Source organism: Larus michahellis, chromosome 6 (assembly GCF_964199755.1).
Source record: "Larus michahellis chromosome 6, bLarMic1.1, whole genome shotgun sequence".
In the NCBI taxonomy this organism is placed as follows: Eukaryota; Metazoa; Chordata; class Aves; order Charadriiformes; family Laridae; genus Larus; species Larus michahellis.
This window is the reverse complement of record NC_133901.1, coordinates 5,819,513-6,082,631: the sequence shown is the minus strand read 5'-3', so window position 1 is coordinate 6,082,631 and position 263,119 is coordinate 5,819,513. Positions and strand designations below refer to the sequence as shown.

At 42.4% G+C, this 263,119-nt stretch overlaps 1 protein-coding gene across 2 annotated transcripts; it reads left to right on the top strand.

Moving 5' to 3' along the window:
• The first annotated feature begins 29,662 nt into the window (after window positions 1-29,662).
• Window positions 29,663-237,197, top strand: LOC141744332 (uncharacterized). 2 transcript variants are annotated; one of them, XM_074590004.1, is made up of 38 exons: window positions 29,726-29,884; window positions 44,128-44,262; window positions 44,918-45,027; window positions 46,458-46,562; window positions 146,670-146,792; window positions 167,331-167,453; window positions 174,251-174,376; window positions 179,043-179,165; window positions 181,801-181,923; window positions 184,534-184,671; window positions 186,751-186,873; window positions 187,689-187,811; window positions 188,748-188,906; window positions 192,252-192,383; window positions 194,597-194,725; window positions 195,827-195,955; window positions 196,778-196,912; window positions 197,919-198,053; window positions 198,497-198,622; window positions 199,418-199,549; window positions 200,490-200,618; window positions 202,218-202,349; window positions 205,408-205,536; window positions 211,456-211,584; window positions 217,511-217,639; window positions 219,309-219,437; window positions 219,944-220,069; window positions 221,062-221,190; window positions 221,393-221,521; window positions 222,987-223,118; window positions 227,650-227,778; window positions 228,650-228,775; window positions 229,462-229,590; window positions 231,850-231,978; window positions 232,256-232,384; window positions 233,058-233,183; window positions 235,649-235,777; window positions 236,869-237,197. In XM_074590004.1, exons 1-38 carry the CDS (start codon window positions 29,799-29,801, stop codon window positions 236,946-236,948), a joined length of 4,785 nt encoding a protein of 1,594 aa, XP_074446105.1. In that variant the 5' UTR covers window positions 29,726-29,798; the 3' UTR covers window positions 236,949-237,197. The 2 variants fall into 2 exon arrangements, with proteins under 2 accessions (XP_074446106.1, XP_074446105.1); XM_074590005.1 differs by lacking the exon at window positions 179,043-179,165 and having other exon boundaries at window positions 29,663-29,884.
• The last annotated feature ends 25,922 nt before the right edge of the window (window positions 237,198-263,119 follow it).

Here is a 263,119-nt window from a genome sequence, read left to right as displayed (position 1 = left end):
AGATTGTTTTAACACTCGCTGTCATTTATTAGTGGTCAGGAACCAAAGGAATAAAAAGGTTGGACTTGAAGAGGTGAATGCTCCTGGGAAAACTGAATTTATCCTTGCCTGAGGTCATAGTTTGTGACATTAGGGGAAGTCAGGCTTTTTATAGCTGACCTATCAGCTGCCTACATCTGAGTGTCCAGCTTAAGTAATCAGTTGAACTCTGTTTGCCGATGTCCTAATTTGAGGTGAGGACAAGGAGGGCTGTGTTTAATATAGAAAGTGCAATGCTACTTAATATTCTGAAAATAAAAATCATACATAAGGTATCCCATACTGGATACTCAAAGTTAACACAGCTTTGACATTTGTTTTCTGGTGCCTCAGTTCTGGCTGTAGAACAGTAGATGATGGCTGACTTCTACCTCATGGATGTATTTAAAGATACATTTTTCTAAATTAGCATTCATGAGAGGAATGGGGATAAAACACTGGTAAGAAAATTCTGCAGAGTTACATAGAATAATTTGAATGGCATTCCATACTGAGGTGAGAAAGGAGACTACACTCTGACCTTGAATGTCTTGCTTCTGGTGCTTCTTGACTTAAACAGTCTTATCATTTTACTGGCTGCAAAACGTTATCCTTTGTAAATAATTAATGCAGGTAAGCAGATGCATTAAAATGTACGATCGTTTTAATAGGACTAGGAAGTAGTGGAGCCATGTATGCCACAGATCTACAAATTCACTATACGTGTGACACGCATAGGACACAGTGTTGGGCATACATTATGTCATTGCCATACAGTCACCACAGATGAATTTCAAGGGGAAATACTCCAGTGTATCCTGCATTGGAGTTCTAAGTTCCCTGTCAAGGCAGAACAGCTTCTAAGAAACACTGGAATTTGATCAGCCTTTTGCTGCGGTCCCCAGAAAAAAACCACTCATACCATTACATGTTCCATTATTCTTAACGTGACAGCTACCATAAAAACTGATAGTAAACATTTTAGACAAATATTAGGATCCCAAATCATTTAAATACCATGTTAAATCATGAATTGACTTCAAACAATGGTCAGATGATCCGCTTTATAAGAAACTTGCAATTGGAACCCCCCGTGCTCCTGAGTGCTGGCATTATACAAAAAAGAAAAATAATAATGTTTGAGTGCTAATGATAATATGAATACTCCTACGATTAAGGGGTTGGATATTTGAGCCTTTTAACTGCGTGTTATTTGCATAGAATGGAAGTGCTCCGAGACAGGGATCTGTGTGTATTTTGGTTCTGTGTTTTGTTTATACTACAGATCAAGCCGAACCACTAAGTGAAATACAAACAATATAATGCTCAGTCTGCCCCATGCAGGTGGATGTGTTTTGTAGTATGAGCAGCTATGTATAAAAGACATGGGGCTGTGCCTGCAGTGAGGTGGGAATGGGAAAAAAAACCTAACTCCTCAGGGAGCACCATGCAAATATAAGGAGAACAGTTTGGACACAAGAGCCTGATGGTTTTTTTCCACGTGATAGAGTGTTGAGGAATCCTGTGTCCTAACTGAAATATTCTGTGAGGGAAGTGGGCTTCCCCATTTTACTGTTTCGAAAGATAGCAGTTGCATTCCATATTTTATGAGTTAGAGGAAAATGTTGAACTTGGGAATGCTGACTACAGACATTGTTTTTTTCTGATACGTAGAATAATCCCCAGTGATTGCATTTTCCTGGTGCATTTCCCATTGGGCTGTCCAGACTGGAGGCCATGGCAGATGGAGGAGTAAATAGGTCAGTGAATTTTGAATTGTTCCATCCCTTGCTTTTTCCAGTCTTGTCAGACTTGTCTATTTTTTCACAGTCTTTTGGTTTTACAGCACCTAAATAAAAGCCAGGCTCTGATATCCTACAGCTGTAACACTGTCTCACCTTCCAGAAAGAGAAATCTCATCTTCATAATTGTTTCCATTATCATGGCACTGTAAGATAAGGTAGTGACTGATGAACTGGTGTAAATTTCATTGGTGTTTATATCTGTGATATCTGCGATTTTTTAAGGATCTGAAATGGAGACTTATAAGCAGAATTTGGAAAGAACTATTTACTTTGTAAAGTTAATTCGAGGAGAGAAAGCAAGCACTCAGGAATTTATGTATAAAATCTGAAGAAATGTAGAGAAAGAAGTTTAAATGAGATTAAAATGAACTCAGGACTTTAACAGCCATATTCACATTCAGTTTCATCTTCACGGGACTGCCATCTCCGTTAGTGATATTATCATGGCCTGCCAGACTCAGAAATAGAAGCTGTTTTTCCAGTCAGTTACAGGGTTATCCCTGGATTATAATTTTATTTTAATTTTAATTATTTACTTCTAGTTTTTGTGCTGCTCTTATACACCAGGAAAGTGTGCAGGCTTCTCTCACAAAGCATGACTATCTGTCCTAATTGTTAGTCTTGGAAGTGCTTTACCATTACAGAACAAAATAAAATTAGTTCCAGTGCAAAGGAATTTTACAGATTTGTTTGGAAACACAAAAGAGCATAAAGGAATGGAGAAAATATCTGAATTTGAGAAAGGCTTGTCAGAAAAATCTTAAGCTCTTCTTCTGAAAGATTCGTAACACTTTGTGTTTCAAGTGTCACTGTTGAACTCGGTAGGAGTGGTTGCACATAAAGACACACGTACTTGTTTGCAGTGTGTAGGCCTCAATTTGTGCAAGGTTATCTAGGAACTCACTGAGCTCTTGCTAAAGAAAAGAAAAGAAGTCCTTAATTTAAGTGAAAACCTGATTCATTTGTTGTGTTTCAGAAAAATCTGCAATTACCCCAATTTTTCCCCCTAGTCTTTAGGACTTCAGTGTGTGGGGGGTTTTTTGGTTGGTTTGTTTTGGGTTTTTTTTTGTTGGTGTTTACTTTTTGTGCAAGTTTTACTGGTAGCTTAAATGCCTGGAAGAATTTGAGTGGAATGTGAGCTGCTGGAGGATTAACATGGTTCTGGTGTTCAGATGTCTCAATGCACATGACTGGACACCTTAACAGATGTGATGAGCCTGGTCCCCAGGTTTGCAAACCTTTTATCCATTTCACTGATATGATTACAACTCTTCAGTGTGTATTAAATCGTTCATCCCTGTGCACTGTGAATATTTTATGTCTGAGATATACAAAATTACTTCAGTCCTATTGGTGAGGAATTACTCGTGACTGCTTCCTGTTGAGAGAACTATTATTTTTTGGTTTGCTACAAAAACCTCATTGAGCCACATTTTGCCTGATTCAGTTTCTGTTTAAGTTCCCTTCAGAGGGTTTTGTGTAGGACTCTCTCCCCCTCCTCCCATTTACCAGGAGATAAATGCCGGCTGGCGCTCTCAGTCATTGCCACATCAATTCTCCTCACAGCTTTCCGTGTTTGTCCAGCTCGTTAGTCTGTCTGGGATAGTGGGTATTCTTGCAGAGGTTAGTTTTATTATGCATGCACATATAAATGAGGATGATAAAGTGACGAACCACCGAGAACTTGTGTGAAGATGGTCCTGAAAGAAGTAATTAATGGTTATACCAGTAAGATTCTTGAACTAGCTGTAGAAATGACATTGGAAATTCATCTTTTTGTCTGTGAAAAAGCATAGCTTGTCTTGTCTTTTGGCTTGGATCTGTGCAGCACTCACTACAAGGATGGGAAAAAAGATCCCAGGAGCTGTTTGTTTTTGCAGTTATTAAAACCAATGAGCTCAGTGTTTGGAAATGCTGCAAAAAGGGAGACAAGACCTGGAGCAAGGCAAGGGAAATTCATATGAAGGGTGGAGAGAGGAATCTCAGATAGTCGGTGCCACCTAGTGGGAGCTCTCCAGAAGATTGAGTAGAAGCCAGGCTGCTGCTTTACACTCTATAGAAGTCTCATAGAGGTCAGGCCATGAAATAAAGTAATCATTGATGAGGGTGTGGGTGCTCGGCAGCATCAATAAGCAAGGCAGGGAGTGTGTGACGTGAAGGCAACAGCTGCTGGACCGTGTGTGGGTGAAAAAAGTAAAGTTAATTAAATCTCTGATACAGCTCCATTACAAGGGGACTCCTGTCTTTTAAAGTTAGCTAATAAAAAACCTCCTAACAACACTGCTCAGTCAGTGTAGAGGAGCTCTTTGCCTGTGATGTGACACAAACTAACTGGAGTATTGCTCTGAAAGGTTAGGGAGAGACATGAGACAGTGTGTACACGCGTGATTTATTAATCATACCTGAATTGTAAGTGCTTTGAGGCAATGGAGCTCATAAAGTTTTACAAGCATTTACACAGCACATTTACACTGTGAATAAAGAAGTGCTATGGCTGCTATTAAGAGCCTTTGTATGGAATACTGCATAATAAATAATTAGCCTTGAGAGTAAAACCTACTCATCTGTGTTACCAGACATTCTTGTGTTCTGGCCATGATGGTGAACAGCCTCTAAGAGGCATGAAGTCCGGCTCAGTGCACAACTCTTGTGTTTGATTTCTTTTTATTTTATTTGGTTTGCTTAGGAAATGATGCCGTAGTCAGCCAAGGGTGTTGTGTTTGCGTGTTGTTCTCTTTAAAGCCTTGCAAATCATTGCCTGATTCAAGCAGACTTATCAGAGGGCAGCAATCTCAGATATTACATTCCTGAAAGTTTCATGCAAATTGGTGGCTGGGTAGAGGAGAGCAAGCCATGAAGGAAAGGCTGAAATGCAGTATCAATGAGCGTCTAATAACATGGAAAAATACTTCATAAATATTGGAAGCACAGGAAAAGCTACCGTTACTTTTCATAGTAAACTATAAAACATAGGACTTTCAAAGATAAGCTTCTGGTGGAACTATTTGTTCAGGCAAAAGTAACAGAAAATAGTAGTAAAACAGGAATGTAAACAGGATTAGGGTATTAAGCAGCATCTGTGGTTTTATTCCTGATTACACTCTCTGAAGTGGAATCACATTGCTAGAGTACAGTCATCATCATACCCCAGCACGCTGCCTGGTACCATGCCGCCGTTTAATGCTACAGAAGTTCTTAGCTGGAATACATTTATATCCTGGCAGAAACCCAAAGACGGTGTTTGTCTTACCCCGATTTCTCTTGCTGTTTCATAGCATAATATCCTAGTATACCGTGAACATATTCTTGCTACTTTCCAATCATTCTATTTTAAATGCAAGATAACCTTGTCCTGAGGTGGGGGTTCAGAGCTACAGTAGGTGACTGCCAGCAGACTGAGGAACTGATTGATGGTCCTTCAAGAAGGTGCCCTGTGAGTTAAAGGCTGCGGCAATTCACATAGTCCTAGGAAGAACAAACAGGAATGGACTGAACTCCCTATCTCTGTGCTGCCCTGGGGACTCCTTTGCCTCTCTTGTCCAGGCTCAAAGGGACTCTCCCTCCCCACCTATTCAACCCTTGATCTGGAAAGAGAAGGTTTTTATTCATGGGGCAGTTAGCCTTGCATCTGTAGGAATCAAAGTCATATTTACTATAAGTTAGGCCAATCCTTGAGAAGGAGAGGGGCAGAGAGAATACTGGCAACCCAGTGGCCCAGGTCATTGCTGACAGCCCACGCGTTTCAGCAAATATCCCAAATCCCCAAAGTATCAGGTACACTTGGGAACCTGATTCTCTGTTGTTTCTCTTTGCATATTTTGTGCTTTCTGGAGTCTCACTTGTGCTGACCTGCTGCAGGGCTAGGACATGGGATTTTGTAGGACTAGTTGTACATGCATGTTATTTCTAGCGTGTTGTTGTTTATTATCTACTCTTCAAAAGGAATCTCCTTTGCAAACAGCCCCACAGAAGTCCCTGTATTTAAAAATAGCAACCGTAATGAGCTTCCATTCTCCATTTGGCTTTTCTTGTTACATATTGCATGATTCAAGAAAAAGCCTGAACATATAGGGAGGAAGTGACACAGACATATTGCTCACGGGGAGAGCACTAAGCAAATGGAAAACAGAAAACAGAAATTTGGCAGAAGCAGGAAGGAAGATTAAAGTACATCTGGAGTAGAGCTGTGCTATTCCAAGGGGTAAAATAACCAAAACATTTGGAAATCAAAATACATTATTGGATATTTTAGCATTCAAATACTAGCAATGAGGAGAGTGAATTTGCCAAATTTTGGTAAAATAATATTTTATTATGGTGAGCTTTCTACAGTGGCTCAGGCAAACTTCCTCGTTGCTTAAAATTAACTTGTTTTGTGTGTAAAGTGCCTCAAAGAGTGGAGAAGGCTGCTGCAACAAAGCAACAGGGCTTATGAGTTCATATAGTATGTGTAGAATGAACACGCTGCTTGGAAGCTGCTGTTTTCTCCAGTTTCAGATCGCAGAAATATCCACATGTGAAGGTTACAGTTAGGTAAAACAATTCCTGACCTCCTACCCTTAAGAATGGTTGATTAAAAGTGCAATTCTTAATCAAATCAAATATACATATATATTTACCTAAGGTCTTCACTTCCCAGAAGAGGAGCATACTGTGTAATGCGTATTATGTGTATAAAACAAAGACTTGAATTCCTCCAGGCAGTTTTCTGGGTGACATGCTGGTTCTATTAAAGTCAGCATCAGATTATTGACTATAGTATACTCAAGATTTCACTTTTACTTTCTTTTGACTTCACAATTTAATACGCGATTACTTTGTTTTGACTTGACTTCTAACCTAACGCATGACTAATGCTGATATGCAGTGATAAAACTTCCTGTTAGAGTAAATCCCAAGAAACTCTAGTAATTTTATTGTCAATTTGGACTCACACCAATGTTACAGAGGAGAATTTTTTTCATCTTTCTTTCCACAGTAAAAGTAAGAGGCCCCAGCTGAAATATGACAGCCAGACTGCATTTTGGAGCAGTTTAGGTCCAGAGCCAGGCCTCTGTATTCTGCAGTCTGAATCTTTTTCTAATTAAAATACACTTGATATACTGTTACAGTGTCGAAGAGCTTTTGAAGTCAGACTCTCACTTTTTCACTTTTGCAGGGTATTTTGAGGAAAAAGGTTTGTCTCTGTTTTGGGACACGTAAATGCAGTTCAGTTAATAGATTATAGTAACCGTAGACTAGATCACATTGTAAGTTTCATACTCCACTTCTGTTCATCCTAAAAACCTGAATTTTTTACTGCATTTATCACAATGGTATTTGGAGACATATTAGGTTTCAAAGTGGGCTTACTGAACTTTCTGAATCTTTATTTTTCTCTGGTCAGCTTACGCTGTCTTTTAGGGCTCTGTTCAAGTGTTTCAGTGCACATGTTGAAACTAGTTCAAGAAATAGGTTTTATAGGAAGATGTGGAGCCTCAGGATCAGTCAGGATTACCCGTCCTCTTTGGACACATTGCTTATATCCAAATATGCCAGCATTTCTCTATAAATATCAAAGGCACATGGCCTGGTCTGAAACAAAGTAAATTTTTTAAAATGGAAAATAATTTTCCATTTTTTTGAGTGGGAATTATGTTATCTAGGATATTTTGCTTCAAAACACGTTCCTTATTTGAAGGGAACAGCTAAACCCCTGACGTTAACTATCTTCACACTGCTAGCGGTGTACTTTTTACAGCTCACTTCAAACCCCATGCAAATAGATCATGTTAGCTCATTTGTGTGTGATGCACCACACAACTGAAAACTTCAGGGTTCACAGAGGCTGGATGACGCTCCATAATGTCACTTTTGGGGAAAAAACTGTTTTCCAGAAGAACAGGATTTGGTTTAAACTTGATGTTTGGCATATTAGCTACCTTCTCAGGCAAGCTAGGATGCCTACAAAATTTCTTCTTGGTGAATATTGGCCTGTAAATTTTGTGGGATAGTGGAGTGCTCTGGGTGAGCTGCATGTGCGTATATGGAAGCTACAGCACATGGGTGCCGAAGCACAACTGGGCACACAGACACCTGTTGCAGAGGGAGAGTAGGCTGCCCTAAACATGCCTCCGTCTCTGGCTTCGGTTTTAAGATCCTCGGAGAAAACCCGTATGTTGGTTCAAAAGCTGACCTGGAACATCAACATTTCCTGGTGCTAATAGCCAAGTTGCTTTTACGGCTGTTACAAATTTTCTCACTCCATACCATCTATTAAGTTCTCACTGTCCCACGGGTAACTCTTTTTCTCCTTCTACTACCACAGGGTCAGAGGAACTCATCTCTTCCATTGCTAACATCCCTTCTTTTCCCAAAGTGCCAGCACTTTCCTTCTCACAGTAACTGACTGAGTGAACTCCTCAACTCAACTCCTTGAGCTGAGTAAACTCCTTCCTTGGTGTTGGCAGCTCAAAGGTAGGTGCTTCTGGTTTAGCACATGAAGAAAATGTAAGACATGCAAGAAATGGCACTCAGTTAAATGAGAAGAAGTAAAGAAGCGAACACATAGATACAATTTGCCTTCTAAAAGGCATATGTAGAGTACCCTCTGATGATAAACCTGGAAGTGGCATACGCCCAACATTTTTAGTTAAGTACAGTATTTCTTCTGGCAATAATAAACACTATTCAAGGTGCCAAAGCTGTTACCACTAGTCACAACTTCTCTATGCAAACATGTAAAAAAATGCAGAGCGTGTTCCAGTTGGTTGCTGCTTACCCAGGTATTACGCCAAGACTGCAAAGCCACAGGCTAATGATAACAGTTGGGGTTTTTTTCACTTACGAAGGAAATTGTGCAATTAAGCATATGTATAGCAGTTCTCTATAATAGGAAATTTCACCCAAGAGATCTGGTCATAGGTCTTGAAATCACTGAAAATCTTTTTAGTACTGCACAGGCCCCAAACCCTCTATTTATAAAACAGATCCAAAACACGCATCCAAGCTTTCTGTCCTGTTTCTGTGCCATAGTGCTTTGTTGGGACACAATTTACATTCCTTTGAACTCAAATTCTCCTTGACTACAAGAAACATTGACTGGGATCCTGCCTTTAAAAACAGCAAAGTAAATGAGCCTCTACGCTCAATCACAAATAGTCAGGCCTTTGTTATCTGAGCTGCTTTTAACAAGAAGATCTCCTACACAAAAAAAGAACACCCTATTTGTCAACGCTCTTTTCCGAGATGGAGGCATAAGTCTTGTCAGAGTCCTCAGCAAGGCAGCGTACAGATAAAACTTACTTGAGAGATGACAGATGGAGGTTACAGTCGTCTTTGAGTCAGGGAAAGGAAGAATTCAACCATGGCTTCTGCACACTACATTAATATCTGGGCTTCTGATTCTTTTGGATACCATGTTGAAAAGTCTCTATGTCATCCCAAGCCAGACGGGGATCATGTTGTAAAGCTCCAGTTTTTGTAGGCTGGGGGAGAGCTTCTCACTTCAAATAATGATCTGCTTTTACTGAAACAACCAATTAGGAATGTGCTCCTGCCAATTTAAGTTATTTTCCTTTGCACCTAAAGGCTGAGTCTGGAAAAAATGTTTTTTCATGTATTTTGGTTATACTGCTGCTCTGCCCAATATCTTATAAATACCTTCTGCCTGGAAGTTTATGTGGACTTTACTTTGAGGCCATAGTGTCTCCTGACATCAAGACCCTGTCGTCGAACTGAACTTGGAAAAGGGATTACAAAATACAGGGTATGACCACTTCATTTTGGATGTGATAAATGTGCAGTAAAGAGCTTTTAACTAGGTGATCTCTATCAATAGAGCCCGTTTAGTAAAGGCCAATAATGCTGATACAACTGAAAAGAAGAGGATGATGGGAGGAGACAAAAAAAGAGGTAAACGGATTAATTGATGATGATACCCAGCTTATTAGTAAACATTCTAAAAGGAGGAAAACACACTAAAAGAATCCTTACTCCAAGTTCCCTGGTGTGTCTTATTTTCTATGTTCCTTCTAGAATGCAGCAGCCTTCTGGACAAAGAGCACCTGTATTATGCCATGTTATATGTTTCTGATGCATATTCATCAGCAAGAAGCTTATCCAGGCTTTTTTAGGAATCTCCATTTGGGTTGAGAAGCGTGTGACCTGTAACTTCATCTTTTCATGACAACGAGCATCACCAAACTAAATGACTCAAGTATCTTTGTGGCAGTATTTGCAGAAACAAATCCAACAAATCCTTGGATTCTGAGTAACTTCTCAGATGCTGAATTATAACTGCTTTGAAGTGAGTAATAATCCCTTTTTGGGGTTTTCAATGAAATATGACTTCATGTTTCAAAATGTGGCAGTGATATGGAAGCCTCTGTATGCAAATCACCTGCACCAATTATTTTGTGCTGATGAGAAACTGTTTTACTTTTTAATGAGACAAGAAACACTGACTACAGTACAGTCATGTTATACATTAAAAAGGAGCAGTATATTTGTTAGCCAATTTTAACACCTTGTAATGAGAATGTATAGTGACAGAAATATTTCTTACAAGTTCAGCCTGGTGGTAAAACGCCAAGATGTTCTGGCTCCCAATTAGCACAGTACAGTTCTACTGTCTATAGGTATGTGCGTGCTCATGATGGGTTAGTTGCTCTTAAGACTACTCAGGCATGGTACCAATGTTCATTTTTACGTTGCGTTTATCTATTACGGTATATGGATGGCACTGATGGGAACTTCTCAACAAAAGCAGAGCATCCCTGGTCGCTACGAAAGAAACTGCTCTGATCCATCTGGCACTTCTCCCTGGCACAAGGTTTTTGCTAGGGATTCTGTTTGCTGACATTCAGGCATCCGAGCTGGGAACCAGTTTGAGATTCGTCCTTCCTCTCCTCCTCTCCTTGGTCAATGATCTTTAACTATGACTTCTTTAAATTTCTGTTCAATTTACCCTCTATGATTCCTCCGCAGCAACAGCATGTGTTCTGCTTTAGATTACTGCTGTAAGGAATGTAATCCTAAGGGTCAAGCAGGCGTAATTCTGAAAACACTGTTTTATGTGACTGTTCAGTCAATGACACTTTGAAGCTTCACTCAGGCCCAGGGACCTTGTGTATTGTTGCTGTGGGCTACAGAAGACAGAGGAGTAGCACAGATGTCCTTCTGTCACGAAATCCAGTTCAGAGAGAGAGCGGAAAGGTTGGACCGGATGATCTTTGGAGTCCTTTCCACCCTGGGCTGTTCCGTGCCCCCGCTGCCGGGGATGCTGCGGCCTTCTAGGGTCTGTCCGCGAGGTGGCACCAAGTCACTGATGCTTATGAAAACGTCTTCTGGTCTCCCTGTGTCTGCACTGCCAGAGAGACTAGCGATAGCTGCGGCTGATTCGGAGGCGGGGTGGCTGAACCGAAGACGGTGCGCTTTGCCTTCGGCTTTGTCTCCCTTTTGTCTGACAAAACTAAGTCCTGTGAAAGCAAAAACACTTTGGTTCACATTTCAGCCTTAATAAAGTGAAAAGTTCTCCAGACACTGACTATGGAGATTGAACTAAACCCCAGATATTCAAACTTCCTGAAAAAAAATAATAATCCTGGTTACAGAATTCCCTAAAGCAGCATATTTCTTTCATGGGGATACATGAAAGTGCTGGGTCCTGGAAAAGTCTCCTGGTCTGAAGGGTCTTTGTGAGAGGATCTTTCAACCCACCCTCCCTTCATGTTCCAGGACACCTTTGTGGAAAGCCAGTTGTTCTCATCAACCCATCCCTGGCTTCCTCATTCTCTCAAGTGCCCCAGGTTTCCTACAGAGCTAAAGCTGAATGGATTTCGCTCCCTAGGTGGGTGGCATCTGCCCTGCAGATCAACTACTTGCTCTTCTTAGTTTTCTGTTCTGCTCCTCTCTCCGTACATCTCCTGAGCTGTGCAGTTCCAGGTGCATGAGGAACATTTATGAGCTCTCAGGAAAGGATCTGCAAGATGCTGTAATGTGTTAGTGCTTCTGTTCTGCACTGCTCCGATCCGTTTCTAACAGCCTCAGAAAAAATCCTGGTTTAAAAAGTACATCTGGTTTCTACTGGCTTATACTGGCTTGTGGGTTTGGAGAAGAATTAATCAGTGTACTGTCACCAAGGTGTACTGTCTTCAGAGTGTGACCATTTGGTACACACATCAATAGAAGAGGATTTTTATTAATTATGATCTTTTCATTATCTGCATTGGGTAGGTTCTGACATTTTACAGGGTCAGTTTGACTGAGGAGGTTAGCTACTTGGAGCAACAGCATTTCACCCTCCACAAAGTAATAAGTACTCTATTGACACTTTTCTTCCACTTCACTTGAGAGTAGACTCTGTCCAAGGAACATAAAAGCTAGTTGGGGCCACCTGGCTACAAGTGTCCCAGTTTTATTTCGGAGTCAAAAGAGAAATGGTGACTAGGAAGTAGGAAAAAAAATCCTTCCCCTGTTGGTGGAGATTTCATCACAGAGTTCAAAGATGTTCACTATGTCACTAAATAAGAAACTGTAACTGAATGTTAATGTTCATCTAATGTTCATCTAAACTTCCCATCAGCTGATCCACTTTCATGTATTAGTTACATGCCCTTTACTTAAAAAAAAAGAGAGAGCATTATACTGTGCTATACTTGTGCCTAGGGTCTCCCCTAAGCCTTCTTTTCTCAAAGCTGAACAAACCCAGTTCTCTCAGCCTTTCCTCCTACGGCAGGCTTCCCAGTCCTTTGATCATCTTGGTGACCCTTCTCTGGGCCCTCTCCAGCCTGTCCGCATCTTTTTTGTATAGCGGGGACCAAAACTGATCACAGTATCACAGGTGTGGCCTGGCAAGCGCTGAGTAGAGTGGGATAATGACTTTTTAATCTCTGCCGGTGATGCCCTTGTTGATGCAACCCGGCATTCTGTTGGCTTCTTTGCCGCTGCAGCACACTGTTCACTCATGTTGAGCTTGTCCACCAGGACCCCCAGGTCCATTTCCACAGAGCTGGTCCCTAGCCAGGTAGATCCCAGCCTGGGCTGCACTCCTGGGTTATGTTTTCCCAGGTGTAATGTCCTATCTCTGCTTCTGCTTGACTTTGGACATGTTACATATTCCCTTTTTCTTCTCTGTGAATTAGGGATGGTCATTTGCTTTTTCCCTTGTGTTGTTTATTTATACTATAAAAATTTAATCTCTCACTGTATGTTTTTTCACAACCGATTTTGCCTCGGTGGGTATCCCCAGATGTTAATATAATGGAAAAAATATTTCACTGCTATGATTTTTTATTGATTATTTTTTCCCTTTCCGTCTATAAATTGCTGATAACATTCAGGGAAACTTTTCCAGAACTTTAAGGCAGCCTTTGCCAGAGGGTTTTGAGATCTGCAGGATGAACATGCTAAAGAAGTGCCAAGCGAGATGATAACAGCCCATGTTTATTACCCTGATACAATCTGTAGAGTTTCAGTGGAAACAAGTCATGAAGTGCTTGTACCCAGCTGATGGAAACTGGGGCCTTACAAAACTTTCTAATTCCCTTCTTCCCCCCACCCCGGCTCTTTGTCCCGCTTTTCATTGACCTACTGTTCTCAGCGCGCTGGTGAATTGCTTATTTTTAGTGCAAACTTGATTTCACAGAGCCCAAAGTATGCATTGTAAGTGAAGCCCTTTGGTTTGTGTTGCCTCATTATTTTTCTTCACGGTACAGCATGACGCAAGGGTGTTTTTGCAAAGCTTAATTGAAACCAACAGGTAACTGTCTGACCTGCAGTAGTTAGAAATGACCGACTAGGTATCAATTTAGAATACTTGGACTGCTTTTTTGGCTTGTACACAAATATCTATGGCAAATTGGTTTAAAACCTATTGTAACAGAGTTGCTGTGGAACCGTGGGATTATTTATGTCTCAGAATTTCACCCCTTAAAATCCAGGTTTTATTTCACAAATAAAAATGCATCTGTTCGTTTCTGCTGAATGGACGTTTTACTACTGCTCAGTCCCACATTTACTGGGAACTGCTCAAACTAGAGGCCTTATTCAGGGCCCTAAAAGGAGAGGAAAGTGGAAATCTGTGTACACGGGTCTCACCAGGGCAGCTCCAAATGGGGCTTTTGATCACTCACTTTTCTCAGGAACAGCTTTTATAGGAAATGTTTGTGTAGTAGAAATCCTAGTAATTTTAAAAGCATTGGAAACATATTTTTCTTTTCAATGGACATCTGTTGTGCTAAAGAGAAAACAGGGCTTAGAAAATAATGACGACTCTGTAGCTCCATATTATTTTCACTGTTTGTACATAACCAGAACAGACCGTATTTGTCAAAAGTTTTGCTAAGCATTAGTAAGTGTTGATGTAAGTACAATATGCTAAAGTGTGCTTGTAGAAATCACATCATAATTCATAGAAATATAAGCAAAGGGCAGAGCATCCACAGCAGTCTGGAGTTCACAGCGCTAAAAGGGAGCTCTTAGTTCTTAGAAGAAATTATAAATGCTCCTGGAATGCAACTTCTGCAACTTTTGTTTGTCGTCTCTAAACTCATTGACTGTGCTTTATTGGCAACTAAAAGCAAGTCAGTTCTGGCATGAGGAATGTGCTGAACAAGGTCAAGAACATTTTAAGGCAGCAATTTCTCTCCTTGGTAACATAAGGCATAGACGTTTCAACAGCCAAGTAGAGGTCAGGATGATTCAGGGTCAGCCTTAAAAGTGCTAGCCTTAAGAGTCATGAACACACAATGGCCCGGAATTTTCTACTGTTCAACTGTTTTTATAGCTGATTACTGCAGAGTGAGCGTAGTTAGTCAGTAATCATAAAAAGTCCTGTTGGGTTTACACCTAAAAGGAGGAGAACATTGTGAAGGGGTTTTTTTGATACCCTTTTTTTTTTTTTTTGGTATGTCGCAAACATGCCAGAAAAGCTCTTTGCGGTATGAAAATTTCTTCTGGAGTCCAAGAGTTAAAAATTGGCTGGACTAGGTAGTGACAGTCTTTCTTACAGCTTCAGCAGAAGTTGGACATGGTCCCTTTTTTCTGGCAGATAAGATTATGGGCATTTTGTTTGTTAGAAGAAGTTGTTTCATTGTGTGAGAATAACTCACGTTTCCTAAGTGTGCCACATGTCTTTAGTATGCCTTTTCTACGGTTGAAATGTGGCTGTGTTCTGTCCATCATCTGTCCTAGAAATGGGAAAATGAGTGACAGAAACTATTTGTTAAAAATTGTTAAAATTATTCCACAAATGCTACAGGAAAGATACATTGTTTATGTAGTTGCACTGTGGTATGTATACTTAAAATGAAATATACTGGGAAAAAAAATAATTGGTCAGTGGGGTGTTAAAGGTTTTATTTTCATGGATGCCTCACTTTGCCAGCTCTGATTTACAAATCTGTGGATTCTGGAACCTTAAATAAACATTGGTGGAATAACATTTGCCCCATATAACCACTAGAACCGGAGTTTGCTCAGCAAAACTCTCATCCCCCACCTCCAAAGATCAGATACTTTCTTAGCATCCCGATCTGTCTAAGGCTTAATAATAAGAAATTTGTTTTACATATCTAAGGCTAATAAAACAAAATCACTGCAGTAGGGAACGGGTGGAAACATGCATGTTCTCTGAAGTTCAGACTGGTGTATCACAAACAGATACTGATGTCTAGAGACTGATAGTTTATTATTAGTTTATTTCTCATAATTAGTCTGTCTGTGTGCTCACATGGACTTCATGAGTCACATCTCAGCTCATTATCTTGGGAAACAGACCTATTATTTTGAAAGCCATCCAGTCAATAAATTAGCTTGGAAGAAATGATAGTCCAAAACACCTTTTCAATAGATTGCTGTCATGCTTGGCTCCTATCAAAGAGAAGCCTGAATTTTTTGTCGTGACATATGGATTAACTGAGCCTTCCCTGCTGTGAGGAAACAAAAGACAATTGGTGATGCATGGAGCAAACTGATCTTAAAACAGAGACATCAACAAAGAAACATGACTGCGTGAAAAGACAGAGCACAGGCTGCTGTCCACATTTACAAAGTCATTCTGCCTGTAACTCCAACATAAATCTATTGTCTATTTTTTTTCTCAAGTAAGTTACAGTGTTCCTTAACCACAGTAGCTCAAAAACCTCTGCCCCTCAGGCAGAAGTAGGGGCAGCGTAACCAGAGTTTCTTTTGGTCTTGCTCATGCTTTCATACTTGCTGTTGAACCACAAGAAGCTCACCCAGTGTCCACAAGGAATAATTCTGCAAGCCCGGTTCCTTTCTTTGCTCTGGCTTTCCTTTGCTCTTCCACACTGCTGAGACCGTACGGATATTTCAATGTGATATAAGTTGATTTATGATATTTTCCCCTCATTAATTATGCATGATATGGCCTTTTACCTGATATAGTTTTATGTTTTGCTTCTGTTATACATGCTTCTGATGTATGTAAATTGCTCACTATGTACCATTTAATGCGACCTTGTAATTGCCAGTTACGTCTTTGTGATGCATCTTGTTTCTAGATACAATGCGGAGGCAGAATGCAGCTGGTTCTCGGCTGATGTAAGGCAGTGGCTCCGTGCCGGATCAGCTCACATCTTTCCCCAGATACTGAGGATCAGTGGCTCGTTAGGCTGTGGATGAGGGAAAGTCCCTCTTTGACAGTAGGAGTGACACAGCCATGGTGACTTCCTTCCCAGGAGTGCACCTTCAGGAATTTTGAAGTTCCTGATGTGACTTTTAAAATTTTCCTTCAAATGAATCTTGATCATTATCTACCATTCTTGTTCAGGTGGACTGAATTTGTTGGCATTATACCCCTTCAGGATGAAGCATTTTTGTTTCAGTGTCATTAGTAAGAAATGCTTAGAATTTTCTTGAATTTTAAAGAAACAGACAGTTTATTTCCTATCTCTTTAAAAGTATCTCTCTTCTCTGAAATTCAGGACATATGTGCCAATAAATTAATAGTCCATAGTGCAATTGTTGTCATACTGGCTATTGCTTTTAAGTGTGATTGATTCTTAAAGAACAGTTAATAGAGCTCTTTGCCCGCTATCCTCTTGTCATTGCTGCAGATAGAAAGAAACCTTTCAGCAAGAGAAACTATTGATTTTATTACACCTTGTACAGACTGTCATCAAAATAGAACTAGAGAGCTTGATCCTTCCCTTACTAATTCCTATTTTACATTGTAATTCCTCTGGCTTGTTTCTATGAGAAATAAGTGAGAGAGGCTCACCCGAGCTTCTGCAGGTGGAAGGCTGGGAGCCATCATCCCTTAAAATATTGTCCCTTAAAATTATTCACCAGAAAAGCATATGGACTGTGTGACTTGCACAGAAACCTTGAGAAGCTAGAAACAGAAAATGGTCATCTCTTACTTTACCCACAAATTCTTTAATTATCGATGAGATCTACCTGCTTACATAACTCCCGTAATGTAAATATACCTGCATATCACATGCATTAATGGATTTGTCCTTAGGCCACCTTGGCAAGGCAGGGAGATTTGAAAGAAAAATTTGAAATTAAAACACAACCCCCAGTGCCTTAGGACGTTGAGGTGAAATACAAGTACTTAAATCCTGGCAGTACAGTGAGAATTGCAAGCCTGAAGCTCCTAATGGCCATGTTTCTGATAGTGATGTTTCCCTAATGCTTAACATTTTGCTTCTCCTTGTGTCCAGAACTGCCTCTGTCTTAGCAGGGCTCAGCAGCTTTGCCTGTCCCATGCTGACATCCCTCTATGCGGACTGCTACCTCAGATAACCTCTCCAGAAGATACGGAGCCAGCATCTATCTTCATTAGAAATTTTGCTGGAGGATACAGGTCTCTATTCTTGCCCAGCAGTTCAAGAGAAGAGATTTTTCTTCAGTGTTTTTTTGTACTTCTGCCAGTCTTCCTCTATGGAAGCACCTGACAAAGGAGAAATAGGGATGAGAAATAGAGGATTTCTGGAGAAATGCTGGGAGAAAGCTCTGGCTTCTCAGTGCAGCGCAGTGTGATGCAGGAGCAGAAGGAGGCATTGAGCTGAAAAAGAGATGGCTTGGTCTTGATCCCTCTTCTGAAGATTGCTGATTTATCTAGCGATCACTTGATGTAAAGATCAGGATAATCCCAGGCTGCAAATTCCAAACAGACACAGTTATTTTTTCATAGTCCCATATTTAAGCCCAGAGGAAGGTGAGATTTAGGACACGTCTTTATCTTTTGTATTTTTCTACAGGATAATTTATATAGCTTCCTTCTTGGTGATGCTGAGGATCCATTTCTTCTCTGATGCAAGATTAGATGCTGCAACTCTACTTTAGCAGCTAAACATCCTAAAGTTAATTTGTTTTCAACTTTACAACTCTTCTCATTACTTCTTTCAGGTCACCTACAAGCTTTGAGAGCAAGAAAATAAACCCAATGTCCCATATAATGTTAATGCCTAAGCTATCAAATTCTGGTTCCTGTGCTGCATTTACTGTCTTTTAAGTGAGTGAAAACAAGCCTTAAGATGGACAGAATAGTTTATCAGTTAATAATGTATATCACTGCTGTATTCAACACTCAAAGAGAGCGAATATAAAAAACACCATAAATTTGAAGATTCCAGCTCAGTAATGCTGCAACGGTCAAAACACATCGTAGCAGTTCAGGAGGCAAATTCCATTTTCACTGAGAATTATAAGAAAATGTATACAAAGAGAAACTGCTTCTCAAACTAGATGTTAGTACATTGCTGGAATTCCTAATAACAGGAGCAGATGTCCTGGGGGGCTGCTACACACATAGTTAAGTGACAGGGGAGGAGCAACACAGCTGCAGAGGCATCCCCCTTTATCCCTATCATGTCCGGACCAAGCTCTGAATGTCAATTGCATATTGCCCTGGTCCAAATTATCAGCTATAATACAAGTTAATTGATGTTAAGTGAATGTTGTCTACTATATCAGTTTAATGAAATTAAGTGTTTCGGTCATATTTTCCTACCGTGAGTTCAGTACAAAAGTGGGGAAAATGCTGTTGCAAGGAATGACTTAGTAGGAGTGAGATTTTGTTCTTCTGCAATTGTTTAGATCCGCAAAATCAACTTTGCAATTGCTGATCAATCTCCAGTCTTTCTCCTGCATGTATTATTACTGGAGATAAAGGTCTCATAAAGGCAACTTGCTGATGGTGTACAAAGATATAATAGAACCTATCGTTCATAATAGAACCTATCATCATCAACGAAGATGCTGGGAGGGCTGGAGCCCCTCTGCTGTGAGGACAGGCTGAGAGAGTTGGGGGTGTTCAGCCTGCAGAAGAGAAGGCTTCAGGGAGACCTTAGAGCCCCTTCCAGTCCCTAAAGGGGGCCTACAGGAAGGATGGGGAGAGACTCTTGATCAGGGAGTGTAATGATAGGACACGGTGTAACGGCCTCAAACTGAAAGACGGGAGATTTAGATTGGATGTCAGGAAGAAATTCTTTCCTGTGAGCCCCTGGCCCAGGTTGCCCAGAGAAGCTGTGGCTGCCCCATCCCTGGAGGGGTTCAAGGCCAGGCTGGACAGGGCTTGGAGCAACCTGGGCTGGTGGGAGGTGTCCCTGCCCAGGGCAGGAGGCTTGGAACTAGATGATCTTTAAGGTCCCTTCCAGCCCGGAACCATTCTGTGATTCTGTGTTCTCTTGTTAGCCCTGTAGCACTAACTTTGGTAGAATCTGGCTTATCAGTAAATATATGGTTACAAAAGAAGGTGCTGCTATAGTGAGAGGAAAGTTGACACATATTATTTTTCTAGTTCTAACTAAACTATAAAAGCTGATCATTTCCCAATGTCTGTAACATTGCAAATAAACTCAGCCGTCAGGTTTGGACTAGCTTGACACCACTGGTGTAATTACCCACGCTATGACAGTAGATGGGTGCATGCAAATTTGCCTTTCGAAATTGTAGCTGGCCTTTGCTTTTCTTCATCCGCTTGATGTTTTTCTGTGATCTAAAATATATTTCTCTCCTCCTAAGAGAAAACATCATAGCATGCTGTAATGTCAGGGTTTGTTTGCCATTTTTTTGGTTATTATTTATATTAGCATAAGGCTAAAGATCCCCAAACAAGGTTCAGGATCCTACTGCACCCAAACACAAACCAAAACGATTATTCCCACTTCAAGGAGCAAAAGGCTTAGTTGTTGGAAATCACCGAAAGATAGTTAAATTGGCAACCTCCAAAGCTATTTCATGTAGTTACTTAAGGTAGAAGCCCATTTTTAGCAGACAAGTTACTAGAAGAAGATTAATGTGTTATTCTTGTACCTGAGGCTGCAACACATTATGGTTATAGTGATAGGATTCATAATTAAAAGGCTGAAAATCAGCTAGGAACGTAGGATTGAAAGGCACTGCCTGGTGAACCAAATCCAGTTCCCTGTTATCACATAAAAACATATTTTAGAATTCTTAAAATGGACTTACAAAGTTGCACCATGTAGCTAGTTTTTTATTTTGTTCTTATTGCTTGTATTAGGAAGCTAGTCCAGCCACTCACTTGTTAAACACTCAAAAACTTTCTCACAATTTCCTGCTTAAACAATATGTGTATGGCTAGTTCAGACTGGCGTGTTCTTATGCCAGCATTGCCTTTTAGCTTTGCCAACATTCTTGCCTGTCCCTGATATTTATCCTGTCCCACCCCCCTTTTCATAATGTGCTTCAAGAGTCACATAACAATCCCTCGTTCTGTCCCAACCTTCATTCTGCTAGTTTAAACAAGCCTTATTTTTGCTCGTCTAAACAGATCGAATTCTTTCTAGTTTCCTGGACGCAGGTTCATCCTCATAGCCCTGCTCCGTACCTGCACCATGTTGAATTCTTTTCTTCATACTCCTGAATAATCAAAATGTATGCGGTATCTCAGAAGGCCTCCTAATTAGGAGGACTAATATTTCTTTTTTCTTTTTTTTGCTGCCTTATCACATCACTGACTTATACAGAATTGTGTGAGTGATTCCATTTTGTTTCTTTGTGTGTCATGGCAAAGGCTGTTGTTATTATTAGTCCCCAAGTGTATCGTCTAGCTTCTGGTGGGTTTAGATTTCATCCATGTCTTACTTCAGCCTCAAAGTCCTTTTGTCTTTCCAGCACGATATTCTCTTTCTCTTCAACACCTCTCGCCTTTTCACCTGCAAAATTCATGAGGTTATGCCTATCGTTTGTGCTGTGTGCAGAGATAGTACTATATTTTTCCCCGAGACTCATCCTTGAGAGATTCATTAGTGAACTTCCCTTTTGAACACAACTCACCATTATATCCCCCTTCGCTTTTCTTGTACAGTAACCTGCTTGAGGTTAAACTAATAATTTTCCACATGTAATATAAACGCTTCACTGAAATCTGTGTAGATTAGAGTTTGCATCTAAAAAGTCAATAAAAAAAGAAGAATGTTGAGTTAGTTTGGCACGATTTAGCTTCATAAACTTTTTAGAATTTTATACCATTTCCATTAATCTTTAATTATAGTAACCTTCAGAAATATTTTTGATTTTTAAACAAATTTTGAGGTCAGTCTAAAAAGCCTCTAACTGCTGATGTTGGCCTTTTCCCTCCGTATATCTAGGTGCTTAATTTATTATTGTCTTGATACTTGAATTAATAAAACGTGCTTGATTTGCAGTACTTAGTCCACTCAATGCTGATTTTGTTGGAGTGAAGGTTGCTTTTTTGACTGTTACATATTCTTCTCAGACACTTTTTGTGTAAGTCTTTGCAGCAACGTGGGTTTCTCCGCAAGTTAATAATATGCACAGAATTATTAGTTGGGGATTCCATTCCAACACCATTTTGCTGTTGGAGATGATCGCAGTACAACCCGTTAAGCTGTAGATAAACAGACACGCAGGCATGTGTGAAATATTTAATTGCCACTTGCTTGCTGCAGTCCTGTGCTTGCTGTTCCATGAAGCATGGTCAGCGCAATTCCCATACTCGGGATGATTTTATTTGCATTTAACAACAAATACTGCTGATGCCAATATCTGTCTCCCTTAAGAATTTTAAAAGAAAGCTTATTAAATGGTTTTCAGTTCATCAGCTCCCTGTAGACAAGAGTGTTTAAATCCTGCCTTGTAATACGCAAATACCTATATATGTGCATGGCAGTATGAGCTTAACTCTGTTTGTTAAAAGAGCTGTTCCAGGATAGGTATGATTCTTGAGAACAAAGGAAATTAAATATCTTTTCACGTATCATAGTTATTACAAAGATGAGAATCCTCTATGCTTCTCAAATACCCACGATTATGAAAACAGGATCTATCTATTGCTAACTTTCTTAATAGTTCATTTATTCCTTTAAGAGGATCTGGTTATTAACATTTGATAGGGAAGTATGGGAGAAAACTGGCAAATATCCTCAACTGCAGCGTGCAGGCATCATCTTGCAGACTTGACATTTGAAAAGAAAGCCTACTAAAAGTTGAGGAGTTAGGGAAGGATCTGGAGCAAAGTGCTTCAGCACTTTGGGGAAAAATATGCCTATATGTTTTGTTTTGTTTTTTAAATCATGGACCCTGATGGGTACTTTTGGAATACACATTTTAGCATGAGGTGTTCCCTTTCCTCACGTCTTTGTTCTCAGACTGAACTCAAACTGAGTGGTGATGTTTAAACAATATGTTCGGACACCTGAGTTTGACCCATTTTGGTTAAAAACAAATCCGGATAAATTTGGGGGTCTGTAGATCACCTGGGTCATTCTTGTCTATGAGGAGGGGATCCAGGAGGAGGGGAGGAGGGAAAAAAACCTTGTCTTTCTATCAAAGTATGACAAACATCTGTTTTAGCTCTAAAAAATCTGAAAATATGGGTCATCTCTTGCACTTTCTACTTATTCAAAATACACACTGCAGTCTGTAAGTGTTAATAGGGGAAAAATAAATACAAAATCTTAGATTTTTTTTTGCTTACATTTCAGTTTCATCATTCCCATGAAATTCTCCAGGTTTCTGTTAATAGTTGGTAAATACATTTATAGTAGGTCCCTCGGAAGAAAAAAAGCACAGACAAATGCTCCCTTGTGCTATGGATACAGCACCTTTCAAAGGCAATAAAAACATAAAGAATAAGGAAAAAACTCTGCTCTCTCATTTCATCCTTCCCTCCCTCTTTCCCTCCAAGCCACTACATTAATTAGCTGTCTGACTGATTACTCAGTCAAGGACTTAAAAGATCAATGGTGACAGTAGCCAGGCAGGTAATTTAGAGGAAAAAACAGTAAAGTAATGCTCTAATGTCTTTCTGAGAATGAAGTGTGGTCTAGTTGTGTCAGCAGAACAGACGGAGAGGAAAGTTATACAGGGAAACACGCTATTGAGATTCGGTTCTTCGGTGACAAATTACCTGAAAGTGTATTCCTGGGATTTCATTAGCTCCTAATTGGAAGCAAACAAACAAAGCATTCATTCCTTTGAATTTTAGTATTTTAAGTACCTGTGATGTGCTTAGCACGGTATTAGACAAAGGAGGAAATACAGGCTTTCCAAGCAGCTCGCATCTGAAATACATGAGCAATTCCAAAGGGACGGGGAAACCCTGAGGAGAATTCTACTTCTGAGCACTCCTGTCTTTGATATATTTTGCAACTGCATTTTTGGGGATGTAGATGAGAGTTACAAGTTTGAACATCTGAAAAGCAAGTTTTGAGGGGGCTGCCTACCCCAGAGGATAAATTAGAAGGCTTGAACTATTAGTGCTAGTTAAGACTGTAGTTTTACATGCAGCGGTTGCTGGAGTGTTATTATTGCCTGGTTTGTGTGGTTGAGTTCATCCCGTTAGTGTAGCGCTGACACTCGCTGAACTGTGCTACGAACTAACTAACTGAAAAATTCATTAGGTGAAAGAGAGCTCTTTTATCACACGTTTTAATATTTTTTGCATTTATTTGTTTCCAGTTTTTGAAAGAATAACTCTTTGGAACTTCCTACCCTCTGGACATATCAAGAATATTTGAAAATCAGATTGTGTTGCCTACCTGCGGTTGGTTGGCTGAGTCTCAAAGGGCGCGCTGTATTTCCTGACTTGATGAGCCTTTAAACGCTCCTAGCACGAATACCCCAAATTTGATTTCTCTGAACACATAAGCATGCGGGTACTCTGCTGAGTTTTTGAACGAGTTGCTTGCTCAGCTGTTTGCAGATTTTTCAGGTGGGGAACAGCGTGGCCAAAAGAAGATCTCTGACAAAAGAATTGTTAAAAAAGAAAAGAATATTTCCTCCTAAAAAAATATTTTCTAATATTTGCACTGCTCTGCAAAATAGTGGATTGCTCTGAAGCTTCTAAACCCTTTTCTTTGTATTGAGATGAGGCTGGAATAGCTCCATTAAGTTTATTTGAGTTACATCTGGCTCTCACCTGTGTGGGTCAGAGAAGATGCAAGTCCCTCCCGAATGTGTGATTTTAATTTGAACGTACGTAAGTAGACTAGATTAGCCACTCATTGGAGCGTCATTATCCCAAATCCAGAAATAGATAAAAGTACTCCCAGTTGTTATTGCCTGCCAACATAAAACTTACTTTAGGATTATATTGTCAATAGTATGTTCTTGCTGGGGTTTTTGTTAACTAATGCTGAAGAGAAAAGCTAAGAAATGAGATCAGCGGCCTTTATATAAGTAATTGTGAATGTGGGCAACATTTTATTTTCTCAATCAGATGTAATAGCTCCCTACAGAAATACACTCCTGACTTGAATATCAATGGTTTTCCACTTATTCTGTCAAAAAGAAATACTTGATTTCAACATTTTTTCCCTTTTAGAGAGACTGCTATGGGGTCAAATTGTTCAGACCCTTTTTATTTTCCCTCCCTTCCAACCCCTCCTGCCCTCTCCTCTGAATGGACCTCAGACATGGATGAAAACCTGAGTTTCTGATATACTGGGCAAACGGGAGAGCGTGGTTGGTGACTGGGTGGTGGGTAGGGTGGAAGCGACTGGGGAACAAGTAGGATGTGGACAGTAAATTCCCCCACAATTAAATGTTGACAGTGAATTCCCTATTGAACTGCACAGGTCCTGCCTCTTATCGTCACCGGTGCCGGCACTTGCGAAGCAACGCCCGCTGCAGGCAGAGCCACCCCAAGGGACCCGGTTTCCAGTCCCAGCCAGGTTTGCTCAAACACACAGCGAATTTGTCACTACGCTTCATTCAGGGGTTTGGCCCTTTGTGGCGGCTGATGTCTGTGGATGGCTGTGTTGCTACCAAGTAATGGAAGAGGGGTCAGAGGGCAGAAATGCTCAGAAAGGCAGAAATGAAGCAGGAATTTAAATTCAGAGCTAATGGATGGGGTTCGGAGGCTTCTATTAGCAGAAATTATCACTGTATTAATGTATTTCTGGCAGCATTTTTTACAGTTGAGTATGGTGTTATTTTCCTAGTTATCCATTCCCTGACAAGTGGTTATAATCAAAGCTGTCTGTGAGCACTATTATCAGAAACTTACTATTATGTGCCGTAGGAAAAAAATATCGGGGAACAACGCCGTGCCAGAAAGCTATTATATGTTTTAAAGATCTAGTGCAACACCAAGTATTTATTTATATACTACTTTTACTTCCTGTGGAAGAAAATAATTTGAACTTAATTTTCTTGTCTTACCCAACTGCTTTAGAAAATGTACCTCCTGAAGGAAGTCCATAATTACGATTAACAACGTGGGCCAGATCCTCACTCACTGTAAATTAGCGTTCTCCCATTCATTGCAATGGAGCAACGCCAATTCATTGCAACAGAGAAAGCTTCTGATGGCCTTGGTATGCTGCTTTACACCTTTAAGGGTATAAACAAACCTTTAATACGGTATCGTACAGAATTTACTCTGTCCAGAACAAACTTTAAAAAGGGATAAATCTAGCGTCGTGGTCCTAAAAGTCTTTAAAATTGTCTTGGAAGCAAAATTAATCCTTTCAATATATTCTGTTGAGGAATTAAATCGACAAAACTGCTATTGCTCTGTCATGTCGTCTTTGTAGAACAACTTTATTTTCTTCTTAAATTTCAGGTTAGCCATATACTTAAAAATATTACTGTAATTCTAGCGTAGCTCTTATTGCTTTTTGTGGAGGAAGAAACTCCAGTGAGACAACATAGAAAGGAAGTAATTACTTAAAAATGTTTATGTCTATAAAGTTGACTATGGAACATGAAGAAAAAAAAATCACAAACCACTGGGATTTTGAGCTTAAGGATATTAGGCAATAATAAATTCTGCACTTTTCAATTAATATATCCTCAAGAAGGCTAAAGATTAATCATTAATTTGAGCAACAGCATAATCAATACATTTTAAAAAACATTCTCTCTTTCAGGCTGGCCTGCCATGCTCTCCATCCAGTTGGCGCTGATGAAAATGATGGTCCAAGACTAAGACTAGAGAAGAAAAATTCAGAATTTCTGAGGATACGCTGATAGACAGCTCAAACAGGTACAATCCCTGCAACTTGTTCTTTCCAAATCTCCCCTTCTCAGCATCCCCTCTTTTTCATCTTACACCTGGGAATTGAACAAACAAAGTCCAAATAGGTTTTTGGAACAATCCTAAATCAGGGATACTGTGAAGACAAATGGTAAATGTCTGTTACCCCAGCTGCTAAGTTAATTACTGTAATGGGAAACATCTTGAGAGAGGCATTGCATACGGTTATTAGCAATTAACCCACCACTCCAAAAATCACAATTCCTGCTAATAACAGAACACAGCACAGCCTTCCTAATTACAATCTCTGCACGCAAATTTCTTTCTATCAGAAGGGAATGTTAAATCCTGTAACTAGCTACGATTTAAAAAGACTGGAATTGGAGATATTGAGGATTAGACAGAAAAATTGAAAACAGAAAAGGATGATGTGTTACTGACTCAAAGTTGCGGGCACACTCATTCATGCTTGGGGATACAAAACAACTTTCAATGACATCTTTGTAAGAAGACAAAATCATAAATGAAAATTAAAATGTTAATGTGGAGAGGATAGGATGAGAGATACCAACTTTTCTACAGAATCATGATCTGGACAGTGTTGTAAACGATGGGCTGAATTTGGATCACACTGGGATCTGTTAGAACAGTTTTCTGATCAACAGGAGAGGAGAATAATGAAAACTTCCATCCTGTAGAAAGTCCTTCAGTACTACCTGGAGGGCATGAGCTATTTTTTCTAAGCATTTTTATTCTATGCAATTGGATTAGATTATAGCTCACCTGCACAAAGCCACCAAGGGGAATCGGCACTTTAGCTGCTCAGTTCAAAAGCTAGTTTAGCAGAGCAAGATGCAATTTAGTTTACTCTTTTTATCAATTAGGAAGGGAACTCTTTTGTCAACTTGTTCAGCGCTTGGTTTGGTGGTGGCCCTGATGTGGTTTGTGGGTGTCAAGATTGAACACACACAATTTTATAGCAAATAAGGTTCGTGACAGTAGGCATGTGACTAGTTGGTCATGGGAGGGATGTGGAATATAAAGAAGTCACTAATGCTGTATCCACTGCCCTTTTTTCCTGACATAGCCTACTGTTATCACTGTAAGAACTAGAATAAATGAGTCGTCTTTTACCTCTGTATTATCTGTGTCAGGTCTGAAGATTTAACTGACTTGGGCTCAGCCAAATCATTATCCCAGTAGGCTTTTGGAACGGCTTTCACCAACGTTGGTTCCCTGCAACTCTTACTCATGTGAATCGTCCCATTAAAGTCAACAGCTTTGCAGGATATTCTCAATTAAAACACAGCCGAGGATAAAACATTAGATAATATTTGTAAGAAGGGCACATTGCACAGGCTGGGTTTACAGTTCAGTTCAGGAGAATGGCAGTGTCAGAGCTGGCGAATCGAGGCTTGCAAGGTTTTCTGCACAGATTTCAAGGAGATTTTACACTGCTCCATCTTCAGAGTTCAGCTGCAGCTGCATTTTGCTCTGTGGCCCCCAGGCAAAGGTCTCATCTATTAAGTGGCCTTCACTGAGTAAGATAACCCCGCACTTCAGTACCTCCCAATTTGCATGTTGCTCTTCCATTATTCTTAACAACTGGGTGTAATAAATGTTGTGTATAATTTGTAATGATCACATACAGGTTTGAAAAGCAGTGTTGAACAGTTTATTGTTGAGTTCCTTAAGATGGAAAAATTAAAATGCTTTTGAAAGTCTAATTTACCTCTCCTGGAAAAAAACAGCCAAGTAATAAGATCCTTTGTTATTTTGCCATGATGTGATCCTGAAAATAATCCAGGTTGGGATGACATCTCAGGACATAATGAACACTCAGGCTCGACATAATGAAGGTCTATTATTTTATGAAGAAAGATTTTCTGGGGTTTAAGAAATAAAATGATTAGAAAACTATGTGCTCTGCAGGAGGTAATGAGATTAGCTCCACACAAGGTCCTGCAGAGTTAAAACTACTCCAGACACAAGAAAGGCTTAGCCATTCAATGGGAATTTCAGGGTACAATTAATCTGCTCTAAGGTCAGATAAGGGCTATATGTTTTCTTCACCATGAAAAAGAAATCAGTTGATAAAATCTCAAGGGGATCCTGTCAATGCAAGCTTCAAAGCAACGAACAATATAAAAACAGCTTTCCTGTTACGATTGGTAAATGTTTACCTACTTTAGCAAAGGCCTTGGAAAATAAAAAACATACAGGAAACTGTGCTTATAAAGTGTGTGTGAAGGAGAAGCCGGTGTATCTTGTTACAGGACTGAAAGGAAGACAAATTAATGCACTGTAAAACTGCAGCTGACCCCTAACCCATGAGGATGTTAGTGTGCCCATGCAGTTCTCTCTGTCACAAATCCATACAGGAGCTAATTTGGAGCGACTAGAGACCAAGCCCATTCCACTGGAGTGGAAGGAAATCGCAGTTGTCTTTAGCATCGGTTGGCTTGGGGCCCATCTGCTCATTCACAGCCCAGTGGCTGGTTAGTCACGGGTCTCTAGAGAGAGGAAAACTGTGGTGTAATGGACCCGGAGTCCTCCATTGGATCATAAAATGCTTAAGGTGTGTTTTTCTCATTTTTTATTTGCTACTACACACAGTTCCCTTTCCAGGTCAGTTGGTCTCCCTTCTCTCGCTATTAAAGGGGAAAGAGTTGCCTTCTGACAGCAGTAAAGGTCTGGAGCGATCATAAAGAGGAGAGGATGGATGGTCTAGAGGAGAGCAGGCAACACTGGGATTTAAGAAACCACTCCTCAGTTCCCAGCTTTACATTCTTGCTGTCACTAACTCTCAGCAGTAGTGGTGTTATCCCTCCTTCATGATGTTAAATGTATTTATTTTCATGGTCACCTCTTTGGAGTGCTTGGATGCGATTGCAATGGACGTCACACACAGAACAAAGAAGGACCAGAGGAAAAAAAGGGAAGCCAAGATACATCTCTCACAGTGAAGCAAAACTGGCGCGGCATCCTGGAGCAGAAGGAGGGTGGGCAGGGGGGGGTCAGCTCCACTCCCAGAGCTGGTAACCCTCATCAACGTGAGGTTGCATGTAACTTCATACATTATTCAGCGAAAACAAATCCCTCCTTATCTCTACCTCGCTGTCTTGTATACCCAACAGGAATATGGACCAGGAAGAAAGTCCCTTTAAAGGCGGGGATGCGAAGAGACATGGCAGACCAGGGGATGCGAAGAGACATGGCAGACCAGGGGAGGGGGTAAGTACAGGGACGGAGCCGGGCGGGGGGGAGGACCCAGCGGCGAACCGCTCTAAGCGCCCGGGCAGCAGGGGGTGCCGGGCGGGGAGCACCCAGGACCCCCGGAGGAGGAGGAGGAGGAAAGGGGAGGGGGGGGATCGCGGCCCCCTCCGCCCGGAGCGGCCGTGGGCGTGGCCGTGGGCGTGGCCGTGGGCGTGGCGGCCCCGCCCGGCCCGTGGCGCTCCTGCCCGCCGCTTTAAATGATTTGGAGGGTCGGTGGCTACCGGGGCTGCTGTTGCCGGTGCCGCGGTCGCCTCCGCGTCCCTTCCCCCGGCGGGGCGATGGCGGCGGGAGCGGGGCCGGCGTGCCTGTACCTCGGGCTGTGCTGGGCGCTGGCTGCGGCGGAGCGGGGGCTGCAGCGGGGCATGTGAGTGGAGCGGAGCGGGGGGCGGCGGGGCCGGGGGGGACTCACAGGGCCGGGAGCGCCGCCTTTGTCTCCGGCGGGGGCAGGGTGCTGGCGGGGTTCCCCAGCTCGGTGTTCAACTCTGTGGCAAGGAAAGTTTAGCGGGGTGCGCCTTTAACTTTCCCCAAGTGTTCCCCCCCAACCCCGTCCCCCGCGGCGTGGATTTCTGCTCCGTGGAGTTATTTTTGAAGGGTTACTCGGGAGACTTACAGCCCCGGAGGGAAGGCGGGCGGGCTTGACTTTGATTCCGGATCTTGAAGTGAGCTTCAGAGAGAAGCATCATTATCGCCCAGGCTGTTTCTTCCTCCACGTTTAAACAGCGAAGGGGTGGCGAGCTGAGCCTTGCCCAGCTGGGCGAGTCCGTGCTTTCGGAGGGGTTAGGGTGAGCTTCACCTGGTGGAGAACAGCAGCAGAAAAATCAGAGTAATAAAATGTAAATCCAGCCAGGAGGAATAGAGCCCCCGAGCAGCCCGAGGTGAGAGCAGTGGGAAGCGTCTGTCCATCCATCCATCCATCCATCCATCCATCCATCCCTCCCATCCCTCGGCAGCTGTAGGCACAGCTCCTTTGCAGACACAAAGGAGTAAGTGCCGCGTGTGTACCCACTGGTGCTCCTGCGGGAGGAAGTTTCTATGAGGTGTTTTGCGTGGCATGAGCAACAAATGTCCTTTGTTTTAAGTGCAATGTAAGGTTTTTGTCAAGAGGTAGTTTTCTGGTCAAATGCTAAAGTAGAACAGCTGACAGCATGCACAAAATCTTACAGTTTAAAGTTTTTGCTCATTGAAATAGAAAATACAATTTCTGGAGATTGCTCCCTGCTTTGCGTTGGGCACCTTTTTCTCTGCAAAGGTCCCCTTGTATTTTTAAGGAATGTCTAATTCCCCCCCACACCCCTTAACCCCCCAAGCAACCTGACAACAGCCTTTTCAGATGTGTGTTTATACCCTAATTTCTAACCTCTTTGCTCTTCCTATTTTTTTGACTTAATCAATTCCATCCCACCCTTCTATAATTAATTTCTCTGGTATTTGGTTTCAATTTAGTTATTTCTTGTGTCACCAAATTGAAATTTCTAAGGCTATTGCTCATTGGTTTTCTATGCAATATCATGTAACTATGTATATACTAGAAGTGCTTTTAAGGTGGCTTATATTACTCCATTTTGCTAGAGCACCAAGTATCCATCACAATGTTTAGAGAAGTCAAGTTCATTTTCTGGTAAAGTATTTTTTGTTTTTAAAAGTGCTCTGTGTTTCTTTCAAGCATGCTTCTTGCTCTCTTTATAAGTAATTACTCTACTGTGAGGAAGAATACTGTCAGCCTACATTAATCTATTTGCATTTGACATATCTGTAATACCTATGATTCTGCACTTTTGAAGCTGGAGGTGGTGTTAACTGCGAATTGCCTCCAAACAATTTCTGATTGCTTTTACCATTTTAAAAATAGTTTCACTGAAAGGATATAGGAAACATTCCCTTCTGGAAATGAAACTATATGAGGGATATCACTGTTTGGCTCGAGCCATTGGGAGCAGCAGTGTGCTGTTAGCCAGCAGCAATCAAAAACCCACCCAAACCCCCATACCTGTGGCAGAGCCTTGGGTGTTTTTCCCAAGAGACATATTCCTGCGGTTACTATAATTCTTATTGTTTTTCTTGAGCTAGGGCAAGTATAAGTATTATTCTAAACTTACTTTATGCTATTTAAGGACTTTACCTTTGATGTAAGCAGAAATACAAGAAGTCATTACTCCTTAGGAGTCAGCCTGCCAGCTTTCACCAAGAAACAGTGAAATGTCCAAAAAGACACTTTCAATGAATTGCTTTTTTTTAGTAATTCTTTTTTGTTCTTTTGACGTTGGTCACCTGCAGTCAACAGGATAAGAACAACAAATGTATCCCTTGGAACACACCATGCTGGGTGCTTCCTTCTTCAGCGTTTGCTGCTGTTGTTTTGATTGAGATCTTATGTGGCTGAGGATATACAGGATATTCTTCATAATTGTTTTCGTTCTGCTGCTAACTTGAGTATTTGCTGCTAGCTAAAAATGCAAGGGATCTGTGTGGATGTTGGTATTCTGCTTCCAAGCCCCCTGAGGAGATTTAATGTAGAACAGATTACAGGATGACTAGCTATTTCCATCAACTGCATTTCCAGACAATTAGCCCTTGATGATCTTGTATTAGAACTTTAGAGAACACTTGAACAACCAGAGAACAAATGCGCCGTTTTCATCGCAAAGCATGCTATTTAGGCCTTGAAATGAGGAGTTAACCGTCCCTCGTCATAAAAAGCACATTTTTAGCAGTTCACTTTGCAGTGAAGTCTGTAGTTTGAAATTGGGGTATGTAATGACATTGTAAGTGTGATATGTGGTTATCTAGCATGGAATTTATTTCAGGATCGTGCTTCACAGAAGGCTGGGGGTAGTTGTGGGACAGCGCAGAAATAGGGATTAAGAGTGGAGAGCTTGAGTTGCTGTCAGAAGTGATAAATCCCCTCCTAGAGAAATATTCCACTACAAGTTTTAGAAGTACAGATGTTTGCTCATAGTTAGCTATATAGGGCAGAGCAGAAGGCAGGAGCGGTTATGAGGTATGTGTTAGGAACCCCCTTTGTGCAATAAATATTACCTTTCGTAACTAGGACTGAGAGATGACTCAGGAATGGATTCTTCTCTTCCCAAGTGACACATGAGCGAGGACTTCTCTTGTCTGAGACAAACTTTGTCCCTTGCCAACGTTAAGCCCATTGACTTGCTCTGTGGTTTTGCAGGTCAGGGACAACATCTAAAGGGTCTGATTTGCTTTTTAGAGGATCAGTCAAAATCTCGCAATAAAACTCTTTTCTTTAGGTTTTTTGACTGCTCAAATGTTGCAGCTGCATATTTTTACTCCATCCATAAGCAAGTAAATTTGGTCGCGTTCCAAGGAACACCTGGATTTAGAGCTGGATTCCTGGCTGAGTAACTGTTTTCCAGCTTCTTCAATCCTATGGGGCGTTGCAGGCTTACTTGTACTCCTCCAGTTAAATCTTATTCCCAAAAGCAAAATCTAGCATTCAGATGGTATCTCCATTTGCAACACTCACGCAGACTTGGTCCTTTAACTGGATCGGTGATTGAGCTACAGAGATACGGGACGAGGGTTGGCACCGTGTCTCACTGCAAACAGGTGTGGTTGTGGACCATATTTCAAATGAATAACAAATATTTCAATAAATAACAATTTTTAGGGAAGTAGGTGTAATTAAAAAGGTGAAATCCACTCTTTTGAGGACTGGAATGTATTTCACAATAAACTACCGGTGTACAAAGCATTTCCATATGAAGAGATGCGTGTGAATTTTGATTGTTACAGTGGAACAAATTGCCTGTCATTTTGCATATGTTGGACCGCAGTGCAGAAAACAAAGTAGTGGGAGGGGGGAAAAAGCTTCTATAAAGTATACAGCTTAAACTTGGAGCCTGGAGTTTTGTCGTAATACTGTCCAAATGATGTGAAAAGTAGGTTGTATGATCATTTCTTGGTGAGAAATTGTCTCAGTATATTGGCTGTTTAGCCAATACACTGTATTTTCACCTCCAGTGATGCCAATTTGCAGGTGTGAGGGTAGTTTGTATTCCTAGTGTTAAATAAGGGCTTGAGGAATGTTTATTTTTTTGGAGCTGAAATGAATAATGTGGTACAATCTCCTTCCATTTCTTCAAATGGGATATCATATCTTCACAGATTTGGTAATTAAAAAAAAAGGCTGCAGGTCTTCTAGTGAAAATGAGGACCTGATTTGCCACCGTGGTGTATTTGAATTTGTATCTTACATTAAGTAAGATTAAGTTAAGTCTTTCTTATCGGCTCTTTTTAAACCTTGGTTGAAGTGATGCCGCAACCCAGAGTCACTGCCAAATTCTAATTTAGACTACTGAATTTTACCTAAATTTTTTTTTTTTTCCAGCGGAAACCTCAAGTACTTCTTCCCAGTCCTGTCTGCCTAGAATCTGTAAGGCTGCAGTAAACCCGCAGTGTTCTTGAATAGTTGCTACCTCCAGCCTTTGAGGTTTGGATAACGTGATTTTTAGTAAGCAGTCTCGTCTGGTCGTCTTGTGTCCCCTCCGTCCTTTGTTGCATTCCTCCCCCCCCCCCGCCAATCCTTTAATATACAGTAGTTGTTGCTAGGAAAGAAAAATAAATGTTGAAGACTGAGATGTTCCTCATCTTTGTGAATGTGAACATCATGCTGAACAAAAACTAGTCATTCTAGCCTGTGCACTGCAGTGTCTTGCCACTAGGTAGAGCTCATGCTGGTCAGCACTATAACATTGAATCACATTTTTCAAGAGTTTGCAGTTAAAGCCTCTGTTTCAGAGTTTCTAGAGGAAAATTAATTTTGAATTTAGTTTTTAAACAGATGGCAAAGGGCTCTCTTTTTCTCTCCCAGTATATTCATTGGCAGAAGACTTAAAGATAATGAATAAGTGTCATCATGCTGTAGTTTTTTTTTCCTGCTTTATGATGTGTTTTCCTGCTCTTCAGAAGAAAAATGAGATCAAGACTTCCTCCTAAACTCTGAAATAGCCGTAAGACTATGAAAATACATGGTCATAAGATGTGGTAGCCTGAAGTTGCTGTATTTATCAAAGATGAACTTGATCTCGTGATTGACTGTAAAATATTTTCCAGTTTTATAAATATGTTCTCATATCAGAGACATCACATAATGTACCTACAAGAGGTTTAGAAATTTGCCACCCATAATCACAATAGCATAAGCTATTAATACATACTCTATCAGTCTTAAATCTGCGAGTTTAAGGTAGGTAAGCCCCTGCTCCCATTCACATTTAGTGGGATTTGCCTTCTTAAGTTACTCCTCAAAAATGCACCCAAAGAGGGAAGAACTTGTCAGCGTTTCTTCAGGTTTCACTGTGGTGGTGCATTATGAAATGTTGGTATAGTTTAGTTATTTATGCATACGTTCATTATATGCAGGTACTCTGTGTGTGTGTGCAGTATTTCTGATTTCTAGGAAAACTGCCTGCTTTTTGGTTTGACTTTTTCTTCTGCATTGTTTATATCCGGTGCTGCTTATTTATCATAGTTCTAGGCATGCCGTGATCTAGATATGACAGAGAACAGGGAGTATTTTTAATAAATTTGAAGAAACCTGGTGAGGAAGCGTAAGATTATCTGGTAATATAAAACCTAGTCTTCAGATGACTTGTCAGCAGAACCTCCCTTGATGGAAGCGACGCTTTGGCTCTCAGAGAGTTAACAGCCCATATTGCAGACTTGTGTTGTTCACCAATTAAATACCTTCTCTCTTTGAACACAGTTAATAGACTTCCTCCTTCTGAAATTCAAGCCTGTTATTGCTTACGTTCTCTCTAAAATCTATTGCTTTTAATTTATTTCTGAGGAGAAAGAAATCTCCTTTCATTATTGCTAAATCAAAGCATTTTAAAATTGCGTACCGAACATATGTAGTCTTGGTTTTATACTTTGGATTCCATGCTGATCTTGGTTTAAAACTAGTCATTAATTGTTCTGGAGGTAAACTTGAGATTTTTGCCTTGTACGTAGGAAGACGAATGTTATGCTTTCAGATATAATGCGTACACAAGCTGAGCTGTACGTTCAGTTGTATTTTTTTCTCAATGCCTTTGACCTACGAATGAATATTCCATCTCCTGTGTGTAAAAAAAAAAAAAAAAAAAAAAAGGAATATAAATTGGAGTGCTGCCATTCTTTTTTTTTTGTATTCTTTAGTAGAAACACCATACTGCCTTCCCATTGTAAGTCAGAGCAGAACTTGGTGCTAATTGTTGCTCAGTAGAGAACACCATGCCCAGACTGTTTTTATGTACACAAATTAATTCAATATTGAAAGTATATCATAATATCTCAGGCTATGCCTGTGCAAGCAGATTTATAAGGTGCTTTGTATTGTTTTATAACAATGAAAAAAAACCCCACCTCATATTTTGAGCCCAGTCTTTTCAGGTAAGAATATTCCTTTCTAGGACATGAGTTTCCAATACTCCTCAGTGCACAAATCCTCTGATTTGTAATTCCGAGCCCGACAGATGCGTCATCAATGGTGAAAACGCAGTTGTATGAACTTATCTCTTGTAATTGTATTATTCTTCACGAGGCAAGTTCTGTCCATTTTTTTTTATCCTCAAAACAACCCCAGGAATGTGTGGGTTATTTAGAACCTCAGTGTAAGTTTCTAGTCTGAAAGATACAAATGTTTGGGGAGGTTTTTTCCCCCCCATTTACCACTGCTGAACACTAATCCACTAATGCATGCTTGTTAGTTGCCATGGGGTTTTTTTTTTGTGTCTAGAATTCATAAAATATTTAGCTCTACCAAAATTGCTTAATATTTAAAAAAAAAAATAAACGAAATAATCAAATGGGCATTTCCATCAGTGGTATCAAGCTAAGGATTTATAGGGGAGTAAAAGACTTGAAATGTTTTAACACTTAAAACATTGGCATGTAGGGACTTTTCTTGCATATATTACATGTTACTTCAAGAGTAAGCTTTCAAGAAAAGAGGTTTTGGCTCTAAACTGGTAAAATCTGACATCCACCACAAGCAGTGAACAATTCCTAGGCACTGGTTGCCAGACTGAAACCGAGGATTTCACTACCTTCTAAGTAGTTCCACTGTCAAGCAATGTGGCACTTGCTGTAACCCAAAATGAGCTTTTTCTCCATGTGACACAAGTGATATGACACTTTTCAGTGATTTCTTTTTTAATTTTAATACTTTAGCTTCAGGTCCTCTTGTGCCGTCTGGCCAAAAGAAGCTCAGGTGCGTGTACCTGTGATTTACTGGAGTGGCTTTTATTATTCACTCTTCTGCAGTGGAATGATAATTGAGATGGGTGTAGTTAATGTGAAATTTCCTCTAGAGATGACTGCTGCTACTTGATGCTTTCCTCTTATAATTTCGCTTTTTTTTTTAACGCTCCATTTTGTCTGAATTCTGGACAATTATTTGCTTTGTCTTAACAATGAGTACGTGCAAACTGTTTCTTAGCCTCCTTGTACGTGACCTCCCATCTGGTTTTCTAATTACATTTGAGTTGGGTCCTTGGGACGAAGGTCCTTAAGTTGTCTGTGGAGCCGTCTGGATGCTGAAGGGTTTTGTCGGTGCCGTGTGAGGCTCAGCAGGCCTGGTCCCTGGCAGGGATGCTGACATTCTCCTGGATGCTGTTCTTTTAAGTCACTTGTTTAAAAATAACCCCAGTGTAGAAATCTGTGGAGGTGTGCAGAGAGTATCTAACAATAAAGAACATGATGGGTCTAAGAAGATGCTAATATCAGGTAGTCTCTTCAATTGTACTATTATTTTGGTAGTGAATTGTCTTTCTTTACAGTAAGACTCATGCCAAAGCAGCCATATTTTGGGATAATCAACTATTTTGGATACAGTAGATAAAAGTAACATGCATGCTTCCCTGGACATGAGTGAAGATAGGTATTTGGAGGTCATCAGAATTGCACGCTAAAGTGGTGATACCATATTTGCCATCTTGTGGGTCTGTACTTGATGCCTTACCTGATCCTGCACAAGCCAGTTCGTGCCTGCAGAGGTCAGCCAGTAGAAGAAACTATAAAACTGGATGTTGCTGGGGACTGAGGCTATGTGACACTGTTTGGGGAAATAAATAAATAAATAAATTCACTCCTTGATTTAGGATGCAAAAAAGGTGACTTGGCAAACCATAGTTAAATGATCTGGATGTGCATGTTTGTCTCTAGCTACTCTTGCTAACCAAAATAGATTATTCTGTCTTGGGGAGGGGGAGGAGGATAGTTAAATAGAAGCTAAACGACAGACACTGCACTTTGATAGCAGTAGGAACTGAAAATCTTATTGTTGTTATAATAGCTGAGTGTGTAATTAATCATCTCATATTGATTTGCTCTTAATCTAGATGCAGTGCACAAAGGCTGAAAGAGCTCTCATGTTATTTAGCTGCTCCATCTAATCAGGGAGAGGATGTGAATAAGACACAGCAGTGCATTAGTAACCTGTGGGGTTAGGAGAGGCTTCTGCGCTGGACCTTCGTCCACAGATCCAGAGAGCGGTAGTGATAATGAGACCTAATCTAAATGAGCTTGGTGCTTACAATCCATATCCCAGAGGGCATATAAACATCACAAATATTGATACAGGATCAGTGGAGAGCAGGAATTGATTAGTGGTCAAGGGAGCAGGATGTCCTAATTGTCTCTGGTAGTGCTGATTAATTTTATCTGGAAAATGTGGGGAAATGAGCCTTAAAATAGATTAAAGGTAGAAAGGGGCGCTTGCAGTTTAAAAAGGAAGAAAAGCCTTTTCTGTCATTCCAGTCTTTTTGAATTATTGGTGCTATTAAGCAATATATATCTAGAGACAAAATTTAGCTGTATCTTTGTTTCTATATAAATAAATATATGTAACTTGTTCGTTGGATCTTTTGTTTCTGTACCTTATTTCCTAATTTGCCTTTTTTTTTTCTGTGTTCAGATAAAATTTGCTTTTCTCTTCTTTCCACTTGAGATGATACTTAAGGCAAATTTTTAATCAGCATCCTGTTTGCATACAGCGTTATGTTGCCGTCCTTTTCTCCTCTACAGCACAGCATGTTTCCGCATGGTGCCAGCCTGCCTTTCCAGAGTTCTCTTTTATAAGAAGCTGGGGATGTTTTGCTTGGGTGGTTGGAGGTGTGAGGAGATTCGGACGATTTTCTAGCCTGAGAAGTTCCTAGCCAAAGCCATTGTACTCGTGTAATTGTGTTCTGATCAACATCAGTGTATCTCTAGAGCAAACCCACTCGTTGTCATCACAGCGGCGGAGAATTTAGCCCTGACTATAACCTTGGTTTCCTTAAGGAAAGTTGTCATTTGATGTTTCCAAACTAGATCTGGAAAAGCATATAGACACTGCTTTTCTAAACTTTTAATAAGAGCGTAAAGGCAAGGAGCAGCGACCAATTAGTGTTTTGAAAATACAGAGTTCTGACAAGTCGCTTCTTATGACAGGTTTCAACTATTGACTGTTTCATGGGAAGATCAATAGTGTTCAGGCTGCAAATTCTTCAGCTGAACCAATGGCAGGCTACAACATCTCACTTTTAGGGAGATGTTAACAGCCTCCTGGCTTAGTGGTGTCATTCACTTAGTCTCTGTGGAAAAGACCTAAAATCAGACAGCCAAATCATTCTTTGCTTCGTATTCATTAGTGTTTTGATTTAAAGTTTGTGTGCTGTTGAAATAAACCTTTAGGGATATCTTGATGTGTGTTTGCTCTCTGACTACCGTTAAATCCACCTACCCTTAGCTTCTTCATTTGAGCTGAAAAAAAGTGGATTGATAGAATGAGATTTACTTTAATTGTCATTCAAAGAGCCAGGTGTTAGGATCATGCTAGGCAGAATAAGACAATATGCCTGTCACAGAGATGATGTACCTTTTGAAATGGTGGAGCTGTTCCCTCTCTAGCTCTTGTGTTCAGTTGTCTTCCCACCTCCTCACCTCTGTTTGCCCCTTTTGGACCACACGCGCCAGGAGTGTGTGCAGAAAGCTGCATCTCTGCTCCCGCGAGCAGATGGCATGTACCTATCTCTTCCTTTGTTATGTGAAAACCATGTGTGCTTCGTAAGAGCCCGTCTATTGCTATATAAAATTATTTATGCTTGGATTACTGTGTGTAAGAGAGGTAGCTGCGCTGATATCCTTCTCAGAATATCTGATACCCTTCTGCAGAATCACAGGCAAGGATGAAAGGGCAGAGAACCTCACTTGGGGGATAGCAGACATGCTGTTTCTATCATCCATTCTCTGCCATGAGTTGTGGGAAGGCTGCGATCCCTTCTCAGGGGAGGTCGGTTGAGGTGGTGCTGGTGGTGATGCAGCTTGAGGTGGAAGATGTAGAATTGCAGCTGAGCACAAATGGCCGCGATTGCCAGTGACTCATTGAGGACTTCAAGGGTGCTGTCTGTATGTCCAAATGCTGTGAGATGCTGGGTGGGTGAGACCAGAGGCCCTTGAGCTTGTGGGCCGCTTCTAGGAGTAAGCGGCAAATGGCTAGTGAGGGGAATAAGAAAAGTGCCTGAAAAACTGCTTCAGCCTCAATAACCTGAGGCTCAGGGACTTCCTGAGCCACGTTTTGCCATCTTTGTATTTAATACACCTCCATGGCTGCTTTTTTGACTGTCTTTTTGTATGAAGATACGTACTCCTTTTTAAATTCTAAACACAGGAATGAATTTTATCCCGCCCGGAGATGCTTTTAATTTTCTCTGAACTTTTCCTGTTGTGCAGTGGTTCACAGGCACCACAGCCGTGTGATTAGCCGAGGCTGCTCTTGCTTCATGTTGGTCTAATTATCTGTCCATTAGAATCTCAAGTCTTGAGCTGGCGGTGTGTAGGGTGTCTTTGTTTAAAGGGCAGTCTCCGAATGCAAATATTAAGAGAGAGCTTTCTGGCTTGCCCGAGTCAGACTGACAAGCTAATAATAGCCTTCGTGTTAGTCTTGGCTAACAGAGAGCATCAGTATAAAAAGGTTTTAAGGGACCGGTGTATCAATCAAATCGAAGGACATAATATGCGTTTATGTGTTTTTGCTTGTTTTAACACTTAAACTCCCATTAAGAAATATTTTCTGAATGCCAAGGGCATGGGAGTAAAAATGAAGCTCTCCTCCTCTCATTACATCCACTTGAGGTTTCAGGTTAGTCTGAGATGGCGTCTAGTTAATAGAATGCCATAATAAAAAAACTGTATTTTCAATAGTTGTAGTCTTGTTCAAGAAACTGTTCTTAAGTTTATAGGTAACCCATCAAAGAGCAATGAGTCAGACGGCTTAAAAACTGGTGTGTTGACTGTGTGTGGGGGGAGTTGTGAAGATGGCTAATTGTTGGAGAGGGCACGTTTTACTTCCCAGCTTTGCCAGCAGAGGATTACATGTTAGGCAATTGCTGCAATTTAATTATAGTGTGGCAAAGGTTTTGATATCTGCCTTTAAATTATCCCAAGGGCATCTAGGAGGAATGGCTTACTTTGAATAAATCTTAATAAACGTGTAACTTTATGCTGCTGGCTCGTTTTGTTCTGTGAGCGCCATTTGTTCCTATTAACTGTATCATAGAAGTCAATACAGCTATTCCTGGAAACATGGCAATATCACAGGAGCAAGAATTTATAGGATGGGCTCAGTATGTCACTACAACAATTGTCAGCTTCTCTCTTTTATTTATGGAAGAGCGATGCATATGAATGTACCTTTATCTGGAAAGTTTTCGGCAATTCTAATAAAAGGAGATATGCATGAATTATCAGTACACGATGTTCTATTCACTAGAGGGAGAGTCATTTTAAAAAGCCTGCTAAGTGAGGCATGGTTGCTAAGTAAGGCAAGGGTTTTATTAGACCAGCTGACGTAATGGAAAAAAAGCAGGCAAGATTTTGGGCGTACAAAGACCTCCTTTGGATGTGAAACAAACGGCAGACTTTGCGCTAAGAACGGCTTGGGAACAATTGCTCTGAACTTCAGCTAAATATGTTAAATGGTGAGGTAATTTGAGAGGAAGGGGTAGCTGGCACACGTGGGAAGGATTGCTAAGTAATGGAGACGGTATGGGAATGTGGAGGAAGGGTGGCTTTTGAAGGCATTTAAGGCAATCTGAAACTACGTTGCTACTGTCTTCTGTTTTGCTGCGTGGTGTTGGCAGCTGCAGCTTGGGCAAACTCAAGGAATGGGGGAAATAAGGAGCAATATAGGAAATGGACTCAGCAGGAAGGACATGGGGCCGCGTGGGAGTGATGGAGATAAGCAATACCTCCAAAGCCTGGAAGAAACAGGCATTCTAGTTCAGGAAACTAATTTCTCTCAAGATAAGGTTTTCTAGCAGAAATGGACTCTCTACTCATTTTTCCATGGTGAGATAAGACAACCAGAGCATACATTTGTGGACTTTCTTTTCATATCTTCTTTTATGACAGTTACCTGAAATTCCTGAGGGGGCGGTTGGGTTGTTTTTTAAAATCTGATCTCCTTCTCTGCTGGAGTGTCCTTGTTGGGTGAAGGTCCTCTTTACCCTGAGGTGGGTGTCCCAGGTATTCCCACAGCTGGAAAGCCATGGTGCCTTTGGGAGACCTGGCTGGATTTGCCATTCTGGCTGTGCTCTGCATGACCACTGGCCTCTGCCGAGTACTGAGAGTCTTCTGCCCAGTACCGGGAATACTATGGAGTGGATTTGATCTAGTCAGGCAGGGTTTCTTCCAAGTATTTAGCTCAGCAGTAAAAATGACCACGCTTGAAGTACCTTCCTGTTCTGCACAGGCTTAATTTAATGATGTTTGTGATCTACCTGAAGACCTGTAGTTCAAAGATGTACTTTTTTATTACAAAGGGTACCTTGCATGGTGTTCAGACATAATAGGGAGCGGTAAAGCTACTTTGGGCCTCTGAGATAAAAAGCACCATAAATCTTGAATGAGATATTAACAATATCCAGTGTAACTAAAGATAACTGCCAGGCAGCTGTTGGGCTAGAACAGTTATCTATCTTACTAATGCAAAAAACCCCCTTGTTTTCTAGCACAGGCTCACATTTATACCTCTGTTGATTGACAGAGAAAACGAGTGCGTGAGCGTGTCTCCCTCTTCGTCACTCTCTAGCCTGAAGAAGGGTCTCAAACTGAAATTTGAGGAAGGACTCGTCTGCTGGCCAGTAGGACACAACTGCCGAATGCTGTTTCCCATTTACCAGAGTTGATATATAAGGTCCCTGTTTCCCCGCTGTATTTTAATCATTGAGGCTTAAATTTGAAAAGCCTCACCAGCTACAGCGGGCTGTCTTGGGGAATTGATGTTTTAATTATTATGTTAACATGTAAACTTGAGTAGTATGTAAACTACTCAAAAAGAAAAAAAAAAATAAAAAAAATCACTGAATTAATTTCATTTTTGTTACAGTAGGCTCCTGCCTTAAAAAGACAACACCCCTCACCCCCTGTACCATGTTCTGTGGCTTTAGTTAGACTTTGCATGTTTTATGCAGTTATTTTCTGGCCTGCAGCATTTCCTAATTTATACCAGGGTAGAGAAATCAGAATAAGGCTGGCAGAATCTCTGTGAAACCCATCAACACGTGGCTTTTTTTTTTGACCCTCCATACCTCCTGAAATCCTGCTATTTTTGTACCTAGGGCTAGGTAGCAGGATGAAGATTACATATCAGCCTACAAAGCAACACTTTTATTTTGGTCTTGTTATTTTAGGAATAATCAGCAGAGAACAACGATACTTCCTCTTATGAATTTCATGTGCTTCCCTGAGGGGACCGATAGCGATATACAGAATATACGTTTTCCACAGCAATAGTTTAGATAAATCTTATCCGCCCTTGAATCGACAATACAGCTTTCATTGCCTTGTGTGGAGCCTGAATTTCATTGTGTATTTTGTTCAGTTCACGTGCTGTTTTCGAAGGCAGGCGCTGGGTTTTCATTCTTTATGTATAGAGGCTGGCGATTCAGTAGCTTGGAGCCGTGGAGGTCAGTGCCTGTTAGCTGCCAAGTCTTTAATTTCCACCCTGGCACATCAGCTGAAATAAAGGCTGTTGCATGTACAAGACCTAGTGGGGGGCTTCCAGTGGTCTTGGTGTCAAAAGAGCCTTTTGGGTCCCTCACCTCATTCATCTGCTCCTCAGCTTGTGGGGCATCATCCTTTGTCAGGCAGAATCTCGTCTGAAAGGGTTACTGTAGGCTGGTGGTGTCGAGAGACAGCAAAGAGTGTCAAATCCTGCTCCAACACTTTAACTTTCATTTTCTGGGAACAAAGTTCAATCGTGTTTTTCTAGCTGCGCCATTCATGTAAAATTTGCCATCAGGAATGTGTTCGTGCATCGTGACTTGTGCAATCTGTACATTAATGAAATCTTGGCTTCGTTGACATCTGTGGACCATTTGCCATTTTGAAATCATTTGATCATGATTTTTCAGGTGTTTATGGATACTGTGGTTTTTTGCAAGAGAGCCGTTTGGGCAGTTCAAGGTGAAAAAAGTCATAGAACTACAGTATTTTTAAATAGCAACAGAAAATCTCTTTCAAGCTGTTATACATTGCACAATTTTATGTATATTCCTCTAGGCATCTAAATTTTGTGCTAGAAATAATGAAGTATATCTTTTTCTTTCCCTCAAGGCCACATGTCTGTCCAGTGTTTGAGTTGGCGCTGGTTGGACACCAACAGCCGTGTGTTCAAGCCTTCAGTCGTACGGTCAAGATGTGGAAGCAAGGTTGCACAGGGAGGAGGTGGTGTATGGGCTATGAGAGAAGGTAATACGTTATCTATTGTTATAAATGAATTCTGTTACTCAACTTAGTGCAAATTCTTTATAACTTTTTTTTTTGAGAGAAGTTGTAAACTATTTGATCTGAAATATGTGTGACTTCGTTATGGATATATCATATCCTGCTGAGATTTCACTTTTAAGTCTGATATTACTGAGCAGAAAATGCAACTTTTTTTTCTGTCTTTTGGGTGTGTCATGAGCTTCTTGGCTCGCTTTAGATCACGATTTTATATTATCAGAAAATGCTTCTGTCTCATCCTGTTCTAGGTGAAGTCCAGCTGTCAAGTTATCTACTTTGAAAAATTGAACTTCTTTCTGTTTCTGTCACATGCTTAGAACTGATGGGAGATCTGACTCCCCCAACAGCTAAACCCAAAATTGATTGCAAAACAAAATTACTCACCTTTGAGTAGCCTGAATACAAATTCATCAGAAAATATGTGGACATAGTATATTAGAGCTATCAGATGTTATCAGGATGCATTTTGCTGTATTTGCTTCGTTTTTAACAAGAACTACGGATAGGGGCTGAAAAAATGTGTAGTAAATATGACGTACGAGTACAGTTTGTTACTGATGAGATGTGAATAAGCTGAATAGAAGCTGTGATCGTTCTCTTAAACTTACTCTCTTCACAGGTCTGGGTACTACACAGTTTACAAGCAGGCGTACAGAATGGAGCGTCAGACTGCCTACAAGTGCTGCCCTGGATGGGTCCAACATGACAACGAACCTGGCTGTTTGCACTGTAAGTTGATGGCAAAACTGTGACAAACCAAGAGAGACAATCTCCTTAGGCCTTACTTTCCTACTGATGCTTTCTTCTAGAAAGAGGGATTTTGTTTCTTGCTATTTATAACTGGGATTTCCAGTTAGGAAGAGGCAATCTATTGATGGGGAAAGAAACTTCCTTTAAAAATACAAAAGCTGTCATGTAAAAGTACCAAGAAACTCTAATTTTAAATCTAAACAGTGGAAACGGAATTTCTGATTATAGTTGTTGCAGCATTCTCGTGCCAGCCTGACTTTGACAGGCCAACCAAATTTATTGCTGTTACCCAAATTATGCAAAGAAATCTGCTGTAAGGCGCTTGTTTCTTGGACGTAGCACTCATTGCGGAGTCCGACTGGTTTGGCCTTTTTCACTGCTGCTGTTGCCATTGAAGCAATTGTGTTTCTACCCTATGGTTCTCCACCTGACGAGAACCTCTTCCTGTCAGTATTTCCTAATCGTGATTGGATGTTTTCCTAAAAGATGGAATTTCATTTAAATGATAAGGAAGAACTTTAGCCACTGTTAACAAGACATAAGTAGAAGATGACAATTTACTCACTGTTTAGTTTTGTTACTGTTTTGTTAGTAATTATATTTTCTGCATGAAAGTTAGCATCTGTTCCTATGTATTTTTTTAATCTTCATACCAACTTGAGGGCTGCATGCAGAGAGCTTGCCTTTATGATTGTCTCTTTGTATTTAAAAAACAAAAACAAGCCTGAGAGGTATTCCTGTTGGTTTTGGCTTGAATTAACATATTTAGTGTGCACCTGTTTTGTTGTAAGAAGTTAAAGATATGTTTAGAAATCTGTATTTTAATCTCTGGTGTAAAGGAATTTAATGTCTTTGAGCACCAGTGGCAATATAAAACTATTTTCTTCCTGAAATAGCAGTGCGGACTTGCTTTGAATTCTTTCAGGCACCAAAGTGGTTGAATTTTTATATTTGATACTCTCTGAGAGTTTGGCTCAAGTATGTGGAATTTAACTTACTGTAAATAAATAATGTTCTGCATTGGAGAAAGGGAAGTATTGTAATTCCCTTGGACATCTATAGTATCTTTTTAGTACACCAATGTTTCTTCGCCATTGCCGAATTATTCTCTAGCAGTTCACATCTTTTTTTCGTTCTGGATTCAGGTAGTGCTTTCAGTCTTGAGAAACTGTCTTCTGCCTCTGAAGCACCTTTAGGTTAAACTGCACGGTCATGTTTTTATTAAAATTCAATTTCTTCATATCAACATGGTAGTTATACCCATGATAACAAGTTCTGTTGCAGTCTAACCTTTCCGCTTAAATAAAAAGCTAGATTTCTTATTTGGAAAAGAAGAGGCAATTCTGGAGGATCCTTGGCACAAAACCAACAAAAACCCAACCCTGTTTCATTCTGTTTGTGTGTACCAGTGCTGTGTACCGTTGGCACTTGCTTCAACGGAGGGAAATGTTCTGAAGCAGGATCCCAGATGTGCCAGTGTCCTGCAGGATTTCAGGGGTCTCGCTGCCAGTATGGTGAGTCCAATGTAAATTGTCTCAAATGTTTCTGGTGTTTGGGTAAAATATTTCTTAAAACACGAGTATTTTCTTAATGTTGGGTTTAAATTAAAGTTGTCTCTGCGACACTCCAGCTGGTTATTTGGTTATTCTCATTTTGCAGAATTTTCCTTTTTTGGCATTGAATTTTAACCAAGCAAGATGAAAAATTAATTTCGTTGATATCAGATGAATTTCTGTAATGGATAATACTATTGAATATCAGCAATGGTGACCAGTGGAATATCTTTCTTTTGCTTCTAAACTTGCACGTTCTCGTGGCACACTTGCTAAATTTTCTCGGCATTGCTTTTACCCTTGTGAGGGTAAATTTGGAGTGAAAACAGGTTGGGCAGTAAGTAAAAAATGCAGCACATGAACCAAATGTATTTATTCATGGGACTTCTTTTGGTGCACCTGAAAACAGGAGGGCTGGTTTTACAGATCGCTACCAAATATTTTCTAGTACTCTTGAAATAACTTATGCACCAATCTTTCATTTCAATAACTCTGTTCTAGCATATTATAGACTAAATTCTATGCGACTTAGAGTATCACCTACACTCAATGGGAATCTTTTTCTCTCATCTGCTGGTTCACAATGTGATAGACCCACAATGGGCTGTCTTGTAATTTATGTGAAATAAGACCATCGCGTACTGTGTAAAGCTCTCCAAAATTACAGAACTGCATCCATTTGGCTTCTTAAGGAGGGGGGAAAAAAGTCATTCCTTCAGAGTAGGCTGTGACTGGGACAAAAGATTTCTTTTGTATTAGACAAACGATAATTTCCTTTTCAACTGAAGCACATTGTGTTTTGTTCAAAGAAAGGCAGATTTTTGAATATTTAGGGTTTTCGCTTTTCAATTCTAATACGTTCGCCTCCTCACCTGGCTCGTTCGTCACGGAGTATAAGTGAGAAGGAACGTAACAACTGTTTACAACAGTCCCTTTAAGAGCTGAAAAGCTGAGCTGTGTACTCGATACACGGCTTGCACCGTGCTCGCTTCATCCCCTCTCTCATATTCTCACCTCTGGGCTCCGCCAAGGCTCACGTGACGGACTGGGGCTTGTGTGGGCTCACTGCACCGAGGCAACTGTGTCTGTGCGGGCAGCAGCCTCCCCCCGGGAAAGGTAATAAAGCAGCTGGAGTTGCAGCAGGCATGGTAAGTGGGAAATGCAAAAAAGTCGGCAAACGCTGCAACAGGGTTGTTTTCATTGATGCTTGGTCATAGATAACATTTTTCATTTATAAGCAAGCATTTAAATAAAATACAGAGCTCTCTACTTCTGCTGACGTGGCACCAATGTGTCCCAACATCTGCCTTCAGACAATATTAGTTCAGTTAAGCAGAGTCCAAGGGAGATGCTGTAACTGTGTTTTTCTTTCCTGCCCATAGAAACAACAAGTTTATACGTGTAACTTGGTGCGAACAGGGTGACACCAATGCAGGTTGCTTTGTTATTGACTTACAGTAGAGCTGCTGCTTCAAGGTAAGGAGGATCAGGATCTCTAAGGAGCCCTTAAAATAAGCTTTTACCAAAGGCAATATAAGTCTCAGCAAATTCTAAACCGTCTTTGCTAGTCTTTTGAGTCTCCTTCCGCTGCCTGGAAAGACCTACGGCACTAAGGCATTTCTGGCAGGCGGATTATGCGGGTGCAGCATGTGGATAGCACAGGGCAGATATTCAAACCGGAATGAGATTGTGCGGTCTCTATTTCACAGGTTGGTGACTGCAGACACTGTAAAAACAATGCGAGGTATCCTGCAGTTCTTGCTCTTTGCAGTTGGGTGGAACTTTATCTTGGTGGTTTGTCTGCTTTCTATTGATTCCTCAGGTTTGAATGGAATTTCAGTAGTCATCATTTTCAGGTTTATACAGTAGCTGCTATCGCAGCCTGGCAGGAGTGAGTTTATAAATTAAATTCTGAAGGGAAAAACCTCTTTACAGAAGGAACATTATGGACAATTCACCTGCCTAACAAAAGCAAGGTAATTTAGAGTGTAAGGCCTCTTAACCATTGCAGGCATCTCCAGTCAGATGCTTGGCAGGTTTTGTATCGTGTTTGATGCAAGCAAACCTAAAGAAAATACTCTGTGGAACTAGCCGCTGCAGCCTCTGTTTTTCTGGCTGATGTTGGAATACTGCTCTTTCAAAGTAGCTTGAATTTAATGTGGCTGCATTACTTAAAGACAATATATTGCGGTTTTAAATGATCATTAAGTTTAGTCTGTCCCCTCCTTCTTACTTACCTCTTCAGCCTTGCTGTAAAATAAACTGTTTTCCTTCCAATGCTTCACCCAAAGGAAAAGGAATCCCTCCTACCGGCATCTTCTGCTTTGAGGGTTTGGTGGAACAGGCGAGTGCCAGGGAAACCACAGTGTATGTTTTTGGAACACGTGCTACAAAATATTAGTGGAAAAGATTCTACTATATGTGAAGCTGTCAAAGGGAACTGTGCTTGGTACAGAGGCACATTTCCTTGTACCTCCAGGCTGCATCCCTCCATTGGCTCTTTGGCAGGAGTGTTCAGGTAGCCCTCTCAGGGGCTTTGCAGGGGAAGGGAGGCTCTAACTGGATGAGAGACCACAAACTAGTAGCAGAAAGCTGCCTGTTGGGCATCCCTGGTTGTAATCTTGGTTTCTTTCACTTCTGGTGTTGTGGCCTCCTGTCAGTCTCCAGACAGAGGAGGAGCCACGAGGATTTCGTAGCTGTACTTGCACTCATTAGATAAAAATTGTTGAATTTTATATCTTCCCCTCTCCAACCTTTTTGCTTATCTTCTTTCTGCTCATGTCATTCAGTGTTGACAGCTAATTCTGAAGTTTCACTTGTGCAGCAGTTCTCATGATACACCTGCTGAGCACTACAATCCACAGACAGTAGACAAGAAAATATTACAGAAATATTATTAAAATCTGAGAAGTAAATTGGAACACACATCTTGAGAATCTTCTTACTTGGCTTTTCCTGTTTGTTGAGTTTATATTTGCTGTTAAGTTAGTAAGTAGGTCAGCCTCCTGGAAATCCAGTTGCTACGTGCTTTGTCCTGGCCCGTCCTGCAGAAAGTTTGTGACAGATCATGGAGAATGACTTATGGCAGCCCAGCGCATCATAGCAGTCTGTGGCAGAGATGATTAGTCACAATTGGCACGATCGCGTCTAATGACTTTTTAAAGATATCATGTGGTGTATCAGCAGCCTGTAACGTGACATTATTTCTGATTAGATGCCAAAACGTCTAATTCCTGTACATCTGATTCCTGTAACAAACTTCATGTAATTGTGACTAGAAATGCATTACTGCATCTCTTGTATACTTCACTCCGTAGTTTTATTATTTTACCCACACAAGCAGCAATAAAAACTTAGAAGAAAGATTTATGAGTGAAATGGTCGAGCTCTTCATATAGCCATTACAAGGATTCAGTAACAGATTGAGCTGTCTCTTTCATTGTCTGCTGCAATTTGTCTTGTAATAATAGACTTGTATCAATTACAACGTAAACTTGCAAGCTCTGTTTCTTTCTATATTTTTAACTTGTTTGGAAGTTGAGATTCCCATTTCTCTTGAGCCCCGGTGAAAGAGGAAGGAAGACTTTTAACAAAAAAGAGAAACTGTAAAATCCGGGGCAAAGAATAAAATCCACTGCAGTGCTGGTTTCATTGTTATTCACTAGTTGTCCTGGTAATCTTGTTGAAGGCCTGCTACCCACCTGAGCTGGACATGGAAGTAAATTAATTTCATTTAGCTTGTTTAATTCAGCCCTGGGACTTGTACTTTACATGCACCTAGTGAAAACACTCCAAATTCTACAAACAAGGGTAACTTTGTTTACTCCTCGTGTACATAAAACTGCTCAATGCAAAATGAGGGGTTAGTTTTCACTCTTAAGCATTTTGTCATCAAACCTCAAGTTACTGCTGGCTTTAATACTTAAATAAAAGCAAAAGTGAGAACTGAGCAGGCTTTCTAATTTCATGACTGAAACAAAATCTCAGCATTACAAAGGTTTTGCAAGATTCTAACATAATTCGGAAAGACTAACTACAACCGAGCATCTCTGAGACAATGGCTGTTATCAGAAGACGTTTAAAAGTAGATGAGGGATGACCAAGGCAGGCTTGTCAGGAAAGTCGTCTTATGACGACATGATGTTGGTCATCTTGGCGTAATCATTTGAAGAAAGCTCAACACAATAATCCAGTGTTTAACAGATTAAGTGTCAATATATTTAAATGTTATGCTGTAAAGTTTGCTGTAATACAGGTGGAATTTAAAATTCTTTTACACTGCCTGATGTAGATTACTGAAGATTGCGTGCTTGGGAAGCATTTACCACATCTTGAGAGGCAGTGTGGTCTGCTGAATGCAGCGCTTGCCTGATATTTGAGATAAGAGCTTTGTTTTTTACCTGCCACTGACCTTGAGTTCAATAACTTTTAGCAAATTATACCACTATGCCTCAATTTCTTTGTATATGAAATGCTGATAATGATAGCTCATTCCTTTGTAAAGTGCTTTGAGACCTAAGTAATTAAGCTTAAGATAATAGCATTGGAATGTGTATATAAAGGCAAAATGCACACTGCATGGGTAGCTAAAATGAAATGCTTATGAGACAGATATTCATCAGTTCATTGACTAGCTGTCAATCTCTTCCTTAACTCTGGTCACACACTATTAAGATATTGAACTATCTAAAGATTCTAGTAAACAAAAACGTCAGCACCTAGTCCAGGTAGATCAGAGTTTACACTACAGCACTACTTAAAACAAAGGTGTCTTTTTTTGAAGCCATTGATTAAAGTGGCATGAAGTCTGATGGATCTTCTTGCAACTAAAAATACTCTCTCCTTCTCTGTGAAAGAGAATATTCTTCCATTTTCCTGTAGGAAATATTTCTTCCTGCAAAGAGTTATTTGATAAAACTATTGTTTAATGTCCTGCCTGCCATTCTGGTCTTTTGTAGGCATGCATATTTCCTTCTTCTTTGAGACTGAAGACCTAGACAAGCCTTACGGGGCAATACATATCCATGAAACAGAGCTACCAGTTTTCATTCTTTGTAGGTCCCTTAAAATAGAAAATGGCAAGCTTAAAAACCCCATGGACCTGTTAGCCAGAGAGATGTCTTTAGTTCTCATGGATCGTTGTTTCCCAGTGGAACTAGCTGATGTTTGAGTACTTGTGAGGGTAGATTAGTTCTTAATGTGCTCGCGCAGTGCTGCTGATGGCAAGGCCCTCACCGTTGCCAGGGATTCTGGCACTTTTTTTCGTATTTTGGCTGTGAGTCCCTTGCAGTTTTACAAAAGACAGTTTTTAACATGAGCATTCTCCATTAGCCCATAGGGAGAGTGGAAGGGGATGGAGCAAAGATAATTTGTTGAGATTACTCTAGTGCATGTCATCTCTTTAAGATTATCAGTTTGTTTTTTTTCTGCCCTAGCACAGTCATTCCTCTGCCCTACACGGCTCAGTCTCACTCGTGAAATGCTAGCGAGCCAGTCGCGGCGAGGGAAGCAGAGATGACTGATTAGGCTGCGCAGGATAGAAAGGTACCTGTCCTCTGGTAGAAAGAAACCTTGTGATCATCCTCTACCCCTAGTGGGACCTGCTCTTCTGTTCTTCCTCTGTTCCTTTTTAACTCCCAGAAAAATTGATCCATCAGTCCTGTACCTTTTTCTTTGCCTACCATACTCTTCTGTTCTCTTGATTAAGGAGCGCTGGCTGACAGCAAATATGAAGGTGTAGATGCTTTTGGTCCTTTATATGGCAGTAAAGGAGCACCAGTGTCGTGTGAGCTCTTGACAGCTTGAGAGCGTCCTGTTGGCTTCGTATGTGCTGAAGCACTTCAAAGTTGTGCAGCCGCTTGTGCCTGCATTAGGGGCTGTGGTAATGAGCGTCTTTTTAGTACTTGTCAAAGTAATAACCGCGCTGTTGTACTAGAGTATCCAAAACCCTTCTGAGTAGTGAAATTTGAAAACGTGAGTGTGTTTTAAACAATAAACACGGCTTAACAAGGTGCGTTGACGAGTTTCATCTCGTCAGAAGCTGAGTAGACTGTGGCACTTCCTTGCTGTTTGTCATGCGTGAACCACACGGGAGAGACGAGCAGCGTGAGGCAGTTTCACGTGATGGCGCTTTACTGCCTGTATTTCTGATGTGGCAGGTTGTTTGTGGCCAGCAACTAATGCTTGATGTTGTGTAAAGGAAATAGTCACTGCTGACATCTCAGCCAGTTCTAAAGCGAATTGTTTTAATTCAATGAAGTAGCAGGCAGTCTAGGTTTTAAACAACCTTAATATAAATTGGTCATATTACAAATGCAGGAGCCCTTGATTTAGAGGAAGTGATCCAAGAATCCAGTGAGTATTTCTCTCTGTTGTAATCCTTTCCAACACTGAAGACTTCACAGTTCCTTTAGAACAGTTTCAAAGGTTGTTTCAGGTGATTTATTTTTTTTTTGGTATTCAATGTTAAGAGTGTTCTACTGCCTAATGTGCACTTGAAAAATCCCCCTTATTTAACTTATTATAAATGTTTTCGGATTTAAAGTCCTACTTCAGTTGGCTGGGTAACTCTGCCCTTGCTAGAACTGCAAGATGTGTCTGTATGGCATAGCAAGTTGCATGCTTAACGCATGTAGAGTGGTCCTGTAAGCAAGAAAGCCAACGCAAAAGGGAATCTAGAAACCTGCTCAGCCTAAAATAAGGATGACCTTTTCAAATTTCCCCCCTCATTAACTAAAAATCAGTATTTTTATTTCATATGAAGATACTGCTGTTCTTACTGTGTTAGTCCTCTTAGGCTGCATCTCTTCACCTTCCTTGATATTGGCTGGAGTACACAGAGTTTGTACCAAATGCAGCCTTTGTGTTTCTCAGTGTGATCCTCAGTGTATCCTCTGTCAGCCTGGAGTTGTCAGGGCTGAACTGGTGTCCTGCTGTCACCGCTGCCTTCATTCTGATGTTTCTTGTGCAGTCTGCTTCCTGGTGACCTTGGAAGCTGCTGTCACGGCGCTGCCTTTTTCTGCTCTGGGTGGGGGCTGTGGGAAATTTGATCTACAAATCCGTTTTTGGCCCTTCCAGAAGCAATATAAAAGCTTGGCAGCACTTAAAGCTTCCTTGATGGCACAGAAGTCCGGAGAGTCTATAAGCACGGAGCCAACTAAGATAATGCTCTTCAGGTCAAAAAGTAGAGGGGAAGGTATGAATGGTGCAAGTATAATGTCCTTGCACTTCAAAACGCGTTTCAGATCTCATACCCATTCAAAAGCATGGCTTGTGTAATTCAAGATGATACTTGCGTAGTTTGGAAGAATATCAGGGCAGGAATCAACTGAAATAGTGGGGTGGGGGATGCTCAACTCTGACAAAGTCACTTGAGAGTTCACAGGAACAATAGAGCAGCACAGGCACAAAGCCAGCTCTTCCCTTGGACTGTCATAAGAGCCTGACACTTAACTTGGACATTTTTAGCAACGGGGAAGCAACACTAGATATGTACAATTTATTTAAGCCAGTACTTTAGTATGCCTTCCTGTTCCTTGTACTTGGAAATGGTTGGTGATTTTTGTTTGGCTTTTTTTTTTATTTTTTACTGCATGATTTCAATTCATGCTTTGTCAGGGGCGAATTTGGATAAAAATTGAGTGTATAAAGGATGTTATATATAAACCAAATGCTTCAGGTGATTTTATGTGGTTAATCAGAAGTATTTGCAAGAGAAAGTATGCCAGCAGACCTTCGGTGTTTGAAATTAGTATATTAATCAGAGCAGTTATTTATAGTTAGTGAACTGAATTGATTGTGGTTTTTTTCGCTGCTTAGAACCGATCGATCTCATCCTGTCTTACTTGTAGGAAAAAGGGAAAAACACTGGTGCCTTGCTATTTCAATCCATAGTTAGTTTATCAACTTTAATGAAATTTTAGGCATGGTAAAGTCTTCTGATGTAACCTTTTAGCAGATTCTGGTCTCGCGGCATAGTTGGAGATCTTCAGCACTTGAGTGATCTAATTGCCTTGAAAATCTGAGAAACAAATATGTGCTGGTTGATTTTTATTATGTTATTTTTTTATTTACACCTCCTTCCCCTCCCCCCAAGCCTTCATGTAGCATATAAATTTCAAGTTAGATTTTTAAATGCTCCAAAAGTAAAAAAGTTAAGTATTTAAAAAAAAAAAAAATCTGTTTCTGATGTTCAATGTCAACCCCTACATGCAAGTCTATCAAAACAGTAATCTGCTGTCATTGAATAATGCTGTCTGGGTTTGGTCTCAGGGCAATTTACCTTTTTCTAATCTGTCTCCTGTATTCTGCACTGCGATGGCAACTGATAGGTATCTGGCACTTAAAACAGATTGTGATTTTAATAATAAATTATAGGCATATATAGTCCCAAATTAATACAGATGTAATGTTGGACCTAAATGTAAAATGTCATGGAGCTGGAGCTGATTAGACACCCGTGAGAAAGATGAGTTGAATGTTCCTCTGTGTAGAGACTTGCAAGAGACAAATGTAGCGCACAAAACACTGCGAAAGGTCCAAGCTATCTGTAATCTCTCAAGAAAAAAGTTGCGGTTAAGATAAAATGACATTATCTGTTCTAATGATGGATAACAGTTGATTCGGAGATTAATTCCAGTTGCAAGCAAGATCCTATGAAGGATTAAAAAAACCTGAAAGTGTGGCTTCCTCCAACCTTCCCATTCTTTCTTTGCCCTTCCCCCTGCATTCACTTCCCTCTTCACACACACCTAGTCCCTGCCAGTACCATCTACCATCTACAGGAACACCTTTCCGCATCGGTAAGATATGAACCTCGACAGATAAAAAGCCCTTTAAAGTAGCCACTAAAAAGCTAGGAGGAATAAAAGCTTTGGCATTTTAAAATGGGAATGGTAAATCACTGATTGAAAAATCATGACTGACTCTCACCCAGCTGTGACAGGATATAATAATCAGCCCATTGTGCTGAAATGCTCTTGAGTGCCCGGGCTTCGCAGCCTTTAGTACAAAGCGACAGGTAGACATGTGGCAGTGGTGAAAACAGCGAACAAATATGTCAAAAGTCAATGAACCTAAGAATAACCACTTGAGAGCCAATTCACCCTTATTGTCTTTGGTACAAAAGGCTGTTTACTTTGTACTTGCTGCAAAAAGTGAAAAATAATGGAAGAAAACTTGCTTTCTAGCTGCTAGCGTTTATTTGATGTTGGTTCAGGAAATGTGGTAGCAAACCGTAGTGAAGATGAGTGTCGTGCAGAGATACATTCCCCCCCCCCCCGGCTCCCATCAAAAGGTGAGTGAGCAGACCTCGAGTCTCTAGAAACATCTGGATTCTATTTCATGAATGCTGCTGGTCTGTCTGTGGCTGTGGGCAAATTTATTTGGGTATCCAGCCTGCCTGCTTCGGTGCAGAGGTATGTAAGCTAGATCATAATCAATCAAGTCAGGTAATACAGCAGAGTTTAAATAGCCCATGGTACTGTGGCTAGACTTTTGCCAACACCCCGTTCATGTGGTTTTCGTGTAGCTCTGTATGCAACCCCTATATTAAAAAAGCATCTAGATAACCTAAATTTTTAACTAGGGGTTTAACCGATTTGGCAGAATATCCAGCAGATTTTTTTTTTTTAATCTTTATTGATGTGTTTTGGGAGGTTTGCAGAGTGAATTTTGAGATGGTCGCTATGCATCTCGTTCCACCCTCAACAGATAGCTTTCCCCTTTCTTTGACCTTCTTGCTCTTGGAGTCAGAGGTCGGGTGCTTCTGTCTCCCGTTGTTCTTTCTCGCCCATCCTCAGGAGCGATCGGGCTGTCGCGTGTTTCCAAAGAGGTACAAATTAAAAGAGAACTCTTCACAAACAAAGCACACTTGACTGTTGCTTTCTGCTTCAGTGACATTGGTCTAGCATGTTGTTGCTGATTGCTTTTCCTCCCATGAAACGTTTTTGAGGCGTTGTTCATTGCGACATTTCTCATGAAAGGGAGGAAACTGAGCCTTCTGGAGCAGCCTTAAGGATTATGACTGCGGAAGTTACATTTAGGTAGCTAATTATTTTTGCTCACCTAAACACTTTGTTGATACATGGATATGAACAGTTTTTGACTGTAAAAGAAAAAAGTGTATCTCTAGAAGTGTGCATATGCAGCTAGTCAGTCAGAACTGTATCTCCAAGTCTGATTTAAGACATAGACGATGGTCTATAAGAAACGGTCTTAGCATCAAAGGGGCAGGTCTGTGGTTCCTTTCCAGCCCCTGCCTGCAATTCTCTCAAGCTGGGTCTTGGCATTTGCTTTATTCTGGAGGCTGTTTTAAGGCTTAAGAGTAGCTCTGTTAATGTGTATCCTGTCATACCTCCTTTCTACAGGAAACTCCTTCCGTCCTGTGCCTTGTGTCTCCTTGGGTGTCCTCTCAGTGCCATTAAGGAAACAGCTATTTGTTGTTAGCCATCACCAACCTAGAACTTTGTTTTCTCAGGTATAATGACTGCAGCATAATTCTGCTATATAAATACTGTTTTACAGTCATTTAACAGCATTCTTCAGTGCTGATGTTTATTTCATCTAAAAGGGGCAAAAGAGTTAATTACATTGTCTAGAAATGGAGACAGAATCTTGCCAGCAACCACGAGGCATTATTGCTCACTTCGATATAACTGAACTCACAGTAGTGGCAGCTGGATTTAATTATAAGTTTGCAACCCTGTGGTTTCAGCAGCAGCTGCTGAAGAATGGATAATGCAAGTAGCCTTCGAAGCCACTCACATTAGAGATAAAACCTTGTCATTCACGGAGACAGCTGACTGAACAAGTATTAAAATGAACAAAGATTTCCCCAGGGAAGTTGCAGTGTGAGGTTTGTTTTTTTGCGTATTTGGCTCTTGCTCAGATATGTCAGGCACGCGGTATTTTATTTTATGCGTCCACCCCAAAATATGGGACTATTCGCAAATAAAAGTCATAGAGTATCTAATCGCCGAACATATTGAACAGCAACGTGTGTGTGTGTTTCGTATGATGTGACTTGTGTAATGCTGAGCAGTCTAGGCTAAGCATCGCTTGTGTGACTAGTATGTGGCTAAACAAGTTAGAAAGGAAATAATACTTATTGGATTTTGTTGTATTTCTTGTAGCGGCCTTAGGAAGTAAACCCAAACTGTGACACCCTGCTTGAAACATGAGGAGGGGGAGAGAGATGGGAAAAAGCTAAACATTTGCTAAAGGCACCTTAAAGTTTCACTTCATTTGTTGTTTTATTCAATGATATGTCGGTAATAGACTACCATGACTGACATGTTATGGAATAATATGTGGCTATTGAAGCGATATTTTCATTTTCTTTTTTTGGTTGAGACTTTCCATTTTTTATAAAATGGAAAATTTTAAATTCTTAAGTGAATTTGAATCTTGAAAAACTAAAGCTGGAAGCTACAACCTCCACAGGCAATTTCAAATATTTTCCAAGTCAGATTGGAACACGAGCTAAGTCTAAATGATGTGGACATTCTAAGTTTGATACAGATTATATGCTTGGTTTCACACGTGGCTGAATTGGTGCCATTCAGTATGACATGCCTTTTACACCTGAAAAACTGTTTGCTGCTGTGATTCCTTCCTCCAGGAAGGCAAAGCTGCCTCTTCTGTGTCGCTAGATCACTTGCATGCCAGTGTGTCTTCAGGAGAAGACATTATAAAGCAAATCTGTGCTATTTTGTGTACATATAGACTCCACGGTGTCATCTGTAACACAAGATTTGCCCTTGCAGCTGTCTCAAAAATTTCCTTTCCAGTGCTGGTGTATCACGGGTAAGTTGCTATCTTACTCCAGCAGTTTTAGTAGCGTTTCAGTGGTAATACGGGCATGCGACCTGGAACATTCTGTAGTGCTCTCTGAAAGTTGTGGTATAAGCTGAAAGTTTGTGTTTCTTGTGGGTAACAATCAGTCTAGAAGTTAACTGTAGAAGGGGGGGGGGGGGGGAAGTCAGAACTTTCTTTTGGACGAATGCCAATACCTTAATTGGGCGAAGCAAGTTTAACTACTCTTGCTTAAACCTCTCCTGCTCGGAAAGGCTTTCTAGCGTCTCTAAACCGATTGTAACTGTACAGTACAAACCCCAACAATTACAGTCTTGAACCACGGAGCCAGTTTTCAACTCTACTCACTTCAGGCATTCCCTGCTGTCATCTTCCAGCCTCACTGGTCACAGTTGCTTCCTAAAATGATTTCCCATGCTGTCTTAAACTTTGAGGTGAGTATTGATTTGGAATACTGGAAATCCTTTTCTCTTTCTCTACCATGAGACTTGCTGTTCTCTGAAAATAGGCCTTGTTTAAGGTATGTTGTGTTGGCCACATAAAAACTTATGAAAGTTGGTCAAATTCCAGACCCAAGTGTTTCAAAGATGAGCCTTGCACGGCATTTCTTAGGCTTTTTCTTAGGTGCCCCCACTTTTTTCCCCTCTGATAATAACAAAGCATGGAATTACACTGCTTAAAGTGCAGCTTTTATTTGCCTCGGCAGATATCTGTCATTTCTGCTTTGTCACCTCTCCCGAGGAAGAGGTGGCTACAGATGAGATGGTCTCTGGAAGCGCCAGCCCTGTGATTCTTTGAAATTCTTTCACTTCTATTGCATGTTGTGATCATTCTTCCTGCTGCTCTTCCTTGTTCGTTTTTCTCTGGTCCTCGCTACTTTCCAAGCCTGAAGTTGGGACTTGAAATAACTGGATCTAAACTTTAAAATTGTTTTCTGCTTCTTCAGGTAGTTTCTAATAACCTCTTCTAAGTACAACCACAGTTGAAAAGGACAAATTTATTTTGTGGGCACCTGGAATAAAAGTGGCTACTCTTGTTTTTAAGATGTTTGAGAGATTCTGATGGTGTGCATCACTTGTAAGGTATTGAAGTGAGGGAAACGGTGTCTCTGCTATCCTCTTTTAAAGAAAACTTATTTCTAACTGTTTCTTTTTTTGTGAAATCTAATTGCTTTTGGTTCACCAAGAATTCATGGGCAATTGCTTTTCTCACTATTACCCTTACTGCAAGTACAGCTTTTGTGTTCAGGTTGCTGACCTGAATCTGTTTCCTCTCACCGTAATCTCATACTGTTTTGGAGCTCATAAAAGCTGACAGGAGTTAGGGGAGGGAGCGCTGATCTGTTAGACGGTAAATGTCTTACATTGTTTACTTCACATGTGAATAGTAGAAATCCTGTTCACATATAATATAAAGACTAACCGAGGTGGAGGGAAATAACCCATTCCAGGGGAGATTTTTTGGGCTAGTCTTTTGCCTGTCCATCCACCTCTTCTTCCCTGTACTCCTGCCCCAACCTGAAATGTACCTGCAGGTACAAGTGTGACTTTTTTCTTTTTCTTCCCACTCCCCCCAGCATCTCTTACTATGGCCGCTTAGATCCCAGTGTTGCGTTTATGCTGTAAATAATATAGAAATTGTAAATGTAGCTTATCGGATGGGGGGGAAAAAAGTCAAACTCAATATGATGTTAAGTCTCCTGAATATTTTTCTCATTTTGGAGCTTTGTACCTTATGGAACAGAGTCTTGAAAGTGTGTGTAATGCTTGCTTAACTGTATAACTTTGCTTGTTGTGGTACTGGTGTAAATAAGGACTGTTTATCTAAGTGATGTTTTCCAAGCAGGGGACTGCACTGTATCCCTTCTGCATCTTTGAACAGTCAAAGACGTTGAGAGTTCAATTAAATCCTCTCTTCCCTGATTTCTCTGCTTTGTGGTTAAAGGCTTTCATCGACGTGAAGGTGGTACTATCTGAACGTATTTGGGAACTGAATTTGGAATTCTTTTTGACCTTATCATAGTAAAGCAACAATCCCCGCTTGTAATAATCTTCCCTTAGTTTTATATGGTGCGTGAAGCAACAGGAAGGAGAATGTGCTAACAGAGTGGATAAAATAGATGTTTATCAGAGGGCAAATGTAATAACTGTGAAATAAGTAAATATATTAATAATGCTTGCTAAATTCTTTGCATGAACGGCAAACTGATCTGTGGCACGACTGTACAATTATCCATTGATTGCAGTGGAGTTGCACTTCACAGCCTAGAGAATTTAGCCACAACTTGTTTCAGGTTCCACCTCTGTTCCAGCCAAGTAAATTTGAGACAGAAGAAAACTGCACAACACTTGGGGGGAAAAATGGAAAAAGAGAAACTGTAGGTGTAGCTCCAAGTGTTGCTCTCATCATCATCTTTGTATTTCAGATAGCTTTGTGTGACGATCCATTTATCATGGCAGTTGTTCATTATCCTGCCAGCCACTTGGCATTATCATTTATTCTGACAAGCGCATAATAAAGCTGAGAGTTTTAGAGCTGATGTACTACTGTATATGTGAATAAATACTTTAGGATTTGGGGTCTGTGCAACTAATTCAGTTTCACTGAAAACACTTTCTTTTGATTTCATGTAATGCTGTAAGAAAATGAGATGGCAAATAAAACAATTCAACAACCGAAATGCCATCAATCCTATCATGGAACGTGGACAGCTTTTTGGAGGTGAAGAATAAAGCTAACCAGCAATTTAGAAAAGTGTGTAAAGGGTAACATAACTCACTAAAATTTCAGAGAAAACTTTAATTATGCATCCAGAACAGTTCAAACTGAGATTTGGTCAGTCCTTGACTCTCCTCCCATTTTCCTCAAAATTCCTGTGTATTCTTAAATAAGCGTTTTTAACATAAGCATGGTGCCTTTACTAAAAAAAAAAAAAAAACAACCAAAAAAAATGCAAAAAGTAATATCTGATTTATGGTATGCTATATGTATGCTTTTGTTGTAAAAGCCTAGCTGGGCAGTTAGTGAACTCCAGCACTTTGCAGAGTTCAGTTACAGTGTTCCAGGAATGATTCTTTCCATGTGCTTCAGTCTTAAAGTAAATAAGGAAGACTGTCTAAAGAAAAAAGCTTGAACTACTCCAAAATATCCAGTCCCTCATATTTGTGAAGGTTCAGAAGTACTTAAATGTTTAGAAAAGTGAGATGCCCAGGTCGTAGTGGGGGAGAGCTCACAGGAGAGGAACTGTGGGGTTAGATGTGCTCTGCCATGGTCTCAGTTAACCAGAAGTTCTCAAAACAGGGCCCCTCTGTCAGTGCAAGTTTTCCTTATTAATTGATGGATTGTTCTCATGTGCTCTTCATGAATGTTCATTTATTTCAAAAATGCAAATTCAGTGTCAGTCTCTTTCTTTTATTTTTAACAGACATATCAAAGTATCAAATGGAAAGCGTGTATAGGATCAGCACATTCAAATTTCTAAACAGATGAAAATACACTGTCAGGGTAGCATTGTGCTCTGGGATTCACAAATTGGACGTGCTTGAAGGATGGTTCATCATGGTGAAGGTTATAGTGCAGTTACCTTGCACAAACACTTCTGGCTGACCTGCAATGCGGTTCATTCTGTCTCTACAGTTCATTGGATATAATGCCTTGAGTTTTGTTTGCCCTTTATCCTGGCACGGGTACTTAGTAGCTATCACCTGATTTATTTTATTGGGCTTGTTCCTTTCCCGTGTCAAATTTCCTGACTTGGTAGTTTTAAACAGATCGTATTTTTTCGCTCTGTTGGGAAGCCCATATTTCTGTCACTATTTCAAAGGTTTTCTGTGTGGTTGTTATTTAACCTTATTCAGCACAATGGTGAAACCTGTTAGTTTTTTAACTAGAAATGGTGAAGAACTCTTGTCTACATAGCATACTATCATGATAAACGTGCCAGTCTTCATAATGACTGCAATCCACTGTGGGCTGAATTAGTTGATGACTTGCACAGCTTTGAGGACAAAAGATGGGTTATTACACATCAGTGTGGCTTGTGTCTTACATTGTACACCTTCCTGGGGAAAAGAAAATAAATATAGCCTCATTGTATGAGAGCAGAGTGACTGGAGGTTGCTCCAACACTGTTGTGTTGGCATCCTGGTTGAGGGACAGAGCGGTCCTCCTTTCTCAAGCGCTGTCTAGAAAGAATCTAGCACCTTTCTGAAGTCCTTTTGCTGCCAATGCAATTCAAGATTGTCTTTCATTCACTGCAATGTCTTTCTTTGCATTCTTTCTGTGTTTAATCTTGCAAGACGTTAGCACAAGCTATGAGGCTCAGTGGTATCTGGCTTTATTTGATAGTCCTTAGGATATGGGCCAGAGCGTGTCGCAATCTCCTATGGAACATATGTCTTCTGCATTGCGTTTTATTGCACTGGAGTATGATTAAAGTTGATACAGAAATTCTGGAGAGCATGTGTGAAGCACCTAGTCTTCTTCCCAAGCCAGGAAGGACTTGTTGGTGTACCAGCAACTCAAACTGCAAAGGCAAATGCTAAATGGCATAGTGTCTTCTGGCCTGTTCCTTCCCAAGTCTTTCCTTCCACTCTAAAAGATTGTCTTATTCTTGTATTCCTGTCAGTTGGCTCTTTGGGATTAATACATAAGTGCTTCCTCAGAGGAGCTGAGAACTGTCTAGGCCTTACTGTAGGTAATCAGGAATCAACAGCCCTTGGTAAGGAAGCAATGGCTTTTGAGTGTACCCACCAACAGTACTGCAGAAGAGATTTTTCTTTACGAGCCCTTGCCCCACCTTTGCTTTTGCACAGCCTGGCAGATGCTATTTGAATTGTATTTGGCCTCTCATGCCCTCTCTGTGAAGGTTTTGTGTGGCAGGTATTTAGCCATGTTTAAACTCTACATCAGGTTTATTTTCTTTTTCTGGAGAAAACGAGCACTTAACCTTTCAACGAATTATATGTAAGAAAATTGGATCAAAACCAGGATGTTTTTTTCTGATTGTTGCAATCTGCAGCCAGCTCTTTAGATTGCAAAAATAGGGCTCGGTGATCAAAAGTACCATATGCACAAATTGACACGAAGGGAAGTTCTGACTCAGTTGCACATCAGGCCTGTGGCAAATGGTGGCAGTGAAGACGCAGTCCCAATGCCGTGTGGGAAGGATAAGTTGACAGCACTTTTCTGCAAGAGAACACACTTTGTGCTGAGAATCCACAGCTAAAGGGTAAGGAGGATCACTAGGATGGTGGTGTGTTTTTGGTTTAGCTCCTATGTTTTCCACAGGATGGTGGTGGATCATCTTAATAGTATTGTGATTAATTCTTGTAGCTCCTCTGAAAATTAGGTACTAAGTGTGGAGTGAATGCTTTGGTGTTCATCTAGAGACCCCACAGGCAATTCATGGAAAGTCTGTGTCTGTGGAAAAGAGCGTCTTCATGTGTCTAGATAGATGCAGAGCCTGTAGTACCTAACAGGACAAAGACTTTCCTAAAAAATTACTACTGTTTCCAATTTCTCCTACCTCTGCAGGTGTGGGTTGTTACAGAGAGGCTCATGGTTGTGTGTAACTGAACTGGTAACAGTCTCTCTTGGATTAGCTGCTAGGGGTGAGTCTATGGTGCTTCTGCAAGTTTAAGGGCTTTTTACTATTTTTTCCTGGCTCAGTTCTTTCAGATTTAAAGGTTTTAACGGCTGGGACTAGTGTGTGGTATTTGCATTTCTTCATTAGGAGAAGTTGTTTTTTGTTTGTTTGTTTTTTTTTTTTTAAATCAAAAGCAAATTGGAAACTAGTGATGAAAATCAAATGTCCCCCCCCAATAAACCCACTGATGGAAATCAGCCAGAAATGTTCTGTACCCGTAAATGTGGAGAAGGTAGATTAGTATTTCTTCCTTTTTCTGTCTTGTTACTGTCTGATGTTGCTAGATGAGCACAATAAGCCTTTTTGTTCGTTCTAGTCAGGCATGTCTTTCTCTCTCTTCATTCAGTATTCTGAATCTGCCTAATCCTCCCTTCTTCACTTTTTATAATACTGCTTTTAAAAGTCAAAAGACAAGCTGGTCTTCCTCAAAATTTCTTATGATGGTTTCACCTGAACAGTCTAATCTTGTTTTGGATAAATATGAAGGTTTTGACATGCAAAAGATGCTGTATTTTTCAGATTACTCTCTTTTCTCAAATGATGTAGTTGCACTTCTGGCCGCCACCTGGGGAGATAACAGCAATGCCCTGGTCAGCAGATGCTCCAGAGTGGCTCAGACACCTGTCCTACCTCTTAACGACCACTAGAAATAGCACCAAATAAAATGTATGTTCATTTTACAAGTATGGACTGAAAAGATTTTTCTTGGAGGTTGAAAAGGAACAGATTGAGCAATTGCATAGAGCTCTAGCTGAGCTCTCCATGCTGTTCGAGGATAGTGGCTGCTCAAGCCAGAGACTCCCAACTGTCCTGTCTGGGCATCAGGGCACCCTCTCCACCTCCTGATGACCCTAGTTGTCCTCCTTGGCTCTCCAGTGAAGGTGGTGTAGGCTGTTCTGTAGGGCTTTTGCAACGTTTTATGAAGAGGTAGCATAAAGGTCCCGGCATCTGGGCTTACCGGCAGGAACCAATATTACTGAAAAATAGATGACTGATGCTACAAACTGCACTTCTGAGCACGGAGGGGCTGAAATGGTTCCCTAAGACATATGAGTTTTTCATTGCTCTGTCCTTGGCTTGTTTGGCTTATTAGATGTCTGTGAGCAAGCAGCCCCCAGATTTTTCCTTATCTTACCCATCCATGAGTTAAATGTTATAAACATCTGGTGTTGTTTTTTTTGTTGTTTGTTGTTTGTTTTTTTTTTAATAATTGCAAAGCTTTTCTGAATCTCATGCATTTTCCTTTTATTAAGAATTTTATCTGTATGGAGAAACACTCATTAAAAGCTTATTGTGTTCACAGTGAAGGAAGTAGGATTCTGTGGTTTAAAAAAAAACCCCACTGCTTTCAAAATTCTCTTTAAAGTATCGCAACAACTACATTAAAACTGAGGAGGTCTATTGATTTAATGCACACAACAATATGGTATTGTGCTATGGTTACATTTCTCTTTTAGTAGAAATGTATTATTGATTGTTTTCATTTTGACCAGATGGTAACGACTAGCAAACTAAGTCTACACAAGTTGCCAATAACAAAAAAAACCACAAAAAAAACCAAAAAAAAAAAATTCAAAAACTTTCTTGCCATTTTGTTTAACTGTAGCCTACTTGTAATGATCTCGTTCTTTCTCACACTTAAGTAAAACATTGTCTTCATCTTACTGAGAATAGATTTAAGCTTAAAGTGCAAGTTTATATAAATGGCAGTACGCTGTAACTTGCTGTTACAATTCATAGGTAGGAAAAAATTGAATGCTACAAATACTTGAAGAGACTTTGGCTGAAATTACCCTGACTTATACTCTTTTCAGCCCTGGTGACTTCTAGGGAGGGATGGGAGGCAGCAGAGAACTTGATGCACGGTTAACCTCAATAAAATAGAGGATCTTGAGAGAGATATATCTATATAAAAAAATAGAGATACTTGCAGCTCCTACTCAAGTCTCTGGGAACGCTTCATGAGAAACAGTGTGAGTTCAGGTTAAGATGTGTGAACCTGAAACAAACTGTCCCAGCGGAATTTGGGAGAGCAGGAGTCAGGTGGTAAAATCCTGTGTCGTATATGATGGATCTGTCTGGCAGGGTCCCTCCTGACTGCGTGCGCCCTAAGCATGTTTTGAAGCCGCGATATAATTTTGGCAAGTGATGCGCTGTCACTGTGGAGTAAATGAGAAATGATCACCTTCTCGTGGAAGTGATGCTAGACTTCCCAGACAACTCCTGTTCTCATTTGTTTTGCCTTTGGGGAGAAGGCATGAGTGAACCTTTCTGTCCGGCGACTCCAAGCTGGTGCCCAGTCAGCCTGGCAGAATAAAAGTATATGCTAGTTCAGGTGGAGAGGATGAAGAATAGTCAGATAGAAGGCAAAAGAGGAGTTTTGATGAGGTGGATAGCAGCGTTAAGTGATGTGAAATGGCAGTTCTGCAGTTACGTGGATCGGGGAATATGTAGGCAGAGGGAATAGTCCTGGGGCCAGAGAAGAAAACTAGGAATAGGAGGCAGGAGAGTGGATGATTGTTTCATTTTTATTCTTATTATTTATAACATTAATTTTTTATAGATTTTTTTTTTTCTTGACTGAAGCCAGAAAGTTAGTGGTTTCTGATACAAACTGGTTCTGGTCTTGGCAGTGAAATGCAGCTACAGTCATCTATCTAGGGTTTTGGCCGAACGGCTTGCTTAACTCTGCCCATCTGTCATCAGCATCCTTTATTCTGTGGCAGAGTGAAACCGGGAGTTTGACTTCAGAGATGCTTGTTATGCCTGGCATGTCACTGCTCATGACAGATCTGATGTACTCATGTAGCAATTAATGGTGGTGCAGATTTTCTTTTGGCACCATCATGTTTCATGAGTTTTCATCATCCTGTACTTAGTTTGAAGTGAACAAAATACTGAATATTAGAGACAGCGGGGGCTGAGATTGCAGATGCCTTTGCAAATAGCACGAGAGAAAATGTGCCATAGTGTAGGGCTGGCCAGGCAACAATATTTCTGTCCTGTGATTGTTTTCAAGATCAGAGGGTTGTTTTGTTTTGATCTCGCTCTAATTCAGAGCAGAGCACCAAAATTCAAGTGTTTATGGACCCGAAGATCTCCATTTTTCTGCTTCAGGCAGAGTACGCGTATAACTTCAGAAGACACCTGCTCTGGTAGGTGCTGAATAAACCTGAAACGATCTTTGCGACTTCCATTATACTCATCAATAAAACGAAGAGCCGTTCAGTCGCACAGCAGGATGTGTCCCTGGCTCTGCACGAGCCCTGCAGCTTGGCTGTTTCAGGGCCCTCCCTGGCCAGCATGGCTTCTAAGACGCAGGAGACATCTGTCTCCCAAGAACGTCCCAGTTCTGTGACTGAAGGAAAATCCTGTGGTTTCTGGGTCTATAACCCCTCCAGATGGGTTCTTATGGGTTATTGCAGACCTGGGATCCCCAGCAGCCATCTGCATGAGCTGCTGAGCAGCTATGCTCTTCACTAGCATATGCCGCCTCCGTGTTTCATCAGAATTTGATTTCAACTCATGTGTTTTCTGTAAGAGAATGATTTCAGTGGATGATCTAAAAACAAACTTGTTTTTCTTGGAAAATTCTCTATAACCTTTATTGTGTATATAAATCTGCTGATGTTTCTGGAAGGTCTGATTGGCGTGATCCACTGTGGTGGGCCTCTTAGCCAACAGAATGGACTTAGTACAGCATTAAAATCTCTTCTGCTGAGAATATAACTGCTTTTTTCTTTCAGTGTAAGACCAGTAAAATAAAACACCAAGTAAACCACTTCGTCTATGAATGAAATACTTAGCCTAAAATACAAAATGTTTTTAGGCAAGATAGAGTATTCAGCATCTATTCATGTAAAAGAGGGCAGTAAAACAAAGATAGCTCTTTCTCTTCACTGAATAAAAAAAAATCCACAATGCTGATCTCACTTAAGTCTATATAAATAATTACTCTGAATTAATTTTGGGGTTTTGTTTATTCTGCAATGCCATTGTCAGACAGCTGTTTATATGCAATTGTAGCTTTATAGCCTAATTCTGCTGCTGCTGATGTGACTGTCAAACTTAGCTTCCTTCAGTGGAAGGAGAACCGGACCCTCAGCTTACATCTGAAGAGTGAGAAGACATACACAAGGCTTTACTTTATAAGAATAAATTGTTACGGAAACCCTTCCTGTCTAGGTTTTCAGTGACTGGAACGTGTTTTCCGTATTCAAACTGTAATGAGTTACAAGCTGAAACTTGCATTACCTTTGCTGGTTTTACTGAGCATTACAGCATATTTCCAAACTGTTTTATAGGCATAATATTTCAGGATTTTGCTTACTGTAGTCTTTAAACTAAAAAATGGCCTTCTAGAGTTGAGCTGTCCCAAGTCCAGTTTGGCAGCTGTTCCACTGTAGACTTGTACGCTTCTCATTTTAAATCTTGTTGATAGAGTGATTCCATATTCCGTTACAGTTTTCTTATATAAATAACTTTAAATCTCAAAGGGACTGAAACAACAGTTGTGGCAGCCAATTCTGGACTGTGATTTTTCTGATCTTTTTATGCCTTTGCTGGCAGTGAATGTGTGTATCGGTCCTGACTCAGCTACTACACTCTTTTGGCTGCCTCTTTTATTTCTTTTTTTTTTTTTCTTTCCCATTATTAACAATATCAAAGGATAACTTAGTCACTTCAGCCTATGTCTGAATACCCTATTTTCTGGTCATTTTTGTTCTTTCAGCCTGGAAGGCCTGGATCATCTAGGCTTTGGAAAAGACTTAAAGTAGATCTTTAATATAGGAAAAGATTCCTTAAAGCTTGGACTTTCTTATTTTATTCTCTTTGACAGTATTATGTGTGACAACTGAAATACCCAATAATAGTTTCAAACCATCATTATTTAGAGAGCTTTTCCCAAAGACTACTTAATTCCTTCTCTGTTTCCCTGATATTGATAGGGATGGAAAGGACAGATGTTAGATGTGTTCTAGTCACTTTACCATTTGCATTGTAACCAAAAGCGTCTACTAAAAATCACTTTCTGCCATACAATAATTTAATATGCCAAAACGAGCAAATATCTTTAAATGCCTGTACCTCTTCACTAGCAATGCTACATGCCAGTATTCTTGTGGTGGACATACTCTGTGGAAGAGTTTTTTTTTTTTAATGCCTTCTTTTGGGGTGTGGGGAAGTGGGTCTCAAGATATACTTGAGCAAAAACCTTGTCTGAGAGTGTGCGTATATATCTGCGGGAAGGTGGTGATGCACGTCATTGAACCGAGTGATTGATTGGTGGCTATGTGGCTTTCAAAATGTCTTAGAGAATCTTCCTCTTTTTAAATAAGTCTTTCTGGTTTCAACAAAGGAAGACAGAATGAGCTGCTTTTAGATGCTGTGAGAAATTCCTAACAGCTTCTTGGTTTTATTTTTTTTTTCCCCCCAACCACCTGTGTTACAAGGTGGTAATTCTGTAAGTTTTATTCCAATTTTTAGGATTGCCTAAGATACTTAGTAAATTCAATATTGTTTGTTCATGAATCTGTCAGGGATAGAAATTGTCTCTGAGTGAATATGTAATTTTGGGGCTGTGTGAGTGTGTGTGTGCATGTGTGTGTACACATACATATACAAAGGGTAAGAAAGAAGGTTAACTTGTAAGTCTGTAGAGTTTTTTAGTGAAGGATCTTAAAGTGAAGTAAACAGCGTTTCTCTGCTTTGCTTGGGGAGCTGTGTTTACATACATACAAATAAACTCCACGTCTAAGTTTGCGATTACTAAATAGTCCCTGTGCATCCTGTATACATACAAATAAATTCTTTAAAGCTAACCTCTTCCCCGCTAACCTTCTGACAAATGCTTACAAAAGAGAAGAACCTTTCAAAGGCAATCTTTCTTCAGAGGGTCTGTTTCTCTGCTGAGAGTCCTCTAGGGCTAATGCTTCAGCACCAGCCTGGATATTGAGATCTAGGCACCATTAGCTGGAGTGTCCCAATTACTTTAATTGACACAGACATATCTGAAGAGAGAGGCTGTTTCCAAGGTTACCAGGATTTGAATTACAGCATCACTTTTAAAAAAGAAAAAAGCCACCCCTCTGTCTAAACTCCAGTCCTATTAGAAGTCAAAGAAATTGTAGTAAGATTGGAGTAGCCTCTTCCCGGCCCTAGTAAATACGGTCCTAAGCAAAATTATGCAATGTCTTATCTATTGCTGTGGCCACTTTGATTTGCTTTTGATTTATTTGCAAAGTACCGGTGTTATGACTAAATGCTCTTAAAGGGTTGGTTTCTGGATCCTGCCTGCAGCCGCTGGGGAATATTGTGAAACACTTTCTTCAGTGTCAGATCCATCTGCATGTCTGGCACTGAAAGAAAACATATTTTCTCTCATCACCCATTTTCTGGAGAAATGTGTGTTATAGTCAATAGAAATGAGAGTTCAGCCTTCAGCTCTGTTCTATATTAATGTTTAAATGTTCATTTAATTATAAGTTGGCATAATTCTAGAAATATTGTGTCCTCCAAACACTTTATAATAATTTTCCAAAATAGGTTTTGTGCTGTGATGCAACTCCTAGTTCCATTGCTGCATTCCAACATCTGTTTCACTTTAGTGGGAATTTCAAACACTTATCTTCAATGCGGCACATGAAGTTTTTAGAATACAACTTTATTCAGTTTTCCAGAGACTAGTACTGGTAGTGGCAGCAGAAGGGGTGCAGGTTTTGAAGCTGTCCTGGATTACAAGAGGAGGTACAAGAAAGGTTAATGCTTCAGACTGTCCTGTCTCAATTGTCCTTCTGCTCCACTGCTGCCAATTTTATTGTACGCACTGCACCACGGTACAAAGAAAGGAGTTTGTGACATCCTGGCCTGTATCAGGAGTAGTGTGGCCAGCAGGACTAGGGCAGTGATCGTCCCCCTGTACTCGGCGCTGGTGAGGCTCCACCTCGAGCACTGTGTTCAGTTTTGGGCCCCTCACTACAAGAAAGACATGGAGGTGCTGGAGCGGGTCCATGGAAGGGCAACGGAGCTGGTGAGGGGTCTGGAGCACAAGTCCTGCGAGGAGCGGCTGAGGGAGCTGGGGGTGTTCAGCCTGGAGAAGAGGAGGCTGAGGGGAGACCTTCTCCCTCTCTACAGCTCCCTGAAAGGAGGGGGTAGCCGGGGGGGGTCGGGCTCTTCTCCCAAGGAACAGGTGATGGGACAAGAGGAAATGGCCTCAAGTTGTGCCAGGGGAGGTTTAGGATGGATATTAGGAAGAATTTCTTTGCAGTAAGGGTGGTCAAGCATTGGAACAGGTTGCCCAGGGAAGTGGTTGACTCACCATCCCTGGAGGTATTTAAAAGCTGGGCAGACATGGTGCTGAGGGACATGGTTTAGTGGTGGTTTTTGCCATGTTGGGTTAATGGTTGGACTTGATGATCTTAAAGGTCTTTTCCAACCTAAATGATTCTATGATCTGGAGCTCCCGTCTGTCAGGTTGGTGGCTTTCTTTCCTCCCTAATGTAGTTACATACTTGAGTCATCCACCTCTTTGCCCTGCAGGTGGCTTTCTTCTCCTCAGGCTCACTAGCAGTCATGGAAACCTTAAGGATCTGGCAACGATGGCTGCAAAGGATCAGAAAATGTTGGAAGGATGGAGGGAGAATGCAGCAGGGTCAGGGAAGCATCTATAAGATGTATGTTGATCTCTGTCCTCTGGCAGTCAGTTTTGCAGTTAGTTTTGGAGATGATCATTGTGGGAATTGACTCAGTCAGTGCTGGAGCTGAACACTTGCTGTTGTCTCCCTTTCCATTGCCTGGTAGACTTAAGTTGTGCTCAGAAGTTCAGAGGATCGTTTTGTTCTTAATTCCATATTTTTCTGTAACAGTCTAATGGAGAAAGACTGTCTGACTGTAAGTTAACTTTCTGTGAACTGTCCTGCTACATTCTCCTCTATTTCCTTCGTTGTAAATCAGGAGCGACTTTACTGGCACCAGTCTGAAGTCACTTTATGTAGCTGAAGGCAGAACTGGAGCATTTGAAAAACGGTCTGCAAAAGGCTTTGTGGCAGAAATTGTTTCAAGAGAAGGTGCTTTTTCTCCTGCTGTGGAGATACTATGTCAAGTACCTAGCCTGTACGTTGTGGAACAATGAAAAGAAGGAACCCAGTTGATTTATTCTTCAGTATCTCCTGTAGCTGTGCTACACCTCCCACTAACTCAGTTTGCCGGTTGAACAGGTCCAGTACCGTTTTGCCTTGTGCTCTGGCAGACCTGTGTTCCCAAAGTCCCTGGTTGTCTGGAGCATAAAGCAGCAAAAGGCGCATCGAAAACCTCATTGCTGGTTCAAACCTGTTGATAAGCGCCTGGAGGTAAAATGAGAGAAATTCCATGAGATCTCCAGAGCCATTGTATAGCTGTGATGAGTTTAAATAAAGTTCAGTAGGACACACTGGACTCACAGCCTTTTATGATCATCAGTCATCTGTGTGGATGAGAGTGTAATATTTGTTATGGGCATGCTGTCAAGACTCTGTAAGGCTCTAGTGAGGAATACTTTGCGGACTGGTTCATCATAAATCTTGTCATGTAAGAGTGAAAACATTTTTTTTTTCTTCTTATTGGAGAACACTGAAATATACATGGATCTTATCCAGTGGATATCTTCTTTTAAAGCCCTTCTGGATTATATCTGCTTTATTAAACTCTAACCATTAAAGAAAATAAAAGGCTGTTCTCAGAGCCCGAGACCTTTTCATTAGGGAGTTGGAGAATGCCACAATAGGTGGGAAGAGCTTGTGATGAATTTCCTTTCTGGTCCATGGTTCAGGTGTTTACAACAGGAAATGATTTATGAGATTAATCTAGATTTCAGACTGTGTTTGGCAAGGAGAAGAGGCAAGAACACCCCCTGAATAGCATAATGAAACTAAGGCATTTAATTTTTTAATATCTTCCTTCAGTAAGTAAAGCCTGCCAGTTCTAGACATATGTGCCATTACTGATTTAATCATAGAAATGATACATACACAGAAATGATACACAACTCATGTAGTTGGAATTACTGAGTGTTCTTCGTGCCACTTCTGTGAAAAAATAGCCTTTTTTTAGAATCTTTTAGAGCTCTGAAGAGAGACTTGCATTCCTTAGTGTTGAACTGGAGCTTTTAGGCGCTGTGACACGTACCAGGAGGCTCGTGTTAAGAACTGGACAAACGCTGAGCAAAAAGATAGTCCATGTAGAGAAGGCTTACAAAGGGAAAAGACTCACTTTCTTTTTGAAACCAAATATACTGAGAACATCTTCTACTGAGCATATTTGTTTCTTCATTTTAAAAATCAGTCACCTCTTAATTCCTATACGGAACTGAGCAATTTGGATAAATAAGACCAACTCTTTTAATCGCATAGGTACACGGTGTTCTTCCAGTACTTTTATTCTTGGGACCAGTACTGATATTTGTATAATGGGCTGGTACCCAGTGCAAGCTATACCACCAAGGAAGTGTTTCTGTCCATACTTGCCTAGTATAAAGGCCAAGAAGCTGCAGAAACGCTTTGTAGTGGTCTAGTTAAAGGCTGGCAGAAATCCCATCTGTGATTAAACCATCGCAAGCGTAACACATGTAACCACAAATTAAATTAAGAGGCCAAAGTAAAAAAAAAAAAAAAAAAAAAAAAAGTAGAGTTGCAGCTAGTTTTTGCAAAGAACACTAGTAGAGAAATTCTGAATAAAGTGCTTTGTTTTGACATTGTTTATCTAAATATTGTCTCTTTCTATTAAATGTGGTTATTTGTAACACACACACACACACACACACAAACACATGTGTACGCTTCACAGGCGGACTGTAGGAGCTGCTTAACAAATCCACTGACACTGTCTAGTCATCCAGTGAGATACGTACCCGTACCAAGCCAGGATTTTTCTCTAGTTCCAGTTTCACAAAAATAATGGCGGGGACGTGGAGTGAGATTACAAACTTTTGTTTTGTTCCAACCTATTGAAAAATTGCTTTAACACACTTTTCATCAAGTATCTCCTCATTTATATTCAACTGCTGTGCTGGGATTTGCCAGATTCAAAGATTTTCTTTTTATTTTTTTTTTATTTTACTATTTCTCCGCTTGTTTTAAAAGTTAAAAAAGTGATGTAGTAGCTGGTTGCACTTCATAACTGTCTGGAGGTGAGGTCATGGCTCCCTTAAAAGCGATGGAAAAACTCTCATTGACTGTAGTGAAACCGAGTTTTCCTTCTGAAATCTGTTTTTAATTATGAAAACAAACCTTTCCCTTTTTTCCTTTGCCTTCCCCTCTCTCCTTGCTTGACTTTTCATCCCTGCTCGCTTGCATCATGTTCAAATGCTCCTGCTTGCGTGTTGTAATAACAAAAAACTTTATTTCTTTTGGATGATTAACCTTCCTCACTAATTCTTGTGCCTCTTGAAGAGGAGAAATCACCCAATAGTTCTTTGTTGCTGGCAGCAAGTAGAACAAGCTAAGAAAAAATATACTTAGGTTATCTGTTCATGTCTGGAGCTGTTACTGAAAGCCAAAGGACCTATATTCCTGACTAAAGGTATTAGAATATACATGCGTCTTTAAGATCTCACCCTAGATGTCTCACCGAGCACTCAATCATCCTACTGAAGTTAAAAATGAATTTAGCGTACGCTAGAAGTTCTTAAGTAGTTGGTGGAGTTGTTGAAGCCTGTTTTATAACTATAGCATTCTGCTTCCTGAGCTAAAGCTTTTTTGTCTCTTTTGAAGAAGGGATTCTACTTACAATGGCCAACAGGTATTTGGAGAAACCAGATAGCAATCTTTTCTAAATACACACAGTAAATAAAGCACAGTAGTTGCTTTAGTGAGCATTGTTCTGTTGTAAAGCCCTGGTTTTGTAACGCCTTTGTAAAGAGGGAATGGGATGTACAACTTCATTGTTAGGTAACCTCAGCAACCAGCTCCTATGGAAGTGTACATGAAAGAGACTCGTGTCTCTAGACGTTGCCTTGCTGCAATTGCGTTTCTATAACAACTTGAGGAATCATTAATAAATTTGAAACATAGCTTCTCCCCTTAAGCATTTCTTGCAGCAGAATGGGGGTTTGCACCAGATTTCAAAGAAAGCATCATGATTACAGTTTATTTCCCAAGTAAAATAAATTGCTTTTTCAAGCGGAATTGAACCAATACATCATATTAAAAAAACTCACCGATGGCTCTAAAAGTTGTCCAGTGGGTAGCTTGCTTAAACAAATAATTATTTCTACCATTATATAAATTATTAACTCCTTTAAAACATGAAAACATTTGTCTGTTGAACTGTTCTTGTAATGTTTTTTTCTTCCTGTGTTACTTGTCTCATCTCTTGTATCTGGAGATTTGAAAATCGCTGTTGATATTTCAGGTTTTATACCCAGTTATTTTTAGTTTTTGTATTGCTCACCTCTTAGAAAGACGTTTCAAGGGTTGCTTCTGAGAAAATTCACTAATGATGCTTTTTTGAGATATGTATTTCATGGGATTATAAAAAGCGGCTTCTGATCCCACTTCTTACTACTAGTTTGTTCTTGGGCTTGTCAGTTAATTTGCCTGTTCCTCGGTTTCTGAAATAAAACTGAGCTTATCTTGTAATGAGATGTTTGACAACTGTTCCATAACTAACTGGAATGAGAAAGGGAAGTCATGGAAGGACTTCAGAAACTTTAGTAACCTTGTGCTTAATATACTTATGTTCTTAGGGTTCTTCAAAGGTTGTACCTTGTGGCTGCCGCCTTTAAAAAAAGAAATAAAAATCTAGAAAACAATTTTCTTCATGTTAGCATTTGTTGCACTGCATCTGTAAGTTCCACAAAATTTTAGGAAAAATTAATATCACTAAGCTCAAAGAGTTTATGCATATTGCAACAAGAGTTTATACTCAAAGAGTTTACGCATATTGCAGCATCTTCCCGTTTGTGGTTTGACTTGATGATGCTACATCTCTTCGCTGGTTATCATTTACAAAAGAACAGGATTTAGAGCTGTAATAAATATTGGCCAGTACTCATACTAACCCAACTTTCAGTTGAAATTATTCTTCCAATTTAATCTTTAGAGACAGCAGATTTCATTGTGGGTACATAGTCTTCCCCAATAATGGCAAAATTCCTTGGTGAAAATGTAACGTTCTGAAGAGTCTGCAATTATGACAGAGGTTTGATCAATATGTACTTCCTTAAAGATATACTATAGCGTTCTTGTTAGAGAGCGAGTGAAATGATTTACCTTCTGTAGGACTGCTGTGTTCAAATGCACCGAGCACAGCGTCACAAAACCAGATAAGACAGTTAATCTAAAAGTCCATTGTAGAATAACAAATGTTATTGTTATGGCCTGTGTAGAATGGGCTAGTGTGTTCCTAGAGAGCAGCTTAGATGATTCACATAGTCCTTATTTCCATTACTGCTGTCTGTGATGAGTAACGGTGTGCTGTCCAGAACATAGGGTTTTTACAGCTCCTCCTCTTTGTGCAGATCTGTTGCTCTGTGCCAGCTATATCTGCTGTTATTTAAAAGACTCAAATATATACTTTCAGAGGACAAAAATATACAGGTGTTGCTGAGTCAAGTTGAGAGGAACTTTGCTAATTCTTCTGTTACATTGGCTCAAGCTCGTTACTGAAATCATCTCGTGATGCAGAGCTCAAGTCAATCCACTTGCATCTCTGTTGCTGTTGAATATAAAATACTGACTTGGAGCTGTCTTTTGTTTGCCGTATAATTTTCAACCTTTGACTCTGTTCTGTGATGCCTCAGGAGGCTATTAAGAAAGTTAACTCATTGTGGGAATCCACAATGGAGTGATAATAGTTTGCCATAAACTGCATAATGGAAGAACTTTATAGATTGTTAAAGCTCATTTTAACGTTCTTTATTTTGTCTTCGTCTTTGCTTTGGATTAATGCAAAGACCATTGCAGACAAAGGATGGATGGTTGCTGCTGGATTCATGAACTTTGGATCAGGGTGTGTAGGAGTCAATGAATAGAAGCAGATGGTTCCTATTGGACAAACAGGTTCTGGGAAATCAAATTAGTGTGTATTTTTACTCATATTTTTGCAAATAGTAAGAGCACCGGTCATGATTTCAGAGCCTCTAGTGTGCTTTTACCAGATGCTTCCAATGAGAAATTCTTACTCTTTCTGGCAGTAAGATTAATGCATGCTACCTGGCCAGCACACTCCCTACACTCCATAATTAGTAACATCAGAAGACTAGAAAATATTGGTAAGCGTAATAAAACCACATTAGCATAAGCGACTATACTGTCCCTCAGAGCATGATATGGGAGAGGATTGAGATGGTTCACTGGAAAATACAATATTTAATATATCAACATGCAGTAGTGCCAAAGCGGAAAGGTTGGGTGGAGGCCAGAAGGAAGAGGAGCATGTTCCTGGTGACTTGAGGAAAAAAGAGTGACAAAAATACAGGGGTTGTCTACCTATATTGACATTACAGATGCAACGCGGTAGATATCTATCTTATTTAACTTGTAGGGATACAAAGTATTTTACTTTTTGACAGTATTTCACTTCAACATTATTACTGTGGAGTTTAGTCCTCAGAGTGGTGAAAATAAAGGAGTTTTGCTTACCTCGCTCAAGGATTACACCTTAAATGGAAAAGACAATAGACACTAACAGACAGAGAGGTAGAAAACTAGTGAGAATTTAAACTATTTATTGGTTTAGGTCATGGTTTTGTCATATCTATGACGTATTGTTCAGCTTAGTAACAAAGTAAGTTGTTAGAGGGATTTCTGAAGGTGGGCAATGATTTCATTTTGTTCAGCGAGAGTTGTGTCCCTGCCTTGTCCTGCAAGGTGAGGGACAACATAAGACAACATGCAAGGAGAGACGTTTGCTTTTATTTTTATCATATGGGTAATGAAGTCTGACATCTTGATTGATGGGGCAGAGCTGTTGGGGACCTTGGAAGTAAGGTAAGGCAAGGAAATACACGCTTGATGTCGCAGAGAATAAGGAGCCAGTGGAAGAAACAGCGCTGAGTTTTGGCTGCAAATATTACTTATCTGAACCGGTGGTTTCACACGTCTGTATGGGGACGAGCAAAGGAAATAGCAACAGTGAGGCTCAAAAAAAAAAAAAAAAAAAAAAAAGTGGGAGAAAAATCTTTTAACAGTAGTCAACATGGAAAAATGATGAGAGCCTCAAAACGAAGCGAAGCGATCCAGATGACTGCTGTGTTGTTGAAGCTGGTAGGCAGAGCAGCTCTGGCAGGCGGGCGCTGCCGGCAGACCCAGATGATGTGCAGATTAGCAGGTTGCCTGGCAGGAAGGCGACGTGGTACCCGGTAGACGAGAGAAGATGTAGCAGCAACTTTTTTTCAGTCCAAATAACACCCAGACAGAAAATATGGCAACCCTGTTCTTCCCACTGCAATTAATTCTTAAAGGAGCTGGAAGCTACCTCACTAAAACATCAAAATAATTTGTTAATTAGCTTGTCCATTCAAAAGTACATACCTAGGAGTCTGATGAATTAATTGGACTGGAATAACTGGAATTCCAGTTTTTGTGGGAAAACAGATTTAGAATTTAAATCTGAGTGAGAGCAAGCAGTAAATTAGCTGGTGTGTTGAGTAAAGCCATTTGAGAATTAGAAAAATACAGATGAAGTTAGCGATAAACCAAATCTCAAGCAATTCATTTAACTGGAAAAGCTACCCTGGTGATTTGGATGGGTCTTAGTCTAGAGTTTTCATCACTGTCAAGTGTTTGCTCCCTTTTGTAATCTGCAGCAGGGTCTGTCCTCGCATTTTATTTCTCCTTTTAATATTTTGGTTTTTAGTGGCTAACAATTCTTTTGATCTTCATTTTCCCCACCTTGTAAGTTTGAGAAAATTAATCAAATGCCTGACAGTGATCAGAACTATTAATCTTTTGTGCTTCATCACTTAATTTTTTTGTATCTTCTTTCCTGAAGCTGAAATATATTTAGCTTCAGACCTGTGCGGCTGACACATTCCCCCTCCATAAGGTTTCTCTATTTTGGAAGTCCACTGAGACTTCCAAATAAATTGAATTGACCTGTGCAGCTCTCTGCGTGTTTGTCTCCTGCCTGACCCTCCTCTCGTATGGCAAGCATACAGATTTGAATGAATATGATTATGTAGGAAAGCAAATTCTCTGTTTATAATTGCTTTTAATTGCTATTGCTTGGCAGTGGGAAGTGCTAATACTCTGGTTTTTTTTTTCAGAAATGCTTTTTCTACAGGAACTCTTATTTGAAATGCTGATAATTTCAGTTGCATAGTCCAATGACAATGCCATGACTAGTTACTAGATATTATAATTGGTAGCTAATTGCAAGCTTTGGTTACGTGTCTAACCCTTCGCTTATTCAGAAACCTTGTACCTTTTCTCCGCTGAGTATGCTTCTGCCTTGGGTGAAATTAGGTGCTCAGTGTTTTGTTATTCTGCCCTGTGATCACCAACTCTGCAAACGTAGCTTTCCTTTTCATGGGCGATCTGCAGGGAATTTGTCTTTGTCAGCAGTGTTCCCTTGTTCTGCGTACCCAGGGACGTCTCTCTGTTTTATCAGGTGCTTCAGAGTGATTCTGTGTTGTGTGGGAAGTCTCAGAGGAGGAATTTGTCCAGTCATTTGGGTCAGGGATCTCTTCCCTCTGCAGTATTTTCCATCCAGCTATTGCAATATTGTGCAAACGCTTGCAAACTGGAAGGGGTAACGTGCTGTAAACAAAGGGGAAGTTTATTAATGTACTTTGTGCAAACTGTAAATAACAAACAACGCTAACGGTGCAGTGTCTGATCCACATCTGCCAGTAAACTGTTTGGGATTTTTAAAAAAAAAAAAAAAAGATAACCTAGATGACATCTCACTAAAAAAGCAAGGGTTTTCATTTTAAAATTTGTGTATGTCCTACCTTCCTTGAATTTGAATCACTAATTAAATCCCTATAATTTCTTTCTTCTGTCACTCCTGAACTCTACTTTCAGGACAGTTTTTGTATATGAAACTCAGGAGGCAATCATTGTAATGGAAAAAAAAAATTGCTATAATAAGATACAGTTTTGTTCTTTTTCTGAGTAGAGAACACTGAATTATTTTTCCCTTTCAAGCAGCCTACTACAAAGTGAAGGAAAATGTTAAGTGCTTCAGATAGCTGGAGCAGAGCTAAAGGTTGAATAGAAATCTCTGCCTTGCTGCTGCCGCTAGCACTGACAGTGGTTCTGATATTTTTGTGGCAGTTTGTTTACCAGATGGAAATATTTCATTCATCGCTATTTTTCTTTTCTTGTTTGTTTGTCACAAAGAACAGAATTGGACTTCATCTCTTTTAATCATGGTTAGTAGAACCAATACAAGGAGAGTCAAACAGTCGTGCCGAGAAGGCTGGTAAATTTAACACTTATTTTTTAAAGAGAAATGAACTTAGATATGTGAAAATGAAACTTCTTTCTCACCTCATCTTAATATTTCATCAGAGACCTTGCAACTCCCGTTTTCCCTGTCTGGCGCTTACAGTTGTGGTATGATTATACATACCGTTCTCCAGCTCGAGGGACTGCCTGTAAGCACATACTAATGATACAGTTTTTCTGGATTAAAGTCACTTATATCGTTCCTAAAAAAGGAGATAAGTTTGTATTGCTAAATCTGCCCATCTTCTGTGCAGTGCAGTGTCTTCCTTATGCCTCAGATAGAGGGGAAAGTGGGAGATGTGGATTTATTTAAAATAAAATGAATATTTAGCAAAACAGAGGAGCAATTCGTTTTCTGATGTCCTCTAGGAGAGAAGCGCACTGTTTTACGGAAATAACTTGACTGTTACAGAGTCAGATGGAGATTTATCTGTTCTGATGCTGAATGTACAACATTAATTTTGACTGCGTACATTTTCGTTCTCGCTAGGTCTTGGCTTGAGTGTTAAGTATTTGAGCCAGGAAAGTGCTCCCAAGTATCTTACTACCATCTTTAAGAGTGCCTCCGTTTAACTGCCAACAAACGGGATTTACAAGCAATATGCAGAATGGTCACAATACAAATCCTAAATGTGTTTAAAGCCCTCACTCCCCTCAGTCCACGTTATATTTTATATTTCTCGTAAGCACGATTCTTGCGAAAAGAGACATGGAACCATGCGAAACATCAGCTCTGGATCTTTCCTTTTGTCCCCGAATGGGAGTAGGGAAGTCCAAGTTACTGGGCCACCAACATGCCTCAATCATGCCGTCCCTGGTGGAAACCCTTCCAAGCGGAGGCTTGTTTGTCTTTTTCCCACTTCAGGCTTCTGATAAGGCAATTTGTGTAAATTGAGGTTATTTTCAGCGCGGTGAGGTATTAGCTGTAATCTGGGTGAAGCCATTTATGTGTGGAACTAGTGCTGGGCGTACAGGACTCACTTGACCAGAAACCATACTTATTTTCAGTGCGTGTAGAGTAAAGTAAACTTAACAAATGCTGGTTATCTTTAAGTTACTCTTACTGCTGTGTTACAAACAGCGATGCTCTCAGCGCTACACTTATTTGAAAGCTCGAAGGCTGCTTCACATTATAGCTTTATTCTCTGAAAATACATGCTTGCACCAAAAGAATTACTGAAAATCTCAGACCTCCCTGCTTGGTCATAAGTCCTCTAAGCTTCCATCACCTCTTTGCAACAACGCTTTTAATGAGACTCTGCAGTTCACATCTGGCTTTTACTGCTGTGAATGTGTGACAGAATACAAAGGGTTCATTGTTTAAAAATGAAGACCTGAGGCTTGTAAGAAAGCGGTGGGAGTTGAAAGTGACTCCAAACAAAATCCATTTTAAATGAATTCAGGTCTTCAGGAGTGTTTCTTGTATATTTTACATATCAAAGGCCTTAATTCCTTATTTATGACAGATAAAAATGGTATAGCCATTGCTTGCTGTTGTTTTGTCCTTATTTCACTATATTAATGCTTGGTTACTTTAAGGTAGCATCTATATTCAGTAAATCTATTTATCTTTCCTATCTGTGAAGAGCCAGTGAGTCTACATTCTCGGTTCAGGAGAGTATGTTTACACAGTACCAAATATTGTTGGCCTTTGGTGACAAGTAATAAATAATATTTGCAGTGGAAACAGAATAGTAGCCTTCTGTCTTGTGGGCAGAGCCTACGGAAAGGACTGTGTCCACTGGAAAGCTCCCAAGCGCTATGGAGAAGGAGGTGGGGTAGGGGCAAGTCCAGGAGGGGTTTACTGCCTGATGGATCCAAGTTGGGAGAGGGATTGCTAATCCTGCAAGCCAAAACTTCTTGTGTTTTGGAAAGGGAAAGAGAGCGGGCATTTTAGAAAGCACTATTTCATCTGAAAGCAACATCTGTGGAATGACTGTAATGGTAATCTGTAGCTGTGAGGAGTGTTATGATCTTTTTTTGCTGTCCAACAGAAGGTACTTGCACAAAGCCCTGTTTCAAAGTGCAGAAATACAATCAAGAAACATCATTTTCATAACTCATTTAGTATTCTTGCAGACTTTCACCATATGTTACGGGAGTGATATATAGGGCAAGCCCTGGCTCTGCGTTGGCATTGCTGTAGGATTGTTTTGTGTAGGCTGTGCTGGTGGGTTCTTTTTGCTTTGCTGTATTGTTGCTTTCCACCTCCTACCATTTCTTTCTGGTTTGTTTGAACTAATTCAGAATGAGGACAGTTTCACCCTGCTATGTTCTCTCTGCTGTGTTAGCTTAGATTTTTCCCCCAGACTACCTGTTGCTATTTTTCCAGCTAATTTAGCCATGCTACATCTGGTAGCTGAGCTAATGGACTCAAAGCTCATAGGAGGTGCTGGAAATGGCAATTTGCTGTGCCATGGGGGCACCTTGCTTGCTTTTGTGCAGGTTGTTACAGCTGAGACCTCTAGATGATACCGTAATATTCGTGCCCATTTTAGACAGGCTTATTAAGATAAAGTCAGATTGTATCTTTTTTTGTAGTTCCCTTTGGTGTCTAATGTTACTTACTTCTCAGCATCACTTATTTCATGCAAAGAAATAAAATGTGGTGATTCAAATTAATGGCATGTGTTCTCTTCTGTAAAGCCATGAGATATGTTATTAAACAAATGGTACATCTGGAGAAATAGAAAGCTTGTGATTGTGAAGTTACATACACTCCTACTTAGAGTATACAGAACAGCATAAATGATACAGCTAACCCCATATATTCTAGGGAGTATTTCTAATTTCCATATAGTCATTCAGATTGGAATTGAATTGAAATTGGGTTAGAACTGAATGTGGATTGGAAAAGGACAGACTTCTCCCATACCTGGGTCTAAATAGTTTTTTCTTCGAGTAGTTTTTCTGTGGTTCCACATCAGCATTTCATCTCTCCACGTGCTATCAAGGCAAGCAGCTCTCTACTGATGGGCCAGGGCTACTCACTTACTGTGATCTAAACAGTACCGTCCTTGAAATACCAGTTAGATTTGGACTTTGCATTAGGGTATGTGAATAGTCTTTTTATGTGTGATCATCGAAAGCAGGCAGAAAGTCTTTCCCTTCCTCCTTTGCCCCAGAAAACACATTTTTGGGTGATATATTTTACCAAGAGATAGGCAACAGAGTAGGACTGTATAAAATTGTTTAAAACTAGGTGAATACTTTTCTTGTGAAGGACTGTGGTCATATACACACACTTTTTTTTTTATTAAAAATAATAGACATTTTAAATACTGCAAATTAATTCCAAGGCAGATTTACAACATAGCAGGTGACCAGGGCTGTTCCCTCACCATTCGTCCTGCAAAAAGCAAGACTCTGGGTTCTCTGGATTTAGCCTCATCTCCTCTACTACGTCTAAGAGAACTTGACACCAAGTACGGTAGCTTGACTTCTTCATAAACCATTTCGTACTACTGTTTACAATTTGGAAGGCTTTTGGTTTTAAGAATACTACAAGTAACTGTGCGCTGGGTTATAGAGTGCTGAAGAGCGGCCACATTTATAGTCTGATGCGGTCTGTGCGTAGGTACTAGATGATGGAGCGCAGACCTGTAATCACCTCAGAGCTAAGGGTCCCTCAACAGGCAACTGGAGGGTAATTCTGTTTTAAACAGCAATATGCGCTGCTTTGAGGGATAATACATTTTCTTTAGAAATGTATCGCTACAAAATTTGGGCAATGCTATGAACAGCCACAACCTTACGATGAACTTTTAATCTGATGATGTGTATTTGAATACAATGATTGTCTTTTTTTCAAATGAATTTAAGGAATACTGATTTTTAACCTCCTTGATAAGAATTTAATGAAAACGTTTGTCCCCGGAGCTGATGTGCACGTGTGATGCTGTCTCCGTGAGATTCAGTAATGTGAAAAAAAAGCTCTTGGGCCTCTTACATCCATTAATTTTACTTAAGATAATTTTTGAAGCCTGAAACCAAAAACCTGTGTGTGTGTGAAATATTATGACAAAGTTTATACCTTGGTAAATGGTTTATTTACTTAAAAGGTTTCCTACAGAGCTTTTGGGCCATTGTTGAGGCTTGCTAGGAATCCTGGGTTGAATTTAGCTCACTCTGGCCAGCTGAAGCCTTTGCTTTGCTTGCCCTATGGGCTTGGGAAGTGCCTTAGTTGCTGTTGGCATTCAGAGGGGCATCCGTGAGGGATGTGATGGGATTTAAGGAACAGATAAGGTGCACTGCAGCCGCAGAGCCTTCAGAAATTAATCTTAAGCCTAAGATACTGTAGCCTTTGATTCAACGAAGAGCGAAGAAGTAACAATTTTTAGAAAGATTTGAATAAAATATGAGCAAGTTAACAGAACCACTGAAATTTTGCGATGAAGTTTTTCACCTGCAAAAAACTGATGGGCACAATTCGTAGGCCAGAGTGTGAGTTTTGTTTGGCAGCTTGTTCAGAGTACCCTTGGCTAGACCGTAGTCTGGTCATCGCGGGGACTGCTGCCAGTTTGACCTTGTTGGGGCTGGCAACCTCCACGTCAGCCCCATCTGTGAGACAGAAAGATTTGCGTGGCTCTGTGTGCTCATGATGCTTACTCCGCTCGTCTTCAGTTTTTGGATATATGACAGATGAGGTCCTGCAGTTTTGTTTTCTTGGAAATGACATTGTTTGTATTTCTGTTTTCTTCTATAGAGGCTGAATTACTTTTTGCGACTCTTGCCAGTAAAGGGAAATTTAGGAGATTTGGTTCTCTAGAGTCAAAGCAACCCCTGTGGTTTGGGATCTGAATCTATTCCAAAGCAAGAAAGATCTATCCTTCCCTTTGGATTTGGTCAGAATATTACAAGAGCTTTCAATCCAGGCAGAGAGAAATAATGTAAGAATTGTTAATACAAATTTCCACAAACGCAGCTTGCTGTATTGTTCTGATGCAGGTATGGATTTTCTTAGGTAACTTTCTTAGGTAACAAATGACAGAGACCTCCAGAATCAATAAAATTTTTTGTTGCATTGGTGTATTTATCAGCCAGCATGCAGTGCCAAGAAAGGATTTTGGTAGTTTGTGATAGCTCTGCTCCTGTTGTGCCGTGCACTGTAGCATTGGTGTTCTCGGGGACTTTGGTGGTGCATACGCTTAGTATAAAATACTGCTTGCTGTGAATAAGGTCAGTGTAATCTGTCCTTAAAATTCCAGATAAGGAGTTTCAGCACCTCCCAGTCCTGAATCGTTGCTTTTGTAACATGTAGTGTGATGAGAAATAGGGCTGAGCAAGTGAATATAGGAAAGATCACCAAGGTTTAAGGGAAGCAAATACAAGAAAAAGTACTATGCTGAACAAGCACAAGGCTTCGGCTTGAACAGACACCAGAAACTCCATCCACCTTCTGGGGGCAAATTGTGTTATCTTTGACTGTTTTCTGCTTCTGGAGCAGATAACTACTCTGGCCAGGAAGCTTTCTTCTCCCTTCATTCAGTCTCATTATGTGGCCTGATTTTTTGCCTGTTAACCTCTTCGTGCTGACACAAGGTTGGATTTTTGAGGATGTTTTGCTTTTCCCACCGAAAGCTCCGCTATGAGGAAAGTACGGGTTGTAGTTTCACCTGTTGCAGCTCCTCAGCTCATAGGAATTGTCACAGAGCCACTGAAATTGCAGGGCCGGCTACCAGATTGCTTTTTCTTTCTTGGGGGTGAGTTGTGGGCATCAATGCAGTAAGGCTCTTTTAAATGGCACCCACCCCCCACCTGACCGCTAAGTGCACGATTGTATAAACTTGCATAAACTTTGTGATAAATGAGAGAAACTAAGGCAGGTTGTTGTTCAGTGTTTGTGGACATACCGTGACTTAGTGAAAATAGCAATATTTAAGCCGAATTTCCCAATCTCTGGCTATTTTTGTAACTCCTATGTGCCAGTTTATGCCAACCTGTGCCATCAAAGGGTATCTGTTTCAATGGTAATTTGCTCACCTTCCTGGAGAATGGATAGCTACTGTAGCTCGATTTTTTTAGAAATGCTGGCTATCCAAATAATTTGGGAAGTCATCTGGGGTAAGTGAGCTTGACACCTTTGAAAAATAAGACTTCTGGGTTATAAAATGTTGCCTATAGTCTTGCCAAGTTCCGTTGATTCCAGAAAAAAATTTTTGCTTTTACTGGTATTTACCACTGGCTGTGGTAAATATTCAAGTATGTCGTCAAAGTGCTTTGCACCGAGTGAAATGCAGCGTGGCATAAATGAGATCTGTTCGAAGCTAAAATACAGTTTCTTCCCCCTTGGCACTACCCCTCCGGATTAATGACACCATAAACTGAAACAAATCTGAAATGTGTATCCAGGTCAGGCCTTCTTTACTCCTCCCATTTTCAGCTTGATCCAAGTACTCTTAAGTCTTTCCATTGCCTGCTTTGGGAATAGACCAGGCTCTAATTGTCCCTTTAGGGAGAAAGCTGACCTCTTGACTGATTATTTTCCTTTTGCTGAATTAATTTCTTTTTGTGTTTGAAAAGAGACTTTGGATGCCACTGAAGTGATGGTTACACAAAGGGAACTGAGATTTAAGAATGATAAGGATAATGCTTCTCTTGCACTTCCTCTTGATGCACCCTATAGGAACATCCCGGTACAATCAGGAGGGGAAGTCAGCAGAGGCTTCCCGTTAACCTAACTGAAGTCATACAAAAAATAAATGGAATTTTTCATGAAGCTTAATAAGGATGAGCTGTATCTTCAGAAACTTTTCTTTAATCTGTTCTATAGCAGATTCATAAAGCAATGGGTTATAAAGAGACTAAAATATTTCTTTGTCTATTCCAGACAACCTTTTTTCAAAACTGAAGCCTCACAGGTGTCTTGGCGTTTTTTTTGGTTTTTTGTTTTTTTTTTTTTGTTTGTTTTTTTTGTTGAAGCTTCATAGCATGAAAGGTCTTGGAAACATGCGTGAGTTAATGTATAGCTCTTATAAATGAATAAAATTTTGAGTAATTATAAATTAACATTAGAAAAAAAAACTCATTAAAGAAAATGTTTTATGAATAAGACACCCTTATTGTGACTGTATGACATCTTAATACTTTAGGTAATATTGTTTTAATTCGGAATTCCAAGAAACTGCAACCCATATGTATTTTTTCTGAATCCTTATATCCAAAATAGATATAGAGGTCACCCACTTCCTTGAAATGTCTTCTCTTTAGCTAAATCACAAGCATTGTTCTTTTAAAAGAGCAAGTGCACTAATGAGATGCCGCCTTCTTCCCAAAGAAATTCGGAGCCAGGAAGGAAACTCTTTGGGGAAACCAAATGCAACCACCTAATATTTTAGGAAGAATGATTTCTCCTCCAGGGTTACCGTTTCATGTTTTTATTCTAATAGATCTTGTTAAACAATGAGGCAGGTAACTCTGTCCTTACTTTTAATGACTGGTTTCCAAAAAGTGCTGCTGTTCATCAAGTTGAGTGCTTAATTATTGTTCCCTAGGCCATTTACAAATATGCCCTGGAACAGTCTATCAGTGTAAAGATTAATTGAAGTCATTTTGTTGTCTGGGGAAAATTTGAAGTAATTTTGTTGTCTGGAGAGAATTTCAGAAACTTTTCTCAACGTTCTCAGGTTTTCTGAGTAGGCTCACAGGTAGCGTGTCGTGGACTTGTGTTGGGGCTGTCTGGTGTGACATAACCTTTTTTTCAGCTTTAGACAGTCTGTCGCTGTTCCTAAAACTCTATACCTTTGTTCAGGAGCTGATCCAAAGCCCCTGTCTCAGACTTTTAATCAGCCCGTGGCTTGTGTGTTGGCTTCCTGCTGTGACTCAGAGGACCAAAAGAGCATCCACTTCAGTGATCACCAGGCTATGATAATAAGAGAGAATGAAGAGACAGTGATCTTTTAACAACTAGCAAAAGTTGCTTCATTAAACCAACATCAATACAAAAAAATATCTGTTCAAGTAGGCAGCGCCCACCTGCTAAGAGGTTGGCATCCCAAATAATGTTTTGTATTTGATGAATATTGTGCTTTTCATCAGTGCCTGTGGGCTTTATGAAGTGTTTATGAACTTCTTTGCTTCTCTTATTATGAAAATGTATTAACCTCCAGGCTGGAGCTCCTCGGTCATTACATCGTATGCCAGCAACAACAGAGAAAACGGAAAGAGAACTTTAAAAAAACTTATTCTCCTCTTTTGGTAGTGTATAAAGGTCCTGGTCATGCTTGGGCCCCTGTTTTTGCTGCGCAGTGTACAACTATGTAACAGGAAGATAGTTGGTTTTTTTTTTCCCAGATATCATAATAAGATAAATATAAACTTAACAATAACAGGTGGAGGCAACAGATTGAGAGAGCACAAGTTAATTACGATATTGCTATCATTTAAGTATTAGCAGTAGTTATTTCACAGCAGCTGCTTAGTTGTCTAGAACAACCTCTCCAGCGAAAGTAACAATGATATAGGTGAGAAAGTAGCTTCTAATAATAAAAAAAACTCAAGAAGGCATTACAGTTACCATCTTGTCATTAATGCAAAATCATCTCACTGTGTATTTGCACTCATTAGTGATTTTGAACAATTCCTGCACCTCTTCAAAATCTGATCCAGAAGATGGTTCTTGTGGTGGTCTCAGAGCACTAATGTTGTAGCGAGATGTAGGTTTGCTCCTAACACATGCTACTTTTGACATGTATTTTTTAAATTCCTGCTGATACCTGTGCTTTTGGGGGAGATTTTATTAAGGCTTAAGTAATGAATTTTTAAAGAATTGTCCATTCTTGGGCACACTCTTGGAGTCTATCATTTTAAAAATTGATGGAGAGAGAAAGGGAGTCCACGTATCTGTAGAACCATGCTGAGTGAAACCTTCACAAACAACAAGTGGAATGTGAGGCTGAAAGAAAGGCGTCCATTTCATTATTTGAAAAGCTTGGAGATATGGTGCCTGATGGGGAAGAAAACCAAGCCCCATAACACAGTGACAAATGTCCCTACAAGTATATTTGAATGTCTCAAATCTGGCCACGCTTCTTTACATGTCACATATGAGCAGCTGTATTACATGGAAATAATACCAGCCAGAGGGAGAAGGTTAAGGTTGTTGTGGCCATAAGACCAGGAGCAGCTTCAAGGAAATACCCCCTTTGAAAGAGATTGGCATTAACAAGGTCTTCTTTCGGATCATGCAAAAGCCACAGTAACGTTGTTCTGGTTTAGATTTCAAAAGATAATAGGTGTAGGCATCTCAGGCTGAGGAGCACATGGGCTAGGGTAGCTGAGGTCCATGGTGCTCGTTCACTGCTGTTGTTCTTTCTGCAGAAGTCTGGCAATAAAGTTATGACATGCAAGATGTCTCTTATTTTAGTCATTGCTCGCATTAAGATATGCCCGTGAAGGTAATGTCTTGCCATTAAGAAGACAAGGAATTTTTCAGTGTGTGCTGTGTGTGAAAAGCCCAGAATCTGATAAAACCTGGGAGTCTGTCCCCACCAGGAGATACCTGGTCCTCAACCGGCTGATTTGCATGTAATAAATGATTGGAGCAAACATATCATTAATAACTGCAATATTTATCATGGCTCTTCCTGAAGCAGTGACAACTCCCGGAACAGTACAGGGGAGCTGGAGTTGTAATGGGCACACTCCTTAGTTTTTGCTTTGCTTCAAAGAAGTGCTGCCATTCGTGTCCACTAAGGTGAGCTGGAGAAGCTCTTGGCATCAGTCCGTGCCAGCAGAGCCAGCAAGTGTCCATTAATCATTGTGGCCTCTTCGGTCCTTGCAACACTTCTGTGGTTTCCAGCGCTCTGAGCTGTACCTCATCCCTCTGCAAATGGAATACAGAAGCAGCTGTTCACTGAGAACAATTTCCTGGGAGAAGAAGTATCTTCAGTTTTGAAATAACTTTTCAGGAAAGAGTGGAAAACTACCATATTCAGACAAACAATTTATGGGGAGTAATTTCTTGACAAGGCAGTCTACTTGGTTTGAAGTGACGTAGCTTTGCAACACACCATTTCGCAATGTCAGCCTACAAGGCCTGAAACATGTTGTCTGTGCTCAGCACATCACATATATTAATAATTAAAGTTGGATTTCAAGGGACAACTGGGCTTTGATATGCAGCTCCTCTGCTCTGCCGCCTCCCCTCTTTTTTGTTCATTAGGGACCTTTGGAGTGAGGGAGAAAAAGGGAAAGATTTTCATTGCGCTTTTGCTTTGCACGGTGAAAGGGTAGTTTTTTGAACTGCATTCACGAATTTATTTTTTCATTGGACGTGCTGATTGGATTAGCAATACTGCTGGCTTTATTATTACCCCTGATTAAAGTCAGGGCACTGGGGATCTGACAAACGAATTCTGTCTGTAGTTCACCCGACACACGCTGTTTAATCCTGTTGATTGCAAGGCTTACCAAAATTGTTTAGTCACAAAGCTAGTTCTGTAAGTCAGCGAGGAGAGAGAAAAAGGTAAATAAAAGATGACTCAGGAGGAAATGAGTTTGCAAATTATGTATGCTCAGATAGCCTCTACCGAAAGCCCAGAAAATCAGAGCGTTAAAAGTTAGAGCTCTGGATGACCTTTCAGTCATCTGGCCTGTCCCTGCACTAATACAGGATTATTTCCTATGGTGTATGTCTTCAAAGTCCTTGCAGAAAGGAGATTAGGTCTGAGTACTCCACCCATGAAAGCGTACTCAGTGGTGAAACGAAAGGAAACGCAGTAGGTATTTCACTGTTTTTCACTGTTCTGTGTTCCTTGGACCTCAAGTCTCCTAAATGTGGAGGAATGATTAAGTTATTTTGCTTCCATTAAAGATTTTTTTTTTTCTCTCTCCATAAAACTGAACACAGTAATGGTTCTTTACTGAGAGTATTGGTGGCAGACAAATTAGCAAGCAACTATTTTCAGTTATAATTATCTTTGCGGTTTTGGGTTGTCATTGTTCTCTAAATACCTTGTGTCTGTCTGTAGTCCTCAATTTCTGCCACGTTTTTCAGGCAGCAGCCTTGCTGGTCTCCCACCACGTGCTGTCAGTAATTAGGCAGACTGAAGCCGGATTTAGTGGTCAGCCTTCTACTTTGCCAAGCTTTTTTGCCATGCACCGTTCAATCTGGCCTGCTAGCCGCTGCTCCTGGCTTCTCCTGCTCTTTCGCTGGTTTGGTGGAGATTTTCAGAGTTCCGGTTTGCCAGTCCTCCGGAGTCATGAGAACAAAAGGTAGGTCTTAATGGGGAGAGAAGACTAAAACCTGTGCTGAGAGCGCAAGTTATAGAGCGGAGATGATGCATTTGGTGACCTCTTAAGAAAAAACCTAGTCTTAAAATATCTTACTAAAGACTAGGAGGACACAAGGAGATTCACCTTAAGAGGTGAACCCCACCGTTCTGCAAGTGAAGGTCATGACTGGTCCCTCCTGCGTGGGATTGTTTGTGCTCCTAGAGTGAAAACTGGGAGGCACAAATGAACGTTTAGACTTTTGTTGTGCCCTGCTTAACAACACTGCTTTAGGAGTTGAGAGTTGGCTTTGACTTCTCAGGTTTATTGCTTAATTCAGTACAGTAACGTTGGAAATCATCTGTTAGAAAACACTAAATTAGCTTCAGACTGTAGAAGGAGATTATATAAATGAGACGTGATAAATCAAAGCTTTTTTTAAGGATGTAATTTGTACTGAATACTCTTGGAATGACTTTCGTGGATTTGGAAGCTGAATATTACAATTTCAGTGTGGCAGAAATATGTTTTGGTGAGAATTAATTCCTGAGTAACAGAATTATGTTTATGTCTGCTAAGCCTCTATCCTCTCCAAGGCAGCATCTGGCTTATGCTCCTTCCCAATTCTACATTTGGATAAAGTCTGAATAAGAAAACTCGGGGCTGTACTGCAGTTCACCAAGTAACTCGGGGACCCATTCCTGCTTAGATCCCTTTCTAGCGCTCAGCTCATTGCTGTAACAGCTCCTGGAAAGTCTCTGAGTGCCCAAACAGAGGGCTGATGGTTTTATGACTCTATCTTTCTAACTTTCTTTGAGAATTCACTGCGTAGCTTCACCAGATTTGAAGATGACAGGCCCGGTCTACACCAAAGATCAAGGACAGCTTTCACTGCAGCAGCTTCTCCTGGTGCTTGGATTTGTGTTGTGCTGTGGGGAATGGGCTCTTCTGCCCATCGCTGTTGCCTCACCAGATGAGAGTTATGGGGAAGCTGGTAGGAGTGAGCTGCCTCGGCTCCCCTTTGTGCCTCTGCTTCATCAGCAGCTACTGCATGTTTAATAATCTTGCAATAATGAAGCAGGAGAGCTGGGAGCATCTCTGCTCCCATTAAGGTGGGGAATGGTGTTGGCCCAACGAAGTTGCTCTCCCCGCTGCCTTTAGGAGTTGGTCTTTTCCCCCCCTCCCTGCCTTGGTAAATGCCTTTTCCTTTGCTTCTCACTCTCATGTTCGGGGGCTTGGCTTCTGTATTTTTGTTAATGAATTAAAAATACACAGTGGTACTCAAATCTTGTTAAATGATGTTTGGGTTGCCTCATAAAACAAGATAATTGTGCAATCACAGAATGGTTTAAACATCTGATTTGGATTTGAAACAAAAATGCTGTGTAATTGCTCTCTAAAACTTGTAACTCGCACACGAAATGGATGTTATCAGGCAGATGTTCTTTTATTCACCAGCACACTCAGTATCTCTGGCTCTTAAGTAACAGGATAAGCGAAACATGCTCAATTAGCTCAATTGTCTGTGCCGAAGCGTTATGCCCAGCTTCTGGTTTCAAGGTACAGCTCTGCAATAACTCGTGACAATTTTCTCATGCGTTTGATGGTGTTATAGCAGTGAACGGAGCCAGCGCTACAACACGTGAAAGAACAGAAAAGTTGTGGGAACACTGGCACTTACAACTGCCCCTGAAAAGTGACTATTTCGTGTTAAATAGGTGTAACACTGCATCAATATGTAAAACAGCTCACAGAATCACAGAATGGTTCGGGCTGGAAGGGACCTTAAAGCCCATCCAGTGCCACCCCCCTGCCCTGGGCAGGGACACCTCCCACCAGCCCAGGTTGCTCCAAGCCCCATCCAGCCTGGCCTTGAACCCCTCCAGGGATGGGGCAGCCACAGCTTCTCTGGGCAACCTGGGCCAGTGTCTCACCACCCTCACAGTCCAGAATTTCTTCCTGATATCCAATCTAAATCTCCCCTCTTTCAGTTTGAGGCCGTTACCCTGGGGTTTTTTGCTAGCTCAGAATTGAATACGGTCATTTTTGTGTGCACTTTCTCCTTGGTTTCATACCCGTTTGCGTTTTCTGAAGTAACTTCAGTCACATTTCCTGGGGGAGGGACACAAACCTCAGGATGAGAGGGGGCTGTGGACAGGTCTGAAAGTGTCATCCTGATAGAGTATAATTCCAGTTGTCCTTTTGCAATTTCTCCTTTGAGGGACTCTGCCAGTGCCGAGAAGTTCTCAGGACTGTGGAGCAGGTAGTTAAAGATGACTGGGGAGAAAAAAAATAATCCCCGCTAACCAGAATTTCTTCTGGTATTTCTAGTGCACGTCAGTGGCTTTCCCCTTGTCTTGTTGCAAGGTCTTCCTGCACATCATTTCACTGGCTAAATTTTTTTTTTTCTTCCTCTGCTGAAATCCATTGTGCTGTCACCAGATTTGCAGCACATATTGATCCCTAGTCAAGCACATACTCGCCCTCCCCGCTGTTAGCAGCGTCTTGCCCGTGGGCTGCTGCTTCTCGTTATTTCTTCCCTGGCCGCTGTGCTCTCTGAGATGTGTCCATCATCCTGTTAAGTGCATTTGAAAGGCACTGACTCTCTGGTGTTCTCCTAACGGAAAAACAGTAATAAATCTCTCCTCTCAAAAGCAATGCACAATATGTAACTTGAATCTTTCTCCCTGTTGGCCCACAGCTCCAACATACATCTTTTTTTAAAACTTACCATGTTACAAAACATTCCAAGAGTAGAAAAATTAAACAAAACAGAAGAAAGTTTACCACATAAGCCTGGAAGACTTGGTGTGCAGGCAAATAACCCCAAACTGTAGTCTTAATTCCTAAAGCTTAATTGTCTCAGGTCTGGTCGGCAGTTAGATGGGAAAGCCCAGGAAGAGGCAGAAATGGCGCATAAAAGTAACGTGGTGAGCAGAGACTGTGCCTGGTTCTGTATTGAACCAAAACCTCATCTCGGAAGTAAAAGACAAAGGACAGTAGTAGGTGATGGGCTTTGGGTGTCTTTAAACCCAAAACTTTATTCTTGTTGCCCTTTTATTCTGTATTAACCAGCTAAAATCTAAAGTGGGATGTTTAATTTGTCTAGCTAAATTTCCCTTGAGGACTCAAATGAGACTCTTCCCCCCCCCCCCAGCTCACTGTTGCTGATTGCTGGCAGATTTCTCTTTCTATCCCTTTGTCACGTAAGAGGAAATGAATATCCTCAAATATAAACTCTTTTATTGCATAGATGGGACCATCTTCTTTCAAGTTCATTTTCTTTGTTGTACGTCAGCTCCTTAAAGGCATCATATGCGGTTCTAAAAAATAAAGGCAGATATGGTGACTGAGGTCCGCGTTACTCAGAGTTCTAAATAAAACACACTCCTGAGCTGTAGGTAAGAGTAGCCGTAGATGCAGCGAAGCCGCACAAAGTGTGCGCGTCGGCATCTCTGGCTTCTGCAGGACACAGGGCTACCAGGAATCCTCCTTCCTCCAGGAGAACTAAAAAAATCCTATTGCCGAACTAATTAATTACTAGGAGAGGGAAATTTAAGTCTTAATACAAAATTAAGTTAATAACCACCGTACAACAAAGCACCTTCTGATTTTATCAGAAGTACTGATCACACTTGGAAGCGCTTATCCTAATTTTACTTGAAAAATTATCCCATAAATAGAGAAAAAATTATCACGTGCAAGCAAGGCTTCCAAACTAATTCTAGGGGACTAAAACAATGAGCAGATCCCAAGGTGCAGCAGAAGAGTGTAAAGGGAATGTAACTTGTGTAGTTGACAGTCTGAGAATCCATGTGCAGACATCCTGACATATTATTAAATTAACTTAAAGTTGGTTTATGATGAAAATTGATATTTTTTTTTCTCTTTATCAGACTTCTTTTTTTCTTCAGGAGAAAGAAAACCAACATCATATTTGGTGCAGTTAAAGCGTGCCTAGGCACCTCGAAATCTAGTCTGTGGATTAAAATGAATTAGGGGTAAACACAGGTTTATTTCTGATCCAAATAGAACCTTTTAGCTGAAATTTCTGTGGCGTTTCGGGGGTCTGCTCTGGCTGGACAAGGCTGCTAAAGAAAGCTGTGTCTGTGCTACGCGGGAATGTCGAATTCATGGCTCTCACTAACCTGAAAGGGGATCTGGGACATGGGCGGTGCGGAGAGGATGGAAATACAGCACTCCCTTGGAGGACTTTTTAAAAAACCTGTGCACTTCTATTAACCTAAATGGGGGATTTAACCTCTCTAGCAAATTCAAGTCTACCCGGCGGTGAAAATGGGCCAGCTCTTAAAAATCTCTGTCTCTTTATGCCCTGTCGTAAGAGCGTTGCTCCGGGGAGGTGAAGGAGCGCTGCGGGGGGGCCTGTCCCGGGGGTGCCGACGGCCCCTGCCCCGGGAGCGGCGCCTGCTTTGCTTTAACATTCCTCAGTGGCAGAAGATGAATTTCTCTGATTTGCAGCTCGCCGTTTGCATCAGGCTGCAAAACAGAGGAAGGCGGTTATGAATCCTTAGGAGCTGGAGGACTAGATAATTTTGCAGATAACTTTTCTGCAGTTTTTAATGCCCGATTGATTACTTTGTGAAGAGCTTAGAGTTAAAGTTTAGTTTAAGGCACTCTGCTACTTCCTTTAATAAAATTGTCTTCCTTTGAGGTGGGACAGATGCAAGTGGTTTTGAGCACAGAACCTGGTGTCCGTAAGTTCATATAGGTTGGCCTGAGCTTCTGGGGGTTTGAAAGCCACATGCAAAGCACTGAAGATTTCTGAGGTTTGTGCTTGGAAACCGAATACCCGCCACATTTAGCATTATTCTCATTCCACCTATTAGTCCCCCTACGAGCATACCTTCAGAGAAGGCAGAGATGAGAACAGAGAGAAACCTGAGAGAGGACAGTAGTATGGGAACAAAATGAAATGAAAATCAAAACCTTTCAGTATGTTGACACTTCTAATGAAGGATACCATTCAATAATGCTGTGCCTGGTACATCCTAAACCCAACCGCTGGTGTTTGCGTCTTTGAATTGTGAGTAATTAAGACTTGGCTGTAGATTAACTCAAGATCCAGATATTAAGCTAAAAAGAAGACCTCTTTTGAAAGCTGGGTATTACAAGATGGCTCTTGCTGTTTTTCTTCTATTTCTCTTGGGTTTTTTGGCAATGTCTGCTTGTTGATCAGAACCCCCCACACACCAGAAACAGAGCAGCCCACCCTTTACAGACTTAAAAACAATTTATACCATATATTTACATAGCAGTATCTAAAGCCCTTCCAACCAAAAGCTTCTGCTGACTTGTTAATAAGAGTATGAAGGATTTAAGAAATAATTTGGATGGAGTCATATTGTGTGCTATGACAAGAGAGTTACACTAATGCGGGCTGACTAAGATTCATTGATCTTGGAAAAGGTAGGTGAATAGCTAATTATTTCATTGCAGAGAAGACTAAACAAACCACAGTGGGAAAATGGGTGGTGGGATGAGATCCGTGTTCATGGGATCGCGTTGTAGAAGAACACAGCATCGCTCAGAGGTTTGGAAAGGGGTTGAAAATGCGCTAACTCGGGGAAGGGAAAAACAAGCAGCTATTATTTGCTAAAGCAAATGAATGTGAAATAGTAATAGAAGTGAGGTTGTAAGGCCTAGGAGAACTTGAAAGCACAACTCTTTCATTAGAGTTTCTAACACTTAGGAAGATGACGGATAATTCTGACCGCACGCGGTATGCAGATGTTTAGCAGCAGCCAGTGAAGGTGTGGAATTTGAAACTTCACTGTAGGTAAAAGAATAAAAAAAACGTGTTTCAACAAGGAAACGTTCAGCAGTATGTGCAAGATCGAAATGAGGCCGTGTGAGCTGGTGGCGTGGCGTGTGTACTTGCTGGGCCAGCAGATCTCTCCTTCCTCCGTGAGCCCAGGCAGGGCCCTCCGTCTCCCCCTTTCCTTGGTAAAATGGGAAGATTGGCGTTTCCCTGCCTCGCAGGAGAGCGTTGATGGTAAATGCATTGAAGACTAAAAGATTCCCATCAAATAATACAGTCCTTGGATTGGAAGAAAGCTCTTGGGGCACTGACAGAATTTCCAGCTAGCATGAGCAGATGTGTCGTATTAATCCCTCTATAAACTTGTTAGGCAATTGCTTTAAAAACCTTATGTTCTAGTATTTGTATCTTTGTTTCAGACCTTACTGTCATTAAATATTTTTTCAGGGCTGTTGTTAAACCATCTGGCAGTGGAGACAGATCTCTAGTTTTTCCAAGGTTTTCCTCATCTTTTCCTGTTGGGTTTTGGTTTCTTGGTTTAGTACCAGACATAAATCCAAAGAAATGAAGAGCTGAGGGGCTAAACCACTATTAATTCTTTTACTTTATGACCCATGTGCAGGCAGCTCTCATTTAAAACCTAGACTGAACCTTCACTGTTGTGATGGAAATTTTGCTTTTTCATTGCATTTAGTTAAACGTCTCAGAGCACAGAATATTGTAGGTCTTGGACTTCTTGTGTAAAGTGTGTGCTTTTTGTAGGAAGTCAGCCGAAAAAAAATATGAAAAGAAAGAGGGGAAGAAACCCTATTCCTTTCCCGTCTCAGTTTGTCCACCTTCATGCCGATAGGAACATTTTTCTCTGTATAGAGTTGGCGGTGAAGGAGAATGTTCTCGGCAAGAGGGCAAAGCAGCCCTCTGAGATCGGAGCGGAAAGCGCTGTGCCATCGCTGTTCCATTACAGAATGGGACAAAAAGATGGGTGTCTCTTAAATGCACCGCACGCTACAAATTTTGTATCTCTGTTTCAATTAAAAATTTTAAATGCAAACTTCACGCTAATGCAAGCCATGGCAGAACACCCGCAGGTGACTGCGCAGTTTGTGTATGGCACCAGGCGGTGACTGGGGAGTAAAGCTGCAGTAAAGCTGGGAAGGGGAGCGATGGGAAAGGTGAATCTTGTGACATGATGTTAGAACAAAAAATTAAAAGCAGATGATTCTTAACAGGAACATAAAATGTAAACACTATAACATTAAACAGGAGAGAAGAAAAGGGATAGAGGACAAACATGAAGGTGGTATTTTGGTCACTGTGATGTTTCATTTAAAAATTTCAGACGTGCTGACAAAGATTAAGTGCAAAATATTTAAAAAAAAATACAGGCAAAAGTCTTGATTGCTTTGTACGACATGCATGGACACAAGGTACAACTTTTCCTGTTGTGTCTTGTTATTTTGCTCTTTTTACATATAACTAAACCGCAATATTTCTGTTTTTCAGAAAGCAGATTTGTGGTATTAATTAAACACTCCTTGGTACTTTATCCAACGTGCAGTGTCCGAAATGCAAAAGACAGACTTCTTTGTGGTTGCGTGTTAAAGCCAATTGTTTTTGCCCAGGGAAGGATTAGCTACAACAGAAAACATTAGCTGACATTTTTTCCCCAGTTCAGGGTTGAGTGCAGTTCTTTCCCTTCCTCCTTGCTTTCTGGTTCAAGACGGAGCAGAAGTGGTTGGTGGTCTCTTCCCATTTCTCACCTCCTCTTTTAGTTGGCTGTTACATTCAGGTTCACTTTTACTTGGGTTAGTGAAGGTCACACTCCTCCCTGGTGTAGTTAGCTGGGTGACACTTTTTAAAAACCTTCATTTCTCTAATAAATCTTAGAAATGTCAACTTGAATGTGGCATAAAGTCCTTTTGTTGTCCTTCCTTATTTGCATGTTGATCTTTTGTGGACTGAAATTACACTCTCTATTTTCTTTACTACCAAGGTCAGTGTATGACCTCTGCTTCCACCTTGCCATCCTGGTTTGAATTGCAGCTCCGGCAGTTAATGCCGACATCAGATACATCTGCTTCCCCTCGAACAGCTGTGAGAACAGAAAAGTCAACTGCACAGTGATATCAAGTTCTGTTGATGCCACGCTCTTTCTTCAGGCCAATTTGAATCCCTCTCTAGATAAACATTTCCATCCCAAGCATTTGTATGCGGTTACTATCAGTGTATCAATTTTTTACTTTTATTTGTATTACGTTTTGAAATATTTATTTGAGGCAGAATTGGCTCTAAGTGGAACTCCACCCAAAAAAAAAGTATTTTTATGTTCAAGGTTGCATGAGTTGGTTAAGCATCCTGTCAGCCACTCTGATTTTGGATCCTCATCTCGCAAGTAACCTACAGACTGATACCAGACTTCCAAAACAGTCTTGGTACGAGCCACGCGGCCTCCGCCCTGGAGCTGTGGTGAGTACAGCTGCGCTGATCCTCAGTATTTAGCAAAATGATCAATGTGAAAGAAGAGACATCCCTGTGGCAGCTGCTGCTGTTCTGGGTTCTTGGCCAGGATGGCAGCAGAAGTGCACATCAGCATCCTTGGTGCCATACGGCTTGAGACCGTTGTGTCGCACACCATGTGGAAGATGAGAGAGAATAATTTCAGCTGAGTATTTAGGGAAGGCTGCCGGGTATTTTAGGTGCCTCCGTGTCCTCATAGTGACCCTTTCTCTGCAGTGTATCTGCTTAGTTAAATCTTGTCAGCATGAGGGTATGCGACACATACTTTTCCTTATATTGGATAAATTATTCTGGTGAGAATATTACTCCAATAATAAATTTTACCCTATGTCTCCCTCTCCTCATCCCTCCTTCCTGTTGCGAGCAGGCTTTACGTCCTGACGTCCCCTTTAAGCGTCTTTACAAACAACTGAATTAATGTTCTTTCGTGACTCTTATCGTGCACGTTAGATGGGATTGGCGTTATTGGTGGAGCTGATTTTTAGCTAATGACTTGTATTTGATATCGAATGCCCCATTTTAAATACAAATAAAACATATCCTGCCCAAATGAAAACAAAGCGTGTTAAGCAGGCACACAGGGCTTGACTGATGTTCGGAAGTTATTTTTTTTTTTTGTTTTTTTTCTCTGTGAACTCTTGTCAAAGTCTAGGATTCATGAAAGCAAAAAAGAGCCTTGATTCACTTGCGTGCCCTCGGGGAATATATATGGCAAAAAGATTTAAAATTCTGATCCAGCAGCTTCAAAACCATGGCATCTGAAATAAATTATTTTCGCTATATAGCAGCGAGTGAACTTTTACACTGAAATTATTCCTTTTGAACTTCTGCGTGGCGTGCAACGCAACTGTCTCGAGCCATACGGCACCAAGAAAACGCCGTCTCTCAGTGCTGTAGCCTTTCTGGCTCGGATTCGTACCGACAGCTGCCAGGCTGCTGTCTCTTCTTTTGTATCGATCGTTTGACTGGAAAATGAAAAGATAATTAACAGTCTGATATTTAATAGGGAATTGTTTTAAAAACAAGGCGAAACCTAGATGGAAGGGTTTCCTGGGTGGAAGTCACCTGGAGATTGCGTATTTCACTTAACTGCAAATTTGCCTCATAAATCTTAACGGTTCTGTTCCATATTAAATGAATTTAGCGTCAGCAAACTTTAAAACTATGTCTGAAGTGTCTAATGAGTTTATAAGCCACTAGAGAAGATAGGATGCTTTGCTTGCAGCATGGAGCTTAATTTGATATTCAAGGTCAGCGCATCAAACTTCTTAATCAAGACCATAATGAGGAAAACATTTCCACTCGAGCAAAGGAGCAGAAAATAGGAACAGAACAAGAAGGAGCATTTACGCAGCTGATTAACATGTTCTTGTTTTAGTCTCTTGTCAAAGTTGAACCAAAACTCTTACACGCTTTCCTATTAAACTAGTGCATTAGAATGTAAAAAAAAAAAAAAAAAAAAAAAAATTACCTTAGTTTCCAGGGGATTGGTAAATGGATGTGAAACCACATCATTCCATTTTATTAGCAAGGTGACAATGTTCTGATGCCCTACATTTCACATGGAAAATCTGAAGCCTTCAAGATGTAATGCATTAAGTGTTCTCTTAAAATGTGCCATAATAGAAGCAGAGCGCCGGGAAAGAACTTCAGGAACGCTTTGCAAAGGAGCTGGGAGCTGCTTTGGGGAATTAGTGAAGGTATTCTGTTTATATTAGCAAATGAAGATAAGAACTGCTCAGTTCTTTAGCAGCAGAGTTAAGATCTCAGTCCTTAGGGCACTCTTTTCGATGGAAAAACACACCGATGCTTTAATAATTTTATTTGTACAGTTGATAACAGGAATTGCTTCTGTCTTCGCTAACTGATGACCAAGGGTTGAAGCAATCGTGTTGTAGTAGAGCTGCTTTTTGTGAGTGCTTTAGGCATTTGACCTTCACTTTGCCCTTCAAGTGGGTGTTTTCGGCTCTGTATCTGCAGACTAAATAAGCAGAGTGTCCAAAATTATTTCAGTCTGAGATACCGTCAATATGTCATCAACTACAGCCCTACTGGGGAGTTTTAAAATTCTTTCCAACACATAATGGATATATCTGTTTAAACAGCTCTTAAAATTCTGAGGAGATAGACAAATCCGGCAGAAAATCAATAGTGTGTTGCTAGTGGCTCTATTATTTATTAATTTCAACACAACCCAGTATACTGCTGGGTGAATATCGAAGGCCGGGGTTCTTTTAGTACATTATAAAGATAATATCTTAAGGGGGAGGGGGCTAATTTGAAAGTCTTTTGTCAGATAACTATCTCCAGAAGGTCCATCAGCTGGAGTCCCTTCCTTTTGAAGTCTGAGCTACATTTGTGCATTTTAGAGCTGAACGTGGGCATATAGACTGATATTTGCATGGATTTCTGTAGAGATACCTTTCTTTGTAGTGTTTTATTTTCTCTGGAGTTATTGTTTGCAATACGTAGCCTTTGGTGTGATCTTTGTGTCGATGACGTTCTGTAATCTTTTTAGGAAATGAAGTGAAAAGTCTGATACACAGAAAAATTTCCTTTCATTTATTGGGCTATCTGATGTGTCTCATAAATAAAGATTTAAGAAAAGCTGTTTCAGTAAGTATATTTATATTGAGAATAAATCTATTTTATCACAGTACAAGCCATTATTGCTCAGCATGGGTGTCCGCTATAAATTGGCAATAGCTTGGGGCAGCTTTTAAATGGTAAATTGTGATTATGAAGATATTAAAGCCTGGCACTATCCTGAAAATAAGTATGCAATGATGACGCCTTCTTACCTGCAGATCTACTTCCTGCATGTATTTACAGCCCAACCTGCTGATGGAAGAAACTAAAATAGATGCTGTTTGCTGGAGCTCTGCAGTCAGCATCCTCCTGGAAATGGGAGCTGGGCTTTTCTCAGGGCTAAGCAAATCCCCCCGTTCTCATTAGGAAAGCTCCGATAGCGGGATCTTGATGGCCAGTAAAACATTCAGCAAGGGAAAAAGAATCGTCGGGGTTTTTAGATTCAAAATGAATTGCTAGGCTGATGGAAATCAATGAGAGGAAGCCAATAAACTGATCAAGATAAATCTAAAGATCTGCTGGGAATGGGGTGATCTCCTGGGCATGAGGCAATCTCCCGGGCGTCTCTTAGAGCACTGCATTTATAAAGAGAAACAGCATTTCAACATTCAAAAAATTACCGCTAGCAGGGAAGTGTACTTCATTGCTGCAAAAATGTGCAGTGGTAGGAGAAAATGGGTTTTTTGTGTGGGTGTCTTCCCCCCCCCCCAAAATGCAAATCTGATTTGCAGGAAATTTTGTGTGGAGCCTAGTCAGCAGTATGCAAGGCTAGAAAGGAAAACTAACCCTTGAAATAAATTCTGGTTCTTTTGATGTGTTCCTAGGAACTGTGCAAGTGTGCTGAGGTAGGACAGAATGGGACCTTCTGAGGCCATGGTGGTGAACCAGAAGTGCCTGTTCTGTGGGAATTGAGGGTAGCTGGAGCAGTCTGGATAATCAACTCCAATTTTCTGCTGCCATAGGCCAGCCGTGTCATGTAAGTCCTTACGTATTTTTGTTTTCAGGCTACTCCTGTATTTTCGGTTTCATTCTTTTCCTTTTCCCGTTTTCTAAACGAATGACCAGATACAGGACACACTTTCAGTCCTTTTTCCTTGCCACCACTCAGTTCCCTTCTCTGGTCTTCAGGAGCTTATTGAGAAGCCTCCCAAGCATGAGAGTGTTTCTCATTTCCAATACAACTGATCGAAGCAGGCACATGAAACTAACTGATGTCCTTGGCAATGCAAAACTTCCATCTCCCTTTTTAAATTAATAAAGTAGTGTAGCCCAGGCAGCTGAAATCAGCTCCAGGTGGATGGATGTCACTCACAGCGCTTGTTAACCTTCTGAGCAGCGTTGCTTCCCTTGGCCTCTGGTTTGTATTTAACTTGAGTTGCTGGTAGGTGCCTGTTGGTGTTTTTAAGCTGGTGACTAGTTATTTACACTGAATTTTTAAAATGTTTCTTTGCGGTCCTCTGAGGATTTTGCAGATAGAGGCGTGCAAAGTAGCAGCTTTCACAGCAAGTTTCCCATCCCCGCACTGGTTGAGATTCAGGCCTTGTGGTTCATTCTCACCTTACGTTAGGAAAACTTCTTGTCACAGCTACAAAAGCGGCAACTTGCTCTTTAGCAATAATAAGATTAACCTACCGTTTTAAAGAGAATTAATACTTGAATTATCCTGTTGTAGCCATCTTATAACCTTTGTCTTATGCCATCATCTTCCTCCCGTGTTTTGAAAGTGAAAACAAACTTTTAGAAAGCTTTTCTGTCAGTATAATAGACCGAAGTGTTTTATAATAAAACCACAGCAGAACTTTTTAAGACTTTGTACTTCAGAAGAAACTGCCCGAGAGGTTTCTGTATTATATTATTTCAATATTATTTCATTCCTGTTGTTGGGAAAGTGCTGTTCTCATTTCAGCTTCCATGCTTGATGTGTTATTTGTGTAATGGGGGTATAAATTCCATTTGGACAGTTTTATGGACATGTAGGTACTGCGACATAAGATACAGAAGTAGTTTAAACTATCTAAAACCAGTTTAATTTCATCCTGAACTATCTAGTTAAAATCAACTGCCAGTACAGTAAAAACGGATTTATTGTCATTTGAAATAAAAACATAAAAAGCACATTATAGTAGTTTTTCAACCATATTTGGAGTCTGAATCTCAAGAGTTATTTCCTAGTATAATGAATCTAAATAGTATAGCTTTGTGGTCTGTTTATGTGTTTGTATACATAAAATTATCTTAAAATAGTCTACGAATTAGGACAAGTTTGGTCAAGGAAGAGTCTTGGCAAAACACAGTAAGGCAGGAAGCCACGCATGAAAAATAAGTTTTAATCCACTCAGTAGCGTCTCTGTATGAAAGCTGTGTCCGTTTTATGAACTGAGTGATGGGGCGTGGGTGTAGGACTCCTGTGGGAAATTTAAGAAGTGGATATTTCAGAGAGAAGGTATGTGCTATAAAGGCAGGAAATCTCATTCTAGTATTTCCTCTTGTTCTTTTAACAATAATATGCTTGTGGGGTGGGTTTTTTTATTAAATCTTTAAGTGGATTCTCTTTGCCAACTGGACTCTGCGTAGCTATAAGTCTGTAGTGCAGTTTATTGTTTTACTTGGAATTCCCATTTACAATAGCAAGTCATTTCTTAATGTAGGATTTGGATTAGCATCTTTGTCTGTAATATATTTCAGCATGCAAATATCGTATTCTAGTTTATGGTATCAGAATACCTGTTAAATACACTTTTATCTTCTCCTTCACTAGAAAAGCCATTGTTATCTGAAATATACTACTTCTTTTGTTGAAGACAGACCTTATTTAAGACCTTTTTCATTTTCAATAATTTATTACATATAAATCTTTGCTTATAACTTCATGAAGCCGTCAGGCTGGAGGCATTGTTAGAGGAAGAGTTATAGAAGGCAATCATTTTTTATATGCTCCTAGTAAATGGAACTAGGCCAGGTAAGGGTATAAAAAAGTCAATAGGCAAGAAAAAGACGTGAAGCCAGTGGGTTGCATTTGTGTTCTAATCTGTGTAAGAAACAGTGCACACGCGACAGGGACAGCGAGTAAGGTTTGCCACGCGTCTGGGTACACAATAAATTCAGTGAAAGGAAAATTCTTATTCTGGGCGAGTTCTTATTTCTTTTCTTCTGAGTAGCCCAAATAACATCTGTGTGTCGAGTGGTTAGGTGCCAGTGCAGTTGGTTGTTGTATGTTTCAGCTGCATAAATACCTCTTTGATCGTAGTTTGCAGGAAACGCACTTCAACATGCAGTCGAATCGTGGACGTAATTCTTCATCAAATATGCTTTCTTCATCAAATATGCTTGAAATTATGTTGTCTGTATGAAGCCGTTCTTAGTTCTCGTGTTCAGTCTTGCTGCATCGCGCCATGCAATGCAAGTTCCAGCGGTTACCATTCAAACCCGGCCAGTCCCTGCTGAGTGGCAGGTGACAAGGAGGTGATGGTAGCCTAAGAGTAGCCAGGAGTGTAGAGCTGTGAGGCTATAAAATATGAGTGAGATTCCATGTCCAGATATTTGTATATTAAAAAACACACAGAGAACAACAACAAAAACCTTCCCTCCCAAACCTGCTCCCCCTGAAGCATGGCCATCTTCCTGGCTGCCTCTCCCACCACTTATGATCCTAAAAAGTTGTTGATTACATACTCTGCCACCAGCTTGGTGTAGTCAAAGAGCGGCAGTTAAGAGACGTTGGTGCCTGTGCAGCTGTGTCGGATGTAAAATTAGCGTCCTAGGGAGCACACAAACTCGCTTGAACTGTGGTGCTGGTCTAAGTGTCCTGTGGGAGAGCTGAAGCCAACGCTGTGTCCTTGTTTGTCACGTCGCTGTGTAACAGTGGGAAGATACTCAGCTCCCGTAAATCCTCCAGGCTGCATTTGTCGAGGTTCCCTTGATGTTTACGCCGCTTGAGGATGCGTCCCTGGTGCACCCACTGTTGACACTGTGCCAGCGCGACTGTCCCATTCGTGTGTCCTGTGGTTCAACGGCAGCTTATGCTTGATGTCTGTCACAGCGATAGAAACCTAGCTTGGTTTTTAATGGGAATTAGAGGAGTTGAAAAAGTCACAATTCTCGGAAATGCTGCGGGTGGAAATGATCATAGAGTCATGAAATAGTTTGGGTTGAAAGGGACCTTAAAGATCGTCTAGTTCCAACCGCCCTGCCCCAGGCAGGGACACCTTTCATTAGAGCAGTGGAAGGGTTTCAGGATATTACATATCCTGTGGAAAATGTGTTTATATATGCAAAAGAGAGAAAGCATCAGGGACAGCCTCAGCACAAATACAATTAGTAGCCGTGGGAGAATTCAAGGCTTGTGGTGTTCAGGTATGGAAACGGCACAGGAAAAATGTCAATAAACTTCTATTTGAGTCCTTCTGCCTTGCGAAGTGGTAGAAAAAAAATTATTAAGTGGTTGTACCAAATCTACCAACTGTTAAAACACTAAAGCAACGTGAGTAGTCGTTTCTCTGACCTTCCCCAGCGTCAGACCGAGAATAGTGTCCGGCTGCCTCCCCCGTCGCTGTCTCCCTAAGCCAGGCCTTCGCGGGTAGGAGGGAAGCTCCGTCTGAGACACTACCTGAAGAGAAAGATTAATGTGTCAGCGCTGGCTTAAATTGTCAAGCAGGTAATATTTCTTTTTTTTCTAAAAAAGTAATTACTAGAGAAGTAAAGGATGGGTTTAGGCATCCAGAGGTTTAAAATGACATGAAGTATTTGGTGCTACTATTATAAGAGGTGATTTATCCCAGTGGATCCAGAAGGCTGGTGCAATGAAAATATTTCTGGTTGCTGTTACTGCTTACCATGCATAAAATCCCTGAAAGAGAAATATCTGAACCATCCCAAAGAGTAATGCTGGAAAGAAACCCCAGCATGTGTGGTTCCTTGCAGTTTATGTATTCTTCATTTCATTCTCATTCTTTTCTTTTTTTTTTTTTTTTCCCCCTTGAAAATTCCAGTAAACTACAAATAATATTTACTGCTGGAAAAAAAAAAATACACTTTCACTCAGTTCTTAGAACTGTATACTGCAGACCTGTAATTGAAGTGGATGCAGGATTATTTGGCTGATTACCCATTTTCACAATGATAGGTTTCCTTGTTGTGTGTGAAAACTAAATGATAATGTTTAAGTCACGACTGCACCTTGGCAGCCTTTGAATGTGGATGTGCAGAGCTTTCCTTAGGTAATATCAGAGCCTCGTAGCGTAAAGCAGTAATTGATGTGACTGATCCGCGAGTGAACTCTGCAAGGTGTAAGATGAATAGCAATGAAATTGCAAAAGCTACAGTAATGAGGCAGGCTGTATTTTAGTCTGGTTTCCTAGATGTATGCGGCTGCAGATTACACTGATTTACGCTATGCTACATAGTAAAGGGCATCCGCGTGTAAACTCGGAATTCTAGTTTAAGTTTATTTCAAATAGACCTCCAAACTGCTCAGTATTTTTGGGCAGGGGTTTTATTACAAGTGCAAATTCACTTGTACATACGTTGTGCTAAAAAGGGAAATTTTTCTTTTCATAAATCTTCATTCCAAGCAAAAACCCTGTGGTATTTGCACCATTGCTTTTGTGTTTTTTCTTACCAAGTTGCAGGAAGGTTTCTTGTACGTAACAAAACAGGTTTCTTAACTTATTCAAGTTCTTACAAGAAAGAACACAGTTTCTTTCTGTGAAGTAGTCCTTAAACTAATAAAAGTATAACCTGTTACACTATTGTTTAGTAGTAATACGCTAATTTCTGGATTTGGCTGTAGTATTTCTTCTACCAAAAGAAAACTCTGCAAACTAGCTTGTCTTAAACAAGGGCTGTGAGGCATCAGTCTCAGAATTTCACATTCAATTATTCTATTCCCTAATATATTTCAGATTTGAAGTTACAATTTTGCTTACTTCTTGACATAAAACACTCCACTTGAAAAGCACCTTTCCTTGGTGCTAACTGCTGACATGCTTCCTTGGTCCCGTATGCTACGGGAGGTGCCTTCGCGCTGGTGTCACCTTGGCAGTGCTGGCATTGAGCGGATAATTCGTCGTTTCAGGCTGGTAATTGTGGTGCTACGGTGGAGTATATCAGAAAACCAGCAAGTCACATAAGCCATGTTGAATGGGACTTTCTCGTCTGGCTGAATCAATTCTTATTGTTGCAATTGCATATGAAACCATGATGTGAAAGCAGGAAATTGAGAAGGATTAATAAAATCATTAGCAGTTAAACTGAACAAGCCCAGCTCTGTATGCGTGTTGTGTATCACACCGATGATGGTTTGGGCAGAGCTTGGGGTATTTCATCCTTAATTTCCTTTGTTTCTCCATGTCCTCTGCGTGCAGCTTCGGCCCTGGCAGGACTGCCGGCTTTGAGTATCTTTCTTTGTTAAAATTAAGGCGAGGGGAAGGAGAGTTTCTGTTGCGGGAGGTCAACGCCAGCACTCTCATTGACTTCCGTGGGGGTGAGAACACGGCGCGCAGCAATCGCGGACGGGGGGAAGGAGTGATGGGCTATTACGGTTTGGATCTGAGGGGCGGGAGGAGTTAAAAGGGTCATGAAGTTTATGCATTATTGACAGAATACCCATAATGACTCCTTAGGAGCTATTATACGGTGATATGTGAAGGCCTTAGTTGGGGATGATTTAATTTATGAATCATTTCTGTGATGGATTGCCTGCTATGTCAGACTGGCTGGTGCACTAACTCGGTGTTCTTAATTCATTATGAAAGATTTTATGCAAAGTAATTGCTGTACAACAGCCACTCTTCAGAATGAAATAATGCGGATGCTTTTTTTCCACCCTCCTACTAGCGAAAGCTTTTGTTCACATTATGAGCAATGCTCAGTTTGTGAAGTATCATCTGGAAAAGCTTTGCTAGGAAGCAGCGCCGCTGCAGAACGGAGCTTCTGAAATGGCAAACGGTTTTGCGCTTTGAGGTCTAATCTTTCAGGTTTCGGGTTTACTTCTGTTTAATGAAGTCTCATGTTAATTCAGGCACAGGCAACACATTGAAATTCTTCATTCACAAACCCTCCAGAGGAATTCAGGAATTGGTTCTAAAATATCAGAGGTGAAATTTAAAAAGGTCTGTTTATTATTGTGGTGGTTTTCCAGTACAGTCTTGAGTGAGGCTCGTAATCTTTCTCTGCCTTTCTCTTCTTACTGCAAAACAAAGCTACCCGTGCTTCCTTTTTAGAGAAAGCGAAAGATTACTTTTTCAAGCAACACAAAATGAGGGAACTCAGTTTTACAGTGTGTGGTGCCCAGAAATCTCCAAATGAATTCAGAAGGACTGGACAAATCCTGTGCCAGTCAGCAACGGTTCTGTCCTGTGGCCCAGGTGCAATTTTTGTCTTGGGAAATCCCAAGAGAATATGAATTCCTGATGTGCTGATTTCATAGAATCATAGGATGGTTTGGGTTGGAAGGGACCTTAAAGCCCATCCAGTTCCACCCCCCTGCCCTGGGCAGGGACACCTCCCACCAGCCCAGGTTGCTCCAAGCCCCATCCAGCCTGGCCTTGAACCCCTCCAGGGATGGGACAGCCACGGCTTCTCTGGGCAACCTGGGCCAGTTCCCGGACATCAGCCAGCCAGGATGCTGAACCAGGTCAGACCGGGATCATCAGGGACACTTTGGGTACCCTCTTTCCTTGTCTTCTTTCAACTGTAAGCTCCTCCCGGCAGAGCCTGCCTGTCCCGCGGGGCACACTGGCAGCGTGTGGCGAGAGCCCTGTTCTTCAAGGCGTCGAGGAGATCGTCTTCTCCAAGCAGTGCGGGGGCACGCAGGAATATTGAAGTCAGCCCTGGAATAAGAAGCTGTTTTAATGTGGTACACGCTTAATTTATTTTGCTCCTCAGGGGGTGAGTTGCTCGTCATTATTGAGAGGGAGCATAAACACAGAAATCCCAGGCATGGTTTGATAGTTACTTTAAAAATCTTAATTCCTTCATTCTGCTTTCTTAATTCAAAGCAGGATGAAATTGTAATATATTCTTCTGGGAAACGCAAAAATGGATTCCTCTGTGTTAAAAAATTCAAGTGTGAGTTTAAAAATAACTCAAGTGATCCTTTTTCTTTCCATTAATATGTCCTATTTTTGAAGTCTAGAGATGAAATCTTTGAGGTTTTTTTTCTTTTTTTTTTTTTTTTCAAATAAATGGATGAATAACTTAAAAGTGCAATCCCAGAAATATTGTAAGAAGGTACGAGCTCCTCTGCCTTGGAGGAGATTGATGAGGTTAGCCTGACTGGCAAGTGTGCAGTTTACATGCTAATAGCAAGTAGGCTGTCTAGCAGGGAGAAAATACATTGCAGAGTAAGCGTGGAATGTTTATTAGTCCCAGTAAAGTGCAGCGGAGACAGTACAAATGATGTAAGAGGAATGTTGTGCAGGAAATATAAGTCATTAGATCAGGCATATGTGTTTCTTGGCCAAAACCCCTTTGTTTTATAATCAATCCATAAGGACTCGGTGCAGACAGATGTCACGCTCATCATCTTCGCCCGGCGCTGGGCTCCGCAGAGATGCGGCAGCTCCACCAAAGCCGCCCCCATGGCTCCCGAAATCAAGGGTGGGTAAGACCTCGTAAGCAAACTTTAAGGCGACCCATACTTGGTTTCAGGGGCTGTGTGGCATTCGTCACCGCTGGGTATCGATGGCACGTGTGTGTGTGTACGTGCTTTGTTTTCTTACACAAAATACAAATGGAGAACAATTTTGCCTTTCCTCAGCTTGCAACAAAGTTCATGACCGTAAAAAGTTGAATGGAACCGTAGTAAGGGTCCTTTGGCATTGGCAAACGTCAAGCTTACTTTTTTTGTTGGTAAAGAAGGGAAAGCAGGGGGAGTTTAAACTCTTGCGCTCCTTTTTACCATACTAGTCCTAAATCTAAGGGAGATTTTAAGGCACAGCGATTGGAAGGAAAATGAAATTTATCCCTGCTGCTTCATAGATGGTATGTGTTTTTGTACAAGGCACTTAGGCTTTATTGGCTGTAGCTTCTGTGTAAAAATTAAGAAAAACTGTTTCCTTCGCAGTTTTATATAACCTGCTACTTACAAATTCACGTTTTGATTTTGGTGTTACTGTAGCTTTGGGAGGTAGAAGGGAGTCACATCTACTACATCTACATCTAAATGCATCTGCTCTTCCTTACATTTTCTTCTTGAAGAGTTAATAATTCAAATTAGTTCTCCTTTGGGGAATGCTGGTTTTAGACAGGAACTCCATCAAGAAATGTCCTACAGTAATGACTGTAACTTTTTAAAACCTTCCAGTACCAAAACTTCCTCATTGTTTAAGTTTGCTGGACAAATCATATGAGTTTTCATTCAGCACAGCTGGAGACTTGCTCAGATTCACATTTACCAAATTAGAATGGAAATTTCCAACAAACTGTTGTGTTGTTGTCAACTGCAAATAATCCAAGGGTAAATCTGACGGGAAGCAATATGAGCCTGGATGCCTGTCCAGAGTTAGTGAAAAGGTTTTTTCCCAGTGAATGTGATTTTTCTGGTTTCCTGTGGAATACAGTAAATCCGCGTTACCATTTCTCTCCTGGTTGCGGATCTGATCCTGTTTTTGCCTGTGCAGTTGTAGCTCTCTGAATTAATTAATCCGAGATACCTTGGATTTGGTGCCCCTTAAAGCAGTTGGCGAACGTGGTGGACCCAAGTAATCGGTGCTTTGTTACAGAAAATCTACTCCAAGTCTTGGGGTTTTGGTTTGCCTGTGGGTACAGACAGAAACATACACATAAAGGAAGTATGGACAAATATGAGCATCTGTTATATGATCAATTGTTGACGATAATCTTAAACAAAACAAGCCACCTGCTCTAAGTACGCCCCAAATTTCACTGTCGATGTCTTTCTAAACTCCAATGCTTGGAAAATAAAGAAAGAAATAACAAAAACCCTGAAATGATACTTTGATATAAACAGAAAATTCATGTATTGGGAAGCTCTCGCAGGAGTTTAGAAAAATAACATCACACCGCTGTGTGCCATTTATGTATATCCTTCCTCATTTGCATACCGGCAATCAAAATAACCTGCTCCCCCATTCTTTGAATTAGGCTTTTCAAGTCAGTTTCTTTCTTTCTTCTTTTTTTTTTTTTAATTGCTCTATTTCCTTCTGGCATATAAGATAGGGTCTTTATTTTTTTTTTCTTCATATTTTCAGTGTAATAATTTTCAAATATGTGCTCTTCTAGGAATATAAAGTTTTGGGTAGTATACTTTTAAAGCCGATTTACTGTTTTTCTTTTATTAGCTTAAGGGTTAGAAGCTTTGGGCAGATTTTAAAGTCAGTGTTTGATCTCTTTTTTTTTTTTTTCTCCGTTTTCCTATGAAGATGACAGTTCATAGCAATCAGTAAGCTTTATCTCTCTGGGTTGTCTGAAAAATAAGTACCTCTTTATGTGAAAATGTATTTTTACATTTTAAACAGGAACCGCTTCAGGAAAGGCCATTCCTTTTTTAAGTTTTTGAAACAATGGTGTGTAATGGTAATAAAAAAATTCTAAGAAAAAAGAAATCTCTAAACTTCATTCCCTACGTTTTCTCAACTTAGGTTTTGCCATTCCTAAGGAGGAAGCCAGTGTAGTATCTGGGATGTGTAAGTCCAAGCTGGGGTGCAGGCATGCTCAGCAGTGCCTGTGGATGCTGGTCATGAAGCACAGCCCTGCCCTGGCTCTGACTGAGCGCGCTCATTTAGTCCAGGAACTGATTTACTGTAATACAGCGGGGGATTTTTTGAATTGGGCCCATAAAAGGAAAATATTCCTATTTACAGAGAGAATACATATCCTAGGCATCCTTCTTTTGTATGTTGACATCTCTTTCATCTTCTGTTTAGAGACTCTATCTGCTGTGCGGTTTATACAGGTTGTAACCTTTTGTTTTGGATGTGCAATGATGTCCTGCTCTCGTAACTCCTGACGCTGCCCCTTCAAAGCAAAAGGGCAGGAGCTGCAGGTGGAAGCGTGGACAGTCCCAAGCAGAACATCTGGAAGTGCACCGCTTCAAATTCTGCAAGAATAAACAAATCTCCTTTTATTTAAACAATAGTTTTCTTCCTGTTTCCTGCTTTGCTTCAGCACCATGTCTGCCGAGCCAATATCTGATGTTACTTGCCCCCCACCTCTCTTCTCTTGCTCTTGGTCTTTAATGTGGCTCGCCCCCTTTTCTTCCCTCTTTCACCATCTCCTTTAGAGAAACATCCTGTGTAATTTTCCGTATCCTCAGTCTTTGCTGAATGCGTGTTGTTCTTGTTATCCATCACCCGGGACAGAAGTACCGTAGTAGCCATTGATTATAGCCGAGAACTGCAAGGCAACACGTCACATCTTTTTGGGTATGGATAAATTGCATTACGTCAATAGCTGTTGGATTCCACGAAGCTTAAGGAACATGGGTAAATTGCAACACATCTGAAAGTGCTGGAGGTGTTACTCTGTTTTAAAGGATTTTGGTTGTGGTGAAGAATTATTTGTAAGAGTTAATCCCATTCTCTTTTCTCAGTGAAAAGAGGGAGAATCTCTATCTTGCCTCAGTGGAAAGCATTTAACCATTCAATTAGCAAGTTCATCTGGAAGCATGTGAAGAAAGACACAAGAATCCTCCTGGGCGTGCTCTATGAATACCAATGTATTAATTAAAATCTATCTAAATATGTCAGTATTGTGCGGCTAGGGCCATATCGAAGCTATCATGGGGCCATCTTCTTTCATAAAGTTACAGTGTACACATACCGCATTAGATGTTTATCTTTTACAAAAACACTTTCTCTCTGAGGCACATAGAAGTCTGGAAGGCTCCTGGGTTTATACAAATGTCTCCTAGCTGCGAAGAACCATATTGTCCTTACTGCGGGGAGATCTGCTGGGATGCCTCTGCCTTGGGCCCTGTAAAAGCAAGCTCTGTTTGGGTTTGTCCGTCTGGTCTCGCTTCTTTGTTGAAACTATAAAAAGCACAATGTAAACACACAGCATAAAGAGCCGAACCCAAATGTAATCTATAAACTTTGTTGCTTTGGGCTTAGGTTTTTTTAAATGCTCTGAAGTGCAAGTTCCCAGGCTCCTTAAACTTCGTGCTGAATCAGCAAATGTGTCCCTTTCATCTCACTACAACGATCCCTTCCACCAGGCTCAGGTCTTGTTGTCATCTCATCTGCTTTCTGTCCACTTGATCTCTTACTTTCTCCTTTAGTTTCTCCTGTTCTTTTCAGATGTTCTGCTCTTTTCTCCAGTACTTCCTACACAGCTTCTCAGAATTACTATTTTGGGACCCCGAAGCCATGTGAATTTACAGCAAGGACATGTGCTGGGTGCCTTGGGGTCCGCATTTCCTCTGCCCACTGTTACAAAAAGGACTAGAAACCAAGACTTGGCTGTTGGGTAGTGGCGTGTATCCAGGAGACAGGTTTTTTGGGGAAATTAGCGGCTATTGCAAGGTTCATGCTAAATCACAAGGGTGAGACCTCATATAATGCTCTCAGTCGTGGCTTACAGTAAGTAGGAAGGTGTCATTCAGGGTGAAATCGGGTGCTGTGCTAGAAACTATTTAATATTCATATGGGCTGGATTTGATATTAATTTAATATTAATATTTGCTGGAGGTATTTTGAAGATGTGTAGACATGGCGCTCAGAGATGTGGTTTAGTGGTGGACTTGGCAACGTTAGGTTTACAGTTGGACTCGATGATCTTTTCCACCCTAAATGTTTCTATGATTTGCTGAAGATCCAGTGAATCCTACGGGCAGGAGCATCAGCGCCTCTGTGAAGGCAGCAGGACGGGGGGAGCCTGGCAGGACCGAGGTCTGTTCGCACTAGGAGGCACGTTCCCCCGACGGTCCCTGTAACCAGAGCCGTGTCCCTTTGCTCCTTTGTCCCTTTCCTGGGCTTAGCCAAGTGCCTGCAACTGGGAAAGAGCAGAGGCAGGGGCACAGATACTCACCTGTTGATACATGGCGCTTGCCTCGGCCGTGTCCCTTTAAACAAGCCCTTCGTGTCTCCTGTGCTGCTTTAAAAAGTTCCTAAAGTTTTCCCATTCGATTTGCTGTTGCTAGGTGCTGCGTGGTTTTTGTGGTGGTTTTTTTTTTTTTTCATTGTGCTTGTTATGAAGAAGCCTTCAGCAGGCTAAGAATATTTTATAAGGTTAGAAAATGGTGTTAAATGTTAATTAGCAGTTGCATAATCCCAGGTGGCATCCTCTCACATGCACTCGTCAATTTTTAATGAGTGTCACTCGTGCACATCAAACTCAAAATTAGCTTTCTTTCCCAAGCACTCTGTTTGATTTTCACACTCACTTCCCCTCCCCTTCTCCTTTGATGTTACTGACACAATATATCATGCTGGCATTTGCTTTGGTTTCATCTCCAATGCATATTGTCATGTAGCTAGTTAGTTATCTGCAACAGATACGCATACTCGTATCTGTAGAAGCACATCTTCATGGAATCACAGAATGAATCTTGACTTCTTTTTTTATTTCTTAGGCGTAGCCTCTAGTAACTTGAATAAGGAAAACTTGATGCAAAGCCATTTTATGTTTCTATCTCAGAATTCAGAATACTAGAGCTGCTCTCCCAGTTTAGCTGGAGGTGCCCCTCGCCGACACTGCGGTGCGTCTGTTGGAGCCCTGGCGTGGTTCCTCCAAGGTAAAACTTGGAGCAAAAGTGTCTGTATCTCCGTGAAATTTATCACAAGTTAAAAACTAACAAGGAGTATAGTACATACGTGTATCTGTTAACTGGAGGATACTTCACCGCCTTGTTATCTGTGCTTTGTACTGGTGTAAAAGCGTGACTAGTCAGAGGTGGAGGCTGAGAGACCTGGGTCCGTTTGGCCTGGAGACGAGAAGACTGAGAGGGGATCTCATCAATATCTGAAGGGCGGGTGTCAAGAGGATGGGGCCAGACTCTTCTCAGTGGTGCCCAGTGACAGGACAAGGGGCAACAGGCACAAGCTGCAACACGGGAAATTCCATCTCAACAGGAGGAAAAACTTCTTTACTGTGAGGGTGGCAGAGCACTGGCCAACTCCAACCCCTACCATTCTGTGGAAAGGATATTTAGCATCCCCAAAAGCATGCTCATCTCTGTCCGGGAATGCCCTCTATGGGTCGGTTTTGTTTTTGAAAAGTGTCAGAAATGGCAGTGGCCAAGCCCAGGGACGTTTTGCAGATCTGCACGTACAGGTGGAGTAACCTGATTATTGCAAGCCTTGCATGGAATCCTTGGCTGCTCCCAGATGAGCTAGCTGGAATAGTCTAACCCAAACCACTGGTGTCGGAGAAAGTGCACGGATAGAAAAAACATTCAAATAAAGGGACAGTCAGGCTGAGTAAGATCATCTCGACTCCTACGGAGTCTTTCTCTTGACTTTCGCAGTTTGAGCAGAGCTGTAGACTCAAATCGGTTAAGCAACTTCTTGGTGAATCGCAGAACAGCTGAACAGAAGCTCAGATAACTGAATTTTCGTGTTGAACTGAATGTTGATCATTTCCATTAGTCTTTTTGCTTGTTAAAAGCAAAACTCCCACACGCTCCCCTTCCCTCAGCACGCGCGGTTTGGTCTTTAGCTTCTGATTTGATCATGGAAGTAATTTTACTTTGGTCTGCATTTTGCTTTGATTTTTATTTGTTAAGGAAAGAGTTCTTCTAAGCATCAGGATGGTTTTGTTTTGTTAAATGGAGTTGTTAGCTCACTTGGCAGGAGTCTCTGTGCAGACTTTGCTTTGATTTCCCCTAAGAATACCATGTGTTTGAAAAATATTGGCTTCTTGACACTGTAGTGCCAATGACCTCTCTTTCCAATAGAACAAATTCAGCTTCAAATTATTTTTATTAATCAAGATTTTATCTCTTAGCAGAGATTGACAGGTTTCCAAAATCTTTTTGACACTACTGTTACATGCAAGAGGGGAACCAGAATGAACGATCAAGGGTTACAGGCCTGATTCCTGCTGTTACTTACCAAAATGTAAACAGGGGGGAAAAGCTCACTGATCCTCCTGCAGTTACACCAGCACAAATGAGATTAGAATCTGGTCGTGTATCCAGGAAAATGAAAATGTCATGGCAATGACTTGTGTCCAACTTCTGAAATGAACAGATCAAGCAGGAGTAATTACATTTCTCTTTCACCCTCTCTGCACACAGACAATTTTCACCATCCTTTGATGATCTGTAAGGAAAATATATCCAATAATAAACACTTCCACATCCATTGCTAGTTTGCAAGACTAATGTAGCCACTTAATAAGAAGAAAGAAGCAAGATGATACACAAGGTGTTGAAATGCCAAAAGGTCGGTATGTATTCCGAAAGCTTTCTACTTAAAATGTGGTTTTTTAACTTAGAATAGCAAAGGGAAAAAAAAAACCCCACTGATGCTGGTTGTGGCTTTGTTTTTTGTTTTTTTTTTTAATATCCCAGCAGTACATAGAAGCCCTGAACATGGACAGACACCAGCGCCAGCCCTGTCCAAGAAGGCAATGGGGATAAAATCAAATGGTGCAACAGCTGCCAACTCCCTCTCCCTTGTTCTCCAGTGCAAGCAAAGATACAAAATATTCAGATGTGCTAATTGAAGCGTGTTGTGCTTTCATTTCAAAGTTCTTACTGCATGGGAGAACTTAAAAGATTGTTCTAATATTAATTAACCTGGTTTTGATCCTTCATAAGAAAAAATCAAGCTGTTCTAATAGGAATCCAGCCCTTACTGCGCCTGAACTTGCATCTGCTCTAGACCCATCTGGAAACTCAAATGCAGTAGATGACTTGAAAAGATAAATGATTACCGAGTTTTTTCCAGTCCAGAAGTTTAATGTTAAAAATTTAATGAGATAGCTTGCTCTTGTGGGATTTGGCACCCCAGTGGAGTTTTTTAAAAGCTTTGAATGGTACGCAGCATTTATTAGGACTGAGTGTGGCTTATTTTGACTCTTACTGTCAACCTTCAGGCTTTCATACTTTGTCTTTCAAGAGGTTTGGACTGTCCATTGAAGCTTTGAAGAGGATGTAATACACCATTACAGAGGATGTATTTTTCGGACTGCCCTTGTTGGTCGGTTATTAGACAAAATATCAGCTGCTACTGGAAGATCTCCAGTCATTTCATGTGCCTTTGTGACCAAGCACATACTGCCAGGCATTTGCCTCCTAAAAGCAGGCTTATTCTTCTGTGTCTGCTAAGCCACGTGCATCAACCTTAAAATGCTGTCTGAACGCTGACGCAACCTGGGAGAAAGGAGCAGAAAGGTGTTTTCAGTGTATCGCTTCATGTTCTGTTTCCTGACATATAATTACGTATTTTCAAACACACGTTCTTTAATAAGTGAAACCTATTCATTTGGAGGGCAGGAGTTTTTACCTACCCCCCCCCCCCGCCCCTTTGCTTTTGAATTATGATTTACTTAATGTAAGATATTCTGCTTTCTAAGAGATGGAAAATTGGTTGCTTCTGCCGATATTTGGAGTTAGAAACCATTGCTGGAACTTTATGATAGCATTAATCCTGGTATATAGATTGTTACTACGGTTAAGGACTGTCTTATCAGCTCTAACAGCCCTTGGTATCGCTTCAGGCCATTAGGCAACAAATTGTCTGTAAGGAATAATTTGTTGCATTTCTCCCACCTTGTTTTATAATGAAAGGTATTATATTTAATGTTATGTTCCCTTGGGTTCAGTTGTCACCCCCAGACAATGTGACCAGCTCTCCAGTCTGTACAACTGCCTGGTTATTCCTTCTCTTGGGAATATTCCTTGGAGAAGATGAAATCAGTGTAAAAGTATTTTGAAGTAATGGCAGAGTTTTACTTGTTGAAACAGTAGAGTTCAGCAATCCCGTGAAATCTGCGTTGTAAAGTTTTGGGTATTTTTAGTTCGTGACAATTTCTAGGACAGACAAATAGAGACTTCAGTCTCTTTCGATCATTTATTTGCATGTCAACATTGAGTTTTATGAATGTGTATGCTGCCTTACAGAAAGTGGTGACAGAATGAGAATGGCAAAAGACAGAGTTACTGCAGAAATGTAATTATTGAATAACGTTATTAAATACAATTGGAGATGTGACAAAATTAGAGTATGACCCGACGTTGAATGGAGACTATGGAGATGTTTCATGTCATCTTCTCACTTGCATTGTGTTTGCCTGATTTATTCAAGCTCTGATTGATTTGAAGCTGCGTAATGGAAAGGAGAATCAGCTCATTGTGCTGGATGGGTTCGTTCTCTGTTTATCGCTTGTTTTGGCAAAGAGAGGAACAAGGACATTTTCGTCCTTTATAACTTTCATTGTAGTTCTAAGGAAAAAGAAGGAAAAATACAAGTTCTCAAGTACAAGAGGATGGATAGGACTTGCTTCGTAGCAGCAGCAATATTGAATTGATTCACTGTGTGTACTGTTGACAGGCAAGGTCCCTCCTGCACATAAACATCCCTGTCTCTGTATCTCCGCACAGGCCATGGTGGAGCAAACACACTTGTCTTTAGCCCACGGGCCTCACTCACCCTTCTCTTGTTTTGTTCTGTTGCTTCATTAGTATTAATTTTGTCTCTGGAAATCGGCAGAGAACTGTCCCCAGCGCCTCTCTGAAAATAGTCTGAGGAGCTGGGAGTAATCAATAATTATGTTGCATTATATCAAGGATCCACCTGGAACTGGGAGTTCACAGGTGTGGAAAATGTTGTGAGAAAAGGTAAGAAATGTCTTTGGTGGTTCTTTCCTTCTTCCTGGACCATCTTCTTAGCATGGTTCCCTTTGAAACATGTGCTGGATTCCAGCCATTCCTAGTGATCTGCTCCGGGCAGGTATTAGGCGTTTCACAGTTACTGATTTGGGCAGGGTGATTTAAAACCTGTTAAATGCCTTTTCTCCTTCTGCTGTGAGATTTGAAGAGCCAGCAAAGCCGAGAGACAGCCCTGTAGAGAAAGCTGTACATTAGTGAACTCCATTGATTTGGATGGAGCCTCACTGACTGACACCAGCCAAGGAATTTGCCTGAAGTGAGACGTGGATTGTATTTTGTTTTCCTTATTATTGAGAGAATTGGGCTTTTTTTTACATTTCACTTAGCTTAGAAATGTGTAAATTTGTTGAAAGCTTTTGGTGACACAAGGAACAACAAGGACATAATTTGGCTCTGCAGAACTTGAAGCAGGAAGGTGAGAAACTGAGGGCTCTGATTTTCCTTTTAGGGTAATGTAAATCAGAAATAGCTGCTGAAATCAGTGAGCTACACAAATGTAAAAATTGGAGAAAGCAAAAAGCAAATCTGTCCCATTACCATTTTACTTGTAAACTCAATATATCTGATAAAGAAATCATTTAGAAATAATAAACATGCCATTTTTACAGTCACATTTCAGAGCAGAACCACACTTCAAGGGCTATAATTGTGACCTACATTTTGAATTATTTGATAAGGCTGACCCCCCATGATGATCTCAAATTAAAATCTTATAAATTACCACTTTCTGGCAAATAGGCTTGCTGTTATCATTTCACTCTGACATTTATGCTTTGCTATGGGTCACTGCTTTATTACTGTAAGAGCTTTTGGCCAAGTGCTGTTCCCAAAGCATAGGAAAGACGTTAAAGGTTAATTTCTTGCAAACTGTGAGAAAATGTTACTTCTCATTCATTTAGACTTGCATTACTGAATTTGCATTCCTTTTATAGTATGTGTATTAGTATGTAGCTAAAATCCCTCACAGCAAATCAACCAATAAATTGCACTGAATTACAGTGCAATAATGAATTGCTTGTCATTTGGTTTCCAACAACAATAACAAGAACGTTTTTTATGCTCTTGGCCAGACAATTAACATATTCTCTCTTGGTGTAACTCTGAAGTCTTTGGAGCTCTGCCTGGAGAGTACTTGGCCCAAAAGTTGAAAGTGCCATAAAAGTTGATTGTCATGTCTTCATCTGAACGTGTCTTGGGCTGTAGCCTTTCTGTGAAAAAATGGTGATGATGAGAGCTAATGTTTGGTTCTACTGTGCGCCGGGTCTTCAAATGGACGGGGAATTCCCCTGGAAATTTGCTGGTGGACCTCAAAGGTAAAATAATTCTTAGCTCGCCAACACAAGACCAGATGGGCTAATTCCCCTCCCAGGAGCCCTGTGAAGTGTTTGTTCTGCACGTAAGCAAGATCCATTTGGGATTCGACAAGGGGACTGTATCCGGAGGACTTACCAGGATTTATCAGACTGGCCCTTCAGGTGGTGACAGGGCTAGAAGCAGGAGGAATGGTGTGAATGCATAATTGCCCTGTGAATATATTGTGGTTTTTTGTGATTTTTGAGGTATTAATGTCTACCTTCCCGGTGGGAAATTCTGTAGACAGAACTGTTAATTATCTCCATACTCACTTGAGATTGAGGAGAAGGAGCTGAACCAATATGTAATACCTGCACGTTGCCTGTGCAAGGACTTCTTCCCTGGGGGACCAAGTTTGTCCTTAAAAAGAAGTGGAGTAGAGCATGGCGTTGATAATAGTAAAGGCACCCCCCAACACGCACCTAGATCCCTTTGGTACTACTCAGAGGAATTCGGGTAAGTAGAGAAGGAGGGAGGGAAACATTGACGGAGCTCTGTACCAGACAGAAATGATTAAAAAATGAATCATGGTCTACACAGTGTGAGCTATCACCGGTAGTTCCCTGAAGAAATAGGTTAATAAAGTTGTGGCCTAATTAAATCACGGATCTTGTTTGTCTTCTTGCCCATTTGAGACTGACATCTTCCAGACTTTGCCATGACACCAGCCCAGAGGCTTTTCTGTGCCTTGTGCAGGACAGCGCAAGCAGGTGAGATGCTTTACACATCGAGTCACTAAAGTATTCCCCTTTTGCGCTGGGAGGGAACTTGTATCAATTAGTTTATTGTCTACTACTTGGGGTTGCAGATAGCTTATGCTTAGCATCAGGAAACATCTGTGTGATCTCTCCCGAGGCTTTTGTCGTTACTGTACTGTCTAGTCTTAATTCTCTCCAATTATTTTGGCGATTGTGCAGTCTCAATCTACTGCCAAGTTTGGAGGCTTCAGTAAATAGCAAATTAAATGTGTAACCTGGGTGTATGAAAAACCTATATATCATAAAGGCACCGCTTCGCTTTGCGCTGCACGACTCATTCTTACAGTAAGAGGAAGATTAGATGTGTTAGCGAGGATTATGCAAGGTTTACTTTGGGGCCAGCTGCTAGTTATTTGTAATTTACTTGTGGGTTATTTGTGGGTTCTCAAGGAAAGCAGAGCAGGTTGCACACCCTGTGCTGGGTCCTGGTGAATCGTTGTTGCCCATCCCAGGTTTGATGCTGTTAGAGGCTGGAGTTGGCTCCCAATAACGTTGTGTAACAGTTTGGTACCAGAAACCGAAGTAGTTGCTCACTCCTGGCACAGAACGGTGTTACTTTGCAAAATAAGAGCGGTAAAATATTGTCTATCGTGCTGTGTTGTGAAGTGTCGATATGCAGTGGGGAACACATATAGAGTACCTGGGATTCACATCTTACCCTTCAAGGCTTCATAGGGTTAAGATACAAATTGGAGTGTTATGTGTGTCCCTATTGAATATACATTCACCGTAAAGTGAATCAGACCTTTTGAGACTTTATTTTCTTCTCCAGTTTGTAAGCCTGTTGGGTGTATGCTTTTATACTGGTGTAGGCTGTTATTTTGAGTAAGCTCACCGATAGCTGACAGTAAAGGATGTAGAGCTACGGCTGTGAAAGTGAAGAAGCCACTGCTATGATTATAATAGCTTTAACAAATAGCTGTCACATTCATTCCTCACAGAGCTGGTTTTTTGATTCTCCTTCATACCTAAAGAAGTGCTAATGAGAACATTTTGGAATAACTCCTATGACTTTTCACTGCTTTCTTTTATAAGAGTTAGAGGTTTTGTTTGGATTTGTAAGACAGCTTTTTTTTTTTTTTTATAACTCCAAGTGGATGTTATTTTTTTTCTGTAGGTAAACATCAGGGGCTGCAAGAAGAAGAATGACAAAAACATTGGAGATGAAAATAGATCAGTATTTGGCACTTTGTGCTGTTTAGTTAGGAAAGCACTTAGTTCTTGTGCATTTAATTATTTGGTTGATGTGAAGAACTTTAAGGATTTTGTCATTAAAGAATTCATTTTACATCAATAGACACATTGAATTTTGGATTAGTTTGACATCATCCAGTTTTCTCTAATGTATTCCTAGTGCAGAGCCACAAGTCATAAAATCTGTGCCAGTCTATTTGATGAAGGGGGCAACTGGTGGGACTGTCTGCCTCGAGCAGATCCGGCCTCTCGTTGGTAAGCTTTTTCCTTAAACTGTCTAGGGAATTAGCAGCTGAGTAAGGAAATAAATTTAGTGATGAGTCTTCCAGTCTCAGTGCCATAATGCAAACTGTGCTAAGGAATATACAAAGGAAGTGTCTTGAGCCTCAAATCTTATCACTTGGATGACAAACTTATCAGTGCGTTCCGAGTTGCTTGTAGATGCTGTATCTTAACTCTAAATTTGGAACTTGCTGTGCTTAAGTGTCAATAGGAAATAATCCTCTTTTAACGTGAATTAATTCTGATGGTTTTAAAACTTCATCGTCTAAGTATTAATGCAAATTAACCAATTCCATGTTTTCATTGCTAAAATGATACACAATTGTCTTATGTCTTGAAGGGGTAGGGTTTCCTTATTTTCTTGGGGTTCTCAACTTGCCATAACAGAAATGCTGTTTGGATTTCATTTTAAAAACAAATAATGAAGGGAAAAACCCCATTCGGTTGCTTTGATAAGTCAAAATGATTCATAAGGGATACAGATTGCAAACTACCGACTTGAAATTTTTAAGAGACATTCTCAGAATTTGTATTACAAACCAGCTCTACCTTCCCCTCCCTCCTACTGTCCCTTGCATCACAACTCAAATTAGGTTTCTTATCAGCCTGCAGCAAGGACGACGGCCGTATCTCCAGTATCCTGCAACGAGGGGATACCACACAAATGTGGGGGAAGCGGCAGTACTTCCATTTATTACTAAGTGTGTGACGAGAAGAAATGAAATTGTTTCAGAAATGAAATATGACCCTTTCAAAATCTTATGCCAGGAGAGAATGCGAGTGTTTCTCTGCGCTGCAGAAGTAGGACTGGTAACAATTGTTGGTTGAGTGGATTAAGGAGAATGAGTGTCTCTCTTCTCGTGGTGTTCTGCTGCCCGTCTCTCCAGCTTCTCTCAGACCCTCGCTCGGGATCTCTATTATGTATTTCAGTGATAGAAGACTGTAGGAATTTGTCCTCTAGGTAAACACCTTTCTATTTTAAAGGGTGGTGAAACTGCTCCAAGATACAAGTAAATGATCAAAATGTGCCATCGGCTCCAGGTGTAATTTTTGGCTTATTGATTTTGTCTGTGGTTAGCTACAGTACATTTATAACCGGACAAGTGAGACAATGGGAAGTAGGGGAATGTCCTCCAGTGGCGTGGGCTGGCCAGATGATGCAACAGGTTTTCTGCTGTAAATCCTGGTCCTTGTACAAGTTCAAATTAAAAAGGAGGTTTCGTTTAATGTGAGTAGCAAGGATACAATGTGCAACTTCAAAATGAAAAGGCAGAAATACAACATTAACTGTAGGTATTCAGTGTTAAGGCTCCTGAGATGCTGTTTGACTAGGTTATTCTTCTTCTAAATTTAAATACGCAGTAGTACTTTTCAAAAATCACTTGTACAGACATGCTATTTCTTTGTGTAATACTGACTTACCACCTTTTATTTTTATCTTTTGTGAGGGTCCAGGGTAGGAGCTGTACCACACTGCAACTACATCATATTTCTCATACCCTATTTCATTCTCTTTAGCAGCATTTGACAGGAGAAAGAATAACATTACGTTTCCAAACTATGGAATACTCATACTTCCTTATGAGAATATTACAAAAATTACGTTATAAGGCACATTTTAATACCTTCAGTCACATGTACTCAAAGCAGGCACAAGCAAAATATTCACTAATGTAATATTTATATAATTTTTGGTATTTACTCTGTAGCAAGGACTTATGACCATTTTATGGAGATTTCTAGACCCTGAGATGTAATAATCTTTTTGATTTGTCACTCTGATGGAATGAAAGTGCTCATGAATTTACTCTAAATAGAATTTTCTAATCATCCTTAGGAAAATTAGAAATATATGGCAGATTAACAAACCAGCCATTCCTCTGTTGGGCTAAACGTACTAACATGATCTTAACAAGCCATGTCGTCTTTTAACACATGCAAAGGACCAAATTATCTGCTGAAAGACTGACATTATGTAAATGTAACATTTGCTGGACCTCTAAACCCTGTGATTAAATTACTGTCTAAATTATTCTGCAGTATGAATGTCGCCTACAAAAAGAAAAGCTGTAAAAGAAATGACTGTGACATCTTCTGGGTTTGCAGTATTTCCATAATGAGTATTTGAAATGAACAGTTTGTATATATAACTCAAAATCGTAATGAAATAGGAAGAAAGAAAGTGGAAGATATGACGTGAGGAAAAACTTACTCTACAAAAAGGCAAATTTATCCCAAGGTTTTGGCAAGACTTTGTTAGCGGAAGAAGCATGGCTCAATTAAGAGGGGAATTTCGTCACAAATCAAAACTTGTCACTAGAGAGATGCTTCCCCTACCTTCCCTCTGTGGATGTGTAGGGTAATCAGTGGCAGGTAATTTGCTTTCACTTAGGACTTTGAAAGAGACACATCTGTAAAAGAGCAAAAAATATAAATGGAGGAGTGTGCTGAAACACCGGTATTGCAAGTAATTATGTCCCTGAAAGGCTGCGTATAAATTGGTGCCTGCAAATAGATACCTCCTCATGCGGAATAACTGATCAGTTAACTTGTACTGTATCATTAACTCGTGTAAATTATCTTGCTTGTATTTCACTCATTCAAAAAATTAAAACCTAGCAGAACAAATGTGCTTCGGCAAATGGAGGAATTGGATGTTTTATTAATTGGCTACTCTGTAAGCTGTAACAACAACAGCGGAGAGAAGCAGCACTTCACAGAGAGTCGTTAATTGAGCCGCGTGGTACACCTGTGAGCTGCAGTGACTGACTGATAGCCCTTTTCTGATTACACAGCACGAGAATCCACAGTGACGGAGAGTTAATGTTTCCCTGAAAATTCATAAAGGCTGGGATTTTTGCTCCTTTAGTGTCTCCGCGAAGCCTCAGGTGGAAATTCAGCACGGATGGAACGCAGCAGAACTGAGATGCTCAGAGTAACAACTTGATACTCACCTTCACTGGGAAGTTAACGATTTCTCTAAAGCCCAACTTCAATTCTTTGTTGGAGCTTTTACTCTTTGGTGGAGACCCTTTTCTCTCTCTTGTCTGTGCCTCTTTTCTTGGGGGAAGGATTCGGGGAGGACGAGGGAGGCCGCACGAGGGAAGGGCGGCTCCTGGGGCCTTGGAGAGGGAAGACTCCGGTGAACGTGTACCAGTAGGTACAAGGAGAAAGATATGTGTTCATTTAACTAAGGCAAGATGTTACACTATTGTTTTTATGGCGATTAATGTGAGTTCATGATAAGGAAGACTGATGGAGAAACGAAGATTTTAAAAGGGCAGCGGGGGGAGAAAGGGCAGGTATATGTAAGCAAACCAGCGTCAAGCAGACAGTATTTTTGTGTGTTTTCAGGCTTTTCCAACCAACTGAAACATCCAGCTCAGACTTTCTCCCCAAGAATACCTTGCAGTTTTTAAGGCACCTTCTTTCGTTTGTGCTGCTAGCTTTTTTTAGCGTTTGTCTTCCAGAAAATAGGCACTGTGGATTTCGTTTTACCCAGCAATACCAACCCCTTGCTGCGGAGAATTTTTAGAGTATTTATTCACAAGTCTTTATTAGAAAAGACGTCCAGTATGGCCAGTGCCAGTTCTCAGCAGATGGATTTGCGGGGTCCTTTTTTGCATGATTCTTGCATTCTTCAAGGTTTGTTGTTACCCTGAGGGAAGCCGGCCCAGATCTCCACCGTCCCCAGTGACATTTCGTAATCGAGATGAATGGTTCCAACACATGGGAATCCCTCCTTGTTTTCCTCAGCAATTTGATGGGATTTCTTGACTCTTTTCATAATTTTTTGTTGTTGTAAGTTGTAATAACTAGAAAATGTACTGTGAACTTTTTAGCTGCAATGTATATGTGTTATCGTTTCTCAGATAGCCGCAAAGTTTCCTCTCACGGTGATGTTTTCCTGAGAGCCTTTTGCACTTGCTTGCTTCACGTGCCAAATCCCATAATAGGAGGATCAGTTGTATGTTTTAGATATAACCAGCTTATTCAAAGTCTGGGGAAATCCAGATGTAATTTCCAGATTAGTTCGTGTTCCCACAAGCCCAGCAATCGTGCTACTATTTTCAGGTGAAGCAAATCTCTCTCAATCCTACAGACCGTTCATAAAAACTCACCTTTTCTCCCTGTGCCCCCGTGGGCTTTTCTTCGGTGAGAGAGGGGACGAAAAGGGGTTTAATTCAGGTGATTTCGTAGTGATGCTCCCTGTTTCAGCGTGCTGCTATCTGCCACTTAAATGGGATACAATGCTTTTTTTTTGGTAAAAAAAGCCTGCAGGTGTGTCCCACTGGTTTCCCTTGATCCTAACCCTTTCTGTTGGGCGGGAAGAAAAACAGAAAAATGCTGGGGGGTGAAGAATAAAAATAAAAAAAAACCCAAAAAACAAACACACAAAAAAACCCATCCACCAACAAACCTCTAAACTGATCCCCCTCCCCAAAATATTTACAAATTCAACCAAAATGGCATTTTAATGTTTGAAACTTCCTTTCTATTTGTGCCTTGTCCTCACTGTCACTTAGTAGTGTACCATGGCCCCTACACTCTGCAGTCTTCTCCCGGTTGTGACTTACTGGTTTGTGGTATTTCCTCTTTTGAGGTGGAAATACGATTTTCTGTGTAACTGTTCCAAAGTTACCTCCAAGATTTACTTCAGTTTTTTGTTTGAAAAGGAAACGTTTCTGGTTTTCCTTTCTCCTCTCCCTGTTCCTGTTTGAGTGGTGCCCCGTAAATAAATCTGAAAATAACCCCTGCCCTACGCAGTTCAGTTTGTGATTGAAAATACAAGGAAAATAGGTGAGTGCAAGAATCAGTGGTGTGCATACTCCTTGTTTTTCCACTTTATTCAAATTCCGTAGGAAATGAGATGCGCAGGAAAATAGATGAGGTTGAATGCTTTGAGGATGAGGGCTGGTCCTATATTTGATTATCTCTGAAATATATATTGCTCTTAGTTATACCATAAGCCCTGGTAACTGAGAAATTTCGTCATTTTTGGCACAAACATAGGTAGTTTTTCAATATCTTTGTATTGAGCTTAAGTTACCGCAGGTTTACACTTGTGCAACTATAAACTGAACTTTATCATTAATTTTTCAGCATTAAAAAGAAAAAGTAGGCTAAACTTCAGCTATAGATGAAGTATTTAAAATAATTTCCCAAAGCCCTTCATAAATATGACATTGATTCATTGATATACAGACCATTAGCAGTTAGTCTCCTCTGTTCATCTATCATTTCAATTATCTCTAGCCTTCCCCAGGGTCTTTGACAAATGGGAGACAATTTGCATTTTGTACATTAATGACCTTGGTTGAATTTGTAATTTTATTCCCCCCCATCTTATAATTATACTTCAGCATTTGAGGGGAAAACCCCACAAAACTGTAGGCGGCCAGTTTGTAATTTAATGAGAAGCGTATGGGTGCAGAGATGGGGGAAAAGGAAGAAAAAAGGAAGAAAAGAAAAAAAAAAAGCATAGAAGTGGTTTGCACTTTGTGAAAAACTAAGGATGGAGAAGATTATTGTGAGTTAAGCGTGAGATCTGTTTTACAGGGGGATGTTACCTCTCTGGGTTGCACGCTTAGGAGACCAGTTAAGAACAACAGCCTAAATCTTGGCCTCATAAGAGCTGTTGATCTCCCACACTGACTGATTCCTTCCTAGAAAAGCTGTCTCTTGGTTCCTCTGAAAATGCACAAGAGGAGTTTCAGAAAATAATCCCTTAAAAAATAAAAAGAAGATTAAAAATAAAGCCATGCTTTAAAATGTGTATTTCAGAGGTGTACGACCTTGTTAGATGTCCAAACATCTACCATAGGGCCACAGAATATCTGCTCCACAGTGGGCCAGACTCAACTGGAGAGAAATATTTCCTTGAGCTTCTCTCTTTTCTCCAGTACAACTACTGCCATCCAGCCCTTAGCCTGGGAATGGTGACGGTCCACAAGGACCATCAGCCACAGGCCCACCATGTTGTCTTCTTTATGGCACTTCTGCTCCCCTGGTTTGCCCTTTTGAGCTCCTGTTCCCAGTGCAGTTCTTACATACAGGTTTGAGCTTTGTTTTTTCATCATCTCAAGCGTGAAATTATTTTCAACAATACCAAAGCATTCATTCAAGGTATGTCATATCCTCTGATAAGCGTGTTTATTAATGTTTATTTTTGAGTTTTCCTACTGGGTCTTTGCATGTCAGAAGAGCCAGGGCCACCTCTGAGTGTTAATGTTTTCATATTAGATCAGGCACAGGTGCTGGAGCACCCTTCTTTGTATGAGGACAGGCTGAGAGAGTTGGAGTTGTTCAGCCTGGAGAAGAGAAGGCTTTGGAGAGACCTTGTAGCAGCCTTACGGTATGTGAAGGGGGCCTACAGGAAAGATGGGGAGGGAGTTTCTACAAGGGCGTGTAGTGATAGAATGAGGAGTAATGGCTTCAAACTGGAAGAGGGTAGACTTGGATTAGATATCAGGAAGAAATTTTTCACTATGGGGGTGGTGAGGCACTGGAACAGGTTGCCCAGAGAAGCTGTGGCTGCCCCATCCCTGGAGGGGTTCAAGGCCAGGCTGGACGGGGCTTTGAGCAGCCTGGTCTGGTGGGAGGTGGCCCTGCCCAGGGCAGGTGGGTTGGAACTAGACGGTCTTTAAAATCCCTCCCAACACAAGCCATTCTATGATTCTATTGCTTTTCATCTAGAAGCATTGCAAAGCTCTTCTCAAGTAGTACATAGACAGTCTTATTCAGGTTTCTGGGCTACCACTGATCCACCTGCAGGGAGGCTACACAGCAGTGTTTAGTGCAGAGGACAGAAGTGACAGAAAATGAGCCAAATTCCCTTTGAGCTCATCTCTGCTTGGCTGCCTTTCCTGCCATCTCTCCTCTCTGGGCTGAGTCTGTCCGCTTGGTCTCCTGTTTCTGCTGACCACTCATCCACACTGGCACAAAGACCAAGAGTGTCACCTGGACCTGGTGACTGCACCACAATGGGAACATCTGACTTGACACTGCATGGAGCCAGCATGGATCCGGCAGAAGTGTACGCTGGGGCTGGGCTGCTCCTCACCAGACTTTGGGAGTTGTCACCCCAGAATATTTCACTGAAAGCTCTGTAATATCCAGTAGGAAGGTGAACTGTGGGCTACGCTAGCACCATGGTTGGCTACTAGGTAAAAAGACCAGTTGCTAAAACAATTTCCATTAATAATTTTGGGCTCTCTAAAACTCCCAAACTCTCAGCTTTATGTTATAAAGAAGATTGCCTATTAAGTTAAACTAGTAATTTCCTCCTCTCTGATCTCTGAACCCGTGGTCTTTTGCTTTAGGGGTGTAGTAACCAGGTTTTAGCGTTACGTGTGTTGGTCACTGTTCACGCCTTTCCCACATTTAAAGAAAAAAAGTGCGGAAGTATCCACATGTTATCAGTTCTTTTCATTGTTTGTTAATGCTCATAATGTGGATATCCTGGAGAACAGGTATAAGTATTTAGTAAAATTAGGCCTTTTAAACTTCTAGATGGGCCAAAGAGGTGGTACAGTGTACACGGAAAAAGTAAAATTCACAACTTAGGTATCCTGAAGGATCCAAGATCAGCTCGATGGCCTTACTGCATCAATTCTTCCTCAGAAAGCATCACAGCCAACTTTCAGGATTTTGGGGCAGCGTGTTGTTTTTTAAGTAAGGCAGGGAATGCATCCCACGTGGTGTTGTGATCGCTGCCTTCTCTAGCAATGTTCTCCAGTTGTTAAAAATTCACCGTTGCCATCAGTAACGGCAGTGTGCTATCTGAGAGACCAGAGTCTTTGCCTTTCCCTTTGAATGTGAAATTGCTGCAGCCTCTCAGACAACATTAGGTGGTAACTGTTGGCAACAGCTATGATGTTAGGAGCGACGTAAGTTTCTGGCTAGATTTTCAGAACCATCCATAACATTATACTACATGTGCTTTGCTCATATATCACACTTTCCTTTTGTGCGTCAGAATGAATTTGGCTGTCTCTTCCATGCAAAAAAGTAATTAGACCGGGTTGAATGTGAGGAATTTATTTTTTGATTGGAACCGAAGGGTGAAATTCCAAATGTAGAAACCTGAGCTGTGAACTGGCATCGACCTGCGGCCACGGCATCGTCGCTCTCCTGCTTTAGATGCTCACGCTTAGGAGGGACGTATGCGTATTGCAAGAAAGGTCTTGGTTTTAAATAGTGCTCAATCCAGTCTGGGCTGTGTTCAGGCCAGGCTGTTCAGCCTGCGATTCTTCTGACGCATGTTGTACAACTGTTTTTCCGCATGCTGTAGAGCTGGCAGTGTTCAGATTGAAGAGGTTTGGTTAAATTAGACGCTTTGAGTGGTCTGTGAGAGTGACCTGAAGATCAAGGTAAACATATTTATTGAGACATTTCCTCACTCTTCTGAAACCAGGACTCGGACTCCAACCAATCCACGTGTCTGTGGGATATACTTGTCTTGTGCTGCACCCCAGCGCTGGGTGGATACGTATTTATTTCCACACAGCCGGTATGGCCGTGTTTGGATTTTTCTGTCCCTAATAGTGTTTGCCCTTTGATGTCTGTTTTTAATTTATCGAACATCTACAGTAGATCTTAAGAACTTTAAATTTCTTTCTAATACATGTTCTGTTTAAAAGTATTACATTTAATACTTTGATCTTACTGCCGCTCAAGAAATTTAGTTGGTTATCCTAAACCCAAAAATTTTATAGGAGTGTGTTGTTATTTAAGATTTTACAATGGTATACCCTTTGTTAATAGTAAGGAACATAAAAATATGTCAGCTGTTTGCAGGGAGAGAGGTAGAGGAACGCATGTTTTAAAGTGTAAAATGATCGTGTTTGAAAAGACCAACTGATGTAGTAACTTTAAAGTTTTAAATTATTTAAGCCATCTCACACATGCCTTGCTGAAAACACAAATGCAAATTTCTTTTTGGTTATACCCCCTGAAAAAATTGGGTATGGCTCTCCATTAAAACCAGATGCCTGACATCCAGATAGATTTAAAAGGCAAATTTAGTTTGTGTTAGGAACCCGAGTGTAAAGTTTGGGTTACATGGAACTGGCTCTTTCTGGCTCTGGTATGAATCAGTTTTGGCAGGGCAGGATTAACAATTTCAGCCGGCTAATTTCTGCCTGTGATCACCTTTGGCATTTGATGGTTTAAAAAAATCTTGAGATCACGTATTTTTATAACCAGAACTCCCAGGCTGTAAAACTAAGCCTGCTACCTCTGCTAATGACAGCCGCTCCATGTGGTGCCCACATGTGCTTGCAGGAGCGGGGAAGGTCCCAGGTTCAAATGCCGGTGTCAGGCTGAGGGGACTTGCTGCCAAATTGTTCTTTCTGCAGAGTGTCTGCCTTAAACCGTCACTCTGAGCCCCATTTATTTGTTTTCAAGGAGACCTTTGTGCCGTTCTGCTAGGAAAGGCCCGGAGAAATCACAGCTGTTCTCTGCTACTCATTGTTAATTTAACTGCAAAAAGAAAATCTTATTTCTTCCGGCCTTTGCTTTGAGCTTGTCACTGGTAAAAACTGTATGGGAGTTAATGGTTTGCATGTCTCTCTTTTTTCAAGCTTGGTACTGCTCCATATCCAAGCGTAAGTGTCCTGCTTGAATTCCTTTGTGGGAATTCCCTGCCAGGTAACGGATGCTCACCTCACTGCCGTATCTGGTGAGAAGGATCCGGACCCTTCTGAAACGTTTAGCTCCTGCTCAGTGCTGAATGCAAGAGCTGCTGTTCTGAGGCACCCAGCGGTTCCCTCTGTCGAGGTGGTTGGGACAGTTCTGCTCTTTGGGCGCGTCGGTTATCACGTGCTGCGCTCCTTAGCAAACCTGCCCTGCGGCCACCGTGAGCCATAGTTAACAAGCACCCACTGGTGTCAGATAAGTCAGAAGGATCCAGAAGACAAATTAGGCAATAAAGTCTCTGGGAATAATGACTTCCCTTGGGTTTCTTTACAAATTAAACTGATGAAGATTTAATTATTTTATTATTTTTTTTAATGTGTGCCCTTGACACGCAAGATCAGTTACCAGAAGACACAGTGACTGAGTGCAGCTAAGCGCTAATGGCATATGTCTGTGTAAACCAAATAACGAGTTCTCATTTATGTCCGTTGTAAACGAGCGGCCTGGTTGTGTGGCTGTGTTTCAGCCGTGCGGGGAATGAGTCCAGAATAGTTATTTTCTGTAGTAGAAAGCAAGATGACTTTACAACTCTAGTTAGCACAGGATTTTTGTCAGTGCAATGAGTAATTCTGCCCACATAACTGTTAGGAAGATCTAGAAATGGAAAACAAAAGATGGGAGAGACTATTCAGGAGGACATAGGAAGGAAGAAATATTTAACCCATTTAAGTGGGTAGCGGAGGCGTGCCATTCATCGCTGTTTGATCTAATCCCAGTCTGTATCTGATGATGAGTAGAGTCTGTTCTACCGGTGATTGACATTGACTGGCAAGGACAACTATTAAGAAAAATAAGAAAAGAAAATGGGAGCTGCCATTTAAATCCCAATAATGAATTCCACTTCTGAACCAGGAGCTGGGCACACATCAGCCTTTCTCTGCTATGAAATCTTTTACATTCATTTCAGTTTGTAACGGTTTGGCAGGGTGGGGGAGAGAAAAAAAACTTCATTATTCATGTGAAGAATGAACTAATTTGCTCACATGCTCAGTCCTGGGGTTAATTATATTATGAAAAAGAATAGTTTGTAAGGAAACGACTTATTACAATAGGAGTGCCCTGAAATTTAAGCTGCTTAATTTGTTAGCTTGCTCAGACCGTACTGTTGTAATAATCAGCCTGTTCGTATGTTAAGCAGCAACGTGGGGACTTGTGGCTTTGGTCCTGTACCAGGGGCTGTAGGCGGGCGGTGGGGTTTGACATTCTCTCTGCTGGGGATTCCTCCTGCGCCAGCACCGCTCGCTCGGCACCTACGGCTCTGGCCACGCTGCTGGCGGGACAGCGAGTAGCGTTTTGTGCCGGGTGAGAGCCTGGTACAATGGGAGCTGAAGTGCCAGAATCTACTGTGTAGTGCTTCAAGTGTCCCTTTTCCATAGCGTTGCGGTGGAAGCAAGGACACTCCTGGATTCGAGACATTTATTTTACAGGCTTAGAGAAAAGGAGCCCGACACTTGCTTAGGTTGATCAGTTCTTTTTCTGAGTAGCGAGTAAAGACAAAGAGACTTTTCTTTGTCATCTTTTCTGCAACTAGAGTCATGGAATCATAGAACCATAGGGTTGGAAAGGACCTCTGGAGATCATCCAGTCCAACCCCCTGCCAGAGCAGGGTCACCCAGAGCAGGTGGCACAGGAACGCGTCCAGGTGGGTTCGGAACGTCTCCAGGGTTGGAGACTCCACCACCTCTCTGGGCAGCCTGTGCCAGGGCTCTGCCACCCTCAAAGGAAAGAAGTTCCTCCTCATGTTTAGGTGGAACTTCCTATGCTCAAGTTTGTGCCCATTACCTCTTGTCCTGTCCCCAGGCACCACTGAAAAGAGCCTGGCCCCAACCTCCTGACACCCACCCTTTCAGTATTGATAAGTGTTGATAAGGTCCCCCCTCAGCCATCTTTTTTCCAGACTGAAGAGACCCAAATCCCTCAGCCTTTCTTCATAAGAGAGGTGTTCCAGTCCCCTCATCATCTCAGCAGCCCTTTGCTGCACCCTCTCCAGCAGTTCCCTGTCCCTCTTGAACCAGGGGGCCCAGAACTGGACACAGCACTCCAGGTGCGGCCTCACTAGAAGCTAAAACTGTGATTTGTGTTTCCTTTACATGAATGTTTGGAAGCCAATTTCCAAATAAGCTGGTCTTGTAGGGTCCAATTCCCTGTTCCTGCATCCTGCCTGGCTGGAGCTCGCCCTGCTCAGGTTCCCGTTGTCGCAACCTCGAATTGCTGCTATACATAGATTTTCAAGTAATAGTAGAGTAGAGCTTTTAAGCATCCCACGTTGCGCATGGGTACTAAAGTATGCCACCGCTGAACTGGTAGAATCTGACCCATCATTACAGGCTTTACCTGGAGCAAGCATATTTATTTCTGTTTGAAATTATTCATTCCCCTTTTATCCTGGTGAGTCTGAAAGGCATCAACAACATACAGCTCTGTCTTATCTCTGCTTTTGTTATTTGTGTGTTGGACTATTGCAGTGCTTTTCATAGAAGGTGACATCTTAAATCTCTTAAAAATACAGGTTGAGCAGAATGCACGAGCTGCCACCTTAGTTTCCTTGCTGTGCTCTTTTGATGCCAGTGCTGTGTGTCTCTGAGCTTGGGTTTGGTCCTGCAGATGTTGGCACCAGCTAACCCGTGGGGACCTTCAGGTTATTTACAGGTATATACTGGCTGTCACTCTCCAGCTATCTTGGCCCGAGAACCTCCATAATTTTGCATAGCCTTGATTTTTGTTTTTTATTTTTAAATAAGGAGGCAACTAGCTCTTGTGGAGGTTCATAAAACTTAATGACTGTAAATGCTAAGCTTTTAGAAATGACTGAGCATACCTGATTTTTTCTATATCCTTTTTCAATCCAGTTCTGATGACCTGATTTATAGGAGATCAAGGGAAGCTGTAGGAAAGGCAGAAGTTCTCCATGTAAATTTTCTTGAGATACAGGAGTAGGAGAGGGAAGTTGTGCATCTTGTTGGGAATAACAGAAAAGAAAAAGCCAGCCTTAGTTTGTGGGCAAGCAGCTGACACCTTCTACTGATGTTCTTGCCCAGGAAAGCAGAAGGAAGGAGCCTGTCTTGGGTTCGAGGTGTGAAATCCCCATTTGGCTGGAGCCAAATGCCTGGCTTGTGCTTGCAATTCATGCTTGGGGTTTAGCACCCCGAAGCTTAAAAGAAATCCGGTTGCTGGGAGTCCTGAAGTCTTGCTAATAATGATATTTAAAGAATGTTTGCTCGCCTCAAAAATACATAAGGGCTTATATTGTGAAATCAAGTTTGCAAAGTTCAAAGTCTTTTCTTGTTTGTGTGTGCGTAACCAGCACTTGTTGGCACTGGAAGTTAGATATACCGCAAAGAGAATGCATTTTTAGGGCAAGAGCACTTTTAGAGAAAAACAAGGGCTTTTAAGGATGTTGCTGCAGAGTCCTGAATTCTTTCTAAAAAGGCTCCATTTTGTGGCATGAAAAGTCAAAGCGGGAAGAAATCCATCTCGGCAGAGCTCTGATGTAAGGAAAGTTGCGGCGCAGCAATCGGTGCTTTCTTTTATGTTTTACTCATAACCATCGTAGCAGGCAAAGGCAAACACTTGTCTAATTTGATAAAGTATCTTTAATTGCAGCAACGGTATTTGAGGTTTGGGCTGGATGCGTAAGCTCTGTTTGTAATCACAGTTCCAGCCGAACTCCACAATCATCTCCAATCACTGCCAATTAGCATCCGTTAGTCTGTTGTTGCCTAATTCGGATGCTCTGGGATGTTCAGTTGCATTATTCATACCTTGTCTGGGAAAATGTATTTTAAAAATGAGTACTACTACGGGATTTCATTGTAGTGTGATAGACTTTATTATTTTTATTTCCCTCTCCCTCTCGTTTTAGTTACTCTGGTTGGTGTAGAAAGGAAAACTGTACATGATTTGGGTCCTGCATTTCACATTAGGAAGTAGTTGTTCCTGCTTCACAGAGAATTTTGAAGAGGGATAAAAAAAAATAAATTAAAGCTGTTATTTTTTTACATAACAGTTTGGATTTGGAAGTCATTGTGGTGAAATGTCATTGATGCTCAGGACATTAGGAATGAAAAGAAGAAAAAAAAAAAGAAAAGAAAAGAAAATAGAGAGCAGCTGTGTTATGGAGGAATTCCGTAACTGGTGATGGAGGAGTTTTAAATGCCAGTTTTCAGAATTGAGTTTAGTCTTCAGTCAGTAGAGAGGAGGAGGAGGAGAGCTTGGGGTGGAGCAGGCCATCCCTGTACCTGCAGCGGGACACTGAACGCTCTCTGCTACTGCACAGGATTAACTGACACAGCAGCGCTTGCCAGCGGCTTGGGGTTTAAGAGCTTGTTCTTTAACTCATTTAAACATCAAGCCTGTTTTTTTTCCCCTTCTACAGGCTTTTGTTCTGGCTTCAGAGGGGTGTCCTGGTTTTCGGCTGGGGTAGAGTTGGTTTTCTTCCTAGCAGCTGGTGTAGTGCTGTGCTTTGGATGTAGTACAACGGCGGTAACGCAGTGATGGTTTAGTTGTTGCTGAGCAGTGCTTGTACTAAGGCAAGGACTTTTCAGGTTCTCATGCCTTGCCCGTGAGGAGGCTGGGGGTGCGCAAGAAGCTGGGAGGGGGCACAGCTGGGACAGCTGACCCCAACCAGCCAAAGGCCTCTTCCGTACCATATGATGTCCTGCCCAGTATATAAACCGGGGGGACTTGGCTGGGGGGGATCGCTGCTCGGGGACGGGCTGGGCATCGGTCAGTGGGTGGTGAGCGATTGCATTGTGCATCGCTTGTTTTGTATATTCTTTTATCATCACTATTATTATCTTCTCTTCCTTTACTACCCTATTAAACTGTCTTTATCCCAACCCACGAGTATTTTTTCCCTGATTCTCCCCCCCATCCCACTGTGGGGGCGGGAGTGAGCGAGCCGCTGTGTGGTGCTGGGCTGCTGACCGGGGTTAAAGCACGACAAAGGCTTATTCTTACTGTGAGCGAGTGCAAATGATTGATTGAATCTGTGTGTTTTTTTCTTCACATGATGATTTTAACAAGGAAAAATTAATGCTAGCAAAGTATGTTTGCTAGTATTTTCCCCCTGAAAGGGGGGAAGTTTAAATTAGACATTAGGAAGAAATTCTTGGCTGTGAGGGTGGTGAGCCCCTGGCCCAGGTTGCCCAGAGAAGCTGTGGCTGCCCCATCCCTGGAGGGGTTCAAGGCCAGGCTGGACGGGGCTTGGAGCAACCTGGGCTGGTGGGAGGTGTCCCTGCCCAGGGCAGGGGTTGGCACTGGATGGTCTTTAAGGTCCCTCCCAACCCAAACCATTCTGTGATTCTATGTTTACCAAAGGGCTTTGTTTGATTTTGGTTTCACATTAAGTTCCATGAAATGGTATTTTTTTAGTGCCCCAGTAACAAAAGAAAGCCAACCATGGCAGAGACCCACATCCCGGGGAACGTGGGCTGTGCACGCATTCGTTACGTGACTGATGTTCTCTGTGTATGTGAATGCGACATGGGGATAAAGAGGAATGAGTGCAGCAGTAATTTCTTTTTTTTTAAAAAAAAAGGAAAAAGAGGCGGTGATAACTCGTGAAAGCACAGGTCCTACGGCTGCCAGTGGAGCCAGTGGCGATGACGGGTGCTTCTTGGAGTTCACGCACGAAGAGTCTGTGCCAAACTCTCAGATAAGTTTGCTCCACTAATCAGACGCTTGTTAATAGCAGCTCAGATTTACGATACTTCATAACAGCACAAGGAGAAATATTCATTCTGTTATTGACTTTGTGGAGGAAGAAAACCTAATAAAGCATTAAGAGTGCTTAATCAATACACGTGTAGGACTGTGCTTGACTATCAGAATGAGCAGCTTTGTTTTCTATTCAGGCTGATAATTTATGGTTAGCGCTGGAAGTGATGGATGTAATTTATGTTTTAGAGACAATTACTGTTCAAAGACGACTGTTACAAAGCTCTTGCACAAAATGAAGAAAAAAGACAAATGCAGTCTCTGGGGCGTGAGCGTTGCGCTCGCCCGCCTGTCCGGTGTATTCGCTCACTACGTTATATTTACATATAACATTGCGATGATGTATGTGCATATGCATTAGTGTGAACTATGTTGTGTCATAGCAGTGAGTGGCCTTTAAAGTTCAACTCGACTTTCTCGCGTTTCAGGATGTTTTAGACATATGGTTTTGGTTGCAGACCATCTGGGCCATAATTTTAAAAAACAGTGTCTAAATCCGTAAGTAAGTTAAGGAGCTACCTATTCGCTGGATCTTTAGCACTTTTAAAAAGATGGAATCAAATTATTTAGATCTCTACATGAGAAGTTGTCAAGTGTGCTTTATGATTTGCAGACACTTGCCCATAACACCTCCTTATAAAAGCAAATTGTAATACAGTTGCATATGTACTCCTTTGTTCTGGCACCAGGCACTCAGGTATATTAAGGTACACATATAGGTGCATTTAGGCTTTGATTCTAACCTTTATGAGGGTTTTGTACCTGAAAGTATTTGAGTTTTGTTTTCTGAGTTAGGAATTTCCATCTCTAAATTGCTATTATAATCAATATAAGCTGCCAGTGCCTGTTAGAGTAATCAAACCTCTTAGATAAAGATATTTAACATTTAGATTCCAGAAGTCAGACCGTTGTCATTACAGTCTTCAGGCAAAAATCCCAACTAGGAAGAAGTGTTATTAGTGAAATGCCGTCTTCCTCCTAAATAAACACATTCTCGTTACTTTGACCCCTAATTGAAGCACGGTGTGTCAGCCTAACACTTTTAAACTAATCAAAGTAACCTCCCCTCTCTGTGATGGTGGGCTTTGTTCGTGTGGTATTGCAGTAACAGTGTGAATGATTTTACAGATTTTATTCCGCTTCAGTGATTTATTACAAGTCCAGCGAGCTCTGACATGCACCGAAGTCAGCGCCTTACGGGTCAGAGCACGGGTTAGCCCCAAAGGCTGGTCACTGAAACGGCAAGTTTGCGTGTGGTTGCATTAAATAAATAAAGTTGTTGCTCACACGCAGCTGATAAATATAGAAAGCTTGGAAAATAAGTTTTAAATAGCGGGCTGCAGTTATGAGGTTCTCTTTGTTATCTTAAAAATGAATTTTTATGTTAATACCTATTGCATAAACTTGTTACACAGGTAAAATATGCTTAAAAATACTTTAACCTGTAGGCGGTGGGTTAGCTGGTGTGTCCCCTAGATCTAAACATACGAATTGTTGCCAAAATTAACTGGCGATTGCCTCCGTTGTTTTCCTGCTGCAGTCCGAGAGCCTCTGCTTGCCGGCGGGCTCCTGCCGGCTGCAGATTCCTTCACCTTCCCCGGGTCGTGCCGCCAGGGCAGGCGCCAGCCCTTCCTGGCGTGTAAAGATGCTGAATTCAGCTCCGTGCCGAGGACCTGCAGGGCTGCAGCCCTCGCCAGTAGCTCAGCATAGAGAGGTGGGTGGAGGAGACTTCTGTCCTAATGTTCTTCTGCTTTCCAGCAGAAAACTGATTTATTTTTTTATTTTTTTTTTTTCTTCATCTGCCTGCTACATTTGAGAGCTAGTAATAGTGCAGGTCACTTCTGTTAGAATTAAAATTGGAATTACCAATGAAAACCATTTTGTCCAGTGTCTGCTTTTATATAAAGTTGTAGGAAATCTAAAATCTCTTAGACTTGCATTAAAACTCGGCGAAGGGTTGTTTTCCCTGGAGCTGGGGATGTCTCCGCCTCGTTCTGCTCTGTGGTATTTTCAGCCAGGGAGTGAGTTGCATTAACCAAGAATCTGTTAAAGGAGTAAAAGGATCTGAATCAGTCCTTCTTCATTTAGCATAAAGCTCCTAGGCATATTTAATTGGGCAAAGGTGGTCCGTTTCATGGGGGAAAAAAAGGCATGCTTCCCTACATACCAAATATTTGGTGAGATTTTTAGGTAAAAGAATACCTTTTCACGTAGTGCAGTTCTAAAATACCACGTGCAGGGAGTGTGGGACAGAGGCACATGTCTACAATCCACATTTTTGAATACTGGTGGATGTAAAATATGCTGTGGATTTTTTTTTTTCCCCACACGTGTGGTAGACAGATCATATATAAAGTTAATATCAAGTTAATCTCGATGAAGGTTTTTCATTTTTTAAAACTTCCTTAAGATTTCACGTGGCAGGATTGAACGCTCACATAGAGTATGTCCCATGGATAATGTTTTTGTGTTGCAATATTGGCTCTATAAATAAATGTGAAGCGTTGCAGTAGCAAACATCACATTTGTTGGGTTTTTTTGAAGCGCCTACAGCATGTCATTACAGATGGATTGATAGTCTTGATAACATTGAACTTTTGTCAGACCTAACTTGGCAGACTTGTTACACGTCAGAAATTTTCTGTCATTTTTCTTGCGATTCAAAAGGCAAATATATTTGCAACCTTGAATGACATTGAATATGGAAAGCAGACAGAAATTTATCATTTGACAGAATTGTTTTTGTTGGGTTTTTTTCCCTTTTTTTTCACAGTGGCAAAGCTGTAATTGGATTTTAAAATTCTGACTACTCTGTGTTTTAGGAATATACAGCAGCTGATTGCGGCTTATAAGAGCTTTTTACAAATGTAAAACACATTCTTTATTACTTCACGTTCAGATCATTTATTTTGGTGCTTCTTGGACTGAGGCAACATCTGACCTTTATTACTGGGTTGTTGTACAAAACAACTTGGCAGGGTACAGGCAATGGGGAAGGTCTTGTACGGGAGACAGCGCAGCGAATGATGCAGATGCTTAGAGAGCAAATTTTCCTAACATTAAGGTTAAAACTAAACTAGTGCGCTTTGTACCTAGCGAGTGTGTTCCTTCAAATGTGCTTGCTTTGTAATAGGTGTAAAAGCGGTAGCAAAAGCTTATTTTGGTGTCTTAAAATAAATTCCGGTTTAATTTCTGAGTTATGATGATTAGCTTTAAATTAAGTATTTGTTTTGAAGAGACATACGGATGAAAAGTCGGGTTTTCTGCATATAATAGAAAAAGCAGTAGGTTTCTGGTGTAAAAAGCAGCAAAGAAATGGATGACAACATTTCATGAAAGGATGAAAACAAGTCTTCAGGCAGAGAAAAGGAAATCCTGGAGAGATCATTAAGAAGAGAGAGAGCTGGAAGAAGATGAAATTATCATATATCACCAATACTTTTGGGGGGGGCTGAATTCATAGATGGACCACAGTGCTTTACACTGAACGAGAAAGAAAAAGATTTCTGATTGCTAATAGAAGCACGCTGCAATCAAAAGGGAAAAACATTCTATACATTAGTATGCAATAGCACTATACGCTTCCGAATGTATTATACCCTAGTGAAATCAAGAGGGTAATGATTAACTCCTTAGCTGGAAAGGTTTTCTTCCAATATTTTGGTTCAAAATACAGGCACTGGTGTTAATAAATTGGGCTACGTATTGTAGACCACGCCTCTTAGTCAATATTTTATGCTAGGAGGTCATGCAGCATTGTAGGCGCTAAACACGGTGTAGAAGAACAAAGTAGTTCTTCCCATTATTTTGTTTAAAAAAAAAAATAAAAAGAGCAAGAGATTTTTTTATTAGTTTTCAATACTGTTAGTATAAATAGAAGTCGAAGCTGTGGAGCAGGGTTATTATGTGGCTCATTACTGTTTATTACCACAAGGCACATCAAGATGTCTGCTACTTAGAGGGAGTAAATCATTTGGAACATGCCTGTTTTGTCGATATTCCGCATGATGCTCGGCGCTAGCGTGCCTTCTTCCAGCGCTTTGAGGAGTATGTCTAAAATCTGTCGCTTGTCATATGTTCTCTCCGTCTCTTGCTGAAGAGAAGTGAACAGACGAATGTCTTATTTTGGTACGATTTGTTTTTTGCATTTTGGAGCGGGAGGGAGTGTTTTTCTTCGGAAAAGTTTCTGTCTAAATTGTGTTCCTATGAAATCAGAAGTGCCTTGACTTGATGTGAGTTAGGATTTGGTTTGTTGTGTAGCTCTGAGATAACAGAATTCTTTTTTATATAGCTTGACAGTGTTTTTCACTATCACTGAGGACAAAGGCTTTTATTTTATCGGTCATTACATTGAGTTTAGACCCGTAGAGAAACAGGATGGGTTTAGTGCGTTTGTGCCTCTTCAGCGGCACTTCAGTAAATGTTGGCATTTCATGGTGTTTACTTTTCTTTTAGCTTTTCAGTAGTCTGAAACCTCCCCAAAAATTTCTTTTCACCTCGGTTTTTAGGCAGGATCAGAAATAGTATCATAGAATCTTTATGGTTGTAAAGGACCTTTGAGATCATCGAGTCCAACCATACACACGCAAAAAAAACCCCTACAATCTCTGCCACTGGAGCATGCCCTGAAGTGCCAAATCTAGACGTTTCTTAAACAGGCTTCAGCACCTCAATGTCCCTCTTGTACAGAGGGGCCCAGACTGAACACAGCACTCGAGGTGAGGCCTCACCAGTGCCGAGTACAGAGGCACCATCACTTCCCTGCTCCTGCTGGCCACGCTGTTCCTGACACAAGCCAGAATGCTGTTGGCCTTCTTGGCCACCTGGGCACACTGCTGGCTCATGTGAAGCTGGCCGTCCACCAGCACCCCAGGTCCTTTTCTGCCGGGCAGCTTTCCAGCCACTCTTCCCCAAGCCTGTAGCGTTGCTTGGGATTGTTGTGACCGAAATGCAGGACCTGGCACTTGGCCTTATTAAACCTCATACAGTTGGCCTTGGCCCATCGATCCAGCCTGTCCAGGTCCCTCTGTAGAGCCTTCCTACCCTCAAGCAGATCAACACTCCCACCTAGCTTGGTGTCATCTGCAGACTTACTGAGGGTGCACTCAATCCCCTCATCCAGATCATCGATAAAGATATTAAACAAAACCGGCCCCAAAACGGAGCCCTGAGGGACACCACTGGTGACCGGCCGCCAAGAGGATTTCACCCCATTAATCACAACTCTCTGGGCACGGCCATCCGGCCAGTTTTTAACCCAGCGAAGAGTACACTTGTCTATGCCATGATTCGCCAGCTTCTCCAGGAGAATGCTGTGGGTGATGGTGTCAAAGGCCTTACCGAAGTCCAGATAGACAACGTCCACAGCCTTCCCCGCATCCAGAAGGCGGGTGACATGGTCATAGAAGGAGATCAGGTTGGTTAAGCAGGACCTCTCTTTCCTAAACCCATGCTGGCTGGCCCTGATCCCTTGGCTGCCCTGCACTTGCCGTGAGAGCTCACTCAAAATGAGCTAGTGAAGTTAAGCTCAAGCTCATCAAAGAACTAATAAACCTTGGTAAATCTTAGACTTTAACGGCAACAGCTAAGGATTGCAGTTGAAAGGCTCTCGTCTCTCCTGCGTGAATGTGAAATTCTTTCTTTTTTTGATTTGTCTTTACAGCACTTTGTATTTCTTTTAGCTGGTGCCTAATTAGGAGTTTTTTAAAATGCCGCATTTCCCCATTGGGGATGCAGAGTGCTGCGAATATCAAGTAACTGCCGGTGATTTTTACTGTCATGATGTTTATCTCCTGTTACTTAACCTTCCTCCTCCTGCTTTTCTTGCTCTCTAGCCTGAATGTCGTGTGTGATCTCTGCCAAAGGCCTTGCGGACAGGGGATCTGTCACCTGCGTCCTCGTGCCAGGCTTTGAGAGAGAATGTGGTGTGTCCCCTTAGCCCTGGCTCTCCCCTCGCCAACATGGTGAGGAGGTCAGCTCTGCCAGCGAGCCACATCAAGACATTTGTCAAAAAAATTGAGAAAAAGACACCCACAACCCGTTATTCTTTCGCAGGTTCATTGCTGTCCCTGCTTGCCCCTGCACTGATGAATTACGTGTCTGTGTGACATTAGCACTTCAGAGAGAGCAAAGCAAGCAAGAAACCATTGCTCAAGAGTGTGTTCCAGAACGCATGAAATCAGAGCAGCAAATACCTGCTGCTTTTGTTATATTTACTGTCCCATTTGACAAATTTTCTGGTTTGGAAATACTTCCATACCATCTGTTGTCTCTGATCCTGTTCAACAGAGCAGCCTTACTGGCCTGATGATTTTAATCCCGTTTCTTCAGAAATTCTTGTGCAGGGTATATAAGTACCCAGGTTAAAAAGCAAATGTCTTTGCCATTGATTTTTCTCTGCCATTGGCTAGTCGATTTATTTATTTATTTATTTATGTGGCTCTTTAATGTTCTTCATTTATAATGTATAGATCTTTATCTAATCTTTCCTATTCAAAATCATGCAGGCAAGCACTAACCTGATCAGGTGACTAAGAAAGATGTGTAAATATTAGTGCACACATATCTGAAAGGAAAGAAGGACCTTAATTGGTCTAAAATACTACCGTCTTTCAGAGGTTTCTCATCTCAGCCATGACTGATGGTATTTCTTTATCAGGGAGTGTAATGATAGGACAAGGGGTCATGGTTTCAAACTGAAGGAGAGTAGATTTAGATTGGATATCAGGAAGAAATTCTTGACTGTGAGGGTGGTGAGCCCCTGGCCCAGGCTGCCCAGAGAAGCTGTGGCTGCCCCATCCCTGGAGGGGTTCAAGGCCAGGCTGGACGGGGCTTGGAGCAACCTGGTCTGGTGGGAGGTGTCCCTGCCCAGGGCAGGGGTTGGCACTGGATGGTCTTCAAGGTCTCTTCCAACCCGAACCATTCTGTGATTCTAATCATACACAAATAAGCTGGTGGAAAGGACACTAGAAAGATGGTTCCTGATCTTGCTGCATGGAAGTGAGGAGTTGGGTGGAGGCTGCAGCTGCTGGAGCTGGGTGGATGCCGCCACTTACCTCGCGCAGAAGAGGGGAAGGAACAATCCACCATTGCACCTCTTGGATGAGTTGCGGGGCACAGCAATGTAGCTGGGGGCCACTGCTGCAGCGCTTGCCTTCAGGGTCCTTGGCCGTCTCAGTAACTCTTTCACTCTGTCACATCAGAATCGTACACAATTGTCCTCATATAACCAGGTAACGTGCTCAGTGCCCGCTCTTTACTCACCACCTAATGCTTTCTCCCGACAGACGTAAACGAGTGCACCACTGAGAACGGCGGCTGTCATGACCAGTGCTGTAATACCATCGGCAGCTACCACTGCAAGTGTCCAGCTGGCCAGAAACTGGAGGAAGATGGAAAATCCTGTGGAGGTAATGTTTTGTACTGTGTCTCACTGCTATTAAGAAATCAGGGAAGACACTGGAAAGGAAAAGGAAATGTTAGCTTTTATCAGGAGCCAGATGAAGAGCATATACTCAGAGTTGTCAGGAGTGCAGATCTTCTCATGTCTGGATTATGAAGATGTAACTGTAAGAACACTTCAAAGGGCTGGGGTTTTGTTTTCTTTTTTTGAAAAAATGTTATCGCTTAACCTGGATTGGCTATGCCATGTTCTGATTATGGAATTTCCATCATCAGTTTAAAAACCTGAAGAAAGTGTATACGTTTGATAACATTTCATCTGTCTCTAAAACAAAATGGTTCTTATCAGAAAACACACATACATTTTTTGCATTTCAATCACAGTTCCACAGCTAGAGATTAACTGAATAAAAAAGGATTTAAAACCACATGCTACGTAAACCCATTTGTCGTCTTCCTAAGGGAAATATAAGTCTAGTTAGTGCATTATGGGGTAAAATTTGTTCTTATGCAAAAGCAAAACATTGCATAGGCTTATGTTAGAACACATAATGACTTCTTAAAAATGCACTGGTAAACATAGAGTGAGTGTAAATAAGCCCATCTGATCTGCTGACCTACATTCACTACATTTTTTGCATCATCAGATGCAAAAAGTAGAGGAGACCAGGTGTAAAGTAGCCACTGTGTACTGTATTGCGGGCCAGAGCAGCTCCTTCTTCTTGAACACTCCTCTGATACAGGTAATGAATGTTCGCTGCCGTATGGTCTTGTGTGCACTGGCTGGGTGCCTGGATCACACCCTCGATTGCATTTCATTGCTGCAGTAAGCATGTCATTGACGGTTTTTGATTATCTCAAGAGGAAGGGGGTGGTAGGTAGGTTTTCATGAACTGTATTACTATCTTTTCACAAGAAACGATCTTCTCCGGCTTTTGCTGTTGCATAGTGTCTCACAAATACCTTTATTCGAGGAACTCGTTTTACCATTGTCCTTCAATGTCTGTCTTATTTGTACAAAGCAATGCATTTCTTGGTTGTAGTTATATGCTTTATCCTAACTTTATCTTGCTGAACTCCTTTTTTCTCTGGAAGATGGAAGAATTATTTTCCACAGCCAACCTATCATTTGATATCCAAGTTGAACAGTGCAAATAAGCTGTAGATGGTTATTTTATTTTGATTGAAGGTTTTCATTATGGTCTTCCATGTTTTTATTTTGGCCTTTTGAGAGCTCAAGCCAGAAATGCTATCCGTGATTCACAGGTTCCTGCTACTTCTCCTCAGCCTTCTCTTACCTTTTCTGGGGACTGGTTGGTGATATGCCATGAACCAGTGTATAAGTCTGTACATTGATGACTACTTACTGCTTTTAGATATGCATAAAAATTGTCCAAAACTGAAGTATTTGAAGGCAGGGGTCTTACTCATTGTAATCCTAAATTGCTTAGCATGCAAGAGTTCTCTTTCCGTTAGAAGAGTTTTGTGTTAATAAGTAAATTAGTATTCGTTCTACATGATTCTGCTATTCTTAAAATACACTTTCTAGTATTCTGATGTTCTTTAAAAACTCAAACAGAGCCAAAAATATTTGATTCTTGTACTATATACTATCTAACCAGGAATTACCGGAGAACGTATTGTTAGCTGTTTTGAAGCTGCTTTTGCAAATCTTCCGACAAAGGTGGAAACGTACAATAAACTGGAAACGCTCAAGTGATAGAACAAAGTGAACGTTGCAGTAACGCTAATTACACCTAAACTTTTGTGTAGATAATGAGGACGAGCATATGGCTATACTGACTTTCAAGAAGGCCAACTTCAGCCAACTTCGAGCCATCAGATGTTACAATATTAAGTAACTTTGTGGGTGATTATTACAGAAGGGAAAAGTGAGCTCCCAAACAAAAACTGTGTGTGCTGCTGGAAGGTGTCAGTCTTTCAGGACACGACATTGAATTGGTGTTTTATTGATGCCTCTGCGTTGCTCAAAGGGGTCATTTGGCAGATGAGAGTAAAAGAGCTTCTCATTCAGGTTAGCTAGCGTTTTTTGGAGGAGTAAGGCTTTTAGTTGTTCTGGCTACATTCTTTCTTTCTTTCTAGCATCATTGTGCTTTATGTTGCCCCTTAGTCTAAACTCACGCGTTAAATAGATGTGTACTATTGTTCTGCTCCCATTATCTGTCTCATGGTTGGTTTTATTTCACTGGTGACTGAAATGATCAATTGGTGTACAGATTTTTTTATAAGCCAAGGTAGAAATGAGGTGTATCGTTAAAAAAGCACCATGGAAGTAGTACAGATTTTATTCAGTAAGTCATCGTTAGTGCAAAGATTGATCCTGTTTTTCAGAAACAAAGTAGAGCATCCTTCTGACAAAAAGGAAGGATGTTGTAAGGAAATAACTGGTTTGTTGTTGGGTTTTTTTTAAATATGATTTTAGCCATTTGTAGCTGTTTAATGCTAAGAAAGGGAAAGAGGATAAAAATTCACTAATCCAACAACCTAATGAAGGGTACTGCTGATTTGGTCAATAATAGCTGGGGGGGTTGTGAGCAATGTTAGGAGACCCAAGGGCCTAATTTCACAGCTAGAATGAGCTGGCGACGCTCAGCTTCTCTATCTTCCTGGGCATCAGAGGTGTCTGCAAGACACAAGGCTCCATGAATATGAAGAAGACAACAGCATAAAATGGGAAAGATACTATTAAAATAAAGATGTTGCTATCAGCATTGACTAAACTTTGCCTTTCTGGGGTGGTTCTGCAGACGGTTAAAGCCATGTAGGGAAGGGTATGGAGCAGCACGGCCCGGGACATCCCACCCTGTGGGCTCCATACTCCTTCCGAGGCCTGTGAGGATCTCTTCTAACTCGCTTATGGCAGGATTTATCGTTCAGAGTTATGTGGTATGTAAAGTCTTACTTCACTTCATTAAGGGATGCTTACATGAAGAGGCAAGTTGTAGTAAGGCACGTGCATCTATATAGAAACGCCAGCCAGCATGGTGAACTGATTAGCCTTTCAAAAGTAATTATCTACATGTCGTACTGCAGATTTTACTCTTCGGTGTTCATGGACAGAGCTTCAGTTTTCTTACCTGACAGGGAAATATTTTCTGGCAGATAGTCGCGTAGGCATGACAGATTTTGACAGAAAGCTCATGCTTACCTCTCGCTCTTTACGTGTCTGATGGAAAGTAATAATGAGAAAGGATTTGGGTTTTAATCGCTGCACAAATAATACAACAAATTAGTATTCGACATTTATTAGGATATGACTGTCAGCCTCATTCTGTGCCCTATGCATCTGTACCAGCTTTCAGCGTTTTGGGGGCAGTCTGGTTGGCGGCCGTATCTTGGTCTGAGTAAGGGAGAGGAAATATGTGTGTGTGTTTGTGTGTGTGTGTACATGCACAAATCAGCGTTGCCTTTGTGCAATACCTCCTGACTTGTTAAGCAGAGGTACCGCTGACTCCTTATGTGATACTCTGCGAGGTGTGCAGATGTTCTCATTTTATATTTGATACTAATGCAATACAATTCTCCTCAAACATCACAGAAAACAAAAACGATATTTTCCAAGCATGAATACCATTTTAAAACTCAATTATTGGCACAAGTCCAGACCCGAAAGACATGCTGAGGCTACAGCTACAAAAGCGCGTTTTCACACATGAATAAGCTCCAGAAGTCAAATTAAAAAAGGTCGTGACCTTATGTTAACCTTCTTTGATAAACTGTCATTTCTTATTTATATTATTGTGCTCTGCCAAGGCGACTGAAGGAAGTTAGAGACAAATGGAGTCCTATGATTAGCTGTTGATGAAAAGAAGCTTTTATTTTACTGATTAGAGTTACATTGCAATCGCCGCAACCCCGTCCCCAGGGGTTTCGGTCACACATTGAAGTCCTGGCAGGTCTCCTGCCCTTTGCCAGAGGGACTTGCGGAGCGGCCGTGTCCACAGCCAGTGTGTGACTTTCCAAGGCCACCACTGCTTACCCCAGTAATGTGATAGTCATTGATTAGCCTGATCCCAGGTCAGATGAGAATTCTCCAAACAGTGTTGCCACCGAAGAGTTAACAGTTGGCCTAAAAGAAATACTGAAGGATTTTTCTGGAGAAAGAAAGTGTTTATTAAAATGACCTCAGCGTTTATTTAGTCTGTAAAGTTTGAGGTGTGGATCCTAACTTAGTCTTGTCAAACTCTGCTTTTGTCAAAGAGAACAAACATGCTCATTCTGCATTTGGAATGTTTTCCTTGCTCAACAAATCAATGCACCAGGCTTCTGCCACGTCCTGAAGAACATAATAGCAAGCACCTCGAGGGAAATGCCAAGGCGCTTTTTCACTTATTTATTTGTTTTTTAATAGAACAGGAGAAATTAGTCCACTGGAGGGATTCAGGATGCTTTTGCATTGTCTTATTTCAGAAAGTTGCATTTGACTCATAAGACTATGGCATGCCATGACACAGAGTTAGTTATTTTCAGGAACACTTCAATAGAAGGAGAATAAGGAAAATAAATTGTATTTTACAAAAAGAAAAATATACCAGTTCTGATTACAGGCGCAGCAAGTACCACTCCACATCAACTCAGATCTTAGAGCAGTCAAGTAAAGGCACTCCTAGATGAGGTAAAGCCACCCAGCCGTCTTCATCTTTCTCTATTTCAAGACCTTGTCTTGAGATACGGAAATAAAACCAGTCACAGCGATTGTATCACAATTATTTGTAACTGAATTACTGTGCCCACTTAGTGACCACTTCAGAGAATTAGGGGAACAGAAAACTCCATCTTGTGGCCTTAACAGACGCTGGGTGAACAATCTTGTTAACTAAGATATTTTAATGTGTTGGTTTTTTACAGCAATTCAAGAAGGAGGAAAAAAAAAGACTAGGCAAAAGAAAAAGAATTGCAAGAGAAAAGAGGACAAAACCTAATTTCTGGTATTTCCAACCCTGTTGTTAGGTGCTCACGGGTACCCTGGGACTCCAACATGGGTTCATAGAGTCATCTAGGTTGGAAGGGACATTTAAGATCATCGAGTCCAACCATTTAACCTAGCACTGCCAAAACCACCACTAAACCGTGTCCCTCAGCACCACGTCTGCCCAGCTTTTAAGTACCTCCAGAGATGGTAACTCAACCACTTCCCTGGGCAGCCTGTTCCAATGCTTAATAACCCCTTTGGTGGGGAAATTTTTCCTAATATCCCTCTTAAACCCCCCCCCAGTCCAATGTAAACCTCCCCCAGCACAACTTGAGGCCATTTCCTCTTGTCCTATCACTTGTTACTTGGGAGAAGAGACCGACCCCACCTCTCTACTCCCTCCTTTCAGGGAGCTGTAGAGAGCGAGAAGGTCTCCCCTCAGCCTCCTCTTCTCCAGGCTGAACACCCCCAGCTCCCTCAGCTGCTCCTCACAGGACTTGTGCTCCAGACCCCTCACCAGCTCCGTTGCCCTTCCATGGACCCGCTCCAGCACCTCCATGTCTTTCTTGTAGTGAGGGGCCCAAAACTGGACACAGCGCTCGAGGTGGGGCCTCACCAGTGCCGAGTACAGGGGGACGATCACTGCCCTAGTCCTGCTGGCCACACTGTTCCTGATGCAGGCCAGGATGCTGTTGGCCGTCTTGGCCACCTGGGCACACTGCTGGCTCGTATTCAGCCGGCTGTCGACCAACACCCCCAGGAGGTCCTTTTATACCCGGCAGCTGTTCTTAGAGCTAAGTCAGAAAACTCCCAAGCATTTACATTTCAAAATATAAAAAAAAGAGCTGTGAAGCACTCAGTCAGAGGCCAAAGAATGATCATTTTCTGCTCCATTAGCTTGTACATCTACAATACTGGTAGGTGTCTGATCACTTGCAGTTAATTTAACAAGAAGCAATACCTGGTTTTACATTTAAATATTGTTTATTTATGGTTGCTCCTACCTGTCAGATCAGTATCTTTAGTCACAAATAAAAAGCATAATTACTGCTTTTGATTTCCGATCCCAGTTGATAAAAATCAAGGGTTCCCTTAATTCTCTTATAAAGGGAAATATATTAACCAAGATTAAGAATTCATTGTGCATTTTAAACCCTTTTTAGCATTATGCAGTCAGACTTCTGTGGTTTTCTGGAGACTATTGAGTTTAGGCAGAACTGTGTGGGGTTTGTGCCTGGCTGCAGAGAGGATCTGGGCAGAAACTATCCAAAGACATTCATAGCTGTATTTGCAAACCTTGTTGGGAATTTAATTTTAGTTTTACTCCTGAGGAATTCTTTTGGAGATTCCCCATTCTCATTTTTAAGTATTTGTCTTAATGAAGGCTGGAGGTCGTTTGTCTGACCTTTCCTACGCGCTCCCGTGCCGCCTTCGGAGCCAGCGGGGATCAATAGCTGCGAGAAGCTGTTGCGCTCTCCTGGGCAAATAGCGTCATCCTTCTGTGTTTGTCTCTTCCTGGTAGTACCACAGCAAAAGATGTGCTCAAGCCAAGTAGTAAAAATTCCAACAGATTCATAGTAAAGGTAATATTAACTGCAGGCTATTGGACTTTTTAAAATGAATTGCCTGAATCCTGATGAATGGGAAGCCCAAGGCAGGCAGGAACCTGGGCTGAATCGCGGCGGGTTCGTTTCAGGCTCACAGCGGCTGCCAGCACGTAGCGAATGCCACGCGTGGGTTTGGCCAGTCCCCGCTCATTTTGTGAGCCCTCCCAAGCCTAATCCACTCGATTACACGCTGGGGACACACAAACCCTTTCAATCTTATTAAAACGTATCATATACTAACCTCAGCAAAATCACAGTCATTTTGGGTCTGACCTGTTTCTCTTCAGTCGGGGAAGGGCAGACACGTCACTTGGACCAGAACAGAAACTTCCAACCTATTTTTTGAGCACTTCTGTGGCAGTCTTAGCTGAGAAGAGCATCTGATTCTCTGATAATTGATTTATTTTTGAATTTTAATTGCACTTGTGTAGATTTCTCCTTATTAACGCTTGACTGTTGCTAAAGTCTCCCCGCTCCTCTCTTACACGCTGAACAAAGACGGCTGGGAGTTAAACCCCCGAATTTCTCACATGTGATGTCCCTCAGGGCAGATGAACTAACAGTTGTGACAGCTTCCTCCAAAGTGAATATTGCCATTGAAGAGTGAGCTCGTTTACCCTGGATGCATGTTTTTGTTGGTTGGAGCTGAGGACAGGCACAGTCAGTTTCCAGTCACTTTTTAAGCAGAAGTTTTATGCAGACGAGTTGGGTGGAAAAGGCTGGTGTCAAGAGCAATATCCTAATCTGAGGCTCCAAACCTACAGCTGAAGGAGTCCTACCTGCAGCCTTGGCTCTCTAGGCAGACTGGGACTACTTATATTTCAAGAATTCAGTGATTATTTCAAGATAATCTTGCTAAATCTCTTTTTTCCATGGGGGAAAGATCTTTTTCCCATGGAGGGTGTTTTTTTTGTTGTTGTTGCATATATTTTTTTCCTAATTCAACTGCAGTGTTTTAATAACAGCCTTTTGCATAAACAAACCATGCAACTGGCAGTGTAATTTTCAGGTTATTTGAGGATTACACAGGGTTGGGTGTAGCATGGTGTATCGGCATGTCATACGCTTTCTGCAGCCCGTCTTCTACTGTGTTCCAAAGCAGCATGTTTCTTAAAAATCGTAGTATTATTCATAAACCACAGAAAACTGGCACCCTGTTCTGCATTTCAGTTATCAGATGAATTATTGATCACTGATCTGACGTGGACTGAAAGGGAAAAATTGTTTCTGGATGTCACAGGCCTGCCAGGTAACAACAAACGAAGAGTCCCATCTCTACGGCATCTGCTGGTCTGGTCCATATGGCGCTTGAAAGCTCCCCGTGCGTCACAGCTGATTATAGACTCGGCACATGGGCTGCTTCCCCAAGGCTTCCAGCTCCCCTGTCTTCCTCCCGGATCTGAAAAGCCTCACATGGGCCCTACCAGCTGGAAGGAAATACTAAGTGGGAACCGTAGCTTGCTATTATCTTTAGAAGGGAGTAGTTGCCTAAAGTGCAGGGAGAATGACAGTCATCCCCTTCCTGCTTTCTCTGTGTGTGTCTCCAGCTCTTGCAATTGTGAGTTTGTGCAGAAAGTTGGGCTGGAGCAAACATACTGCCCTGAAAAGTTTTCTTTGTCCAAATTGCTCGATGCATGAAGCTTTGTTGATCAGCTTTTGACAATGAAAACATTTAAGGTTTGGAAATATTATAGTATTTGCTGCACCAGTCAGGGCTTTAATGTGGCTTAATTAATGCAAGAGCTTTGAATAGTGGATGAAAAGCACTATATGACTATATGAAAAGACTATTATTGTCCAGACAAAATATAATATTTAGAAATAATATGACAAAAATGATAGACTGCAGTACAAATATGTTTTGAGATATTTCCAGGGCTCTGATTAGTTTATATTAGCTAGTTTCTAGCATTTATGACTAGCTCTGAAAGGCAGGTTATGGAGAATGTTAACATTCCACTGGGCTGATTGACAATAATTAGTTTATTTTAAAGGAAAGGAAAGAAGCGTGGTATTGTTGCAGCTGACTAATGTGAATTAAAAGCTAGGTAATCTTTTCCGCAATTACAGAGATACAATGATTGCCGTTGTCAGAGAAGAAAATACACTCGTACTTTTAAGAATCATTGTGTAGGAAGAGCTTTGCAAGCCTGAAATTGAAGCTCTGGTCATGGTCTCCAAAATTACGGTTCGTAGTAATTTTATGCTGAAGCAAGACTTCTGAATACTTAAATTATGACTTGTTTGTAGCAAGGTATTTACCAGCAAATGTAAGCATCTTATAAGCAGCACATGAGTCATCTTGGTGTTCCTTTGGAGCACATCGAAAATGTAAATTGCAACTGAATTACTCTTGTGTAGAGAGGCAAGGCTTAGAAACCTTCAATTCATACTTTAAATGGAAATTATGGGAGGAAAAATGTGCCCATTTGCCTTTCACTGGAGAGTATTGTGCAGGGTAACTACTGCTTTTTCTATAGCTTTGCCTACAGGCTACGTAAACACGGAGTAAGGCAGATACAGAGATAGGAAGAAGTACAACTCCTGAGTGGTGTTTATATTCCTCTTTAGGAGCATTTCATAGCAGTCTTCATTGGGACAACTGATAGAAATCCCATTTTTTTATTGAAATGCCCGTGGATTTTACAAGCCATCTGATACACCCTTGAAAATCTTTAAAACAATTTGTGATAAAATCTAAACCAAACAGAAATCTGTGAGCTTCTCTGTTCAAAGCGTTGGCCCAAAGGAAGGGATCCAGACATGACTGTCAGCAAGATAGCAACTGCTGGGAGGCCTACAGTTCGTTATTAAAAGATCAGTAGTTTGATCAACATCATATTGGATTACTCATACTTCAATTACATGAGTACCTGAGGGCTTTAACTGGGGTTTATTAGAAGACCAACTTGAAATAAACCTGCTGTTGATGCATACCAGATCTTTGAAAGACCCACCTGACTACCTTGTTAACAGTTCCTGTCCCAAAAGAGATTCAATGTCAGCCAAAGACTTCAAAAACAACTAATAAAAATGGAGCAATCGAGTGATCAATTTGATGTCATTTTTAATCTCAGTAAGAGGGGGAGGAAAAAAAAAAGGAAAAATAAAAAAAGGAATCTTCTGTGCTTGGTGACATAGTTCATTAGGATCCCGCTCTGGAAGTTGGTATGGACAGGTTTGGGATGTGCTAATGCCACTTCTCTCTTCTTGTGGATGAAACTCTGACAAGTCACGACTAATATATGTCATAAGGAAGCAGAGCAAGAAAATCTGTGTAACATGCTGTCTTTTGCTCGCTGGCAATTTATGTTGCAGATCGGCCTGGAGTTGATAGCTCCAGTGGGGGACCGATGCTTGTGGAGGCTTCTTGAGGAGACGCCATGTGAACTGAGGCTGTAGAGCCATGTCCGTGAGCCAGCTTTTACAGAAATTGAGTGGATCATGCTGTGATCTCGTCTAGGTGAGATTAGCAGGGAGATGCAGCTTGGTGGCTGAATGGTGTGTTTTCCTGCTCTGTTTTCCTCGTCCCACACAGCCTTGTCGCTGCAAGCGCAGTGGCAGCATTGCACGTGTTCCACGTGTTGAACAATACGGTTCTGACTGGCGATTGCTCACCCAAACCAATTATTCCCAAGGTTGGCTTATGTTCCAGTCACTTTGCAAGACGAGTCTATCCACGTGATGTCTTAAAGCTTTTTACCAACGCAAGTAGGACATTTGTCACAACTAGCATTCGTGTTTCTGACCGGCAGAGTATATGTACTGTAAGTTGGAAACATCAGATTATTAAGGTATTTGCATGATTATCATTTTCTTTTGCATATTTTACCTACTGTGTGTGGAAAAGACATTTCTCTATGCATCCTACTGTAGTAAAGACACTTACTGAGCTCAGCGAGTGGGCATTAGTGTTGCTGCTAACAAAAACCAAATGTTCTCATCAGATCAGTCATTTCTCTCTTTTTATTCCGTAACTGTTTTTTCAAACTGTCGTATCCCGCCGAGAGAAGATACTGATGGCCCAACATATAAACGTCTGTAGTATGTCTCAGACTTGAATCTGCGCAAGGAGTTTGGGCTGTATCATGCTGTCGCTTATTAAGTACTTCTCCTCGTGGAGATCCTTTCCTCCTTTGCCACCCTCCCGTCTCCCAGCATGGCCTAACTGAATTGTGCTGAGGAACTGTATTTAAAAATTGATAGCCCCATCATGAATTTTCCTTCTGCTATTGTGCCCCATGTCAGAAGAACTTGCGGGAGCGTTGTGGTGAAGCTGCTGATGCTAGTGGTCTCAAAGCCTCTTTCCTGAGCAGAAACTACATAAAACTTTAATTATTGTGTTTCAGCCCACACTGCTGCAGTGCAGAGACAAAATGTCCTCTTCCAACTTCACTGGTTACAGGCGGTGCCTTCACTTCTTTTCTACAGGAAACTAAAATTAACAAGGCTGTTTTCTTCAGGCTATAAGCATTTTTAAAGATCTTAAGTTACGCGTTTGTCTGGATTGTCGTTCTTCAGATTGTACTTCCTTGTTGTTTCATGTGGTCATTCACTTATCCTGGCACCAGTTGTCCACTGAGAGTCTGTGTCCTTCTGTGTGGGTGTCATATTGATGTGAACTGGAGTCGTCAACTGTATGCAGTTGCCAAAATACCTATTAGTAGAAGCCCAGTGTGGAGGCTGGTAACCCTGTCAGTCTTCCTTTTTGGCTTTACTTTGCTGAGATGCTGTATACTATCCCGAGATTCAGAAATGGGTTATCCTTTTTTGTTTTGAAGACTAAAAGTGGAGAAAAATGTACAGAACTGGTTTGTGAAAGGACAGGGGTAGGTATTGCTTCGCGGCTGTATGAAAATATCATGGTGTTGTCTGTGGTCAGTCCATGAAATTATCATGTTCTTTAATGCTATACCTCGATTTTCTTGCAAGTTATCTGGCCCCAATAATTGCTGAAAACTCATATATATATGTGTGTGTGTCTGTGTGTATATTTAATAAAGAATGCCTTGAAACTCTAATTAGAGCTGCTTGACTCCAAAGCAGTTTACATATCACAGGCTTACACAGCTATCAAACAGATGCTTCTCCTTTTTTTCATTCAACTGACATTTTCATTTTCTCTGCATATTTTGAGGACTGAGCAGTGATGTGTTTTGACTCCTGAGGCTACAGACGATATCAAAATGAGGATTAGAAATGAAGCTTTACCTGTCAATTAAGTTGTTAAGCTTGTCCTCCACAGCGTCTACACTTTCAAATGGCCTGTTTATTGAATTTGAAATAGTTTTCATTCTTGACCTTGTTTAAATTGAATGGACAGTTCTAATTATAATCTTCGGAGTTTTCAGCTGCAACATATGGTTTGCATATAGAGTTGTGGATGGGGGGCTCTTGCCTGTTTATTGAGCTAAACCATTGTTAAATATCTCAGGATAGATCGGCACGTCAACGCATTGAAAGTGAGCAGAAACCAGCAGTACAGATATTGGCCGTTTTTGTCTTTTCACATCACTCTCTCCAGGTGATCTGCTCTTGAGGGACACCTGAGAAATGAACTGTGATTGCAGGATGCCGTCATTGGCGAGGAACAAGTCACCACTTTCAATGGTTGCATTGTGCCAGTCTTCACGCGAAAGCAGTATTAAAAAAAAAAAAAGTCTTGGAGCATCTTTTTGCCTGATACATTCGCCGTCCCAACAATAAATTCAAATTACCAAGATCTTTGGCAAATCAGCATCTTTCTTTCAAATCATCTCTGGCCCCCACTAACAGGATTGTGTGACGGGAGTTTATTCACGTATTTATTCTCCCGTAGGGCCAGTGACAGATCAGGAAATTAAATCCAGGTCTTTAAGACTTGGTCGGGTGCATTGTTCAGCGCTTATAGATGTCTTCTCCCCAAAAGCAATTGCTGGTGCTGAGCCCGGCCCCTGGGGCTATAGGGCTCCAGGCCCGTGTGCTGGAAGCAGCTTCCTGCCTTTCCTCCCCGCTTCTCCCCCAAAGAGCCAGATCTCCGAGATGCCGCTGTCCTCTTCCCTCCTTGAAAACAGTCGTCGGGAAATGCAGCTCCCTTCAAATCCTGGATGTAAATATTATTTCTGTACTGTACAAAAAGCCGTGGGTGTTGTTGTTTGTTTTTTTTTTTTTTTTTTTAATGCCATCAATTTTTCAATAAGCAGATAACTTGGAAAGCCTGTTTCTCTGCATGGCTAATTGGATAGCCCTGCCAAAATACTTGCCGGTTAAAGCTGCTTTGTCCTTAATCCCAGGCAAAGAAGAAACATAGTAGAAAACTCACTGCCCTAACAAGGGTCCTCTTTCATTGTGGAGTCGGTGCGCAGGGACTAAATTGGGTAAGGAATCTCTTAACCATGCCTTTTAACCAATCTCTTATCGGCCGTGACATGCTCCTTTCGGTACGGTTTGCTGAAGCTATTCCGTTAATTCATTCTGTTGTAGCAGGCTTGCCTCAGACACCTGTGACTTACTGAAATTTAAGTAAGCTTCAGTAGCGATTGGAGCTAACCTGGCTGACTTTGAACCGGAGCAGACAAAGGATGCTCATATAATCCATCGGAGGGGCCAGGAAAGGGCAGAAACAAATAGCTGAGGAGCAAAAATAAAAGCCTAGAAGCGTTAACAGTTCAAAATGACCCAGCTGGCTCCGCAGGAGCACGTTTATCTATGCTGAAAGCTATTTCACGAAGGTGTTTTAACATCAGATTCCAGCAGACCTCTCAAAAGAGTTTGTAGCATATTTATGTGGGGTTTTTTGTGAAGCATAAAAAAGCCCTAGACCAGGGGTTTTGCAATTTGAAATCTCACAGCTATCAAAACCTGCTTTTCCCTCTTTGCTGCTCGGTTTGATTCAATGAAAGAGAAATATGCGTTCTGTTAAAACAAACAGAAATTCTGCTTTTTCTTGTTGAATTTTAGGCTTTGTTTTTGACCAGATTTTAAACTTGTATTTTCTTCCTAGAGTCAATACTAATGTCAGACTTCCTTCATTGTGGGAAAAATTGGACAAATATTTTTCTAACTGCAGGAGTTTCAAAACCCCTCTGATCAAACTTTCAAACCCTGAAAACCACGTTAGTGTTAGTAAAACAGGAGAGAGCATTTTAAAAACTTCAGCTGCAAGGGCAAACTACGTCATGCCTAATAGCAAGTACGTTTGTGAGTGGTTTCACACTGGTTGTCAAATTACGGGCGTTTTCAAAGTCAAGACTTGGGGAGACCATGAGAGTTAGAAGAAGCTGTGAGCTGAATCTGTCATAAATTTATCTACTTAAAGCAACAGAGGTTCTTATTTTTTGTTTCACTTTTGTCAAAATGATTTCTGACTTTTGTGATCAGCTTATGAATGGCTGCGAACCAAGCCCGTTTCCCTTCCTTCCTTTAAGTATATAAATTATTTAATTTAGAAACACACTACATTAACGTGTAAAGTCTGCCACGTAGATTAGAGGGGAAAGACCATATGATGTTTTCACTTCATAACTTGTGTGAGGTTTAAACATCCTTTGGAACACATAAAAGAGGCTAATCGCAGCGCCGTTACAAATAACAGAAGGGAAAGCACTGTCATACAGCTTTGTTGATTTTAAATATCGTGTTAGGTAGCAAACAATAAGGGTGTTTTCATGTCAGATGTACTAAATGATCTGCAGCTGAAGAGACTGGGAGAGCTAGTCAGGGCAAGGGAGTGGTAAGCCAGATTTTTGTTAACTTATTTCTGAAGAAATGTTTTGAGTTAAGCAGTTTATCCACTTGCGATAATTTTAAATATAACTTCTTGTCGTGGTTCTTTACATAAGTGCCAATTTTTCCTTCCTTGTTTCTCTGTCATCATCATTACTGACTAATCCTCACAATATTGTGTGCGGCCTAGCGACCCATAGAGCTCTCCGGGTAAAGAAGAGAGAAAACCCTGATTTTACTGGATTTTAAGATAATGCTGCAAAAAGTAGATCGTGCTTCCTCTTTCTGGTGATGATATTTTATGAATAAGTGCCTATAATTATTTGTAATTATAGTCTGACTTTAAAGCCAGCATAAACCATCCTCTAAGTAAACGCAAGTAGGGTTTTGTGTTCTGCTTCTGCTGGTTCCCTTCTGCAGTGGGCTGGGGGGATTGTGGCGACTGGAGGAGGGTAACGTGCTTGTGTCATTCATTCCAATTTTATGTAGTATTTCTTAGGCATCTGGTAAAAAGGGGGTAGTTACGCTTCTGTGAAAGTCATTTGGGCCAGATCTGCAGATGGTGTTTGGGGGTTTTGGGTCCCTGCGTGCGGACGGTTGTTGTAGCATGTACCCAGAACATGTTTCTTATGTCGGCTCCCAGCTGGACAGAAATCTCTTCATCCATATCAAGTCTCCAGTGTTTGTGGGGTGGGTGATGCTCACAACTATTTGTTCTCTGCCTCTCTTCGTATTGTTCTTTACTTGCTGAAGTCAAGAGTTTTTGCCAAAACTGAAAAATAATCCTCAAATGATGAGGTCCGTCCTGTCCAGTTCTGGTTTGTTTTTCCAGCAGTTCCTGGGCAGTGTGAAAAGGAAATTTGTTCTCTACTTACCTATCAGAAAGTGCTGGCTTCGAGCAGTTATCAGTCTTTGTGTGTTTTTACATTCAAGGGAGAGAAAGCCTGTTCATTTGTCACTCAGAAGAAATGCTCCGTGGAGGTAGCTGGGAGGGAAGCCTTGCTCTGCCACCCTGGGCCTGCTTAGACCTCATGTGGTGCCCTTGACAAAGTGTCCTTGATGTGAATTCCATCCCTGGGAGACCCTTGGCACATCATCTCTCTTTCTGTTTGGTATTCTCAAAATGTTTGTGCCGTCGTTGACTTGGCCAGACCAAGGAAGGGAACTCGGGTCTGCAGTAGAGGCTGTATTTTAAATAGCCTTATACCTTTCATTTTACTAAAAATGTGCAAGCAGGAAAAGCGTGCAATAAAGTTATTATTAGAAGACCGTTTCATCTTGTACTTTCAGAGCAGCTGCACACGTGTGCGCAGAAGGAAGGCACGTGAAAAGCGATAAAAGTTGCAAATAATGACTTTGTGAGGAATGCAGTGCTTTAAAACATAAATTGAATTAGAAAGAAAAGCAGACCTGCGGGCACTTTGATATCTGAAGTGGCAGTTGTCTTGCACCAGAGCCCAAATATATGTGTATGGCTACAGAGGGCAGACGTGGTGCTGAGGGACATGGTTTAGTGGTGGGATTGGCAGTGCTAGGGTAATGGTTGGACTTGATGATCTTAAAGGTCCCTTCCAACCTAGGCGACTCTATGATACTATGCGTCATTGCAGACCTGTAGGAGAGGGAGTCATGCACTGATGGTGGGAGAAGGCACTGCAGAAATTGCTAGATGGGTTCCTTGGAAAAAAAAAGAATTTAAAGCGAAGAGGATTGCATGAAGTCCCCTTCCAGTGGTTAAAACAGGGACAAGCATTTCTGAGTCCCTTTGGAGGCTCATGACCCTTCAGGTGTTTGTTACGTGCAGGTTTGAGGATGTTCCTGGTTTGCAGTAGAAGCACCAGTGCCTTTGGCAGCACCGGCTCCTCTCTGCTCGGAGGCGTGGGAGCTGCGGCTGCGGCCTGCTTTCACCTGCAAGTGACGCTGGGGTGTTGCAAGTGGAGAACTTGAAATCTGGGAGCTGAAAAATACCTCTCACAATCACAATTCTGTCTTGCGCATTATGGCCAGAAAAGGGGGGAAAGATCACAAAAACAGAGGGGATACTGCGAACGCGCAGTCCTGCTGCCATCAGAACGGTTGTTTATTTCTTATTTTGGGTTTTAGTTTTGCATGTTGTTTACATTTCTTAATGGTTTAAAAAGCTAAGCTGTCTGTTAGTAGGGAATTGATCTGGCAACATCTTGCTTTTTTTTTTTCCCCCTGCATAAAAACGTGATTGCAGGTTCACTAATTATCTGTGTTTAACACTGCTGTCAGGTTTTTTTTTTTAAGGAACTGATTGATCGTGGCTGTTCCTAAACGCTTTGGTAACGATATGAGAAAAGCCACTGATGTGATGATCCTGAATTCCAAACAAGCAGTCACACAGCTCTGTGTTTAAACAGATTTTGGGCAGGGAAATCGTGCTGTTGCCAATGTGGGGGCAAACTTTGTTGAAGACTGGCAGAGCCCCTATTCAGGGGCGTAGAGAACTTCAAAATCTGTAACTTCATCAGTAGGATCTACCCTTGGAAAGGGCACGGTGCTGGCAGCGGGTTGTGCGTTTGTACGCTGCATCCATCCCCTGTTCCCATGTTTGGGACTTGAGATGTGCATCCTTTCGGGATGGAGGAGAGGTCAGTGTGCAGTCACAATGCACAGAACTCGGCCCAAACGCACAGCATGAAGAGCTAAAAAAGGTGCGTGTCATGGTGGCTAAAATACTTTACATCTTGGAAACACGTAGGATTGACTTTTGGCTTGTATGACTGACCATAAGGTTGTTCCTGTCAGGTAGTTCCTGATGAAAAGTGGGTAAATGGGGACACAATCCCTGTATGTTCTTGGGTTACGTGGTGGTACGTGCTGCGTACGGACAGCATGGAAAGCAGAGATGCCTTCAGTGGGGAATCCCACTGAAATGCATCTCTGAAATCTTCCGTAGGTGAGGAGGAGGATATTCACATCCCGACTCTGCTCTATTCACCCAGCAGCATAATCCCCTTCGCAAGGTAGCCTTGGGCCAGCGCGCCCTTCTCATTTTGCTTCTCGCCTCTCGTCCCAGCGGATTGCTCTCCCACTGTTTTGTGGGAACGCAGTTGGTTTCATCGCGATCTGACTTGCGATAAGCAAGTCATAAATGGCTTGAAATTCACTTACTCAGATAAGCATCCTAAATTGTAACTTTAGAAAGTTGAGCACGTAGCTGTTTGAGTTTGATCTGCAGTAGAAACTAATCCAAATTTAATTATAGTGCATGGTTAAACAGATACCATCTTCCATAATCCCATAATATTCTAGAATTATAATATAATGATTTTATATTTCTAGAATATTTTTGTAACTTCATAATTCTCAAATACCTTTATATTTCTATAGTTATTCCCATGTAGAAAAAGAAATGGCTACTTCTGTACCTATAACAGCATAAGCTGTTGTTTGCCTGGTGTAGATGTCCTTTCCTAGGATGGCAATTTAAATATAAATGTTCAAATAGGTTGGACTTTTAAAACTTTCAAGTGCAGTTCAGGCATTTAGATTAGTGTCTGCTTTGCAGACTGCTCCCCAGACAAAATAATTAAGGCATTTTTCTTCTGTAACTGGGGGCAAAGCTGTTTCCTGGCCTTGAGATGTAGGAGACATTGCAAGGCGACTGCGCGTTGCATTTTTCTTGATTATATCTGTAGTACGTGAAGGAATCTTTCAACATATAACACTTAAAGTATTGATCTTGCAGGGAAAGCCTTGAGACTAGAAGGGATCGTCTGTCATCGAACCTGCTGCTGACATGGTGTCCTGGGAAGGTGGTGGTGGAGTTGCGTTGCTGGATGGTTGATCTCGCCTCTGGTGCTGCAGGGAGTCTCGGGGTGGGGTTAGGTATAGCTCGTATATACAGGTATTTAAGGGCCTTTGATTTTTCATTTCATTATATTGCCTTTCAGCAATGGAATTGCCTTGTGGCCTTCTGGGATGTGGGAGCACGAGGGAAGTGCCGATGAAAGAAGAGCCGCAGCGGGTGCTGGAGCTGCTGGGTGCAGAGCTCCTCCGTAAACCAAATCACTTCTTTAAATGTTCAAATCGAGACTAACCGATAGAGCTAACTCCAAGTGCTTGTTTTTATTAGCTAGACTATTTTTTTTCTCCTTTGTAAGTGCTGATAGCCTAACTTAAAACTGTATTTGGTATATTAGAGAAATTCTGCAGCTGATCGTAGCCTATAAAATTAATATACTGAAGCTCCCGGTATTTGAGTTTATTGAAGTATAAATACTAGAACGTGGTGTGCTATATAGTTCAGCTGCTTCCTTGTTATATTTTTCTGAGCCCTTTTGCTTATTTTATTTCTGTGTTACTCAAGACAAATAGCTTCCTGGTTTCGATTTCGTCCTGGCATTTTTCAGCAGGCTATTTCTTAACAGTATAGAATTCAACAAGATGAATAACATTTTCTGTTTACTGTTTACATTAAAAAAAGCAAAACTTCTGTTTAAAAGAAAAGAGTATTGCAGATGTCTCCAGGCAGTAGGAAATGTACATAGTATGCAGTCTAATAAAGCAGCAAATGTAGCAGAAGGATTAAAAAGTGGCACACATTAGCAAATGGTCTGAATTTAAACACTAGTCAACACCAGGACTTCATTATAGGTAGAGTGAAATTCACATGTGAAGTATTAAAATTTAACTTTATAAATACATTTCCTTAGGACCAGGACGTTGGGCATTTCCAAGTCATCTTTGAAACTTCCTTTTTCATTTAATTTTGATTAGATTTTCTAAAGCGGAATAAACATAAAAGCATTAAAAAAAAAAAAAGAAAGTAAACCATGAAAGCTAAATGCAAAGCAGATATATCAACAGCGAAAATATGAAAGCCAGACCCCCTTCTTCCTCAAGTGCAATATGGGGTCGAAAAAAAAAAAACCCCTCTTTGTGTTGCTGTGTTGTGCTCCGCTGCCGGCCCATTCCCGCAGCAGCAATTGCAGACTTGCCTCTCGTTGCAGCCGCTCTTCTATTTCTTTAAATCCCAGTCTCCTCATCCACACCCGCTTGGGTGTGCAAATCCCTCAGATGATTTGAAAGCATGATCTAAAGAGCAATTAAGTGAATGGGAGTCTTTAAGGTTGAAATGGGGGGTTCTTTATGGATGTCTATTGCAGGAGGGAGGTTCGGCTTCAGCGAGAGAATGTCTTTGGCGGTCAGGATAATTTGGTACCAGCATCGCCTCTGGGTGAGATGGAGGGAGGTGGAATTGGAATCCCTGGGGACTGTTAAGGAAAGGACAGACAAATTCTAGGCAAACATCCACCCGGTGAAATTTTATCAGGAAATGGACTAACTGACCCTTATTTCCAATGTCTTCTGTGTTGATTTTTAAGGTAATGGTGTCAACACGCCAATCAAATGCTATTTACAGTAGCCCAGTGTTGCTGAAAAGGTGCATAAACTGCTGATGTGGTACTTTTGGAAATTCACTTTCGTGGGTATGTTTTAAACCTCCACCTGTTTACTTAAACTGGTCTTGATCTGTTTTGTCCATCATTTTCAGCTGAAAAGTTACAGCCGCGTTCTCAAGTTGGTCTGATGCTAGTTTCCCTCTTCATTTGACTGAATGTAATCCCCTAAAATGTGAAATATGGAAAGATACCTGCTTAGGTTTGGAAAAGGTGTCATCAGGAAATTACATCATTTTTGTGGGAGGTCATCTGAGAAAGTTTAGGTGAACACAACGAAGCCCAAGGGGCAAGAGCCACAGAAAACGTGGCACAAAATCATCATTCTTCTTAAATGTAATGTCTAAGCCCTCTGTGTATTCAGTGGTTGAAAATGTAATGTTGATTGAGAGCATGGGCTCTGCCCTTGCATGGCTTTTTTCCATTTATGTTGGTTGTACGGAGTTGTACCCTCAAAAGCACCTGCTCATAGGATTTAAAGGCCTGATGCAAAAAGAAATCTTCATATAGCAAATTTTTACAAAAGCCAAATGTTTGACCAGTGGTACCTACAAGCTCAGATGTGCTATCTTACCCTAATTCTTTCCCTGTATTTTTCTCTTGGCCCCGAGGAAACAGCCATGTCGCAGATCACTCCAATTAACAAGGGCTTCAGAAGTAGAGACTACAGAGGCAGCGCCTGCGGGAACTTTGAAAAACACCATAAAATTTCAATTTTCTTTGCTCTGTTTACAGCGCGGAAGAGAAGTAAACAAAACCCTGGTCTGAGTGGAATGGTTGCATTATGTACGAGCTACGTGCCGTCCAGGAGAACCAGGGTATGCCTTTGCTGAGGCTGTCTTGTAATTCTCGTCGTCTGCCTTCTTCCTCTAGACGTGGACGAGTGTGCGGTGGTGAATGGTGGCTGCCAGCAAGGCTGTGTCAACACGCACGGCTCCTTCCACTGCCAGTGCCGGGCGGGATACAGGCTCCACGCTGATGGACGCACTTGCATAGGTAAATAAACATTAGCAAGCACTTCACATACTTCAAGACGTGTTTTTTCCCTGCCAAACCTGTCTTCGCTTCAGTGCAAAGGTTTGTAGAATTCCTCAGGCTGAGTTTTGAGTAATTCACAAAGGATTTCGTTATCCCTTCCAGTTCAAGCAGCTTGTGAGAATTCAGGTATTTCCAAATCTGTTCCATTTTTTTGTGTGTGTGTGAACAAAGCAGTGACGGTGTCCCATGTTTCTGTGATGCAATCTTGTGAAACTTTCTTTTGTTTTGCAGCAATGTTTTTGATGCCAAAGAAACATGGTGTCTTCATTCCCAATGAAAATGTTTTTCCAATTCTGAACGTGTTTTTTTTTTTTTTGCGTCACACCTCCCTGCATGTTGCAGCCGTGCCCTGGACTTTTCTGCCCCCATTATTCTTCCTCTTCCATAGTCTTTTTGCCTGTATTTGCTGAAGAGGTTCGAACAGTGGATAGTGAGATCTCCTGCCCGTGGGTGCCTGGCGGAACGCTGTGCTTCCAACCAAGCAGTCCCAAAACTCAGCTTGTGTCTTCAGTGATGAAGACAAAATAAAAGCTTGTGGTTGCCACCCTGAACTTGGGTTTAACGTTACAGCAGGTGAGCATCTCCGTCAGACTGCCCAGGCTGCGACACTGTAGGCTTTCCTGGGTGGTGGCATAAGCAGAGGCAGGAGGATTTCATTAAGTGGGTCGAGGGGTGAGATGACGAAGTAAAATCTCTGCGACTACGCTACAGTGAGCAGAGCAGAAAATCCCCTCGGGAGGATCCAGAGCAGAGGCCAAATTTGTGAATTACAAAGATGCATTTGAGAATATGGTGCTGTGGACTGGTGGATGGAGAGGGAGCTCTAAAAGGCTAATGCAATATCTAAGTTTGTGCTCAGAGGCGTCCTCTGGTTTTCAGAGAGTGTGCGAAGAGAAGCAGCCCTGCCTTTGTCTCTTCTCTTCAGCTTTTGCTGTATGTTGAGTTTTTTAGGGAAAACAGTAATGCAGATTTGCCTGTTGGGTCTGTTTTACATTTTAGTTATTGGGCACAGTGAGAAGTGTGCATGGGATGGGCTGAAAACTCTCCTCCAAGGCACGTTATGTGAATGTTTAGTTTGTGCTAATCCTTTTAGCTCGTGCAGGAGGTGCCCGTGCATGTGAAGCTGAGAGTTTTGAGCACTTTTCCTGAGATTCTGATCATGCTGTGGGCTGATAATTAGGGTGCTATAGGTTCCCACAGTGTTCCTATGCCCTTTGGTCCATTCCTTTATCTATATTGGTCTTTAAAAGGTTGCACTGCTCCTGTACATCAGGGATACATCTTCATCCGCTGCAGTCCTGCTGGTAACATCTCTGGTACAACTGATGCCGAAATTGCTTTGCTCAGCCACAAAACCCGTGCTGTACTCCTCTCTGGCACACCCAAGCAAAAGACAACACATGAAAGCCAACAGCAAAAGAAGTTACCTTTGTTTAAGTGAGTTTTAAATCTCCCGTATTGAAGATCTTCAGCTCATGAATTCTTGCTTGTGGATGTGTTCCTCTTTCTGCTGACATGAAACACAGAGCACGGGCCAGCTGCAGGTCTCATCTGGGCAACCGCGGTGCTAACCTGCACGATGCTCGCAGTTGTGCTGACAGACGTCTGCTGTTGGTCAGATAAATCCCATTCCAAGAAACATTAGAAAACAGTAGGAAGAGGGGATATGGTCCCAAAGGATCCCTGTTTTTCAGATTTCGGTGAAAAGCCACTGATTTACACATATGGAGTTACCCTACATATGCTCACGTAAATGAGAGCGCCAAGGAGCTCGACAGTTCAGCCCGTGACGCGACGCCCATTGCTGTGCTTGTGGAGGCAATTAGCAGCTCTGCCATTAAAAATAAACCCTGGGTTTCTCTGGTTGTACTCTGAGCTCTGAAACAAGACAGGCAGAGTTAATTCTGCATGTTGCTAAAAAAATAAAAAAAAAATAAATATATATATACACTGTCCTTGTGTTGCATTTAAATCAGTACAAAAATCAAGTTGTTGGATTCTGCAGAAAGGATTAAAATGTCCTGTAATTTGTGAAGAAGAAAAGGATGTCATTTGTTTAAATTGTTAAGCCTGATTTCAGGTAATATGAGAAGAACAGTCGAGTATGGTCGGACCACATCTGCAGAATTAGTTCACTCACAGTTTGGCCATTGTCTGGGTTCTTGCGCAAAGTCCCTTGGTTGTGCTTAACATCAGCCAAATATGTCATCAGTCATTTCTGGTATTATCACAGCGATCAATTTACCGATACAACTAGAGCACAAGACGTACCAGTGTTCAAACTGCAGGAATAATGTTTTTTATTTAAAGAAACTACCCTTTTAGGTATGTTGGTTTTACCACATACAGAGACTCTCAGTGCTGACTGCAATTAAAAACAGTGAAGTCTCAATCTTTTCTCGATTATCTTAGTTGGAGAAGGAATGGGTAAGGAAACACTAGCGTGAGAGAAAAAATTAATGTGAAAGCAGAATGGTTCATATTTAACTTGAAATACAAGTGGGTTTGTGCGAATTCAAAGAAAATTCATCGCGCTCTGATCAGATCTGACCAGGGAGGACCCAGAAGTGAAAGGTGTGACGTTTGAGTTACGTTACCCTCCATGAATAGTCTTATTTTCAACTGTTGGGGAGAGAGAATTTTATACAAAACAGGGACTAAAGTGGCTTTGGGCATAAAAGAATTAGAGAATGGAATGATAAACACAAAAAGTAGACATTGTTGTGATTAAACGGATTTACCTGTGTAATATGTAAAACTTTCTGTGGGCAGAGAATAGTATAGTTTTCTCATGGCATAAATAGTCAAGAAGGCTCAGTTTGGAGTTGTCCTAGCTATGAATGTTATCAGAAAGAGAGTTTTCATTTGACAAATTCACAAGAAGTTATTAAAAATACTTAATACAATGTTCAGTTCTGTTTGCAGTATCTCAGAAATTATCGAGGAGAAAGAGGAATAAATCCTAAGACGAGAGACAGGAGTAAGTTTCAGAGAGAACTGCCATCATGATAATGGATATGCGCAATATTGAGCGGAGGATATTGAGTTCTGTTTCAGCTGTTCAGACAAGACACCAAAATAAACGGATATAATAAGTTCTCATGCATTGGAGAACAAGACAGTTACTAATTGATGAGGACAGAGAGAAGCATTTCATATAAACCAGCAATCCAGGAGTGCCTAGCATCGAGATTTGGGCACTGACCACTGAGGACGGAGAGTTGCCTCTTTTGCTGCACCAGTTTATACGTTCAGTTTTGAGCACCCATCCGATCAAGAAGTAAACCCAATAACGCACATCTCTTTTGCCCTAGGGCAGCTAAGGAGAACATCTAGCGTTTCAAATAGGGCTTGCATTAGCAATAATATTTCTCCGTTGATATTTTAGAGGATGTAATGATCTCTCCCACATCTAAGAATAACAAGGGACTACGGTCTGGAAATGAGCTGTTTATGGAAGGTGATCATCTCAGCTGCAGAAATAAGAAACAAGCATCCCTTTAGACAGGCTTTTCAGACGAACCCAGCCCAGATTTCTGTTATGCTCATTCTTTCCATGTTGTCTTTTTTCTTTTTGGCAACCTTACGTTTCTGGGAGCAAAAGTGCCAAAATCACTTGAGGGGAAGCAGATTTTGCAGCCTGGATGGCTTGCAAGTCTCCCATACATAAGGAAGTGGATCTGTCATTTTATAAGATATTCAGTCTACATCTGAAGAGTCAAAAACCTGGGATAAGCTGCTTTCTGGTGTGATTGCATGAAAGGTTACTGAACTTCTGTCACAAGCTCTTTCCAGTGAGTCCAGTCCTCCTACCACATCATCACAGTGTGTTTGGGATCCTGACTCACCGCTGGTGGTCCGTCCCTCCACCGCTAGCATGAGCCTCAAAAGAAGATGGTTTGAAGAAATCTATTTCTTGTTTGTCGTTCCTCCTACTCTCATTAGAAACTTATGCTCGTACTCTAAAGCAAACAACCTCTAAAATGGGTTGACTTGTTCAATGAAACTAAGATACTTTCTTCTTGAAACCTTTGAATGATCTCTGATACTTTCTGCCATTCCAGAATCCTATCTTTTTCAATGCTCCTTTTCTTTCTTAGCTTTTTGGTCCCACAAATTTTGCTTAATATTGACTTCATTTTTACGTATATGTGCCAGACTGAATATTCACTACAAATTAGGTAATTAGAATAACCAAAAGTAGCACCGTCCAATTTTTTTTTTGTTTTGTTTTTAATGCCTTGATTATGTTAATGTAATAAATTTAACTTCATTAAAGTTTAACCGACTGTTGTCTGGAAAGCAAAAACTCAGACAGAGAACATGTTTATTGTAGTATCAGGCTGTGTTTTTGGATTCATGTTCATTCATTGTCTTCACTGGAATTTATTTTCATTTGAACTCCTAGAAGTGAAAGCAGAGTACGGTCTTTAGAGCCTGATTCATCGCTGGTGCCAGCTGTTATCTTTGATGTCTGCCTTATGTAGAAAAGCTGTTGAGATGCGGGTTTTTATGGAGACTTTCACACACTAAGGCTCTTAATAGAGGAAGTAGCGAAGAAAATACCTCTACAAATCTATAATCTATGCTTTTCCACATAAGTACAGTATGTCTGAAGTTACATTTCTTGTCATTGATAAGGTTGTCTTAAGGTGACGGAAAACATAGGTTTGTGTGTTCTAACCCCATGGTTGCTATGTATACATCTACCTGTGGCTTCATATTCAGTGGGTTTTGTACAAATATGAGCATTTTTGAAAAAAAATAATGGGTTGAGAAATGTATATTTCTCAACCATCAGCAGATCGTTGTCTTTCCTGACAACTTTCCTGATGCCTCCCACTGCCGTCCCCCTTCCTGCGATGTTGCCTCCCTCGCTCGGCATCGCCAGACGTTATCCCCAGCTGTGCCTCTCAGGACTCGACACCGGGGCTGGTTTTCTACCAAACCCCAAGAGTAAATCTTTGAAAGCGGCGGGCATGCCGTATTTCTGCCTTGGGCCCCATGCACGTGCTCAGGCCTCCAGCCACAAGCCCCGTTACAAAAAGTGGAATTAGACTCGTGGCATGCCGAGTCTCTCCCCTTTTCTGATCGAAGATACATTGCCGGCGCCTGGCAGCACAATTCGTCCTGTTCCTTCCCCAGCGGCTCTTCTCATTCAGTCTGGCACCTCCTCGCACGTAGCCTGTGCCTCGGCAGCAGGCGTGATAAACCTGGCAGCGGCGGTGGCTCCGGAGTAATCCCTCGTTCCCCAGCCACCAGCACAGCCCGGTGTCGGTCCGGGCTACATGGCCACGCCAGGGCAAGTTCACCCCCGTCCCCTTCTGCCTTTGAAGCCTCCAACATTCTCGGTACGACAGGTTGCTTCTTACTTATCTCCCCTTACATCCAAATTGGCTTATGCCCAGAAAAAGAGGGAGAAATGGCACTTTAAAAAAAGTCAAGATGTACATTCCATCTTGGAGGCGATTTAAGGTGTTTTTCGTGTTCTGAAGTATTTTCACCTTATTTGAATATTCTTGCTGAAGAGCAGGTCTTAGGATACAAATGTGGAGCGAGCAGGAAGCTTTGAGCGTGTCAGGTCTGCTGCGTCCCATGTAGAAATTGAGCCGCTTTCAAGTTCAATGGGTGACCGGGCGGGCGGTTTGCAGGCGCAGGTGGAGATCAGGTCTGGTGGTCAGCGAGGTGTTTCCTGGCTACTGCTGTGTACCTACCTGTGACAATGTAAACATCTGCTTTTCTTTTTGTCTTTCCAGCACATATTTGACTGTACAAACTAAGCATTTGGTAATTGGTAGCACAGGGTGAAATGCGTCCTACAGCAGCTTTTGTGTGGCTATTGTTTTCTTAATGTCTATTACAGATAAATTAATTAATATTAATATTCCTAAAATTAATAGCAAAGCTCTTTGCTGACTTAATTGGGTCCAGAGTTTCCTGCCTTCCATGAAGGACCAAATAGTCTTCCCAGCTCCTCAGGGAGAACATAATACATCCCTGCTGTTAAAATATATATAACTGCAGCCACGCGCACACTCACACGTACATACGTACAGCACAACAACAGGTTCAAATGATCCCATCTTATTTTTATATGCAGCGTGCGAATAGGTGTGGGTGTGTGTTAACGTATTTTGGCAAGAGGAGAAATGTTTCTCCAGAGGCTGGGGATATATGTTGAACAAAAAAAGAATATTAATTTGCCTGGGTAAAAGAAGAAGCATCTGTAGAGATGTACTAAAGAGCCTCTTGTTCCTTGTGGTTTACTTTGTAAGTGTCCTGCGGAGCTTGTCACTCCTGTCATTTGCAGCTTCCAATGCGTGAGGCTGAGGAAATCAGCCTGAAAGATGACTATTCTTTTTTTTTTAATCAATGGTACGACAGAAACAAAAAAAACAACAACGGGCAAGTGCCAGTGGGGCCGCTCTGGGTATTTTTTCCTCCTTACCTCAGTGGATTGCCGAGCGCTCTGCTGCTGTCAGATCAAAGGGTGGCTGCACTTCAGTCAGCATCACAGCTCTTAGATCTCACCTGCCTCTCGCTGGAATCACGGGCTTTCGCCGACGTGGGACGCTGTGTCAAACAAGCGCCATGAAATCAAGGGGGAGTCATCACGCAGGGGGTGGGGACAGGTGCATTTTATGAAAGCTGTTTGTCGAGGTTTGTGTACTTTTACTGTCATTTATGTATTTAAAATAGGAAATAAGTTTCTTGGGTTGTTGACATGCGTTCCTTCAATGCTTCCTTGACTCCAGCCGTCAGTTCCTGCAGTGTGAACAAGGGGGGCTGCGAGCAGGAGTGCGTTCAGCTCGGTGAAGACCGCTACAAGTGCCAGTGCCAGCCCGGCTACCAGCTGAAGAGGGATGGCAAATCCTGTGAAGGTAAGTCCTGCGCTACCTGCCCGGAGACACACATTAAAGGCAATTTAAAAGACCCCGGGACAGTGCTTTGGGTCGCTGTATTCATTCATATTTCACCCTGCTTGCCAAAAGCAGCTTCGGGAATCGCTTATTAACCGGATTAAAGTGACACGTGTTTGAGGTGTGAAGTTCACGTTGATTCACAACTTCGAACAAGATTTTGGCCTTGTAGACTCCTGGCTGTTCGTTGCACACGGATGATGATGACATAGTCTAGGAACTTAATCGTGGTTTAATTCTAACATTTTATTATTCGTCGTTCGTTGTTATATAGACTTGGCCTGTATGCCATGTTTTATTCTACATAAAGCCTTTTCTTTATCTGCTTTTGGCTTACGTTGCTCCTAATGGCAGTCTGATTCATTCATCCTCCCCTTCAGGTTTCTGAGCAAACACTGTCACAAGCAGAACAGAAATACTACCTTTGGGTTTGATCGTTGGTTTTTCGTGTTTTTTTTTCCTCATGTATCTTAACATATTCATCAGTTTTTAAGGCAAGCCCCCCTTCCCCAACACAAGCGTGCACACGTGGTACCCTTGAATATGCCAGAGAAAGATTGGGCCAAATTTATGGATTTATTGCACTAAAATTCCTGTCACAAAACCGTTTCCATATGGCTCCTCTTCTGCTTGGAGATTTTATATGCTGTGTATAAAGTGTAAGTAAATCCTGCTGTTCAGCTTGCCTCCAACTCATGCTGTGTGCAGCGAGCACTTGGCCTTTGGTTTTGGCCTCCCCAGGTCCTGCCCTCCGCAGAGCCTGGACGCACTGCGCCTCAGCGAGCATCCGCAGCCAGCTCGCCTCTCCTCCTTCTCTCACGGAGTGGCCACGGTTTGTCCCCGAGACTGACAGAAAGAATCGGAAAAGGAGAGCATTAGTGGGGAGAGGGTGTCAGAGACCTTCCTCCACTGTTCTCCAGCCCGTTTCTAGACCTCTCGTGGCTCTTCCACTGCCTCTGGCACTCAAGATGTCCTTGGCCAAGCCAGATTGACATTCAGACCCCTGTGTAAAACTTCTTGGTGTTCTGTTTTATGGTGGTGTGGTGGGACAGAGGTTGGATCGGCAGGGTCTAAGTGTGGCGATGCTGAGTTGGGTGGGAGTTGTCCCTTGGGTGGTCATGGAGCAGTTAAAACCTTCATGCTCTGGCTCAGCTTAGCAGCAAAACGAGCAGGCTGGGTCCCCTAATTGGTGAGGTTTTGTCACTGCACGGGCAGCTGCGGCCATTCGCTCCCTCGCATCGTGGGGCTGATGAGGGTCAGACACACACCGAAGGCAGCAGCAGTTCGTCACCAGCCAGTAATTACTGAACAGCGGAGAAGGGGCAAGGTCAGCTTTGTCTGCGGGTGAGACCTTATCTGGAGTTCTCATCTATGCCTGGTTACCTGCGTTCAGGGTGATGTAAATCAAAATATCATAGCACAAACCCCCGAGGAGGGCAGATGTGGTCAGAGGAAGGAGAATCTGTCTGGCAAGGGGAGCTCAGCTGTTAGAATGAAGACCGAGCAGGATGCTTTTCTCCCATAAACACCTTAGTGCAAAAACACTTGAGAGAGAAAAGTGCTAGTTAAGATGATGGACAAGGTTTTTACAGGAACAAATGAGCATAAAGTGGCGATGAATACATTTGGGTTGGCAATTAAGGGTGCTTTAAGTAGAAAAGGTGGGCGGAGGTGAGCCTGGCTGCTTTTCATTTCCAACTAGAAATGCTGCTAGTGCTAGTTTGGCAGCGTCATAAGCGTATTTGCTGCGGCAGGTGTAGCTGTGCTGCAGGTGTGGAGTCATCCTCACAGACTGCTTGGGAGCTAATGCTGAGGCCCGTAGCCTTGAAAGGCTGTACAGAAACACTCGAACCTAGCAGGATGGTGCAGCCTTCAGGATGGAGTGGTGTGACATCAGACGAAGTGGTGAGATAGCTCCTCCAGGGGTGAGGTACGTATAGGTGTGGTCAGCAGTGCTTGTGATACTCGTATAAGAGAATGGGCTATGCAGGATGTGTGCTAGAATGAAGTCTCCATTGGGTTATCCAGGAGTGGCAAGAGCAAACATCTTTCTCAAGCTACTTTGAGTTTCCCTTCTACAAGTCAATGCTATTTCCACCTCTAACCTTCCCTGCCATGAGAAGGAAATTGTACTCCTTTACTGCTTCATATTTTCTCCAGTGTAAAGTCATGGTTGCCGCAAGCAAGAAAATTCACTTGATAAGGCCCGACTTTCTTTCTTTAGGTGCTCTAGAGGTCATGGTGGATAGGACTGGAGACCCTGTTCTTTCTAACCTTGCAGTAAAGGTCTGGAAGGTCCACAGCACACGCAGAGCCCATACTCACACTTCACCGAGAACATTGCTGCCATCCCGGATCACTGCATCACCATGACTTTTTCAGATGAGGTTCCTGGATGTCCTGGGACAGCCAGGAAATGAAACAGTTCCAGTAAATTTTTTGCTATACTGTTTAACAGCTTGGAATAGAGCTTCATAGGATGGAGTCTGTTATCCACTGTAGTTATTAAGTCAAACAGTAAGAGCCAAATGCGTAGGAAAAAGAACACCAAAGAGTTATTTTTAGCTTTTCCTGAAACCTGCCTCTAATAGAAAGGAACAAATATGTCCCTAGAAAAGAAGTCAATCAGTGGTTGCCTTATGTCCTGAAGATCTCTCTTTTAAAAACTTTTATCGTGTCTAAGGACTTCCAAGGCTGCTATCTTTATTCAAATTACTATGTTTTACTAACATCTACCCTATAATTTGTTGTTTGCTTGTTGTCATGTCAAGGAGTATTACAAGTTTTACTCTATGCTGTAATCGTTCTTAAATGAAAGCTTCAGATGCTCTGAAAACCTTTATAATATGCAGGTTTAGCAGATGCTGTTTGATAGTGATTTCATTTAATTTAACCAAATGGAAAAAGAATCAGCAAATAACTCAGTATTTCATATCAGCAAGGAATGAGTTCTTGCTTGAAGCTAAATCCTTTGTAGACCGCAAATTGTCAAACTGCAGAGCCAAGCTGTCAGGCTTGAAAGTGTCACGTAGGATGAAGTACTGCTGTCCCTTGGAAACCTATTTGCAACCTATCGTGTTGGAAGTCCAACAGAAAATTTCAGTTCTACATCCTTAACAGTGATTTTCTGCTTCTCTATTTTAATACTGTCAAGTCAAACTCTCAGCCCGCAGCCTTGAGCAGTTATGTTCTTGAGGTGGCAGGAGGTGAAAAGCGGGAATATGAAGGTGTTCGGGGGGGACACCCTTCTTTGCCAAATGGTGGCACAACGTGCCACTGGCTACGAAGAAAAATAAAAACTGGAGGAAATGAAAAAAACCACCCTATATGTAAATGTATCTATATAAAATAGAGGTCTTTCTCTCCTCGTCCCTTCTCCTGCATAGCTGTATATATGTAGGTGGTTAGCCGCTGGAAGAGCAAAGCAGCAAAGGTCTAGAGGAAAACACCTTCAGCCTTTTCCCAGGGTTACCAAAACCCTGACTCCGCTGCCAGGGCTCTTGAACTGCTGTTGACTTTCTTCCTGGTGCCCTGGTAGAAGTTGGCTTGTACAGAGCTTGAGATGGCCACTGAAGGAGATGTCGGGCTGGAGGCGAGTGAGTAACACTGGTCAAGTGTCTCAAATCGGACAATAATTAGTAAAATGCAAAAACTGAATTAGGCCTTGAATTGTGAGGTAATAGACTTAACTTTCAAAAAGCTTTATTTGAAACTAAGCAGAACTGTAGAGGACGCATTTTCAAAGCCGTCCTCCAAATTTACCTACGTAATGTTGTTAACCAGCACGTTCGTGTAACTAGTCCTCCAAACTGAAACCTCAGCCTTGTGCAGAATACCAGATTGTGGCACGAAAACTCTGACTCTTAACTCAAATCAGACTGTCCCAATAGTCCTAGTAGGTCTATTTTGGTGTTTGCACAGTCTTCATTTGGGAAAATAAATCAGGAGACTTCCAGCAGGTATGCGTTCCTGAAATAAACCCATAAACCACAGTGAAATCTTTGAGGTGGAGATTTCTGCAGACATTTTATAAACAGTGTTTCTGAGTACTTGCCACTGCGAGCGGCTTATCCTTGAAATGGTATGTTATTGTTCAAAAAAAAAAAAAAGGAAAAAATCCTGATGTACAACAAGAATGGCATATGTTTTTAGACTGAAGGAGGTCTTTTGGGGCTCTTCAGCATTTATTTCCTCTAGAGACTTTTAAATACACATTGTTCTGTGGCGAACTCCACCGTTGTATGTGTTTATGGGTTCACACATATTGGAGTGCTAATTGCTATTGTTTAGAGCAACTCTTGAAATCTGCTCGGTTATGGCAAAAAAAAAAGAATAAAATGTACTTTTCTTGTCCTACTTCCAAGGTGTAATACGAGCCCAGTTTCCCGCTGTTTTAAAGCGTTGCTGGCACTCTATGAAAAATGCTGTCCCGCCCGGGAGAAAATAGCAGACAGAAAAACAACAGCTTTACTATACAACAGATTCTGTCAAATATTCTTTTTTTTTTTGCAGTCTAATCTCTTACAGCTACAGTAATCCTCGTTGTTCGTTGTAACGATGGCAGGTAGGACGATTTTCAGATGAAACTGTGACCTTTAGGTTGACAGGGTGCTCTAATTGGTTTCAGTGATAGACCCCTGCACAAGTGGGAATGGAGGATGCTCACAAATCTGTCAACATGAGAGAGGAATTGTAAAATGCGAGTGTCATCCGGGGCATTATCTTTCTGCAGACAAAACGTCCTGTTTAGGTAAGAAACTATGGACTATTTATTGTGAAGAAAGGTACTAATCAGTGCTCTGGCTTACTGAGCTTTGAATGGAAAGGAATATGTTATACAAATATATGTATGCATTTTGAAACAGCAGTTCTCTCTGTGATATTCAAGCCCATAGGCTTGAAGGACCATTTTAGTAACGAAAATTACTCTGTGATCTCTTAAATCACGCTTTCTAGCAACTGGATTTGTAGATGCCGTACTGTTATTCTTGTAGGGTCCCTTTAAAATAATGCCCCAGATACAGCTCCTGGAAAATTGGTTCAAGTAACACTCTGAACCAGGTCACTGAAAACCTATTTAGAATTCAAAAGGCTTTTTAGCTGGAGAACTGTTTCCATATTAATAGAGAAACTACTGTGAAGGAAGAAATCATGGAAGTCTAAGATTTCCAAAAAGAGCTTAAAAAGTTGAATTCCAAAGTCCTGTATTTGGTCTGGGATTTTCAAAAGGATCTAAAGCATTTCTGACCCAAAATGTGGGGGAAGTAGAGGCCAAAGTACCTGATTTTCTCTTCAGCATGATCCTTGGAAGCTGGATAGTTTATCAGTTTTATGAAGTGCAAAGGACCCATGGACTTCACGGTGCGTGGATTTTTACCAGCTTTGTCAGGATCAGGGTACACATTCAGGCACTAATTCTAAACTCCTCCTTTTGAAAACTTGGCCAAAATTTTGCCCGTACTCAAACCGCTGGCTTACCTATACAGAGTACGGGGTGCTTTGCAAAATACTTCCTACCCCGGGTATTTTACCCGGTTGCCTTTAAGCCTTTCTGCGAGTAGCATTGCACACCTCAGCGATGCCCCTCTCTTACTGGGATTACTCATGAGTAAGGTTACTGAAAAAGCAAAGTATTTTCAAGGCGCGTAGATGCTACACTGATGATTAATAGATGGAAACAGCAGTGGGTTTAATACCAGGGTCAGCATGTCACTCTCGTTTTATCTTGGATACATGTTGACAATTCTGTTAATTTATGTATAAACTAAAGCACTAGGTAACTTGCAATGTTATACATTGGAACAAATTTTCTTCCCAACCTCATGGCAACAGCCTTTTGGATCATTAAGCATCATGTCTTCCCATGGATTTACAGTTATTGGTTTTTCTCCAAGAAATTATTCGACATCTTTTGCAAAATTCAAGCTGGTGTTTGACTCTTTGGAAACCGAGCTAGAAGGAGACAGAGGACAACTCAAGTGTCATATTTAGTTATCAGCTATACAGAGAAACACGTGCAGGATGGTGGCTGTGGTTCAGTTTTCCAACTTTTTGTTTTTCTATTTGAAAAGCGGAGAAAGGAGAAAAGAACATTTACAGCATTTGCCAACATACTCTACTTGCAAAATGGTAATTAATTACAGAAAAAAAAAAAGAGAAATAACCCATTTTATTCTAAACAGCAGCTACCCACACTGCTGCTTCAGAGCAGCTGTCATTTATCCTGAAATTTTCATGAGTTGGTGTGTGGTGTTTGCACTGCCTGGGGCCTCTTTTTGCAAGTCGGCTGATTGCATTCGTAAAGCTACTCGTGTTCAAGTACGAGGGGCCGTGAGTACCGCACGGTAACCAGCACGTATGGAGGGAAACAAAACCTGTTAGAAAGTGGGTTGCTGTGGTAAAAGGCGAGGAGCTGCACACTGGACTGTTCTCCCCCGCGTGGGAGTGACCCAGGATCGTTGCGATGAATAATCTGTATTTTGCAAGGGAAATGTCAGAACACGAGAAGGGGCGGGAGGTCGATGTGAGATAATGCCAGTCTTTGCAAGGTGGCTGGTGTGCTCTGCAGCTTTGCTCTGCGGTAGCAGTACTTAGTGTAAGCTTTTGTTGGTTTCTTCTCTTCCCCAATTATTATTCCTTAAAAACATTTTCATGCTCTTCCACTAAGATTTTAGGAAGATGGATGCCTTTGGTGGTATTTAACTTCAAAATACAGACTAGTGGATGTCAAGCTGAGGAACAGACTGCTTGACAGAGGACTGGGTGAAGAACAGTTTCCCCACGTACAGCTCTTCGCCTTTTCTTCTTTCCTTCCAGGTGGGGTGAAACTCCTCTGACCGGAGTAGGTGCCTCCCTGCTGGATCTCTGTAGAAGAAGCTGTAGGATTCAGGGATGTGACAGAGAAGATCTGTCTCCATCGTACTTGCTGAGACCCAGCCACCACTTAATCCAAATCATTTGACCTTTGGGAAATAATCAGATATTTCCTGCTTCATTAATTTAAATACGATGGCTGTGGTGACCTAGTGATAATTTTTGGGGTACTGGGAGACAGGTTTTTTTCCGAGTCTTCATGTGGCTTCTTTTGCCATTGCTTTTGTTGTAGGATTAATAAGCAAGGCACTTTGGCTGATGCTGTAAATATAATGTCTGATATTGTAAATATTCATGTTGAAAGGTTCAAGGTCAGCGGTGTTTAGAAAAAAGATTATTCTGGAGAATAATGTTGTGAGTTCAGTGTTCCTACGTTCATCAGATGCTGTCATTCATAGACTAACATCAGGATGCTCTTTCAGTGGATCTTTGGAAATACACCCATGTGCGTGTAGAGCAGTATCAATTTTTGTTTTAATATCCAAATGAATGCCTTTCTCTCTGCTTCCTAGACATTGACGAGTGTGCAGAAGGGAGAGCCAGGTGTGCTCATCGTTGTGTGAACACTCTGGGGTCCTTCACCTGTGTCTGTAATCCTGGCTTCGAGCTGGGGGCTGATGGAAGGCAGTGCTACCGTAAGTGACGCTTTTACGCCTATGCGTTTCAGGCTACGTTATCTGCAAGCTGCTATGCTTCATTTTTAATTCGGTTGGATTAGCACTCCCAGCAAAATAAATGCATGCAAAAGCTCAAGCCTAATACTCTTTTCTTCATCTTCTGCTACTGCTGGTTTTGCAGGTTGATACATTCCTAAGCCTGTGCTCACAGACCTTAATTACCGCGTTTCAAAGAGCAAATAGCCCTCTTGGTTTGTCTTCAGAGGCTGGTGAATTCTATTGCAGAGCTACCAAAATATTGCTGTTCTATGAAATGTAGTCATTCCTGCCCTCCTCCTCCCAGTTTTGTTATACGCCAGATCTGATGCAAAAGAAAACCAACACGATGTCCTGCTCTTGTCTTTATCCGTCTACGTTTACTTATGTTTCTCCTGAGATTATTGACACTGTTAAGTAGATGCTTAAAGAAAAAAAAAAAAAAAGGAAAAAGCAAGATTTGGGATAAAAAAAAATATTTGAACAACTAAAACTTCCCAAACGAAAACGATGCTGAACCTGTCCTCACATACTTCCCTCTTGCCAGCGGGGTTTCTTAATCCACCCTGCTTCTCCTGAGAAGGGGACTGACTCCCAGCGCTGTTAGTTGATAGCTGATCCCTGGGCTGTCCTTGAGGGCAAATTTGGGTTAATAAAGGAGGTGATGTGGAAGAGTTGGTGTTATTATGGACCTAACATAAGCTCACTGGAATGCAGACAAAAGCGTGACCTGTTTTAGCAAAGAGGTGGGCAAAGATCGTTCAATCTAATAATACTGTGCAAGAACTTTCAGCAGAATTTCCTTAGGAAAATATGCTGCATGCCAGAGAATGAATGCTTTCTTTAAGAATGTGTGTGTAAGAAATACTTATTGAGGGTGAAATTCGGTTTCAAAGCATTAACATACATTAAAACCAAAAAACAATTATGTGAGAGACATCCTGGAGAATTATTTCATGGGTGATGGGGAGCTGTGAGTAGTGCAGTGGCGGAGGAAATGCAATTAATAGATAGACACGAAACGATCTGTTATGGGGATAAAAAAGTGGTTTAGGCCACTTAGATTTCATTATGATTTTCTGATAATATTTTTTCTCGATGTTCAGCAAATCTCAGGGGGTAGTGATTCTCTCTGCCTTATGTACAATATTACAGAGCAAACAATAAAAATAAAAACATTCTGCATATATTTATGATGAGGATTATCCCAGTGTTTGAGCAATTTACAATCTTTGTTTATTCTTTCATTTTCCCCGGTGGCATGGGGAAGAGCTGTTCTTCCAGTTTCACTGATAAAGAACTGAGACAAAATAAATGATGAAGATAGGGCGTAAAGTCAGATTCTGCATTGGATCGCTGAGTTCCCTAAATCCCAGCTTAACACACTGGGCAGGAGACTAGATTTCTTCTCCCTGGTGCAAATAATCATACTCTGCATGGGATGTAGCCCTCTATATATGTTATCCTAATTTATGCCCTCTTCCAGCTGGACTCGTATTTCTTGTCGGCAGGCAGGTTGCTCCCTGGGGGCACAAAAAGGGATCAGAGACACCGACACCGATGTGTCCGTGTGGAACGGCAGTGGGGAAATGCCATCCTTCTGTACCAGAGGTGACGGCCGCCGCTCTGAGCTGGGGCTGTTTCTGGAAGAATGATGGCTCCTTTAAGGAGGGTGTTTCTCAGTTCTCCTACATAGTATGGGAAATCAATTCCTCTCGAAATAGCTCTGTAACAAGAAAATCCAGCTATTTCTTCAAGAGAAAATTTGTAACTAACCTTATATTTTCTTTTCATCCTAAAGAAATTGTTTAATGAAGTACCTTGATGAGAATGAGATGGGCAGATGTCACCTTTCCTCTATGAGGGTTTCCGCTGGACCTGGCCAAAATATGAGGACTGTCCATCGCAGCCGAGTGCAGGGAGTGGGGTGGTCTGTCAGGGCAAAGGGGGCTGGCGACAGCATCGTACCACTACCCTGTCTTAATTGTAGGGGGACAAAGTCCCAGCAGAGGAGCTGCCGTTTGCCCCCTTGAAGGGATGTCCGAGGGTCAAAACCTGCGGATTGTTTTGCTTTGTGGTTGGGTGTTTGGCTCGGCAACAGCCGAGCCGAGCTGCTACGAAAATTTTAAGGCATTTGTGTTTGGTGGATGTTTTGGAACCCAAGTCTTTCACATACAAAACTAAAAGCTGCTTTTTGGAAAGCGTAAGCGTTCCAGGTTGAGATGAACCACCTGGGTTCCTCAGATGGTTCCTTTCCTCCTCTGGGGCAAGGGCAGACCTCACTGTTAGGTTCAAACGAAGCATAAATCTCAGGAAACCCGTGAACGCTCCCGTAGCAGACAGGCTGCTGAAATGGTGAGCTGGTTTCATGTTACTGAAGTCGAGACCATCCGCTGTTATGACACAAGGAGACAAATACCTGGAGCTCAGTGACTCCAAAGCCTGCTCTTCTCAGGTGTGTGTGGGAGCTGCATTTCTATTTCTTGCTACAGCAGCCGGCTTATGGATGTTTTTTTTATGGAAAGCTTATTCTCCAGTGACTCTCCCCCTGTGCCTGCTTTTTAACATCCTTTTGATTTATGTCTCTGCAAGGCATCGAAATGGAAATTGTCGATAGCTGCCAGGACAACAACGGCGGCTGCTCTCATCACTGCGAGCACACGACTGCGGGGCCGCGCTGCTCCTGCGATGACGGCTATCGCCTCAACTTTGATGGCAAAACGTGCGCAGGTAATTCCCGGCGAACGCTGCGTCTCCGCGGGAGGAGGGAGGAGGTGCGGCGGGTCTCTGCAAGGGGAGCCGGCAGGAGAGCTGTCACTCAAGGAAATACCTTCCCACCCCCTGCCCTTCTCCTACAAGTTTTAATTAATACCGTCCTCTGGCGCTTCCTCCAGGGCTGCTCCAGCTTGCCTTGCTCTGCGTGTTTGCTGGGATTATTAATTAACCAGGCGAAGGAGTTCTGCCTCCCAAATGGAAGATGACACTTCGGTGCGTCACCCGTTGCCGTGGCCATATCATATTGTGTCCAGCCCAAGCATCACTTGGCTGAATTTTTTTCCTTCCCTTCCTCAGCCGGTGGCTGGGAAGAGGGTCGGCTCTGGCTCGGAGCGGTAGCACTGCTGTTCTGAAGTGCTTCATGTGCAAACTCCACTTTGTGTTATGGAAGTTGCTCTATTTCCATCAGATTTGCTCAGTGATGAGATTGCACTTCTGGCTGTGAGAAGTCTCACTTAGGAAGTGAAAGCAATAGAGTTAGATTTGTTTTTATTTCAAGAGGAGAGCTTAAAAATTCCTTCATGTTTTAAACGATTTTACGATGTGATTTTTTTTGTTTACGACTTTTGCTATGCAAACTGTATCTCATTCTGGTTTAGACACGCTGTCACTATGCCATTAAAATTTTAAAGAATAGCCAAGAAGGGAGGAGGGGGGGGTGGAGAAAAAAGAAAAAGAGCAGGCATCACAGAGCAGCGTAGTAAGACACGAGGAGAGGTGGAGAGCGGGAGCTCTGGTGAATGTGGGAGGCATTACAGATGAGAAGAGTCTTGCAACAAAAAAAGCCAAGCGCAGGAGAGAGGAAGGCAGGGAAGCGCTGAGGTCTGCAAGGACGGTGGGTGCTGGAGCTTAAAAAGCAAAGGAAGAGAAGGTCAGGGAGGGAGATTTGGACCCTGAGCCCCGCAGGCGTGGGATGGGTTACGCGGTCTCGTTGGTGTGCGGATGAGAGGAGGCAGAGCAGCCTCCAGCCCGCGCCCCAGCTCAGTGACCTCCTGATGGAGATTTCAGAGGGACGCGGTTCCTCTGGCCACAGCGAGGGATGTGAGAGCGCAGGGGAAGGGTTTGGCAAGGCTGAGGATGTGAGAAGCTGCTCTTAACAGCAAAAATCTCCTTTTTGTTGGATGCACGTTGCGCATTCCTACACAGACGAGGGACTGTTACAAGACCCCGGAGCAAGGCATCGTCTGATGTACTGCAGAGGAGCTTGGCTTGTGACATTTCTGGAAAATACTCCGTGTTCAAATAACCTGCATTAATCATTTTCATGCTGACCTCCTCACCTCGATTGATTAATTACATTTTCTTTCTCCTCTTTCTCCTGTCGGTGTTTCCTAATAATGTTGGTACTCCTTCCAAGGTTAATTGAGACACTGACCTTTCCCATCTGCGGCTGCTCGTCGGGGGTAACGTTCAAAAGCGTTTTGCAGACTCAGCGTTGACAAGGTGGCCCTCGAATGGCCACTGACCCGCTCAGCAGGCTGCAAGGGCTGAGATCAGCTGAGAGCCTGCAGTGAAAAGATAACAGCTCGATTCTTGTATCTAATCACCAGAACAGCGGTGTCGACGATGCCAGTTTCTGGATGGACACAGGGCAGGAGGAGACAATGGGCAATTAGGCATCAAAACCCACAACTGTGCCCAGCAGGCTGCTGCTGTGCAGCAAAGGCAGTGTTGGAATAGAGCTTTGTTTCACTGGTCGTTTGCATTGAAAAAGGTGGAACGTACAAAAGTTCAAATGGTTAAATACAGTTAAATAGACAGCTGGTGAGAGCTAGTTGTCGACTTTTTTGTAGATCACCTCGTCGTAGCTAAGACTTGCAGAAAAGATGCTTTTCTGTGGACATATCGGGTATTGGGTGCTGTGGGAGAAGGCAGAAGGCAGCCGCTGTCAGGGTTCAGACGGTGTTTTACGTGGGTGAAGGGAGAGGAAGGCGTAGAAAGGCAAGTGCTGAAAAGCACAGTAGCCACCGAGCAAAACTGTGGCAGCAGCTCAGACGGGGCCCAAGGGCTGAAGGAGCTGCCCCTTCCTTGCAGAGCTGGACGAGTGCGAGACCGGAGAGTCCTGCTGCTCCCAATTCTGCATCAACTACGCGGGCGGCTACGAGTGTGCCTGCAAGGCGGGGTTCCAGCCCAACGCCGACGGCTGTGCCTGCGACGGTGAGTCATAGAATCGTAGAATCTTCATGGTTGGAAAGGATCTTTGAGATCATCAAGTCCAACCATACACACAGAAAATAAAAAAAAAAAAAAACAACCAAAAAAACCAATCTACAATCTCTGCCCTTCAGAGCATGCCCTGAAGTGCCAAATCTAGATGTTTCTTAAATACCTCTAGGGATGGTGAGTCCACCACCTCCATGGGCAGGCTGTTCCAGTGCCTGACCATTCTTTGAGTCCTTTTGTACCGGTGGCTCGGTCTAACTAAGCACAACAGTGGGAAGAAGAAATGCTGTCAAAGCTCAACCCAGGGCTTTGCAGGCATTTCCCTAATAAGAGAATCGGTGACCGTACGTCAGCTTTGCTGTTATGGTTTTACAAATGCGTAAATTCCACATTGTGAGACTGCAATACGGTAATAACCCAGCGCCCAGCATGGAGAAGCGGGGCCATGAGAGACAAGCCAGCAGAGAGGAACTTTTCCTCCTCTTTCCACGGACTCAGTATATTGATGTGTGTTAAAGACTCCTTCTACAAAAGGAGAGCCCTCAAAATAACCAAAGGATCAACCGAGCTTAACAGCTTAAAGCAGCTGTTTTCACTTGAGGGAAAAACATAGGTGAAATAATCTGTTCCATGTTGCCCTGAAATGCTTTAATATCTCCAACGCTAGTGAGAAACGGAGAGCCCTAAAGTACTAAGGAAACGGGGTTTTCTTACGTGCAGAATAATTTTTCAGATGCAGCGAGGCACAGAGCGCACTCTCCAGGCAGAGGTACTTGCACCTAGTCAGCGTTTATATCTGCTTTTTCTAGATGTGGACGAATGTCGTCTTGATAATGGCAACTGCGACCACTTCTGTGTTAATTCTCTGGGGTCGTACGAATGTGCGTGTAAGGAGGGTTACAGGCTTGGGGTTAACAGATGGTCCTGCATCGGTAAGTTATTTTTACATCTTGAAGGCCATTAAAGTATTTCCCACTGATTTAAAATGTGAATTCAACTGAGGTTTTCACAGATCCTGGGATTTTGGGAGCCCAAATTGAGCCATCTCTGACCGCGGCCATGGTGGAGTTACAGGCAACACGTGGATCCTCGAGTAATGAGTTTTTCCAAAGATTAATGGGAGATGAACACTTAAATCCCCTGGACACGTTTGAAAACCTAAACCTCATGTTTCAGAAATAAATGCTATTTTGACAGTTTTCTTGCCCTATTTGATGAAGTTTAACATCCTGTGCAAAAAAGGTAGCCAGATTCTGCTTTGATGAACCAAGGCAAGTTTTCCACGAAAGTCAGTGGTGTGATTCTGCATTTCTGCCAGCGTAACCAGTACAGTTTAGCCTGGCAACTGGAGTTTATAACCAAATTTAGCACCTGCTAAACCTTGGGCAGAGCTGGATATTTTAACCAACTCCAAAAAGAAAACCAACTGATTTCCCATCTCTTTAAGGCTCAAATTTTAGTTTTTCTGAAAATAAATTGGACAGCCAGCCTCACTCTGTATTTGTCACCTCCAAAACGAGCTAGAGTAATGACCTTCATTAACTAAAAATAGCCTCAAACTTCAAATGAAGGAAATTAAACTCCCCGTTTTATTTTTTGGACTCTTCAGGACCAGAGTTTATTTCCAGAAGAAAGGCAAGGGAAAGACTTTCCCCCACATACTTTTCTGTTTTTCGGATAGCAGAAACTCTGTTTATAAATACAGATGAGAAAACGAATCGGCTGTGACTGCTGTGCAGACTGCACAGGGGTGTAGCTGGAAAATCTACCAGCATAATAAAAGATTTTAAAACAGATTATGTAAATGAGAGGGAAGTGTCGTGGAGGAGGACTCGGGGCCAGGTCCCGATGGCTCGTGTGTGTGTCAGCCCTAGGTGGGGAGGAGGCGGATGCGGAGGAGGCAGCGGGGTTCGCCGGGGCTCCAGGGCTGCAGTTCAGAGGTCCCCCCCAGCTCCTTCACTACGCGCTCGGTGCCCTCTACGAGGATGAAGACCCGCGAGGAGAGCTCACCCTGGTGCACAGGGTCGGTGAGTGAACGAGCGATGCTTTTAGCCATCGCGGCAAAGGGAGGGAACAGTTTTGGAAAGAGAATTTGGGGCGAGAGTGATTCTGGGCTGGCCAGGCTTAAGCCATCAGGAGGAGCAGAGGAGGGCTGAGCATTAATCCTGCTTTCTGCCTATCCTCCATGCCAGCGGGGAGGAAGGAGGCATTGCCACACGTCCCGTCCCAAATGGAACATGTTTGGGGAACAGCTGCTGCTGCCTGGGTGCGGCGGCGGGGGGATGCGGAGGGAGGGATGGGGAAAGGGAGCAGCACAGCAGGCAAGGGATGGGAGGCTTCTTGGAAAAACAGGGTGTCTGCACAAAGCCCCGGAGGGAACAGACAGAGAGATCCTGTTCATGCCGGGGGTGAGAGGACTGCGTGGGTTACTGCAATGCACAAAATCCACCAAAGCTGCTCTACTGAGAACAAGCCCCTGGGAAACACTCCCTTTCTCCTAGGGGTAGGAAAGGGGGTGTGGGGGTGTGTGTTTACAAGCCCTTTTATAATAATTTGAGATTTTCTTGCTTAAGATATTTGCATTTTTGTTTGGGGGGGGCAGGGAAACCTCTGGAGGTTCAAGTCCCTTTTGATGCTTTGGGCATGTTCTGCGGGAAAAGCACAGACCCATCCATGCAGAGCTCAGGCTGGCCGAGAGCTTGGCACAACTGGTGGCAAACAGAGCACATGAGTACACAGAGTCACAGGAGCTGGGTGCAAAGCAGCACGTCCCTGTGTCTTCTAGCAAGCAGCTCTTCACCCCGCTTGGAATTTGCATGACTTCAGCATTTCCAGCTGAAGGTGGAAACTTCACCACTTGAAAGTATTGGGAGTTGAAACGCTGTGCTTGCTTTCTGGTGATGCGGTATGTGCTGGTGGGTCACCAGGGAGGAATGAGGTTTCTTATTTTTGTTATATGTGTCCTGTGATGTTTATATGAGCTCTAATTACTCATCTGAGGACTGTGCCCTACAGGCAAAAATCAGGAACTGGTCTTGGCTTTAATAAAAAATTAACTTTTATGAACAAAACTGTTAAGACCTCCCAAATCACATAGCATCCAGACGGACTCAACGACAATGGTAACCAATTGGGAAAGTGATAAATGAGATAACCACGGGCAAAATTATCAGGCCTAGAAACCACAATCAAATATTTATTGACCAGTTTTTGCATGTTTTATTTATATTTAGCCACATAAATTTGGGTGTTTTCAGTCATAGCTGAACATGTGCACTTTTTCTAAAGCTGGGGCTTTGCAGCACATGGTGATTTATAGGAAGAGGTAATGGAGAAATTGAACTTTTAATGGCTTAGTAGGTTCTTTTACCTCCCAAATATGAATTTATTCATAGAACCGTTTGGGTTGGAAGGGACCTTAAAGGTCATCTAGTTCCACCCCCCTGCCCTGGGCAGGGACACCTCCCACCAGCCCAGGTTGCTCCAAGCCCCGTCCAGCCTGGCGTTGAACCCCTCCAGGGATGGGGCAGCCACAGCTTCTCTGGGCAACCTGGGCCAGGGGCTCACCACCCTCACAGTAATGAATTTCTTCCTCGTATCTAATCCAAATCTCCCCTCTTTCAGTTTAAAACCATTACTCCTCGTACTATCGCTCCCCTCCCTGATTCAGAGTCCCTCCCCATCTCTCCTGGAGCCCCTTTAGGGACTGGAAGGGGCTCTAAGGTCTCCCCGGAGCCTTCTCTTCTCCAGGCTGAACACCCCCAACTCTCTCAGCCTGTCCTCACAGCAGAGGGGCTCCAGCCCTCAAATCATCTTTGTGGCCTCCTCTGGACCCGCTCCAACAGGTCCATGTCCTTCTTGTGTTGGGGGCCCCAGAGCTGGAGGCAGCACTGCAGGGGGGTCTCACCAGAGCAGAGCAGAGGGGCAGAATCCCCCTCCTCGCCCTGCTGGCCACGCTGCTGGGGATGCAGCCCAGGATGCAGTTGGCTTTCTGGGCTGTGAGCACACGTTGCCGGCTTGTGTTGAACTTCTCATCACCCAACACCCCCAAGTCCTTCTCTCTGGCTGCTCTCAATCCATTCGCCGCCCAGCCTGTATTTGTGCTTGGGACTGCCTCGACCCGGGTGCAGGACCTTGCATTTGCCCTTATTGAACTTCATGAGAAGTATATTCCTTATACTTTCAGATATATTTTTATGCTGCTCTCTATATTATAAAAAAAACATGCTTTAAGAATAAGCTGGTGCAAGTAATTAAATATTTTCTATAGCTTGAATGACTTTTTGATGTAGAAGCATGATGTTTTTAATGGTAATCTGTATTCTTCTCCCGAAGTATGAATTTGTAACCTGTTCCAAGTGGGAGCACTGGGATTCTGAACGTCTCTGAAAGCTTGGGCATTTGTTCAACTACAGAAAAAGGAACAGTTGGGTGCCGAGACCTAGAGGAAATCTGGCCTCACATAGAAAATTGCTGGTGAAAAGCAACGAGCCTGCTGACTTAACTCTTAGCTGAAATAATCTGCCAGCTCGCTCTCAGGTGTTGTTCAAAATCCCCTTCCAAAAAGCCTCCAGCCACATCCATAAAGCCTCGAAGGCAATAAACTGACCAGATGGATAGGATCTTAGTGTCACCGATGTGTTTTAGCAGAGAGTAACATTTATTTTCTATGCCTTTCTCAGTAGATCTCACAAAGAGAGAACATGAGGGTGTGCGTGTCTGCACTTGTATTTGGGTGCAGGGGGGAAGAGGAGGGTGGGGAAGGTGAGAGGGAATGCATTTCCATATTTTTTTAGGTTTCCCATGTAGACTAACCCTTTTTTTCATATCCACGAAGAAGAATGGAAGTGATAAATGCGTATTATGCTTTGTTTTGCTAGAATAACACTCAAATTATGGTATTAAAAATATCACTGGACTATGCTTAAATAGCACCGCATCCACCTACTGCAATAGAAGAACCAAAAGAGAAAAGGAGATTCTCTCCCAAGAAATACTTTTAATTATGTACAATATTATCAAGTATTAGGTTCAAATTCACTTTTTCTGAAGGCAAACTAGCAGTTTAAGAGCTCTTTGATGGGGAATTACAGCATTTAAGTGAGTAGATTCCAGCTAAAGTCCCAGCTTCCGTTTTATTTAGACACAAAATTTGAAGAGGAAAATATGGGAATCTCCATTTAGGACTGTCTTTGAGGAGGAATCAGTGGTATTTGCGACGCTACCAACAACATGAGTACTTTTTTTTCCAGTCTGTCAATGTGCGCAGGTTCCTTTTTGCACTTGTGCATCTGGAATGATAGGTAAGAGCTTGTTGGAAGTATTTTGTCTGGGTGCTCGCTAAACCACCGGCATTTTTTTTTTCATTGCAGTTTGCCTTGATAACACTTTTGGCAGCGACTGTAGCTTGAGCTGCGAGGACTGTCTGAACGGAGGCGGATGTAACAGCGAACACAGCGGCTGTGTTTGCTCGCCTGGGTGGACCGGCATCATCTGTAACGAAAGTGAGTACAGGGTGTCTGAAAGGTGGGGGCTTTGTCCTACTGCTGTGACCCTGCAGATGGGTAGGAAATAGGAATAACCCGTTGTACGTTTAATCAGTAAAGCTCTCTAAGGAGCACAGCTGCCTCATAAGCACATCAAAATTTTAATGTGGCGTGTCACATTAAGTAGGAATTGTAAGGGTTGCTGCAGTATACAACATGAACCCTCTAACAGCGAGGTCCCTGCCCTCCAGTGCAGTACAGTGCAGTACCGTCCAGTACCGTACCCCTTCCAAAGTATTTGTCTTGCTGTTGTTCGTTCCTATTCACTCTGCTGCTGAAAAGTGCCAAGGTTTGCCTGCCACGTTTTGCTCCACAGCTTGCCTCGCGGACTTTCAGAAGTCTGTCCTGGCAGGTGGTGTGACAATCTGGGTGGACATAGATGCTAAACTTGGTTTTTTCCTTTATAGCATCCCAAGACATTGCCTGTTTTTATATATTCTTTCTTGTGTTGGTAAATTTGGGTCTGGATTTTTTTTGTCCTTATCATTCTTTTTATTATTAACATTATTTTCTTGGGATGGTTAATTTTTAATATTGGAAACTGTATTTTTCAGAATTCTCTTGCCAAGTTGACCAGTGCCCTTCGTAATAGCTTTCCACTCTCCTTATTCTGCCTCCTGGTAGAAGATCTTTCTGGTTCAGAAGAACACATTAAAAACAACTGGAAAGACAGAGTGGCAATTTCTCCATGTCCCATGTGCCGTTCTTCATCTACAGTTCTGCAAAGCTTGTCTTTTGCTGGTCTGAGACTTCCCACAGCAGGTCTCCTGCATGTTTGAGATGGGTCGCTGCATTTCATGGTGTATGGTTGATGGCCCATCATACTTAGAAAGTCTGTGCTGTCACTGATGAGACAAAGAGACAATGAAGAATTTTGACTTAGCATCGGTAGAGAGCAATCCTCAGGTTAATCTCCATCAAGATTGTTTAGGAGGCATCATCACAAGAACAGAAATATAGAAAAAACAACAAGTGATTGAAATCAACAGTCTGCCTGTCGTCATTCTGGGAGACTGATTGTGGGTTTGGTTTGTAAACACTGGGGACAGCTGAGAGAATAGGAATGAAGAGGATTAAAATAGTAATTTATAGTCTACCTAAAACAGTTCAAGCCATCAAGTTAGGATATTCGTACTCCTATGTGTGGTTCTCTACTGGTTCGGGCTAGGTTATAAAAATTTCAAGAGAGGATACAAATTCTTTGGTTCACTTCATAAATAATAATAACATTTTTGGTCTATATTTACGGTAGATATGCATGCATGGAATCTGGTGAAATTCATCTCTGGAATTTAAAGAACTTTAATGGGACTGCGTTATTGAGCCAAACCTGCAGTCCGATAAAGTAGGCATTGACAATGATAAACACAATATATAATCCGTATGAATTACCCATATGTGATTGCTTTCACTCTTTTCTCCAGCTTTCTTAATATACAGCATTGTTCATGGGTTTAGGGTCGGCTAAACAGTTGAGAAAACTGGAACTAAATTTCTGTAATAGTGCACCAAGGAAACCAAATGGAAATTGATGTGAAATGTCAAGTTTCTTAATGTACATTGATAAAATGTCAGTTAAGTCAGATGACTCCAGCAACTGTATTTACTCAGATAGCTCAGGCTGCAAACAGGGCAGCGAGGCTTCATTTCACAGTTTGTTTTGCATTGGAGCGATGAAGGCTTTAGGAAGGAATCCTGTGCTGACGTGGATCCATTTCTGCCATGATCATCTTGGGGAATTGCAGAGACTAAGTTAGAAAAACACAACTTTATTTTTATAATAGTATTTGGGAAGGAAAAAAAAAAAGTTTAAAATATTTATCTCCTAATATTCAAAACTGTGCTCTGATTTTTAAGCTTTGTACTTTATAGGCAATGTTTTTTGAGCCCCATGCATTGTGTGGAGCAGAGCATATGCAGGGGAGAATTTGGATAAATCACAAAATACTTCACATAAGTAAGCTTGGTTAATTCAAGTGTCCTTTTAAAATTATCTAGTAGATATTAGATGGAAGTGTATTAGCTTATATAGAAAGAGTATGACTTTATTTAGAGCCCGCTTGACTAACTCTTTCCTTGCTCAGTTTTGATGACTGGAGTATTATTTCATTTCATTTCTAGCAGAGGGGAAGGATTTCTTGACCCGTTCATCTTCCCTGCTTTCTCCACAGCGTGCTCCCCCGGGACGTACGGCAGAGGCTGTGCCAGCGTTTGCAAGTGCCAGAACGGAGGCTCCTGCGACCCTGTCACGGGGCAGTGCCGCTGCCCGCCCGGCGTGCACGGCAAGCTCTGTGAAGACGGTACGGTTCCCCTTGCCTTGCCGGGGGTAGTGCGTGCTTCACACCTCACCGCTGCTTTCCCCTTGTTTCGGTCCTGCTCTGGGGTCACAACAGCCTCATGCAGCGCTACAGGCTTGGGGGCGAGTGGCTGGAAGGCTGCCCCGTGGAAAAGGACCTGGGGTGTTGGTCGACAGCCGGCTGAATATGAGCCAGCAGTGTGCCCAGGTGGCCAAGAAGGCCAACAGCATCCTGGCCTGCATCAGAAACAGTGTGGCCAGCAGGACTAGGGCAGTGATTGTCCCCCTGTACTCGGCACTGGTGAGGCCCCACCTCGAGTGCTGTGTCCAGTTTTGGGCCCCTCACTACAAGAAAGACATGGAGGTGCTGGAGCGGGTCCATGGAAGGGCAACGGAGCTGGTGAGGGGTCTGGAGCACAAGTCCTGTGAGGAGCAGCTGAGGGAGCTGGGGGTGTTCAGCCTGGAGAAGAGGAGGCTGAGGGGAGACCTTCTCGCTCTCTACAGCTCCCTGAAAGGAGGGGGTAGCTGGGGGGGTCAGTCTCTTCTCCCAAGGAACAGGCGATGGGACAAGAGGAAATGGCCTTGAGTTGCACCAGGGGAGGTTTAGATTGGATATTAGGAAAAATTTCTTCACTGAGAGAGTTGTCAAACATCAGAACAGGTTGCCCAGGGAAGTGGTTGAGTCACTGCCCCTAGAGGTATTTTAAAGATGTGTAGATGCAGTGCTGAGGGACATGGCTTAGTGGTGGTTTTGGCAGTGTTAGGTTAACGGTGGGACTCGATGATCTTAAAGGTCTCTTCCAACCTAGACGATTCTATGATTCTATCTAGATGCAACTGTGTGTGGTAAATCTTAGGGGCCCGAATGAGAACAGGCTCCATTGTGCGAGGTGTACTGTAACCCCGCGGCTTGCCTTGCAGTGACTTTGGTTTCAATGACAGGCAGGATTAAGGGTGAGAGAAACAAGCACCTTGTAAGGATGGGCTGCGACAAGTCAGCGTGGTCTCTTAGTTGGTTTAGCACCAACTAAAAGAAAGCTGATTTGGCGTTCGTGTTTTAACACTTAAGAGCTGACGCGTTGTTGTGTTTGTCTCCACTCAAAAGGTTGCCCAAAAGGCCTCTTTGGGAAGAACTGTAACAAACCATGCAACTGCGCCAACAACGGCTACTGCCACAGACTCTACGGAGCCTGCCTGTGTGACCCCGGGCTCTACGGGCGCTTCTGCCATCTTAGTAAGTCCCCGTATTTTTTCAGATCTGTTTTAACCCATGCGGAATGTAACGGTTAAAAAGGTTCCACGTCACGTGTAAAATGAACGAGGTTTTGGGTTCTGCATTGAGCTGGGAGTAGCGGGAGGACATGACTTTTGATGCGTGCTGGGAAGCCCCGGAAACTTCATTAATCTTTTCCTCTAGCAATTAGTCTTTGCCATAAGGACTGAGATTTACCGATGCACAAAAGGGGACGACTATAGGCAGGGCTGGGTTGGGACGGGCAGGTTTAATGTTGGTGAGGTTAAAGTCTGGTTGGAGCTAGTTAGTGGCTGCCGATAGGGTTGGAGTGGGAGGTGAGGAGCAGGGCTGGCTGGGGCTGGATGAGGGCAAAGTATTAAATGGGAATAAAATCAATCAAAACAAAAATGTTGCAAAACAGATGGTCAAGTTTCTTTGCACTCACAGGTCCTGTTCGTAAAATCTATGCAAGACTGAAAAATGGCTGTGTGATTTATTTATTTTTTATTTTATTTTTTTTCATGAAAGCTTTTTTTTTTTTTTTCATTCAGAAACATAACTAAGTTTGTTTTGAAACATTTCTGGTTCTTGCGTTCACCACATATTGCTTGAAATGAAACGACTTACTTCACATAGGAATCATGTAAACTATATTTTACACACCCACGCGTTAATAGGCACCGTCATAGGGATGTGGATGTATTTGCTGAAAGTAAAATGAACGTTTTGCTTTTTGCAGCAGTTGCATTCTGCAGCAGTGTGCAATTTCAAATAACTCATGTATAATTACCGAGCTAATGATTCCTTTTCATCTGGCTGCAGCCTGTCCCAGGTGGGCCTTCGGAGCCGGCTGCTCGGAGGAGTGTCAGTGCGTGAAAGAGCACACGCTGGAATGCAACGCCAGGAACGGGACTTGCACCTGCAAGCCAGGTTATCACGGCAAAAAGTGTCAGAAAGGTATAATAGAAAGCCGGATTCCCTGTGTCTGCTTATTCCTCATTCCATTATTTCTCATCCTTCCTCCCATTTGCTTTGTTTGGCTGCTGCTGCTGATATATTCCTATTCTAGTGATTATTTTGTCTGTGGTTTTTCATAAACTCCGTGAGTGCCTGCTGTCGCAGGGCTGAGAGGGACATCAAGGGGAATACAGCTTAAAGAACGCAGGAGTTCTAGCCTGATCAAATGACAACAGAAACCTAGAAACCAAATTCTAATCCAACCCTAAATAATAAAGATAGTGGGAGTTTTCACTTTCGTTCTTTCCTTTTTCCGCGCAGACAGTCAGTAAGTGACAAAACCTGTGTTTTATGGCAGCAGGATTATTTGTGAACAGTTTCAGCATTGCTGCTTTTCCTTCAGGTTTGCAGGCCTTTGAATTCCATTTATTCTTTGTAGTTTTTGGGGGTGGTTCAAAGAGAATTGTATTCCACATTGATGTTTGCATGTCTCAGTAGCCCTCTCCAGACAGTAATGGAGTAACGCAATAAAGGTTCTCCTTTCAGATTCCTCTCTGGGCAGGCAGGAACGTGTCGGGTTTGTGACACTACTTCTTGGGGGAGTTTGGTGGAGAATAATAGCGATGGTATTTAATATCTTCAGCGTTCTTGGTGACATGCTCGGTTCTGGGGGGAGAGCATCCCTCACCCAGCACTGGCTTTGCACCAAGGCAGAGAGCAGCAGAAGGTACGGACAGATAAGAAGAGTAATTCTGTAATGGCTGTAATTGAATATATCCTGAAGTATTCCGCCACTCTCTTTCTGGGTTGTCTTTAAGCAGTAACCTCTTCGAAATATCCATGCAAGTATTTAGTAAGTATTTACACTTTGTTATCAGCACCTCTGAAACGTACATTATAATAGATCTTCTGCAAATTTCTGCCAAATCATTTTCTGACTGTTGTTCAATTTTCTTAACTCTTCCTTTTTTCTTATATATATTCTGTGTCTACTTGCATTTTCCAGAGTGCGCACCTGGCTTTTATGGGGCTGGTTGCAAACTGAGGTGCGACTGTCCTCCTGATGTTTCGTGTAATCCTGAGACGGGAGCCTGCAAGCATCCGTGTCCACCCGGGTTTCGTGGAGAAAAATGCCATTTATGTAGGTACTCACGGCATGTTTCCCCGGGAGGTACACTTTTCATGGGAAAGCTTACTCAGGAAACTTAAGTTCAGATATAGAAGTTGCAAATAAAAGGTACATCTGTTGTTGATAAGAGTTGGTAGTTCCCCGCTAAACCAAACTGGTATTTGGAGCTTGGCGACGGCTGTGCCACTCTGTGCAAAGGTCGAGGCACAAGGCTGAGGCCAGTTACTAAAACTGATGTTTGTCCAGGTAACTATAATTCCTTTTAAAGCTCCAGGCAGAGATTTTCTAGAGCTCTGTTGCAGTTAATTACAGACCACCATTTGGTGGGACACCGACGCTGACATAGATCACTTGGTACCAGCACAGCTCAGTTTAAAATTGCTGGTGGTGGTGCCTCCTAATATCTTCAAAATGCTTCCTTATGCTAACCGTGTCTTTGGGTTTCTTTTGACCAGCTTGTCAGCCCGGGAGCTTTGGGGTGAGCTGCAGGCAGAGGTGCAGCTGTGGAGAAGCACCATGCGATCCGAAGACGGGGCAGTGTATTTGCCCAGCCGGGAAGGCTGGTGCTACGTGTGAGCAAGGTGTGTTTGGCGTTGGGCTGGAGTAGTGAGTGTCTTGCTTTGGCAGAAACAATAAGAAATTGAATTATTCTGTTTCCCATCAAAACTGGTGCAATGCAATGATGTGCTTCATTTGCAGAAAAGGCAACGGATAGGTCTTGGTGCAGAACATACAACATCCACCAACATTGTATGGCCTGTGAAGGAGGGAGCGTGACTCCGTTACCCTGTCGTGTCTCTCTGCTCCAAGTATTAATAGTGATTTATATGCTGGGCTGGGTCTATACGAGTTGGGCAGTGATACCAGGGCATTGCAGCAGGTCTGAGTCCCAGAGCAGAGCTTGGGACCACACTACTATATGCACACAGTGTGCCTCAGGAGCTGTTGAAGGGCCTTGGCCAAAGACAGCTATTGTGGAACCAGCAAGTGAAGGACCTGGTGGAACAGAGGAAGGAATTTAAAAGGAGAGCATTATTGTAGGTAATTAAGTAAAGGCATGAAGAAAGTCTGAGGAGCACTGAACGACCAATGGCCCACCGGATGCTCCTGTGCCATTTGCAGAACTCTGTCTGTTGCACGCCTGAGGAGCATCAGCCTTATGTGGTCCCAGATTGTGGCTCACCACTTCACGGGGCAGGAACCTGGCCAAGAAGGTGGACCCGAATGTGGACCTGGGCTCCACCTCATGTCCAGTCCCTCTGGGAAGACTTGTCTTCCAGACAAGACATCCTTGTCTTCCCTCAGCCCAGGAAAAATACAGCAGCAGCCTTCCCCTCCTGCATCTGTCTGGCATCTCATGTGCTGTTTTTTTCTAGATTGCCCGGCCGGTCGGTGGGGACCAGACTGCCAGTCCTCCTGTGAGCCCTGCGCCAACGGGGGCCAGTGCAACAGAGAAACTGGAGCCTGCGACTGTCCCCCCGGCTACACCGGGGCATCCTGCTCTGCAAGTAAGTCCTCACATCTGGCTTCTCCACGAAAAGAAAGTCAGTTTGAAACTTTGCCTTACGGTTTGATTTTTACCTTCTTGCTGTTTTGTGAAATGCCTGTTGCGTTAGACACACTGATCCAAGATAAAGTACCCTTCAGCTTCAGGAATTCCCCAGGATGGATTCGACATTATTTAACGGAGGGAGATTACAGATAAATGCAGATGACAAACTAAACTGCATCCCAAATTGATGTTATCATTAGACCTAATTTATGGCAATATATACTTAGAAGTGCAATGTTTAATAGCCACAACGCTTGCATTGTCATTCTGGTTGCTTGGCAAGAGGTGCCAGTATGACCAAGTGGCCCATATGGCATCACTCCTGGCTTATGTTTGCATCAGTACTCCTTGATGCAGCTAAGTCAGGATTAAATAGTAGTGAGGATGAAGGAACAGTATCAGTGCTGTCTCTGCAGATCCACCAGAGACCGTGGGAATATGCTCAAGCAACTGGTCTGTGCTACCTTGGCGTGGCTCCTTATCCAGCCTCTGGGTATTACAGGCAGCTCGGGTATGGCTGTCGTGCTGGCATAGACAGGCTCTTCGTGCAAGACCTCAGTGGAGGCATATTATTTCTCCTTGTTAGTCACAAAATCGCTTTTGATGAAGATTTGCTCACCGCTCTTTTTTTTTTTTTTTTTTTTTTTCCTCCACTGATTGATCCTGATGTGCAAGAGAAGTACCCGAAAGTCATTCAAGCTATTCCTGCTTTACGGGACCCGGCCCCAGACACCTAATATACAAATTACAGATGCTTCTTTCACTTTGCCGTTTTGATTTCTGGATTCGGCTAATGCATGTTTTAGGGGACAAGCTGTTGCTGTCTTGTTTGAAAAGATCAGTCTGTGCCCGAGTTATTATCTAGGTGAAATTTCAGTCTGTTCCTCTGTTTGCAGCCTGCCCTGACGGTTACTATGGACAAAATTGCCTGCTGTTGTGCAGCTGCGGCAGCGGTGCTCCGTGTCACCACGTCACCGGAGAGTGCACATGTCCCCCCGGCTGGACTGGCCACGACTGCAAACACCGTAAGTCAAATGCGTATTCGCTCCACAGGGCACACGGCATCTCCCAGGGACTTAACTCGAATGTAAGAACCGGCTCTGTTTGTTCTTAGCCTATTACAGTTTTTTAATATACTTTTGCTAATCTTATTGCTTCTGAAATTGTGTGTTTATGGGTTTGCACAGCCTGGATGGTTATAATCCTTAATTATCTAGGTTCAAAGTATTGAAATAGATGGCTGATGAAGCGCAAAGTATTGATATAAGCTCTTATTTCAACACTATGGATCCCTTTGCCCAGTACCATCTGTCCTGTCAGCGTTTTGACTGACAGTTTTGTTTTTCATTTTCATTGCAGATTAGTTTTAAGATTAATTCTCAATTTTTCATTGTGTTTAGGGGAGATTTATTCAACAAGTGAGTGGCATGTACAGTCATGTGTCTTAAGGTCACTCCTTAACTTGTGAATATAAATGCCGGGAGAAATTCTGTTCTCTGGAAGAGCAGAGCATCCTTCTGTTGACTTTAGCATCACTCTCCATATTGATGGCCGTCTAAGAGTACAAATTTGCCCTTTTTGGATAGCACCATATAAATGTTAAGCCATCCTGCTTGATTCTTTCCTTTTCCTGTTTCACATCTTTTCTGCTTGATTCGTTACGATCCCTCTTACAAAAAGCTAACGGAACACAAACTTCTTTCTAAACTTGATCTTAAACACATAAAATCATAAATTAATAGCCAGTGCCGACAGCAGTAAGTTTTGGACCTGACTTCTCAGGCTCAGTTCTGAAGAAAACTCTGGGAAAACATGAATTCTTCCACCAATATGCATATTTTAAAAATCAAACCAGTTGGTAATATGTGGAGCTGTTACATAGCTTTCCATAACTTCCTAGGCTGTCTAAAAAATTAAGAGACCGTGGCAAAGAAAAGCTTTTATTTCTGTCAGGAAAAGATATGAGAGCAGCTGTTTCGCAGAGACATCTCAAAAAGGCATCTCTTCCGCTCTCGCAGACCGGGCATGAAACGGATGCCCAACTCCAAAACCAGGTTTCTTATTGGCACTTTCATTTTATCCTTACAAGAAAGGAAGGAAATTCTGTAGTACATTGTCATATTCATGTCAGTGGTATGAGATTTTCCGAATGAAAGCAGTAAGTTGCTTTAATGACGACTGTGAGATTTCTCTGGCTGTGTCCATGTTGCATTCCCCAGTATTTTGAGGAAAATGTGGAGGATGCTCACAAATCTGTCTGGTTTTACCCACTAGCTATTCTGGTTATGCAGGTTTTTGCTAAGTGAGTCAATAACTTGGTATTTTATTCCCATGAAATGATGTGTCTGTGAGTGTGGATTGATTGAGATGGACTGACTACGAGTAATTAGTTTTATGTGGATGGTATAATATCTGCCTATGGACCCCTACTTTCAGCTAAAATAAATCGGCAAAAATTGTATTTATTTCCATTCATTTGTGCCCCATGCTGCAGCTGAGAGTCCAGAGCGCCTGAATCTTAAGGGACTATTTTGCATCTTTTCTGTTCTCTCCTTTAGATATAAAATAATCCTTTATCTGAGCTCAAAGTTGATTCTCAATGTAAATACTATTGTACGTTGCAGCTTGCAATGGTGGCCGTTGGGGACTGCGCTGTGAAAACGCGTGTGTCTGCAATAACAGCGACGGTAGCTGCGATCCAGTCACCGGCTCCTGCTTCTGTGAGCCGGGATTCACTGGGAAACACTGCGAATGGAGTAAGTTGCCACTTCGTCAACATGGGGAATTTGTGCAAAACCAGAAATTATTTTCCCTGATATTTCCCCCCCAGGAAGACCTCCAGGCTCTACCGCCTCTGGTCTGCCCCGCGCGTCGCAGGGCTCTCGGGTTTCATCGGGGTTAGATAGTTTCCCTAATTTGGATTCCAGAAAAGTTATTTTCAGACTTGTTTTGGACTCAACAGCTATTTTTAACGTTAAGACCTCGTGTGAGTGATAGGATTGACGTATATTTGGCTTGTGGCATAGAAGTTTCCGTATCAGTTTTATTTATCCAGTTTTAGGTCCGCAATTTTCCTTCATAAGTCTTTTTTTAAGGCCAGGCATATAGAAATGCTTCACGTGTACATAACAGAAGCAAAATCAGGAAGATTTAGGGTCCTCTATTTATTAACAACAAAAATGCGCAATAATCTTACCAGAGGCCCGTCATCTCCACTAATCTGTCTCTAACAGAGGTCAATAATAGATGCCTTAAGAGGATAAAACCAGGCATATAGATAATTCCTGATATGTCTCCCCAGGTTTCATCCATTTGTCATTCAGGAGCTTCTTGAGACAGAAGCAATATCTCTCCATTTAATGCAACTTGATTTTTTTTTTTTCCAGTTAATGTGCATATTTCCTTTTTCATTCCATGCAAACATTTGGTATCCGCTTCATCTTGCGGCAATAAGTTGCATAGTTAAGCTGCTAGTATTATTATTAATAATAATAATGTTGTTATTACTGATTTTATTGATGTTGTTAAATAAAATAAATATTTTATCTATTAGATTAACAATCTCACAGTAGCACAGATGTAGCTAGCAGTCTCTCAGTAGTGTAGGCAGAATTAACTGCTGGTGTCGCACAGAAATGTCAAAACAATTAATCTGGAACAGTGACCTAAGACAAAAACCCAGGAAAAGTTGATTTTACGGCTCTTGTTGCTGTTGGCACAGAGGGAATGGAAGGACAGTTAGTGGGAAGACCAGCTCCCAGAGAAAGAGCTGCCAGCTCCGCTTCCCTTTTGCTCTTGACCTCCCTCAAAACAGCATCTCAGCAGACAAAAAGTAGCCAAATAGCTGGTTGTCGTCTTCTCTGGCAAGGTAATCAGTGAAGCCATGGCCACCGAGAAAGCATCTGGCAGCCTCTAGTATTCTGTCTATGGGGTTTCTGGTTTATTCAGTCTGTTTTTTACTCCACTTCAATTGCGTGTGTGCATATATCTGTACAAAAAAATGCATATACACACACACACACACACACACACACACACACACACACAACTCTTCCCTAGACAATTTATTCTGCCCTGGAGGTGAGATCTTTGCCCTCCCTGGAGTGCTCCTCTGCTCCCGAGGCATCTCCAGCCTCGTGCGGCAGGTCGGGCTCTTTCCCTCTGGGGCTTTGCAGGCAGCTCCGGTTCTCGGGCGCAGTGGATGTTTCTCGGCACGCATTGCAGCAGCCGGCGCCTGCTCGAGCAGGGGGCAGATTCTCCGTGATGGGGACTGCGAAATCATTTGTGAAGCGTGCTGACCCGTTGCCATCACCTTGAAAGTCTCAGCTCCGGGCTAAACGCCGTAGGTCTGAAGAAAGCTCAGCTGAGCCCCACACCTATAGGGGTTTCACCTGTATTGCACTAGAATACCGGTTTCCTTGCGTAGATCCTCTGGACTCTGAAATTTCAAGTGAAACATAAACACTGAGCGGGATCAAGCTGTTAAGGCACAAGTACACTTCAACTTATTTACTCATTGAACTAGCGTAGGAGGCGTGATGCACGACGATCTGCAGCTTGGGGAATAGGAGGTGATGCAAATGGGATTTTGCACCGCTTCAACCCTGGGACTGAATTTTAACTGTAAATGCAAAAAATACATTCAAACAACTCCCCGTTTAAATAACGGCCCGTTTTCCGACACAGGTGATTGAAAGCAAAGAAATACTTAAGGTACCTTGCTATGCTTCTGTCTCCCATCCCAACCTACAGCCTCTATGAGAGACCCAGAGGTTGGCTCCAGGAGCAACCGAATTCACGCTGTCTCCGATGAGTGCCCGCCTGCGGTACCAAATAGACGGCACCGAACCCACCCCTTTATTCCAGACATAGAGTTGTCTTTGAGGATCCTCATTGTTTTCTTTGTGATTCTTTCCAGATTGCCTGACAGTCACTTTTCTGATGTAAATGCTAAAATCATACACTTTTAAAAGAGATCTGGCAATAATCTATGTAAATCACATAGAGGGGAATTCACAAGATGTGAGTAGAGGCCCTGTAATATTGTACTTAGCCAAGTATATCTCTATATTTCAGCCTGTCCAAAATATCTAATGTGAATTAGGCAACTGGCCCTATTCTTAATTGATTTTCCTATAATCCTGGAAGAAATTATGTTCCTTCTCAAGTGTTGTTTTCTTTCTTCCGATAGCGAGTACCATGCAAATCTCTTAAAACTCCTTACGTTAACTGCTGTGGAAATGTAATTGTTAATCTGTCCCCCAGATGTAATGTTTTCGCTTGAATTTTTCAAAGCAGAGCCTGAAAGCGAAGGATGCAGCTTTCAGTTTGGAGCTTTCTAAAGGAAGCCTCTGCATTTCATATTTTCTCCACTTTTCTGGGGAGGGAGATTTGCAGGAAAACAGAGCATGGGGCCTTGAAAGGAGGCGCAGAAGCTGGGAGCTTCCCCGCTCCTGGCTGATGAATTCCCAGAGGAGATGTGCACGTAAGCAACGCCAGACCGGTGGGCAAAGTGTCATCAAGCCAAACCTGTGAAGTCGCAGGCTTTGCAACTACCAGAGGATATTAGTTTTCTGTGCGGAATTTAGTCTTTCAGCCCCCTGGTGTTTTTCTAAAATAGACCTTAATAGAAACAGCCCAACCTACCTGGACCCCAAGGAGAAGACTTGATCACATCAGTTTTAAGGCATTACCATTATGCCTTGATGCTTCTTTTGGAAATAGGATGAATTCCCATGTATCTAAAAATTCCCCGTTGATCCCTGATCTGCTCCGGAGTTAACCCATCATCTGGTTTTGATTCCTCCGCTGCAGGATGCCCCGAGGGGAGCTTTGGCCCGAGCTGCGAGTCCAGCTGTCGGTGCCAGAACGGAGCTGCCTGCGACCACGTCAGCGGCGCCTGCACTTGCGCGGCGGGCTGGACAGGAACCTTTTGTGAAAGAGGTACTGCTTCTCCCTCTGCTCCCTCTCGGGTTTAGGCAGATGGTTAGTTTGTTTATGGGTTGGTTTTTTTTATGCAGAGAGTTGGGTTTACAATTTACAGTGCCTCATCTAAGGAAACCGTGTAACTTAACTGGGAGATGATACTGAAATGTGTGCCTCCGTCCCAACTCAGCAAAGCATTTCGCGAGGTGCCTAGCGCTGGGCACGTGTTTTAACGTGATTAAAATTAGATACATGCTTAAGGACTCCTGCTAGTGCACATCTCAGTGGAGACTCTCTTATTTAAGCAGAATCCTACTATTTGAACACTGAGCAGAAAGGTGCCTGTCCTGCCTTACACTTGCTTGTTCCTAGTGCATCCCTGAAACGTTTTAGAGAAAAACAAGGATCTGCGCATCTTCCCAAATGAGCTCTTTAAGAAAAAATGTATATTTTTTTTGTCCTTAATTTACCCAACAGATCATCTTCTATTACCTGATCATTTGTTAAAGCGTTGGAAAGGTTGGACTGGATTCCTTAGCTACATTATTGTGAGTCAGTCTGTGGCATCGTCTGAGGTTGCTGTCATGCTGCATCATTGTGCGGATCATAAAAGGAAAAAAAAAAAAGAAAAGTCTTGAATACAGCAGAAACAGCACGTAGTCAGTCAGGCATTATTAAAGTTATTTAAGTGTAAATGATTGAAGATCCTACGAACGGTGATCATTAAACCAAAGTCGCAATTGTTTTGCTTAGAAAGCAGCTTTGTCAGCCAGGTGATGGAGGTAGCGTGGCTCCGGTGGAGGGAAGCGGCACCCGCGGGCAGCTGCTGCCCTCTGATGGGAAGGGAGGTGCTCCACAGCCCGGCCGGTAACACCAACTGGCTGGAGCGCAGATACTGCTGCTTGTTCCCCTCTCATTCTTACCAGGATTTATTATACAAAATACCCTTCTCAGAGTTCTGCTGCAAAGCGTGCCTCATAGTTTATGGTATCTCCACTATGTCCCTTTTTAAAATTATTTATTTTAACTCTGTTTTCATAAGTCTATCTTTTTTTTTTTTTTTTTTTTTTCAATTGGAAGAGCTGTATCTGTGGTGTAAATCTGTTCATTCCAGCAGGAATCAAAATGGAGACAAAGAGGCTGAATATCCCTCGGCACAGGAGGTGTGAGAAATAGGGGGAAGCCTGGGTGATGTCTATTGGGAAAAAAAAAATAATACAAGTCTCAGTTTTCAGATCAGTCATGTTGGACATTTTTATCCCTTTAAGTTCCTGAAAGAAGACTGTAGTGGGGAGAGTAGGTAGAATTTCGTGCTTACCATTCTTAAGACCCTGTTTGCTCTGAGCTGACCTGTTACTTATTCACGTAGAAAGTTTCAACCAGAACAGTTTCGCTGGTTCCACAAGATGAAGATGAAGGAAAAAGTGTGGGTGGTTTGCCCTTGGTAGAACCTTCTTGGCACCTTCTCTCCGAGGAACTGTAGCACTTCTGTTTTTAGTGACTCGGAGACTGGCAGGGTTTCCTTCTGATGGGGATGTGCTTTTTGCTGTCCTCTTTGCAATCCTCCCACATCAGCCAAGCTCTGTGCCTTGCAGACAAGAATGTAGAGACTGAGACCCAGCACGGCCCTGGTCATCCCCTGGTGAGGCAGCCAACCTAAGGGAATGTTCAGCCTTGAGAAGAGAAGGCTCCGGGGAGACCTTACAGCAGCCGTTCAGTACGTAAAGGAGACCTACAAGAAAGCTGGAGAGGGACTTTTTACAAGGGCATGTAGTGATAGAACGACGAGTAACGGCTTCAAACTGGAAAAGAGTAGATTTAGATTAGATATCGGGAAGAAATTTTTCACTATGAGGGTGGTGAGCCCCTGGCCCAGGTTGCCCAGAGAAGCTGTGGCCACCCCATCCCTGGAGGGGTTCAAGGCCAGGCTGGACGGGGCTTGGAGCAACCTGGGCTGGTGGGAGGTGTCCCTGCCCAGGGCAGGGGGGTGGAACTAGATGGTCTTTAAGGTCCCTTCCAACCGGAACCATTCTGTGATATTTGCAATATTCAGTGCAAATTGGTGTTTTACCTACATATATCACCTGGCAGTAATACAGATAACAGCCAAAGCCACATCATCATCATCCACCAGCACAGGACAGTTTCCAAGCCAACCAGTAGCAGGAGACACTGTTGCTCCAGGCTGCTGTTTTGTGAGTCCTTGCTGTGGGTTACTCAGGCGTTGACTGAACTTCTGTGCCCTCAGCCACAGGATGCTGCCAAGAGACCTCACACTCTTCAGAGTACTTCTGTCAGTCCATCAGCATCCCAGTTCTGCTTTGCTCGGAGTCAGCTTCAATTGGCTGTTCTTCATCTCCGACTGGTATCATTCATTTGTACTGCTGCCTCTCAAGTAGTTATGTGATCACATAGAATAATAATAACAACAGGTAAGAATAAAGTTATCAAGACCCTTTCTGAAAGAAAATGAGACATTTCTGAAGGTGGAACATGCCTGCTCCGTCTTTCTGTTCTGCTCAGTCCATTGGAAAAATGAACCTTGTGGATCCTGTAACTCTTTCAAAAGAGCTGCAAAAGGAGCAGTTGCGAAGTAGCTAACATTTCCAAATGAAGCTGAAAACAAAATAATCTACAAAGAAATGTTTGCAGACAATCTGAACAACCTAGGAAAGGATTCCTTTGCATTTTCTTGAAAACAGCAAGTTGATACCACCAGAACACTAAAGAAATAATGTACGTTTCTTCACAAGGTCTAGCGTTACCAAAGGAAAATGAATCCTTTTTGGTGGTTTCTTGCGAGTGATGCTACTAGCAATGCCACCAGAAACCTTTCCTGAGTGGAGAATGTTACGTGCCTGGGGAGAAGGTACTCAAGGCACACGTGGAGTTCTGGCTGTTCCTGGACTGAAGCAGCAATTAATGCCTCTGCATTCGTGGACTGTGCAGAGGTGGTAATCGTGGCAAAAGATGGCTTTAAGTCCTTTCTCTGTCCCGTTAAAGCATAGATAACTTGAGTAGCATTTTCTCCAGAAAAGATGCCTACTGTATTCACCCCCTGCTGCAGGGCTTTGGTTTTAATGCACTTACAGCTAAACAGGCAAGTCAAAAAAAAGAAAAAAAAAAAAAACCACAAAAAAACCCAACACCCCAACCCTAAACTCCCAAAAAATCTTTCTTGTCATAAATAGCTAAATATATCAATGCTTAATTAGCGATAGGACAAGAGGGAATGGCTTCAAGCTGCAGCAGGGTAGGTTTAGGCTGGACATTAGGAAAAAATTCTTCACAGAAAGAGTGGTCAGACACTGGGATAGGCTGCCCAGGGAGGTGGTGGAGTCACCATCCCTGGATGTGTTTAAGACTCGTTTAGTTGTGGTGTTGGGGGATATGGTGTAAGGGAGAACTTTGTAGAGTGGAGATGATGGTTGGACTCGATGATCCCAAGGGTCTTTTCCAACCTAAATGATTCTATGAGTCTATGATTCTTTCTTCAAATAAACGTTAACATCTGACCTGCATGAAGCCTGGGCCATGGGCTCCTGATGCCGGGCAGTCCAACTGCCCAACCAGCAAAGCCAAGAGGACTGGAGATGTGCCTGTCGCCATCCATGCTCACAGCTCTGCCAGGAGCACGCCGAGCCAGCCGGGTCACCCTGCCCTGCGCCGGCCTTGCTCTGCTCCCGATCGGGAAGGCAATTGTTATAATTGATTTAATTGTGTGAAGCGCTGAGCATCTGCTGCTCCCGCTTTGAAGGTTGCAATTGTCTTTGCTGCACTGTCATCTTGTTTAATTTCGTTCCCCGCTGCGCTGGTATGTGCTGTGTGACCCGAGGCATGTGTCCGGTTACGGGATCAGGCCAACAGGAGAATTACCCAGTTCGCTGCTTGATCTGACGGATTATCCCAAATGCCGCACAATTATCCCACAAACTGGAGGCAGCAGGGCTCTCGGACTTTTCCTACAGTATGTTTATTAATCCATGCATTAATAACAGCAACATATAGGCCTTGTGAAGCACAGCACTCAAAGTGTGCGTTTGAATTGCTGTCTGAATCAGCTCTACTGCAGGACAGACGGACCAGGTTCTCTCTTGGGATTTCAGCAGTTAATCATTATCATAAGATAGCCCGGCAAGAGTTCTGTTTTAACAAGATAAAAGGGAAAAATAAATACTGTGCATGTCTAGGAATAGCTGACAGCGCTGTGCAGTCCCTGCATTAAACAAAGAAAAACTTTGTCAGCCTTTGAAGTCACCTCGGGTTAAGTAGGAGAAGTCCTTTCTTGTATGCTGTGCCGTACGCACTACTGAAGCGTAATAAATAAGGACATAAAGATTGAAACCACATGCTGATGTCTCTTCCTTACAACTTGATAACAGCTCTCTCCCCGTCTACCAACAGACCAGAGGCTGAGGGATGTGTCGCAGTTTTATATCGCTATGATATAAACTGCTTTTCTGAGACAACGCACGCATGGAAAGTGGCGTAAGCCAGAGATCTTTCATATGCCAAGGAAGAAGCTGCAGTCTGGGCGAAGGGAAGAGCAGCCCTTTGATTTGGAGCAGATGAAACAATCATACGTAGCACAAGCTGAGCGGGAGCTCAGAGAGTAAAGAAGCCAAAGGGACGTGGCGGCGTGGTACCCTGCCGCCTTTGCTCTCTGAAGGTCCAGGCTCGGCTCTGTCTACAGATACTGGATTTTCCCCCTTGTATCCAAAGCAGACCGCAGGGGCGTCTGCCCTTTCAGAGGGCTGAATTTGCATTTGTGGGAGTGATAGCAAGAGAAGACTGAGACAAAGAGCCTGGGCGTGAGGAAGAGACACGGCAAGGAAAGGGACCGGAGAGTCCAGCAGTGGGAGATGCATAGGGGTAATGGTGTTACTGTGACCTGGCAGAGAGCTTTGAAATTCGCGTGGGTCGTTGAGTAGTGTATGATGATAATTGTCACAAGACTCCATTGGGAAGTCAGGCATTCTGATTTCATGGTAGAAGCATGAGGATCAGGTTTTGACTATGAGTTTATATTGAAGGAGGAGGACAGAGAGCTAAGTTTTATTGAATCGCAGTTCATGTAATGAGCACTGTCACTCAGGGGTTCTGTGGAAAGAATGACGTACAGTTGTGTATCTACAGATTTATTATCATTTCGTATAACCTAATTATACAGGTACTTATATAATCTAAACACATATATATGCAGAGAGGTTAAATTAAGGCTACATAGAAAACATAATTCCTAATTTATTTTTTTTAACTCTGCATAGCAGCCTTAACGTTCTTGTAATGCAGCATGTTGGGTATGATGCGGCCCCCTGACAGGCACCGGTGGCTTATTTTCACTCTCGTCAGCACTGGTACAGATGTAAATTGAATCCAGGGGCCTGCTCTGTGTGTCCTCGATGCAGGTACTGAGCTCCTTAAGCTCCCCGGAGTTGTTGTGCTACATTTAATTTATCCTGGTTTTCTCTACGTGTTCTCTTTGCCAGGTTTTCATTTCGGTACTGAACTACAACACTGTGGCTTATGTTCACTGTTAAAAAAAATCTTTACAGAGGCGTCGGGAGAGTAAATGGGAGCAGAAGTTTTGCATTTCAAAAGACAGGGAGATAATGGGGGACGGGCCCCTGGTCTTGCATTATGTTGAATTATTTCCTTTTTCCTCCGGATCATTCTCTCGCCTGTTTTATGGCTTTTCAATATATTCTCACCCGTATTTTTCTATGCAGAAATCTGTTGCTTGTGTAAAACGGGTCGCGTTTTGCTGAGATGCACATCGCAGAGTTGCGCAGGTTTAACCTTTGAAGCAACTTTGGCGTTGTGACAGAACAGCCATGGAAAGATGAGCAGCACCCCGTGTCATCAGATCTCTCAGCTAGACTTTATACAAAAAAAGAAAAAGGAACTCTGCTAAAAATGAAATGTTTTGCGTTTCAGCTTGTCCAGATGGATTCTTTGGGCTTGACTGCCACCAGGTGTGCAAGTGCAAGAATGCTGCCGGCTGCGACCACGTCCTGGGAACCTGCCGCTGCCTCCCCGGCTGGCTGGGAGAGACCTGCGAGCAGCGTACGTACGGGCTACGCTCACCACCCCCACTCCCAAACTCTTCCAGCATTAACATGGGCTCCTTCTCGGAATGCAGGATGACCTACCAGGGTACAATTTTAGATAGGTCATGTTCCTTTCCAAAGATGCCAAAAAAGGGAACAATTTTTGGTAGCTGTGTAAATAATCAACTCCAATTTTTTTTTTTTTAACTGCTGTTGGCGCTTGTCAAACGTTATAAGCATGGGTTTTTAAATAGCAGACCCATCTCCTACCATATGACGAATCTCTGCTTTTATTTTTGTGCAACATTGAGAGATGAAATATTATATAGAATCATAGAATCATAGAATCATAGGGTTGGAAGGGACCTCTGGAGATCATCTAGTCCAACCCCCCTGCCAGAGCAGGGTCACCTAGAGCAGGTTACACAGGAACATGTCCAGGTGGGTTTTGAATGTCTCCAGAGACGGAGACTCCACCACCTCTCTGGGCAGCCTGTTCCAGTGCTCTGCCACCCTCAGAGTAAAGAAGTTCCTCCTCATGTTTAGGTGGAACTTCCTATGCTCAAGTTTGTGCCCATTGCCTCTTGTCCTGTCCCCGGGCACCACTGAGAAGAGCCTGGCCCCATCCTCCTGACACCCACCCTTTAAGTATTTATAAGTGTTGATAAGGTCACCCCTCAGACGTCTTTTTTCCAGACTGAAGAGACCCAAATCCCTCAGCCTTTCCTCATAAGAGAGGTGTTCCAGTCCCCTAATCATCTTTGTAGCCCTCTGCTGCACCCTCTCCAGCAGTTCCCTGTCCCTCTTGAACTGGGGAGCCCAGAACTGGACACAGTACTCCAGGTGCGGCCTCACCAAGGCAGAGTAGAGGGGGAGGATGACCTCCCTTGACCTGCTGGCCACGCTCTTCTTGATGCACCCCAGGATGCCATTGGCCTTCTTGGCCACAAGGGCACATTGCTGACTCATGGTCATCCTGTTGTCCACCAGGACTCCCAGGTCTCTTTCCACAGAGCTGCTCTCCAGCAGGTCAGCACCCAACCTGTACTGGTGCATGGGGTTGTTCCTCCCCAGGTGCAGCACCCTACACTTGCCCTTGTTGAACTTCATAAGGTTTCTCTCTGCCCAGATCTCCAACCTGTCCAGGTCTCTCTGTATGGCAGCACAGCCTTCCGGTGTGTCAGCCACCCCACCCAGCTTGGTGTCATCAGCAAACTTGCTGAGGGCGCACTCTATCCCCTCATCCAGGTCATTGATGAATATATTGAACAGGACTGGACCCAGTACTGACCCCTGGGGAACACCACTCGTCACTGGTCTCCAACTAGACTCTGTGCCCCTAATCACAACCCTCTGAGCTCTATCTTTCAACCAGTTTTCTATCCACCCCACTGTCCATTCATCTAACCCACACTTCCTAAGCTTCCCTATGAGGATGCTGTGGGAGACCGTGTCAAACGCCTTGCTTAAGTCAAGGTAGACCACATCTACCGCCCTCCCCTCATCTATCCGTCTAGTCATGCCATCGTAGAAGGCTATCAGATTAGTCAGACATGATTTCCGTGTTCCTGGTGTATCTCAGCTAATTATCAATTATAAAGTGACAGATTACAAATGCACCAAGTGGAAAAATCAGAGCTGGGACTATTTTGTTGTTTGAGCATGAGAAAATAGTTTTTCAACTAATTTTTAGAAAAGTTATTTGTTTTTAAAAGAAGTTGGCTTCCTAGATTTTCACATGTGTGGATTATCCCACAAACTTTGAGGCTTTTTGGTGTGTTTGTGTGTGTGCATATATAAAATTGGCTCTTCTGAGAAATTGTTCACTAAATGTCACGGGAAATAAAATCATTTTCTGTAGCTACATGGCATTGCACATGGAGATCACTGAGCCCCTTTGCAAAATTTAGCAAATATGTTTTCTTTTAAGATTTTCATGTTTTAGCCTCTCAGCTTCCTCGTTTCCCTTTAGGATGATGTCATGGTCTGTGCTTCCTTTTGAAAATACGACTGCCGTCTGCAGGGCTGTGGTGTAGAGCTGGGGGCCAAAGCAGCTCTGCAAGGAGCCGACTTTCATTGTTAGTGAACACTTTCGTAAGAATTCCTTAATCCAAAGGTTGCAGATTTCTGCAACAGAAAATTAATTTAATTTAGAAAATAGAGAGGAATTATACTTATATTGAAACACTTCTCCAGCTATACGCTGTGTTATAATCAGCCCTGTTTGAGGGCTGCGCTTGCTCTTCATCAGAATTTTTCCTCATTTGCCCCCGCCACGCAACACAGCCTGTCTTCTGAAGGGGCTTTTCCTGCAAAATCCCCTGCTCTTTTGATTTACGGGAGGGTCAATGCTGGTGAAACTTTCCACTTTTTAGATATTTCTGCAAACATCCCGCCATGGCAGTCCTTTTTGCCTCCTCGCGGCCCCCCAGTAGGAATGCTTGGCTTTCCATCTCCCACCGCTGAGGATGGTGGTGGTGGTGGTAATACTCCCCTGTGGGTGTAGGTTAATGAGCTGACCAAGAAATAAACGCGGAGCCAGAGCCGTATAACCGTACCGCAGAGCAGAAAAGGTGCTGCTGAACAGGAACGATATTTGCTTCTTGATCGCAGCCCACTTGTACTGCCCTTCAGCCAAGCCACGGCGTTAGCAGTGTATCCCCTTGGCCCTTCCGTGCTCCTTAGACTGCATTAGGGATGGGAAGCTTTGTTCCTACATATTTCATTAAATTCAATTAAGAAATGCAGCTCTTTGTCAACGGCCTTCTGAGCCCCTCTCTACTCGCATGAGAAAAAAACCTATTTATTCTCTTGAGCCGCAACCATTAGAGCTTTATGCCGGGTTGATTTATTCTTCATGCTGGTGAAGATGCCAAAGCCTCCGAGGTCTCCTTCGCCTGTAAGCAAAAGAGCAAGGCCAGTTAATGGTGCGAAGGATTAACCTTCCTTTTCTCTTGGCTAAATGAAGAATCTTCATTTTGATTTTAAGACTGGACCTCGGCCATGCTGCTCCAAAGCTGCTCAGAGTAAGGCAACCATGGGTCGGAGACGCCAGCTCACCACTCCCCATCCTTGTTGGGTGTTTAATATTCCCCTGGCCGGTTCCTGGGACTCGCCAGCCCTAGCAGCTGGAAGGACAGCGCTCGTGTTCAAGTAATCAGATTGCAGGCAATGCGCTGGAGGATATTGAGGAATAATTTTGACATCATGGGATTTGAATTGATCTTAAGCCGTCCACGCAGTGCATTTTATACACTGCTATCTAATTATGGGCGATATGGACAGTAATGCCTTTTGTTGAAGCTGCGTAACACTTCCTATTACAAGACTGTGTTTTTCAATTGCTTGTAAATTAATTATATTAATCTGGGATGAAATCTGCCAAGCAAGCTCTGCCTCAGCTTAATATTGTGTTTGGTGATTTTTTTATTTTGGGTTGGGTTTTTTTGAGTGTCTGCCTAAGATATTTTAGATTTCCAAGAAGGAAGTTTAGGAAAGGTGTATTGCCTAAGTTTAAAATAAACTAAACTGTTTTGTGGAGTGTCGTGATGCCTCAGCAATTTAGACGTGAGGACTTGACATTTGGCATCTCTTTATGCCAGAGATGCAACCTTCCTTTCTCTATACAAACTGGACCAAATTTTGCAGTTTCCAAAACCAAACAAACAGAAAAAGAAGTCATGTTGTGTACGGACTGTAGAATTGTCTGTAGACTGTATGGAATGTAGAACACAATTCAGCATCTACATTTTGCCCTGATTCTATTAGTACAAAAAAACGTCTCTTTCTGGAGCTGTTGGGGCTCAGCAGGATCTTCACAGAAGCAGTTCCTTGTGGTAAAACCAGACCACGTCGGTTTGCAAAATAAATGAGTATGGAAAGAGTCTCTGCTCGGGGGCGCTGATAACCAGGGGTTTGACGTTTCGTGGTGTGTGAGCACTTGACTTTACAATTTCCCTGTTCTTTTAAAGCTGAAGCTTCATTTTGGGGAGAGTAATCCACAGGAGCTGCATGAAATCAAAGCTTCTGGGCACTCTGTTGAGTCTTAGTGCCCATCAGTTATTTCCCTGTGCTCCCCGACACTTTGGATGGCTGTTGCCTTCCAGTCTGAATGTTTTGGTCTCCAGTTTCATGTTCCTTAATCTCAAAAAGAGATTTTTAAGACTGCAAACAAATAAATCCTCCTCTTGCAGAGGAAAGGCACCGAGAGGAAAATTTTGAAGCAGGAAGAAGTGTAATAATTTAAACCTTTCTATTGCTTCATCCCTTTGCACTCATCATGAAGAAAGGAGAAAAGTCCCAGGGATATTCGTACATTCAGTTATGGAACTTCATAAAATAGCTTCAATGTATCACTTGTTATCTTATTCTTCAAAGGACTTTGATAATCAGGATTGTTCTACTAAGAAGCTAAAAATGTTTGCATCCACCCAATAGAATCATTAAAATTTTCTTCTCCAGAAATTTCTGCTTTCTTACCCGAATTTTCACTGGAAAATTCTTTTGTCTTCTTGGTAAGCGTAACAAGAGCTTTGCACGCATACTCCAAAAACCTCACATGAACCACTAGTAACCAGTCAGGGGACCTGGTTCTGAGCTGGTTTTTCCTTTGGCTTGGTTATGATATAGTTCTGGTCTGTATTGTGGAAATATTTAGTTCTGCTCCCAAAACCGAGCCAGAGCTCTGTAGGATGGGCTGAACTTTTAACTTGGCAACCAGGCCTCATTTGCAGAACAAACTTTTAACTACGATGGGGCTGAGCTCCTGCACTTTCTTGTGGTTTCAATGTGGATGGGGTCCAAGCGATGACAAAAAATGAGCAGTGTTGAAAAGAAGTCCGTGGAGAAATGGTGTCTGTGAGAACCACGTCGGGAAGCTGGAGGTCCGCAAATGGGAAGAAAAGAGCTGAGAATGGGTTGGATGCTGTAATACAAGTTCACCACTGAGGTTGAGGTGGTTTCACTTCTCCCTTCAGTCCCTGGGGATGTGTCCTCCTGCAGCACTGCATCTTGTTCTGCACACTGACACCCTCAAAGGCATAGAGGTGTTGATGAAAAGTCATCGTTTGGGTCTGATCCCGGGAGATGTCATATTCAGTGAGTGGAGGACACTTTCCTGGACCAGGGATCAGAGCCTTTTTTGCCTCTCCAGTGTGTGCCAGCAGGGATGAGAGGCTCTGAAAGCTTCGCACAAGTGAAGAAGCCTCTGCAAGGCAGGCACAGAAACCCTGCAAGGAGGGTCTCCGACTTCATCAACGCGTTTTGTATTCTGTGAGTGATATCTGAAGAAAACAGGGTAGCAGCACTGTCTGTTTTCCACCATTTAAAGCTATCCAAATCTCTGGTGCGACGGAGACTACAGGAATTTTATCGCTGCCATTTTTCACAGGCAGCAGCACTGAAAGCGGAGCTGCAGCAAGTGTACGTTTGCGAGACGGCTGTGTTAAGTTTTCACCTGGGAGCCAGCTGCTTAACTGAATGCATTGAAAATATCACCCCTCTCTGACCAAAGCATGAGACTCTGGGTGAGCGAAGGCATCCAGCTGTGAAAAATGAACGTCGAAAACAATGAAGTTGTCGGTTCTCTTACCAGGATGCAAATAAATACCCGGGCTGTCAAGCTGGCGGTTCTGCTGGACCATTAGTTTAGCACAAAGACGTTCCGGAGGGCAGGGGCTGACAGCTGATCCATCACCCGAGCGATCCTGCCCTTCGATAAAAACCTCTTCGGAACGTGCTATGATACATATTTTTAAGCCGCGTTATATAATGTCAGGCATGGCTAATATATGGACGTAGGCGCCCTTATGATGTGAAAAGTGTGTCACTGGAAGCCAGTTTCAAACTGATTTCTCCGGTGTTGGGTTGTGTCTCAGGTTTGCTCTGTACGATGCCTCCTTTGATGCATCCTGATGGGGTTTTATGGACTTTTCTCGTTGCAGCCTGCCAGGGGGACAGCTATGGGCCAGGCTGCAGCCACGCTTGTCACTGTCACAACAGAGCCCTGTGTCACCACATAACCGGGACGTGCCTTTGTAGCCCAGGGTGGAAAGGAGCCACCTGCGAAGAAGGTACAGTTGGAAATTCAACCCCCTGCCAGAGGACTATAGGAGGGAAAATTAGAACTTCTGCTCAGGGGACTTTGTGGGTATTTTAATTACCAGCTCGTTGGCCTGTGTTGTCATTGGTTTCGTATCTGCACAACAACACGGCTCAGTCCATTAAATAAATCTGTGATGCTGCGTTTCAGGGGCCTGCTGTAGGAGCTCAGTGTACATGGGGCAGAGGGGGCTGAAACAGTCATAAACTGGAAGAGAGCTGGTTTTGAAGGCTGTCTGATTAAGGGAGAAAAGGTCCATAAAACTCCCATTTATGACACTGAAACAAAACTGTTTCTTTTCTGTGGCCTGCTTTACTGTCCCATGCGCCTGACTGATCCTCGTCATTACCGTACGCTGTTCCAGACATAGGCTAAATCCAGAACATGTGAAAGGCATTGGGACTTCCAGCCTTGGCAACTAGACCCATAAGTGTGACTCAAACGCAAGCCCAACTCCAAGGAGTCTTAAGAAAAGAGGCTGGCAAAGACAGGCTGCGCTGAGGCTTATGTTTCACCTCCTAATCCCCTGCGCCCAAGCCGCTAGAAGAAGTCTGTCCGTCCCCATTGCGGAAGGCTCCTTTTCCTGCGCCTCTCCCGCAAGGTACCTGGCTCTGTAAGCAGTGCCGCGGAGCTGGGGATGCTGCTGGGGATGCTGCTGGGGGAGCTGGGCTTTGGGGTCAGCACCTCCACCCAAGCAGCGGCTGCCCTTCAGCATGCCGAGAGGACGGTTAGGGAAAGTGGATGAAAACCGGCAGGAGTAGAGGAATATATATTAATTAATTAATTGAGTCCCCCTTTAAAACCTGATTTGAAGAGCTCTTTCCATGAAGGAGTAAAAATTTGGGAAGGCACCAAACTGTTCTCGGTGACGTGTACGAGACGACCTAAAATTTTCTGGTTTGCATGAAGGTCTCAAATACAAAACCAAAGCAGGAGTTAAAACAGCTGTTGTCAAATACGAAGACGTTGTCAAACATACCCTTTTTCTTTCATGATACGTTTGGGGGTTTCTTTTCTCTTTGGGAGTCGGGAGGTGGGATAAGCATGTGAGGCTGGGAGAGCCATCCTCTGGTGACTGGGCTTTTGCAGAGTGAGAACTTGCCCCTGTTAGCATCTTTAAAAGGTGTGTATTTTTTGTGCCAAACAAAAAAAATGAGGTTCTGTCCATAGGATCTGGTTGTGATGGCGTTAATAAAATGCTTAATTAAAATTAGGTAAACTGTAAAATGTCATCAGCCAGCTGTGGGTGGCAAGATCAGTTAGAAAAGGAGTTGTGATTTTTAAAGACTGTAGAAAGAAGTGCTGAAAACAGGGAAATCAATAACTCCACTCTTTGGTGTTGAGAAAGCTGGTAGGATACAAGAGATTGTTTTTCATGGGGGTGAACAGAAAATCCTAAGGCCGTTTGGTGGATCATACTTAATTCACTTCATCGCCTGCTTTGTTCCCAGACCACGTTTTACACTGGTGTGTGTAATTCCTTATCAGTCATGGCCCCGTTTTCGCTCGGTTGTAGCTCCCGCAGCATCTCCGTGATCAGCAGGGCGAGAGGGGGTGTAAGCTGGGAAGGGTTGGGCTTAACCTGTGTCGTCCTCCTGTTCTTTTTAATGGAAGGCTTTTGTCCTGCCTCCTCTTTGCAGCCTGTCCTCCTGGATGGTATGGTGCAAACTGTCTACAGCGCTGCGTCTGCCACGGCCAGGCGACGTGTGACCGGGTGACGGGCGAGTGCCGGTGTCCCCAGGGTTGGACGGGGATAGCCTGTGAGCTGGGTGAGTCTCATCACATCCTCCATCCCTCCAGCACCAGTTGCTCCACAACGAAATTCAGTTCTGGTGAGGTCTGGTTTGAGACAGCCCAGAAAAAAGAGAGAAGAGGGTCAGAGGGCTGGAGAGCACGGGGTCTGGAGAGGTTGAAAAAATTGGGGTTGTTTAGTCGGAGATGAGAGGACCGAGGGGAGATACGGCATTGACATCTGAACGTACCGTGGTGCTAGAAACTTATTGGATAAAGGGGAGGAATAAGCTATTCTCTGTCCCCTGGGGACAGGGAAGATAGGTAGTGAACTCAGTCTGAGGAGAAAAAAATAATAAAAGAAATCCTCCAGAAGGAAAATTACGTATTTCTAGAGAATTTTGCTAAGTGTGCCTTCGAAATCTCCCTCAGCGAAGGTTTTTAGGACCAGCTTAGGTGTCTCGCCGTATTTCAGAGGTGTAAACGTGTTCTCCCTAGAGCCCCTCCAGCCTGGACCCTGTCAGTCTCCCCCATCTCGTTTCAGAGTGTGGGGACAGGAGGTCCGGAGAGGGCTGTGAGCGGAACTGTAGCTGCCACCATGGGGTTTGTGACCAGCACTCGGGGAAATGCATCTGCCGCGCCGGCTGGACTGGGGACCGCTGTGATGTTGGTAAGGGCAGTTCCTTCTGCGGATGCTTTATTTTAACACTCGCTTCTGCACTCAGCCATTTTTTCCTCCCCAGTAGGAAGTCCGTCTCTATTTTCTATCTTAATTTTCCAGTATTCTGTAGGACAATTAGAAGTAACACCAGCGTGAGCATTCACCGCATGTCTGGGGAGCCCCGGGGGCAGCTCCCTGCACAACCACAAATACATGCCCTTGTCCAAACAAATCCTACTTCTGTTCCCTGCCTGCTAACAAAAATAAGGTATTTCTCTACCTTACGGGTACAAGGAAGAACACACGAAAGGGATTGAGCTGCAAGGAGAGTTTGCCAGATTGGCCACATGCTGTCATCTCTGTGGCTCAGCAAATTGGCCTGTAATGCTTCAGCTTGCACCTACCTTGCACGTGGTCCAGATTGCTTAGAGTTGGCATAGCTGTCCGGCGTGTTTCAATCCATGTAAATCCCTGAAAAAGAAATCTCACAAGCAGTAGGTATCAGGTGACTTGAAACGTGTCAATTTTCTGGTGTCTCCTGAGGTGCTGAGGGCTCCCAAAGCCTCAGCCACAAGCGTGACGTGTAAAGCCTTTGCAGTGCCCACCATCCTTTTCTTCAGGCCTCGCTTTCTCCCTGATCGCTTTGCAGAGACCCATGAGGTGGGAAGCAGTATGTGGACACGGTGTATTTTCAATGTGCAAACAGGCATCCTTTTGTCTGTGCGTGGTTGTGTAAAAGTGAATGGCATCGCCATCTCTATAGGCACCCTCTGGGTTTGTACTCCAGACTGGGACTAAGTCTTTGCAAGCTTTCACGTGGGGACTCATTAATAGCCAACAGTAAATGCTTTTAATATTTTTAATATTTTTTTTCTCTTTCAATGATATTTTCTGGGCATGCAGTCATCTAAATATCCATTGCCATGTGCGAGAGCAATATTGGCTCATTTGGCAGTGATGGGTGCAGGAAGAACTGTTGCTGTCTCTCCTTCTCCTCGCAGTCTGTCCCCCGGGATTTTTTGGCAAGCAGTGCGAGGAGCAATGTGACTGCGTGCATGGCTCGTCCTGCCACCATCAGAATGGAGCGTGTCGCTGTGAGAAGGGATGGCGAGGGAGGCACTGTGACAAACGTGAGTGTCTGCTGGGCTTTTATGGAGGAACGTTCAGATTGGATCCAAAGCTGATGACGGGATCCTTTCAGTCCCGTGTTGCTCGGTGGGGACGGTCTGGGGGTGCTCATGGGGATTGGTGCAGCAGATCCATTGGAGGGGGGTAGCTTTGCAGCATCCTGCCTGCCCCGTGCCCTAACGAGGATCGGTTGCACCATTGCAGCTTGTTTGCCCGGCCGCTACGGCGCGGGCTGTGCCCAGCGGTGCCGGTGTCCCGCGGGTACCCCCTGCCATCACCTGACGGGCGCATGCGGCTGTCCTCCGGGATTCACCGGCTACGGCTGTGAGAAAAGTAAGTTTGTTATAAGAATGCAAATACTTTCCTTGTAAATTAATTAAGAAATTAATTTCTTAAATAAAAGAAATTTTCTCTCTCTCCGGGGAGACCTTATAGCCCCTTCCAGTAGGGGGCCTACAGAAAAGGTGGGGAGGGACTCTATCAGGGAGTGTAGTGATAGGATGAGGGATAATGTTTTTAAACTGAAAGAGGGGAGATTTAGATTGGATATCAGGAAGAAATTCTTTATGTGAGGGTGGTGAGCCCCTGGGCCAGGTTGCCCAGAGAAGCTGTGGCTGCCCCATCCCTGGAGGGGTTCAAGGCCAGGCTGGACGGGGCTTGGAGCAACCTGGGCTGGTGGGAGGTGTCCCTGCCCAGGGCAGGGGGGTGGACCTAGATAATCTTTAAGCTCTTTTACAACTATAACCATTCTATGATTAAACACCTGGTGATACCATGCTTGAAGAGGGAGAAGGCAACAACTGCGTGGCAGTGAACGTGGACAGGGGCTGTGTGTCCCTCACCCAAATGGTTTGGCTGGTTCTGACCTCTGTGCCTGCTGTGGTTTGGACTGGCGGGGTTTGTCCTCTCTAGGTTTGCACCCCTCAGTCTGGCAGGGAGCAGCCGGGGACCAAACCTGATCAAAATAGATTGAGGAAGTGCCAGCAGAGGCCGGCTCCTGCCCACGGCCATCACTGTGCCCTGGGTAAAGCAGCACCTCCGCTTTCTGTTGGCATTGTCCCCTGAGAGACCGTCTATTCCCGCTGTCAGACCTGGTGGAAATGTCATTATCTGGTTTTTCTTCGGTGCTGAATTTGGCCATCTGGATCTGCCTTTGAAAGCAGGCTCGTTCTGTGACCCCGGCTGCATAATTTTGGCTTTATTCTTCCTTACAAGGTTTTGCCTGAGCGCCCCTTTAGCAAAAAGAAAAACAGCAACAACAAAGAATTAAAAGAATCGACATTGGTGTCTCATATCCTGCACTAAAGGACTCTAAATCCTGACCCACTACCAGGGCAACTTAATGGAAGTGAGATGTAGGAATTAGATGTGGAAAGTCCAAAACCTGTAGGCAATGTGGCTGTCAACAGACAAAATGAAACCTCTAAAGGTGTTGGTGCCACAGCAGCTTTGCAAGTTTAAACTCCCTGCAAAAGGTAGAATGTCTTTATCCACACGCCTGGTCCCTTGTGAATTATACTGTTATTTTAGTCAATTTTACCTGAAATTTCCTTATGATTTTTCCTAGTGACAAGAAAATTGTATCTGGCCCTTGACAGCTGGGCACAAATTGACTGAACGAAACAAAATGAAGCGGTGAAGTAACCCCCAAGTAAATGTAATAAATCCAAAGTCCCAGAGGAGAACGTCATTCTGTAGGCAGGGATTTTATTTAATAAATTTGAGCTCACTCTTTGTTTGAGTGTTATATTTACCAAGACAAATTTAATTTATTGGTTTACATTTCCTCTTCCCCAAGCTTGTCCACCGGGCACGTATGGTAAGAGCTGTAACCGAGTATGTCAGTGCTCTGCCGAGAATGAGGAATGTCACCCGGTGACCGGCGCCTGTGCCTGCCGCCCCGGGTACTACGGGACCCGCTGCACCCTCCGTGAGTATCTTTGTGGGCCACCCGCTTTCTGAGCAAGGACCGAGTTATGCAGAAGCATGTGCTGGCCCTTTGAGTCCACCTGTGTCAGTACTTTCAGTGTTGACTGAGATAAAGAAAGGGTTGGTTGGGTTCATTTACAATAATAAAAATACCTGTATTACTGCCAGGGTTTAATTTTAAAAAAATAATTTTTTTTCAATTAATTAAAAAAAAAACCCAGACTGACTAACTAAATTCTTTCCAACTTCATGCCACGCTGAAGAATATCAATATCATTCTCTGTATTTACACCTCTCATCTTCAGCTGCACCTGGGTATTGTGTACTTCTCCCATTTCCAAATACCTAAGCCAAAATGCTTCCCGAAATCTCTGCGTGCTCAAGTAAGAACAAATGGTTATTAGAAAACAACAAGCTGCAATTGGCAATAAATCGAAGTGATTCATAAAGTCACTTAAGCTGTAGGGCCTTCTGAGGAACAATCAAATTAAACAAATTGTTACCCTGGATTGAAAAATAGTGACTAGTGTAGAGGACAAAATGCCAATTGGCTGAACACTCCATCATAAAAAATACTCCCAGACCCCCATGCCTCATGCCGGTATTTTAGGACATCTGTAAAGTTGTTCCTGGTGGAATGTGGCAACTGATAAGAAACATATACCAACATATCCAAAAAAGGAGACAGTTAATTACCTTTTTATTTACAACTTTAATTTTGTTTTTACTCCATGGCTTGTAATAGTCTCATTTAAAAAAAAAAAAAAAGTGCTTTCATTTTGGCAAATGCTGGTTTTCCTTTCCTAGGAATCGAGCGCAGCTCTGGTTTGCTTGCTTTTTTGGGTGACAATGTGGCTACAAATGCCAGCTCCGATGCATGCAGCTCTAGTAAGGGTTAAACCTGTGCTTTATTCCTTGAGTAGAAATAGGAATCAGGCTCATTTTGGAGACGGGCATTTGTATTACCATCATGTCATCACAAGGTATTCTTTAAAATATAAATGCAAATGCAAGAATTGATTTTATTCTCCTTTGTACATCAGTTCTCACTGTAAGTGGGATCGAAATCCGGCCTTCAAAATCTAGGCTAGAGCCATCTGGATCCATTATACGTTACATTATAATAAATATTATAGTAGAGCAGTGGTGGAGATCAACTGTTTAACAGTATCATTTTAAAAGACTTAATCATGGTTAGCCTATTACTTTTATGTAGCGATCTTTCAGTAGTCATTACCTGTGCATACAGTACTAAATCTCTGTACATTATAGTGAATGTCCTCGAGCTTGCTTAGATCCTTAAGATTTTACTTCAGCATTTAAAATTTAAAATATTAATAATTGCACGGAAGCTCTGACATAAAAGAAATTACAAAATGAAATCTGTGTTTCGTTGCATTCAGAAGGGATTTTGCCATGGGCTGCTGCGTAGCTAGGATTAAACCTATAGCGTATGAGAGATGGGCCTTCATGGCGTTGTGTTCTCTTAGATTCCAAACGTACACAGTATCTTGCACAGCAAATTCTCAGTAAATACAGTTTTGTTAAATGTTTACTGGAGAGATAATGGAGTGGTGGATAAGGATTGTCTGATAATGTCTGATAACCGGGGATAGCTAACGTGACTTTGGTGGAAATAGTCCTTGTTCCCACCGTCCTCACTACAGAGAGAACTGGGGCTGCTCCAGGATGAAGAAGCTTTCGATATAATATTAAAAACAGCATAGGGAGCCGCTCCCAAAGTCGTGAAATGGGCTTCAGTCCAGTCAACATGTGGTTGGATGCTGCTGGAAACGGTTTCTGGCAGCTATTGCTGTATTTATAGTACTGTGAAAAAAGGTTCAAGAAAGTATCTATAAAAGGTGTAGTTGGCTGGGAAGTCAAATTTCCAGGAGCCAAGAGCAACGAGGCTTTCATGTTCTCAAATTTTGGAGTGAAGAGCTGAAACAGTCTCTTGGCAGGATCCAGAGGAAGCAGGCAAACTAGCAATAAGGTTCCCATCAGTTGTCCATAACTCGGTGGACAGGCAGATCTACTTGAGTGAAGTTATGAATAAAAAGCAGTTAGCGGTGGCGTAATGGATAAAAAAAACCCATGCTACATCTCTGTGACATTTACTGGGCTGGGTGAACCCTGAGCCAGAAAGACCTCACCAGCTTCACCTTCAACCTGTAGGTAACAGGATGCTTCAAAAGTGGGTTTTTTGACAATACGATTAATAATATTAATAAGAAAAGCCCTAGTGTATGCAGTTGGTATAAAAAGATTTAGGAGCTCTTGGTCATGGCAAAGGCACCCAAACCAGAAGGAAAAAATCAGGAAATGAGTTAGAAATCTGGCTGCTACTCCTGCTGTTCTCAGAAAAACATAAGTCAGATGCACAGGAAACTGTTAAATTAGAAAATGTCTTTATGAGATAACTGGTGGTGAGAGGCTAGCCCTCATTATAAAGGCAGAATCTACTTAAATGGCAGGACACTGTAAATTGCCCTAGCGATCTGCGTAGAAGTTCTTCTGCAAAGTAGTAACAGATGAGACGGCCTTGTTAATAATCGCATGAACGTCACAGCTGATGTGTTTGCCCTGCTTGTGCTGCTCCCTGTTGAACTAAAATAAATAAAATGCTGCAAGGGGAAATAAATTGGTAAGGGCAGAATTACTGCATCCCTTTGAGTAACGCAGGAGCCCTTGCTAGTCTTGAGGAACAGCTCTGAAAGCTTTGCCAGGGAGAAGCAACGTGTTTGAAGGTGTGGGAAACAGAATTAAAAAAAGAGAAAAGCCAAATGATGACCAAAAGGAAAGGGGGGAGGAAAGGAGAAACTCACTTAGAGTCCAATTAAGTCATTGAATCTGGGTGTGTCCTTGACTTCACGTCTTGGTGGAAATGAAATAGATGTTGCAGCGCTCACTCCTTGGTGCCAGGGTTTGCATACGAAACAGATTTTCTGTACTGACAGATGGAAGCACTGATGACGAAGTATTCATTGAGAAGAAGCCATGGTTGAGAAGGGCTAGGGAGAGTATCTGCATGTTATAAAAGCGTGTATCTGTTTCGTCCTGATGATCTGCTATCCTGATTAGAGCAGAAGCCAATTTTCAGTTTTATTTTAAAAGGCAGCCCTTTAAAGCTTCACCGTAAGCTCTCACTCTCTATTGAACGGTTAAAAAAATCCAGAGATTTCTCCAGCCACTCAGACCGTGCCTTCAGAAAAGAGAGAAAATATGTGAAGTTATGTACGCACAGATTGCAAGAGATCTGTTGCTTGGAGACGTGCGCAAATATATATTCAACCAGATTTCCAAAGTAGCCGTAGGCTTTCCTTTTGCCAGGGGAAGAAAAGGAAGGAGCAAAGAAATGGCGTGTAGACATAGTAGCACTAGTGTAACTGTTGAATGGAAAACTGGGAGAATAAGCTGCGTCTCCAGAGTTCAGTGGTGGCACGCTGGAGGCAACCCTGACAGATGGAGACTTGTGCCTAGCAGCTCTGCTCAGCTCTTCTCAGTTCCAGCCTCCATAGAATCATAGAATCCTCATGGTTGGAAAGGATCTTTGAGATCATCAAGACCAACCATACACACACACACACACAAAAAAAACCCAAACCAAACAAACAAAAAAACCCAACAACATACAATCTCTGCCCTTCAGAGCATGTAACGCTGACTCAGCAATCCATCCAGGTCTGACATTTCTTCTGGTTATTACAAAACACAGCTGGTTTATTTTTCCCTCAGAGAATTTTCTGGCTTTGCATTTAAAGCATCCCTCTCCTGTGTCTATGTTCTGAGAAGGTGCCTTCTGAAATTTCATGTTTTTGTCACATGCACATTTTCATAGTCTTCCATCCAGAGCCCACTAGATGTGCTAGAGCAACGCCAACTCCAGTTTGGAGTGAGAGTAGACCATAGAGGAAAGAAACTTTCTTCAACGTAACCTTTTTTAAAAGATGAGACCTGCCCCAGTATCTGTAACTGGTCAGCTAAAACGACCGCTAAAAGGGGCAGAGATGGCTTGTGGCTTCTCACCATCACAGGCAAACCGGGCTGTTGCTGTCCCAAGGAAAGAGGGACCAGGATCCCATCGCTCCATCTCTGCCATAGGAGCGCAAGGGGGAACAGGTTGATTTGGAACAGAAATCCAAGAGGATGACCCCCGAAGAACTGGGCTTGTTTTGGTTGGTTGGTTTGGAACAGAAATCCAAGAGGATAACCCCTGAAGAGCTGGGCTTGTTTTTCTTGCTAACGTCATGTCTGAGGAGCAGGCAGCGCCAGGAGCAGTCGGACCAGGCTTGGTGGCAGCAGTCCAGCTCTCCAAGGGATTGACACTGCAAGTTAGCGCCGCCTTGCTGCCCTGAGCAGTGCGTTGCAGGCAACCGTCTGCTTGTTGATGCCCACTCCTGGCCTGCTAAAAGTGAAGAGAATTAGAAAATTAAAATCTAATTTTGGTTGAAAGCAACGAAGTGCTTATGACGTGAAATGCAGTGGCCCCAGTAGCAACATAGCCTAATTGCTGTTTTGTTCTTTCAAAACAGGGTGTCCGAAAGGTACTTACGGTTCAAACTGCCAAACCCCCTGTAAATGCATGAACGGAGGCCATTGCAACCCTGCGTCGGGAACTTGTGATTGCGCGCCTGGTTTCATTGGAGCCGACTGTAGTAAAAGTAAGCCAACATTCATGTTCTGCTTCTTTCATAAAACAGCAGAGAGAATAATCTGCGTAAAAGCTTGTCAGTCGAAAAACAGACAGATCCCAGCTACCTCCTCCTTGAATTGTAAATCAGGATTCCAGCTTTGTAAGAAATCTCTCGCAAAATATTTTCCCTCTCTTTTGCGTGCGTAGAAGCAAGGACACTCATCCCAGGATTACAACCCGCTTGCCCAAATTCATTCCTAGAGCCAGCTCAGCATGAATTGCTCAAGTTCCTTCTTCCTGTCCAAAATTTCTAGGTTGAGAAATTATCTCAATATTTTGCTTCACGCTATGGTGCCATTAGTTTCAATAAATGGGAAAAAGATCAAGTTTTGTCATGGCAAAACTGGTAAAGACTCCATGGCAACCCTACTCTTCTCTGTTTGAGAGCTAAATTGTGTGGCTGAGTTTCTGTGCGATTTCCAAAGGTATGATCCCTGTGAAGTTCTCTTCAGCTTATTCGCAGAAAGGCAATGCTTTGAAGGTTAGTAGCCTGTAGCTTTGCTCTTCGGTGTAGGACAGCTTCAATATTAAAGAAGGAAAGACGTCTTTAGCTGGGAGGATGAGCAGCTGATGTTTCAGTTGTACACTCACCTTTTGGGTAGGGAACCTGGTAAACGTTCCATGTGAAACCACGGATTATATTTTTAACCTCAAGTAAAGTTTCAGGGGAAGAGGCAGTTATGTCTTTGGATGGGGTTTGGTTTCATAGTTGTTGCTTTCGGGCACTTTAGCTGAAATAAGCCCAAAGCCAACTCTACCTATAAGATCCTGCCTACGTTACAAATGAAAACTGCCATTGGATGCCCAGGGTGTTTAACAAAAGGCCGTGTTTCCTTCAGCTTGCCCTGAAAACCGATACGGGAAGGACTGCACTCTGTTCTGTGCATGCGGTAAAGGTCAGTGTGACCCACGGACTGGCAAGTGTACCTGTCCTCCCGGCCAAATGGGGACCAGCTGTCAGCAAGGTAACAAAGCGGGACCCAAGGTCATCTCGTCAGTTGGGCACATACTTATAACAACCAGCAAATAAAACTCAGCGCCAAACATTGTTTATAGCTGTGTTTCCCAATGCCTTTGCTTGATAACATTGCAGTTTGCTGTGTGCTCGGCCTCTGTCCCTCTCCGCTCTGTCACCCTGCCTTTGTCCTACCCCCGTCTCCTGCCCGCATCTCACCGCTTTGCTCCACCACGCTTGGTACCCTTGCAGTGGTTTCTCCTCAAAGCTGAAGTGACCGGTTTCAGAGACTGCGGCCCGAACAGAACATAAAGATGGGGGATGTGTACCACACAACGGGAGCGGTGTGAGGGCCCTGTGGACGGATGGGACTAAATTTAGAAACAAATTGCTTGAGCTGAAAAAGTGAAGGGAGAGGGTTTGCTGAAGAGGAGGAGTTGTCAGATGGGACAGACGGAGGAGAGCAGGATGAGCAAACGTGGAGTGCAGCCAAGCAAGGCGATATCTCGAGACAGGGAGTGTTCGGATGAAACTGCTAATAGGCCCGGAGTAGTGTCCCACAGCCCTTGGGAGACACCGGGCACTTGGGATACTCTCTGGGGAGCATGTGTTTCTATTTATTCCCTGTCACCTTCATTCTTTTGGGGGATGTTAGTTTAATTTTATATTTTTTCAAACTTTGTTAATTCTCTGTAGTGTGTCCCCAGGGACAATACGGCCCCAACTGCCAGCTGACGTGTGCCTGTCAGAACGGTGGTATCTGTGACCACGTGGATGGCAACTGCACTTGCGGGCTCGGCTGGACAGGAAGATCGTGTGAGAAAGGTAATTTTCTGCTTTGGTGATAGCAGATGTGTACGTTCAATGCAGTATCTACAGACCCACAGAAGGAGACAGTTTTTGCTTAAGTAGACTGTCTCCCAGCTGCCTTCGTCTCTGTAGTTTCTCTCACACAGAACCGCCCCTAGTTAAATATTTAGGTCTCTCTTTTCAGAGGCAGTTTCCTTGTGCGTCCTGCTCTGTAACTCTCATAAATTCCATTGCGTGGACTCATTTCTTCTGCCCAGCTTTTGTGTTCTTTTCTTCATGGGAACATTGTTTTGTATCTTCTTTCATGTGCTCCTCCAAAGTCATCAGAAGCCAGCAGCTCCCTCCTCTCTTATGTTCTCTCTTGTTATTCCCTTTCCCTTTGACACTGGACTGTAGTTGAACTTCCCATGTATTGACTTCCCTGTTAGTACAGTTCTGACAACATCTGTCCAAAGCAACTGAGACTGTCTCGCTATCTCACCCTGATTTCCCCATGGCAGCTCTCCCATACCCAAGACAAAGCACACTTAAACAGAACAAGCTCGGTTTTCACTCCAGAAACCCTCCTGCCAGCCCAGAGTAGAGCTTTTCCACGTCTTTCTGTCCATCTCCCAAAAGTCATTCTGCATTTCTGTGTTCCCATTTCTCTCTCCAGGTAAGAGATAGCTGTAAATTATGAATGTAAATGTTCAGGAAACCATGAGTTTACTGGTATGATGTCAAATAAATAGTTAGTTCTGAGTTCACATTCAAGACAATGTCATTGTTACATCGTATAACTGCCACAGTACAACCTTCCCAACACACTCTCGGTCCCTCATTTACAGCCTTTCTGTCCCTGGTATCTGTAGAATATCCACCTCAAACTCCATGCGTATCTTTGCCCAGAACTGGTCTCTGCAGGGGGGTGTCCCAGTATAAAAGCGTCACGTAGAAGTGGTACTTTCTAGCAGAATTCTATGCAATTGTTTCACTTTGCACCTGAGAAGACTCCGGGACCTGCTTCACGGATGTGTGCGTGCAGAAAAGGAAAGATGCTAACTGCATGGAGCCACTCACAACGTGAACACCACTGTGGACAGGCACTAAAGTACACACACCCCACCCCCCCCCCCCCCCCCAAAAAAAAGTGCGTTTTACCAGTAATTGGCTAACTTCACATTGCATAGGCCGCCTGTATGCATCTCGGTTTGTCTGTTCTTGAAATCTCTGTGACCATCCATGGGTTGCAAAGCCCCAGTAGGGTCGTGGAGGTGTCACCACGTGCAGCGGTGGGTAGTCGGTGTATCTTATAGATGTGCTTAGATAAAACACCTCTGGTGTCAAGCTTGGGGGGCAGATATGCACACACCGCAGACAGGACTGTGTGTTATATCACTGGAAACAGCTTCACTGTTTATCTTTTGACAGGGATAGACAGGTTATTGGAAATTTGAGTCTTGATTTCCACAGCAGTGTGGTTTTGAGCGTGTTTTGACTAGAAATCAAAGACAGCTAATCAGGCATCCTTTTTCTAGTGATTAGATATGATGCTCGCAAAAGATCTTGCCTGACATTTGCGGAGTTACGAATCTGATTATTTGGATGGCCTCTCTCATTTAAGTTGGTCTGCCCAGATTCAAATCAGCACAGCAGTGGGAAGTTAACTTATGCAGAAATGATGCCTAGGTTAATTATACTGGCATAGTCATCTGTACATGACTTGGCTTTCAGTAATTGGAGATGTCTTTAGTTCTGTAAAAGCAGATATCTCATTATACATGGAAAGTCTGTTGCTATGTGTGAAGAAGTGATCCTATGGGTTTTATTAGGAATTGGAATAGCGTGAACTCCAATGATAACACAGAGGAGGAAAAGCGATGTGTTTTCTTTCACACTTTCTAAGTGTCTAAAAGAAAATATTGCTGTAGATAGAGAAGAAAAAAAAAAAAGAAGATACAAATGATACCATTTCCTCTGTGGCTTTACGAGACATGGTATGAGTTCAACATTGACTATATGAAGAGACAAATTAACAAAGGTAGACTATAAAAAGTACAAGGGAACTGCTGTTTGAACATCTCTATATTATAAAAGACTTCTCATGGAAGTACGTAAATGCATCATAGTTGTGCAGAAACGCTGTGTCTTCATAACAAACGTTCTCCTTGGCTCTGCAAGTTATTGTATGGGCATCATATCTCAGCTATACCAGCTGTCACATAAGAGCTTTTCTGGGTAAGGGCGGTGATATTTTTTTGTTTGTCTGTTTTTCTGTCTGTGTCCTGCCAGCAGAATGTCTCCCAGGGAAGTACGGGTCTGGCTGTGGCCTGGACTGCTCATGCCAGCACAACGGCACCTGCGACAGGTTCACGGGCTGCTGCCGGTGCCCCGAGGGTTACTACGGCCACTCCTGTGAGCACAGTAAGTAAGCACGGTGCCCTGGTTTCCAACAGCAATGGGGACGTGGGGCTTTGGGGTCACGTAAACACCTTGTCGGTTCTGTTTTGGGGTGTCCCAGATCTCCCAGCTGCCTCCAGATCTGAGTGGTACAAGTTTGAAAGCACATGGCATCATTAGAGTTAACGGTGAATACCACTTTTGTTGGCTCGCAGGGAACGTAGCTGAGAATGCATAGGATTTTAAAGGGATGTATGTTTTTCCTCATAAACCTTCCTCACTAGATACTGTCATTTTTCAGGGTGTCCCCTTGGATTCTATGGGCTAAGCTGTCTTCATGCGTGTGCCTGTAAAAATGGAGCGAGCTGCGATGCGGTGACAGGAGAGTGCGTTTGTCCTTTGGGTTATCAAGGTGTCCACTGCGAGAAAGGTACTTGCGCCCCTCTAACGTACAAGAAAAAAAACAAAACTAACAAAAAAAACCAAAATAAAACTCAAAAAGCGCCATGTCATTAGTCAAGTATTTGTTTGTTGAGAGCAGCTGCTTCCATATTTTGAGCTTTTTGAATATCCTCAAACACTGGATTTAGGACTGTTTACCTGTTACATAGCTGGGCGTTCTCATTCGTTAAAATTAACTAATCTGGTTCTGATTAATAGGGTGAAAGTCCTGGTCTCTGTGATGTCTTGCAGCAATGAGTTCCACATGTCATTTATTAAAAATAAGTCCTTTTACTGATCCTAAATTTGCTTCTAAAACTCCCAATAAGATTATTAAATGGTTGCATGTCAGACCCGTTGAGTGTTATGGAATGGTCTTCTAGAGAGTTCTAATTAAAAATGAAAATAAGTGCTAGTTACATTTCTGGGACAGATTTACAGATACCTTTGATAGGTTAGATCAGACAAACTCAACATAAGGAGAGTTCATATAAATATTATGCCTATTCCACTATGTTCGATCCTTCATTAAACTTGGCATTTACACGAGCTTCAGTGGAGAGTTTATGAGCTTTCCTCTGAGACATCCTGGAAAAACTCCTGCGGTTTAATGTACGTCTTGCCATTCAAACGTGCATCTAAAAAAGCGCTCTTGCCGTCAGGCTGCGACAGGGGCTGGTTTGGAGAGAGGTGCCAGCGTCAGTGCGACTGCGGAGATGCTCCTTGTGATCCAGAGACTGGGAAGTGCCTTTGCCCACCCGGGAGGACTGGAGACAAGTGTAACATCGGTAAGGGTAATGTTTTCTAAGGGCTGGACTATGTATAGTTAAACCAATATGACCTGTTGGTCTAAGCGTAACTGTGAAAGGACATTTGCTGGTATTTAAGAACACATTGTTGGTAGCAAATTACTCTTCAGGTTATCAACAGCTTTATCAACAGGCTGTACCTCTTGATTTAGTCAATGTTTAAATTGATACACCCCTAGGAAAACTGTTTATGGGTCAGCTGTAAAATGTCGTTTGCCTTTAGCTTTGGAGAAAGTGCGCTAGTGAAGAGCACACCAAGAAGCCCACGGTTTTGCAGACGCAGTTGGGAAGACTCCAGAGGGTGCAAATGGGCATGGAGGGATCCGATTGCAGTGTGTTTTTTCACAGGGACATTTGTCATCCTTTTCAGACCAATGCGAACGTACGTCCAGCTCTGGGTTTGCTTCCCCAGGAAGCAGGGAGGAATCCCTGCGGATGAGGGTAGCGGAGCTGCAGCAGCTCTGCCTGCCTTTGGGGTTCAGCAGTAGTCGGGGAACATTTAATCCACATAAAATTCCCTCATTTGCAGCACAGGCACTGTTTTTTTGGGAAATGGTTGGCCCACGACAGCAGAGTTGTCTTGTAACAAGGGTATAAAAATAGGTGAGAAAATTTTCCTGTAGGGAAGATCAGTCCCACCGCTGTACCCCGATGAGATGGTTGCAGGGTTGAGAGGCAGCAAGGGCAGGCAAGATTCTTGAGCCAGACTCTGATCACAGTTACAATGGAGTAAATTTAGGGTGATCATTGGAGTAAAAGGAGTTGCAGTCGTTTAAGCAAGTGTAAGAAGAGATTTGTGACCCTAACGCTGTGGCAAACAAGATAAAAGGAGGGAAAGTCCGTGTGCTGAGATTGGAGGTTCACACCAGGAACCACAATCCTCCCGAGCCCCCGAATCACAGCGAGGGAATGTTATTTCTCCTTTTGTTCTAGGGATAGGGCAGGAAACAGCTTTAAACAGCCTGTTATTAATGTGAGGTAATTGCTGGGAGCTTAAGTGCTAGTGCAACCTGCAAAACAAAAATGGAAAATGATATTATTTTTTTTTTTCCCCTCTCTGCACTGTCCTGTGGTCAGAAGCCAAAGCCACCCAGCCTGCAGGCGCTGGTCCGACAGGGGACGTCAGCCGGCCCCGCAGCCAGCGCGGCGCTGGGCAGCCGGGGCCTTTCCAGCAAAATTTTAGGCAGAAGTGGAACGCAAGGGGGAAGCTCAGCACCGACAATGCGAACCCAGGTTTTGCTTCTTGCAAAACTCTAGGACTCATTTTTATTTTTCTTAAATCAGCTAGGGTAGCCCCCTTCCATGAAAAGCTGTTATGGGGTAGGTTTTATTTGCATTTTTATTTTCAATTAGGCTCAGTTCATCTGTGATATAACTGTGAGCAGCTGTGACTGTGCAGCGGCCATAAAGATAAAAGGCCTGATTTTAATTTGAACTCTGGTAAAGCACCCATTAAACAGGCAAAATGTTAATTAAAAAAAAAAAAAAAAAAAGAGAGAGAGAATATAACAGACTTTTATGGGCGTTCTTTTTCTGTAGTAAATTAACATTGCAGACTTTCAAACAGATGTCTTAAATACACGTTGTTATTAACATGAAAATGTGGTATTACATAAATTAAAATCAGGTCCAGAGGTGTTCGGGGAGACCTTTTCTCATAACATTTCCTAATTGAAAAGGCCGAGCTCCGAGCGCACGGGGAGAGTTCTCCCACGTGTTGGGGCTGCAGCTGATGCGGGGCTCAGCAGCGCTTTTATTTACCTAATGGTGCCGGTGTGAGAAAGTGAGCGCCTCGGTTATTTACAGTATTTTCTAGCGAGGCGAGGGAGAGAGGGCTATTGTTTACAGTGTACTTAGCGCCCTGCCTCGTGACCTGCTGCTCGCTTTTCCTTCATGCCATTGCTCTGACTGCGTTAAAAAAATGGCAATGAGAACTTCTCAGCCTAGGTATGAAACGTGTTTGTATTTGGGAGTGAGACGTTTTCTGATTTTAATTTGCCAGGAGGCAGCAGAATTGTGCGGTCGGAGTAAGACATAAGGGGATATATAAAATGGTTTAATTTTCAATTTCTCATTCTCTGAGCGAAGGCTCTTTGCTGGCGCAGGCTGACAGCCAAGCCGTGCAGGGGAGAGGTGCAGGAGATAGCGTGGGTCCAGGATGCTGACAGTAACTTTCCTGAGCAGATACCAAGATCTTTTCTGTTGGGCTGTCGGCCCCTGTTTTTCAGACCAGTAATGATTTCCATTCTGGGAACTTCTTTAGGACAGCTGGGCTACAGTTTGGGCAGACCGTGTGGTAGATGAAACTTGAAAATTGCAAGGCTTTCCAAAATGTCATGGTTTAATGTTAACAGAGGTGGGTGTCTAAGTAGCTTCCTGATCCCAGAGAACACGGGGACTACTAGGGAGCATTCACCCTCTTCCAAACACTTCTGTCCTTCCAGAATGCAGGTCCGACCGGTACGGCCCTGACTGCTCCCTGCGGTGCCAGTGTGCCAGCAAATCCCAGTGCAATCCGTACAACGGGAACTGTGTATGCCCAGCCACGTGGATGGGGCCAACCTGCAAAGAAGGTAACACAAGCTGGAGATGTGCAGCATTTCTTAGTAGAAGAAATCATGCGTTGGTGGTCAGTAGTCTGTTTGGACAGGAGTATCGACGCACCACGCAAACGTGGTGCTCAGCAGTGAGCACCGCAGTTGGTGTCGGGCTCTGTGAGGCAGAAGCCGTTCTGCATTTCCATCTCTGGTGAAAAACTCAGAGCCTGTGATGGCAGCAGCTTTGCTTGGAAGGGTTGTGTTGGTGTGTGCTGTCCTCCTAAGGGTCCAGACGCCTGAGGGTGCAAATGCCAGCAGACACTGCGAATGCCAGGAGTCGTTCCAGGTGGTTGGGAGGTCTTGGCCAAGCTGAACTGACTCAGTGCAGTGGTTTCCCATCAGAGCAGGCTGTGAAGTGGAGATCTTGCACAGCTTGCTCATGGATTCCCGAGGCTCCCTCCAGCACAGCTGTGCCGGAGGGCTGTATGCTCTTCTGTGCCTGCCAGTAGGAAATCTTGCCCTGAAATAGTTGATATCTGCAGCCTCTGTAAGATGAATAAGGAGGTTTGCTTGCTGTGCATGCTGTCGCTTTCGCATACTTTTTGTAGAGGTGGCAGGTTTTGAAGAGCGTGGTGAGATGTGATAAGCCAGATAAGGCAATAAAACATTGGAAAATAGATCTGGATTGATTTGTGAGTGTGCTGAAGTGCTCATCACGCTATCGCAAAAGGGCTTGGGGTTTTTTTGTTTGTTTGTTTTAATTTAGATAATTTCTCTTCATGAGGTAGAGTACTGAGTGAAAATTTCCTTCCACTTGTTTTCTAATCACAACTGGCTTGATGGTGATACCATACAATGCTGCATTTAGTTTGGGAAACGCTTTGGGAACCTTCCATTTCACAGAATCACAGAATGATAGGAGTTGGTGAGGTGTTTTATTGTTTGAGAGGTGTTTTATTGTTTTGCCTGCTCTCTGCCTCTGTGAGGAGGTCAGTCTAACTCAGTCCTCTACCTTCTTTTGAGGAGTATCATTTATTGAGTTATTTAAGTGTAAAGTGTATAATCTATATAATATTTCAGTATTATGTTATATAGACCTGAAGCTGTGTTTCTGCTTAATTCTCTAGGTGGCCCTCCAAAGCTTCCTTTTTATGAAGAACAAACTCAAGAAAGAGGGAATATTTTTCCAAGAGCTCTACAACAGTAACATTTGGACTAATAAATGAACTGTTTTATATGCACAGACGGTATTTGAATTTGGATATGAAAACAGCTATTCAATTCAGCTTGAATTGTACTGAAGTATTCACACTTCTTATGGAAGACTACAGAGGCCGTTTAGTAGCTGGATCCTTTTAAAAAGCTGAATCTGTTTCATGTATTTATTTCTAGCCTCTTACCCCTCCATTAATCTGCTCTGGACGTTCTTTCTGATATATAATATAATTCATTGTGTGAAATCCTGGACGTGTTTTTAGTAAGACCAGTTCCAAAGCGTATCAGGATAAGCAGTATGTAACATATCAACTTGCAGCGAGCCACACCACGTAGAAGTGACTTTGTAAACCCGCGTGACGACCAGCGTGAAGTTTAATGAGCGTTTCAAGGATTATGAAGCGAATGTGGATCCACTGCAAAGTCACATTGCACAGAAACAAGTGGGATTCACCAAATTAATTCCGCTTTGAATAACATCATATGTTCTAGAAAAGCATCCAATCTGATTTCAAACTTGCAACTGAGGAAGAGTCCAGCAGAGTCCTCAATAAGTTGTTAATTAATTTAAGAATATGTACCACGTTTCTAGTGTGGATTGACTGCTTGGAAGGTCTCCATCTGTATCTTGCTACGTCTGAGTGTCTTCCAAAGAGCAGGATATTGTCTGTCAGGCTCTTCTGGCTTTCTGCATTCTCCGGTCTTGTCAGTTGAGTTTCTCAGTGGTTTGTCAAGTCAAACTGTGCAGCAGCTCTCCTGAAACAGTACCTTCTAACGCGTAAAAGAGTTTTGTCTTGCATGGAGAAAGCAGATGTTAAGCAAGGATAGGTGCTTAGAAATAATCTCTGTGTTCCTTATATGAGGGATTTCAATGTGCCTTTACTGCACGGTAGTTTGATTAAGTCAGCTTTAAAACATCCTGACGCCATTCAACAGCTGCTGTTGGGCACATAATAGAACAAAGACATTTTGGTGCTATTTTGCCTGTTTAGACAGGTTGTTCTTTAGTATAGAACCAAGTAATTATAAAGAAATACTGATCTCTATTTTAGTATTCTGAATTAACCAGACTAAAAGATTTTCAAGAGTGCCTCTTTATACCTCTTTTTAGGTTAGGAGTTACAAAACCTATGTAGTAACCTCTTGAATCTGACTGTATCAAAAGTGCACTTATTAAAGGGCATCAGGACCGTGGGCTCAGTAGCCATGGTCGTACAGGTAGTTCTAGGTCTTGTGTTCACACGCCATAAGGATTTGCAGCTCTGCAAGGGAAGATTTTTGTCTTAGAAGAGACAAAGTGGCAATAATTGGTGCTAACTTGTCATTTATAAAGATGCTGGTGGTTGTTGCGGTTGGCTAATGAGTAGGTGAAGTAACAGTTTTGCTCCATGGTTCCACGGTTCGTCTCAGGTCTTCAACACATCTGGAGTCATTAAGTGTCCAGCACAAAGCAAGAGGCACTTCCTCACCTGGGAGTTTAATTCAAACTGTGATCTATTTGAAACAATACTGGTTTAGTAGGTGTTCTTCAAGCTTCATGGGAGTCTTACTGTTTTTCATCGCTTCGTAGGTATTGAAAGTCATTCTAAACACGGTAAAGATACTTGTGAATGTGTCAAAATTAATTAAGCGACTGTGCTTTCAGCCAGAAAATCACAGGGGCTGGTGCTGATCCTTTGTCATTTCTTCTGTAGAGCTCTATGAATGTCACTGTAAAGTTTACTCAATGGAAATGTGACAAAAATTGTCCCAAAACTAGTCAGAAGTGTGTGACTCTCAGCAGGGCTTTACTGTGAGCTCTGCCGTTTTAAAATGTTCTTTTGGAGATGTGATGGCCTGGGTCTGATCCTACAATTATGTGAATTTGGGGCAGATTCACTGAACTGGAACTGATAAGGTAAATCTCATGTGAGACAATTTAATATAATCTTAGCAACTGCTGGAGAAGAATGGTCCAAGTTAAGCAATTGACATATTTTGATCTTAACTATGCATTTGCCGCAGAGCCAAACTACAATGCAAGTGGTGCATTATATTCAAGATTTTTTGTAGAATCATAGAGTAAGTTAAGCTGTAAGAGACCTCTAGAGGTCCAGGCTTCTCTTCAAAGCCTGGTCAACTTCAAAGTTAAATGGGGTTGCTTGGAGATTCATCCAGTTGAGTTGTGACTATCTCCAAGGATATCTTTGAGCCCCTGTCCCAGTGAAAATGTCATGCTCCCGATTTTTTTTTTTTCCAAGTTTCTAATCAGAATTTCCTACGTTTCAGCTTTGGCCTGATGCTTCTCATCCTTTCAGTGGGCATCTCTGAGAAGCGTTTGGCTTCATCTCATCTACAGCCCCCATGGGGTAGCTGAAGACAGCAGTAATACCTCCCGTTGGTCTTCCTTTCAGCAGATGGAGCAAACCCGCTCCCTCAGACCCCACTGTATCAGCCCCAGTTTACCTCGGTGACCCCCCACTGACCCCATTCCCATACATCGGACATTTCAGGTTAGGGAAAGATGCCCGGTGACTGGTGTGGTTACCCAACCGCTAATGCATAAACCCCAGGAGCTTGCATTTTGCTGTTTCCCAGCAGTTTATAAAATGTACTGGTTTTTTTCTTTTCCATATATACTGACCTGTGGTTAGAGCAGCTAATCGAAGGGGAAGCCTTTCTCAAGCCATATTATTTACACCTGTGTATACTTGTTTACATTTTCCACAGTACCTTGGTAATAGAATTGTAAATATGTAGTATAAAGGAAATAAAGGATTTTTGTATTAACTATTTTTTAAAGAATGTCACAATTTTAGGTACATGATGAAACACATATTTTAAGTGACTGATACTGAGCCCGTGCCAATGAATTAGAGGCCCAAGTAGATCTGCCTGGGAAATAGTTCAGCAGACTTTATTTTTTTAAATCAGAAAATGCCAATTCATACAAAACCATTTACATGCCATAGTCTTTCTTATTCATTCCTCCTTCAAAATTCTTCTTAGCTTCTTTATGTTATTGCCTTGGGGAAAGAAGTTCTCTTCCGTGCCGTTAAACAGATCATTCTGATTGGGGGTTCAATATGACTTTTTGTTCCAAAACAAAGTACAGTCGTATAAAGGTAAGAATCAAAATTAAATATTTCAAAAGTATTAAAAGTTGAATTTTGATTGGGGTAGTTTTGAATTTCTTTTCTTGGTTCTCTATTTGTGAACGTTTTCACTTTTTTCCCAAGGCAGGGAAAATGTTTACGGGATGTTGTTTTCTAGAAGAGCCAAAACTTTACCTCATTAGCTATTAATTAAGGAAGTTTACTTGCTTGTGATGTCATTAATAGTTTTTGATTCTGCTCCTTACTGCAGATTAACAAATTTACCTAATTCTGTGCCTACAAAATAGACTTTATTAGACAGCATGGACTTTTTAAATGGAAAAACTACTAAATCAGGTTTTCCGTAGATTAATTTTGTGGCAAGTGAGTGTAGCTGCTACTAAAATAATATTACTCTGCTTATTTGCTTCATCAGATTCCAGTGAATCTGTCTGTCAGGCCGATACTGTCCTGAACATAGCGCTGGAGCTTGTTGAAAATGAAAGTGAAAACTTCAGTGAAAATGTTTTTTATGTTTAAATTTATGTCCATCTTCCACTTGGTAAATGCCTTTCTTGGCTCTCCATTTCCCAGAAGGCTGAAGTTAATTATGCTTCCTTGAAAGGAGCGCTCTGTGTATTCCACTGTAACGCACTCGCATGCACAGATAAAACTCCTTTCAAAAAGGCATTTAAATCATTTCGACCGTGCAGTTTCTGTGCCAAATCCCACTCTCTTACCTTGTTGTGTATCCCAGATAACGTCAGTCTGAGAAGAGCGGGAATGAGTTTTGTGTAACTCAGTGGGTCCAGCAGAATCTTACTCAATGCGAATTCATGAAACCAGAACATGTTTTAAGTTAGAGTTGAGTATTTATAACACTATTTCCTCATAGGAAAACAATCAGAATTTAAAAAATTCCCCGCATCCCCTGCCAAAAATTATTATTCTACTTTTATCCTTTTTGTGTTGAAGAGCCATAGCTGTTAAAGTTTGCCCGGATTTCTTGCCAACTGTATTATTTTGATTGGCTGCAGCTTTCTGTTTGTCTAAGGAATAACCATCATAGTATCAGGAGTTGCCAACGGGACAAACATGGAAATGATACCTTTATGCCCTTCCCAGGAGAGCCAAGGACACCTTTTGGAGCCATCGTGGCTTCACGCTTGTTGATCTAACAGTGACAAATAACAACGTTTCTTTTAGAGTTTAGCTTTTTATCAGCTAGGAAAAGCTTAGGAAGGGTCCTTGGGTGAACTGGTGGACCAAGAAACCTCCATCCTCTCATCCCCACGTTAACGTTTTTAATAGTTAGGCCAGAAACCTTCTCAGACCCTGGTTCTTGAAGGACTTTTCCTGCACGATGACCTGTGGCTGACTGCAGCGGCTCCATGCGCGAGCTGCCACTGTGCCCAGTAATGCTTTTGCAGGGCCAAAACTTCAAATTCTAACCGTGTGTAAAGCAATTGCCAGCGGTAAACACTGAGTCTCAGACTTTTAGAACATAAATTGTTTATTCTGTTCTTTTTGTTGCTTTTAATAAGCACTTGCGTAGCAATATTATGTCTTTGTGAATTTGTAACCCCTCTTCAAAGAATATGTGGGATGTATCTCAAACTGTCCTGTACTTTCTGTAGTACATGTATCATAGTGAAAGCTGATTGTTTTTTGGGTTTTTTATATCCATGTCATTAAAACTTTTTCTTGTTTTCTCCTTATTGATAGTCTTGAAGCAGTAGGCTTATGTTGTGGATGAAACTTTACTCTGTTAAACTAATTCACATTCCGAACAACCACACCGAAATCACACCTGCTTTTAGTAGTTTGTGTAGAATAAATAATGGCCCTACAGAAATGGGTTTATACATGAGCCCTGACCAGAGCAACTTGTCCAGTGACCGAGCCTGATAAATAGAGGTTTCTGGCACTCAGACTCCAGAGTATTAGAAATATTCAAAACACAGCATAAATCTTGCTGGAAGAGGATGGTTACGAAGTGTAACATTTCTGGAAGACTTGGGCACGAAGCATTTGGAAGGCATTTGAAACCGCACACCTGCGGGCTTCCATCAGCCTTCTTGGACACTTCCCAGAGCCTAATACTCGCCGAACAAATAGCCCGGTTCACCTTAGGGGTATTGTCTTCTCGCATTGGCAGGAGCTAAAGGAACACATGTGCCAGTTTAATGCCAAATAATGCAGTAAGTGTGTGCTGCTTAATTGGAAGTAGCATGCTAAATTGAATTGAGAATGTGTAACAAAGGGGGACAGTATATCAAGCTGTCAGAGAAAAAGCAGACAGATATAGTTAGCTTCTGGGAGAGCAGCTCTACAGGCTTGGACTTATTTTTAAATGTTAGAGCAAACCCTTTTAAGTTGAGCTCTGTAGTACTGCAGGACTTTGTCATATGTCATTTACTTCATCGTCCATACAGTTTTCAACGAGGAGCAGAATAATTAAGTTCATTTGATTTGTCGTCTTTTTAACATCCGTTATAAAGATAGCTCTATAAGCACGGCAACTTATTCAGTAATTTATTAGAAACAATATTTAAGCTATTCAAAGAAATTGTAGAAGTTTTTGCACTAACCTTCCAGTCCCAATCATTGCCATTAAGAGCTGATCAAAAAGTAGACGTGTTGGGTTAATACTTTCAACCCGTGCAGAGTTGGCATTGATCTGTGTCTTAAACCTTTAGAGAAGCCACTTGCAGCTCTTGAAGAGCTCACGTGTGCCTGCAGTAGATGTATGGCATGGGAATAAAAGTGATCGTGGGACCGGGATCCAGGACGCGGGGCTCCATGGGCTGGTGCCCTCAGCATCTCCAGGCGCTGTTAAACCAATCTGCAGCTAGCACTGCTTATCTCTTATTTTAGTCAGCACTAAAAGTTCACAGGGTGCTAATAGAGTATTCTGTGTGCACACAGTAAAAAAAAACCAATCTGTCCAAAACCCATAAATGATTTTAAAATGACTTAAAAGTTCTGTATGATAAGGCACTGCTTTGTTGATTTCTTCAAGCATGGTAGTTAAAAAAAAAAAAAAAAATACAACTCAGTTGTGTTGGTTTATATATGAATAAAGATGTCAGCAACTAGTCATCTAACTGTCCGTGCCATTTGGCAGTATCTAGCTTCCTTTTCAGTAATAGCCCAATAAATCTTTATCTTTTAGTAAGCTGATGACAACAAAACATCTTGAGAAGCTGCATGTGGTGTAGATATTATGGTTAATGTTTAAAATGCTCTGTGCCATCATCTACTGGGTGTTTTCTCCAGGCCAGATGTAACATCTTGTCTTAAGGCATGTGCTCGTGTCTCCCTCTAGTGACTCCAAGGGCCTAATTATAATTAAACTAATTAATTATTTTAAGGTCTGTGGTTTCTTGGTATAAGAGATGGAAGAGTTAGGCTTGCTGCTGCTCGCAGGTCAAATCTTGGCTAATTAATTAATATAGTGAAGTACGACTTAGTAGCGTCAGTCGTGGACCACGGCCCAGCTGAGCAAAGGCTGCGCAAACGTAGCAAGGCGATGGTCCTGCCCCAAGCCCACCGTGGTTGTCCACAGCAACTGCGGTCCGTCTACTGCTCACGGGGCCTTAGTGCTTGCACAGGCCTCTTACCAAAAGTAATACAAGATTTGCAGCTTTCCAAATCGCAGAAGTTTCTGCGTTTCCTATCGATGTTTTCTTTCTGCCTACAAGTCCTTCTTAGTTCATCCAGAAATGTGCTCCATGTTCCCACTGATTCTGCCCTGTTGCTCCAGTTCTCATTAACGAGACACGGCTCTGTCATTTCTTTGTTATTTTGTAAGTCTTAGTGTGCTATAAATTACTTACAAACTTGACTGACTGAAAATTCTCTTCTTTTCGCGGCTGGAGGTTTTTTCCAACCAGAAATCCAGTTTTAAATGATTTATATGTCCTGTAAGATGCGCAGTAGGATTCCTTGCTGTATGGTATCAGCAAAGAATAAGATCGGTGCGAGCAGAGGCTGGGGGGGGGGGTTGATTTCTGCCTGTCGGTTTGCTTTTTTTTTCCTTTTTCTATTTGACATTTATGTTGCGGTAGCCGTTGTGGATCTTGGCCTTGCACTCCTAGGCACGTGAGAAGGCTGCTCTTAATTACTACTTTAACCTTAAGGGTATATATGCAGTACAGAATAACAAGCATAACAGCATCGCATGAAATACGGGCTGTATTTCTGGATAATGAGGGATGGGAGCGCTCACACGGAGCCGCTCTGGCCAGGGCATCGCTCTGCTCGAGCCTTTTGCAGAGCCCTTCCCCACCCTCTCAAACGCAGGAGGTTTGACCAGACGCCTTGAAGGGCTGTTAGAGCTGTTCACGGCCATATTTTAGCATGTTAATGGTTTTTTACGAGGACTAGTGAATTCGATCAGAAAACAGTTATTTTTGGCTGCCAATGTGGCAAAACCACTTTAAATGCAAACTCAAAAATGTGTTGAAAGGAGCTGGTTTGCCGGCGCGGCTATTGTTGTAGCAAAGTCTCCCCTCTGATCCAACGGGAATCCTCTCTCCAAGATACATTACTCGGAAAGTTAAGGTGGATGTCGTGCGCCTGGGAAGTCTTTACGTCTCTGACAAGAGGGTTGCCGGGGGTTGCTTGCCTTTGGTTTCTTGTTGCAAACCCTTCCGCTGTGGAGTGGCAGCTGGAGATTTCCTTCCCTCGGGAAGCTTTGCACATTCCTTTGGTAGACGGTTGTCACTGGTTTGATAATGCGCTGTCTACGAGGGGTACCGGAGACGTGTGACTTGGGACCAGTACGTGAAGTTTTTTAAGTCCTTTTTTTTTTTTTCCCCCATAAAAAATTAAGTATGCTGTCATGAAAAATTTGAAGTTAATTTTATCTTATTTGTAATTTCTGGCTCCAAGAAAAAGTCTTATCTTTTTCTTTTTCCCTTTTTTTTTTTTAAAAAGTAAAAATAAAAAATCCCACAGTGCTACTCCCAGGGGTGCAGCTCCCCACCCCTCCACCCCCCCACCCCCCACCACGCAGGGTCCTGTAGAGAGCCAGGACTGCCTCCCCCTGGGAAAAATAAATTAAAAAAAAAATGGTCTGTAAGGGTTTGGGACAGAATGATCTCACCTAAACATGGCAGCAGTAAAAAAAAAAAACAAAACATTTTAAGGCATATCTCAGTGGGTGCTTGTGCAGAAAACAGCCCCCGAGCGCTTCAGGAACTGACAAAGGGACGAATCCGGAGCGCCTGTTATCTTGAGTACGTAAATGGTGCTTCAGTGCCCTGCGCTACAGCTATCACGTGATAAGCGTGTGCCAAGTCATGGAGATGTGAAAAACATTAAGGCCGGTAAATGAATGTTTTATTTTGAGTAGGCATGAAGGAGGACGTTGAAAACTGGGTTCCTTCCCGACTCTGCTGCCAGGAATACAAAGCACCACACAAGAGACTTTGAAGGTCCCTCTGGGAAAAATGCCATTACCAACTCAACTGTGGTGCGTTGTCCAAGTTGCCCTGAAGGAATCTCTGCCAGAAACACCTGTTAACAATAAGGACTTGTTAATGTTTCACAATTATTTTCCCAAGTATGTTATTGCTACACCAGTCCCCGACACAAGAAATTTTGGCAAACATTAAGTGCACACGATACCTGTGAAACCCTTTGGTCTGCATCTGTGGAGACCGAGATAGAGCTGCATCTGCAGGCCTGGTGAGGGCTCAGTGGCGCTCAGCTTGCACTCAGCAGGGAGGGATTAACGGGGTGTGTTGGGCACACACTTGGGATCCTTTGGGAACCAGCACTAGGGAAGAGATGGTGGTCCTTAAATGAAAAATAACCTATTCCAGTGCCTCCTTACCCTAGTACTAGAAGCCTTATTTGTCATTGAGGTAGTTGTGTGCCCAGCCTTGTGGTTCTTCGTTTTTAATCTGTCCTTTTTCAGTCCCAAAGCTGACCCACTTCATTAGAGATGAAAAAAAATCTCAGACTTGTGCTTTTCCTGCCATTCGGCCGACACGGGGCACACCATGTAGCATCTCCCCCCTGCAATCAGGAAGAATAAAAAGCTGTGGCTCTTATCGGTCATGGCTACAAGTATTCCAAAGAAAATCCGCGTGAGTATCTTATCTTTTGTGGAAGAAAGCGAAGCAACAAATTATTCATGACACATCCTAACTTTTCAGTACGGAGGCTGAAAAAGGGACTGGAGGAGAGCGGCACCAGTGGCCGGCCAGGAGGGATTTCTTGTGTTTGCCCCATCTCTCTCTGAAGGTGTTGCTTCACCACCTTCAGTTCTTCAGTTCAGAGCAGGTACAAACTCATAATTTATCAGAGATGTGAGCATCCTACTTCAAGGTGTATTTACAGAGCTCTTGACAGGCGTGGTAGACTCCCCCTGTGAAAGTCAAGGCTGACCAGCCTGTGTACCTTTGCAACTAATGAAAAACTGTGACTTTCAGCTTCTCTGCCTGATATCAAGGCAACACTGAAGTTTATTTTGATAATTTGTCCTCTCCAAGTGAGGAAACCGCAGCGCTAGCACAACACTTTCAATATCGCTGTTAAAGACAGGGCTCTCCCTTGATCGGTATCAAAAAGGGACAATAGAGTTTGAAAAGTTGCACCGAGAGCTTGTCTTCATTCTTCAGCCTTTAAGTACATTCAAATGTTATCTTCAGGCTTCATGCAACTTCTCAGAGGGTTTTTAAATCTAGGTGTCTGCTTAAATCTCATCCGTTCGATGCAGTTTACGTGAGCACTATTTAACAGCAGTGACAGGTTGCTAAATGACGTAGGTCCCGAGGAACGGTTGGTGTCACATCCATTGCTTCCAAAAGTTATTCGCGGACTGCGATGACAGAGACTGATTCATTTTGCTTGGGTTTTCCAGGGGAATAGGTGGATTCGGACCTCCTGAGATACGAGCAGGAGCTGGAGCTGGGGTCTCCTACGCCGTGGTAAGTGCTGTAGTCACTGAGTGATTTGATAAGGAAAACACTGTCTATGGCTATCTTCCCACAGGCATATCAATATAGCTTCAGTGTTTGTTTATTTTTAACTGGAATGAGCATATTGGTAATTTGCACCATTTTTCGGCCTCCAAAAATGTCCGAGGGACTCAGTAGGTGGCACCCTTTCTATTCCTTTATTTTCCACCAAGTGTCAAAAATAAGTTGGAGCTGGAGCTTGTGTGTGTGTGAAGCAAGTTCAGTAAAAATGTAAATGCATATTTGTCTCTTTAATTGAATATAGTATATTGTGAAATCATTACTGTCAGGGCACACTTGGGTTTACACAAACGCTTAAGTAAAGAAAATATATAAACCTAGATTGACTTGAACAATTTGAATGTGATAGCAGACATCTGTGTTCAATAACGTTACTTTGGTAAGCGGTGTTTAATATTTCATGTCAAAGCAAGGAGAGTAATAGAACGGGGTATTTTCTGAATTCTTAGATTGCTGAAGTTTATGGCACGGCGTAATATATAATCTGTCCTTTGTCAAGCTCACCAGAAAGAGCCCTGCTGCAGCTGAAGATGTAAAGCGCTCTAATATATATGTTTCTAGACCTCTCCCTGCTTGAGGAATTAATCTTGGAAGGTGCTGAGTGCCCTGAAGTGCCAGTGAAGTCAGTGGGATTTGAAGTTTCTCGCAGCTCGGTGGACGGGGATCCTTACAGGGGCTAATTACCCTCCTCGGTCCCCGGCCAGGAAAGCCCTTAAGCACTGCTTAACTTTTACTATGTGAGGAGTCCTCTTGAAACCGGCGTTATTAACGCTGCTGAGAGAGTGTCCAGGGGTCCAGCTCATGCCTCCTCCGTCATCTTAAAAAAATAAGAGCTGCTTCCTGAGGTCAGGAATTTAAAATCTGGATGGAAAGAGGTGAAAAAGTGGGGGAAAGCTCCTCGCCCAGGGGCAGATCTGCCCCCGAGGGCTGAGCCCAGAGTGCCCCCGAAGGGGCAAAACCTCATCTGCTGGGCTTGGGGTGCTGGAGGGGGAGGCAAAGGGCACCCCTTCGCTCCACGTGAAGGCTATGCACAAGTACATCTCCAGCTCGAGGGCTCTGTTTGCCTTCAGAAAGTTCAAAGGAAGAGAAACATTTCTAAGTATCTTCCAAGTCTATTATTAATGAACAATTACACTGACGTTTTTGGATGGATTTGCACAGAGTAATTCATCTGCAAACAAATCTTTCTTTTGCGTTTCCCTCCCCTCCGCCCCCCCAACCCCAATCTTTTGTATTTCATTTTTAGGTGAAATTCTGTAGTGGAAGTGGCCAAAAGAAACATGCTTTCCCGAGCCCCACGCTGAATGTCTGTCTGGATATTTTCATTTTAACTGCAGCTTGGGAAAAAAAAATGTAAACATGGTGCTAGTATCATTTTTAAGCTGAAACTGTTCTTCCCTGGTGTTCAAATAGCATTACAAATGTTTGCTCAAAAGAGGCGTATTTATTCATCTAGCTTCTGAGAGAGCACTGTGTGCATAGGTAGTAGGAAAAATGTATTAGGGAGTGAGAGAGATTCCCCTGGTAAATGGCTTTTCTCTTGACCTCCTCTTAAGCATCTTAGCGGGGCTCTGCTGCTGCCTCTCTGAGGAAGTATGTTTGCGCTGGGGAGGAAGAATTTTTAAAGTTGCAGAGTGTTACAAACAGTGAGCCAATAAGCGTGGCTTCATTGTTTTGGGGTTTTTTTTATTATTTTTAATAATGCCGGTAAAAAAAGCCTTACGAAAAAGACGTGGCGTGCAAAGCAGTCACACGCAACGAATGTTGTTCCCAACATGCTATATCATTTCCTACAAGGTGGATGATATAAGTAATTGTTATTCCGTGACATTAATTTTTTTTCTCACTGATTTCTCAACAAATCATTTTTTGGCGTGACTATTCACTAGTCCTGCGTTTGATACTCGGATGTCGGTCAGATACGCAACATCTGATCACGCAGCTTATCTGGCGTGTGATGTTATTGTCCCCTGATTACCAGCACAAGTATGTGCAAAAATGATTTCCAGTAACTCTCTTGCACGAGACCATGAAATTGCTTTTCCATTAATTTGGTTCTCTCAAATGTTTGTGGAAAGGAAACTTAAAACAGGAGGGATTGTAGCAGAAAGAAATTCATCAGGCTATTTGTATGACTAAGGGCAGGACTTCCCTGCTTTGCTCACCCAACTATCTCTCCCATCCAATTAAATGTGCACTTGGCAGTCATCAAACTGAAAGACTCGATTTGCCATAGAAGCTGGAGATGGAAAACACCTGCTCGGATCATCTTCCATCCAGTGCAGAGCCATTTCCCTGCAGGACGTAGGTCATCCCTAAATTCTGCAGCTGACATGCTATATACAGCCTCAACTGGCAACATCCTGTCCAGCGCTGCACTTCATAAATCAGGGTTAGGCCCAGTAAATCGGCAAGGAAGAGCAGTTACCAACGGCATATCTCTCCTCCCAATGGCTTTCTTATGTTTCAAGGAATCAGTGGCATGTCAGAAATGATACTCTTACTCAAACACTAAATAGTATCTTGATAGTGCCGTATCTTGCCAAGCAAGAACATAAGCAAACACTCAGGTCTTCACTGGGGACTTGAGCAATCGCCCTCCGCGGCCAACATTCCTCCCAGCTGTTTATGTGTCCGTCATAGGGTCGTTGCTGTTGTTATCAATAGCTGATGTTATTACTGCTATATTGCTATGTCATTTTATCATTCCTGGGTGGGAGGATGAGTTAAGCGATGAATCTGTGCATATTTGTCACGATGGGAGCCTCCGGCTCTCTGCGTTTCTGTGGAAACCTGGCCCTGGTTTAGCTGAACTGGCTTTAAAATCTGGCCCCATCGTGGGTGCTGAGCACTCAGAAAAGGAAAAAAAGCTGGCGCTGAGCTCCGCTTGGAAATCTGCTCCCAGATGTATGGATGTTTGTTTATTTTTACATTTAAGAGATCGAGAAAACTGCACCAGGATGCAAAATAGCACGACAAAAATAGTCTTTGCAAATACTAATCTTCGCCGATTGGCATAAAGCGGATATGTATTCTTTCCATAAATTTTTGGGTAAGCTTAAGTTACAAGAGGCCAAAAAGGAAAGATCAAAAAAAAGCCTATCTCAGCCAAGATCATTAGTTTAGAATATATGTAGTGCCAAAACAATACAAGTTGCACAATATCACCACACATACCCATTTCTTAACCCATTCTGGTTTGGTCAAACCTCAACAGAAGCTGATGACTGTGATGGACTTCACACCGTGCTGTGCCAGCTGATGTCCTACTCCTGGTTACGGTCCATCAGCCTATTGACCTCATTGCGGGTAATATTGGACGATGTAGGGTTATTCCTGGTGAAGCAGTGAGCATTTTGAGCAGAAGTCCTTTGGGAACTAATCAGAAACGGTGCACCCTCTCCTCCGTTAGACATGGGTTAGAAGCAAGCTCTGATGAAGGGCTGCTGCTTCACTTTCTGAAAAAGACGACAGCACTATATTATTGTCTGTGTCTTCCTGGGCCTTGAGATGAAGTTTTTTCAAAGTGCTCTTGAGGCACCTCTAGCGTATGGTGACATTTTCAAATATTCGCCATGCTGGAGAGCCCCTGCTCTAATGCGGGCAATTGCCACGCTGCAGTGACTCTGGGGAAACAGCACAAGTCTGGCTTACAGAGCAAAGATTAAATAATATTGTCCGAACTTTAACAAGGTTTTCGCAGTGGGCCTGGGAAAACTTTAGCCATGTGGCTCTCTAATGGAAAGACTTTGAGGTATTGTTAATTAAATGACTGCTGTGTTTTTACCTCCCATAAAAAACATTACCTCCCATAAAAGCTTTTTAGCCTGACAATGTATTAGGCAGAAACCCTGCCCAGTGTCTGCCTGCTCTTGAGCGAATGCCTTATGTTGCTCTTGGGGCTGCGCAAGCAGACGCAGCTCCGGTGCCAGTGCCCCGACCCAGCCTGTGTCTGGCTGGAAGGGCCCCGAAACGCCACCACCCCCTTCCCCCCGTTCAGTCATGAGTGAGACAATGGCAGTAACCTCCTGGCTGATGAGCGCAGCCAGGCAAGATGGGAAGGGCATAAAAATGTTCAAATTGCCATGAGTGAGAAGCAACACAACATCCATATTGCCTCTCTTGTTCTTGGCATTGCAACAATGCATAGTTTTCGGTTGTCTCTGGAACCACTCAGGCCTGTAATGAATGGAGTACCAGTGATTGGAAACGTTCCTTTTAAGCGGATGTTTCCATTACTTTGTTTTCCTCCTTAAGCCTTGTAATGGTTTTTTCAAGTGTCAGCAGAAGGGCTGAAGCATCTCTTGATCTTGCAGCTTGCATGTCCGTGTGGACCAGTCCAGGCACTATGTGGAATTTTCAACACAATATTCACTTGTTCTCCCAACTCTCAGTGTTTTGACTATTTCATTTCACTAGTACTAAGAAGGGAAGACTTCCAAGGTCTACGTTTTTAAGAGTGATCACAGACAACAATTCTGTTTGCGAACACAAGACGTAAAGCTGATTTTCAGAAAAGCTGAGGTCACCTTCTTCACCCTGACTCCCGGCAAATTTATGGGAATTTGTTATCATTTCTGAAGAACTGAAAAAATATTAGCCACCTTTTAATATGTCAACTGAATGTTTAGAGTTGGTTTGGAAGCCTCAATTAAAATAAAATTTTAGAAAATATTCAATTGTCAGCACCAAAGTTTGGTGAAGGGTCAGATGAATTTAGACCGTTCCTTCCTCTGTCTCCACTTCTTAGTCTGGGCTTTACCCAAATTCCAAGAATACTGCTGCTTTAAATAGCTCAGTGCTTGGGATAGCTCGCATGTGTGAGAACTGGGATTACAACCCTCAGCTGAATGCACCTGAGCAGAGATTTGATCTTGAATTTCCCACACCCAAGGACCTAAATTCCAGGATATTAGCAAGATAGAAAGAGTTGCCAGGCATCTATCTTATTCCATTGGAGAAAAGAAAAAAAAAAAAAAAAAAAAAAGAGCTAAAGGACAGAAAAAACCTGGGCTTCATCCCAGTGTGGAAACCTTTTCCCATCTCAATTTAACTGAAAAAAAGAGCCAAGACTAGCAGCCAATGTCTTAGTAATGTAGGGACCCTATTCAGCAAACTGTTTAATCCCATACTTAAGTGTACCTATGGATGTGGTTTATGTTCATATTTGCATGTTTTGCTGGATTAGGGTGGATTTAGATGGAAACTTGAAGATCTGGAGAAGAAAGTCTGTATTTCTGATCCTTTGGTCTTTATTCAGGCAGATTGCTTACTGGTCAATAAAAACGCAGGCAAGTACTGAAAGTAGAGACCAGTTTAGCCCCCAGTAATGATAACTGGTAGAGGTTTGGGCTCACCGTCTGCCTACTCGTTTTTCCTTATGTCTGTAAAACGCGATAGAGATTGGATCACAGTAATTCAGTCTCTGCACACCTCACGTCTGTCACAGACAGAGCGGCCATGCTCAGAAGGTGGCTCTGAAAAAGCCCCTAATGTCACACCTATGGTCAGCAGCAAACAGGGCTGCTTAGCGGGAGGACACACATGTCACCTCACCTTGATCCTGCTCCACGTCAGCAGAAATGCGTGAAGCGGGGTAAATTAGGAAGCCCAGAAAAGGGACCATGGGAGTTTGCTTTCTGGTTAGGTTGGTAGCCTGGAGAAGGCTGCTATAAAAGAGATATATGCTGAATCTGCATCGATGCAGTAGAGAAGTCCCACGCTCCTGTGCCTCCGGACATGTTAGATACGTTTTCATGAGCTCACAGAAATGTGGGGTTGGCTGGGACCTTGGGAGGTCACGTAGTCAAGCTGCTGCGCTGGTGCCAAGACCATCCCTGACATGTGTTTGCCTGCGCAGTTATTGAGAACCTCTTCTCAAGGGACTCGCTAACTTCATTCTTTTCATTAAGTGCTCATGACCTGTGCAGTTGGGAAGCTTTGCCTCAACATCCAAGCGCAGCACCTCCGCTGCAAATGCAGGCGATTTCTTTCCCCATGGGCTCCGGAGTTGTTCGTTGCCCTTTTCGTAACGACACATTGTGCTTTGGGAGAGAGCTAGCATGTCTCCCATGCGAACACAAGCACCTTTTCAGTTCTCCTCAAGCTTACATATCTGTATATTTATATATATAATGGTACTTCAGTCCCATCGCTCTCCCGAGGGTGGCGGTTTCTGAGGCTGCAGCACACTCGTCGCTCCCCAGTGATGCCTCCCTTGGAGTCGTGGCTCCCTTCCAGACCTCTGTCCCATCCGCTGCTCAGTCCTGTTGATCACCCTCATGGCCATGCATCAAACGGCCCCGAGCTCCTTCCCTCAGGTCATTTTGCTAGGCTTTGTCAGACCACGTTGAAAAAGGGCTCTCAAATTCCTCCCCAAATCCCCCTGGGTCCAACGCAGGGAGATGCTGGAGGACCTGCAAATCCCGGTGGCCACGAGGGGTGACCCATTATCTGGCGGCCCCTGCGCTGATATAACAGCATCATTGTTCGTAAAAGAAGTATTTTGGCATCCAGGCATGACTCTGCCCCACAGGATCATAGAAGTGATTTAATATTTTAAACTATGAAACATGGCTTTTAACAGTTTCTGCAGGGTGCAAGGGCACTTACAAGATAGCACTGTATTAGTCACTACCATGGGCCACCTTCTGAATATTATAAACCTTAATTTACTTTTTTTTATAATCTGAATGGACTTTTTAAGTATATCTAAGGGAATTGGAGTGAGGAGAAACATTGCTTAATTCAGCCATTGCATCCTTAAAGCCAGATTGGAAACATGGAAACCATATGTGAGCTTTTAGCTAATAAAATAAAATGCCAAAATGTGGCGGCTGAAGCTATTGCACCCAAAAATCTAATTGCACATATGCTCATTTACTCACTTATAATCAAAACATTAAAAATAATAAAAAAAAAAATCTTTGATACTCAGACTAGGTGTAACTGTTGGACTAAGTTATTTTACAAAATTATTTTACGTGGAAAGAATGTGCATAGGGTTTTCTAATGGCTATATGAAAAGCAAACTCTATAAATACAGCCACACACAGCACCAATTGATAATGTTTCACCTGAACACAAAAAAGTCCTTAAAATCCTTTAGCAGGCCAAATTTATATTCATTTTACTATCAAGTAATCTTACTTTTAGATGTCTCTAGACTACACGTTAATGGTAAATATGTTTTTTTTTTATGCTGAGTGTTGGCTTTCTCAACGGTAGATTCATTTTTTCATTATTACGAGTCCTAAAGAGATATTTAGCCCTGCCAAAGGTGCCAGAACTGAAATCATCTCTTTACTTAAACACTTCATCCCTCATGTCCTGACTGTCTCTAAAACATTCAGTTTTAGCTGGTTTCAGTCTCTCTTCCATCCAAGTCTTACCGTCCCAGAACTGATTGGAAGCTTCACGGAGACATTGAAAATGAGCTGCTTAAAAATCAGTCAGAGCAGACCCTGCTCCTCGTTCAGAGGTTGAGGACGTACAGTCCTTTTTTCTCCTGTTTTTCCCTGTGGTATGGGTTGGATGAATTCAAGGAATCTCGGCTCAGGTAGGGCAGGTGAAAAGGGTTTTTGCAGCGCGTGGTCCCCCGGGAGATGTTTGCGGAAAGCCCCGCAGGGATGGAGCAAAGAACATTTATCGCATCAACCTTGAACGCTGAGGTCTAGCGCAAGGCTGGGCCACTGATGGGGCCGCAATGAATTCACTTTTCCTGTGGATTAGCTGTCAAGCGTGGGAAGCGAGAGGGGCAGCATTGCTCTCGCTGACCGATAGGCTACACTAAAACTTGTCTGAGCATAAACATCAACCTAATGTGCAACGAGATGCTGTTGCCCGGCTGGAAATAACGGGAGCAGCTGTTTTGCTTTGGAGTCATTGACCTTCCTGGTACTGCCCCAGGGTGCCCTCGCCATGGGCAGCCCTGGCGTCTGCTCCAAAGCATTACTCCCAAAGCCAACCCAAAGTTCCTTGAAATCAGCCAAAGTGACTGAAAAACGTGGGTTGTGCATGAAAAATTAGAGTTTTCAATGGTCAACCCTTTATTTTTGTAGAAACGTGAGAGAAGGGGGTAAAAATTACAATGTGTCTTCTAAAAGGATGAGAGGGGAAGAGTAATTAACAGGGAAGCGATTGGATGGGAACGTGGGTTAAGTGCCTGGCCCTGCCACTGCCTTCTTTCACAACCATGGCCAACATCCGTATTCCTTCCTCTTTCCAACCTTCGCGTCTCTCCTGCCCCCGTACGCCATCTGTGAAACAGCTCCCATCTGCAAAGTATTTCCATTGTTTGTCTCGAGAGCTGGATGGCTTTTGACTATGTGCAGCGCATTGCACAATGGCCTCTGGACGCTATTTTATAAACAGCAAATATAAATAGAAGACTTTTAGGGAGACTATTAAAAAAAAACACTTTAGGAATAATCAGTTTAAAGTGAATTTGAAAGTGAAAAGCTGATGTGCAGATGCAGTGCTGGGATATCTTTAAGGCGGGCTAGCCAAGAAATTGTCCCTTGTTTATTTTCTTATGTGATAAGTTAGATAGGGAAAATGTTTTCATAATTTTTTTTTTTTTTCAAAAATTAAAAAATCAGATGGAGCAGCCAAAGGAATGAGTGAAGTCAGATCAAAGATGATAAATTGAGTCTGATGAGATGAAGAGTTTACCTATTTCAAATACTCAACTGAAAAAGTCCAATTTTATAGAAACTTCTTTCTTTAAAAAAAAAAAAAAAGAAAAGAGGAAGAAAAAAAAAAAACAACCAAGAGAAATGAAAAGAAAAACATGCCATAGCCAATAAGTTGTGAAAAACTGTGGAGACTGGCACTTTCAAATGCTTGGCAGGTTATTAAGCCAATTTTTATTTAGTCCACTATAACTGTTGGAGGGTCTGTGATTCCCAACTGTTTCACATCAGAGAATGAAAACAACTATAGCCCAGCCAAGACCACATTGGTGACTGCCAGCCCCTTTATGTGCCAAACATGAAAGCAACAAGTCCAGATGCTTTGATCCCAGCATTTTTGGATTTAGCCCAGAATGTTTTTAACTCATGTTAGGACAACATACATTATAACTGGAAATCAATCAATAGCACTGTGACCTTCAAACGCAGTAAATGTTTGGAGTTAGTTTCTGAGCATGTAATCTAAATTGGGGATTGGAAGTTGGAAGCGATCCTAACCCAACAGAAAAAAAAAAAATATATGTATAGTTTTAAAATCTGTAGTTGCAAGGAAGCAACAAATGAAAGTTTAATTAGCTAGGGAAAGAGCATCAGGCATTGGAGATGAATCTGATGTGAAGGGCTGCAAAAGCCCAAGGAGCAAAGCCATCCACCCCAGCTTAATGGAGAAAGGATAAATGGGACGATATGGGAGAAATATATAGAGACCGTCCCTCTTCCGCTCTGGGCTGGGGATCACGAGCCCATTTCAGAGCTGAAACGGTCCCTGGGTCGGTGCCACATCTAATGGCCACAATGCTTCCTACCAGTCACTGGTGGGAGCCCGCTGGCACCTGCCTTCAGCAAAGCTGTTGTTGGCCTTCGCTCCGGGCCGTGGGGCTGCAGTGAGGGCGTGGGGGCGAGGAGATGCTCGTGGGGAGCAGGCAGGGCAAATGCATCCCTGCATCCCAGGAAGGTTGATCACCAGCATCTGCATCCTGGACATTTCACACGAGGTCCTGAGTCACCACCCTGTGCTGTGGTACTCCTTTGGCAAAAGAAAAAGAAACCCCCCCCCCAAATTTATTGCAAATATAGCTGTACTATAGACCAAGTTTTAGCTAGTCTTACAGACCAACACTGTGATCTCTTTAACCTTTGCACTGCTGCTACGTCAGTGGAGTAACACCTGATGTGCACGGATTTAAATCAGATCAAGGTCTGACCTCTACAGGGCAGAAGTGGCTTCAAAAGGTAATTAAAATAATTTAATCTCTTTTTTTTCTCCTTTTTTTTTTTTTTCCCTTTTGCAGTATGATTTAATTGTATTGCCACTAAATACCAGTCTAGACAAGGTCTTGTTAAAAGCTTTAAAATCCCAGAGTAGTTTTACCTATTAGTGATTGCGAATAGTTGCTGGCATGCTGTGGCTGAGCTCACACGAAAGCTCTCTTACAGTAATGCTCCTACAGTTGCAAGGAATAAAAAACAAATAAAAAAAAATAATAATTAAAAATCTCTTTTCCAGCTGGAAAAGTAAGCAAAAGTGAGCAAATAGAAAATCCATACGGACACAAATCATCAATTGGCAAATCGCTGTGTCGAGATAATACTGACCCCGCACCCAACCTGGTTGTCACCTGCAGCTGCAGGGACACAGGGGCAAAAAGGCGGTGGTGGCCCACTGCTATGGCTTGCCTGGCTGGGATTTGCGTTGCACGTGAAGACAAGGCTCAGCCATCATGGTGATAAAGTCATTCAAGGTGGTGCAGATCCTGCAGATAAAGTCCCTCAAGGTGGTGTAAGGTAGGGAAGGGAGAGAGCCATTTCCTATGGGGAGGGAGGGGGCATCGGGCAGGTGCAAACCATTGGGAGGGGAGACACGGCCCCCAGTCTGGAGCACCACATGCTGGTGGGAAACCTCTGCCGCAGTGAACACGATGTGCAGGTGCAGGGTCGGGAGCGGAGGAGCCCCAAAGCCCAGCTGGGGCACAGGCGGAGGCAGCATCACCCCGGGTTGAGCCTGGGGGTGGGTATCTGAGCACCCAAAGCCCTGGGAGCCGGGGCTGGCTGCGGAGGGGCTGTGCTCCTCACGGTCACGGCTCTACTTCTCCTGCCTGGACCTCTCCCGCCTGTCCTCACTGCGCCCTGCATGCACCCGAGCAGCCTGTGGCGTTTCCCCCTTTCCAGAGCGCCAGATTCTTAGTGCCCCATCTTTAAGACGAGGGAAGATGCACCAAATGCCACGGGGAACCCGAAGCTGTTTGTGTGAGCCTCCAGCCCCCGCTGTCAGAAAAAGGGGGTCTTGTCGATGCTAAGAGAAAATATCACGGTGCTACATAATTGCCGTCGTTTGTCTGTCTGAGCCGATGACTTTCCCGTTTCATTTCCTCCTGTGCAATGTTATAGGGGACATATATGAGATATTCAGCGAGGACTGAAGCAGGGAAGTCTGCAGGAGTGTTTAGTGGGAGGTCAGGAATTTTTAAGAGGTATTATTACAAGGCGGTGTGGTTTGGGTCATGTTTCTTGTAGACATCTTGTCAGGAAACTTTTTAAATAATAAATTATAATCTCCTTATATATTGTACAAGGTTATTAAACTCAATCTTTAAACATAAAACTGAATTTTGAAAGTATCATTGGACAAGCTTAGAAAAAAAAATGAAGAGAAATAAAACATATGCTAGCCAGAGTTTTAAAGACGGTAGCCACAGCACACCAGATTTTAATTAGCAGCTACCTGCAGTGGCAGTGGCCTGGGATGAAATGTTTTGATGTGCGTAAATGTTTCTATAAAACAGTTGAAGCCTTCTTAGATCCCGTATCAGCTCTTTTTTCTGAGCATCGTGGTTTTCCAGTATGGACATTTCACAGACTGAGATCTCGGGAAGATCTGAAGTCTTTGCTCTCTGTTTCTCCAATGGTAAAATGAGGATACTTATATTTACGTGCTATGAAAGGCTTTTAGCTCTTCCAAAAAAACAATATTTAATGACTGGGTGGGACTAACAGTTGTGATAGCAATAGTTGAAGTCATAATCTTACCATAAATCCTGCTAACACTTGGACTAGGAGAATAATGCTGTACGTCATGATCCAGATTTCCTCTTTGAAATATTTCTGCTGTGCCATCTTCTGTCAAAAATATCCTTGAGTCTAACCAGCACAGGTCTTCTTCAGAAACATAAAGCAAACAATTTATGTTCTTTTCTCCCAAAAGAGCCTCTGTTGACTTAACCAAGGCACTTCACAAACAAAATCCTTGAAGGTGGCTTGGTGACCCCAGCGCCAGCTCTGCTGGGAATCCCCCATGGCAGCAGCTCAGTCCTGATTTTAATGTGGGGCTCTTTGCTTTGGTACCACCCTTTCCCTTCTGGATGGGTCAGGACTGCACAAAATCATGGCAAAAACCAGCGACGCAGTCACTGACATCGCCTTGTGCCACGGAAAGACGCGGGGTGACGAGGTGGGTCCTGAAGAGCTTTTTGAGCAGGAAGAGGATGCCCAACACCACGCTTGTCTCTCACTCGCTCGTTGGGACTGATCTCACGGCACAGAAAGAGATGGAAAGGTGGGACTGACCTGGATTGTGAGCCATTCTCAGGAATTCATGGTAAGGGCTGATAATGTATGATGAAGTCGGGAGAAAATCCATCTTCCTGTGCACAGCTGGATTTGTATAGATTTGGGGGAAGGGGTGAGGTGTCCTCTAAATAAATCCTGCCCTAAGTCAGGCAGGTGGCTGCTGCTCCTGCTTAAAGGAGTGCTTACAAATTACTGGGATGTCCCTTAATTCACGTGCACTGTTGATCTGAATGGGAGAGACAGTATATATAAGTGTATATACACGTGTCCCACCTTCTGTGCCCATGATGCTCGTTTCTGGGCTTGTATTTCTGCTTCAAATTTGCTGGAGCCCAAAATGAAGGATCTTGTGGATCTTGTGGAGGACACCTCCACCCACATCACCAGGGTCGGCTCCCGGAGAGGTCACCCCATCACACCACGCTGTCCCATAGGGACCTGCCCTTCAAGTGGACTCGTCAGCCTCAGGCACAGAGGACACACCATGCCCTCTCCTGATTTACACCCGATGCAGTCCAGCCTGGCCCAGCACTGGCAGCTGGCACCTCACCTGGTGAGGAGATAATATTTATAGAGATATAAATCAGGGAGACCCTTTCCAACGTAAATAGTACCAAAACGACTTGACCCCAGGTACCAATTTCCTTTCTTAATCCACAGCCTAATAGAGCATTCTTGTAAAGTGAAGGTTTTCCTCAAAGGTGCTTTTTATCAAGTGCTTGATGGAGGTCAGTGGAATGATTGGTCATGAATCGCCGGTCTTGCAGTAAGGGTAAATGTGATTAAGGTAATTAAGTCGTAGGCACTGTTACATATTAGAGATAGCTATAGATTTTTATTATCAGTTGTGTCAGGTTTAATTGGTGGCTATTAGTGTCTCATCAGATCTGAAGATACACAAAGCGTTTTAATGGGAAAACTGATCGCACCTGGGGGCATTTTCTCGCCGCAGTCAAGATTGCTTTTCTTCTCTATCACAGGGAATACTTGTATTCATCAGCACCGCAGCAGCTCTTGGTCAAAAAACAACCTTCACTGGTCATTAGAAGGCCTAGGGTGAAGGGGCAGCGTGGACGGGAGAGTACCAAGGAACTGAGGGTTCATACGCTGCATTGCAAATTACCTGTGTTTTAAATTCTGGCCATTTCTGCCTGTTTTGACTGTAAATTCTTCAAGGCAATAAAGATTATACTGTGTTTGTATGGAGCTGAACATACTGGCTCTGGTCTGATTTTTGGACTTCTTGGTCTTCCTATAGTGCAAATAATAACTATAGAGTACTACCAGACACTGGGAACTTTTTTTATTTTATTCAAAAGTGAGGTCCAGATCCAGGCTTAGAACAAGAATTTCTGGCCCAGTCACAGTTTAGAGAACGGGAAAAGAAATCACTGAATCAGCTAGTTCACCATAGACTAGGCAAGATACATCGGCGAATGATTATGCCCTCGCTTTCAAAGCACGTCGAGAAGCTGCTGCTCCCAGCGATGTGCTACGCGGGTACCTTGTATTAACCTGGAGGGAGCGTCCCTACTGCTGAACCGCACAGCTCATCAGCTTCAAATAACATGCGAGATTTATCCTCTGCAAATTCTCATCCACATGTATAGATTCAGTCCAATGTTGTTAAGCTTGTGAAATTTGATGGGCTCACAGCACGAGGTAGTTTAGCTGCTGCTATGTGAGATTCCCATCCATGTTCGAGTTTATTGAAAACGTTATGTCCCATCTGTTTCTAGATGCTCCTTTCATGTTCCTCATCTCTTTAGGCTCCCTCTTCCAAAGAGTTCGCTTGATCCATGTGGAGTTAATAAGCGATTTTGGTGTGTGAGTATATGCGTAAGGACCAAGATGTCTTGTTTCATAAAAGTCTGTCATTGATTTATTCCTCCTTCTGCTGCCTTGCTTCCTGTTCATTTCTCCTCGCACTTTCAGAGCGAGGGACGCTGTTTACATTAAGGATGTTTCTTGTGTTTACAGATGGGGCAGCATTTGTAAATGATTCCGAAGAGTTGTTGTTTCCAAGGAGTCTCTCCAGGCTTTCAGGAAGGGGTCTCACCACGTTGGTGCTTCATCCTCGCTGTTTGTTTAAAACTTATTTTATATGTCCTAAAAACACGCCAGTGGGACTGCTCAGCTCCTGACGCCGTTAACCTCCCCACTGTTTTCTGATGGCCGGGAAGCCGGGATGCACGTGGACATCAGCTCTAGCGGCGTTTGTCTGCATGTGCAGTTCCACGCGCATCTCCTTGGGTGTAATTGAGTGTGACATGCTGTCACAGGGTTTTATTTCAGAAAGTCGTTGTTCTACCTCCTGTCTCTCCCCTCGCATTTAATGAGTCCCTGTATCATCACTAGGAACGCTGGAGTTTTATAATAACGCTACCTTTTCTTTCAGGAAAAAAAAAAGGAAAACCGCACTAGTTTTGTGTTTTATTGCTATGTATGTTTTGAGTCTTACTTTAAAGACAAATTCATTGTTTTGGATGTTTTCAGGTTAATTAAAAAGATAATCTAGAAATAGAGTAGGTGAGCCAGAGGCATGGCTTCTCATGGAAGTCCTTCTGCCACTCACGGTGGATTTTTGATGTCTGAGCCATAGAGAAACCTTGGAAATAAATACATTGACCTGCTATATGTGCATGCACTTGTCATGGAAGAGTGGACACCAATTTGAATTGACTACCACCCTTTTTATCCCGGGATGCGGGGGAATATATTTTCCCTAGCGTCGTGACATAGTTTTTGCACAGCCTAAAATAAAAAGCACATGTTGCATAAAGGCGAAGCGCACCGATATCTAAGCTATCAAAGAGGAAGGGTGACCAAGCCAAATACCTTTGGTTAAATGAGGCAGGAATTCAAAGCTGAGTACTGCGGACGAGTAAAATGCCAAATCCATTGTCGTTGCTTGGAGTCTTTTATAAAAGAGGAGCGGTGTAGGTTAATCTCAGCGGGCAAATCTAACCTGGAGGTTTGCTGTGCCAGCGAGACTTGCAAGGGCCCGTGGCAGCCGGCAGAACGGAGCTGGTGGCTTTTGGAAAATCCCGCCTAAGCAGGAGCATTTCTATGTCTTCTGAGACAGGTTTAAAGGGTGGCTACAAATCAAGCGTTCAGCTCCTAGTTGTTGAACGTCTTTATTCAAATTGCGCTGGATGCAATTTCTTGGATGAGATGGAAAACTGGGGTCTTAACCTCCTGTTTTAGGGATTTTTATTTATTTTTTTTAATCCAATTTTGCATTTCATGATGTCCCAATGTTCTTGGTAAGTTGTTGCCAACTATACTCAGCCAAATCCTGGGGGAGGTCTTTTTTTAACCAATTCTTCTCCAAAGTGAATTCTCCTGGGAGAAATTGAACTCGGCAAAAACATTTGCCTAAACAAGTGTATTGGGAGGTTTAAAACACACACTGCACTTGCTGGAGCTTCTCAGGCTTGCGAGAGCTGTGGTAAGTAACTCAAATCACTAACTAGATATTTGAAACCTTACTTTTGGCAAAAACCACCCAGTCCTGTAAGTGGAGGTATGTACAGAGAACCGTTGCAACCTGAAGCATGGAGAAGTTACAGGGTTTCTGTTTAGAAAAGAATTCTGAATTATACGCAGAGACCTTCATACGGTATGGGTTTAATAGGTATAAGTCCAATTTTAAACATAATCTGCGAGCCAAGTTATAGGTAGAGCTGCTGGTGCTGAAATGTTAGACAGAGAAAGGTCTGAAAGAAGCTGATACTTCTGTGATAACACAGCTTTGGATACTTGAGTATTCTTTCCATTTCTGTTTTTACTATGCTCCATTACCAGTAAAATATGCAAGTGTCATTCCAGCTTTAC

Coding starts and splice junctions, on each gene's coding strand:
- LOC141744332 (XM_074590004.1), top strand. CDS start 29,799: ATGGCGGCGGGAGCGGGGCCGGCGTGCCTGTACCTCGGGCTGTGCTGG. Junction 167,454..174,250: donor TGATGGACGCACTTGCATAG/GTAAATAAACAT, acceptor CCTTGACTCCAG/CCGTCAGTTCCTGCAGTGTG. Junction 179,166..181,800: donor AGACAAAACGTCCTGTTTAG/GTAAGAAACTAT, acceptor TCTGCTTCCTAG/ACATTGACGAGTGTGCAGAA.